At 44.7% G+C, this 257,692-nt stretch overlaps 5 protein-coding genes, 2 long non-coding RNA genes and 1 other non-coding gene across 19 annotated transcripts; 4 read left to right on the forward strand and 4 right to left on the reverse strand.

The window, feature by feature from the left end:
- Positions 1–11,547: 11,547 nt before the first annotated feature.
- Positions 11,548–92,503, reverse strand: NTN1 (netrin 1). Of its 5 annotated transcripts, none has more exons than XM_069953461.1 (7): positions 92,421–92,503; positions 59,984–61,056; positions 32,744–32,932; positions 28,525–28,674; positions 26,838–26,891; positions 18,073–18,147; positions 11,548–12,182 (listed from the first exon to the last, which is right to left on the reverse strand). In XM_069953461.1, exons 2-7 carry the CDS (start codon positions 60,999–61,001, stop codon positions 11,854–11,856), a joined length of 1,815 nt encoding a protein of 604 aa, XP_069809562.1. In that variant the 5' UTR covers positions 61,002–61,056; positions 92,421–92,503; the 3' UTR covers positions 11,548–11,853. The 5 variants fall into 5 exon arrangements, with proteins under 5 accessions (XP_069809562.1, XP_069809565.1, XP_069809566.1 ...); XM_069953464.1 differs by lacking the exon at positions 92,421–92,503 and adding an exon at positions 62,315–62,424; XM_069953465.1 differs by lacking the exon at positions 92,421–92,503 and adding an exon at positions 61,501–61,769.
- Positions 24,846–25,029, reverse strand: LOC138773635 (U2 spliceosomal RNA). Its single transcript, XR_011360201.1, has one exon. It is a non-coding gene; the product is annotated as a U2 spliceosomal RNA (small nuclear RNA).
- A 7,775-nt stretch (positions 92,504–100,278) lies between the features above and the next one.
- On the forward strand, positions 100,279–163,641 carry PIK3R5 (phosphoinositide-3-kinase regulatory subunit 5). 3 transcript variants are annotated; one of them, XM_069953453.1, is made up of 19 exons: positions 100,279–100,543; positions 137,193–137,323; positions 138,516–138,616; positions 141,592–141,660; positions 143,116–143,254; positions 143,339–143,408; positions 145,244–145,418; positions 147,403–147,559; positions 149,995–150,075; positions 151,559–152,324; positions 152,411–152,567; positions 152,766–152,885; positions 153,023–153,142; positions 155,378–155,471; positions 155,942–156,018; positions 156,124–156,217; positions 156,424–156,506; positions 162,445–162,560; positions 162,669–163,641. In XM_069953453.1, exons 2-19 carry the CDS (start codon positions 137,206–137,208, stop codon positions 162,808–162,810), a joined length of 2,679 nt encoding a protein of 892 aa, XP_069809554.1. In that variant the 5' UTR covers positions 100,279–100,543; positions 137,193–137,205; the 3' UTR covers positions 162,811–163,641. The 3 variants fall into 3 exon arrangements, with proteins under 3 accessions (XP_069809554.1, XP_069809555.1, XP_069809556.1); XM_069953454.1 differs by having other exon boundaries at positions 162,448–162,560; XM_069953455.1 differs by lacking the exons at positions 100,279–100,543; positions 137,193–137,323; positions 138,516–138,616 and adding an exon at positions 139,929–139,973.
- Positions 163,642–167,767: 4,126 nt separating this feature from the next.
- Positions 167,768–221,567, forward strand: PIK3R6 (phosphoinositide-3-kinase regulatory subunit 6). Of its 5 annotated transcripts, none has more exons than XM_069953457.1 (20): positions 167,768–168,317; positions 206,278–206,409; positions 207,746–207,832; positions 208,501–208,592; positions 212,819–212,887; positions 212,971–213,103; positions 213,181–213,250; positions 213,863–214,046; positions 214,132–214,276; positions 214,445–214,528; positions 215,084–215,495; positions 216,995–217,094; positions 217,339–217,458; positions 218,500–218,610; positions 219,301–219,391; positions 219,625–219,695; positions 219,810–219,900; positions 219,981–220,048; positions 220,135–220,247; positions 221,061–221,567. In XM_069953457.1, exons 2-20 carry the CDS (start codon positions 206,397–206,399, stop codon positions 221,215–221,217), a joined length of 2,211 nt encoding a protein of 736 aa, XP_069809558.1. In that variant the 5' UTR covers positions 167,768–168,317; positions 206,278–206,396; the 3' UTR covers positions 221,218–221,567. The 5 variants fall into 5 exon arrangements, with proteins under 5 accessions (XP_069809558.1, XP_069809559.1, XP_069809557.1 ...); XM_069953458.1 differs by lacking the exon at positions 167,768–168,317 and adding an exon at positions 180,620–181,045; XM_069953456.1 differs by lacking the exon at positions 167,768–168,317 and adding an exon at positions 183,270–183,438.
- LOC138772790 (uncharacterized) lies at positions 172,915–224,190 on the reverse strand. The gene is made up of 4 exons (XR_011359824.1): positions 224,075–224,190; positions 218,835–218,920; positions 218,089–218,263; positions 172,915–173,186 (listed from the first exon to the last, which is right to left on the reverse strand). It is a non-coding gene; the product is annotated as an uncharacterized lncRNA (long non-coding RNA).
- A 773-nt stretch (positions 224,191–224,963) lies between these two features.
- On the forward strand, positions 224,964–232,148 carry MFSD6L (major facilitator superfamily domain containing 6 like). Of its 2 annotated transcripts, none has more exons than XM_069953273.1 (2): positions 224,964–225,202; positions 230,181–232,148. In XM_069953273.1, the coding sequence occupies exon 2, from the start codon at positions 230,190–230,192 to the stop codon at positions 232,029–232,031; it is 1,842 nt and encodes a 613-aa protein (XP_069809374.1). In that variant the 5' UTR covers positions 224,964–225,202; positions 230,181–230,189; the 3' UTR covers positions 232,032–232,148. The 2 variants fall into 2 exon arrangements, with proteins under 2 accessions (XP_069809374.1, XP_069809373.1); XM_069953272.1 differs by lacking the exon at positions 224,964–225,202 and adding an exon at positions 225,349–225,725.
- Positions 232,149–244,766: 12,618 nt separating this feature from the next.
- On the reverse strand, positions 244,767–252,272 carry LOC138772016 (uncharacterized). Its single transcript, XR_011359695.1, has 3 exons — positions 251,920–252,272; positions 249,779–249,930; positions 244,767–244,850 (listed from the first exon to the last, which is right to left on the reverse strand). It is a non-coding gene; the product is annotated as an uncharacterized lncRNA (long non-coding RNA).
- On the forward strand, positions 251,805–257,621 carry CEBPZ (CCAAT enhancer binding protein zeta). Its single transcript, XM_069952087.1, has 4 exons — positions 251,805–252,102; positions 252,200–252,347; positions 254,713–256,190; positions 257,343–257,621. Exons 2-4 carry the CDS (start codon positions 252,255–252,257, stop codon positions 257,605–257,607), a joined length of 1,836 nt encoding a protein of 611 aa, XP_069808188.1. The 5' UTR covers positions 251,805–252,102; positions 252,200–252,254; the 3' UTR covers positions 257,608–257,621.
- Positions 257,622–257,692: the final 71 nt, after the last annotated feature.

Consider the following 257,692-nt stretch of genomic DNA (forward strand, 5'->3'; position numbering starts at 1 on the left):
GTACATACATTACATTACTGATAATGTACTGATCCTGAGTTATATCTTGTATTATACTCCAGAGCTGCACTCACTATTCTGCTGGTGGGGTCACTGTGTACATACATTACTGATCCTGAGTTACATCCTGTATTATACTCCAGAGCTGCACTCACTATTCTGCTGGTGGGGTCACTGTGTACATACATTACATTACTGTTCCTGAGTTACATCCTATATTATACTCCAGAGCTGCACTCACTATTCTGCTGGTGGAATCTCTGTATATACATTATATACCTTGTTAGTGTGTGTTGTGTAGGTCTTTGAGAGGATTCTGGGTAGCAATAACAATGACTGATACTTGTATCTGTATTACTGTTTCTCCCAGTATATAATGTAAGCCTGATCATCCTTATAATGGTCAGTTCCACAGCGCGGTGCAGGCAGAGGAGATGTAACAAGTTGCTCCGAGAGCCTCGCTTCACCCCCAAGAAAACAATTTGTAGAATAGTGGTTTTCCCGAGGGCTCGGCTTCTCTGAATGCTTCCATATGGCGGCACATCGCAGGCAATTTATAAGCATCCACACACATTTCTCAACCATCTTCAGATGACAAATCTAACGCCGTGAAACGAAAAACCTGTTGCGGCGGAGAAAAAAAAAAAAGATGTTGGGGAGGAGGTTATAAGGGAAGTGTTATAGGATGGAGAGAAAATTATAAGCAGCAGTGCACACCAGATACTACATACAGCAATGGAGGGGGGGGGCATATGGCCTGTCTATCTATCTATCTATCTCTCTATCTATCTCCTGTCTATCTATCTATATATCTATCTATCTATCTATCTCCTATCTATCTATCTCCTATCTATCTATCATCTATCTATCTATCTATCTATGTATCTATCTATCTATCTATCTCCTGTCTATCTATCTATCTATCTATCTATCTATCTCCTATCTATCTATCTATCTATCTCCTATCTATCTATCTATCTATCTATCTATCTATCTATCTATCTATCTATCTATCTATCATCTATCTATCTATCTATCTCCTATCTATCTATCTATCTATCTATCTCCTATCTCTCTATCTATCTATCTATCTATCTCCTATCTATCTCCTATTTATCTATCTATCTCCTATCTATCTATCTCCTATCTATCTATCTATCTATCTATCTATCTATCTATCTCCTATCTATCTATCTGTCTCCTATCTATCTATCTATCTATCTCTCTATCTCCTATCTATCTATCTATCTATCTATCTATCTATCTATCTATCTATCTATCATCTATCTATCTATCTCCTATCTATCTATCTATCTATCTATCTATCTATCTATCTATCTATCTATCTCCTATCTATCTATCTATCTATCTATCTATCTATCTATCTATCTCCTATCTATCTATCTATCTATCTATCTATCTCCTATCTATCTATCTATCTATCTATCTATCTCCTATTTATCTATCTATCTATCTCCTATCTATCTATTTATCTATGTATCTATCTATCTATCTATCTATCTATCTATCTATCTATCTATCTATCTCCTATCTATCTCCTATTTATCTATCTATCTCCTATCTATCTATCTATCTATCTATCTATCTATCTATCTATCTATCTATCTCCTATCTATCTATCTGTCTCCTATCTATCTATCTATCTATCTATCTCTCTATCTCCTATCTATCTATCTATCTATCTATCTATCTATCTATCTATCTATCTATCATCTATCTATCTATCTCCTATCTATCTATCTATCTATCTATCTATCTATCTCCTATCTATCTATCTATCTATCTATCTCCTATCTATCTATCTATCTATCTATCTATCTATCTATCTATCTATCTCCTATTTATCTATCTATCTATCTCCTATCTATCTATTTATCTATGTATCTATCTATCTATCTATCTATCTATCTATCTATCTATCTATCTATCTCCTATCTATCTATTTATCTATCTATCTATTATTTATCATCTATCTATCTGCATCAAAGGTATGAGTCTGAAGAAGGGGAGAAAAACATTTCCAAGTTATTAGATATACCATGGATCACAATGAAGATGTCATCAAGAAGTGGATACAATAAGGGTCCTATTTCACGGGCCGAGGAGGGCCCGATCAACGATGTAAACGAGCGCCGATCTGCTAGATCGCCGCTTGTTTACTGGGCCTATTCCACGGCCCGATGATTGTTGAGTGAGGGCTGCAGGGACATCGTTACCGATGTCCTTGCAGCATACATTACCTGTCAGGGCTTCTCCTTCGCTCCATCCTCCTACCCGGGTCCGGCGCGCTCTAGCTTCAGAATGGCCTGTCAGCTGACAGGCCACTCAGCCAATCACAGGCCGCGGGGGTCCCGTCCTGTGATTGGCTGAGCGCTCTGTCAGCTGACAGGCCATTCTGAAGCTAGAGCGCGCGGGACCCGGGGAGGAGGACGGAGCGGAGCAGAAGACCTGACAGGTAATGTATGCTGCTGCTGCTTCTCAAATTGTTGGTCGCCTGCCGTGCACCGCTATTCAACCGTAGCGATGCGCAGTGGGGGAACAATGATTTTAGGTCTGGCCCTAAATGAACGATCAGCCAATGACACGATCATCGGCTGATCGTTACTGTGGAATAGGGCCCTAAGATACATTACCAGGAACTGGACATTCATCAAATATTGATAAAAGTCCGGGGGGCCTGCTAAGAGTTTACAGCAACATTATAGGTGCTGCAGGAAGTCCTGGCAAGTCCTGGTTGTGCGCTGCATGTGACCATATCATCCTGTTTTCTCCATATGTCGGGGCTGTGGGGTAGGGTGGCAAGACGGAAACCCTTTCTTACAAAGATAAACATCCAAACACATCTACGTTTTGGCAAACGTACATCAAGTCTTCTATAAGCCTGTGGGGAAACGCTTTACGGTCTGATGAGACTGAGGATAAATATCTTACCCAGAATTCCACAACCGGCACTGGGCATCACCAAAAAAGCACCATACCCACAGTGATGAATGCTGAGGGCAGCCCTATGCTTTATGGCTGTTTTTCTAAGGCATTAGTCATGGAGGAAGGAATGATGAACAATTGCGAGTATCAGTCAATTTTGGCACAAAACCTTCAGGACTCTGCTAAAAAGCTGACGATAAAGAGGAATTTCACATTTCAACAGGACAGTGACCCAATGCATACCTCCACATCAACATAAGAATGGCCGCGCCAGGAGATGAAAGCTGTGGAATGGCCCAGCCGGAATCCAGCTGAGAATCCGTGATTGACCTGAAGAGGGCGCTGTACCCAGGAGATGGCCGCACAGTCTGACACATAAAGAGTAAGCAAAGATGTACCATACTAATAGATACCTGCCCAAAATGACTGAATATTGTCATGGATTCACAGGGGACAAAATATTGTGTCCAAATTCTGTAACCACATTATTTTATTGTGGAACACCATGTGCCATTAATATGAGAGTTAAACATCGGCTACAAAGGTGCGCGAGGACGGAAAAACACCATACAGTGGAGCAACTCACCGCCAATATACACCAGAGGGCTACCACGTGTATGTCTAACAGATCAGCGATCCCTACTGTGTTTTGGTCTCCGGAGCAGACACCTGGTCACTGCACATCTTATAATCAAGTTGTATAGGTAGAAAAGGTCTCAGTGTTCAAGTCAGTATCAGAAGTGGTTCTCTGGTGGTCGGTAAAGGGTTGTTGTTAATGAGCCACGTTTTCTGGATGGACGTTGGCGTGTCAGGAGAGAAACATCCTGGAACAAACACCCTGCAGCCATAGCTGGTGGGGGCAGAATTATGGCGAGTGTGTTTGTGGCGCTCTCACGTGATCTAGGAATAAATCCATCCTTGCAGATCATGTACGTTATCTTTTCATGGACGATTGGGATCTTCCAGCAAGACAATGCGACATGTCACACAGCTAGAAATGTCTGACACCGGCTTACACATTCTAGCCCGGCCCCTAATTCCCCAGATGTGAACCAGGATGGTGGTGTTGGCTCTATGGCTCCTCCAGCAGCTGTGGGATGCAGTCAGCATGGCTCCAGACTCCAGATACCTGTGACACCTACCATATAGAGTCACTGCCTACCGGTCACAATAATAGGACTCCACTATGTAGTATATAATGTCTGTCATGGCGTCTCCCTACTTAGGATCCAGTGTATAAAGCCATGACCTCATCTCGCAGTTATCCTCATACGCCTTTGCTCCGGCCCTCCTCCTATGCTATAGGAGATCTTATGGGCCCCCGGATACAGGGGCCGGTGTGTGATGTCAGTGATACATTCCAGCAGAATCTTCCCACACCCAGCGGCTCGGATATAAGACTCTTCTCCGGCCCTGATTATAATAAAACAAAAGGCTTTTAATGGAGTTCTCAGCGGATGGTAATGAGACTGGAGTGCCATGTACGCCACTGGTGGAGTGTCTCGCCACCGCTCTCGTATAGAACGCGCCCTTTGTCTCATAGGTTTCACTGTATATCTCCAGCACAACAGGCGGACAACCGCCGAAAGATGATTATTTTGGCGCCGTAAAAAGTTAATTAAACTCCGACACTTTTGTCTGCTCTGGAGATGTTTTGTAAAAGATAAGACGGGATCCTGGCAGCGTCTTCAGACGGAACATGAAAACCTGATGTTCTTCTCTTGTGTGCCGTTCTATAAACACGCGGGGACGAGGAGATCAGGAGATTTAATAGGGCGACTCCCATCATCCCATCTGCCGTAGACTTTTACAGCACAATGAAAGCCAAGTTACAGAATGCTTCCGTGTTAAGTATATGAAGCTGTATATACGGCTGGTCTGTGATCCGTCACCCAGATGGTGGGGTCATTCTATACCTGTAGTATGATGGCTGTATTAGTCCTTATAGCATAGTACGTCATCCTGCACCCCGCTGTATGTCACATCGGTATCATACACGTGGAGGGAATGGTTCTGCATACTGGTTATAACCTAATGTTACCTGCATCACGCATAATAGGGAACCTAAATGTTTAGGGTTATTACTTTATAGCCGCATGTTCACACCTACTATATATGCTGCAGATGTTCTACTGGTAATAAAATCCGCAGCACAGATAGTAGGTGTGACCGTACCCTTCTGTTTATTGCACAGATGCAGACATATACGGACAATCTAAATTTCTTATTTAAATGGCACACAAAAGGTGTGATCGGCCAATAAAGAAGAGGTTTCTAGCTCATCGCTGAACCTTTATATTGGACTTATATCGACAATGAGGATTCCTGCCTACCAATAATCAATGGTTTAATTGTGTAAGGACCTAAAGATAGGTGAGAGAGAGACAGTAGATGGATGAGATTGAGGACAGGCAGATATACAGATAGACATTCTTACAATAAACCTTCCAGTTCTGTATGGGAAATTTAACAACCTAATATTTGCAGAAGAGGAACATGATCACTGTAACCATAAGTCCAGTGGGTGGCCCTATTGAGTGATTGACAGCCCATAGGAGTGCAGTGGGTGGTCCTAATGAGTGAATGACAGTCCATAGGATTCCAGTGGGTGGTCCTAATGAGTAATTGACAGCCCATAGGATTCCAGTGGGTGGTCCTAATGAGTAATTGACAGCCCATAGGATTCCAGTGGGTGGTCCTAATAAGTAATTGACAGCCCATAGGATTCCAGTGGGTGGTCCTAATGAGTGATTGCAGCCCATAGGATTCCAGTGGGTGGTCCTAATGAGTAATTGACAGCCCATAGGAATCCAGTGGGTGGTCCTAATTAGTGATTGACAGCAATCTCTGTATAGACACTTATACTTATAGACACAGCAAGAGTGCATATTGCAATCCAATAGTGCGTTTACACAGAGATTTGTCTAATTTGAAGCCAAAGCCAGGAATGGATTTGAAAAGAAAAGTCTTAGTCTTTTCTTTCCTGGCTTTGGCTTCAAAAATCTGTCAGATAAATCTCTGTCTAAACACACCCTAAGACCAAAATAAGCAGTCCAGTCTACATTGACTATTTCCCATAAAACAACAATTATGGCTTCCCCTACATAACGTCAAGATTTCTCTCGCACAGGACACCACACTCGGCATACATCGTTTCATTACGAAATAACAGGACGCGGCTCGTGAGTTTAACAAAAATTTTAATTAACCAGTTGCTGATTTAGTCCTAACAAGTGGGTGTCTCAGTTACAAAGTCTCCACCTACACAATACGTCATAGAAAATCCACACCTTTTTTTTTCACGTGTCATTAAATATATTCATATATAATAAACACAATATATTAGTATGAAACACAAAAAAAACAACATTAAAATTCACCCCCCACCCCACCCCCCTGTGGGCCCTAGAAAGGCGTATATATATATAACGTGACATAGTGACACAGGCCATTGTAACCCTTCGCCTATCTTTAATGGTTGGTGCTGAGTGAATGTCGCTGTCTCGGTTGGGATTTATGGAGATTCGTGGTTAAGGGAAACAATGGATGATTTTCATAAAATTTTGGATATTTTGAGAGGCTGGATGTTATGAAATCTAGATCTTTGTGAACTTTTTGTTTTTGGCCTATGAAGCTTTCTGCTGTCATAGAAGAGGTTCTAGAGGCTAGAACCTCACCCGTAACTAAGAGTACCATTTATTTTTTTATAGATGCTTGTAGGGTTAGCAGAACCCACGGCTTATAACACGTACAGTACTGGGATCATGTATAGGAGACATAACACGTATGCCCATTCCCGGGTGGTCAGCAGTGACGTACGTGCTTATATTTAGCAAGTCCTGTTATGTTATCTCAAGTGAGAAAATCCCTTAATCCGGTGTTATTTCACAGCGCTGATACGTCAGCCGTAACACAGGACTCCGCTCGATTAGACAGCTCCTTGAAGTAACAAAGGATTAGGGAAGATTTTCTCTCTCAAAACAGAATTTCACCACTTGATTAATCTGAGTTCTGTATCGGGGACAGACTGTAGTAAGAGGCACCGTGACCCATCTGACACACTCAAGTGTATGCCGTCACCTCTACTGGCTCTTCAGATGTTACGAAACTACAACTCCCAGCATCCCTCCGCAACCTGTGTTATGGGCATGGTGGTGGTTGTACCTTCACAACAACTGCGGACCACTGGTCTAGACCTATAGATTGCTGTCATCCCCCATATGGTTGTCTTCTCGAAACCAATATTCTATATTTTATCATATATCCATATGGAACATTTCCACCATTAGCCTTTTAATGCAAGTCTTTCATATGAGAAAACCGCTGTTGAAGAAGCACGCCGACCTCTAAAAGTAATAAAAACAGGCCAATGTGTTTCTTAGGGTCCATTTACACAGAAACATTATCTGCCTAAGATTTGAAACCAAAGCCAGAAACAGACTATAAACAGAGATCAGGTCATAAAGGAAAGCCTGGGATTTCGCCTCTTTTCAAATCCATTCCTGGCTTTGGCTTCAAATCTTTGGCATATAGTCTTCCTGTGTAAATGGACCCTTAATTGATCCAATTTCTCCATCAGCTCCTGATAATGAAGAATATTGGATTAATCTTGCAGCCTACTGTCCAAATAAAGTGGAATTCTCACTACCTCTGGAGGCTGTCGGTGCTTCTTTCTCAGCTACGACTTCTGTATCTGTCTACCTGGTCTTCCAATCAGATCCTTACATATTGTCATGGCTTTTTTCACTGTTATGTGCCAGATCAGGCACACTTTGTAGATTTTCTTTTCATGGTACTGTGAGCACTAGATGGCGCCCTTTTGCTGTTTATAGAGTGGTGTATGTTGTTATATACAGAGATTGTTTGCTTGCTGGAGGTCTCAATGTTGGAATCTACTAGTAAAAAAGGCACCATAGTGTTCAGTAAAGTAAAATGGACCCTTTAGTGTTTGTCCTATTGATAGTAGTGGTATATTGGGCCCTATTGCAAAACTACAATTCCCATCATCCCTGGACAGCTGTGTCCAAAGGAGTGGTTATCTTAGTAATTCCTCTGTATTTTCTTAAAAATAAAAAGGGGGGGGGGGGGGCTCCAAAATCCACATACTGTACACAGAGATGTAAATGTTCTACAGCCCCCTCCTCATCCACTGGGGGCTTCATCCCTGACCCCAGCACGTGCAATGAATGGTATTTAGCAAACATCATTTCCAGCTAACGGCACCCCCCCACCCCTTCTTCCCCGATCCTAATTCCAGACTTCCGATATTCTACTGGGACACCTGCCTTTTTAAAAATGTTTGTTTTCATTGCGTGAGGCGCTCGTGCCAGCTGAGATCATGTATGTCAATATTAGTACCTGCTGCCCAGCTCGGGAAATGTCAGTCGGCCAGAATCTTAACCCCCTGGAAACCCTTGAGGAATATTAATCTGGTTTTTCTTTAGTTTTCTTATAGAAGTATTAATTACAAGAAAATTATTTGGTAAGAAGATATTGAGCCCAGAGGGTGTAACCTCACACGCAGGCTTTCTGGAGACGTCTATAAGGTTCGGTGATGGATTGCTGCTCTTAGAGGGCTTGTCTTATCAGAGATGACCCCTCTCGTAAAGAGACTTTAGCAGCAATAAGCAAATCTACCTAGATCCATGTAAACCATTCTGACCCCCCTTGGATGATTACAAAATCCACGGCCTTGTATGTCTAATATACATAGATCGCTAGTAAACCATTCGGTGTGGTTATGGTTCACTTGTCCGATAGATTACTTGAGTATGTTGGGTTACCGCTGTGTTGTATTGTAGCGGGACACATAGGCTAGATCCTGCCCCATATAGACTTTACTATAGTCACTACAGAACAGGGACATGTTAAGTATAGGGTTAACAAGATCACGTCTGCTGCACATAATCCCGTAATTGCGAGATGTTATTTAATTCACAAACCAGTCGCCTTGTGTCAATAACGCCACATGGGCCCCATGAGCGCCAAACACATGTGGCCACAGTAACTTCAGCAAATGAATCCATTTACCGAAACCACAGGCGTCACTTGTGCCCTTGTGAGAAAAGCTCGGTGTTTAACTTCTGACCCCTGAACGGATGCACCGCAGGGTAATCTCCTCAAATTAACTGGGCAAATAGAGCGTCTGAAGTCCAGGAAGAAGGTGTTTAAGAGCGGTTTCCAGGACATGCGGACCGGTATTACTGTAAGAGGGTCCTCGCCTTGACCCTTGCTGAGGAGATGGGGTCATTATCTCACACCCAGAGAGGAACTTCTCCTTAACCAGACTTTTTCTGTGTATCTGTGATGGTTCTCCTTTAACGCTCAGTGTTTTTAAGAAGTTTTGGAAAGGTAGAGGAGGTTATTCCAGAACCCATCACACATCCTGACCCCACCACTCCAAACAGCCCGATCCTGTCCCCGGGCCAAAACAAACTCCAATTAACTCTGCCATGATCTTTTGCTTTCAAAGGGGAATTTAGGTCTCATATTTACACATAAAAAGGAAATTTCGAGGGCAGATATTTTATTAGCAGGTTATATTTAGACTATACTCTATGTAACATACAGTCCGGCCCTGCACACTAGCTTTATGCCCACCATCCAATTCTTTACAGCATCCTTGTTTCCTATCAATATTCTTCTATGAGTCCAATGATGTTGCTCAGTATTTGCAGGTTGTGTGCATTGTCTTTATTATTTGCAGACATAGAATGGGCAGTGGGGACTTTATAGAATTAAAGGTGTACCCTACCTCTCCCACTATGGATATGCCCCTGTTATGTGGATATTAGGCTCTGCCCACAATATCCCTAGAGACTCAATCAGTATTTGTTGCTATTTTCCCATCAAACTGATGGACATGTAAGTCACTGGGGTCTGTCATACAACAGGTCTGCCACTGCTGTCATGGCTTCCGTTGTAACAACGATTGCGATTGGTGGCCCTAGCAGCCAGACCCCTCAACCATACTTGATATGTGAAAGAAATATGGCTGGTGGGAAAATTGGTAAATTTAGCTCCAAAAACTCAAGAACTATTTTGTGGTACGCAGAGGAGGTGGAAACTCCGAGATGCCAACAAAAAAAAACATTTTTGGAATTTTTTGGTCCTTCGTTGCCGTAATGGAAACGTTCTTCACATCATACAGCAAATCTCAACAACCACCAAAGAACCTTAACGTATGTCTCGCTTTACTGCATATCGTCCTATTGCATTGATGACCATTTGGTTTCTGCTTCCATGTATAACCATGTATAATCTTGCTACCAATAAAGAACAAAGTGGTTGTTGAAGAGCGAGACATGTCATGAGACTTCCCAACAAATCCACAGGAGATTATTTCCAGATTTCCATTTTATGGGCTGTGACTATAGAACACATCTGTGCGGTATTCATAGTCTCGCCTGTTTGTCAGATCGCTGCGCTACGTTGTGCTTAGTGACTTTCCACTGTATCTATTGACATTCACAGCAACCAAGAAATGATACCTAATACCTATTCCCGGTCGGGTTGGTGTTCATGGCTCGCTCACATGGCTGTATGTTTGGACTGTGTCAGAGACAAACAATAGGAAGTGGGAAAGCCTCTCCATTGGGAGTATTTTTACACCCTCCCTTTATTGGGGACACCAATAATTCGTCCTTGTAAACAAACCCGTTGAGATATCACAAAGTAGGCAAAATGGCGGCCGGGTTGACTACTGATTACGCGGGGAGACTGTTGTGCGCAATTATACAAAGCTAGACCTAACATTCTGTTAATGGTATCATATACCCGGGGGAAGTAATATCTATAATGGAACCCCTCTAAAAAGGAGCATATTAAAAACACAAGGAGTACACGTGTCCTGGACCGCTGGGTCTAAACACAAGCTACATCAACTCCATATATATTTTTCTTAAATCAGTATATATATAATAATCTCTGCTGACAAGTTTACTTTAATCCCCTCCCACCCCAGTCCTGACCGGCTAATACTGTCAATCCTGTATGCATTGCTATATACAGGGTGAGCGGGTAATGGGGGGGAGTTATTAAACATATACAAAAACACAACATAAAGATTTGTTTTCTTAAAAAAAAAACAACAAAAAAAACGTTATTTCATTGATATACATACTTAAAAATGTTAGGATTTGCATTTTGTTTTTACAAATTAATCTTTTTTTTTCCTAGGTTTTTTCGTACCTAGCAGTCAGCACCTATAGAAAAGTAAAAAAGAAATAAAACAAAAAAAATGAATAGGGGTGGGGATCAGGAAGGACAATACCATAGATCAGGAATAGCGCTGTGTTAACCCTTTTGTTGTTGCCTGGTTGCAGTGTGGCGATCAACAAAAATAATCCCCGCCCTGGGGGGTGTTTTTACAGGTTACTAAACTGCTAGGAGGGGTTGGTTGTCTATCCCCATTCCATCTCAATGGAAAAGAAGCCAGAGGGCTTTGACTTTGCAGAACGTGAGAAATGTTTTTACAATTAATGACTCACAACGCAGGAGATACTGAACAGGTGCAAATTTCACAGCTTGCATGGCCATAAATCTCTCGGCAACAACTCTTTCCCCCAAGCCCAGTCCCACCCCCACCCCCCTTCCCTCGTTCCTTCTCTCTGTCCTGTGATCTGGTGTCTGTGAATCAACTCTACATATTAGGTGCAAACGCATCAGGTCCATAAGTAAAAGTGACCCTCTCTCGTCCTCTCTGCCTTTTATCTACCAACGACCAGCTTTGAAAATCGAGTTTCCAGCCTCCTTCTGGGAAAATATTGAAAAAAAAAAATAATAAAAAAATTCTAAATCGATAAACCTATCTGCTCCAGACTCTACAGCAAGCAGCAATTACGATCCTCCCTCACTCTTCTACATAACTCTGGATTCTCCCTCGAGGGCCCTGGGTCTTCTGAGCCTCTAGGCTTTCTTGCACTTTCCTTTCTTTTCTCGCTGTTGGAATTTTCTCAGCCGTCTGGCCCATGTGTCCCTCCACTGTATGACCAAGCTGGTCTTGTCTGCCACCACCCCGTTTTGGTCGGGTAAGTCCTCGTCGTTGCCCAGGAGCAGGTACTTCTTCATAGGCTTGAGTTTTGGGCACTTGCAGGCGATGTCTTTGGAACGGATCCAAAGGTTCTGGTCTCCTCTGCGGATTCGATTGCTTCCTTGTTTATAGACTGAGATGACGTTGACTGTGAATTTCCACCAATCTCCTACTTTGTCCGCCTTTAAAATGTGGATCTGAACGGCTGAAAGACAAGAACACCGGTACGTCAGTCACTGAGCCCAGCTGGAATAGATTTGCAGCGCTGCAGTTATGTCAGGAATTACAGATTACAACATATTTGTTTTTGGAAGATACAGTTTAGGGACAGAGTCACATCCATCACCTCTTCATTTACCTCTCACTATACGCACAACTTTTTACTCCTCTACTAAGTGTAAGATTTTCTCCCTGCACTTTATCTACATTTCTGACAGCACCAGCAGCACCAGGACACCAGGCCAATAATGGAGGCTTCTGTATCCTCCATCCTCAGAGCCTCATCACTGCATATAAGCTAGGGTCACACAAAGTAAAATACGGCTGTAAAATGAGGAATAAAAAGCCTCAAGATAAAACACAGTCATGTATGAACATTGCCCGACTTTAAAGATCCATTTTTTTTTTTAACAAAGAGGCGGTATTATAGTAGTTATATTCTTGTATATAGGGGCAGTATTATAGTAGTATATTCCTGTATATAGGAGCAGTATTATAGTAGTTATATTCTTGTATATAGGGGCAGTATTATAGTAGTTATATTCTTGTATATAGGAGCAGTATTATAGTAGTTATATTCTTGTATATAGGAGCAGTATTATAGTAGTTATATTCCTGTATATAGGAAGCAGCACTATAGTAGTTATATTCTTGTATATAGGAGCAGTATTATAGTAGTTATATTCTTGTATATAGGAGAAGTATTATAGTAGTTATATTCTTGTATATAGGAGCAGTATTATAGTAGTTATATTCTTGTATATAGGAGCAGTATTATAGTAGTTATATTCTTGTATATAGGGGGCAGTATTATAGTAGTTATATTCTTGTATATAGAGAGCAGTGTTATAGTAGTTATATTCTTGTATATAGGAGCAGTATTATAGTAGTTATATTCTTGTATATAGAGAGTAGTATTATAGTAGTTATATTCCTGTATATAGGAGCAGTATTATAGTAGTTATATTCTTGTATATGGGAGCAGTATTATAGTAGTTATATTCTTGTATATAGGAGCAGTAGTATATGAAATGTTTTTACTGTATGCTTTTATATTGAAATATCAGCAGACTTTGCTTCCTACAGAAGAGTATTTCAGTCCTTACTGGCTTGGACAAATCCAGAGTTGTTTGTGGATTTATCAGCATATTTCCCATATTCACCATCTTTACACTGCTATACACTAATCTGTATAGAAATCCTACATATTGAGGACTGCAGGTAGTGAGGGGGATAGTGTTTGGGATGGTGACCACTTGCTTACACTAGTGCAGGCGAGGACGTGTGACAGTCGCCCTGCAGTACTCTCAACAGCCATATAATAGGGACATTTCATGCTCCATTAACACACATCCAGTGTACTGAGGGCCCTTGGATAAAGCCCTAAGGCTATGTGGAAATCATGGATATAGTCATTGGCTGTATCCATGTTTTCCAGACAACCTTAGAGCTTTATCCAAGTTCAGCAGCCCCCGCTAATCAAATACCAAACGTTCGGGTTCGGATGGACTCGAACCCGAACCCGGTTCGCTCATCTCTAACTATAATGGATCCAGATGAGGGATACGCTGCCTATCCTGAGCTCACAGGTATAGTACAGCCCCCATAGTTAGGGATGGTCCTGGTAGCCGGTGGCTGATCTGTCATCCACCGGCCCAACAGGATCTAGTTAACCAGGGCATCTGACCATCCCGTCTGCAGCCGGTCCGCACAGGAACACGAGAACCTTCCAGCTTCCCACTGGGGGGGGTAGGGGGGGGGAGACACCTTTGGAAAAATCAACATTCTCAATCCTAAAGTCTTCCAGAATTTCTTATTTCACCTTCCAGCTGTGAAAACATGAGTGCAGGCTGTGGATGTGTCACCGGCTGGGGAGGGGGCACATGCTCCTGAAACGCCTATGTACCAGCTCTGCCACACACAACATTTACTCACCAGGCTGCTCTATGCAGAAGCTGCTGTGGTTCTCTGTTTGTTGTGGAACTAAAGGTCCCAGCAAGTATTAAGCGTCCAACAAAGATACATTACCCATTTACCTAGGCCCCTTTGCATTGCAGCATAATCTACAACAGACAGCTCATACAATGGGCATGAAATCTCACTTGCATCTATTATACTGTCATAATATAGCATTCAATCTACACCCAAAACAAATGTGTGGGTACGCCAAGTGTGAATGCTGACCAAGAAAAACTGCAGGGATGGGGAACTTGCTGCCCTCCAGCTGTTGTAAAACTACAATTCCCATTATGCCTGGATAGGTAAAGCTTTGGCTGTTCAGGCATAATGGGAATTGTAGTTTTGGTACAGCTAAAGGGATGCGGGTTCCCTGCGGTTACACCCCAGCACCCCAGGCCTCTATGCACACAGTAACACCTTGCTTTGCCTGCATTGTTTCCCTGAGTAGAAGGTGGGTACGGAGATAGATATGAGGTGGATATAAGCTGTCAATCATCCGGTGTGTGTGTGGGGGGGGGGAAAGCAGGACTCTTCCTGTCTCTTGTAGGAGTCCTGTAAAAATTTATTAGACCAGAAAACTTTCTTTGTGATAATAGGAGAGTATTTAAAGGGGTACTGCAGTGGAAATATTTTTCTTTCAGATCAACTGGTTTCATGAAGTTATATAGATTTGTAATTTACTTCTATTTAAAACTGCAAGTCTGTCCAGAGCAGCAGCAAATCCCCATAGAAAACCTCTCCTGCTCTGGACAGTTCCTGACATGGACAGAGGTGGCAGCAGAGAGCACTGTGTCATACTGAAAAGAATTCCCCACTTCCTGCAGGACATACAGCACCTGGAAAGTACTGGAAGACTTGAGATTTTTAAATAGAAGTAATTTTCGAATCTATAACTTTCTGATACCTGTTAATTTGAAATACATTTTTTTAGCTAAAGTGCCCCTTAAAAAATGTTATCCAGGATTTTTTTAAAAAAAAAATCACAGCTTCTTTCTTGAAATACAGCGCCACCTACTATCCCCAGTGTGTTATATTACAGTGCCATTCACTTCAATGGAACAGAGCTACAAAACCCACACCCAAACTGAGGACCAGTCAGGTGCTGTCTCTGTAAGAAAGGGGACAAGTTTTCTAAGCCTGGACTTTCCCTTTACAGGGGTTTCCCAGTCTCAAACCGTTTCCTAGATCTCTGCTTTCTGCCAGTGAATGGAAACATTTGAATTTACATCCAGAGCTCCTGTCCTGATGGAGCGGCTCAGTGCTCTCTCTTCTCATGTGTCATCCAGGATGGTTAGTGAGCCTCCAGATAGAAGTGTTCTCATTTACTGACAGCAAGCAGAGGTGGCGAAGATGGCGAGGAGCTGGAACACAAAGCATAATATAAGTACAGCATGGGGGGACACCATACACACTGGGCTTTTTAACCCTTTCCTCCCAGTACCGGGCCAGGATTTACAGCAGATGAAATCTCATTTGGGCATAATGGTTTAGAATTCCTCTCTATAAGGATCTTATACTCTAAAGAGGCTGAGCTTTCCTTTCTCTTTTATCTCCATTGCTCTTGGATAGGACCCTTACCCGCGTCCCTCTGTGCCCGGCAGTGCCTCGGCCCCCTGCCACTTCCAGGCTGAGATACTGTTTGTAGTCGAGGCGTAGCTGCATGGCCTACCCTTCTAGAGTCTCCCCTCCACCCTTCCAGGCTCTCTGGGAAAGTTGGCAGCTCCCGCTTCCCCTCCATACAAAGCCGTGCCCTTCCAAGCCACAGAGATCAGACACCAGCGGATTAACCGTCCGTCCAGGAAAAGAAGCCCTCACGCTGAGGTGAAATAGCTGCGGTTTGTAAGTGAGCGGACGTATTAAATGGAGCTGCAGGCGTCCCTTAGATGCCCGTTTGACGATTGTTAAGCACCCCCTGCCGGGAGGCAGAATGCGACATGTCAGGTTTTTTACTCTCCTCTTTCTGCCGCCGCGCAGGACACAGGCGGTTTTTCTTGTCAGAACGCAGTGGCGGCGGGCCAAGGCCTTGTAGAGAAAAGCTTGTCTTCTCATCTGCGCCCGGGGAGGGAAAGTAAGGGCAGAGCCCACAGCGGGAGAAACTAAATAGTCGCCTCCGGTGCCCACTGCGCTTTCCAAACCCTTTGCGCCTAGCAGAGGGGGCAGCAACGCATTACAATTCCCCTTTGGCTGCACAGGCCGCAGCATCGTCTATCTGGAATCCCTCATTCCTTCAGCTCCGCAGAAAACATAAGGCTATAAATTGTCGCCACAGCAGATCTGGCTGCGTGGTGAGAATGTGGGCGGAGACGCGCAGACATGTAAAGTAGGACATTCAATCAATGGCTGGGGCTTTTTTTTTTGTTTTGCCCCAATAATGCTCCATTATCCCATTGGGCACTGATTACTATGCAAATCCTACCAACGCTTTGTTTTTGGAAACCTACTTAAACTTCTATGTCCCTCTCTTTATAAGCCATACATCTCATTTGTAAAGAGCCCAATGCTGAGTGCATGGATCCTGCCAGAACCAATGAAATGTCACAAGCAGCGAACAGGCGCCCAACACCTCGTATCAGATGTGATATACAGGAAAACTCCCCGCATTGCATTGTACCCACAAGTCTAGTGGGCCACCAAGAACTGGAGATGATAAGCAAATGGGGAACTCTAGGCAAGAGTACAATAAAGTGATGAAATCTACCAAATACATTTAGCAGACCGCTTAGAGGGCGTCTGGTGTAAAAATCCCTCCACTGCCTCTTAAAGGGGAAGTATCAGCAGGTTAGACGAATCTAATCTGCTGATAGCCCCCTACTGTGCACAGGGAGCGGAGGAGGAAAGTATGTCTCTTACCTTCCTCCTCAGTGCCGTTCCTGTGCTGTTAGCTGTGTAATCCTCAGTCTGGAGCACCGTTAGTAGCACTACCCCGCACCCAGAGCACCAGCACCCGGATCGGCACTCTGGGGCGGGGGCAGTGCACCTAACGGGCCCAGGAGTGAATTGCAACCAGCACTAGAACAATGCAGAGGAGGAAGGTAAGAGACATACCTTCCTCCTCTGCGCCCCAAACATAGTAGAGGGCTATCAGCACTTTAGACTAGATTTGTCTAACCTGCTGATAGTTCCTCTTTAAGAAATTCAGTTAATAGTGTTGGGTCCTGTGTTCGGAGTGTCTCTAGACCTGGAGGACCTATCATCCCCTGAATTACACAGACAGTCCAGTAATGTAAATGGAGCCTGTGTAATGCTTCATTTCACCTGTGGTGGCGCTGCAGGGAAAGTGAACACACAAACTAAGTACATGCAGAAAAATTTCAATTTCCATCAAAATCTGCAATAAAAACTGTAAAAAAAAGTTTTCTTCCTATTTCTAAGCAGATTAAAGAACAGCTAATCATGTAAAAGAAAGAAGGATAACTTTACTCATACCCTGCTCATCCACCAGTCTCTGGCCAGAGCAATCATGTGTCATCCCGTGTGACTGGTGCCGCCAGTGAATCAACGTAACAGATTGGTGGAGGCCAATAAGCTAGAGACTGGTGGGGGACCGGGGGAGCCTTATCACTGTAACACCAAAGGGGAGTAAGTAATATGGACGCCCCGCTCGACCACAGGTCTAATGCCCCAAACTAAAGGTATCATAGATGCCTATATAACACTTGTAGTTTGGGTCTTTACACCCATGGTCATGTTCATATTATTCATGTGACATCCCTATGGGGAAACAAACCAATTCTGTTTCTATACATAGGTAAAATGAGATTTCTGATGCTTCTGATACTTGCTGACTACATATATAGAGCAGGAGAATATATCGCTCCTTATAGAGAGAAGACAATTCTCCCGCAGCTCTATGAGGTTCTCTAGGATCCTAATGCTGAGTTTCCATCAGCGAGCGCTGACATTAGGCGGACACTCACCGTAATCCTTCTTACAGTACTTCTTCATGTTAATCTTCAGCTTCCCTTTTGATGCTTTGCAGTAGGTCTCACAATCTACGGAGAGAGAAAAATCCCAATCAATGCGGAGCGTCACATGTGTATAGGTCATCCCATAGCAGATCTTATAATCTCGCAGTAACCTTTCCTGCAGTTGCCATTATGCTTAACCCTGTGAGTCCTGGCGACTACAACTCGGGTGCCGTCAGATTGGCTGTAATGGTGAACTCGTTCCTGTGTTATATAGCCAATATTCTTACAAATTCTTTATCGGGTTGAGGTTCTTCAAACCTTGGTATTTTTGGCAGGATACTAAGGCTATTCCCGTGTCCCATACCAAGTGTGTGTGAATGGCATCCTGCCTGTCGCCTAGCATCCGATGCCTCTCAATGAGCTTGTGTGCCTGATAATGGATGACTGCTCCCACCGGGGCCAACGCCTCTCATTAACCCTGCGGCTCAGAAACAAGTGAAGTTCAGCTCAGTGCACATTATCTGCCTATTATTCTGCTTGAGCAAGATTGATTGGAGGACAAATCACCACAAATAAACCATGTAATTAGATTAGGCCTCATTATTGTTTTCAGACCCCACCACCACCACATCTTCTCCGAGCTGGGAGGTTCTCATTTGACTGGAGGAGAGGAAGAAAAAAAATGACCATTCTTTAATAACTGGTGTTAGGCATGTAATGTACAGTAGTGACCAGCAACCTGTGACTCTCCAGCTGCTGCAAAACTACAACTCCCAGCATGCATGTGCAGCCATACTGGGAGTTATAGTATCACAATAGTTGGAAAGCTGCAGGTTATAAGTTGAAATTGTTGCCAGATCTATAGCTTACTGTACAAAAAATAGTCAAAATAGCCTTCTAAAGGTTCTGAGATGCATGATGAAAAACAATAGAGGAGCTACAATGTTTTTGCAAGCACTCCCTCAATAAAGCACTCCCTCAATAAAGGACGTATCTATCTTAACAAAAATTTCACAAAAAAAAAAAGTAGAAAATAAAAAAAAAAAAATACAAAAAATTGCATTACCGGGTGAAAAATAGAGGCTTCTGTCTCGGAGATACTTGTGTGCAATGGCCTATAGAGGCCATCCTGCAGCAGTCAGTGATGTGCAGATGACTAGAGTTCTAGGCATGCTGGGAGTCGGCGATCACTGACTTACATACTTGTAATAAGGTCACATTATGATCAGATATATAGTTTATATGTTATGGCAGGGATGGGGAACCTTCGGTCTTGCAGCTGTTTCAAAACTACATGTCCCATAATGCCCGGACATCAAGAGCTTTAGCTTTGGCTGCCCGGGCCTGATGGGAATTGTAGTTTTGCAACAGCTAGAGAGACGAAGGTTCCCCATCCCTGTGTTAAAGGAATTCCTGGTTCTGTCTGGTACAAAAAGTAAGATTCTAAATGACCACATGGGGGTCCTCACTAGAGAAAGATGGAGTATGTATGATGTTTTTTTATGTGCTTCCTAAATAAAGAACACCGGTATCTTATAGGAACAAAAAATGTCATTCAAAAACACATCAAGATGGCATTTTAAGACTTCAAAAAGACTGTCATATAGCAAAAACAATAAAAAAAAAAAAAGTTTTGTTAGTACAACTAAATGTGGTGGTGTGGGAGCTATCGGAAGGTAAGAATAAGCAGAAGAGGGCTCCGAGAACTACAATGAAAAGTATAGATATTTTTTGCTATTTCCCAGCCTTTCCTTTAACTGGTTTTCTAGTATATTCTGGTATCTCGGAGCTATGTATACACAGTGTCTCATATTGCGATAAACTTGCATTCTGGCGATCAAGGAACCGGTGGGAGATGGAAGCAATTAAAGGAACGCCGTCTTTAAGGCAAGGCCAAGAAGATAGAAAAAGAAAAACACTTTTGGCCGGTGTGTTTCCAATACAGAGGTGGTGGGGGGACGTGTTACATTTCAACGTAGCGGCTATTTATAAACCCTATAATTCAGCCTGCGGACGTGTGGGATGAAAGCCGGAGATTTATGGGCTGAAATAACGGTAAGTGTTGTCAGTGGAGTTAAATAAATGGATGGATTATTGTCTTCTGGTTTTGTATTGTATAACTATTGCGAGAAAAAATATTTCTAGAACAGATCCTGAAGTTTGTTCATCGATCTAAATGTATTGTGGAAGTTTTGTTATTGGTTTTATTTCTGTATTAGGCCCAAGAGAGTGAGGAGTCTTCATTTTCTGTTAGAAAGAACTTAAGAATTCCAAAATCTCATCCAATAACACGGTCCAGTGGTTTTAATTATCCAATAATGGTTTATTCCTTCAAGTCAATACCTGGACGTCAGATAACACTTTGGAGATGTAGCAGCTCCTGTATCCAATACCCTTTATCAGTGTTGGGTTCTTGTGTTTAATATCCTGTGGATTCTATGGGAAAATGCTCTTGGTACAGGATAATCAGAGACACAAAAAGAAAAATCTTATAGTCAAGTAGTCGCCCGGAGGTGGACAATGAAGAAGCAGAACGTGAAGTATTGACGACTCTAAACTTTGATATTAAGAAAAAATATTTAGAGGAGCCACAACCAAAGCATTACTGACTAGAGATGAGCGCAACTCAAGCATTCGTCCAAACCCGGAACTCTCAGCATTTGATTACCGGTGGCTGCAGAAGCTGGATCCAGCCCCTAAGGCTGCCTAGAAAACATGGATACGGCCATAGACTGTATCCATATTTTCCAGGACTCCCTTGGGCTGCATCAAACTTCTGCAGCCACCGGTAATCAAATGCTGAGAGTTCCAAGTCGTGAAGAACACAAGCAGGCTTGACCAAATCTCTGACCAAATCAATGATAGAATTATTAAAAATGAAGATCTGAAGTTCTTATCTTAGGGAGAAACATGAGCCGTATGAACTGATACAAACGAGAACTTCAGGAAAGACATGAACTGCATGATCAATAATAACCGATATTTAAGAATATTCGTAAATCCAGTTGTTTCCAGTTGTTGGTAAAACCATAGTCGTCATCTTTATCGTCCATCCGGCATAAAGACAAATAGTTGTATTTCAGGATACTGGGCCAATAGAAAAACGAATTGCCATCTCTGCTGATTCTGATTGATACATGTCCTCGACAATGGCTGGAAGGAGGATATAATGAGAGATTCCAACATTCAGATAAAACCATCCATTGTTCTTTTTAGAGAAGACCCTGAACAAAGCTTCTTATAGAATGACAGTGCTGCGTCTTCCACCTCCGGTGGTCTCTTTCACCTCAAGCCTAACCCCCGTGGGACCTCTGGACCCGTTGTATTGTCAGCAATGGCCCATTGTTCATTTGTGCCATTCAGGGTTAGGGAGAACCATTGAATTCTTTGACTCTCTTTGTATAGGAATGCGTATGGGCACAGTGGATGTATAGAATTAGTACCATTTAGTTGTACAATTTAGATGCTGGGTCCATGGTGTCACAAGTCAGTGCTTTGCTTTCTGTACAATGAAGCACCTTGAAGATCATTAGAGGTGGGCACGTACATGGTGCAGAAGATTTAGTTATCCGATGACGATATGTCGTAAATTAGGTCGTAAAATGTAAACTAGGCACAAGGAACTAGTGACCCCCTACAGAAGTGGTATACAGTCATGTAATACCATCAGTGGTGGACTCATCTCATCCAGACAATGAAAAGAAGGATTGACATCCAGTGCTAGATGTCCAGATCTTTGGTTCTTCTGCACCTCTTCCCGTTGATGTAAACATGTATCCCAGCTGGACACATTTTTCATAGGTCGAATAGGTATGGTCCACATACGGTTAGAAAGAGTTGAATCGGAATTCACAATCATGATCCGTATGTCACACAAGTGGCATAGCCGCTGATGGCACTGCTGACAAAGAGGCCTAGAGTGACAGAGCCGCGAGCAAGTGAGAGCACACAGGACTTTATTCTGAACGCATTCTCAGGCACTTACACAGAGCTCCGGCCCTGCACCGAGCAAGTAATTGAATGTAATGAAATGCAAGCGGAGAGAGAATTACTAATACTCAATGGAATCCTAGAACCTCTGCCAAGAAAACAGCTCTTCGCGAACCCAACACTGCGCTCTATAGTGGATGAGGAGGCAGCCCGCGGCACGGATGGGACATTATCTGCCTCCATCAAAAACCGAGGAGCCCATGACGGTCTGGGGAAGAGGCAAGGCAAACAGTCATGTACTTGCTATACAAAGGATAGCCTGGAGAAGTAACCAGGCTGAGGCTTAACGTTATGGACTTGGTGGATGTAGACTAGCTGAGCCTGCTTGATAGCTCTAGTGAGGGACGCATGAGCAGCAGAGCGGATCCCTGATTCATGGGGTGAAACGGTGATGACAACTGTGGGCGCCTAATCTACATAAAGATTAAGACTTACCCCGTCCTGTAGGGCAGTGAGGGGAGTGGGCGCCTTCTAGCCAGATGTCTAAAGAGCTTCTCCACCTGTACCCTTGACCCGGCTGTGGGCACGGTACCAGCCCAGCTACTTCATCAAGTCTCACAGTATAGTAGCTGAGGAAACACTGGCCCCCAGATTTACTAAAACTGCCAGTGCGTACGGCAGACGGATCTGAAGACTGTCTAGTCTATACTTTTTTTAAACCACATTGCCTTCGTTTTAGACCCAGAGATAAAAGGTATAAAGCTAATAAAACTAATAAATGCATTCTGATGCATTTACATTAGCCTGGGCCACTGTCCGCCACAGTCTCTATGATGGTGCTCTCATACCTAGCAGCCAGTCTCAAGATTTTCCCAAAACAGCACCACAATTGTCAACAGGCCGTATGTAGTATTGCACCTCAATTCTTCCCACTTGGATCTGCTATAGAGCTCATGGTTGCAGTTTCTGGAAGAAAGCAGCCATGTTTTTCTAATCATATGCACCCCCATACACGTGTAAATATAAATATATATAAATTATATATATATATATATATATATATATATATATATATAATTACAGTAGACGCAGCCCTCACTGCTCATCCTGTGGCGGTATTGACAGGCGATCTCTTGCTGACAGTGTCATGGATTAATGGCGGTACGTTTAGATAGTCAGGCACATTCCCCGATCAAACAAACGCCTGAGGCCACATCAACCTCCGCGCTGAGCTCCGGATTGTCTTATTAATCCTCTGAGATGTTTCACGGATTAACAAGAAGACTTTTCTACAGGAGAGGTGTCGCTGCCATGTTACTACATGGGATGGATACAACACCTCCCTCTGCTGTCTATTTATTGGCCTTACTAAACTTACCTCTATGATGGTACTCTCTGAGCTGCTGTATCTAATCCTACTGTGTGATACTATCCATGGAGCTAGTGTAGCCTATGTAGTAATTTATGATACCTGGTGTATCTAAGCCTGTTTTTTGCCTTATGTACTGTCTAAAATATCATGTGTGATACTATCTGTTGATGTGGCGTAGCTGGCTGTGCCAATTGTGTTGGGCTGTCTACTGAAGCGGTGTATCTAAGCTGGTCATGTGTGATACAGTCTGGGAGAACCACCCAGCACTACATTGGAACCAGGACCTGTGGGTCGAATAAGCTGCGTACACAAGATTGAACTGGTGCCACGAGACAGCACCGGGGGCCACACAGCAGTTCTGGTGGTACGTCAGGTATTAGGAGGGGAAGTACATGAATTTTTCCCCCGTGGTGTCATGATGACACAGAACTGATCCATTGTTTATTGACGTTCCATCTCCTCGGTCCTCAGCTGCAGGCTGTCACACAGCCGTCTCTACAGACATGATCTTAATGTCTCTTCTCATTGTCAGCTAATCCACAAGTTTTCTCCTCCATGTCAGGAGGCTGCGGTGCATGAGGGGCTGCTCAACCATATCAGACACGTCCCAACATGAGCAACAATTCAAAACAGCATTATGTATGTATATATCTATAGGACACGCGGTGTAAAGAGCCGCTCTCAGACACTGCACAGCCCCTATGTCCAGGAGGGAGCGGACACCAAACAATGCCCCATAATGGCACAGGGCAGCGCTATCAGCATGTGCGGTATACTGACTGTACATCAGTGTATGGTAGTATTATTTATAGCCAGACAATGCATAAATAGCACTACCATACACTGAATATATGATATAGCCAGACAATGCATAAATAATACTACCATACACTGAATATATGATATAGCCAGACAATGCATATCATATTCTCACTGTATGACGGTATAATTCATGCATTGTCTGGTCATATCATATATTCAGTGTATGGTAGTATTATGCATTGTCAGTATCAGTGTATAGTAGTATTTATGCAATCTCATAGTGGGTACATGGAATATTCTGACATTGCATAAATACTACTATACACTGATACTGACAATGCATAAATAATAAATACTACCATACAATGAATATGTGATATAGTCAGACAATGCATATCATATTCTCACTGTATCACAGTATGATTTATGCATTGTCTGGCTATAAATAATACTACCATACACTAAATACATGATATAGCAAGACAATGGATAAATCATACCGTCATACAGTGAGACTATGATATGCTTTGTCTGACTAAATCATATATTCAGTGTATGGTAGTATTATTTATAGCCAGACAATGGATAAATCATACCGTCATACAGTGAGAATATGATATGCATTGTCTGACTATATCACATATTCATTGTATGGTAGTATTTATTATTTATGCATTGTCAATATCGGTGTATGGTAGTATTTATGCAATGTCAGAATATTCCATGCACTGCACCTGAAAGCACTGCAATACCAGGTCAAAGCCTGGAGAAGACAGAGCTCTTTTTCCATCTCCCTGTTGTTAAAATAAAATCCATCTAATATATGGTTCCCAGATAGGAGACGTATTAAACTGATAAGAACAGATACTATACGTGATCTTAGCCAAAAGGCCAGAAGCGATATGGTGGTATTATTTATGCATTGGCTGGCCATATCATTCATTTTTATCACTTATACTGTACACTGTATGGCAACATCATGTATGTCCACATAGTATTTCCGGCAGTCTTTCAGTCTTTTTTCAACCAAAACCAGGAATGGGTTGAGAAAAAACTGACCAAAAGACTGACGGAAATACTGTGTGTGAGCATAGCCTATGGCTGTATTACTTATGTACTAAAGGGTAGAAAAATATTACCATACCATGTATCACTCACATAAAATTGGTTCTATGGTCCTTCCATGTATCTCTGACCACCAGTGCAGGTAACGGGGAGACAATCAGCACATGAGACATCTACCTACCTATAATAGAGAACTGTCTACCTATGTGAGATATCCATGTCATATCTGCATGCTCAGCAGTAAGCGCAGACTTTGCCTGGTTATGTCTTCCTGTGTCTTTTCCCTCGGAGAGTGTTTGTACAGAAAGCTGGTGACCTCTGACATCCCGATGGATAAGGTGGCCTGTCCAGCAGGGTAAGTGGTGTGCGGCCCAGCGGCCCTGCTCTGTACCACAAGCCCCATACATACACTAATTCTTCTGTAATTGAGTTTATGCGATTAACAAAATATTTACCTGAAATTGATTCAAAATTAAATTTTCCCCCCCGTGTTTCTTTCACACATGAAAATGATTTTACGGCAATTATAGAAATGGCTGACTTTGTGATTTCCAAAAATACATCTTACTAGGAGCGTGACTGGGCAGATGGGATGAAGCTAAGTAAAGACCTCTTATTCTATGACACAGAATTGTAAGATATTGAATCCAATATGGCAGCTGAAAAGATTCCGCGTACAATAAATTATACAAAAGATAGCCCATACAGCGTATGTGGACAATTCGGAATCCGCCGCTCACCCCCACCCGTGCCGTAGACTCCATTCAATGCACAGGTGGATTCTTGCCAATTTTTTAGGTGGACGGCAGAAGCCGCCTGTGCATAGAATGGAGTCTGTGGCATGGGTGGAGATTCGTGCGGGCAAGCGGCGGATTATCTGCCTCGATTCCGTAGTGTCCACATACACTTAGGCTGGGTTCACATTGTGTCTTTGCAGTCCGTTAAGGCTGGGTCCACACCACGTCTTTGCAATACGTTTTTTTTCATCCGTTTTTCCACTGATCAAAACGCATCTGTTTTTTGAACGCACACAAAAACGTGGCTGACCTTACTTTTGTGTATGTTTAAAAAAACCTGCGTTTTGATCCGGGTTTTTTTTTTTTTTTTTTAATGGAAGTCAATGGAAAAATGGATCAAAACAGATGGACACAACTGCATTTGTGTTTTCCATCCGTTTTTTTTTATTTTATTTTTTTCACAAACGGATTACAAAAACAGTGTGGACCCAGCCTTAGTGTATCTGTTTAATGGGAAAAACTGATCCGTTTTTGTTTTTTTTTCTTTTTTGGTTGATTTTTTTTGAGTACACAAATACATAGATGACTACATCTCTGTATACGTAAAATTAACCCTTTAAAAATGGATCTGCTAAAGCAGTGCTTCTAAATTCCAGTCCTCAGGCCTCACCAACAGGTCATGTTTTAAGAATTTCCCATACAAAGACACCTGTGATAATACCTGATGCACTGAGTATAATTATATCACCTGTGAAATACTAAGGAAATCCACAAAACATGACCTGTTGGTGAGGCCCGAGGACTGGAATTGAGAAGCACCGAGCTAAACAGACTGCAAAAACGCAGTGTGAACTCAGCCTAAGTATATGCAATCTAGATCTTCCACCCTGAAAAATAGTGCAACTTACCGGCAGGTTCCTCTGTGCTGCTGGCTGCCGTAGTGGGAGGAGCTACAGGTATCTCTATGAGAGCAGGCGTCCGGGAGAAAGAAAGAGAGAGGCACCATTATTAACATCTCCTTATGGCAGAATGGAAATGTCACTGTGTTAGTATAGATGTCGGAATGTGCTGTTAGTCTTCCCTATGGGTACGTGCATGACTACAGAAGCGAGCCGGGGCGTCTCTGCGGGCTACTTGCGGGCAGCATTAATGGAAGCGGGGGGGGGGGGGGGGGTAGAGTAAAACGTGAGGACACAGGGAGATTACAGCATGGGGCTAGGAGAGGACGTAGAAGGGATGGAGGGTCTGTGTGTGGGGGATTCTAACATTTAAGTCATACAACGAGATTTATAAAATCTTTACAGATTTCTCACAGTTTTTATTAGATATGTTAAGACTTAAAGGGTTTCTAACGTGTAGAATGAAAAGTTCTGCCCCTTTTCTGTGCTGCATGTCAGGAGCTCTGCCGGCCGCAGTGAATATGGACGACCCTGCAGAGATATTGGAGCCTGTGCAGAACGGTTCATTATACAAATGTCTCATGTCATGATCTATTGGGGGCTGTAGATGAGACTTTCTCTGTACCGTGGACACAACGTTAAAGGGGCACTCTGGCAAAAATCTTTTTATTTTAAATCAGCTGGCTGTAGATTACATAGATTTGTCATTTGTTTCTATTTAAAAATCTCCAATCTTCCAGTACTTACTAGCTGCTGTATGTCCTGCAGGAAGTGGTGTATTCTCTCCAGACTGACACAGTGCTCTCTGCTGCCACCTCTGTCCATGTCAGGAACTGTCCAGAGCAGCAGCAAATCCCCATAGAAAATCTCTCCTGCTCTGGACAGTTCCTGACATGGACAGAGGTGGCAGCAGAGAGCACTGTGTCATACTGGAAAGAATTCACCACTTCTTGCAGGACATACAGCACCTGATAAGTACTGGACGACTGGAGATTTTTAAATAGAAGTAAATTACAAATCTATATAACCTTCTGAAACCAGTTGATCTGAAAGAAAAAGATTTTCACTGGAGTACCCCTTTAAGCTAATAGATGGTTATAGCTCCTTCCTGGGTGGTGCTGAACCAGCAGAAGCTCCAGTAATTATACCAAGCAAGTGTATCTAAGCGTGTGTTGTTTCATATGGTGTATCTAAATTGATGATGTTTGATACTGTCTGCTTATCCTGTGTGATATTCTGTGCTGAGTGATGTATCTTAGTCTACTATGTGTGGTGCTGGCTACTGGATAAGTGTATCTAAGCTTACTGTGTGATACGCTAACACTAATCTCTTTAGTAAGATATTGTCTTTTGAGCCATAGTATAATACTGTATTGTGTTTTGGTGTATATATAGGTCCACAACATATCACACTGTGTACTGATCTGTATGATGTGTCATACTGCAGTATGCAAGCTTATCATGTGTGACACAGTCTCCTTAGCATGGGTATCTAAGCCTATTTTGTATGACTGTCTTTGGCGCTTGGAGACAGGGCAGTATATATCTACGGTAGGACATGGCTGCTTCCATTATATCTAGGTGTGAGTGTGATACAACCAGATTTGCAGTATACATTAAGTTATAGGACGGCCATGATACCCAGGGGTACATGGCCCTGCTGGTTAATAAAACATGTAACAGCGACAACACATACTTATGCAGGGGGCAATGGGAGAGCGGCTTTGCTGGTAACCCTTGGCACATCGGTTGCACGTTATACCAGTCACACCATCTTTGCAAGGACATTGCCCTGTGGTCTGATTACAGGTTTTGCCGGCAGCACCAACCGGATGGCAGTCGCAGGCTGCGGGGGGAACAGAGGAGAAGGGGTTGGAAAACAGCACAAGGTCAGAAAGCAAAAACTACAACCACATTACACAGCGACACTTAGATCTGCAGGGAGGGGGAGGCAGGTCGGGAGCAGGGGGTCAGCGGTAGGGATCTCTATCATGCAAGCCTTCTACTGAAGCGTCAACAGGCCGATCAGAATACAACAACCACAGATTACTAAGATGCATCCCCCCCACCACAGCATATACCAACATCCTATGCCATGGGTCTCCAAACTGCAGCCCTAAAGCTGTTGCAAAACTAAAATTCCCAATATGCCCGCACTAAAGCTTTGGATTTGGCTGTCCAGGCATGATGGGAAATGTAGTATTGCAACAGCTGGAGGGCCGCAGTTTGGAGACCCATGTCCTATACATATATTAATCTCATCTTCATCCTGATGCAAAACTACTACTCCCAGCAAAAAGCTGACGACCAAAGAGAATGCTGGGAGTTGTAGTTTTGTAGCAGATGGAGAGTCATGTGTTGGAGATTGTTGCCAAAGAGACTGGCGCCCTGTATGTAAACAACCAGATTGTCATTGGGAAGGCAGGGGTTAATGGATTTCCTTCTCGGGTAATAAAAGGGTTTTGTCTCCTTTCTCGGCACATTATACGAGGAGGTGAAGGCGAAATTACAATGGGCGACCGAGAAAGGAAAAGAAGACGAGTGCAGAAGTGAGAGCCGAGCGTTTACACGACCTAATCCCGTCACACGTAGGGGCTCGGCCAGGTTTACCAGCGTGTAGAATGAGAACGGCCGCCCAATGGTCAACGTATTAAAATACAAGGTTACTGATTGGACTTTCCAATCTAAGTTATTGTTCTGGAATGATCTGTGTGCTGTCCGGGAATAGATACATGCTGTCATGTTAGGCGGACCATAGACTTCAGATTGGTGTCTGCAGACCCCAGCGATTTCTATGGGACTGATTGACCATCTGGTGTATATGGGGGCCTCCTACCTCTCACCCAGTGGGAGATTACCCTGTCTGCGGGATCTTCTGGAATGTCTCTGGGAGGGAAGAGGTTAAAGCACCTGCCTCATAGCACAGGTGCAATGTGAATGGTATACACATATAACACCTGGCATGTCACCCGCTATACATTTGTCAAACAAGAACGCGCTGAAAGGTCACGTTATATATTTATCTCACTGAGTGACGAAAAAAAGAGAAAATACCAAACGGCTTCGAGAAACGTGGGAGTGATTGTGACGAAAGGACAAGGATGCGGAGAGCGGGGGCAGGTGTGTGTGAGGCCGCAGCTTCGGCAGGGTTAGCCTCTGTGTATATGTGTGTGTGTATATATATATATATATATATATATATATATATATATATAGGCATTAAGTGGGACTCTACTGATCACAAGGGTCCTATGCCCCCATATGAATGGAGCATTGGTTAGATGTATGTACTGCTGCACCATTCAGCCTACAGTACAGTAAACCTGACGGTGCCCTGCGACCCCCAGAGGTGTCATCACTTCAGATGACATGGCAGCACGCATGTGGGTTAGAGGGATCTCCAGCTGGAGTAGCGTGCCCTTGTGTGAAGGAGTACCACTTGTGTCTGGGAAGGAAGTAACAACTCCTGGAAACAAATGGCGTCTGTATTCTCAATAGAATAGCCCTTTAAATTCCAGCCATTGTGAAGGCAAAGAATGTGACAACTCTGCACCACTGTAGCATCCAGAAAATCGGGGATTAAGGGGTTAAACCTCTGGAGGATTTGTTTGGGCCAGGTGGATAAAAGCGATCAAACCCTTTCTATAGAGACGGGACAAAGAAAGAGCAAAAGGACGGCCGGAAACTGGATTCCTCCCAGCTCCCCGCACATCCCGGCCCTGGAGGAGAGCACAGGGATTGCTGATATTAATAAGAGACGTCTGCCACATTATTAGGAAGCTTGTGGTGCCAGGGGGGGGGGGGGGTTACCACAGATGTGAGGGCTGGGCAGGTAGGAGTCGTCCCGCTTACATAATGGATTTAATTTCAGTATTGTCCTGGATGTGGAAACCTAATAAGGCTGAGATTAATCTGAGGAGGGAATAATATTATACCCTACTCAGAGGCAGCTAGACCCCTACACAGGAGTGACACCTATAAGTGACTGGTACTGCCATCCTATAAGTGACACCTGTAAGTGACGGGCACTGCTATCCTATAAGTGACAGGCACTGCCATCCTATAAGTGACACCTGTAAGTGACAGGCACTGCCATCCTATAAGTGACACCTGTAAGTGACAGGCACTGCCATCCTATAAGTGACAGGCACTGCCATCCTATAAGTGACAGGCACTGCCATCCTATAAGTGACACCTGTAAGTGACAGGCACTGCCATCCTATAAGTGACACCTGTAAGTGACTGGTACTGCCATCCTATAAGTGACACCTGTAAGTGACGGGCACTGCCATCCTATAAGTGACACCTGTATGTGACAGGCACTGCCATCCTATAAGTGACACCTGTGACGGGTACTGCCATCCTGTAAGTGACAGGCACTGCCATCCTATAAGTAACACCTATAAGTGACGGGTACTGCCATCCTGTAAGAAACACCTGTAAGTGACAGGACCTGCCATCCTATAAGTGACACCTGTAAGTGACAGGCGCTGCCATCCTATAAGGTACAGGTACTACCATCCTATAAGTAACACCTGTAAGGAACGGGCACTGCCATCCTGTGAGGGACAGGCACTGCCATACTATAAGTCACATTTGGAGGTTATGTGCACTACCGTCCTATAAGTGACACCTGTAAGTGACGGGCACTGCCATCCTATAAGTGACACCTGTAAGTGACAGGCACTGCCATCCTATAAGTGACAGGCACTGCGGCCCTGGTGACTGGTGGAGATGCACGGATGTATGCTGCAGGTGTCCGCCAAGGGGCTGGATGTGACATAATGGAGTCTACTCCTGCACTTGTGGGAACAGCCTCACCTCAGGCGGACAACACCTGCATCCACATACCCAGGTGCCCCCTCCTCCCTCCACTCTCTGATATGTTTGCTCGTGGCTTAACCTGCCTGCTCCCCTCCGCCCTCCCTCTTGTTACTCTCTCCCTCCAATCTGCCCCAAAAATATGTCTGGGACCATTCGTCAAAGCATCCAGCCTTTGTACCAAAATCTACACCCTCCCCCCCCTTCACTTTTCTCCAGGTCTGCTTAACCTGTTCAATGCGTCCCACTGTCCCCTGGTATGCACACCTGTGCCGGGCTCCGGAGGGGGGTGGCGCAGCCCCATACTGAAAATATTAACCTCTTTCTATGTCACTGGAATTTAACATTTAGCTTGCCGGCAGGTTATAATAATGCTATCCCGAGGAGAAAGGGTTAAAGCGCAGTAAAGATACCTAGAGGAAAGGACAACCCGGTCCACAGAACCTAGTCTATATAATCCTATTGTCCTGTGGGAGAACTACAAGTCCCAGGTTACTCTAAGATCTCTAGCTGGGGCAGTGCATGATGGAAAATTGGTTCTAACAGTGAATTACAAGGTATGGCGACTTACGTCTTTACATCCAGGAAAATCTGACTTCCTAGGACGATCGGCTTCTGAAAGTGGGAGCCATTGTAGGAACTGACGGGGGGGCTACGGCTGTAAGACACGAGACCCTCACCCAACTCCTTAGATACAACTAGTCTGCACTACGTGGAGTGTGGTACGTCACCACCTTCAGGTTGGAGTGCAGCTCTGGAGGGAGCAGTAGTCATTTTTACACATCATTTCTGCCAGGCAAAGGTCTTCTCATGTCAACCTCTATAGATGGAGGAAATGGTAGCGGCATCCGTCCAGCTGGTAGATGTGACCATGAGGGCTCAGGGGGGGTTGAGGTTACTTGCCTCACTGGCACCTTAGAATAGCGCCCCCTGTCTGTACAATGTGAGTAGAGCCACCTCACAGACAGGAATGCCACTATACAGGTACACACAATGATGTCATCAGGCTGAGGTCATCACAAAACGCCATCTTACATAAAGAACATTTTCCATCCACCATCATGCGCCCATAGACCGAGCGTGGCTCCTCTCACCTTTACAGGCCTTCCTGTGGGTGATGGGCTTGGTCATGTCCCGGTAGTAACCCTCCTTGCAGTAGTGGCAGTGGCGGCCGGCCGTGTTGTGTCGGCAGTTCAGGCAGACCCCTCCGCTCCGGCGCCCTGACAGCTTGAAGAGCTCCATGTTGAAACGGCAGCGTCGGGCGTGCAGGTTGCAGTTGCAGGCTGGGGGATAAAGGCAGAGAGAAGCATGAGAGGTCACATACTACACACAACATGGAGCATGGTAAGACGGGGAGGACGGAGACGCTCAGCACTGACTATAGCCATTACATGCTTCACCGTGATAGGATGATAATGGAGAAGAAGAATCATATGAGAGTCCATAACATGACCACACGGCCTGAGTGCAGATCACAGTCATGCTTTACTACAACAGCTTTCTGGACTGTGGAATAACCAGCAATGACAGTGGACATGGGTCTGGCGGTACTCTCCGTGCTGGGTGTCAGTAACATGGCAGTACTCTCTGTGCTGGGTGTTAGTACCATGGCGGTACTCTCCGTGCTGGGTGTTAGTACCATGGCGGTACTCTCCGTGCTAGGTGTCAGTAACATGGCGGTGCTCTCCATGCTGGGTGTCAGTAACATGGCGGTACTCTCCATGCTGGGTGTCAGTAACATGGCGGTACTCTCCATGCTGGGTGTCAGTAACATGGCGGTACTCTCCATGCTGGGTGTCAGTAACATGACGGTACTCTCCGTGCTGGGTGTCAGTAACATGGCGGTACTCTCCGTGTTGGGTGTCAGTAACATGGTGGTACTCTCTGTGTTAGGTGTCAGTAACATGGCGGAGAGTACTGCCATGTTACTGAAACCCAGCATGGAGAGTACCACCATGTTACTGACACCCAGCACGGAGAGTACCACCATGTTACTGACACCCAGCACGAAGAGTACCGCCATGTTACTGACACCCAGCACGGAGAGTACTGCCATGTTACCGCCGTGTTGGGTGTCAGTAACATGGCAGTACTCTCCGTGCCGGGTGTCAGTAACATGGCGGTACTCTCCGTGCCGGGTGTCAGTAACATGGCAGTACTCTCCGTGCTGTTTAGTGATAGATGACACTATTCCTGACTGCTAGAGCCACCAGTATGGAGGTGTGAGGAATGTCGGGCCGTCACCTGTGTTCCCCTATACACCCTCTGATGCAATCACTGTGATGAATGATGAGGAAAGGGACACTGAGAGAAGTGTTTGTGGAGTTCTGCTTTGATGCCTAAAGTCCTACAAATATTCAGTGGGGTCGCTGCTTGTGAACGTCCAGCGACAGGAATGTCTTCTGTCAGACAAGGATCCGCTGTCACAACAATCCAGTCGTGATGATGGCCTCCTGACAGGCCTGGGGGGGCGAGCTGGCGGGAGGGCGGGGGGCGCTGCGCGGTGCTGACGATCTGCTGAGTGAGGACTTGTCTGGAGACACAGAAGAAGTGTTGGAAGAAAGGAGGTTACTCTATAGATGTCAGTGGAGGTGTCAGGAGGGGCGAGGTGTCACACTTGGACACATTCAGACCTTTTTATAGCACTGAGGCCTTTCCACCCTGAACTTCACGGGTCACATGGCGGAGGCCCAGCTCTCTACAACTCTCTCTTCTCTCCCTTATTGTATATTGCATTGTTTCTGTGTCTATGTGATGTCGTGTCGCCAGGGACATGGCTTCAGTCTAGACAAAGAAAGGCGAAGAAATAACTTCAACCAGATCCAAATTTACTTCAGAAATGTTTGTCTGTTAAAAATGTCTTATTGTTCCCAAACTTGTATCACGGCGTCCTGGGATGTTCTAGACCCAGAATACACGGCCATAGCCGCACGCTCCTCAGCAACACTCGGCTTGTTTGTTTGTGTCTATAATTGAATCTTTAAAAAAAAAAAAAAAACTTAAAAGGGGAAATCCAGCGTTAGAAAACTTGGCACCAGCAGATTTTGTAACTTAAGGCCCTATTCCACGGGACGAATGTCGTTCGTATCCGGCCGATATCGAACGAATCGTGCTGTGGAATAGAGTGCAACGATCAGCCGACATCGTTCATGTCGGCTGATCGTTGCAGTCGCTTGTTTTTCAACATGTTGAAAAACAAGCGACTGATACAGCAGAGATCTGCTGCCGTCGCTCCGTTGAATAGGAGCATCGGCAGCAGACGCTGCTGTATCCTATGGGCTGCCCGGACGATCAGCGATCACCCGGGCAGCCCCCTCCGCAGCTCCCCGCCGCCCCTCCCGCACTCACCTGCTCCTTGCTGCTGCGTTGAATAGCGGCGGCAGCGAGCGGGGAACGAGGAGCAAACGAGCGCTGAGAGCCCTCGTTTGCTCCTCTTAACGACCGGTGGAATAGGGGTATTAGTTCCACTGTAGTGAATGGAGAGTAATTGCAGACCACACCTGACCTGGAGACAAGAGCGGTGATAGTGGCTGTGTATTTCTAAAGATGGATAACCCCTTTAAAGGACTCTTTCTAAAGAGGATTCCTCTTCCTCCTCCTATTACTACAGGATGGGTTCCTCCTCCTCCTCCTCCTCCTCCTCTTATTATCACAGGAAGGGTTCCTCCTCCTCTTAGTACTACAGGAAGGATTCCTCCTCCTCCTCTTATTACTACAGGAAGGATTCCTCCTCCTCCTCTTATTACTACAGGAAGGATTCCTCCTCCTCCTCCTGTTATTACTACAGAAAGGATTCCTCCTCCTCCTCCTGTTATTACTACAGAAAGGGTTCCTCCTCCTCCTCTTATAACTACAGAAAGGGTTCCTCCTCCTCCTCTTATTACTACAGAAAGGATTCCTCCTCCTCTTATTACTACAGGAAGGATTCCTCCTCCTCCTCTTATTACTACAGGAAGGATTCCTCCTCCTCCTCCTCCTCTTATTACTATAGGAAGGATTCCTCCTCTTATTACTACAGAAAGGATTCCTCCTCCTCTTATTACTACATGAAGGATTCCTCCTCCTCTTATTACTACATGAAGGATTCCTCCTCTTATTACTACATGAAGGATTCCTCCTCTTATTACTATAGGAAGGATTCCTCCTCCTCTTATTACTACAGAAAGGATTCCTCCTCCTCCTCGTATTACTACAGGAAGGATTCCTCCTCCTCCTCCTCTTATTACTACAGGAAGGATTCCTCCTCCTCCTTTTATTACTACAGGAAGGATTCCTCCTCCTCCTCTTATTGCTACAGGAAGGATTCCTCCTCCTCCTCCTCTTATTACTACAGGAAGGATTCCTCCTCATACCACTTCTTATGTCACCCTAGATGACGCATGGGGGGGGGGGTAGTTTGTCCCAGTCCTCCTAATATTCCCACTTTATTACAGATTGGACATCAATCTCAACATGCCTGATCCTCTGTTCTTTAAGTTGTCCCCTTTCTCATTAGAACGCATGCACACCAAGCAGGGTGCACATGTTTATGAGGGGGTTAGGCGAAGCAGTGACCAACTATGAAAGGCCTCATTGACAGCATGTTTTGGGGGTACATCATTGGTTTATGTCAGGATACCGGTAAAAAGGTACCATAGCCATTAACTTTAAAGGGGTATTCCAGCCCTAAAAATAGATCCCCTATCCATAGGCTTCAGATTAAGTCTCTGACTGCAGCCAGTCTGACCTCTGGGACCCCCACAAACTCCAGAACGTGGGACATGGAGCGGTGAATTAGCTTAGGATCCACACATTGTCAATGGGAGCAATGGGAAAAACCATGAACAGCTCTCTTCAATGTCATAGAGAATGCATGAGCGTGCTGACCCACCACTCCATACCTGTTCTGTAGACTGTACGAGGTCCTAAGACGTCAGACTTCCCCACACTCAGACACTTATCCTCCATTTAGATACCTAGATACCCCTATAGTGGACTGACACAGTCTACTAGTGACCCATTTGGTCAATACTGTAGTCACTGAGAGACAAACCATAAGACGAATGTGTGGCCTAGTGCACCATGTCTGGTCAATTTAGGTCAATGGGTCCTTTGCGGGATACCTCCCGATAGACACAGCAACATATCTTAAAAATGTGATGTGAACGAGGTCCAACGTGTATCTGCAGCATTACTCTTATATCATAGCCCAAAGCATCGATGTCATGTGACCTGGGCGGGTGTCTTCAATGGTTCTGTACACATTCAGCTATTGAATCCAGGGTTCCCCATTTACAGCTGGGTATGGCTACCAGCTGAGCTCCCACAATGCACTGCTCCCATAAAAAGAAAAAGAGAACATGGTGGAATTAAATGTATTTTAAAAATTAACTAATATGTAGATTTTATTTGTAGAATTTCTGTTTAAAACTTAATTGCAAACGTTGAGGTTTTCGCCGTCGTATCTCACGCTGAGAGATCACATTCTTATGGCTGACAGGTATTCAGGAATGTACACAGGTATTCAGAGAGGGCAATAAGGATTTACAGCCTTGTCACCATTTACTACTAAGGAGGGGACACCTGGGGGGCTCAGGGTTATACTAGGTATACTCTGGTATATAGCAGCAGTATTATAGTAGTTATATTCTGCTATATAGGAGCAGTATTATAGTAGTTATATTCCTGTATACAGGAGCAGTATTATAGTAGTTATATTCTGCTATATAGGAGCAGTATTATAGTAGTTATATTCTTATATAGGGAGAAGTATTATAGTAGTTATATTCCTGTATATAGGAGCAGTATTATAGTAGTTATATTCTTGTATATAGGGGCAGTATTATAGTAGTTATATTCTTGTATATAGGAGCAGTATTATAGTAGTTATATTCCTGTATATAGGAGCAGTATTATAGTAGTTATATTCTTGTATATAGGGGCAGTATTATAGTAGTTATATTCTTGTATATAGGGGCAGTATTATAGTAGTTATATTCTTGTATATAGGCAGGGCTGTATTAACAGCTGCTGCTGCCCTAGGCACTAAATCTGAAGACGCCCCATCTACACGCACCTATTGGCGATACCAGACCTGGTATACCAATACCACCAAACCACCACCCCCCTGGAAAAGACACCAGATTTACTGGCAAGTCTGAACGGGAGGAGGGAAACTAAAAAAATAAAAACAAAAAAATTAGTTTTTTCTGTTCCCCTGCACCCTGGTGCTGCCCCCCTGCAAGGTGCTGCCCTAGGCACCGGACCACGGGTGCCTAGTGGTAAATACGGCCCTGTATATAGGGAGCAGTATAAAAATGGAAACCAGTGATACTGCATTCAGACAACAACAGAACGCTCTCGCACTGTCAGCATGGCCAACTGTATGTTGGATATCTGACCAGTTTAGTGGCAGTGGACCTGACCCAGCCCGATGACTCAAAGGACTTAAAAAAAACAAGGGGCATATTTATCATTCATTTTGGGCCACTATTCTGGAATATTTTTTGTTTCTGCGCAGCTGCGTAAATGTTTAGGTATGATTTATGAAGCAGTTTGCGCTTTTACCAGTTTATGTCGGCTGCGCAATTTTTGTAAATATTCGCAGGGAGGGGCGTGGTTTAAGTTAGCTACTTTTTTAGCCATCATTTGCTGTTTTTTATTTTGCGCAAAAGAAATTGAGCCCTGTGCCACTCTCTTTACACAACCTTAGAATCATACAGCAAAGAAATGTGGGGTGTTAGTGTATTCTGCCACTTAGGGTTAATTCACACGGGCGGATCCGTCGGGAGTTTCAGGCACGAAATCCGCAGCTAATCCGCAATACAAATAATAATAATAATAATAATAATAATAATAATAATAATATGTATTGTGGATTAGCTGCGGATTTTGTGCGTGAAACTCCCGGCGGATCCGCCCGTGTGAATTTACCCTTAAAGGAGAAGTCCAGCTAAAAGTTTTATTAAAGTATTTTATTGTCCCTTAAAAGTTATACAAATGCCCAATATACACTTATTACGGGAAATGCTTATAAAGTGCTTTTTTCCCTGCACTTACTACTGCATCAAGGCTTCACATCCTGGATAAAATGGTGATGTCACTTCCTGGATAAAAGTATGTCACAACCAGACTCCCAGAGCTGTGCGGGCTGTGGCTGCTGGAGAGGATGATGGCAGGGGGATGCTCAGTGTCCCTTCAGTGCCCTGTGTCCCCTTGCCATCATCCTCTCCAGCAGCCACAGCCCGCACAGCTCTGGGAGTCGGGTCATGACATCACCATGTTATCCAGGAAGTGAAGCCTTGATGCAGTAGTAAGTGCAGGGAAAAAGCACTTTATGTGTATTTCCCGTAATAAGTGTATATTGCTGATTTGTATAACTTTTGGAGGGCAATACAATACTTTAATAAAAATTTTCACCGGACTTCTCCTTTAAAGCTAAGTAATAAAGACTATAAGCAAGGGGTAGGGGCGTGGAGTTTTACTATGAAACCCCACAGATACCTCTAATGGAAAAGCAGAACATCAACCTGAAAACCTTCTGTTTCAATAGCCAAGTGAGCAAGAAAGTACAGATACAGGTGCTGACGGGTGATCAGGAACCAGAGGCTCACTGTTCGCTATTCAGTGCATCACCACAAAGGAGACGGTGGAACATTGCTCTGCCAGACAACATCTGCCCAAACCTTGTCACTCACAAACAGATTATATGTCTTAACAGTAAGTTTTGTTAAACAATATATATATATACACACACACACACTTTTTCTATAAGATATAGGCGCCGTCTCCCATACCTAGTTGCAGATCTGGCCCTGCACTTCACAGTCATAATGGCCTCCTCTGCAGAGTGCACGTACTAGATGCCAGGCAGGCGAACCTGCATGGTAACAGTGACTCTATCCGGGGGCACAGACAGCGGCTCTACCTCTCCCAGCTTCCAGTAATATATCCCTGTGCTCTTTCAGCTTCAAAACAAGTCACCTCCAATGCCTGTGGGCCATGTCTGCTCCCTGCAGGGCAAATTATATCTTATCGCCTCAATGAACCCTTCCTGCCAAATCTCACCACGTTCCCCAGACGCCACCAGTTATCACCTTATAGATCATATAAAAATCCAATGAATCCCCAGAGATACTTTTGCACTTTTACCGTACACGATGCATCTTCTGCTATAGTATGCCTATAGTTATTATTTTTATTTTTAATTTCCCAAAAGTATTTACAGGTGACACATACAATCTACATATAGATGACTGACTGTGTAAATAATGTATCACTGTGTACACTTTACATTACTGATCCTGAGTTACATCCTATATTATACTCCAGAGCTGCACTCACTATTCTGCTGGTGGGGTCACTGTGTATATACATTACATTACTGATCCTGAGTTACATCCTGTATTATACTCCAGAGCTGCAGTCACTATTCTGCTGGTGAGGTCACTGTGTACATACATTACATTACTGATCCTGTACTGATCCTGAGTTACATCCTGTACTATACTCCAGAGCTGCACTCACTATTCTGCTGGTGGGGTCACTGTGTACATACATTACATTACTGATCCTGTACTGATCCTGAGTTACATCCTGCATTATGCCCCAGAGCTGCACTCACTATTCTGCTGTTATGGGCAACTTTTTTGACAACTGTTTTCAATTGTATAAGAATCAGCAGAATGGTGATGGTGGCTGTGGAGGCATTCATCTGAATACATTGGGATATCCTCTCTGTACACTTCTCTCATGTACCAGACAAGCACAGTGTTCCCAGTGTGTTAGATCTTCCATCCCCTTTCCTGTAGTCACTATCACAGAGAACCATTTTGTCCTTAAAGCTTGTTTGTCACTTTTTTAGCTTCTTGTTCTTCGAGCTCCAGTAATATCCCAGTGTGACCAGCGCCCATTGTTCTTCCTACTTACACATCGCTTTTCTCTTTATATTTTTTATATATGTTATATTTCTCTAAAGGAAAAGGACAATTGAGAAGTAGGGTTAATCTCTGGTCTTTCATGTCAGGACCATGGACAGTGGACAAAGAGCACTTCACCCTACAATAAAGAGAGGCTATATGACCTACAGGCAGAATAGTGAGTGCAGCTCTGGAGTATAATACAGGAAATAACTCAGCATCAGTATTGTATGTACACAGTGACCCCACCAGCAGAATAGTGAGTGCAGCTCTGGAATATAATACAGGATGTAACTCAGGATCAGTAATGTAATGTAATGTATGTACACAGTGACCCCACCAGCAGAATAGTGAGTGCAGCTCTGGAGTATAATACAGGATGTAACTCAGGATCAGTAATGTAATGTATGTACACAGTGACCCCACCAGCAGAATAGTGATTGCAGCTCTGGGTATAATACAGGATGTAACTCAGTAGAGGATAGAGCTGAGGTCATGTAGACCAGTTGGAAAGTTGGGTGACAACTTATGTGGCAGCTATAAGCTCTTCTATCTACAAGTTTTCCTGATTGAGAATGTACGCCCCCCCACGTCTCCGCAGGCAGTACCCCTAAATGCTCAGTATTCCCTGTGTACCTTTAATTTGAAGGTTTTGCTTTATGTCTAAGCCATAAAACCATATAAATTCTTCATTCAGCAGAACCTTAATCCACTTTGATCAGACAATCCCGACATTGTTGTCGCTGGAAGTGAACACCACTTTTATTGCCCATTGTTGGGTATCGGAATTACACGGCTTTTAGAGATTCTCTTTGTTTTGTGCACCTGGAAAGTGGAAACCGATGCCAGAACAATCACCCCCACATGGCAGAGACTTAGCCGTGGGCAAAACCACAAGCTTCTGGATAGGAGAAGGTGGGATCAATCGTGGCCAAGCAGCTGTGGGCAACCCATGGAGGAGCAGGAGAGACCGCCAGCAATTATGGAGAAGTCATCAGGACGCAAATGTTCCAAGGTGTCTCTGTTTTCCAGAGAAATAAGAGGAAGGAATGGAAAGCTTCTCGGCGCTCTTTAACTCTGTTCACACAGTCATGGCTGCAGTGTAAAGAATGGAGGTTTCCATTGTGATTGCAGCCGGTCAACGTTACAACTGGGCAGGATAGAGGCTCCATGATGGATCACGCTCTATGGCACAGTCTCGCTAGACAAGTATCTAGAGTTCCTGGACATCACCACGACCATAAGGTTATAGAGCAAGGATGGGGAACCTTCAACCCTCCAGCTGTTGCAAAACTACAATTCCCATCATGCCTGGACAGCCGGATTTGTAGTTTTGGAACTGCTGGGAGGCCGAAGGTTCCTCATTCCTGTTACAGAGCTCATAGTCAGCCATGGCTCCTTACCGACGACGTGTGATGCTTTGGCTTCAGCATCAATTCCCTCTATCCTTCGCACGTCTCTGGCTTCAGCATCAATTCCCTCTATCCTTCGCACGTCTCTGGCTTCAGCATCAATTCCCTCTATCCTTCGCACGTCTCTGCTCCCTCCCCCGACAACCACAGACCTCTGCCAGCGCTAATTGTCGACCTATGTTCACTTTTGCCTAAACCGGGAAAATCCCTTTTTTTTTTCTCGGTAGCATGCATAGCCCTGGGTGGTAGAGAGGCAAATAACAATGGAGCGCTTCATGGCAGCCTGACTACCGTGTGTCACAATAAGGGAGGTTTTTTTTCCTCCTTCTCTTTTTGACACAGACACCACTTATCATTGTGAAACGTCTATCAGTGAACGGCGGGCTGTCAGGTGGATGAATGATGTCTGGTAAGTGTACATATAGTATTGTACGTAAAATGGAAGGGCCTATCTGGGGGGTTCTATGATCTTATGGGGCAGGATCCGGCCTGTTACATATGCTCCTCCCTCTACAAGACCTCTCAGCCAATCATATGATACGCTTTACTGTAGCCGTCACTCCTAATGGTCCAGGAGGCGGGGTCACTCCTGTCCTGGTTATTCGCACTATGGGGGCATTTAGTTGATGCCATTGTATTCTCTATAGTTATGGAGAATCTCAGTGAAATTGTACTGGGTCTATGAATGCAAGAACGGGCGCTGTAAATTACTTAGAGGAGTTATACTGTGCTTTAATAACAGATACGAAAAATTCTTAAGATTAGGAAGCTGTACTAGGCATATGGATGCATGGAAGAATAATGTCCAGGTAGTGAGAACGACAAAAAGTTGTACTGTGCCTATGGATCGAGGACTTACAGGAGACTGACCTGGGAATCTGGACTGGTTTGTTCTGCCAGTGGAACGCCCCTGCTTTTCCGGAGAGAATACTGGAGTAGTATAACAATGTGGTGGTAACAATGTGCTAATATACTGAATAAGGACACAGATATGTCATACAATATATTCAGAGGAAGAAGGTTACATTACAAAGCTCACAACGCGGGGGGGTGGGGGGTAGGGGGGGGGGGGGGTCAGGCGTAATGTCACACTGTTAGTCTGACAGAAGGAGAAGACTAAGAGAGAAAAAAGAAATTAGGTGATGGATGGATGGAGTGAGGAGACTGAACAGGTGCACCCAAAGACACGGCAGGTACACCCAAAGATACGGCACACTGCACATCCGACCCCGACCACCTCCTTCCACCTCCACCAAGGAAACATTTCCCAATCCACTCCTTCCTCAGCTGTGACTGCTGGTATCCAACTCATCTTCAACTCTGCTGCCTGACTATTCCCCCTCTCCCCTGTACTAATCCTTTCTCTCACTCGCCATTGTCTAAACTAATTCAGTTTAAATTGTTAACTGTGACGTTGAAGAACGTCCACACCCTGTCTCCCCCATATATATCTGATCTCCCGATACCGTCCCTCATATAATCTCTGATCCTCACGAGATCCATGCTCTCCCCTTGTCTGCTCCTCACAAAACCATCTCCAAGATTTCTCCCTACAGTATTTAAGCCCTTGTGGGCAGGGTCCTCTCTCCCTATGTAAGCCCTTGTGGGCAGGGTCCTCTCTCCCTATGTAAGCCCTTGTGGGCAGGGTCCTCTCTCCCTATGTAAGCCCTTGTGGGCAGGGTCCTCTCTCCCTATGTAAGCCCTTGTGGGCAGGGTCCTCTCTCCCTATGTAAGCCCTTGTGGGCAGGGTCCTCTCTCCCTATGTAAGCCCTTGTGGGCAGGGTCCTCTCTCCCTATGTAAGCCCTTGTGGGCAGGGTCCTCTCTCCCTATGTAAGCCCTTGTGGGCAGGGTCCTCTCTCCCTATGTAAGCCCTTGTGGGCAGGGTCCTCTCTCCCTATGTAAGCCCTTGTGGGCAGGGTCCTCTCTCCCTATGTAAGCCCTTGTGGGCAGGGTCCTCTCTCCCTATGTAAGCCCTTGTGGGCAGGGTCCTCTCTCCCTACAGTATTTAAGCCCTTGTGGGCAGGGTCCTCTCTCCCTATGTAAGCCCTTGTGGGCAGGGTCCTCTCTCCCTATGTAAGCCCTTGTGGGCAGGGTCCTCTCTCCCTATGTAAGCCCTTGTGGGCAGGGTCCTCTCTCCCTATGTAAGCCCTTGTGGGCAGGGTCCTCTCTCCCTATGTAAGCCCTTGTGGGCAGGGTCCTCTCTCCCTATGTAAGCCCTTGTGGGCAGGGTCCTCTCTCCATGTAAGCCCTTGTGGGCAGGGTCCTCTCTCCCTATGTAAGCCCTTGTGGGCAGGGTCCTCTCTCCCTATGTAAGCCCTTGTGGGCAGGGTCCTCTCTCTCTATGTAAGCCCTTGTGGGCAGGGTCCTCTCTCTCTATGTAAGCCCTCGCAGGCAGGGTCCTCTCTCCCTATGTAAGGCCTCGCAGGCAGGGTCCTCTCTCCCTATGTAAGCCCTTGTGGGCAGGGTCCTCTCTCCCTATGTAAGCCCTTGTGGGCAGGGTCCTCTCTCCCTATGTAAGCCCTTGTGGGCAGGGTCCTCTCTCCCTATATAAGCCCTCGGGGGCAGGGTCCTCTCTCCCTATGTAATCCCTCGCAGGCAGGCAGGGTCCTCTCTCCCTATGTAAGCCCTTGTGGGCAGGGTTCTCTCTCCCTATGTAAGCCCTTGTGGGCAGGGTCCTCTCTCCCTATGTAAGTGCTCGCAGGCAGGGTCCTCTCTCCCTATGTAAGCCCTTGTGGGCAGGGTCCTCTCTCCCTATGTAAGTGCTCGCAGGCAGGGTCCTCTCTCCCTATGTAAGCCCTTGTGGGCAGGGTCCTCTCTCCCTATGTAAGCCCTTGTGGGCAGGGTCCTCTCTCCCTATGTAAGCACTTGTGGGCAGGGTCCTCTCTCCCTATGTAAGCCCTTGTGGGCAGGGTCCTCTCTCCCTATGTAAGCCCTTGTGGGCAGGGTCCTCTCTCCCTATGTAAGCCCTCAGGGGCAGGGTCCTCTCTCCCTATGTAAGCCCTTGTGGGCAGGGTCCTCTCTCCCTATGTAAGCCCTCATAGGCAGGCAGGGTCCTCTCTCCCTATGTAAGGCCTCGCAGGCAGGGTCCTCTCTCCCTATGTAAGCCCTTGTGGGCAGGGTCCTCTCTCCCTATGTAAGCCCTTGTGGGCAGGGTCCTCTCTCCCTATGTGAGGTATCTATAACATATACCTATGATGGATCCCTTGGCTCTATTACCGTAGGCTTATATGGTATCTGTTATGGGATAGTGTGGTCCAGTACAGTATTCCAGGCTTCATTGTATGCAGCAGATTGACATTTCAGCAAGATAGAAAATAAACGCTTACTTTTTGGCCATCGTCTGACAATCTGAGGCCCAAGAACATGTGCATGTCGGTAGTTTCCCGATGTAGATGTTGAATAAAACATGATGTGAATAAAGTCCAACCGATGGCAGGATGACCATGGGAACAGATATCAGGGAGCAGCTTGAGAAAGACCCCATAGGTCGAAACGTTGCTGCTATGTTACTGCCATGATGGAATAAAGCACTTTATTTTTTGCACTTTACAATGCCTGGATGCTGTTACCTTTTGTATATTTTTACATGGACTTTATCCTGCTGGACTACAGGATTGGTAACTTTGTTTCATCCCTATTTATTGAGAGACTCTTTTACATGCTGGGAGTCTGGTAGAGACTAATAGGAGTGCTATGGTGTCTTTTTGAATTTTTAGATATCAGGGATACTCCAGAAGAACATGTGCAATTCTATCCTGATACCACTGGGTATAGGGGTCATGTTCACAGAACAAGGAGATATGGGGGGAGATTTATCAAACATGGTGTAAAATGAAACAGGCCCAGTTGCCCCCTAGCAACCAATCAGATTCCACCTTTCATTTTCCAAAGAGTCTGTGAGGAATGAAAGGTGGAATCTGATTGGTTGCTAGGGGCGACTGAGCCAGTTTCACTTTACACCATGTTTGATAAATCTCCCCCATGGTGTCTATGAGGGAACTTGCCGGCATTTCAATCCCGCTACCTGGAGTAGGTGGATTCAAATGTTGATTATTTGGTTCGTGCAAACCCAAACTTTTGGCAAGTTTGCTCATCTCTAATGGTGTCCGGTGAGACGTCACATGGTATGGGAATAGTGGAGCTCCCCTTGAAGGGTCTGGTCATTGTGTGCTATTATAATGACATTCCTGGTTGCTGGTTGAGCATATAATGTTTTGTCTCTCCTTACGCTCAGCGTTCTGCTCGCAGGTATCACCCCTGTCAGGATGGATTACAGTGACGACTGAACACTGTGGACTCATAGAGAGGGTCAGAGGCCCCTCCGCTCACCGCACACCTTCCCTGCGGCTGGAAAGTCTATAGAGTAAGGAGAGAGATGATATCAGCAGTTTATGTGCTGCTCGGTAATCGCCGGCAATTCAAGGAGGTGACACCCCCACCAAGGGCCAGAGACGCCCCCCCCCCAAATGGAACATGGTGTCTACGACCTACACAGCAAACATATCCAGGCTGAGAGAGGAGACAATACATCAAGCATCGTCTATACAGAGCAACAAGTATAACGTGCAGCCATATATCTAAGCCTAATGTCTAAACTGTGCTGCTAAGCCAGTATATTTATTCTATCCTGCAATAATGTCTGGAGAGCTAGCGTATCTAAGCCTAATGTGTGTGCGTGTGTGGTCTGCATCTGATTCTATCATGTGTGATACTGTCTGGAGAGCTAGCGTATCTAAGCCTAATGTGTGTGCGGTCTGCATCTGATCCTATCATATGTGATACTGTCTGGAGAGCTAGTGTATCTAAGCCTAATGTGTGTGCGTGTGTATGGTCTGCACCTGATCCTATCATATGTGATACTGTCTGGAGAGCTAGTGTATCTAAGCCTAATGTGTGTGCGTGTGTATGGTCTGCACCTGATCCTATCATGTGTGATACTCTCTACTGAACTAGTGTATCTAAGCTTAGTGTGTGTGTGTGTGTGTGGTCTGCATCTGATCCTATCATGTGTGATACTGTCTACTGAGCTAGTGTATCTAAGCCTAATGTGTGTGCGTGTGTGCGATCTGCATCTGATCCTATCATGTGTGATACTGTCTACTGAGCTAGTGTATCTAAGCCTAATGTGTGTGCGTGTGTGCGATCTGCATCTGATCCTATCGTGTGATACTGTCTACTGAGCTAGTGTATCTAAGCCTAATGTGTGTGCGTGTGTATGATCTGCATCTGATCCTATATTATGTGATACCATCTGCAGAGCTAGTGTATCTAACTCTTTCCGGTGTGATACTGCCTGCTAAGCTAGTGTATATAAGCCTATACATGTGAAACTGTGTTGAGCTTCTGTATCCAATCCCATCATCTGTGATACTGAGTTAGTGTATCTGCTGAGTTAGTGTATCTAAACCAATCACCTGTGATCATGATCTGCTCAGTCAGTGTATCATATGGTGCGTTTACACGAAGCCATCTGCGAATTTTTAGCGAACAACCAACGCTGATTTGAGAACATGCTTAAAGATCACAATAAACGATTTATCGCTCGTCGCTTGATCGTTTCCTGTGTTTACACGAGCCAATTATTGCTCAAATGCCATCGTTATTGCGAAAATTCAAACGATAATCATTCCATGTAAACGCACCATAAGCCTAACAAATGTAAAACCAAAATTGGTCTGATGAACCAGTTTAGATACACTTTACCTGTTTAGATACACAGTTTAGTACATAATAACATGTAATACCTGTTGAAGAGTTGTGTATCTAAGCTTATTTTTGTGGATACCGTGTACTGGTCAGTCTATCTGTGTGTGATACTGATGGGGTTAGATCTGTGTGATGCTGTGTCGCTGTATCCAATTCTATCCTATATACTAAGCAGTATACTGAACTCTACTTGTGATACTATTTAGTGTAGCTAAACCTAATGATGTGCGATACCGTCTGCTGAGACTAGTGTATCTAAGCAAGTCCTGTGTTCTAGGATTTGCTGGGCCCATGACTTGCTGCCCCCCCCCCCCCCTCGGCTTTATATACCCCCGCTGGTAACTAGTATCAGAAGGAAGGAGGTCACCTTGGTTAAACAAATACATGATCTCCAGAGGTGTGAATGGCCTGACCGCTTAGCAAAACACTCGGGGCCCCCGGTCACCATCTTGCAGCTCCAGCTAATTACCGCTCCAGCTGTCTCCAGGGGCCCCCAAGTGTCCATCCCCTCCTCCTCAATGTTAACCCTTCCCTAAGCTCCCACTCCCTATCTGCTTAATAAACAGCGGCTTTAACTACATCAAACATATGCAGCAGAGACCTCATCAACACCTCGGTCTGATCCCAAGAGCTCGCCATCTATTCTAAGCCACCTAAATACACAAGGGTGAAAGCAATGGACAAACTTCACGCTGAGTGGGGATGAGAGAACAGCTTCACCTTCACCAGGTTCATACAGTGGGCATATATAGCAATCCTATAGCAATGTCCCCTGATCAGGGCATGATGGGAATTGTAGTTTTGCAACAGCTTGACAGATTAGGGGGCATTGCTATAGAACATATATCGAGGGGAGTGTGCTGGAGACCACCTATACCACATAGATCAGGGGTAGGGAACCATGGCTCTACAGCTGTTGCAAAACTACAACTCCCATCACGCCTGGAAAGCCAAAGCTTTAGCTTTGGCTGTCCATGCATGATGGGAGTTGTAGTTTTGCAACAGCTAGAGAGCCAAGGTTGCCTACCCCTGACATAGGTAGAGATGACCCGGCCCATGAGGGCTTATATACGGAGAGACGCATGATGGGAGTTGTAGTTTTGCAACAGCTGGAGAGCCAAGGTTCCCTACCCTGGCATAGATAGAGATGACCGGCCTTCGAGGGTTTATATATAAGGAGAGTACCCTGCCCGGGCTCTGATCCGGAAGCCCTCAGTGTATCACACAGCAGGAGGCCAGCTTCCAGCAGAAACCCCATGAATGAGTGTTTTGATGTGCGACACACAGACTTTGGGAAGACCACTAAGAGCTTGATCCTGCACTAATGTCGGAGACTTTGCTACACAAACATGAGGTAAACCACTAAATCTCATAGAAAAACCACTTTTTAGAAGAACTTGGCGCCCCTCCACACTGCAGGAAGAGAGAGCGAGGTGGAGAGAGAGAAGGGGGACGGGAGGCCAGCCCCAATAACAGGCTCAATCCGCAGCAGCGTGCTGTATGTATGGAGGTATCCCACCTACCCGCTACATAGAGGAGGTAGATGTCATCCCATACAGATACTGGACCCCGCGATGGAGCATTTGGTTATTTGTGGTCTCCAACCTCTGCAGCTATTGCAAAACAACAACTCCCAGCATGCTCTCCTCTCATGGTATCAATGTATCCCACTGCCTGTAATAAATGAAGGGGTCCTCCAGTGCAGGGCATGGTGGTCTGGGGTGCAGGGTGGGCTGGTATCAAGGACTGAAGAATGCCAGGACACCCTGCAGCTCTGCCCTGGAAGCCTCACTGACCTCTGGCCTCTAATCACATCCCTTAGAGAGCAGTGACAGCTTTATGGCCGAGAATCAATCAGGGGTCGGTGCTCATTGTCATAGTGACTCATGGAACCATCAGCTGGTAACTCCGCACCACACGCTGGGTAACACTGATGTTGTGTCAGGGGGGGCTTCACGTTCCTGAGGAATAAATCACAGGACCCCAGACATTATACTATGGCACTAAGTCACAGCCTGAGGGTCTGTGTTTGAATGAGGATCCCAGTGAGATCCACCACAGCAGCTAAAGCCCCTAATACAGGGTCCGATAAGGAGGAGCAAGTGAGCACCAACCTGTCAGGTCAGCACTCACGCCTTGTACAACACACACCAACAGCAAGCGGGTAAGTGCGGGGGACCACAGGGAGCTGCAGCAGGGGCTCCCCAGACGGCGCCCATAGGGGATAGCGGCGGTCGGCTGCTACTACTCCTATTGCGCAGAGCGACGGTCAGCAGACCGTTGTTATCGTTAAAAAGGTTTGCAACATTGTGCATGACGGCTGATCGTTGCCTTTTAACAGTAGCTATTACACCAATCGATTATCGGTCGTAACGACAGAATACGGCCTATAATCGCTTGGTGTAATAGGGCCTTAAGTTAGCAAGAAAGGAAACTTCTATGGTCCCTATTACACAGGATAAGCTGACATGGTCCTTTATCTCCCCTCATTTTCCCTGCACAGTCAGCAGTCGGGCTTCATCTACTCACTGAAGGTATCAATGGTTAATGCCTGGTCTCTACAATGCTCTGTGAGCACTGCACTAGAACTATCAGCAGGACTATCCAGGACTCCCTAGAGCTCCATCCAACATCTACAAACGCTGCACACTCGGACGAACCAGAACATGCTGAAAGTTCCCTCAACTCTAATTGTAACACAAAGCAGATTCATGTACCAGTCTGGAGTCTATTCCAGGACAGTAACAATTGTAACAAACCCTCAGCTATGAAAAGAATACAGCCCGACTGGATTTCAACCTTTGGGTATAAAAAAAGAATAAAAAAATCAATAAATTTGCATTGGTCCCTTATTCTGATGCACTGACTCCTTCAAGTTATCTGTACAATGAAATATACCATAGAGTAAATCCCTTACTGTTCAGCATAGGTGGGCCCTATCCCTGTTCCTCATGGGTGGAGCTAACCTGCATGGGGTGACTCCTCCCCACAAGTGCCAGCTCCTAAGGGGTGCACACTTTGGAGGGCAATTCTGTACTGTGTACATCCTGGATGTATTATGGGGTCGAGGCGGGAACTGAGCGACCACACAGCTAATAGAGTTTATTTGGCGCTGGCGTATTCTGCAGCTATTTACATTTCACGTTAGTTTCTGAGGTGCTCTGGAGAGACTCTTCCCTCCTCCCCATCACCCGACTCGCAGGGTTCAGAGCGTTTCGTAAAATTGTTGACAACACAAGTCTCTCCCCGCCACATGCCAAACTCTTGGGAAAGCAGGAAGTGGGGTTTGGCACCAGTCGCCGGCTGCCTTGTACAGGTTAATCTGATTTGAGGGGAAAACTAATTGCCTTGGACTGGGTCTCTGAAGACATATTTGACATATTTCTCGGGTAGCTTTTTTAGTCTTTTGTTTCTCCTTCCTTTTGTCTGCCGCCTCTTCCAAAGTTAGGATACATATTTACGAGGACGTGGGGGAGAGGCAGCGAGGAAAGGGGGGAGGGGGGGCACCCAAATCCTTCTTATTGAAGATGCTGGGACTTGAATCCGGAATATCGACCACTTGACTTCTAAGTGTCTCCGGAAATGCTCTGTGGAAAGATTGGTGCTTTTGATAGTTACGGTATGTACTCTGGTCTGTTAACTCTTAAAGTATCGAGAGAGTCTATACCAGGGATAATGGAGAGAGACTGGCAGAAACAGGCACAGCTATTAATGTATCGTGACAATTCATATTGTCAAGAACTGCCGGGAAGGTGTCGGTGACGGATTCATCCTCATTTGCCATAACTCCTTCCAATGATTGTCACACAAAGTTCTTCCTAATCTAAGGCCTCATTCACACGATCTATGCTGCGATGACTGGAGAAGGATCCTGGATCCCTCAAATCCGAGGCATGGATCCCCCAAAGTGCAGTCCCCCCGCTGCCTGGCAGCAGAGATGACAGGAGCGCGAGTAGTTGTCTTCTGTGGTCCTGTCATCTCTGCTGCCGAGCGGCGCGGGGGGGATCTGTGCCACAATCCGCACTAGGACATGTCCTATTTTTTCGCGGTGGGGGTGGTGGCATGGATTGTGCGAATGGCTGCATTCACTTAAATGGTTCCTAAAATTGGCCGTGGTTGCGGATCCGCAACCATGGACAATTTTACGGGACGTGTAAATGCAGCCTTACAGTCGAAGGACAGGTATAGGCATAACCCAGTGGAGAGGCAATGGTTTACCCTTGGTTGTACCATGTTTGTGGGTAGGCTAACATACTTGGTTGGGTAGGCTAGAAGGAGATACAATCAGCTGGTATGATTAGAGTTGTTGTTTTGTATTAGTTGGAGAGCCGAAGGTTCAGGAACACTGTTGTGAAAGTGTTGATATGGCCAATGGCGGGGCCTCTTCTATAGCCAACTTAAGAATTCAACGACGTGGTCTTTTATGTTCAGATTCAGCTGCCTGGCAAATGACAAAGAGAACAAATGCTGCACGACATGGCTAACAATACAACATAATGGAGGCAGGTGCTGCCCCACCCGCAGGCAGCGAGAGACCTGGAATCACTAACACAAAAAGAGACAGACGTAATTCTGTAATGGAATCTCGCATTTTACCTATGCTGCCCATGGTAGGCGTTGTGGAAGAAATTCCAGACTTCTTCATATGTTAACCAGATCGTATACGAACACATGTGCACAAGTCTCCAGCAAGCAAAGTCACCGTATGACCCCTGAAACATTCAGGTAATGCCCCCCCAGGCTGCACAAGGGTTAAGTGGAAAATATGAAGATCCTGGCTTAATCCCGGGGCATGAAAACGTATGGCCAGCAGCTGGTTTACATTTACGGCCTTGTCTATGGGTCCGGCTGACAAATAAGGGCCAAAGTATAGGAAAGCGATAAAAGAACGAAGAAAATGGCAACTCCTCCAAAAGCACCTACAATTATACCAGGATCGGGAAACTTCCCTGGAAAGCTTTAGCTTCGGCTGCCCAGGCATGATGGGAACTGTTTGCCACAGCAGGAGGGCTAAGGGTTCCCCATCCCTGGATTATACAGACATTTATTTCTACTTCAACAATAGTTTTGTTGGTCCTCATCAGAACCCGATGTGAATAACCTCGCAGTGATAGACCTTGTTCACACTTTGTTTTGTTTGATTTTCAATCATATGGTGGCCCAGATCTCATACATGGTGCACATCAATGAACTAGTGAAGGTCTAGTCCAGTATTGACCAATATATTAGTAGCTTGTGCTTCCCCCAACTATTCCAGGAAAAATTAACACAGGATAGGGGAAGAGTAGGAGATTGCGGGGGGTCTGACCTCTGTACCCCCCTGCCGGTCTCCATATCAGGTCCCCGGCTTCTGTATTATCAATAGAGTCGCGAATATGACACGTGACAGCTCTATTCATTGCTATGGAGCCAATGGAAAGAGCTGAGTACAGCGTTCTTCCCGCGAACTCATCTCTTTCCATGCCTACATAGGAATGAATAAAGTCGTGGGTACCCGCGGCTCTGTTCATAATACAGAAGAGGGGGGCCCAATACAGGGATCGGCGGGGTGGGGGTACAGAGGTCGGACATCCTGCGATCTTCTATTTTCTCCTATCCTGTGGATAGGGAAAAAGTTGATTGTCCTGGAAGTGAGGAATCTGAATTTGATATTTGCTGCCTTTCGAGCCCATGTTGCAGGTGGACTGGAGCCCACGCTGTGTAATAACCTGGGATCGAACGCAGAACATGCTTTCCTTCTCCTTTAGATATCATCGGGACAATATTTAGCACCGGAGAAGTGTTCATTTTGTAGGAGAGATGAAGAGATTATAGATTATTACTGTATTATAATATCATCAAATGAACATCTGGGCTGTGTCAACAGAGAAAAGTGAACATAAAAGATTTTCCCGGAGCGGCTGTGTTATACACTGACATGTGGTTACATAAAGGCCCTTTGTGACTCAGTGAGGTCCCCGCTCAGGTGTGCACCCTGCTGCCCCTCACAAAACTTCACCGCTGTGAACTCAGATGTTCCCGGGACTGCAGAAAACATCCATTTCATTGTCTGGTGAGAACAATCTGCCCGGCCATGCACCATCCTAGAATAGATTTTCCATGCAGACCACTGGATGCGTGCGTGGATGAATCAGAGAGCCGTAAACTATGGCTTCCAGGGTGAAGACCTCCCTCAACCACAAATAAAAGCTCAAGGTGTTCAAGTGGTGACAACCTCTCTGCAACTCCCATGGTGGTCCTATAGCTCTAGCCGGAACCATAAAAAAGGTTTTTTTTTTGTTCTCCCAAAATACCCACAGCTCTGTATGACTACATCTGCTCTCTATCTTGTTATATCTCCACGCTCTGTAAAGTCACAACGAATATCAGCTTTGTCCGTGCCATGACCCATAGAAAACATTTGTGGTAGAAAAGGGCAGATGGATGACTAAGCTGTGCCGAGTGTAAGTGAATCTATGAAGCGACGGGTCAGCGTAGCTCCGGTGAGCGTGGGCGAGAGGCGACGAATGTCCTCGGGGTCCATGTGTGAAATGTCGTCCTAACGGCGGAGGAGCGGAGGAAAGCTTCCATTGACATTAGCCTCACATCACCTGTCTTGTCCAACTCTGCCAGACGCCCCGGGCTACAAAGTCACAGCCTGAATCAACATGAAAGAAATCTCATTGACCTGAACATCAAGTTGAATGGTAGAGCACAGTCAGCGTATTATATCCTCTAAGCTGGACCAGCCATGTCAAACATTAGAGTAGTGGCAGATATAAGACCCTTGTAGACTGGGTGGCAGTGGGAAAGAGCCCACCCCTCACTAACACAGTGATAGATCTTAGGCAATATGCTGGGATTTGTCATCCCCCGGGGTTGTCAATGATTTCTAGCCTCAGGTACATACAGTCTGCAGAGATTTTGCACCAGACATGGTCCTAGACCTCATTTCGGCAGAGGTATGTTTGGCTCCTCCACTTTGGTGGCTCGCTGCCAGAGAATATCTGGATGTTTAGAGTCGTTCAGCCGCTGTGTTACCTCCAAGGATTTGGGCTGAATTAACCCCTTTGCGGACATTCACAGCATATATTACAGCAAGTTACTGATCATGCATGAAACATACGCTCAACAATTATCACCCCCTTGGAAATTTTCCATGTTTTATTGTCTGGATCAAACGCAAAGCATCTTGGGTGCAGTAAAGTGGAAAAGCCTTGTAAAGTCTCCATAAAAGTGATGAGAACAGACCACTATTCACGCCCCTCGTCCGTGTAGGGGCAGCTATGATGTTGAGGCTGGGACACTAGTTGTCCACTTCTTAATGTTGTTTTAAAGTCTTCTTCTGGATATTTTTGTCCTCACGCTTCGGGTTATTGACTTGCTGGATTGATTCCCGAGATGAAGTTCTCCTGCAGACCGCAGCAGGTTTTCCTCTGGGACTTCTATTTCTTCTGCTGCGTTCACGCAACCCCAAGAAGATGCTACCGAGAAGAGTTATTTTTCCTCTCGCCTGTCCAACCTTGGCAGCAATGAATATCTGTATCTCCTTCAGAGTTGTCATGGGGTCTCTCGTGCCCTCCATAGTTCTCTTCCCGTTCTTGAGAACACTCTGTTCTGGATAGTTTTACCTCTGTATCTAGTATCCATCCCCTGACCGGTGCTTTTCAATGGCTTTGTCATTACTCTTATTTCTCCGCACCACCCCGAATACGTTGTCCTCCATATTGGACAGCCACCCATATATCTGTCTGGCCTGCCTGGTGAGGCTTGGTATAATGTTTACTCTGCAGTCCTGCGGGTGATAGAGTAGGACTATAAGTTCACTTTATCATCCGGATGGGGACACGAAAGTGAGTGGTCCCTTTAAGATTTAACCATGATGGGTAAGAAACATACTCCCCAGCCTCATCTCCTGCCTTACCCTGGATTTAGCTGAGCTGGGAGGATCAGTCAGTTCTATCTGTGACAGATGAGATTGCTGTTTATTCACTGCTGTTCTATACCACTTGTTCTCAATGAAGCTGACAGCAGCCGTCTGTTCTTCCCTCAACACTGTGAATGAATCTGCCAGATGAGGAATCATTGTGAAACTAAAGGAAACAGAGTTAAGAAGAAAGATGTTCCTGTACAACGGAGATGTGGTAGAGGAGCCTATCGCAGATTATGCAATAAATGCAATGACAACTATTAAAACTATTAAAACGTGTCAGGAAAAGTGGGAGGGGAACAAACAACTCCATTAACACCTAACTAGCAAATAACATTTCGCCTTATTGCAGCATCTGATGCTATTGCATTTAGTTGTCTGAATGCAACTTACTATATCGGTGATGCTTTGCATTTATCTGCATGTTAGTGTTCAAATGCGGAGAGTCACCCTCCGTACGTAGCCCATGGCATGGCAATAACCTACTGTCCCACCCTTTGCTCTGCAAGAAGAGCTACTTTGCATATTTTTTCCCATGAAGCATTGCATAGTCTAAGGGTACTATTACACGAAGCGATTTTTCGACGACCAACGATTAACAATCTCAAATGACCACTATGGCGAACGACCTGAAATCGTTCACCAAATTACACGGAACGATGATCGTTACTTATGATCGTTCTTGCGGTCGTCTTGTCGTAGCTATTGCGTTAGTCGCTACTGCGAACGACTGAACGATGTCTTATTCCATGCGAACGATCACTGATAAAAATAGGTCCTAATTCTATCAAACGACTAACGATTTCTCGTTGGTCGTTTAATCGTTGTCTGCTATTACACTAAATGATTATCATTCACATCCAAACAATCTAACGATTTTTCAAACGATAATCGTCCCGTGTAATAGGCCCTAAGTCTTCATATGGTGGTTTGCCAGTCTCCTTAAGGAGACAAACTACTCTCTCAGTCCCTCAGCTAAGTGACACGGCTGCAGAGCATTGCACCAGTTTATCCCTATCTAGGTGCAGCGCTGTGCTGTTATGAGTAGATAGGGGGGACAGGGTGATATAGGAGGATATATATACTTGTTGGTCTGAGATACACTGCCTAGTCATGGACAATCTAGAAAAAAACACAATAAATATATCACTTTATGCAGATGTCAATTTTCTTTATGTTTCGCTGTAAGAAGTCGGGGTGACAAAGCGGTAAACGTGAGCGCATTTCCTACCATCTTTTAAAATAACCGTTCCCTATAAATATTTTATGGACACTGTAAGATCTAATGGCCTGTGGGACAGCAAAGAAAGACGTCCATAAACTTTTATGTACTGTACATGTCTTTTCCTCTTCTCGTGTCGGAGCAGGGGAGGAGGTGAACGCAGGCAAAAACTCATTCTCTGTTGTTGTTTTTTTTCCCCTACTTGTTGATAGGAACAAATTGAAGCATTAAAGAATGCATCACGTGCCGTACATTCACGCCAACCGAAGCTCTGTGATTTCTACCCTCAGATCTGGGATCTTTGGATTTTTATCAAACGGGAGTAATAGATCTATGTAATGCAACATATATGAATAATGATACCATAATCGAGATGCGCTAAGGTCACATGGCCCGGTACCATGTGACCTAGCCCAAACTACAGGGCACAAACCTGCACCCGGATCCACGAACCCCAACCACTCGGGTTTCAGTGCTTCCCTGGCCCTGTTACTGTCTGCCTGCTCCTCTCCATACACAGATGTGGTAGTGATTATCAGATGGGACAAATCACTGAGCAGATTTACCGAACAATTAGGTCATTAGTGATAGCCGCGCTTTAATGGTTTGCAGGTGGATAATACAAGATGCAATTCGCTAAAGGATAATAATAATAATAATAGAATGAAATGTGAAGCGGAGAAATATACAGATCACAAGGAGAATAGTTTGGCTTTGGAATTACAAAAAATGTATACAGTATATATGTGTGCGTGATTGTTTTATTTTTAAAGAAAAGAGAACATGTCAACCCCAAAGAAAGTGTGAACGGAATATTAAAATATGGAAAGCATTACGGCTGGTAATATCCCGAGCGCTGAACGCCATGCACACTTCAAGGGGTCTGCTATTGATTTTTTTGGGCATCAGATCAAACAAACACATATCATACACACAGACGTATATATTTGTATAGCTATAGTATATATATATATATATATATATATATATATATATATATATATATATATATATATATATATAAATATATATATATATATAAAATCTGCTACAATTGAGCCACATCCCAGGCCATTATCCTCTGATACAAATCCGCATAATAACACTACTAAGAATTCATACACTAATATAACAGAATATATTTATTTCCACCGCTTCCTCTGTAAGGCGGCTTTCACACACTGCAGTTTCTGATGCAGTTTTTTAAAAACAAAGCCAAATAGTGTGTCCAGCAGAAAGGAGAAGTATATGTCCTTCTCTTATATTTCCTATTAGTTCTAAATCTACTCTTTGGACTTCTGGCTTTGACTAAAAAAAAGAAACAAAAAAAGAAAAAAAAAAAACCTAAATAAAAAGCTGCTCCAAAAACTGCAACGTATCTCCAAGAACCTGAGGTCTAGCCCATTCTGCCTTCTGGTGAATGTGTCTACTCTATCTTGTATAAATTATATATGGTGTTAAATAAAATAAAATAAAAAATACTAAGTTTAACAAAAAATAAAAGGACTCCTCCCAAAATTAAATTATGGTGCAAGTGCATAAAAAGCAGAAAATGAGTGGAGAAAGAAGCGATGACGGTCAATTCTGAATAACTGTGACTTAGGATCGATATATCGCTACGCGACACTTTATTCTCTTCTGATCTTAGAAGATGACGGTTCTCCCGCTGGGTTTTAGGTCTTTGGAAACGATAACAGCTACGTGATTTAGTTATCTAATATTCCAGGAAGACATTTTTTTCTTTAAACTTTTTTCCTAATTTTCTTTTTGAATTGAAATGTTCTAGTAATGTAAATTCATATTTTTAAGTCACTTTCTTTATTTGAAATGTGTCATCATTTTAATCAGTGTAAGCACAGGTTCACACCTAGTATTTTGGTCAGTATTTTTAGCCAAAGCCAGGAACAAAGCTATAATGGAAAGATTTGTACTTTTTTTTTGTGTGTATCTGCTATTGATTTTGGCCAAAAATACGGATTAAAATGCTGTGTGTGAACCCAGAGGTGATATATGAAGGGTTAACAAAACCCATCAGGTATAAAGTTACATTACAGACCTAGACAGAGAGAAAAATAACTAGATAGAGAAGAAGGGAGATGGATGATAGATAGATAGATAGATAGATAGATAGATAGATAGATAGATAGGAGATAGATAGATAGATAGATAGATAGATAGATAGATAGATAGATAGATAGATAGATAGATAGATAGAAGATAGATCATCTATCTATCTATCTATCTCTATCTATCTATCTATCTATCTATCTATCTATCTATCTATCTATCTATCTGTCCCTTCCATATCTGTTCACCTATCTATCTAAAATCTATTTATATTTTATCTGGTCTGCAAATTAATAAGAAACTGACTATTTCCTGCACTGCAGTAATGTTCCTCTCTCCACAGTAATATGACATCATAGCCTGGCGCCTTCGTCATAGCCCGGGACGTTATACCTTTCCCCTGTGTTGTCTTTTCTGCAATATAACCCAACTCACTCAGGCAATAAAAGGTATCGCTTGCACAGCAATTTTCTCCCCGGGCTCATTAACTAATTAACTAACCATGGAGCCATTCCAGGGGAAATTTCAGCCGTCCGGGCGGTGTTTTAAGAGCCAGTTTGGGCCAAATTCTGAATCAGTCGCGTGTTGACAGGGATAAAGATTCACTGTGACATCACCGGGAAATTCAATGGAAGACATTCAATGAAACTTAATTTATCCGAAGCTGCAAAGACTAGATAAGACGGGAGAAGAGTATCACCATAACATGAGAAGAGGTCTAAAGTTTTACTGTAACTTCTGACTTTTTTTTCCTTCAGGTTAACAATCAGATATAGGAGCAAATATTAGTTCTTTGTCATGTGTCTAAATTGCTCAGGGCTGTTTAATCTATGAGTCAATGTATAGGCAATAACCATTAATACGCACTTTGTTCAAGTCACAAAAGCATGGCCAGCTGCAAAGGCCAACTATTCGACAAAGACACAAAAAGGTCAACACGGACTGTCACAGCCCTTTCTGTATCCAAGCCTATGGAATTCCATGACACAAAGAGAAGAGGCGACAGAGATTGCACTTGTGAGTAGATAACACCATCTTGTCCCTTGGCTAATACCACTCTCCGTTCTCTCTGGCTGTCCCTACAACTCGACTGAGTGAACTACAAGTTGTGTCTACTCACCCACACACTCATTGGCCTCTCTCGCCGTTGCTCGCTGCCAAGGTCTGTCGTAGTGGAAAGGTTTGCAGCGGTCACATTCAGGTCCAGCAGTGTTGTGTTTGCAGTCGCACACCAGGTTGTCGTCTCTGTCTTTGACGCATCTCGAGGCATGTCCGTTGCACTTACACCGACCCCCAACTTGAAGGTCGGAAACGGCATAAAAATAAGAGTCTCTGGCCAATTCTGAGTCGTCTTCATTCTCATCCCCAAAAGTGTGAAGACGGCTAAACACTACCTTGATGTCCGTGGCTGTCACCCAGTCTTGAAGGACCGGGGAGTTGTCAAAGTCATGTGCAGAGGGTCTACCATCCAAGGTGCTGAAGGCTATCAAGCCTCCAGAGAGAGGGTGCATATCTGTGTGAGAGTCTGTGCAGATAGCCTCTTGCTCATTCTGTTTGGTAATGACCGCTTTATTGGGTTTGTTGTACATTTTTCGACATTGGGTTGAATAGAACTGAAATGGTACCCAAGATTTCCCATAGTCCATAGACTTGAAGATAGCCATGGATTCCGGTCTTGGAGAACAAAATTGGAGACTCACATAAGTCACCTCGAACTTCTTCCCTAGTGACAGGGTTAGAGTGACATTCTGAGGATATTGAATATAGTTCTCCGACTGCCAGCAGGTAAGGTTGTGGGGGTTGTTGAGATCAGTCAAAAAGGAGGGTGGATGAGCTTTTTTAGGGTCCGAGGCATTGCAAAAATGACAGTTCCTGAATCTATCCTCCCCTTTCTCCGTCACCACACAATACCTTGATGGGTTCTTCCCGCAGGTGCTTGACACTTTGACTTCCTTCCCAAAAGCAGAGTTTACAAAGTCCGGGATACATCTCCTAGGATTCCCGTTCTCATCGTAGCACGGATCAGGCTGCGACGTCTGGATGGAAAACATATTCATCCCATATCCTCCTCTACTTTCTTGAGCGGTACAGGACAAAGAAACTAGCACCAACAGCAAAAACTGCCCTTTCAGCATCATCTTCGAGTCAGCTTAACCCTGCCTTGACCACAGATCCTTCCACTGGCCTGTACTCCTAGCAAAAATGAAGGCAAACACAGAAAGAAGGAAGGGGGAAAAAAAGAAAAATAATAATATAAAATATTTTAGTCACCTAGGAGTTACTAAAAACAGATGGTAAAAATAGCTGAAATACACTAGCAACCAAAATCAAACAGAGATGACATCATTTAGCAGAAAGGATCCAAAAGAAGAAAAAAAAAAAGTTACCATTTCAAAGACATCCTGCAAAAGTTTTTATCTGCAAAAGTGAGTGTGATATAAAACAAGACTAAATGACAACATAAAAGTCCTGTCCAATAAAAAAAAAAGACTAAATTAGAAAAAAAATAGGTATGGAAACACAAGCTGTATCTATCGGAGGACTTTAGAGGAAGTTTTACACCTTCTTTTGCTAAAGTGAAAATTCTTACCTAGCATTCTGCAAATAAAAAGTAAGTATAGAAAAAAAATGCACTACCTTACAATAAAATTAGAGACGGTGCAAATTGGGGGTAAAAAAAAAAAGTTCAAAAAGTGAAAGTCGCGCTATACAAAAAAAAAAAAAAAGGAAATTGAGAAAGTTTGGTGGCGGCTCTAGGCAGGCTGTGCAGCATGGGGTGGTTGAGCTTTGGAGACTGGTGAGGATGGTGAGAAGAGTCAGCCAATCTGCAGAGTGAATCCTCACATCCTTCTGCACAGATGAGAAGTTTTTGGTGACTGTCTTTCCCTGTCTTGCTATAGAAAGTGAATGAAGCTCTCAGACTGTTTGGCTTGAGGTCATCTCAAGGAATGACATTGCATTAGGGGGAATTACAACGACACCCACTGGTAGAAGAACATTGGGCAGGGGAGGCTGCGAGCAACTGATTCACATGCAGAAGAAGAAGAGGAGGGGAGAGGAGGTGAAAAAAGAGAAGGGGGGAGGCTGGAGGATAGAGGCAGGGAGTGGAGTAAAGGGAGGCTTGCCTTAGCCAAGGGAAAGTGTGAGACAGAAGGGGACAGGGAGAGCCTGCAGATAAGGTGAGCACCAAAAATAACAGGTCAGCTGCATTTTGCAAAGAAACCGAGAAGAAAGGTGATGGGAGAGGCGAGCAAGGACTGAGAGAGTCTTGGGGGTTAAACGAAAGAATTAGAAGAAAGACGTAAGGGATGAAGGATGTGACATTTTCTAAGAAAGAGTTAACTAGGATAAGAGGCAGCACTGTACGTCTCGGAGGCTGAGGAGGCACGGGAACCTGTTGCATATGACTGCATGTGTCTTAGCAGAGATTGCAGGACTGTGCGCGTCTTACCAGGAGCTGTAACTGTCTTAGTAGAGGCCATAGGCGTAAGAGGCTGAGGCTGCATGGACTAAGGCTGTGTTAGTGGAGGCTGGATGGAGAGAGGCTGCCGGTCTTCATAGTGTCAGCAGAGCTCTGCCTGCTGTATACTGCTACAGGGTGAAGTTGTGCATTTCCTGCATGGATATGAGGAGGTGTCAATCATGACAGAGGCTGGAGGCATGGGGGACGTTTCTTGCTATGAGACTGTCTGGCTGAAGGGATTTTAGACAAGGTCTGTCTTGACAGTGAATGAAGTGATATGAAATGGTGGTGATGACAGGTTGTGAAGAAAGTGCATGGTGTGAGAGATGTCCCAAAAGAAAGGGTCTGGTAGTAAGAGAAGAGCCCACCCTGCTAGAGACTAAAGAAATATAGGACAGATGTCTATCCTGTACAGTACCTGAAGTAGCGGGGAGCTGGGGGAATGGACTGCGCACATACCCAGAGACTTCACAGGACAGCCACTGCAATAGTGAATCTGCCCATATCAGGGGTCCACCGGATAGCTCATCGGTCACTGATCAGCATGAAGCCCTTACCGATCAGCTGTTCATTGCCAACTGGGCAGGGTCAAAAGCGGTTGTATCCTGGTGACACTTCAAGTGAACATCGGCTGACCTGTAACCAGGTGCGGCCACTACACAGTGAATGGAGACAAAGTGCTTCCAGTCCCTTTAACTGTGAAGTATGGGCGCTGGACAGCTGATCAGCAGGGGTGTCAGGTACCTTAGTTTTACCCACAAACCCCCTTTAAAGTGTACCAGAGTCCCTGTAACAAAAATGAACTCACTCAGTTAATGTTTTTGTCTCCCCTGAGGCATAGATTTCAGTGTGACCCTCTCTGCCAGCACTGCCCTGTGGTGTACTTCCTGCCACTATACTGCCTATGATATAGCCCACACAGGAGTGTATGTGTTATACTTGCTAACACTGGCTCTGGGCATTCTGGATAGAGCTATCTTTATTCAGATGATACAGAAGACAAACTGCATTCTGTTTATTTCAGCAAGTGAAAAGCGTTTCTAACACGCACACTCATAAGACATAGCACACACACAAGTGTAGTTCAGTGTAACTCACTACCCAAGAAGCTGCTGGTCACAAGAATAGTAAAGAAATCAGTAATCACTTTGGAGCTGAGACACTGGCTGTATGAACAGATTACTGGGAATCTGAAATAAGCATTACCCCACTTCCTGTGTTCTGTCTTGGTGTCTCTGTTACTAAAGACAGATTGAGCCTAACGACAGAGAGTGAATAGCAAATTTATTGAAAGCAAGACTTCTTGTGGCTCAAAATTTTAGGGGGTAAAAAAATTTTTTTTAAAGGCAATGTGGGGTAGGGATTTACTAATACTTTATAATATACACAGTCTTTAAGTGCACCAGATTTATCACAGTGGCCTTTGGTTGTCCAGGCAAGATGGGAATTGTAGTTTTGCAACAGCTGGTGGACCGGAGTTTTCCATCCCTGGTTTAGACCATCAGTTGAATTACTTTACGCCATAATCATTCACCAAAATGTTGGTGCATTTAGACCACGCCCCATTTCTAGTGAAGCCACGCCCCTTATCAGACGAGGCCCAAAAATTCCTCAATGTTTCTAAAACACATTATAAATCTTGTGCAAATCATTTAAGCTGAATTCCTTGGTGCAACTGGGACTAGAATTCTGGTGCATCTGCAAAAGTTAATCCGCCCCAATGCTTTGGTCATACTCTGTTGGGGACATGTTTAAACCAATTTCTAGGGAGGGCTTTTCAGTTGGGGTTTTTGTTCCTTATTTGTATTTCCATCTTCTGCTGGTTTTTCTGTTTAGACTTACTGACACCTATCCATTACCAATCCTTGTCAGACCCACGACTAGCCTTCCTCTTTCTTGTATATGGAGATGGGTAGGGTCGGACGCATTATCTCAATGTACTGATCTATTGTTCTGTTTGTCATGCCTATGTGACATTTGAGATGTTATGGATTCTTGTCAATGCATATGAAAACAATAAACATATGTTTAAAAAAAAACAAAAACTCATGGTCAGTGAAGCATCTTGACCTTCTCATAGGGTTCAATGTTATTGGGAAAGAATTAGTTAACAAAACATATATAGCAATGTATACTTCTATACATGTGCACGGCACCTGATGAGATGGATATACAGCAATTCCATTACCTGTGTATCAGTGAAAAACAGTTGCTAGGAAATGAATGTCCCTGCAGCCGGTCTCCCTGACTACACTGGCAACACCGATGGCACCGCTACAAGCCGAACAGAATGAAAACTCCGCTAGATTGTGACTGTCCATCTATAGGACACAGTGTAGGAAGCCTGTGCGTCTATAGGACACAGTGTAGGAAGCCTGTCCATCTATAGGACAGAGTGTAGGAAGCCTGTCCCTCTATAGGACACAGTGTAGAACGCCCATCCCTCTATAGGTCACAGTGTAGGAAGCCTGTCCCTCTATAGGACACAGTGTAGGACGCCCATCCCTCTATAGGACACAGTGTAGGACGCCCATCCCTCTATAGGACACAGTGTAGGACGCCCGTCCATCTATAGGACACAGTGTAGGACGCCCATCCCTCTATAGGACACAGTGTAGGAAGCCTGTCCATCTATAGGACACAGTGTAGGACACCCATCCATCTATAGGACACAGTGTAGGAAGCCTGTCCATCTATAGGACACAGTGTAGGACACCCATCCATCTATAGGACACAGTGTAGGACGCCCATCCCTCTATAGGACACAGTGTAGGACGCCCGTCCCTCTATAGGACACAGTGTAGGACGCCCGTCCATCTATAGGTCACAGTGTAGGACGCCCGTCCATCTATAGGTCACAGTGTAGGACGCCCGTCCATCTATAGGTCACAGTGTAGGACGCCCGTCCATCTATAGGTCACAGTGTAGGACGCTCATCCGTCTATAGGTCACATTGTAGGTCCTTAGGACCACTGATCAATCTCTCCCTGCACCCAAACAAGGAGAGCCGTATTATATAGGGATAGCAGGGTATAAGCTGCTGGGACGCCCTCATTGACTTATGGTTCAGGCAAGAAAGTAATGACAGGTTTCCTTTAAAGAAAAAAAAGGCAAGCTTTTAGGAGTATTGTAGGAGTGTCCATAGTGTGTGGATTCTGTATGGTATGTTCTACCAGAGGCTGTAAGATGTGTCAGTCCTGGGAGAGTCTCTATCGCTCACAGATATTTGTACTCTCTCAGCTTGTCTACCTGGGGAAAATAGACGTGCAAATTCCTGACATAATTGTGACCACTACTAACATGTTTCCAGATCTCCGAACTCTCATCAGGGTATGTCTACTAAGCAAAGCAGAAGACCACTCACTCCGCTCTATAATAAACTACATCAATAGTCAGCTAAAATATCTGCTATTCCCTTCGACTGTGTTCATCATACAAACCTTTTTCTTGGTAAATTTGTATAAATCAATGTGATAAAAATAAAGAAAAAGTGTAAAATAAAATGTTGTCCCGTTTCATAAATTTTACTATAATAACATTACTTCCATTGAATGTGTAGGGCCAGGGGTTATCCAGTGCAACAAAAACATGGCCACTTTCTTTTAGAGACAACTCCAGTTCAGGTGCGGTTTGCAATTAAGCTCCATTCACTTCAATGGAACTGAGCAGAAAAACCCCACCCACACTGGAGACAAGAGTGGGGCTGTCTCTGGAAGAAAGCAGCCATGTTTTTGTAGTGCTGGATAACCCCTTTAAGAATCCCAAAACATTAGAAAAAAAGTTGGCCAAACTTGCCAATTTTGGCAAGACCACCCAACTAGTGTATATAGGGGCCTCCCGACTTTCCCTCCACAGATGATGTAGGGGGTTGAGGGAGAAAAGGATTAAAGAGGAACTCTCCGCAAGTCTTAAAAGGGGTCTTTAGTCTGAGGGTTCTATTACAGGGGCCGACTACGGCCCGATAATTTTAGTACACAAGCGCCGATCTGCTAGATCAGTGCTTGTTACTGGACCTATTAGACGGCCCAATAATCGGGCAGCAAGGGCTGCATGGACATCATTAGCGATATCCATGCAGCCCTTGCCCAAACACCTGATACCTTGCCACTCCCCGGCTCCCATTGATACTCCTGTGCTCCGCAGCGTCCTAGTCCTGGCGGCAGTAGCATCTGAATGGTCTGTCAGCTGACAGGCCGCCCAGCCAGTCACAGGATGGGACCACCGCATCGCTATTACACTTTGCAATGTGCTAAGTGTCGACGCCCGATGATTTTAGGTCCAAACCTAAACCAAAGATCAGCCGATGATCAGATGATTATTGCTACGTGTAATAGGGCCCTGAGTTGTAAAAAAAAAATAAAAATATAATTAATTTTATTTATATATAATATATATATATATATATATATATATATATATATATATATAGAATTTCTGGTATAAGACAGATATATAGGGTTTATTTATGTTTTCCACCAGGCTGATGGAAATTCAAAGATCCTAATAAATAGTATCAAAAATTGCATATAAATGTAGATTGTAACTTTATTTATATATTTTTTTTATTTAATTTTATTTTTATAAGGTCTACTTCTTCAAATAATCTATTAGCTCCTATTGCTTTGTCCTGTATGTACAGCAATAGTAACAAAGTATATGATGCAGCCTGTAATAGCTCAGTGTGGATGGAAGGCGAGCCCAAGAAATTCCAGTCCCACATTTTTGCATTTTTGTTTCCGGAATCCTTCCTGTCATACGTGACTCATACATCTAATGGCTTTACAGAGCCGAATAATCACCACTCTCAAAAGCCCCCCGCCATGCCTTTGCCTTCCATTATGTTTCTATAGAAATTTAGGAACCGATACATTGATGACGTTTTATCTGGGAATTTTGGGTTTTCAATGGAAGCAACACAATCATTATTATAAACGGGGGAAAAGCAAAATTAAAAAAGGGGGGGAGGGGGGAGAGGGGCATTATATCCTAACTAATCAGTGCAGATAAAGGAGCAGATTATGCAAATAATGGAATGATAGCCTAGAATGTTACCGAGGCATTGTCACTGTCTCCCGCCAGTCACACCCCAGAGAAGGGAAAGGATTGAAAGTCAATGGATAAAAATGATAAAGAATATAAGATTTTTCATATTCACAGATTAGTTAAACTCAATGACCACAAGGAATAGTGAGAATCTACTTTATTTGGCCGTTTGTGTGAGTGGTTATCATGGCTTCCCATAGTGCTACAGTTCACCAACTACTGCGGATGCTCATGTAGGTACAAAGCTGATCAAACTGGGTACTGGAAAGAAATATACAATGGTATAAGGACACACTGACACTTGGGGTACAGGATAGTTACACTGACACTCGGGGTACAGGATAGTTGCACTCACACTCAGGGTGCAGGATAGGGACACGCTCACACTTGGGGTACAGGATAGTGACACTTGGGGTACAGGATAGTGACACTTGGGGTACAGGATAGTGACACTTGGGGTACAGGATAGTGACACTTGGGGTACAGGATAGTGACACGCTGACACTTTGGGTACAGGATAATGACAGTTATGGTATAGGATAGTGACACTTTGGGTATAGGATAGTGACACTTGGGGTACAGGATAGTGACACTTGGGGTACAGGATAGTGACACTTGGGGTACAGGATAGTGACACTTGGGGTACAGGATAGTTACACTGACACTTGGGGTACAGGATAGTGACACTTGGGGTACAGGATAGTGACACTTGGGGTACAGGATAGTGACACTTGGGGTACAGGATAGTGACACTTGGGGACAGGATAGTGACACGCTGACACTTTGGGTACAGGATAGTGACAGTTAGGGTATAGGATAGTGACACTTGGGGTACAGGATAGTTACACTGACACTTGGGGTACAGGATAGTGACACTTGGGGTACAGGATAGGGACACGCTGACACTTGGGGTACAGGATATTGACACGGGGTACAGGATAGTGACACGCTGACACTTGGGGTACAGGATAGTGACACACTGACACAGGGTACAGGATAGTGACACGCTGACACTTGGGGTACAGGATAGTGACACTTGGGGTACAGGATAGTGACACAGGGTACAGGATAGTGACACAGGGTACAGGATAGTGACACGCTGACACTTGGGGTACAGGAGAGTGACACGGGGTACAGGATAGTGACACGCTGACATTCTCTATTCTATGATAGAATAACAAGCTTTTCTCTCCCTCTTTCCTTTCGCCTCCTTGTCAGCACACGAGGGGTTAACGCGGCTGAATTGAGGCGTAAACAGAAAGTGTTGCCGGATTAGAGTTTCTCTTTTTATTTTTGTCACCGAGTCAGCCTCTTTGTGCTCTCCCCTATCCAGGAGAAGATTGATCGGAGACCTTTCAAAACACCTTCACAAATCCGTGTCTTATCAGCGGATCTGGGAAGACTTTGAAAACCTCGGCACACATGCAGGCAAAGAAAACAGCGCCCGGGGACAAGAGGAAAAGAAGAAGAAGAAAGGGGGGGGGGGGGGGGGGAGAGAAAAGTTCTGCGGCACTCACCACCCAAACACCTTTTTTGAATCCATTTTCTCAGCCCTTCTCCCTTTCAGTGCACTGTAAGAGGCTGATAGCCCCTCATTACCAGGTCAGTGCTATTTCCACACTTAAGCAGCCCGGCTTTTTACATACAATCTGTCAGTCAAGGCGAGCAGACTATAATCAGGGGGAGAGGAGAACAAACAAGCGCTGGATCAGGCGGAATCATTTGGAAATGGGGGTCTATGCTAATTTGCCCCCTCTCCTTTCTCTATGGCTGCCCCTGCCGAATTCCTAAACACTGAGCTGTGGAAAAAAAAAAAAAAAAATCCTTTCGCTGTTGCAAATCGAATTAGTGTCTGATTAATCTGCTCCCAGCTTTGGTAAAGCAGTGGGGTGTCTTTGGCAAGCGCAGTGTCCCTCCTCCCCCTCCTCCTCCTCCTCTCCGCAGCGCTGATTCCCCCACCTAGCAGGATGCCCCATTCACACAGACAGTTCGCTGCAGGATGAATTTGTTAAAGCGCCGCTGCGAAACGGCCTATAAAACCCTTTAATGATCTGGAAACCCTCTCGCCTGTGGTCGGGGTGTGTGTGTGAGTCTTGGGGGGGTCATTATCAATCCAAATCAAGAATTTTTCCACAGTGATGTAACAACACTGCACACGACTGCTAAATACTCTGTGCAAGAGGTCAGGGATGGGGGGTGGGGTGACGCCATAGTGGCACGGATAGAATAATACCGCACCTTCTACAGCTGGGGCATGTGCTAGCTGCAACCTAAGGTGAAGGTAGCCATGTATCACTATTACTCATAGCCATGTATCACTATTACACGTAGCCATGTATCACTATTACACGTAGCCATGTGTCACTATTACTCATAGCCATGTATCACTATTACACAGCCATGTATCACTATTACACGTAGCCATGTATCACTATTACTCATAGCCATGTATCACTATTACACAGCCATGTATCACTATTACACGTAGCCATGTGTCACTATTACACACAGCCATGTATCACTATTACACATAGCCATGTATCACTATTACTCATAGCCATGTATCACTATTACACATAGCCATGTATCACTATTACACACAGCCATGTATCACTATTACACATAGCCATGTATCACTATTACTCATAGCCATGTATCACTATTACACGTAGCCATGTATCACTATTACATAGAGCCATGTATCACTATTACACGTAGCCATGTATCACTATTACACGTAGCCATGTATCACTATTACATAGAGCCATGTATCACTATTACACGCAGTGATGTATCATTATTACACGTAGCCATGTGTCACTATTACTCATAGCCATGTATCACTATTACACACAGCCATGTATCACTATTACACAGAGCCATGTGTCACTATTACTCATAGCCATGTATCACTATTACACGTAGCCATGTATCACTATTACTCATAGCCATGTATCACTATTACACGTAGCCATGTATCACTATTACACGTAGCCATGTATCACTATTACACACAGCCATGTATCACTATTACACAGAGCCATGTGTCACTATTACTCATAGCCATGTATCACTATTACACGTAGCCATGTATCACTATTACTCATAGCCATGTATCACTATTACACGTAGCCATGTATCACTATTACACGTAGCCATGTATCACTATTACACAGCCATGTATCACTATTACACAGAGCCATGTGTCACTATTACTCATAGCCATGTATCACTATTACACGTAGCCATGTATCACTATTACACGTAGCCATGTATCACTATTACACAGAGCCATGTATCACTATTACACAGCCATGTATCACTATTACACAGAGCCATGTATCACTATTACACAGAGCCATGTATCACTATTACACGCAGCTATATATCACTATTACACTCAGTGATGTATCACTATTACACATACCATGTATCACTATTACACGTAGCCATGTATCACTATTACGTAGAGCGATGTTTCACTATTATATAGAGCGATGTGTCACTATTACACTCAGTGATGTATCACTATTACACATAGCCATGTATCACTATTACGTAGAGCGATGTTTCACTATTATATAGAGCGATGTGTCACTATTATATAGAGCGATGTGTCACTATTACACTCAGTGATGTATCACTATTACACATAGCCATGTATCACTATTACACAGAGCCATGTATCACTATTACACGCAGTGATGTGTCACTATTACATAGAGCGATGTTTCACTATTATATAGAGCGATGTGTCACTATTACACTCAGTGATGTATCACTATTACACGTAGCCATGTATCACTATTACGTAGAGCGATGTTTCACTATTACGTAGAGCGATGTTTCACTATTATATAGAGCGATGTATCACTATTACACGCAGTGATGTATCACTATTACACAGAGCGATGTGTCACTACTACATGTAGCCATGTATCACTGTTACACGCAGCCATGTATCACTATTACATAGAGCGATGTGTCACTATTACATGTAGCCATGTATCACTGTTACACATAGCTGTGTATCCATATTAGACGCAGCCATGTATCACTATTATGTGGTGTACGCTGGACCGGTCATTTGCTAGCTGGTAATGTGTGACCCCACTTCTGTGGTGGTTGGCCGGAGTATAGCTCAGCTTGATGTTAGGTTGTTGTGAACGCCAGTGCCAGTTGGGCACACAGGTATGGAGGCACACCTGCTTTTATTTTAGATAGGCTAGCTATACACTTTCCCCTGTGGTCAGTAACCTTCCAGGATGTGAGGGAATCCCTTGGGCGCTTATCACCGTGGTCCGGAGTGGAGTTGTGACCCACCCGGACTATTGGTACCGCCACCCACAGAAAGGGGAGATGACCCAAGGAAGATGCAATGTGTAGGTGCTTAGAGAATAACCACTGAGTCCAGTTAAAATAAATTAACTCTTCTTTACTGCAGGAAGGCTCAATACAGTGATATACAGTAGGATCTTCACTTGATAATATACTTTAATCTTTAATGACACAACCTGTGCTGAGAGCTCAAGAAGTACAGCCGCGCTGACAGAGTTGCGTGCTGAGAGTTAGAAGAGATTCGGAGAGGTAGAGAAGAGGAGGTCGAGAGAGTCCCAACCCAGGGTAGACGTGTGCTCTGCCGGCACTTTAGAAGGAGAATAAGTAGAATACTTGAGTACAGAGAATACTTGTGCCTGTGTTTTGACTCTTTGGTCTTTGCCCACCAGTGACCCGTCCTAAAGGGTGACACAAGCCCCAGACCTTGTTACCTGGGATGAGCAGAAAGGACAGAGTTCTTTGATGACACCCGCGCTGTGAGATAGAGTACGTAGGCTTTGCTCTATCCGGATCAGTTTCTCTTTCTTCAGGATACTGTCCTGCACTTTTAGACTGGTTCTTGACGTGAGTTGGGATGATCCCTGACTTGTCTTCTCTAAGTGTGCATTCAGCACTGCAAAGTGCTGTGGTCAAGAAAAGATATCTCATGTGCATCCGTTCACTACAGAGACCAACCCAAAAGCTCCACAGGTGACCTGGTATAAGCCAGGGCCCTACTTGGCTACTGCAAGGACCTTTCTGGCTTGAGTCTGTCCTCTACCAAAGCCAGAGTAAGACTCCCTAAGGTGTGACTACACTTTCTCTTCCCATGTGACTTCCCCCTACAGCGCCTGTGAGTGGGTGAGAAGAGAGTGCAAGAGAAAGAGAAGGATAGAGATAGGCAGAAAAGAGAAAGCGCTCTCATTGGTGTCATGATCCTAGAAACAATAACCCTTTAGTTACTTAAAGCTGTGCAATACTTAGGTACACAATATACATACTAGCGACATCTAGTGGCAAAACTTAGGTACTACTTCATTACCACTTTTATTTAAGTACAGACTTTTGCAAGGTGTGTAAAGACAAAAAACACCCGTGGTGGGACAACACAATTACACATAGCCGTGTAACCATATTAGACGGAGCCATGTATCACAATTACACATAGCCCCGTATCCATGTTAGACATAGGCATGTATCACTTTTACACCTATCCTTGTACAGTCGGTGCCTGATAATTTTAAGTCAAGAACAAAAGACATGACCAGCCAAAGATCGTTGTTATCATCTGATCGTTGCCTTTATTACACATAACGATAATCTGACGAATCGGCCTGAATCAGCAGATTATCGCTCTGTCTAATAGGTCCCTTATTCTTACATGAGATAACTAGAGATAATAGATTAGCTGACAGCCATCTATCCTGAGTGTGTTCTGTATGTGTTCTGTATCCAGAGAGAGGTAAGCCACACAAGACACCTCTGTTCCCTCTAGACTCCTTTGGCAGCAGCTTATCTCCCCAAGAACAAAAGAACATCTCGTTATTTCTGTATATAACTATTTCTGCCTCTCTTTGCTACGCTGACTTGTCATGGGTCACTCCAATTTAGGCAAAAGGACGAGGCCTTGTGTGTGAGAAACTGAAAATAGTGATAGTGAGAGGGGGATTGTGTGTAGCAGATAAGAGTCAGAAATTACATGAGTTCCTATAGAGATTGAACCAAGATGGGGGCACACCAGTTGTCAGGCGAGTTCAGTATGGGGGGGCTACTCTTGGCGCGGTGGATTACTTTATCTATATACACAAATGTTTTATAAGCGTCTATCACTTATTGAACCAGGAATGGCTTTGGCCTTTCCTAAGAGAACATAGAACTGCACTTTCCAGGGGGACATGGAGTCTTATCTACAATCGAAAACCTGGCTAAGGAGCAAACACGTTCCCCCTTTCCCTATCAGCTTTTGCTCACTGCTTGCTATTTTCAGGGATTACCTTGCCGTCCTTATCTGTATAACATAGCAATAGGATGAACCGTCACATATGTATTCATATCACGGCCATCAGTTCCATGACTGCCCAATGCTATAAAATAAAGAATAAAAAATAAATGCTTAATATGTTTTTTTATTTTTTATTCAGCTGGGCGGCGTTACATGAAGATGACTGTGCAGCAGCCCTAGTTATATATAACTATGTGGGGAACAGGGATTTAGCTGTCCTGCAGTTCCCAACACAACCACTGGTGGCAGCAAAGAGGATGAGCTGCCCCTTACTGCTGCCGCTCAATGTAAAACAAAAATGTACACGTTTCTTAATAAAGTTCTACTGCAATGTTAGGCTGGGTTCACACTGCGTTTGTCCTATGCGTTTAATGTATACATTTTATGGAAAAAAAGGATGCAAAAAACGGATGCAATTGTGTACCATCTGTTTGGACCCATTTTTCCATTGACTTCCATTATAAAAAGAAAAACTTATTGAAACAATTTTTTTTTTTTTTTTTAACATACACAAAAATAGTGTTGACTGTTTTTCTGTCCGTTAAAAGTAACCAATCAAAAATAGATACGTTGAAAGAATAGGAAAAACACAGCGTGAAACGAGCCTTAGGCAGTCCAGTTTTTTATCCGTTTTATGCAAAAAAAAAAATAAAAAAAAATGAAAAACAGATGCATCAATTTTACCATTGACTTCCATTATAAAAAAAAAAAAAAAAAAAAAAAGTTTTTTTCTGCATACACAAAAACATGGTCGGCCACGTTATTGTGCACACTAAAAAAAACGTGCCTGTTGATACTTTTTATTATTATAATAAGACTGATGAAAAACTGGACTGCCGTGTGAACCCAGCCTTCTATATATTTATTAAAGAAAAGGGTAAAAAAAAAAACAAAAAAACTTCCAAAATAATATACTACTAGAGATGTGTCCCATCATCCAGCATTTTCAGAGTCGGTGGCTGAAGAAGCTGGATGCAGCCCTAGTTAGTCCTGGAAAACATGGATGCAGCTTTCTATCAAACGCCGAAAAATCGGCCTCCAGGGTGCTGATCTCTATATATTACCACTACACAAGTGTGATCAGTACTCCGCACCTGAATCCATTATACCCCAATATGTACAGGTCACACAAAAGTCTTCCCGTATTTTATAACCAAGTAAATAATGAATGAGAGGAGAAGATGAATCTCCCTATATTCAGCTTTACTGCCATCATCCTATGTCCTAACCTGCCAGTATCGCTCATGGTCAATATAAACAGCAAAAGCAACGGTGACACCTACAGGCAGAGAGGGGTATTCCCAAAGAGTCTTCACTTGTGGAGCTATCTACCCGTGAAAACCTCAAACGTATCCGATAGCACTGATAAAAAGCATATCACTATCCTGTACCCCAAGTGTCACTATCCTGTACCCCAAGTGTCACTATCCTGTACCCCAAGTGTCACCATCCTGTACCCCAAGTGTCAGTGTCATTATCCTGTACCCCAAGTGTCACTATCCTGTACCCCAAGTGTCAGCGTGTCACTATCCTGTACCCCAAGTGTCAGTGTGTCACTATCCTGTACCCCAAGTGTCACTATCCTGTACCCCAAGTGTCAGCGTGTCACTATCCTGTACCCCAAGTGTCACTATCCTGTACCCCAAGTGTCAGTGTCACTATCCTGTACCCCAAGTGTCACTATCCTGTACCCCAAGTGTCAGCGTGTCACTATCCTGTACCCCAAATGTCATTGTGTCACTATCCTGTACCTCAAGGGTCAGCGTGTCACTATCCTGTACCCCAAGTGTCAGTGTCACTATCCTGTACCCCAAGTGTCAGCATGTCACTATCCTGTACCCCAAGTGTCACTATCCTGTACCCCAAGTGTCAGTGTCACTATCCTGTACCCCAAGTGTCACTATCCTGTACCCCAAGTGTCAGTGTCACTATCCTGTACCCCAAGTGTCACTATCCTGTACCCCAAGTGTCAGCGTGTCACTATCCTGTACCACAAATGTCATTGTGTCACTATCCTGTACCCCAAGTGTCAGCGTGTCATTATCCTGTACCCCGTGTCAGTGTGTCACTATGCTGTACCCCAAGTGTCAGCGTGTCACTATCCTGTAGCCCAAGTGTCAGTGTCATTATCCTGTACCCCAAGTGTCAGTATTCTGTACCCCAAGTGTCACTATCCTGTACCCCAAATGTCAGTTTGTCACTATCCTGTACCCCAAGTGTCAGCGTGTCACTATCCTGTACCCCAAGTGCCAGTGTCACTATCCTGTACCCCAAATGTCAGCGTGTCACTATCCTGTACCCCAAGTGTCACTATCCTGTACCCCAAGTATCAGTGTCACTATCCTGTACCCCAAGTGTCACTATCCTGTACCCCAAGTGTCAGCGTGTCACTATCCTGTACCCCAAGTGTCAGCATTTTACTATCCTGTACCCCAAGTGTCATAGTGTCACTATCCTGTACCCCAAGTGTCAGCGTGTCACTATCCTGTACCCCAAATGTCATTGTGTCACTATCCTGTACCCCAAGTGTCAGGGTGTCATTATCCTGTACCCCGTGTCAGTGTGTCACTATCCTGTACCCCAAGTGTCATTATCCTGTACCCCAAGTGTCAGCATGTCATTATCCTGTACCCCGTGTCAGTGTGTCACTATCCTGTACCCCAAGTGTCAGCGTGTCACTATCCTGTACCCCAAGTGTCAGTATTCTGTACCCCAAGTGTCATCATCCTGTACCCCAAGTGTCAGCGTGTCACTTTCTTAGTGCCATACCCTCTGCCCCAAGGAGGTGTTACCTTTCACTCTCTGCACACTCAGGCCCTCATCTCTGATCGGTTAATTCATTCTATAGACACGCCCAACTGGTTAAAAACTGGATGTCTAATGGTGCGTTTACACTGAGAGATTTATCTGACAGATCTTTGAAGCCAAAGCCAGGAACAGACTATAAACAGGGCACAGGTCATATAGAAAGACTTCTCTTTTCAAATCCATTCCTGGCTTTGGCTTCAAAAATCTGTCAGATAAATCTCTCTGTGTAAACGCACCCTCAGAAGAGATCATTCCGACTTTATTTCATGGGAAATCCATCTATTTACTAAAACCAGACGGCCTGAAGTCTTATTATACAGATGTCCACTCCACGTCCATTAATGACGTTCTTAACAGAATTAAAAAAAACAATCTTAATTCGGGGCTACAAAGTCACCGTTCAGCGCGGTCTCATTTCCCAGAATTCCGCTTGCCCGCTGCATATTCCCGCAGGCTCCGCATAAAAGAATCTAAATATATTCAAATAGCAGCTCTGGCCTATTAGTCGCAGTGCAGCGCGGCGCTTAGTCACAAGAAGGCGGAGGAGAAAGGGTTACTCGGCATGGGGTCACCTCCACAGCCCCCTCTTTGTCTCTTTAGACGTCAGGCACTACAATTTTAATTAATTGCCGTGCCTCTGAATCAGCAACACGAAGAGTGGGCAGCCTCCTGTTCTGCCCATTACTATACCGCTGCGAGGTGGAGGAGGCTCGCCATTATCCCGAGAGCGCTCCGCCAGGCCCACCTCCCATTTACAGCCAGGCCTGTTACTGAAACAAATGCCTCATTGGGGGGCTTCTAATCTGTATTTTACACTTTCTTTTCCTAATTAGTCCTTCTTGTAATAAGGAGGCCACAAAAGAAGCCGGCTTTGGCTGCGATGCCTGAGAAGGAAGGCGATGGATGGAGTCGGAGCTCCGGGCCTCCACACGTCTCATTAGCCGCTCTTCATCAGGGCCTCTTGTTACAGAGGGGGATACACGAGTGCCGACGTATCGCAAGGAATTTCTGTCATAAAATGTACGTTGTGGGTGATCTATACAGGAGCGGGGGATGTATCTGCTGCTCGGGATGCTGGGTAATAACCCAATGGGGGCAAATATGACAAAAAAACACAGTTACCAGAGAGATGCATGCTGGGAGAGATAGGATACAGTTGATGGACTTATGTGTCACTTTGCTACTATATTTCCATCGCAGCATAACAATGATCAGGGACTTCTGCTTAGTTGCATTGTCTATAGCAGTCTGGGAATCTTATGTTTCCCCACCTGTCCCCCTCTCTGTACTTTTCCACCCACCTGTCCCAGCTAGATACCTTTCCCCACCTGTCTCCTGCTCAGTACCATTTCCCACTATGCACCTTTCCTAGCCTGTCCCCCTCTCTGTACCTCTCCCCACCTGTCCCCCTCTTTGTACCTCTCCTCACCCGTCTCCCCCTCTCTGTACCTTTCCCCACCTGTCTCCCCCTCTCTGTACCTTTCCCCACCTGTCTCCCCCTCTCTGTACCTTTCCCCACCTGTCTCCCCCTCTCTGTACCTTTCCCCACTTGTCCCCCTCTCTGTACCTTTCCCCACCTGTCTCCCCCTCTCTGTACCTTTCCCCACCTGTCTCCCCCTCTCTGTACCTCTCCTCACCCGTCTCCCCCTCTCTGTACCTTTCCCCACCTGTCTCCCGCTCAGTACCTTTCCCCACCTGTCTCCCCCTCTCTGTACCTTTCCCCACCTGTACCTTTCCCCACCTGTCTCCCCCTCTCTGTACCTTTCCCCACCTGTCTCCCCCTCTCTGTACCTTTCCCCACCTGTCTCCCCCTCTCTGTACCTTTCCCCACCTGTCTCCCCCTCTCTGTACCTTTCCCCACCTGTCTCCCACTCTCTGTACCTTTCCCCACCTGTCTCCCCCTCTCTGTACCTTTCCCCACCTGTCTCCCCCTCTCTGTACCTGTCCCCACCTGTCTCCCCCTCTCTGTACCTTTCCCCACCTGTCTCCCCCTCTCTGTACCTTTCCCCACCTGTCCCCCTCTTTGTACCTCTCCTCACCCGTCTTCCCCTCTCTGTACCTTTCCCCACCTGTCCCCCTCTCTGTACCTTTCCCCATCTGCCCCCCTCTCTGTACCTTTCCCCACCTGTCTCCCCCTCTCTGTACCTTTCCCCACCTGTCTCCCCCTCTCTGTACCTTTCCCCACCTGTCTCCCCCTCTCTGTACCTTTCCCCACCTGTCTCCTCCTCTCTGTACCTTTCCCCACCTGTCCCCCTCTCTCTGTACCTTTCCCCACCTGTCTCCCTCTCTGTACCTTTCCCCACCTGTCCCCCTCTCTCTGTACCTTTCCCCACCTGTCTCCCCCTCTCTGTACCTTTCCCCACCTGTCTCCCCCTCTCTGTACCTTTCCCCACCTGTCTCCCCCTCTCTGTACCTTTCCCCACCTGTCTCCTGCTCAGTACCTTTCCCCACCTGTCTCCCCCTCTCTGTACCTTTCCCCACCTGTCTCCCCCTCTCTGTAACTTTCCCCACCTGTCTCCCCCTCTCTGTACCTTTCCCCACCTGTCTCCCCCTCTCTGTACCTTTCCCCACCTGTCTCCCCCTCTCTGTACCTTTCCCCACCTGTATCTTTCCCCACCTGTCTCCCCCTCTCTGTACCTTTCCCCACCTGTCTCCCCCTCTCTGTACCTTTCCCCACCTGTCTCCCCCTCTCTGTACCTTTCCCCACCTGTCTCCCCCTCTCTGTACCTTTCCCCACCTGTCTCCCCCTCTCTGTACCTTTCCCCACCTGTCTCCTGCTCAGTACCTTTCCCCACCTGTCTCCCCCTCTCTGTACCTTTCCCCACCTGTATCTTTCCCCACCTGTCTCCCCCTCTCTGTACCTTTCCCCACCTGTCTCCCCCTCTCTGTACCTTTCCCCACCTGTCTCCCCCTCTCTGTACCTTTCCCCACCTGTCTCCCCCTCTCTGTACCTTTCCCCACCTGTCTCCCCCTCTCTGTACCTTTCCCCACCTGTCTCCCACTCTCTGTACCTTTCCCCACCTGTCTCCCCCTCTCTGTACCTTTCCCCACCTGTCTCCCCCTCTCTGTACCTGTCCCCACCTGTCTCCCCCTCTCTGTACCTTTCCCCACCTGTCTCCCCCTCTCTGTACCTTTCCCCACCTGTCCCCCTCTTTGTACCTCTCCTCACCCGTCTTCCCCTCTCTGTACCTTTCCCCACCTGTCCCCCTCTCTGTACCTTTCCCCATCTGCCCCCCTCTCTGTACCTTTCCCCACCTGTCTCCCGCTCAGTACCTTTCCCCACCTGTCTCCCCCTCTCTGTACCTTTCCCCACCTGTCTCCCCCTCTCTGTACCTTTCCCCACCTGTCTCCCCCTCTCTGTACCTTTCCCCACCTGTCTCCTCCTCTCTGTACCTTTCCCCACCTGTCCCCCTCTCTCTGTACCTTTCCCCACCTGTCTCCCTCTCTGTACCTTTCCCCACCTGTCCCCCTCTCTCTGTACCTTTCCCCACCTGTCTCCCCCTCTCTGTACCTTTCCCCACCTGTCTCCCCCTCTCTGTACCTTTCCCCACCTGTCTCCCCCTCTCTGTACCTTTCCCCACCTGTCTCCTGCTCAGTACCTTTCCCCACCTGTCTCCCCCTCTCTGTACCTTTCCCCACCTGTCTCCCCCTCTCTGTAACTTTCCCCACCTGTCTCCCCCTCTCTGTACCTTTCCCCACCTGTCTCCCCCTCTCTGTACCTTTCCCCACCTGTCTCCCCCTCTCTGTACCTTTCCCCACCTGTATCTTTCCCCACCTGTCTCCCCCTCTCTGTACCTTTCCCCACCTGTCTCCCCCTCTCTGTACCTTTCCCCACCTGTCTCCCCCTCTCTGTACCTTTCCCCACCTGTCTCCCCCTCTCTGTACCTTTCCCCACCTGTCTCCCCCTCTCTGTACCTTTCCCCACCTGTCTCCTGCTCAGTACCTTTCCCCACCTGTCTCCCCCTCTCTGTACCTTTCCCCACCTGTATCTTTCCCCACCTGTCTCCCCCTCTCTGTACCTTTCCCCACCTGTCTCCCCCTCTCTGTACCTTTCCCCACCTGTCTCCCGCTCTCTGTACCTTTCCCCACCTGTCTCCTCCTCTCTGTACCTTTCCCCACCTGTCTCCCCCTCTCTGTACCTTTCCCCACCTGTCTCCCCCTCTCTGTACCTTTCCCCACTTGTCCCCCTCTCTGTACCTTTCCCCACCTGTCTCCCCCTCTCTGTACCTTTCCCCACCTGTCTCCCCCTCTCTGTACCTTTCCCCACCTGTCTCCCGCTCAGTACCTTTAATATGATACATGGATGGCTGCTTTGATATCCCTAATTACGTCTTCAGACTCTTGGAAACATTGACTTACAAGATCCTCCACCTATAGATGGCACTAGAGAGAGACTTCATGGTACAGAGGAGCTAAGCAGCTAACTTACATACTTTTCCCCCCATACATTACTGTCTGTAAGACTTCTGCCTCTGAATCTCCTCAGATTATTTATACACAGGCAAATGACATGGATTGTTATCACTATATTCTCCCAAACAGACATCTATCTAATAACTGTAGTTCTTTAGGGTCCCCCAGCATCTTTTGTCACCACACACACGAGCGGCTGCTGACAAGTGTATTGGGTATCACCGGGGATAATGTGCTGAAGGATTTACATGTAAACACAGATTAGTATCTTGGCATGTGTTAATGCCGTGCAGCCATCACCTCACACTCTCTGGTGATATCACAGCAGCAGGAAGGATGGAGAATAGAACTGACAGCGGCGACATCTGCTGTTCACTTGTGGTTACTACATATGATAATATTTAATGGGTATTCCCATCTCCGCTAATAGTTATACTTGTAGGACTTTTCAAGATTAAGATTTTTGCAAACAAATTCATTGAGCAAACTTGTCTGGGGTTACCGACCATCACTCTGCTCTGAAAGCAGTGGTTAGACTGATAATCCATGTCTGCTCTGTATGGAGGAGGGGCATATAGAAAGGGATACTGATCAATGATTGCTGGCATCCAACTATTAAAGGAGAAGTCCGGCGAAAATTTTTACTTAAGTATTTTATTGCCCCCCAAAAGTTATACAAATCCCCAATATACACTTATTACGGGAAATGCTTATAAAGTGCTTTTCCCTGCACTTACTACTGCATCAAGGCTTCACTTCCTGGATAACATGGTGATGTCACTTCCTGGATAACATGGTGATGTCACTTCCTGGATAAACATGATGATGTCACTTCCTGGATAACATGGTGATGTCACTTCCTGGATAACATGGGGATGTCACTTCCTGGATAACATGGGGATGTCACTTCCTGGATAACATGGCGATGTCACGACCGGACTCCTAGAGCTGTGCGGGCTGTGGCTGCTGGAGAGGATGATGGCAGGGGGATGCTCAGTGTCCCTCCAGTGCCCTGTGTTCCTCTGTGTCCCTCTGCCATCATCCTCTCCAGCAGCCACAGCCCGCACAGCTCTAGGAGTCCGGTCGTGACATCACCATGTTATCCAGGAAGTGACATCACCATGTTATCCAGGAAGTGACATCACCATGTTATCCAGGTAGTGAAATCACCATGTTATCCAGGAAGTGACATCACCATGTTTATCCAGGAAGTGACATCACCATGTTATCCAGGAAGTGACATCACCATGTTATCCAGGTAGTGACATCACCATGTTATCCAGGAAGTGACATCACCATGTTATCCAGGAAGTGACATCACCATGTTATCCAGGAAGTGAAGCCTTGATGCAGTAGTAAGTGCAGAGAAAAAGAGCACTTTACAAGCATTTCCTGTAATAAGTGTATATTGGGGATTTGTATAACTTTTGAGGGGCAATACAATACTTTAATAAAAATTTTAGCCGGACTTCTCCTTTAACCTAGTTGAGGCTGAACTGCCACTGATGTAATTCAAATATTTCACACGTCCAACTCATTGTCCCCTTAGACATGTTTTGCTACAGAAGCAGAGTCATCAGGGGAATCCAATATAGAAATGATAACTGCAACAACATTGTGAATCTGCTGGACATCATATGTGGATTACTGTAATTAGAGATGAATGCAACTCCCATTGCTTGGACGAAGTCGGATGTAGCCAGATATCATTTCTATATATACTCCCCCGATGACACTGCTTCTGCAGCAAAACATGTCGGGGGGGGGGGGGGGGGGGGGGGGGGGGGGGGGGGGGGGAGGGGCAATGAGTTTTGTGCTCCCTGGACAATCCCTTCAAAACTTCCAGCTCCTGTATGTCTACTGTTTTCTTTTGGAGACTTTGTCCCTTTGTTAAACTGCCTTTACCGACGGAATCCTAATCTACATGGTTCATTCAGGAAAACCAATATCCCCGGAACTGTATAAAGGCATCTCCAGGAGATCAGCACCTTGTCCTGCACTTACAGGAAGGGGAGGAGGGAACTGATTGAGCAAAATGTTCACTACAGATGAATGTGATATTTGGCTAATCTTTAGTCATGTTTTAAAGGGGTACTCAGGTGAAAATCTCTTTCTTTTAAATTAATTGGTTTCAGAAAGTTGTATAGATTTGTTATTTACTTCTATTTAAAAATGTCAAGTTTTTCCATACATATCAGCTGCTGTATGTCCTGCAGAAGTGGTGTATTCTCTCCAGTCTGACACACTGCTCTCTGCTGCCACCTCTGTCCATGTCAGGAACTGTTTTCTATGGGGATTTGCTGCTGGTCTGGACAGTTCCTGACATGGACAGAGGTGGCAGCAGAGAGCACTGTGTCAGACTGGAAAGAATACACCACTTCCTGCAGGACATACAGCAGCTGATAGGTATTGAAAAACTGAAGATTTTTAAATAGAAGTAATTAACAAATCGACATAACTTTCTGTAACCAGATGAATTAAAGGAAAGAAAATCCCTGGGGGTACCTTTTAAGGTTCTTTAATGGGTTGGACATTTAGGTAAAGAGCAGCTACCTACAGGTTTTTTTCCTGTGCAGAGTGATAAGGACAAATCTGTCAATCACCAATGGGTGGGCGGAGGTGGTGGTAGATTTTATGTGGCCACATGCTGTCCGGGTATAGGTTCACTGCATCTCAGCATAGGGGACAGACGGCTGAGGACAGCTTGTCTATCCCTATGTTTAAAGAGATCTGATAGGCCAGGGGTAGGAAACCATTGCTTTCCAGCTGTTGCAAAACTACAACTCCCACCATGCCAGGACAGCCAAAGCTAAAGCTTTGGCTGTCCATGCATGATGGGAGTTGTAGTTTTGCAACAGCTGGAGAGCCATGGTTCCCTACCCTTGTTATAGGCCATGCTCCATAGTTGGAAGTTCCTACGTCAAACCTGTCAGTTCTTGGTCCGGTGCCCAAATAATATGAAACGCACAACAAAGCAATGGTTACAGAAAGGGCACCTAAATATTACTGCCATCCAGTGTTAATAAAACCTTTCCATACCATGCCCACATCATATCATTGTACTGTATCCAAATGCTGCCACCCTATGGTGTTTTACAGTATTACAGTACTGCAAATAATATAGACATATAAGGGGAGATTTATCAAACATGGTGTAATGGAATTGTCCTGCAAATCCTGAGAAAGCCGGAGGGAAATCCACATCAGACTGTGAACACTTTGTGAGGAAGAAAAGAAAAATAGACAATTGGTTTAAAATGTGCAATGATGATGCAGATCTATTGGCAATCTGCAACAATACATTTCATTGTGGGTTTTTTTTCTGTTTTACCCAACTGAAAGGGGTACTCCGGGAAGGGGGGGGCTTTCAAATTAACTGTTCTCAAAAAGTTAAACAGATTTGATAACTACTTCTATTTAAAAATCTCCAGTCTTTCAGTACTTATCAGCTGTTGCATGTTCTGCAGGAAGTGGTGTATTCTCTTCAGTATGACACAGTGCTCTCTGCTGCCACCTCTGTCCAGGTCAGTAACTGTCCACAGCAGTAGCAAATCCCCATAGAAAACTTCTCCTACTCTGGACAGTTCCTGACATGGACAGAGGTGGCAGTGTAGAGCACTGTGTCAGACTGGAGAGAATACACCACTTCCTGCAGAACATACAGCAGCTGATAAGTACTGGAATCGGGTCAATCCTATACATCCAGGCAGCTCCTTAGCATTATAATGGACCTCCCCCCAGCACATTCCCCTGATTGGTGAGGGTCTCAGCAGTGTCATGTCCCTGTTTTTACATGTGACAGTGACGTCTGTGTGCTGGTTTCCATTGTTTCTGTCCAATTTCTAATTAAAATAAAGAACAACAAATAAATAACCCTCCGTTCCCCCTTATCGTATAACTCCCACCACATGTTCTACACCTTGGATCTCCGGCAGCAGCCGCCGACTGCCTGATGAGAGTTGTAGTTCTGCAACAGCTGGATATCTAAAGGTTGGGGCATGCCGCTTTTTACTATAGGTTACCGAGTATATGGAGGTTTAGCTGCTGCAAAACTACAACTCTCCTTATGTCCAGATGGCCAAAGAGTCACAGGCTGGGGAACTATAAGGGTGGGCTCATACTACGGAATTCTCGCGGATAATGTCCGCAGAATTCTGCAGTATGTCCGCGCGCCTTTCAACGGACTGCAAAAACATAGTGTGAACCCAGTCTAATCTACCCCGTAGGTAACTTGGTTAAAGTGGTATTCCAGGAAAAATCTACTTAAACATAAGAGATTGCAGGGGGTCCAACCTCTGTACCCCCCCCCCCCCCCACTGATATCAATACGCCCCCCCCCCCCCCCCTCCGGCTTCTGTATTATAAATAGAGCTGCAGGTATGGCACATGACCCTATTCACCGATGGAGTATAATAATCTTTCGGTGTACTCGGCTCTTTGCGTCGCTCCATAGGAATGTGCCGTATCAACAGCTCTATTAGTAATACAGAAGCCGGGCCTGATACGGAGATCACCAGGGGGTACAGAGGTCGGACCCCAGCAATCTCCAGGGAATAAGCAGCTTTTTCCTGAAATACCCCTCTAATGGGGTGCTGGTTAATGTATATTTCTACTCCCCCCCCCCCCCGCCCTACTTTTATACATTGTAATGTCCTCTTAAAATCCTTTAAAACTAAACATGAAACTGATATAGAAATTAAAAATTTTGTATAAAAACTTTCTATGGAAAAAAGGCTCTATTTTTTTTTTTTATTAAATGTACAAATTTTATCTTTATTTATTTATTTTAAATTTCCCCCAACATATATTATATATTTCTCCCCCCCATATATCTCTGTATATGTCCACTCTATAATGGGGGGTAACCCTTTCCTTCCTGTCGCTCCCTCAGTCTGGTAATCCATTGGGCAGTGTGGGGGAATTCTCCATCTCTCTCCTTCTCCAGTCCCTTAATATTCCGCCTGAATTAGATGGAGAACCAAGTGATTTGACCTTTGTTCTGCGCCGATTTCCAGACTGAAAAGGCCTTTAACCATTTTAATATTGATTTGACAAAAGCGACGAGACAACTCTGTCTGGGGGTAACAATGTCGTCTGAATGGCGGCTGTGTAGAATGGGTGAATGTCACTTTCTGTTGATATGGGGATGGGGTTTCGCCTGTGTTATTCCCGTTTGTGCGGGAGGGGGGTCATTCTCACATGGTGTGGACACTCCGAGCTCCTTCCCCGCCCAGGATGAACCAGGGCCACCTTTCTGGGCGGCAGAGCAATGAGGGAGCGGGGGAAAGTCTCCTGAACGGGCTTCAAAAACTCACTGGGCTGGTGTATATATTTTATTTATATACTTCAAGACAATCTACCGAATAAAAGAGAAGTTAAACACAAATACAAATACAAAAGATGGCGGATAGTGACTGCGGCCAAAGAGTAAAAAAGAAAAAAGAAAAATGCTCCTTATCCCGACTCAACTGCAGCCAAGAAACTGAATGTACTGAGACTCCGCTCCTCACAAAGATTATAAATTCATCTCAGGTTTAATTATTGTTGGTGAGAAGTCCCGGGAATTACAATATATTATGGGATATACATATATATATATCCCACAATATTGTGTGTATGGAGATATATATATATATATACACACACACACACATATCTATACTGTATATATTTATTTTGTTTATTTTTCTTCTTTATTTATTAATATATGCTTTAACATTTTTATTTATTTATTTTCCTTTACTATTAATTTATGTATTTATTATGTACACTTCTCTATTGTTAAATTAATCCAAATACAAAACAATGCAACAGGTTACTTTAAAAATAAATAAAATAATATGAATATATAAATAAAAAAATAAGTAATATGAATAAACAAATAAATAATATGAATAAACAAATAAATAATATGAATAGATAAAATAATATGAATAAATAAACATGAATGAATGAATGAATAAATAAATATAAATAAACAAATAAATAATATGAATAAATAAACAAATAAATAATATGAATAAACAAATAATATGAATAAATAAAATAATATGAATAAATAAATAACATGAATTAATAAATAAATAATATAAATAAACAAATAAATAAAATGAATAAATAAAATAAATAATATGAATAAATAAATAACATGAATGAATAAATAAAAAATAATGTGAATAAATACAATGAATAAATAAATAAAATAATAAATACTATGAATGGATAAATGAAAAAAAAAATTATAATATGAATAAAGACAATAATATGAACAAATAAATAATAACTAAATTATTTAAATAAAGAAATAAAAATAAAAGTTGGAACTAACTGGAAAAAAAAAACAACAGGTCTTGGTGCAACTGAAAACCTATGGGTCTTTGTAAAGAAGGGTCCATCTTTTTTTTAGCTAATTAAATGTATCAATAATAATATTTTATTATTTTATTGTATTAACCATATTTTATGGATGCATTGTATTAGAAGTACCTTATGAATAACATTGTATTATCTTTTTTTATTTTTTATTTAGCTTACTGAACCCGCCTTCATCCTAAACAGAGCTGAAGCTAAATTGTGGATAATTAGACTATTGGGGTATTTTTTTTATTACGCTGTCAACATAAGAATAATAAATGTATGTGAGAGAAATGGGATATGGCAGGGTTACAATAAAAAATAAAATATGACGCTAATTATCTCATTTGGAATAAATCTGAATTGTAAAGCGCTGCGGAATAAAGATCATTATTAAATCTGCTTTAATACTAAGAAAATGGTCGCTGTGAAATGAAAGAGGGAGAAGGAAGGAAAGAATGAAGGTATATCCATCTCACATACTTTGTATTTCCCCAGTTCTATCACTTATTTTGCAGATTTTGCCTTCATAGACAGAACAGGATACATGGCTTTTACAAAGTATGCACAACCTATCTAGTATACTATGTACCACCTATCTATTATACCATGCACAACCTATCTAGTATACCATGTACCACCTATCTATTATACCATGCACAACCTATCTAGTATATCATGTACCACCTATCTAGTATACCATGTACCACCTATCTATTATACCATGTACCACCTATCTATTATACCATGTACCACCTATCTATTATACCATGTACCACCTATCTAGTATACCATGCACAACCTGTCTAGTATACCATGCACCACCTATCTAGTATAGTATGCACAACCTACTATACCATGCACAACCTATCTAGTATACCATGCACAACCTATCTAGTATACTATGCACAACCTATCTAGTATACTATGCACAATCTATCTAGTATACTATGCACAACCTATTATACCATGCACAACCTATCTAGTATATCATGTACCACCTATCTAGTATACTATACACAACCTATTATACTATGTACCACCTATCTAGTATACCATGCACAACCTATCTAATATACCATGCACAACCTATCTAGTATACCATGTACCACCTATCTAGTATACCATGCACAACCTATCTAGTATATCATGTACCACCTATCTCGTATACCATGTACCACCTATTTAGTATACCATGCACAACCTATCTAGTATACCATGCACAACCTGTCTAGTATACCATGCACCACCTATCTAGTATACTATGCACAACCTATTATACTATGCACCACCTATCTAGTATACTATGTACAACCTATCTAGTATACTATGCACAACCTATCTAGTATACCATGCACAACCTATCTAGTATACCATGTACCACCTATCTAGTATACTATGCACAACCTATCTAGTATACTATGCACAACCTATTAAACCATGCACAACCTACCTAGTATACTATGCATAACCTACAGTATCTAGTTTACTTCCCACGTCTCATCTGGCTTCTGTATTCTGCATACACACTGAATTTATAATTCCACCCCAATACAAATACACTGTTAGGCTATGTTCACACTACGTATATTTGAGGCTGTATAGCAACCAAAACAAGGAGTGGATTGAAAACACAGAAAGGCTCTGTTCACATAATGTTGTAATGAGTGGATGGCCGCCATTTAATGGCAAATATGTGCTGTTATTTTAAAACAACGGCTGTTGTATTGAAATAGTGGAAGTTATTTACCGTTATATGGCGACCATCCACTCAATTTCAACATTGTGTGGACAGAGCCTTTCTGTGTTTTTAATCCACTCCTGGTTTTGGTTGGTATGAGGACCTGACATGAGGACCAAATACTGCCTCAAATATACATAGTGTGAACCCAGCCTCACACTGCAATTCAGGTCAATTACCTTCAAACTATATGACTGTATGTGATAGTGCTCACACCATAGGAGCGCTGTATGGATTTCACACGGATCTGGAATAGCCCATCCTGCCTCTTAATAGGGTCCCCCATCCACCCTACCACTATTCCTAGCAATAGGGTTACTGACTCACCTGGTCCCTGTCCCTCGGCAGCCATGTTGTGTCAGTCAGTGAGCTCCAGTCGTGCTGGAATCCGGTTACACAGGTAAGAATATATTGTCAGCTAAAATCTGAAACTTACACTGGTTCTCCTCTGTGGGCGGCTCCGATTGTCACTTGTCCGTAATTAAGTCATCGCCGTCCAGACACTTGGTAAAGTGTTAAACACTAATGTCGGACTAAGTATTTATATTGTTTCGGATTCCTATTCACAGAAATAGAAGAGAAGGGCCATCTGAAAGGTTAATGTCAAGAGACCTACGTGATAGAGTAGTCGCCCAACTAGATGATCGGCTAGACCGCATATCGCCCTAAGGCACCTGTACGCACAACACACCTTGACAGCTATATTTCAGTTGTCGGCTATAGCTGGTTTTAGGCCTTAGGTGACAGGAGAAGATTGTGTCTTAGTCTAAACCAGCGGTAGGGAACCCTGGCTCTCCAGCTGTTGTAAAACTACAACTCCCATCATGCCTGGACAGCCAAAGCTAAAGCTTCAGCTGCCCAGGCATGATGGGAGTTGAAGTTTTGCAACAGCTGAACAGCCAAGGTTCCCTACCCCTGCTCTAAAAGAATTTACATGCAATTAAATTGTTCGGTACGGAGGTTTTCAGTGTTTTTTATTTATGGCTTAACTGAATTTTTCCCCCTGCTGCAATGATGTCATCAGCGGTCACATGACATACAAACAGAGCCAGTAAATAGCTGCGGTGTCACATGAATTATGGAGGTGACATCATCATAGCTATTAATATGTTACAGCTACACGTCTGTACTGTTAAAGGGGGTTATCCAGGATTAGAAAAACATACTTGTTTTAGTCCATAGTGCTGTTTGGGAAGAGAACAGTTTTTTTTTTATTGACCTGGACAACCCGTTTAATTAATATATATATATATATATATATATATATATATATATATATATATATATACACACACACACACACACACAGGGTGGTCCTAAAGTAGGGGGACAGTTTGTGTAATAGGGCTTTGGGGAAGATTTATCAAACATGGAGTAAAGTGAAACTGGCTCAGTTGCCCCTAGCAACCAATCAGATTCCACCTTTCATTTTCCAAGGAGTCTGTGAGGAAGGAAAGGTGGAATCTGATTGGTTGCTAGGGGCGACTGAGCCAGTTTCACTTTACACCATGTTTGATAAATCTCCCCATCACACATACTGCCCACCTACTTTTGGACGCCCCTGTATATATATCACACATATACAACGTTTCTGTAGCCTTTCACCACCATTTTCAAGCCCTTGAAAATGGTGGCGAGAGGCCACAGAAATGTTGCCTATCTTTCATTGCTGTGCTGAGAAACTTTTGATACCACAATAAACACCTAATTTTACACGTCATCCAGGAGTGCCGTCGGATTTACTTTGCTATTTAGGAAGCTTGTGGTTGAAGCTACAACTGGCACACACCTCTCTGAAATCTCTGCAGATAGATAGATAGGAGATAGATAGATAGATAGATAGATAGGAGATAGATAGATAGATAGATAGATAGGAGATAGATAGATAGATAGATAGATAGGAGATAGATAGATAGATAGATAGATAGATAGATAGATAGATAGATAGATAGATAGGAGATAGATAGGAGATAGATAGGAGATAGAAAGATAGATAGATAGATAGATAGATAGATAGATAGATAGATAGATAGGAGATAGAGAGATAGGAGATAGATAGGAGATATATAGGAGATAGATAGATAGATAGATAGATAGATAGATAGATAGATAGATAGATAGATAGGAGATAGATAGGAGATAGATAGATAGATAGATAGATAGATAGATAGATAGATAGGAGATAGATAGATGATAGATAGCTAGATAGATAGATAGATAGATATGAGATAGATAGATGATAGATAGCTAGATAGATAGATAGATAGATAGGAGATAGATAGATAGATAGATAGATAGATAGATAGATAGGAGATAGATAGATAGATAGATAGATAGATAGGAGATAGATAGATAGATGATAGATAGATAGATAGATAGATAGATAGATAGATAGATAGATAGGAGATAGATAGATAGGAGATAGATAGATAGAATAAGAAATATAGATAGATAGATAGATAGATAGATAGATAGATAGATAGATAGATAGATAGAATAAGAAATATAGATAGATAGATAGATAGATAGATAGATAGATAGAATAAGAAATATAGATAATCCTCTCTTACCTTTTGCTTTCTTATATAAACCCATCTAGTATATCACAGTTGTCCCTATCTCCCTCCTATACGTTCTCCTCACCTCCAGCCTATGAGCCCCCATCCTTGTACCTTGCTCCTGGCTTCCATAGCATCACTATAACAAATCCCATTAAACAAGCATCTCAATGATTTCTCTACAGGGGTAAAACTTAAACAGTTTCCTGCGTGGCTCCCGGGGCCGTATAATGGCAATAATTACGTCCGACATGTAATAATATATCATTTGTGTGTTGTTGTTTTTTTCTGCACACAACAGAATAGGAGATCATTGTAAAAAAACGCCAATTTTTTTTTTTTTTTTTTTTTTTTTTTAACCGGCAAGTAAAATGTAGTATGTTTTGTGGAGCTCCCGGTATGAGAGCGTTGTGAAGCCATCGGGGCTGGTTCAGTGCTGGAGTGACAGCTCTATTCAATTGTCGGCAAATAGCATTTTGTGTGTCTCTCTGTGGCTTTTTCTTGAAGATTAGCCGGCGGGGGATGAATGGCGAGCATTATTCCAACCACTTGGTATTCTGAAATGCCAAAATAATTACCAGGGACTAATTCAAGGCATTTAGTAGTTGAGGGAGAAAAAAAAAAGCTTTAATTTAAAGGGGGGGAAAAAAAGTTACTTTTTTTCTATTCCGTTTAGCCAAATGCAATAAATAAATAATAAAATATAATAAAAAAAAAAAAATTTAGGCAAAAATTGGATTTAATTTTCGGCACCTATTCTGTTATTATACTGTATCGGTGTTTATGAACAAAGGGAATTCTGGGTCTGTATCAGGATTGGCGAGAACATACAAGGCGACAAAGCGGTCGTTTTCTTACCTTGTGGAGATGGGCGATTTATGGAGTCTTCTTCACCAGATGCCAAAGTGATGTTACTTCGAGAAGTCCCTTCCAAAATATGCCGCCACGTGTTGCGTGGAACGCTGCCCCTTGTCTTTTCCACCTGCTGCGGCTCTGGGTGTGACATTCCTGAGTGCTTGTAAGGGGTATCCAAGCCTCAGGAGGGGTGTGGAGGGCCAGGGGGGGCGGCAGCCTGAAGTGGCACTCTGCCTTGGACGGAGAGGGCTGTTTGGGGGATTTCATGGTTCTCTGGTTCCCAAAGAGGCTGAATCCAAGGGATAATTTCACATCCAGAGAGGGAGAGAAGGATCAGCCGCTCCTGGATGGGGAGAAAATACAGAAAATAATAAAACTACACAACAGGACAAGTTCATTTTCTATATAGTTCTGTCATCAGAAACTGGAATGGAACAATTATTATTATCCCTTATAATTACTAATTTGAATTATTTTTGGAATATATATTTATTCACATTTCTCCATTTTTATAAGCAACTTTTTATATTATATTATTATTTATTATATAATATTATTTATTTTTAATTTTTTTGTTTATTTTTTAATGTCCCAATGTTTCTGAACTGATTATTTTGGAGTCGGTATTAAAGGGGTATTCCAAAATAATTTTTATACTAGGTATTGGAGCTTTAAGAATTAAGAACAGGCATACTCATCTGCCCCAACCTCCTATTACTAAAGCTCTGACAGTCCTTCCTTTAATATGGCCAGGAGCGGCAGGGGATCAGGCGAGTATGGTTGCTGTGATACTTCTTTAATTTACAATATGCTTTTCTATACAGGTCTATGAGTTACCACTGCAACAAACAAAACTTGTATAGTCTGATCTTGTATTGTTCCAATATATGTAAGAAAGGGGACTGCTGGAGCAAAGTGTGACTGTTGGATCAGACTACACAGAATGTTTGTTGTCTGTTACCATGGAGATGGGGGGATTTGCATAGAAGTTGTTACTTATTACATATTTTAAACAAAACCTTTTGTAAAGTTCCTTATTTTCAAATTTTACATGCAGTGATTAAAAAAAAAAAAAAAAAAACATCCTTATCAGACACAAGGACCCATATGTTGTTATGCTGTGAAAAGGCTGCTGAAAAAATATGGGGCTAGTTTGCTAGTGTCTATGAGAGCTGTGCAGACCGCCCTGATGTCATAGCTCACAATATGTAATAAGGATATAGTAATATGATTATAACTTATGGAGCTCTGGTGATTTATGGGCCGACCCCACTGAGAATGTGGCCTGTAATTCATTGTGGCGACAATAGACATCTTTACACTAGGCTGCAGTGCCGCCTAATGGCAAGTAATGGAACTGAGGGAGTTTATAGTTGGATCACTATACTGTATATGTATTATACACAGAAGGCAGGATTCCTAATAATGAGACATAAACACCAACTTTGGTTATTTGGTCATTTTTTTATTTATTTAGAATGATTTGTAATTCTGTATTACCAGTCTATAGATGGGACTGGAGTCTATATGTTATATGAGGTTACATGGGCATACAGTATAAATGGAAGATGTAAAGATTCAGAATATAAGAGACAAGTAGAGGATCACAAATCTGCAGCTTATGCCGTAGTCTTGCCCCTTTAAGAATATAGGCTACTGGTAAGGTCACCGACTGTATAGGCTTACAAAAAAATAACATGAAAATAATATAACAACAAGGGCTCAAGACTCGGTGTACTAGCTGAAATAAAAAAAAAAAAAGCTATTTAACAAGCATGTGCATAAAACTGCTAAAATAAGGTCATGATGCCAAAACTACCTCTAGTGATACCTGTACAAATGACCATAACTCCACCAAATATAATGTTACTGTAGTACATGAAATCCACCACAAGAGGGAGCCCCGCACCTAAAGGAACATGGCCAGTACAGGAGACAGCCCAGGACCTTTTAGATTTTGCACAAGCAACAGGACTAAGCAGCGCTGCGTATCATGCTGGTGATACACGACAGATGTGGAGAAACAAGGACTGAGCAGAATGGAGTTGTTGTCTGATCAGTAAATATGCAGGAGCAGCTGATCCGAGTATACACTGTAACACTGTTTATAAGCCTAAAAAAAGACATACAGCAATCTAGCCCAGTCTATAGTTCTGCAATATTTATCCTGATGAAGGCAAAAACCTCCATGACGTAGAAGCCAATTGTCCTCACCCCCCAGGAAGAAAAATTACTTTCCAATTCCAAATGGAAATAACCTGTACAGTGATCCCTCGGTTCTCAAACTGATTGGAACTCAAACTGCATTTATAAGGAAAGTTTTCTTTGGTTCTCAAACTCTTGCTCGGTTGTCAAACACTTTTCGGGCACTTTACTCAGTATCTGAACGTTTTTGCAAGCGTGGATGGTGGGTTGTACCTGGTGAGTTTAGCGCTGGTGAGGCTGCACATACAGTACAGTGCTGTATAAGACTGCTGGAGTGCATATACAGTACAGTAGTAGTACAGGCAGTGCACCACCATCTCCCATCCTGTACTGTATAAGACTGCTGGAGTGCATATACAGTACAGTAGTCAGTGCACCACCATCTCCCATCCTGTACTGTATAAGACTGCTGGAGTGCATATACAGTACAGTAGTAGTACAGGCAGTGCACCACCATCTCCCATCCTGTACTGTATAAAACTGCTGGAGTGCATATACAGTACAGTAGTCAGTGCACCACCATCTCCCATCCTGTACTGTATAAGACTGCTGAAGTGCATATACAGTACAGTAGTCAGTGCACCACCATCTCCCATCCTGTACTGTATAAGACTGCTGGAATGTATATACAGTACAGTAGTAGTACAGGCAGTGCACCACCATCTCCCATCCTGTACTGTATAAGACTGCTGGAGTGCATATACAGCACAGTAGTCAGTGCACCACCATCTCCCATCCTGTACTGTATAAGACTGCTGGAGTGCATATACAGTACAGTAGTCAGTGCACCACCATCTCCCATCCTGTACTGTATAAGACTGCTGGAGTGCATATACAGTACAGTAGTAGTACAGGCAGTGCACCACCATCTCCCATCCTGTACTGTATAAGACTGCTGGAGTGCATATACAGCACAGTAGTCAGTGCACCACCATCTCCCATCCTGTACTGTATACGACTGCTGGAGTGCATATACAGTACAGTAGTAGTACAGGCAGTGCACCACCATCTCCCATCCTGTACTGTATACGACTGCTGGAGTGCATATACAGTACAGTAGTAGTACAGTCAGTGCCCCACCATCTCCCATCCTGTACTGTATAAAACTGCTGGAGTGCATATACAGCACAGTAGTCAGTGCACCACCATCTCCCATCCTGTACTGTATAAGACTGCTGGAGTGCATATACAGCACAGTAGTCAGTGCACCACCATCTCCCATCCTGTACTGTATAAGATTGCTGGAGTGCATATACAGTACAGTAGTAGTACAGTCAGTGCACCACCATCTCCCATCCTGTACCATATAAGATTGCTGGAGTGCATATACAGTACAGTAGTAGTACAGTCAGTGCACCGCCATCTCCCCTCTGTTACAGTGCTGGGATGGGTGGGGGGGGGGGGCACTATACAGTAAAGAATGAGTGAGTGACTTAGTTAATGACTACAGTACTATAATTACTGGTTTTGTTGAATGTTTCTTGTGTATAATGTCCTGTACAGTATATAGTGCTGTTCTGTAATGTCCTGTACAGTATATAGTGCCGCTCTGTAATGTCCTGTACAGTATATAATGCCGCTCTGTAATGTACTGTACAGTATATAGGGCTGCTCTGTAATGTACTGTACAGTATATAGGGCTGCTCTGTAATGTCCTGTACAGTATATAGGGCTGCTCTGTAATGTCCTGTACAGTATATAGTGCCGCTCTGTAATGTCCTGTACAGTATAGTGCTGCTCTGTAATGTCCTGTACAGTATATAATGCCGCTCTGTAATGTCCTGTACAGTATATAGGGCTGCTCTGTAATGTCCTGTACAGTATATAGTGCCGCTCTGTAATGTCCTGTACAGTATATAGTGCCGCTCTGTAATGTCCTGTACAGTATAGTGCTGCTCTGTAATGTCCTGTACAGTATATAGGGCTGCTCTGTAATGTCCTGTACAGTATATAGTGCCGCTCTGTAATGTCCTGTACAGTATAGTGCTGTTCTGTAATGTCCTGTACAGTATATAGAGCTGCTCTGTAATGTCCTGTACAGTATATAATGCCGCTCTGTAATGTCCTGTACAGTATATAATGCCGCTCTGTAATGTACTGTACGGTATATAATGCCGCTCTGTAATGTACTGTACAGTATATAGTGCTGCTCTGTAATGTCCGGTACAGTATATAGTGCTGCTCTGTAATGTCCTGTACAGTATATAGTGCTGCTCTGTAATGTACTGTACAGTATATAGTGCTGCTCTGTAATGTCCTGTACAGTATATAGTGCTGCTCTGTAATGTACTGTACAGTATATAGGGCTGCTCTGTAATGTACTGTACAGTATATAGTGCTGCTCTGTAATGTACTGTACAATATATAGTGCTGTTCTGTAATGTACTGTACAGTATATAGTGCCGCTCTGTAATGTACTGTACAGTATATAGCGCCGCTCTGTAATGTACTGTACAGTATATAATGTGGCTCTGTATTGTACTGTACACAGTATATGGTGCTGCTCTGTATTACAATACATGTAGTGATTACACTTGGCACTTTTCAATGTAATATATGGGTACTGTAGGTAATTATTAGTGGTGCTGGAACCAATTAAATACAATTACATTATTTCCTATGGGAAGACACTGCTCCGCTCTCAAACTGCCTTCCAGCACCAATTAAATTCGAGAGCCGAGGTACCACTGTATCTACCTTATATACCTATAAGCTTCTGTGCTGCCCTCTGGAGTTCACTCTCCTCCCTTATCTACTGTCCCCTAGGGCCTCCTGTCCTCCCTTCTGTGCTGCCTTATGGTGTCCACTCTCCTCACTTCTATGCTGCCCTATAGTGTCCCCTGTCCTTCCTTCTGTGCTGCCCTCTAGTGTCCCCTGTCCTTCCTTCTGTGCTGCCCTCTAGTGTCCACTCTCCTGCTTTCTGTACTGCCTTATGGTGTCTCCTAACCTTGTTTTTGCACTGCCCTCTGGTGTCCCCTGTCCTCCCATCTGTGCTGCCCTCTGGTGTCCTCTGTCCTCCCATCTGTGCTGCCCTCTGGTGTCCCCTATCCTCCCATCTGTGCTGCCCTCTGGTGTCCCCTATCCTCCCATCTGTGCTGCCCTCTAGTGTCTCCTGTCCTTCCTTCTGTGCTGCCCTATAGTGTCTCCTGTCCTTCCTTCTGTGCTGCCCTATAGTGTCCATTCTCCTCCCTTCTGTACTGCCTTATAGTGTCTCCTCTCCTCCCTTCTGTGCTGCCCTCATGTATCCCCTGTCCTCCCGTCTGTGCTGCCCTCTTTTGGCCATTCTCCTCCCATATGTGCTGCCCTCTGATATCCCCTGTCTTCCTTTATCTGCTGCCCTCTGGTATCCCTTGTTGTTCCCTTCTGTGCTGCCCTTTAGTGTCCCCTGTCCTTTCTTCTGTGCTGCCCTCTAGTGTCCCCTGTCCTCCCATCTGTGCTGCCCTCTAGTGTCCCCTGTCCTCCCATCTGTGCTGCCCTCTTGTGGCAATTCTCCTCCCATCTGTGCTGCCCTCTGGTGCCCATTCTCCTCCCATCTGTGCTGCCCCCTTGTGGCCATTCTCCTCCCATCTGTGCTGCCCTCTGGTGCCCATTCTCCTCCCAACTGTGCTGCCCCCTTGTGGCCATTCTCCTCCCATCTGTGCTGCCCTCTGGTGCCCATTCTCCTCCCATCTGTGCTGCCCTCTTGTGGCCATTCTCCTCCCATCTGTGCTGCCCTCTGGTATCCCCTGTCCTCCCATCTGTGCTGCCCTCTGGTGGCCATTCTCCTCCCATCTGTGCTGCCCTCTGGTGGCCATTCTCCTCCCATCTGTGCTGCCCTCTGGTGGCCATTCTCCTCCCATCTGTGCTGCCCTCTGGTGGCCATTCTCCTCCCATCTGTGCTGCCCTCTGGTGGCCATTCTCCTCCCATCTGTGCTGCCCTCTGGTGGCCATTCTCCTCCCATCTGTGCTGCCCTCTGGTGGCCATTCTCCTCCCATCTGTACTGCCCTCTGGTGGCCATTCTCCTCCCTTCTGTACTGCCTTGCATCCAACCTGCTGCTACAGCCCACTGAACCCTCCATTGTGAGCACTCCCTGTTCTCAGGGTTGGTGGGGGTCCCAGCAGTCGGACGGCATCCACACCTAAACTGTCCTCTGTGTACGGCCACAGGATTTCCAGTCAGAAGCAGGACGTTTTTTTGAGACTTGTTTCTGAACACATTTTAGTCTTTCAGGAGATCCGCATACACCTTACACTGATGGCCGACAGAATATAAGGTGTACACTTATCCTTATCCTATCTCTGTCCTATCGTGCCAATGTCACCTCGCAACCACAGAATCTATGGGTCCTCATTCCTGAACAGCGTCTGCAGCGTGGTCGGGGCATTATCCTGCTGACTGCTGCCATCGGGGGGGGGGCATTAGTGTGTACAATGATAGGTAGGTGGCAAAGGTCACAGTAAAGCTGAGGGCACAGGTCAACCTCGTTAAAAAAAACGGATGCGTTTTAACCCTTTTTTATATAATGGAAGTCAATGGAAAATTGGATCAAAACATATAAACACAAATGCATCCATTTTTTTTATCCGTTTTTTTGCATTAAAACGCATAAAAAAATGATTCCAAAAATGCCGTGTGGCCATAGCCTAACATCCACATAATGCCCCCGCCATCTTGTCTCCTTCCCATCGTGCAGACCTTTTGGTAGGAACTAACACTATAGACCCAAACACAGCACAAAGCCGGCCGTTCTGGAGATGCTGGACGTTATCACTGATTCTTTCTCCCCATGAACCAGTCTGCCATTTACTTATGTCGTTTTTCCAGAATTTATGTTACGTTCTGTATGTTATCTCTTATCATTTGTACAGCGCTCTGGAATCAAGAGTGCTTCAAAAAGAAATAACAAAAATATAATTAAAGGGGTACTCCGTCGATTTTTTTTCCGTTCAAATCAACTGGTTTCAGGAGGTTATATAGATTTTAATTGACTTCTATTTTAATCTCCAGTCTTCCAGTACTTATCAGCTGCTGTATGTCCTACAGGAAGTGATGTTTTCTTTCCTGTGTTCTCTGCTGCCACCTCTGTCCATGTCAGGAACTGTCCAGAGTAGTAGCAAATGCCCATAGAAAACCTCTCCTGCTCTGGACAGTTCCTAACATGGACAGAGGTGGCAGCAGAGAACAGTGTCAAGACAAAGAATTCACACCACTTCCTGCAGGACATACAGCAGCTGATAAGTATTGGAAGACTAGAGATTTTTAAATAAAAGTAAATTACAAATCCATATAACTTTCTGAAAGTAGTTGATTTGGAAAAAAAAAAAAAGATTTTCACCAGAATACCGCTGGAAATCGACTGTTTCGGTCTTTTATATGAAAAAAACAACAACAACAACATATAGTATAGAGAAGATAGAGAAAGAGAAAGCGAGCCTGTAGCTGGTGAGCTGAGTGTGAGTGCCAGTACTGTGCTCATCTCCTCTAGGTGCCGGCACTCACCCTACGAGGGTTTGTTACTGTAAAGTGTTGATGAAAGAAGCCGCTGGTTCCTGTTTTAACCACATAGACCAGCAGCTCGGAGCAGGGTGTGGGCTCATCATCCCCCCAAACATCCTACCTAAAAAACAAGCCGACAGAATCAGCCGCTTTAGCTTTGCCTGTCCCGGCCCTGATGGGAGTTGTAGTTCTGCACCAGCTGGAGAGCGGAGGTTCCCCATCCCTGGTATAGAGAGAAGCCTCCTGCGAGCTCTATAACCGTCCATCCTCCCCAGGAGGGGTGTGGTCTCTTCCTCCTCCTCCTCCTCTCGGTCACACTCTATGTCTCTGATGTGCAGATGTGTGTGACACTGGTCCGATGAGGAGCTGGCATCTCTAGGGACCACCGATTCGGAACTCCTGCCCCCTGCAGGTGATGGGAGGCAAGCTGTAAGGAAGCTCAAGGTAAGTGCGACCGGTCTGAGAGCCTGAAACCCTGCAGATCACTGACGCCTGGAGCCCTGCAGCCAGGCAAATATCAGAGAGTAATATAGCATTTAAAGGGGAACTCTACTTTTGGTCCCTTTTGCAGAAAATGTTGGGGTATTTGCGTAAGTAACAATCATTGTTATACCCTCATACCTATAGGATAGTAAGAGGGACTCTTATAATACTATACTATGCATATGCTAACCAAGCAATTCTCTCAATGTGAGTGCTTCATCATTTGAACTTTGAAAAAGTGTTTTCTAAGTGTATATCGATAAAGTTTGTTACAGGGAAGGCAGGATGTGTTACGATCTGTTATGTGTTGCAATGTGGTCCCCTGGATATTAAAGGGAGAGTTCAACAAAACTTTTTTTTCTTTTACATCAGCTGTTGCCAGAAAATGTCAGAGATCTGTAAATTACTTCTATTAGAAAATCTCTAGTCTTCTGGTACTTATTAGCTGCTGTATGCCGTGCAGGAAGTGATGTATTCTTTCCAGTCTGACACAGTGCTCTCTGCTGCCACCTCTGTCCATGTCAGGAACTGTTTTCTATGGGAATTTGCTGCTGCTCTGGACAGTTCCTGGCATGGACAGAGGTGGCAGCAGAGAGCACTGTGTCAGACTGGAGAGAATACACCACTTCCTGCAGGATGTACAGCAGCTGATAAGTACTGGAAGACTGGAGATTTTCTAATAGAAGTAAATTGCAAATCTCTGGCACTTTATGGGACTAGTTGATTTGAAAGAATCAACCCCTTCAATTGAGCTGGGGTTCTGATCCTCATATCTAGGGGGATCCCAATACCATAGTCATATAGGTAGTGCAATGGTGTAAAGCGCCCTTATTGTTGTATAGTATTCGGCGGTATGAATGACAATAGTGTAATAGAGTTGGGGTTATTGGACCAAGTGATGCAGACGCTGCCAGGAGGCAAACAATGGATAAACATAGAATGGATGGCTGAGAGGAGAAGCTAACCAGGTGGTTAAAGGGGTTATCCAGAGAATTTTTTTTCTTACAAATCAACTAGTTTCAGAAAGTCATACAGATTTGTAATTTACTTCTATTTTAAAATCTCCAGTCTTCCAGTACTTATTAGCTGCTGTATGTCCTGCAAGAAGTGCTGTATTCTCTCCAGTGTGACAGTGCTCTCTGCTGCCACCTCTGTCCATATCAGGAACTGTCCAGAGCAGTAGCAAATCCCCAGAGAAAACCTCTCCTGCTCTGGACAGTTCCTGACATGGACAGAGATGTCAGCAGAGAGTACTGTGTCAGACTGGAGAGAATACACCACTTCCTGCAGGACACACAGCAGCTGATAAATACTGGAAGACTTGAGATTTTTAAATAGAAGTAAATTACAAATCTATAGAACTTTCTGAAAACAGCTGATTTAAAAGAAAAAAAAAGTGTCGGAGTACCCCTTTAGGTTGCAAAACACCTGACTTTTGTGCTGCCCTATAACCTTATAGGCTGATACAGGATATCCTGGCCACAATTCTTGCAACTTACATTAATGGTGGTGTGGTGCAGAGATTGAAGATGAGTCATATGTGGACGGCATCTTACTGGAAGAAGCTTCTTTATAGGTAGCAAGTCATCCGGACCCTGAAAATAAGGATGTGACAGGGCTGGGGTGGTCATGTGACGTGACTGGTGGGGATATCATTGCGGGGCAAAACACAGGGATCAATATAATGCCAGATTATTAGTCACTGTAGATGAGTGGTATCCAACCTGCACCAACTACAGCTCCCAGCATGCCCGGACTGCCAAACATCTCCAGCCATCACTAGATCGTGGAGCCTGAACCCTATTCCTGTATGATCACAGTGGGGAGTGATAGCCGATCGTGTAATTGGGGTGACGGAACACAGGGCTGTGGGGTAGGTAAACTGCAGCTCCGACTCAGACTACCACTCCTTCATAAATGGCCGGTCAGATACCAGGGGAGTTATTTATCACACTGGCTCAGCAGCTTCTCCCTAATGTCCTACATGATCCTGGGGCGACTTCTGAGGGAATAAGGAATACTGTATATAAAGCAGATTTTCCTGTGTGTGCAGTGGATGCAGCCAGTCTCCAGCCTCCATGTCCTGAACTACTCACAACTAGACTAGATGGAGCAGGTGGTATTTTCCTGCTGACAATCTTCTATGTTTATAACTAAATATTCACCATACACTAATAAACACTGCTACCAGTGCCAGATCCGTGCAATATAGATGTCAGCCATAGTGACATAGAGGGGTCACTGTGGACACACACACAGCCTGCTGCAGCGACAGCAAACACATACACAAACACACACTCATACACACAATCTTCTGCAGCCATAACACACACACACTCACAGCCTGCTGCAGCCTTAGCATACACACATACACAGCCTGCTGCAGCCATAGCGCGTGCACACACACACACACAGCCTGCTGCAGCCTTAGCATACACACATACACAGCCTGCTGCAGCCATAGCGCGTGCACACACACACACACACACAGCCTGCTGCAGCCTTAGCATACACACATACACAGCCTGCTGCAGCCATAGCGCGTGCACACACACACACACACACAGCCTGCTGCAGCCTTAGCATACACACATACACAGCCTGCTGCAGCCATAGCGCGCGCACACACACACACACACACACACACACACACAGCTGCAGCCATAGCACACATACACAGCCTGCTGCAGCCATAGCATACACACATACACAGCCTGCTGCAGCCATAGCGCGCACACACACACACACACACACTGCTGCAGCCATAGCACACTGAAGAAAAACACAATCTTCTCCCAGAGAGAAAGCCCCACACTGAGGACTGAGGCTACTGCTACACTACTTATATCTTCTCTTCCTCCTCTATATTACACAGGATATCTTCATATTACACTGCTGCTCATATACAGTCATCCAGCATCCAGGAAGTGAACAGCACAGATCCCCCCCCACACAATGGACTCTTCCAGCTCAGAAACAAACTGTCAAATAGTGACTGACAACTTTTCCCTGACCACCCTTATGTAATAGGGACAGTGTCCTATTAGAATGGTGCTCATAAAACGTATTGATGAGCAAAACTTATAAAATTCATATCAAAACTCAATTCTAAAGTTTTTTTTAAAGCTGGAGTCTGAGTCGGTACATTTTTTCTGGCTCCAGCCAAAACTATCTCCGACTCTGACTCCACAGCCCTTCGGAAACATCTAAACATTGCGGCCCCTCTTAGTTCCCATTCCACCTATCTGGTGAAAAAAAATAAGCTTGTTATAGTATGTACTGGGGATGTGGAAGTGAGGACAAAAGAGAGGGGTCACATACTGAGTCCTTCATTAATATTGTAAGGACTAGATGCTTCCCACAGCACAGAGTATTTCAGCAGATGAGGATGATCTCTTGGGAATGGTGACTTAAAGGAGAAGGCAAAAAAATCACTATGGGTAGGGGGTGGGGGGAAATTAAAAAAGACAATATGCTCACCTGTACCAGTGCCCACCCTGCGCCACATCACCAGGCTCCTGTACTCCGCCAGGTATACTCTTCTCCTGGTACGTCATGACCCAGGTTGAAAGTCAGAAGCGGGTGGGATTAAGGGCCCTATTCCACGGGACGATTATCGTTTGGATAATCGTTAACGATTAACGATCTCAAACGACCGCTATTGCGAAAGACCTGAAAACGTTCACTCATTTCCATGGAACGATAATCGTTACTTATGATCGTAATTGCGATCGTTTCTCTTCGCTATTTATTCGCTATTGCGTTCGTATCTATTGAGAACGACCGAACGATGTCTTATTCAATGCGAACGATTTGCGAACGAGCAACGATAAAAATAGGTCCAGGTCTTATTAAACGATCAAAGATTTCTCGTTCGGTCGTTAATCGTTAACTGCATTTCAACCGAACGATTATCGTTCAGATTCGAACGATTTAACGATAATCTGAACGATAATCGTCCCGTGGAATAGGGCCCTTAGCCTGCTCAGCCAATCAGTGACTACAGCGGTGCCCCGTCACAGACATGACTGGCTTAGCGAGGCATCTGTCAGCTGGGTCATGATGTAGCTGGAGGAGAGCTAAGAAGACAGCCATCGGGGTCCCCGTGACAGACTTCTTTAAAGGGCTACTCCAGTGAAAATCTTTCTTTCAAATCCACTGGTGTCAGAAAGTTATACAGAATTGTACTTTACATCTAAACATCTCAAGTCTTCCCATACTGATAAGCTCCTGTATGTCCTGCAGGAAGTGATGTATTCTCTGCAGTGTGACACAGTGCTCTCTGCTGCCACCTCTGTCCATGTCAGGAACTGTCCAGAGCAGCAGCAAATCCCCATAGAAAACCTTTCCTGCTCTGGACAGTTCGTGACATGGACAGAGGTGGCAGCAGAGAGCACTGTGTCAGACTGGAGAGAATACACCACTTCCTGCAGGACATCCAGCAGCTGATAAGTATGGGAAGACTTGAGATGTTTAAATAGAAGTAAATTACAAATCTATACAACTTTCTTAATCCAGTTGATTTAAAAAAAAAAAAAAAGAGTACCCTTTAATGATGATGGCGCGAACTGTAAATGATGATACAGATAAAGGTTGGAGGTCATAGGCAACTACACAGAAGAGGGATTACTGTGCAGAATATTTCAGGAGTGACAGATGAATTTGTGGTGCACTGCTGTGAGGCTCCACCAGTCACTTGCCAGATGATACTGTGTGACGCCACTAAAATGGTGGTTGGTCGAGATATAGCTCAACCAGATGTTGTACTGTCATGACGCCAGTGCCAGGTGGGCACACAGGTATGGAGGCACACCTGCTTTTATTTTAGAGTGGCAAGCTATACTCTTTCCCCAGACCTTGTTACGCGGGTTGAGCACAGTGGTCAGGTTTACCTGGTTACACCTGCGCTGCAAGATAGAGTACGTAGGCTTCTAGCAACTTTGCTCTATCCGGATCAGTTCCTCTTGCTTCAGGATACTGTCCTGCACCTTTGGACTTGGTCGTTCTGGGCATGGACTGGGATGATCTCTGGCTTTGTCCTCTCTGTGAGTGTTTAGCACTGAATAGTATATAGAAGTGCTGCTTTCAAGAAAAGAGTGTCCGTGCTTCCCATGTGTGTCTGTCCACTATCACACTCCAGACTAGACTATACTGGACTCGTCCTCTAACAGGGGACCTGGCATAAGCCAGGGCCCAACTTGACTGCTGTAGGGACCGTTCTGGCTTGTGTGCTCTCTGTACAGGAACCAGGCTACACTTCCTCTCCCCATGTGACAACTTCCTAAAGGGTATGTTATGTGGGTGGGTGAGAAGAGAGTGCAAAGAAGAAAAAAAGAACAGAGATAGGTGGAAAAGAGAAAAGATTTCTCATTGGTGCACAGATCACAAACAACAATAACCCCTTGAGTACTACAGCTGTGCAATACATAGATACAAGAAATACATACTAGCGACATCTAGTGGCAAAAATTAGGTACTACTTCATCACCACTTTTACTTAAGAGTACAGGCTTTTGTGAGGGATGTATAAACTAGTAACACCCCTGGTAGGACACCACAAATGCCTCTTTTGTTTCCAGATGCAGGCACTTAGTAAGGAGTCTTTGCTTTAGAGGTTTTATTAGCGCGGGTCTGGAGAGGTTGTTTTTATTGTATGGCACGATCAATGTAAATGGGTGTATCCATGTGAAAGGATCATGGCAGCTATAGAAAACTGTGGGATTCGGAAGTCGGGATATGGTGTTTGGTAGCAGGAGGCTGCGATGTGAGAGAACTGGGCTTTGTTTCGTGATCTACATCCTCTTCCAGACAATAAACCCTGGATCGGTGGCCTGATGATGATCCCGACCTATTCACTGTCACATGAGGTCATCACAAGAGAGAAAGAGAGCGAGTGAGGTCAGGAGGAGAGAGAGTGAGGTCATTACGAGAGATAAAGAGAGAGCGAGAGCGAGTGAGGTCAGGAGGAGAGAGAGAGTGAGGTCTTTACGAGAGATAAAAAGAGAGTAAGAGAGGTCAGGAGGAGAGAGAGAGAGAGTGAGGTCATCTTGAGAGAGAGAGGTCATCATGAGACAAAGAAAGCAAGTGAGGTCAGGAGAGAGAGAGAGTGAGGTCATCACGAGAGAGAGTGAGTGAGGTCAGGGGGAGAGAGAGTGTGTGAGGTTATCACATGAGAGAGAGGGGTCAGGAGGAGAGACCGAGAGAGAGCACGAGAGAGAGGTCAGGAGGAGAGAGCGAGCACCGGTCACATAGATGTTACACTGACCATTCATGTGAGTGAGCTGTCAGCTGCATGAGCTTCTAGCTGGGATTTATGGGACTCTAACCACCTAGTAACAAGCAGCCTATTATGGAGGATGTTTGTAGGTTTGTCTGTTGCTGATGTTATAAAGTTCTGCAATAGGGTTGATATTCCCAGTGGTGTCAGTAATATAGAAAAGGGGTTATCCAGCGTTATAAAAACATGGCCACCTTCTTTCAGAGACAGCACCACTCTTCTGTCCAGGTCAAGTGTGATTTGTAGCTAATTTTCATTCATTTCAATGGAACTTGAGTTGCAAAACCTGCACCCAAACAGGAGGCGAGCAGTGCTGTCTCTGGAAGAAAGCGGCCATGTTTTTCTAACGCTGGATAAGCCCTTTAACTTTACTAGATTAGTGGTGAAAACAATGGAAACTGCAGTTTCCCAATGTAAAATAACACACTTGGGGAGGAGGAATCCAGAGGATTATCAGAGTATGATATCGGCAGTTCTGTGTTGGTGAAGACTTCCAAAGAGAAGGATTTAGGGGAATATAAAGCTGCCTGGACTAAACATACATACACGGTATATCTATCCTAAGATAATATGATGACATAAGGGCGGACTAGATGGAGCATGCTCCTGTGAAATCAACCTTCTAGGTTTCTATCCTTTAGTTTGCACCCCTTTCTTAAAGGGTTATTCCGGCGAAAATCTTTTTCTTTCAAAGCCACTGGTTTCAGAAAGTTATATAGATTTGTAATTTACTTCTATTAAAAAATCTCCAGCCTTCCAGTACTTATCAGCTGCTGTATGTCCTGCAGAAAGTGGTGTATTCTCTCCAGTCTGACACAGTGCTCTCTGCTGCCACCTCTGTCCATGTCAGGAACTGTCCAGAGCAGGAGAGGTTTTCTATGGGGAATTGCTACTCTTGACAGTTCCTGACATGAACAGAGGTGGCAGCAGAGAGCGCTGTGTCACGCTGGAAAGAATATACCACTTCCTGCACGGCATACAGCAGCTGATAAGTACTGTAAGACTGGAAATTTTTAGGTGTCCTGGGTACAGCCCTATGGCATACGGGGCGGGTGGTGCGCTCTGTGTTTGCGGTTAATGTGCTGACAGCCATATAAACAGCTGCGGATTATATTTGGGCATGAGCGTCATTTAATAGGAACCTCAATGGTTGTTGTTGAGAGATCTGTGCCCCAAATAAAGGATGTGATTATAGTGCACTTCTCTTCTGCTGAACGAGAACACCGCTCTGGTTACTGTCAGGGAAATCCCTGAATTGTCCAACATAAGAGCGGATCTCTCATGGAAACGACAGAAGGTCTCCATGACATGACTATAGACAGCAGCCTGAAGACATGTACAATCGGGTATTTCCACTACAGTCTATGTCACCGCTGCCGGACTATGACTGGATGATGATGTCACAGAGTGACTGGAGTGAGGTCACACCTTCTATGTATCAGATCAGTCTGTGATTGCATAGCGATGTGACAGTGAGGTCATAAACTGTAGGTGGCAGGTCAATCTTTGGATGGTGATGTCACAGGGATTGCAGTGAGGTCATACACAGAATGTCTAGGCAGCAGTATGCAAGAAGGTCAACGGAGCTTCAGAACACGGGAGTAGCCAGATATCCCTCCAGGGAAGGACCTGGTAAGGGGTGGCTCCTGTACAGAGACCACCAAACCACCATATTACGTGGTCCTTCAATCAATTACAAGTCTGATGATAGGACCAGGAAAATAACAAGGCCAGGTATCCATCCACATAAAGCTGTTTCGGGGTGTTGCCCCTCATCAGTGTGGAGCAGGATCGTGAGTAGGTTGGAGCCATGCCTAGTAGAGCCATATGGGAAACTGATCACTGATCTCAGGGAGACCAGCCAAAGATATCACTGCCGGCTGCTGGTTAAAGTGCTCAATGCAGTGACATCTAACGTGCTTGTCCCCTGGGAATTACAATATGCAGCAAGGTCCGGGGAGTCTCAAAACATGAGACTAGCCAGATATCTCTACAGGGAAGGACCCAGCAAAGGGATGGCTCCTGTACAGAGACCATCAAACCGCCAGATTAAAGGGGTTATCAGGAAAAAAATATTTTAATTTTTTTCAAATCAACTGGTTTCAGAACATTATACTGTATATAGATGTGTAATTTACTTCTATTTAAAAATCTAAAGTCCAAGCACTTCCAGTACTTATCAGCTGCTGTATGTCCTGCAGGAAGTGGTGTATTCTCTCCAGTCTGACACAGTGCTCTCTGCTGCCACCTCTGTCTATGTCAGGAACTGTCCAGAGCAGGAGAAGTTTTCTATGGGGATTTGCTACTGCTCTGGACAGTTCCTGACATGGACAGCGATGGCAGCAGAGAGCACTGTGTCAGACTGGAGATAATACACCACTTCCTGCAGGACATACAGCAGCTGATTACTCAAGATTTTTAAATAAAAGTAAATTACAAATCTGTTTAACTTTCTGAAACCAGTTGATTTTAAAGAAAAATATTTTAGCTGGAGAACCCCTTTAAGTGGCCCCTTCAGTCAATTTCCAACTCAATTATGAGTCTGATGATATGACCAGGGAAAGTCTAGACAGCAGGTTAGTCATAACCTGACGGTGATGTCAACAACAGCAGCAAGGCCCAAGTCTATGTAAATGATTAGTGATATCATAGTGATGGCAGTGAGGTCACACAGTGAGGTCATATATGGTGTAGTTAGGTGAGTGGATGGTGAGGTCACAGTGAAGTCAAACCAAGTATCTAGTATCTCTGTCATTGCATGGTGACATCACAGTCATTGATCAGGTCAGTCTGATCGGATGGTGATGTCACAGTGAGTGATTGCAGTGAGATAAGTGGCAGGTCAGTCTGTGATCAGATTCTATGAAGAGCTGGGCAAAGTCTATTGAGGGGTTTATGTGTATAGATTGTGACATAAATACTATGAATGCATTGAGGTCATAGTCTTTGTACTCTGTTTGCTTGTGACTGGATGGTGATGTCATAGCAATGAGGCCACAAAGTAAATCTTTAAGGGTACAATATTTGGATAATGGTGTCACAAAGTGCAATGAGGTCAGCCAGTCTAGCAAGACTAGGGTAGACTATGATGCCAGAGAGGTAGTGTACAGGTACAGGGTGAGATTGAATAGTGATGTCACAGTTGACCATTATGAGGTCAGATTCAGTTTCCTACTGAATGATTATATTCTAAAGTGAACCCTTGAGGGACATGCAACCTTTGCTACGGGCTGCCCCTAGTTCTACCACCTAAGCAGCTGCTCAAATAGTAGTTGTAGTAGTAGTAGTAGTAGTAGTAGTAGTAATAATAGTAGTAGAAGCAGTAGTTGTTGAAGTAGTTGTAGTAGCAGTGGTAGTAGTAGTAGTAGGGGTAGGAGGAGGTGGAGGAGAAGTAGTTGTAGTAGCAGTAGTAGTAATAGTAGTAGAAGTAGTAGTAAGAGGAGGAGGAGAAGAAGAAGAAGTAGTAGTAGAAGTAAAAGTATCAGTAGGAGAAGTAGGAGTAGTAGTAGTAGGAATAGTAGGAGTAGTAGTAGTAGGAATAGTAGGAGTAGTAGACAACATTGTGAGACCTAATGTGAATATGGAGACTAGTCTGTAAAGTGTAAAGGGGCGTCCGGCTTCATTTGCATCTGGATTATGAGCAGCCTTTCCTAAACCACGGCCATCATCACTACTTAGCCGCCTGTTGCTACAACAATGTCTCCATAGAAAACAACAATAGGGTTCAGCACGTTTTACCAGCACAGTGGCTACACATGATGTACACATCTTGGTGCTTAATCTAAGGTAAACAGGATGAGAATCTGGGTTACACTTTAGGATGTGTTCACATCATGTTTTCAGGCTACGTCAGCAATCAGAAAAGGTTCCCAGCGAATACTGCAGCGTGTTCCAGACAAGTCCATAGACTTCAATGGACCAAGCCACGGAGCTCCCGGACCCCGCTGGCTGTCATCTTCTCCCGAGTTCAGGGTACGCCACAACCCGGGCCAGATGGGTGGGATTTAGCCCGCTCAGCCAATCAGTGACTGCTTCTTTGTAATGCTGGGAGGGTTAATCACAGTGAGCTCATTAGCAACTTAATCCAGATTAACCTAGCATTACAAAGAAGCTACAATGTTGCACATACAGCCTACCAGGGACTTGTTTACATCGGCTGTCTCAGAAGGGAGGGGGAAGGAGGGGGAGACAGAGAGAAAAGCTCACACACAGATTTTTGTGTCTTCAGCAGAAAGCAGCAGCTCAGAACTGGGGGAAGGAGACTGAATAGATAATAACAAGTATAGAAGGAATTGTTAGTCTCACCATGGGCAGCAACATATCAAAAGTTAAGTTTGAGTGGAATCCCCCTCTATTTTCAGGAGAATTTGCAGAGGTCTTACTCCACTTTGCCGCCATGTCAGTAAATGATTGTTTTCACTGTGTCTGGTCACAGATGAATGCGCTGTGTGTTTCATGGCTCTGCTATCGTGCACCTCTCATCATAAGACGGAGATGACCTTTAAGCAGGACATTTTTATGAGTCATTACCGATGTCACTCGTATATAAAGTAATCATTACGGCCCCCACCGCCAGTTACCAAAGACACCACAGAAATAGAAGATACAACCGTCCCCGTCCTTCCCCTCCACACTCACAAAAACATTCAAGGGGTTTTCCCCAAGACCGAGTATTTCTTCAATTTATCGTCACGCATCTCCATACAAATATCATCTCATGCCCTTCAGTGGGTTTCTGGACATTTCCCACTTCTTGTTTGCATGTGGCCAGCTGATGCCAGATATCGTCCATACATCTGGAGAGGGCACTCTGCATCTATACACTGAATGGTCACTTGCAGCCGCTCATCAAGTTGGACCTCCTTCTCCACAGAACCCACTAGGTCAGGGCGGGGGTCAACTTCAGGCCCCCCGGGTGTTGCAAAACTACAACTCTCATCATGCCTGGACAGCCAAAGCTTTAGCTGCCTTTAGCAGGCTTGTATGAAGCAATCCATGACCGTATGACCCTTACGGATAATGCATTGTCCTTCTGCCATATGGGAAACAGCTGCCATGAAGGGATGAATTTGGTCCCCACAACCTAGAGGTGATGCCCCAGATTCTAACCTGTTTCCCTTAGACACATTAGGTTCTGCAGCTGGTCCTCTGCTGTTGTCGCCCATCCATGGGGTAGAGACAGTAAGTCGTAAGTTTGGACACTTTAGTCAGACACCAGCGTTGTATTCGGCTGCTGTTTCCTGACTGTTCCTCAGAACCATTCCTCTGTTACCTTTCAGCAATGAGTAGTTTCCATCCATGGGATCCCCTTTCGTTGGACGTTCTTCCTTAATCAAACCATTTTACCAAGACTGGCATTGAAATCCTGACCCTGGCTAGTGTAGGCCTGATAACAAGGCCATGCTCCCATCACCGTCTATTGTGGTTCCCACTGCAACCGATCACTGGATCTCATGCTGAACTCAGGGTCAGGGGACTAACCTTTATATAGGAAAGCTGAAAGGGCAATGGGCTCTAATAAAGAAAGGGGGGGAAGCATTCAGTATATATACTTCATAAACCTTTACAGATGCCCAGTGTTGTTGTGGTGTCCCACTAGGGGTGTTACTATTATCCACACCCTTCGTAAAAGTCTGTACTTTTTGTGGTCTTGTTGCAGCTAAGGTATTACTAAGAGATGACCACTAGATGTCGCTGTATTTTATAACTGAAGTATGGAAGCTGCATATCTGAAGTGTCTCAAAGGGTTATTGTATTTGTGTGTACCAGATTCTGTGAACCAGTAGGATCTTTCCTTTCTTCTGTCTTTTCACCTCTTTCCTTTCTACTCTTCTGTTGCACTGTTTCCACCCAACCACAGCGCACCTTACACGCTGGTTAGGAAGTTAGTCCCTTGGGTGAAGGAGGAGTCTTAGTTGAGCTTCGGTGGAGAAGGGAGACAGCTCAGATAGCTCTCAACGTAGGTACTACCTGGGCCCTGGCCCTCTGCCAGGTCCCCTCTACAGACAACTGCAGTCTTAGTCAGTACCCCGCATGGGTAGGACGCAAGACAGACACCTCTTACAAACTTCTTTCTTGAAGCACCCACACGCTGTGTGATGCAGTGCTAAACCTTTCAGGAGAGGACTAGCCAACAGATCACCTCAACCCACGCCGACGACTAGGAGTAACCACAGTGCAGGACAGTATCCACAAAAGAGCCAAAGAGCTAGGAACTGATCTAGGTGGAGCAAAGTTACTGGAAAGTCTATGAACGCAATCTCACAATGCGAGTGTCAGCAGAAAACCCTCAGCTTTTTGCTCATCCCAGGTAACAAGGTCTGGGGCCTGTGTCACCCATTAGTACGGTTAAGCCAAAGCTAGTGGGCATTAGGTGGTGTGAAGACTATAGGAAAGGTCAATACACAGGCACAGGTTGTCTTCTTCTAAAAGTATTCTTCTATGCACTCCAACCTCCCGGCAGAGAACATTACTACTTGGATTGAGACTCTCACGGCACCCTCCTCTCTACTACCTCAGTACAGCCTTACTCTACTACATCCTATTTAGCACTTATCAAGCAGATCTGGTGGTTCTATGTTCAAGTATTTATTGGAACTGTATCAAGTGTACCTCAAGATTTGTTGTATTACCTGCTGCACATTTACAAGTAGTAAACCCAGTCAACGTTAGCAACTGAGTCTGTGATTATGCACTACCACCTGCACAGAATTTACACCGCAACCTTGGGACATTTCCCCTTTCTGTGGGTGGCGGGTCCTACCACTATTCGAGAGGGTTACTACACCGCTCTGACCACACAATGCCAAGGGACCCTACAGCAACCCGACAGGACGACGACCACAGGGGAGAAGGGTACAACCGGCCTTACACTATAAAAGCAGGCGTGCCATCACACCTGTGTGCCCACCAGGTACTAGCGTCATGTGACAAAACCCTTTAAGGTCCGTCTGTATCTCGGCCATCCACCACAAGAAGTGGCATCACACTTCCATCTAGCAAGTGACCGGCCATCCCACCGCTACAACGTCATCCGGGGGTCCCCACATTGTCTTCCCAAATTCAATGCATAAGTACACTTAAAGGAGAAGTCCAACCCTGTCCTGCTCGTGGACCCAAGCCGGCTGTCTTCTGAGCTTCCCACTGGCTATGTCACAATTCAGTTGACTGGTGTCCCACTCCGCCAGTCAGTGACTGGAACGGGACACCACTGCAGTCACTTATTGCCTGAGCGGGCTAAATCCCACCCTTTGGTGACATGGAACCCGGGTCGTGATGTGGGGAAAATGACAGTGATGGGGCGCAGCGCAGGCTCTGGGAACAATAAGCATATTGGGGGACATTTAAGAAGCGTCCGCCCGAAGCGTATGCCATGGAGAACGTGCAAATTCGCCCCTTCTCCCTTAAATCATGATCCAAATCTACACTTGGTGGAAGCAGGTGTAGATTTAGTACGCCGGGCCCAGGGTCGGTGAATCCTGCCGGGGAAAAGGGGGCAGGGCCCTATATAAGACCAAGATCATAAATCCCCCCATTGTGTTTTTATTTCCCTCTGCCAATAATGATTTTTTTTAGTTCCCCACCAGACTTCTCCTTCAAAAACTCTTTAGGCCACATCCCAGCTCTGAATAATACCACCAATGATAATAGGGTGAAACTATAATCGGCTGCCTCTGTGGTGCCTATGCCCCCTGGCGTCTACTACTAGGTTGTCACTATCTATCTCTATATCACTTTCTTACATGTTTCTTAAAATGTGGATATTACTACTGTAGATATCGGTAACACGTGGGCAAATAGTTCACTAACAGGTGTAGAGAAAGAAGTGTGGTTACTACCTTAGCAGAGTAACATACTCCTAAGCTGACTGGATGGTTATATCCTTGTGTATACGCCTACAGTACAGCCATATACTGTACTATACTATATACGGGCTATACAGTTCAGAGCTGCACGCCTGCCACGTGTTGTAGAATAAGCTCTACAAGGTGCAGCATGGACAGAGACGTTCTTCTTCAGAAGTAACGCTTCCTTATCTCTTCGTGCATACACCATCAGATGAAATCCGCCATGATTACACTAGCACAGCAATATTAAAGGGGTATTCCACTAAAACATAACCAAACAGCACCACCATCATCACTAGATATTTACAGGGCTCCCACCATTAAAGAGAGCAGCCGCCACAGGGAAGGGGAAGCATCCTTATTACGGTTTGTATTGAACCTTAAAGGGGTATTCAAGTCAAACATAACTTTCATACATTACTGCCCATGGTGAGACTAACAATTCCTTCCATACTTGTTATTATCTATTCAGTCTCCTTCCCCCAGTTCTCAGCTGCTGGTTTCTGTTGAAGACACAAAAATCTGTGTGTGAGCTTTTCCCTCTGTCTCCCTGACCCTTCTGAGATGCCTGATGTAAACAAGTCCCTGGCAGGCTTTATCTGCAACATTGCAGCTTTTTGTAATGTTGGGAGAGTTAATCACAGTGAGTTTGTTAGCAACTTGGCCTCAGATTAATCTTTCCAGCATAACATAGAGGCTACAATGTTGCAGATACAGCCTGCCAGGGACTTGTTTACATCAGGCATCTCAAAAGGGAGGGGGAGACAGAGAGAAAAGCTCACACACAGATTTGTGTGTCTTCAGCAGAAAGCAGCAGCTTAGAACTGGGGGAAGGAGACTAAGTAGATAATAACAAGTATGGAAGGAATTATTAGTCTCCCTATGGGCAGCAAAATATTCAAGATATGTTTGAGTTGAATACCCCTTTAAGGTTTAATACAAAACATAATAAGGATGCTTCCCCTTCCCTGTGGCGGCTGCTCTCTTTAATGGTGGGACCCCTGTAAATATCCAGTCATGATGGTGGTGCTGCCTGTTGCAGTACTATGTAATAGAGAAGATATTGGAAAATATGATATAATGGATGGAGGTCATACAGCGGAGAAGTCAGCAGCCATCTATATAGAAGTATATTTTATAGCATTGTCTGTATCACCGTAACCTGCACCCGTTTAGTGTGACTGCACTGGTGTCGCATTTCTCGGCTTATAATATGTAAGAAAAGTCAAAAAATAAAGGAAATTAGAAAATAAACAAGAAACGAGGTTAAAGAAGGTCAGTGTGACCCGCAGCCTAAAGCCCTGCAGAATGTGGATGTTATAAAAGCCTGAACGTTGCAGAATGGCCGACCTCACATGACAAGTCGGCGGCTGTGAAGTAAATGTGGTGGCTAAAATTACTGGTGACAGGGCTGGGAGCTGCGTGATCCCCGAGACCGATGCCTGTATGTATGGCGAGTGCAATATCGTTCATGTGATCACGGGGGAAGAGATGGAGATATTTACGCCACAAATAAAATAACGCTAAAGGAGAACACTAAGCTATAAAACCAATTTCCAGGACAGTCCAGAGCTTCTCGATGAAGCATTGAAGTTTGGTCTGATTGTTGTACTAGTCGCAAGTATTAATACATAACCTCAAGCAAACATCCACAGTGCAGGGAGCAAATGATAACCCTTAAACGGTCTCTCTACAAAAAAAAATAAATTTAATCAACTGCCACTGATTTGGAATTTACTTCTATTGAAAAACCTCAAGTCTTCCAGTCCTTATCAGCTGCTGTATGTCCTGCATGAGGTGGTGTATTCTTTCCAGTCTGGAAAGCAGGAGAGGTTTTCTATGGTGATTTCCTACTGCTCTGGACAGTTCCTGACATGGACATAGGTGGCAGCAGAAAGCACTGTGTCAGACTGGAACCACTTCCTGCAGGACAAACAGCAGCTGATACGTACTGGAAGACTGGAGATTTTTTAATAGAAGTAAATTACAAATATCTGGCACTTTATTGGGTGAAGTACCCCTTTAAATGTACTTTATGTGCTTTAAGGCACTTTGACATGGGCAAATATCTGGTTTATAATTTCCCGTTTTTGTTTTTTTTTATCAACCTTATATAAACCTACAATGTATTCTGCAACACTGTATCAGTAGCTCTGGGGGACTCCGCTATTGAGCATTTTACAAATAGTCTTATATCTGTGGTAAACTTAAACCATGAGGAGGGAAGAAGTGCCTGTAGAGCTCAGACAGGACTGTGTGGGGGTACAGATATGGAGAAGGAGTCAAAAACATTTCTGGAGCCCTGGAACTTCTCCAGAGCATAGCGGCCTCCATAAATCTCACATGAAAAAAGTATAGACCAACCAGGACTCTTCCTGGAGCTGGAAGCCTCGCCAAACTAAGTAACTGAAGGAGAAGTGTGAACAAGAAGCCAATGGTGACTCTGGCTGATCGCCGAAGATCCTGTGTGCAGATGGAATGGGATGGTGCTGAGGGTCACCATCATATAGCATGCACCAATCTGGGCTTTATGGCACAGCGGACGCTCCTTAGTAACAGACACATGAAAGCCGCCGACGGTGCAAAAAAAATAAATTCATCAAAAAGGCGTCTCAGACTGTGAGAAACAGGATTCTCTTATCGGATTAAACCAAGATTGAACTTTTTGGCCTCAATTATAAGTGTCATATGTGGAGGAAACCAGGCACTGCCCATCACCGGCCCCATACCATCCCTACAGTGAGGAGGAGACCAGGCACTGCCCATCACCTGCCCCATACCATCCCTACAGTGAGGAGGAGACCAGGCACTGCCCATCACCGGCCCCATACCATCCCTACAGTGAGGAGGAGACCAGGCACTGCCCATCACCTGCCCCATACCATCCCTACAGTGAGGAGGAGACCAGGCACTGCCCATCACCGGCCCCATACCATCCCTACAGTGAGAAGGAGACCGGGCACTGCCCATCACCTGCCCCATACCATCCCTACAGTGAGGAGGAGACCAGGCACTGCCCATCACCGGCCCCATACCATCCCTACAGTGAGGAGGAGACCGGACACTGCCCATCACCTGCCCCATACCATCCCTACAGTGAGGAGGAGACCGGGCCCTGCCCATCACCTGCCCCATACCATCCCTACAGTGAGGAGGAGACCGGGCACTGCCCATCACCTGCCCCATACCATCCCTACATTGAGGAGGAGACCGGGCACTGCCCATCACCTGCCCCATACCATCCCTACAGTGAGGAGGAGACCGGGCACTGCCCATCACCTGCCCCATACCATCCCTACAGTCAGGAGGAGACCGATCCCATCACCTGCCCCATACCATCCCTACAGTGAGGAGGAGACCGGGCACTGCCCATCACCTGCCCCATACCATCCCTACAGTGAGGAGGAGACCGGGCACTGCCCATCACCTACCCCATACCATCACTACAGTTAGGAGGAGACCGGGCACTGCCCATTACCTGCCCCATACCATCCCTACAGTGAGGAGGAGACGGGGCACTGCCCATTACCTGCCCCATACCATCCCTACAGTGAGGAGGAGACCGGGCACTGCCTATCACCTGCCCCATACCATCCCTACAGTGAGGAGGAGACCGGGCACTGCCCATTACCTGCCCCATACCATCCCTACAGTCAGGAGGAGACCGGTCCCATCACCTGCCCCATACCATCCCTACAGTGAGGAGGAGACCGGGCACTGCCCATCACCTGCCCCATACCATCCCTACAGTGAGGAGGAGACCGGGCACTGCCCATCACCTGCCCCATACCATCCCTAAAGTGAGGAGGAGACCGGTCCCATCACCTGCCCCATACCATCCCTACAGTTAGGAGGAGACCGGGCACTGCCCATTACCTGCCCCATACCATCCCTACAGTGAGGAGGAGACGGGGCACTGCCCATTACCTGCCCCATACCATCCCTACAGTGAGGAGGAGACCGGGCACTGCCCATCATCTGCCCCATACCATCCCTACAGTCAGGAGACCGGTCCCATCACCTGCCCCATACCATCCCTACAGTGAGGAGGAGACCACACACCAGATGTTACCTTTTGCAGATCCCAACCACATCTTTAGGTCTTCACCCCAGGACTCTATATACTGTACTTGAAGTCCCAGGGCTGCAGTATAATACATGCATGTATGTTATTTAAAGTTTATGCCCGCTACTAAGCACCGTGTAAGAGGCTAAATATGTGAATGGTTCTGATCCTCAGTTACATCCTGTGTTATACTACAGGGCTGCACTCAGGCCTCACATCTAGGAGCACCCCTTGCTTGATCAGTGTCTGGTTGGAGCTTACTCACTATGTTTATATGTCAGTCACATATAAAGTTTACAAAAGAAAACAATAATTCAACAAATCTGTGACTGATGAGTGCGTCCATATTTGCTACTTTCTTTTAACACCACAGATGTGAAGATCACTCGCGCAGCCGATATAGGTTGGACAGCTACTCCGGAAATGTTGTTCTGTTCGGGTTTAGAGGGGTTAATAGATGCTGTTGCAGCACTGAAAAGCAGAATTCACCACAGACCAGGAAGTGAGAAGAACAGGAGGAAGTCAGGGTTTTGCAAAGCTGCTGTTTACAAAGTTTCCCTTCCACCTTGTTGTCAGGAAGGAGCAGGTCAGAGATCCAGCGAGCTCCTCAGACCCCCAGACCACCATGTTCTGTGGTACAGGGAGCCAGGCATGGCCTGTCAGTCAGCATCACATGACCTCCATTCTATTACCGTACAGGTGTCTGCAAGGTGCACTCATCTGTTACAGACCCTAATGCCTTTCTCCAAGATGACCTATCAACACTTAAAGGAATTACCTAGACCAGTCATGTCAAACTCTGGCCCGCAGTGCTATAATTTTTGGCCCGCCAGGCAATTCAGAGTTAGAATTACATTTGGCCCACCATCACATTAGATTATAATATGGGTGGTCTGGACTGCCGCTCAGACCGGCCATATTATATTCTTGTAGGCCACAGACAGTTTTTAGCCTGCGGCCTAGGAGTATGTGAGAGGTGTCCCGACGCCTGCAGTGACATCATCACACATGTCCTGCGCTGGGCGCCTCCTGTGGCCTCTGGGCCGCAGAAAAGGTGAGTCCAAGCTAATGGGAAAACCTGTCACCCCTGGATGACCCCTCGAACCTACCCTACCCCTGGATACAACCCCCCATACTTGCATGAGAAGATGAGTTGGCGGCCATATCTCTGCAGCTGGACCGGCATCAGGAGTGGGACGGGCAGGATGGGGTAAGTATGGGGGGCTGTATCCAGGGGAAGGGTGGGTTCGGGGGGCCATCCACAGGTGACAGGTTTCTTTAAACAACTCTGTTCTAGGGGCTGGCTACTATATAAGAGTCTATTGGGGGAGGGCTGGCTACTATATAAGAGACTATGGGGAGGACTGGCTACTATATAAGAGACTATTGGGGGAGGGCTGGCTACTATATAAGAGACTATTGGGGGAGGCTGGCTACTATATAAGAGACTATTGGGGGAGGGCTGGCTACTATATAAGAGACTATGGGGAGGACTGGCTACTATATAAGAGTCTATTGGGGGAGGGCTGGCTACTATATAAGAGACTATGGGGAGGGCTGGCTACTATATAAGAGACTATGGGGGAGGGGGGGCTACTATATAAGAGACTATGGGGGAGGGGTGGCTACTATATAAGAGACTATGGGGAAGGGCTGGCTACTATATAAGAGACTATGGGGGAGGGGTGGCTACTATATAAGAGACTATGGGGGAGGGGTGGCTACTATATGAGACACTGTGGGGGAGGGATGGCTACTATATAAGAGTCTATTGGGGGAGAGCTGGCTACTATATAGGAGACTATGGGGGAGGGATGGCTACTATATGAGATTATTCGGGAGGGGTGGCTACTATATGAGGACTATGGGGGAGGGCTGGCTACTATATAAGAGACTATGGGGAGGGCTGGTTACTATATGAGATTATTAAGGAGGGCTGGCTACTATATGAGACTACTGGGGAGGGCTGGCTACTATATAAGACTACAGAGGAGGGCTGTCAACTATATAAGACACTATGGGGAGGGCTGGCTACTATATGAGACTACTGGGGAGGTCTGGTTACTATATAAGACTATGGGGGAGGGATGGCTACTATATGAGACTATTGGGGAGGACTGACTGCTATATAAGACTATGGGGGAGGGCTGGCTACTATGTGAGACTATTGGGGAGGACTGACTGCTATATAAGACTATAGGGGAGGGCTGGCTACAATATAAGACACTATGGGAGAGGGCTGGCTACTATATGAGACTATGGGGAGGGGTGACTACTATATGAGACTAGGGGGGAGGCTGGCTACTATATGAGACTATTGGGAAGGACTGACTGCTATATAAGACTATAGGGAAGGGGTGGCTACTATATAAGACACTATGGGGGAGGGGTGGCTACTATATGAGACTATGGGGAGGGCTGACTACTATATGAGACTATGGGGGAGGCTGCCTACTATATGAGACTATGGGGAGGGCTGGCTACTATATAAGAGACTATGGGGAAGGCTGACTACTATATAAGACACTATGGGGAGGGCTGGCTACTATATGAGACTATGGGGGAGGCTGACTACTATATAAGACACTATGGGGAGGGCTAGCTAGTATATGAGACTATTGGGGAGTGCACAGGTCTGGTAGACACACACCATGACAGTACCAGGAACACCGCATGCTGCTTGGACAGTGCCAGGACCGCCGCATTCGCACTTCAATAATTATCAAGTTTGCTCTGCGACTTTGTCTAATTTCTTAATTTTGGCCCACTGTGTATTTGAGTTTAACACCCCTGATCTAGACTTACAAAAACATGGCCGCTTTCTTTTAGACTCTTGTCCTTAGTTTGGGTATTGGTTTTGCAGCTTAGTTACACAGAAGTAAATGGAAATACCACATACAACCCCCGCCGATCTCCGTATCAGACCCCGCCAGCTTTTGTATAATGAATAGAGCCGCGGGTACGGTGCGTTACACCCAGCTCTATTTATTCCTACGGAACCAAGTACAGCGCTCTTCCAGCGTACCCGGCTCTTTCCATCGCTCCATAGGAATGAATAGGGCCGCGGGTCACAAAACGTACCTGCGGCTCTATTTATAATACAGAAGCCGGGGCCCGATATGGAGATCAGTGGGGGGCACAGAGGTCGGACCCTCCTGCAAATTATTCCTGGAATACCTCTTTAATACATGATTGGTTGTAAATCACAGGTGTCAATCTCAGGCCCTCCAGCTGTTGCAAAACTACAACTCCCATCATGCCTTGACAGCCAAAGCTATAAAAAAAAATTTGTATTCACTTCAATACGGATTTACATGCAACAACTCTGACAATATAAAACGTAAGGCTTAGACACTCTGGCAGTCAGTTATTCAGTATAGGCCTTACTGTAGTGGGATGGCAGGCTGCATCACACGATAGGCTTAGATACGCTGGCTCTGCAGTCTATATTACAGTACAGGCCTTACTGCAATGGCTTTGGTAGGCAGTATCACACAAAATTGGCTTAGATACACTGGCTCTGCTATCTGTATTACCGTTCAGTCCTTCATTCATTTGCTTGGGCAGGCAGTATCACACGTTAGGCTCAATTACAATGGGAAAAAAAAGTTAAAATTATGTATACAATTATGCAATAATTGTTATGCAAGGAACTAATTTGCATATTGTCTCTGCTAAAGAAGGAAACAGATATTTTTAACAAGGAGGAGACTAAAATAATTTTTTATCCTCACCATTTAGGGTCCTGGGGTTCTTAGCAGAAACTTAGCATTTAGCCCTAAAATAGCAGCAATTGTGTTGTTGTTTGATTGTGAATGAAGCAAACGGCCTGTCATCCGTACTACATACTGATGTATTTCAGTTTGTGTATTAATAAGCAGTTTTGACTGGGGGCGCTGTTGCATGGTGTTCTATACCACTTTTTATATTAGAACTGTAGTGGTGAAATGCGGTACTGCAAGTGGCAACTGAGAAAGGGTTACTTTAAGATTTAAATAGACCATCACGCAAGATTGCACAACAGGATAGCTGTAGTAATACTCATGTTATTAAATGATGTAGTATATATTCAGCGCCTAAGCAACTTTATAGCTTTATGTCACCTCCTCATGGGATGAGGATAGGATATTTGCAGCATTTCATCCTGTTGCGGTTATGTAGCCACAACATTGCGTCACTATGACGGCAGGTACAGATAGGACTGTGTAACGTGTCGGCTATAAAGTGGAGGGAAAAAGTGAGAAAGTGACTGGGAGAAAAACACAAAAACATTACAGGAGGCACAAAAGTTTTTAACGTTAATTAGTGTATATGTACATATATATCTACATACACTATCAGTCAGAGCTCCGTATTTCTCATACAAAGCTCCTTATAAAATACATGCTACCATTAGTCACCACTAGGGGAACCTTACTGCGTACTCTTTTACTATAGAGCTCCCTGTATAAGCAGTATGCAGTCAGCTTCCCCTAGTGGTGGCTAAAGGTAGTTAGAATTTCAACAGATTAAAGGGGTATTCCCCCCAAGAGCTAAAAAAATGTAATGCTCCCAAACCTAGCTGGCCTTACTCACCAAGTCCCCCTGAGTATTTTGAGATGTCTCCCATCTTTCTAGCTGCTGCCGTTCCTGAGTTACAACTTTTTCTAAAACATGGTCTATATCCAAGATAGGAAACTACATCATTTCCCATCATGCAATGCTTCTGCCTGATGATGGTGAAGTAGCAGAGCTGAGACAATGAAGGAGATGATGAGAGTGTAGCAGAGCTGAGATGGCTGTGTCGGTGTAGCAGAGCTGAGTTGGCGGGGACGCCGGTGTAGGAGAGCTGAGTTGGCGGGGACGCCGGTGTAGGAGAGCTGAGTTGGCGGGGACGCCGGTGTAGCAGAGCTGAGTTGGCGGGGACGCCGGTGTAGCAGAGCTGAGTTGGCGGGGACGCCGTTGTAGCAGAGCTGAGTTGGCGGGGACGCCAGTGTAGCAGAGCTGAGTTGGCGGGGACGCCGGTGTAGCAGAGCCGAGTTGGGGATGCCGGTGTAGCAGAGCTGAGTTGGCGGGGACGCCGGTGTAGCAGAGCCGAGTTGGGGATGCCGGTGTAGCAGAGCTGAGTTGGCGGGGACGTCGGTGTAGCAGAGCTGAGTTGGGGATGCCGATGTAGCAGAGCTGAGTTGGCGGTGATGCGGGTGATTGCGAGGGGCGGAGCTTGTCGCGGGGGGGGGGGGGGAGCTTGCCGCGGGTGATGGAGCTAGTCGCAGGCTATTGCGGGGGGCGGAGCTAGTCGTGGGCGATTGCGGGGGGCAGGGCAGAGCTTGCCGCGGGGGGGAGGGGTGCCGCGGGTGAGTGAGGGATGCCACGGGGTGGGGGGGGGGGCTGTGTGCTGCGGGTGATTGCTGGATGGTGCGCTCTGGTGAGTGTTCTCAGTCACTTCACTGTGCTGGGACTGAGGACATGTGATGCTGACTCCGAGGGTGAGGGCCAGGAGCAGGGAGCAGGGAGCGTGTCGGTGTGGACTGAGGTCTGATGATTCTCTGCAATCCGTGGGGGTGAGTGCAGCTGGATAACAGCAAAACTGTGCAGAATCCGTACTAACTTTATATTGGAAAGATGGAAAGCTACGGGTGGGCAGGGTATTAATGCAAAAATAATTTTGGGGGGAATACCCCTTTAAGGGGGGTTCAGGCACAGTGCTATATATTCTGTAGTACCATTCATTACTAGGCACAACCACTACAAAATGTACGGTGCTGTGCCTGACAAACAACAAGGCAGCTACAGAACTAGCCGGAGGATAAGCCCTAAAGAATGGCCATAAAAACTGAAAAACCATCGGTTTCTCTCAGTAGAGGAACTGGTGAGCAGGTAGGCCCGTACACAGAGGACAGGGGTCAAGGGTCAGAGTCATCTTTCACTTAGTACTAACTAACTGAGGAGTATTAAAGGGACACTCCAGAGGGAAAAAAATTGTGTCAAAAAATTATGCAGTTGTCCTCTTTGGCCTTGGATGACCATGGAAGAACATGGAAGCACAGTCATTTATTTCTTACTAGTTATTGTAACCATAAAACTATTAAGTATAATCCCAATAAATTTATTCCACTATGTCCCATTGGGCATATCCAATATTAGGGAGGCGGCATCTTCAAGCATCAAGAAGTAAATGAAGCAATCATTGGTTGACTAGAGTTCTATTGGTACAGCCTGCCAAAGATCTGTCACAGTAAGGACTAGTGAAGCCTCAGGCTGCCATGACACCAGGTTACAAAAGAAGAGCACGAGGAGCCTCATTGAAGAGTCTCGAAACACAGGACTAGCCAGATATCCCTCCAGGAAGGACCCAGCCAATGCACCTAGGATGTCACTGCATTGAGCGCTTTCACTAGCAGCCGGCAGTGTTATCGTTTGGCTGGTCTCCCTGAGATCAGCGATCTGTTTCTCTTATGATACCAGGATGGCATTGTGCACATTGGAGCACTAGACTATTAGGGACACGCCTAAAAATTGTTTACATGTAGCTATTGCTATTAATAGCAGCATCTAAACAGTTAAAGTGGTACTCCAGAGGGAAAAAAATATTTTCAAATCAACTTTTGTCAGAAAGTAATGCTGCGTTTACACGGAGCGATAATTCGCCCGATCGTACGATTAACGATTTCGAAGTAACGATTTTTTTTTATAACGATCAGCGTTTAGACGGAACGATATATCGTACGGAAAAATCATTTTGCGATCGCTTGAGCCGATCTCGCACATAGGTTAAATCGGTGAACGACTGTTTACACAGGAACGATCTGCGATTTTTTTGTGAACGACCAACGGCGATATTAAAACATGTTCAAAGATCAAAACGAATGATTTCTCGCTTGTCGCTTGATCATTCGCTGCGTTTACATGTACGTTTATCGTTCAAATTCGATCGTTATCGTGCAAATTCGCACGATAATCGTTCCGTGTAAGTGCTGAATTAGACGGATTTGTAAATTACTTCTGGTAAAAAAAAATTAAAGTCTTATCATCTGCTGTATGTCCTGCAGGAAGTGGTGTATTCTCTCCAGTCTGACACAGGGCTCTCTGCTGCCACCTCGGTCCATGTCAGGAACTGTCCAGAGCAAAAGAGGTTTTCTATGGGGATTTGCTGCTGCTCTGGACAGTTCTTGACATGGACAGAGGTGGCAGCTGAGAGCACTGTGTCATACTGGAGAGAATACACCACTTCCTGCAGGACATACAGCAGCTGATAAGTACTGGAAGACAACTTTTTTTTTATAGAAGTAATTTACAAATCTATATAACTATCTGAGGCCAACTGATTTAAGTAAAAAATATTCTCTGGAGTACCCCTTTAAGTCAATGTCAGCGTGTCCCTATAACATTGAGGGGGATATAAAAAAAAATGAAATAAAAACGACCTATGATTTGTCTTTTGTAGGTTACTAACAGATCACATCCTAATAGCATCAAACAGCTTTATACTTACCAATAAAAGTGGTTAGATTTCCAAGTCTACTTCCTGCTCCGTCTTCCAGTGAACATCACTATTAATAGCGCCATTAAGGAAAAGCAGAAGTGCTGCGTATGTGACAAACATCATAGGAAGATTCTGGAGGCTGCACATCCAATCTATTCAAATCAGTGCAAACACCGGCCTGTTACAGAGAGTAATACTGTATACAGGATACACCAGGCCCATATCACTACATACACAAGGAGATACTGGAGGGGTTAGCCAGGATAAGAAAAAGCACAGCTACTTTCCTGCAAAAACAGCACTGCCCCTGTCCTCAGGTCGTGTGTGGTATTACAACTCACCTCCATTCACTTCAATAGAACTGAGCTGCAAAATCCCCAAACCCAAACTGAGGGCAAGAAAAACCTTTCCCTTCAAATCAACTGATTTCAGAAAGTTATACAGATTTGTAATTTACTTCTATTTAAAAAATCTCCAGTCTTCTCATATTTAGCTGCTGCATGTCCTGCAGGAAGTTGTGTATTCTTTCCAGTCTGACACAGTGCTCTCTGCTGCCACCTCTGTCCATGTCAGGAACTGTCCAGAGCTGAAGAGGTTTTTCTATGGACAGAGGTGGCAGCAGAGAGCACTGTGTCAGACTGGAGAGAATACACCATTTCCTGCGGGACATACAGCAGCTGATAAGTACTGGAAGACTGGAGATTTTAAAATAGAAGTAAATTACAAATCTATATAACTTTCTGACACCAGTTGATTTGTAAGAAAAAGATTTTCCCGGAGTGCCCCTTTCATTATCTAACCTCTATATTGACAGCCTAGCCTCATGATAGGCTGTAAGCAATAGACTGAAACCCCTATGAGCAGCTGTTTGAAGACGCAATGGTACTTGTATGGGTACTGCAGCCTCTTCAGTGTTTTCCAGCTCTTGTACCTGCCATACTATTAGCAGTTATTAGTACTGCACACTGTTCACCTGGACAACGCTGTAGTACCTTGCATTGCTGCTACTAATAGTATGGTGAGTGTCATAGGTATGAGCGTTGGAAAACACTGAAGAGGGAGCGATAGTCAGACAAGTGCATAGGCTTCTTGAAACAACTAATTTGCAGGGATGCCGGACCTGGGTCAGGTGAGGGCCAGGAGCCACTCAGGTGCTAGTTGCTATCTACAGCTGACACACTTGTAATGACTGTCATCAGAGATCCATCCAATGCCAGTCATTTAACTGTTTAGATGCTGCTATTAATAGCGATAGCTACATGTAAACAATTTTAGGTGTGTCTCCAATAGCCTGGTGGTTCAAGATGCACAATGGCAACTGGTTCCCAAGGAAGCCTGAGGCCTTCGCTAGATCTATGACGGGCAGTACCAGTAGAGCTCTGACGCTTGAAGTTGTCACCCTCCTCCATACTGAATGAGCCTATTGCGAGGGGAATTGGCTATGGTAATAAATAGTCAGGAATTCTTACTTACAGCGGTGAGATCCTGGGATACACAGTCGCCTGTGGCCCCAAAAAGAGGTGGGACAGGCATAAAATTACTGAAAATATAGATGTTTAGAATAACATTTCTAGATTAGAACTATTCTGCCATGGCCGTCGTAAGACCAAAGAGGACGACGCGGCAACTTTTATGGCTTTACGATAAGGAGAAAAGCTGTGATGAGTTGGAGAATATACGGGTCTGGAGATCAGAGGACGGACCTGGAAGATGCACCTGGAAGGCGGACGCGTGTCTCGTGTCATCTGTGGTTCTTCAGGCCAACCCACTATATTGTCACAAGACATTGAATCAAGATTGCAACATTCAGGATATGGATGTCTCATAGTGCATCCCTTTAACCGGAAGGTGTATTAGCTAACCCTTCTAGATCAGCAAATGTATCACTGACTATTGCTTTACCTCACTGCCCAGATCCTGGATAAGCTATAGATTTTGGGTTGGTTCATCAGGAAGGGGAAAGAAGGTCGGAAGTATATAAAGTAATGACAGAGGCCCTGCCTGGCGCCATTTATATGCTCCCTATGAGATGTTGAAACAGTAAATTATCTCACCTGTTCCCTATATGGACGTCATGCATACAGCAAATAAATATATTTCAGAAAACCATGACTAAGGACCCAGTGGGGTCTGAAACGCGTCGGTGTTATATGTATGTCCAATAAAGCATTCAATATTATTTGAGCTGGAGAGGATCGTTTCTTCTTTTAGCATCTGTGATAAGATGCTGGGAGCGGGGGAACTGTATTTATATGCACCGTGCTGTAATGACAGAGCATGGCTGATTCATTACAAGGCGGCACATATGAATACAGTTCCCCCGCTCCCAGCATCTTATCACAGATGCTGCCTGGTTGGGGGGAGAAGTCCGTTACATGTATTCCACGTCCGTGTTCTGTGCATAACACGGAACGTGTGAATGCGGCCTAACAGGCAGTACCTTGAGGCAGGCAGTTTGGTCATCATGGGTTGCAGGCTGTAGATCAGGGAAGGCTGGGTTTGGTTATCATGGGTAACAGTATAGGTGAGGGCAGGTGAACTTCAATTGTCAGGAGTAACAGGCACCAGGTCAGGGCAGTCAGCAAGGAACAAGCCAGAGTGAAAACGTCACCATTGCTGTTCTCCGGGACTGTGTCTAGCAAAACCCAGAAGGACACTGGAGAAAAGACTCAGCAGGGAGAGGTACTCTTGAGGTGTGAAAAAAACGTAAGATACCATAAGCCTGTGATCAGAATTGAAGCTTCTGTAGGTGAGGACCGCTGTATGACGGCTCCTTTAATGAGAGTGGTTTGTATTATAATCAGAAACCACAATGTAAGTCAGAAGATGACCAGCACCCACAAAGCAGTGAAGGTGAATGGGGCTGTCCAAGAAGGGGCCGAGAAAAGCCCACAGCCGAAAAACAAAAAGTACTATAACCAAGAATCTGGGGGGGGGGGGGGGGAGCCTAAAAAAATTAAATTGGAGGGTTTTTGCTTTCCAAAAGTCCCCCCATATGTTATAGCAACATTCGTATAGAAGTATTTCTAGAGGGTCTCCGAATAGAGAGTCACATGGATTACAGCGGAGTACATTGTGGGTCGTACGATGAAGGGGAACCACAGCTGATACATATCAGCACATATTACGTGGTCACATTAGTGGAATGGCCTAGAAATCCCCCCGGCTTATTCACTCACCCCACATCTGGGAGCACTGCTGACAATAAGACAGAAGACGAGCCTCAGAGAGTGGTCAGCGTATAGGATATCACATATTATACCTCACCCCACCCATAACCAATCCTAGGCTCTGCGTTCTAATCATAGAGACAAAATTCCACCATGTGATTACATCTCGCAGCGGCTTCCGTGATCTCTACGTACGTTTTTCTTCGAACTGGAGATGAGTTGACTCAGAACAGGAAACCTCACTTCTTCAAAGCGCATCTTACTCCACAGCGAGAGCGAGAGATGGACGAGGGGGGGAGAGAAAGTAGACAAGAGCAGGAGGGTCGGCTTATGCGTCAACACAGGGGAGTCGCTGCGTGGTTGACCAAGTATTGGTGGGTTGGCAGGGTAGGATTTCCTTCTCCAATATTGTAACACCAACAAAAACACACAACCAAAAATATACAAGGACGTCTGGGTGATTCTGGATGTGGACTAGTGAATCAGCTGTAAGTCACTCAAATAATATGTAAAAGCAGAGATCCCAAATGTTTAGCTTTAGATTTTATCCTGAAAGATCCTAAATGTTAAGATTTCTTTTATTAAACGTAAATTATCTTGTATAAGCAATCAATTGATTTCTAATATAGATCAGTGCAATACATATGTACAACTTTGATTTATTCAGTCAATCAGCAATCTACTAGTACTGGCCGCCTATAGCTGGATGTAACGGTACATCTGTCACGGCTGCCGCAGATGATTAGAACATGACTAGGCGGCCATGGCATCCAGTCAGTGATTGAGACTGCAATGAAGGGGGTTTAACTGCATCTCTGAACCACAACGAAAGCACAATATGACTGTAGATGTCACAAGAGCTATTGATCACAGAATCTAAACAGGTATTGATCAGCACTGGATGAGTTTCCGATGCGGAGGTCAGCTGCAGATAGTAGAGGGAGGGCTGAACCTGCACCATACTCCCCATCTGTCCTATAAAGTACATGTAGATTTATATACAGTTTATGACAATAGATCTGGTATAATGGGTGACATATTGTCCTGCTCTTTCTAGGCTTATAGAAGTAAGTAGCTTAGAATAGACGCTTGTTCATGAAGGACAAAAATCCCTGAAACACCTCACTTTTAGGCAATAAAGAGTGGATTTGTAATTTTCATATTGTGTCCGTGGATCCGTTTCCATATGGTAGAGAGCATATAAGAATGCCCGCATGTATAGGTGTGTGTATGTATGTGTATATGAGTGCGTGTATATGTATGTATATATGTATGTATGTATGAATATGCGTGCATATACTGCGTGTAAGTATGTGTATGTTTGTGTATATATATATATGTGTGTGTATGTATGTGTGTGTATGTATATATATGAATACATTCACATACATGCGTGTATGTATATGTATATATGTGTTTGTATAAGTATAGATATATATGTGTGTGCAAATGTATGAATGTGTGTGTGTGTATGTATGTGTGTGTATGTATATATATGAATGCATTCGCATATATGCGTGTATGTATATGTATATATGTGTTTCTATAAGTATAGATATATGTGTGTGTAAATGTATGAATGTGTGTATATGTATGTATGAATATGCGTGGATGTATGTTTGTGTGCATATACTGTGTGTGCGTATGTTTGTATATGTATATATATATATATATATATATATATATATATATATATATATGTGTGCATGGATGTATGTATGTGTATGTATATGTATGCATACGTATATATACACGTATATGTATATATGTGTGTGTGTAGGAGGATACAACCTAATTTTACTCCAGCGTCTTGCTGTAGGTCCTTGGGGCCCACTACACATTAGATTGCATGAGGCGCCAATTGGTTGGCACAATCACGTGATCTCTTGGATTACTTCCTGTGGAAAGCAGAATGATTTATATACAGGTATATCTTCTAGATGATATATATCTGGGAATGTAGGTTACCACAGCATCCATCCCTCCATCTTCTCCCTATGGCATGCCGCTCTTGTTTCTGCTTTCTTGGGTAATGTAGTAGTGAGGCCTGCTTGCAGCGTCCGGCCTCTTACACCACAGGAATGACCTGTATACAGATGTTGTTTGGGTTTCTTGTATTGTGCAACCTTTCACCATTATGACACAACTTCACTATGGCTTCCTCAATTATAATAACATCTCAAATGAAATTATTATTCCCCACTTCAGCTTCTCGTGAATATGTATTTTTGCGTCCGTATTGCAGATGCAAGTCCCAGCCTGGCCGTGTTTCTGATAACCCGACCCGATAGCTGCAGGGTTATAGTACCATGTTTGTTTGTCACATCCCATTGTGTGGATGAGGGTATAGGAGAAATGGGTGGCAGCACACTATGGGCATTTACCCTAAGCAGTGCCTATGAAGGAGGAAGCGGAGCGGTGCCGGACCTCTTCTCATCTCACAGTATCTGCCCCCTACCTCAAGGGGTTGATCACCCCCCAAATCAACTGGAAATGCCAGAGATTTGTAATTTACATCTATTAAAAAAATCTCGTCTTCCAGTACTTATCAGCTGCCGTATGTCCTGCAGGAGGTGGTGTATTCTTTCCAGTCTGGAGAGCAGGAGAGGTTTTCTATGGGGATTTGCTCCTGCTCTGGACAGTTCCTGACATGGACAGAGGTGGCAGCACTGTGTCAGACTGGAGCGAATACACCACTTCCTCAAGGACATACAGCAGCTGATAAGTACTGGAAGACTGGAGATTTTTTAATAGAAGTAAATTACAAATCTTTGCCACTTTCTGACACCAGTTGATTTAAAGACATTTTTTTTTATGAACAACCCCCTTAAACTAGAGCAGAGCTGACTCTCTGAGGTGAGAATTGGGGCAGATCTCTCCATGAAAGTCTCCACACCCCTCCACAGCCGCAAAACAAAACAGGATGAAGGAGGCTGAAGATGGTTTGATGTCTGACAAACAGAATGGTGCTGCAGATGATTATCTCTCACTCTCGAAGACTGAAAATAAAGCCATAAAGAGGAGAAACCTTACAGAAACCAAGATCACTGCTGAGATGTAACTAAGAAACACTCAGCTACTCGAGATCCCACAACAGGGAACCTAAGCTGGAAATACATATTATTATTAATATAATATTATACATATTATATTAAAGGGATTGTTTGCCACATTTTTTTTTCTTTCCAATCAACTGGTGCCAGAGATTTCTAATTTGCTTTTATTAGAAAATCTTGAGCCTTCCAGTACTTATCAGCTGCAGGAAGTGGTGTATTTTTCCAAAAAGTGCCAGAAATAGATTTGTAATTTACTTCTATAAAAAAAAAAACTCAATTCCAGTACTTACTAGCTGCTGTATGTCCTGCAGGAAGTGGTATATTCTTTCCAGTCTGCCACAGTGTTCTCTGCTGCCACCTCTGTCCATGTCAGGAACTGTCCAGAGCAGTAACAAATCTCCATATAAACCTCTCCTATTTTCCAGACTGGAAAGAATACACCACTTCCTGCAGGACTTACAGCCTGGAAGACATATTTTTAGCACCAAAAAATGGTGAACTACCCCTGGTGGTCACACATATTAATTTACCCAAAGGCTTTGTCTCCTACCATACACATCCACACCCAGCTGAGCAGAGTAAGGAGAAAGCCATCCCCTCCAGACTCCTCTGTTGGTGGCTTATCACTCTAAAAACAAAACGGATCAGCCATTTTAAAATCCACCATACCTGACCACTTTGTCCTCTGACTTCTTCCTTCAGGGGAGAGTCAGGAGGCCACCATACCCGACTGATGGTTGGCCGCACACATTAAGATCTGTGACTGTGCCATGCCTCAGCAGACAATAAAGGGCCCTATTACACAAGACGATTATCGTGTGAAAAATAGCGATATCGTTCAAATTTAAACGATAATCGTTCTGCGTAATTGCAGCCAATGATCGAAAAATCGTTCGTAAGTCGCTGATCCTTGATTAAGATCTGAACCTAAAATTATCGCTAATTGTTCTCCGTAATTCCACATTCGCTCGCTCAAGTTCCGCATTTTTCAGTGTAATTGCACATTGTCCGTTGTTTTGTTGGGAACAGATGGAATAAACTATCATAGTAACGATCACAATAACGATCGTAACTAACGACTATCGTTCTGTGTAATATGGTGAACAATATCAGGTTAACGATAAACACTCTCTCTTGCGATTGTTTATCGTTAAGGCCCTATTCCATGCAACGATTAACCGCCGTATTCGGCCGTTATGGCCGATAATTGTACCGCGGAATAGAAGGCAACATGTTGAAAGACAAATGACTCAGCAACAAATGAATACAGCAACAATCTGCTGCTGTCACTCCGTGGAGTAGGAGCAGTGGCAGCAGACTGCTGCTGTATGCTATGGGCTGCCCGGACGATCTTCCCGCCGCCCCTCCTGTACTCACCTGCTCGCTGCCGCCTCACGAAATAGCGGCGGCAGCGAGCAGGGAATGAGGAGCAAATGAGCGTTAATAGCGCTCGGTTGCTCCTCTCAGTCGGTCCGTGGAATAGGGCCTTTAGTCGTTAATCACTAAAAATCGCTCAGTGCAATAGGACTCGTAGGGCACTATTACATGGGCCGATTATCGTGAGAAAAATCGTTATATCGTTCGAATTTAAACGATAATCGGTCTGTGGAATTGCAACGATTCCAGGCAACGATCGAAGAATAATAGTAACGATCGCAATAACGATTGTAACTAACGACTATCGTCCTGTGTAATATGGTGAGCGAATTCAGGTTAACCATAAACAATCTCGTTTGCGATCGTTTATCGTTAGTTGTTAATTGTTAAAAATCGCTCCGTGTAATAGGACCCCAAGTCCGTCGGGGAGAGTCAGGAGGCCACCATACACAACAAAGGATTAGCCGCACCAATTAAGATCTGTGACTCTGTGGGATGCCGTGCCTCGGCAGACAATAAAGTGGACTATTATATATATATATATATATATATATATATATATATATACACACACACACACACACATATATTCTGCACATTGTACAGTACATGAATACAGACCTACAGATCCGGTGTTTTCCCCTATGAGTTACCCTGGGCAGGCGGTGTTCGGAGCCTGCAGACCTGGCCTGATGCCCACGCTCGGGAACCCTGTCATTCTGGGGTCACTATGAATGGGTCCGTTCACACACGGATTATAAAACCACTTGACCCGCCGTCAGGGCGAGCTGGCTTATTGTATGAAGCACGGGAAAGGGAAGCCTAATACAGTGGAAAGGAAGACTTAATTTCCTATTGCTATTAGGCGAATGCAGGAAGGAAAAGTGATCAAGCTAACACTTTATATACTTATAAATAATCCGTGCGTCCCGTCTGAAAAATACACGGCCATTATGGTTATCGGACAAAGAATAATCAGATCCCTCTGGCATCGGTATATTTCCCATTCTAATAAACCATCGTGTATGGCGTAATGTCGGGAGACCCCGATGCCCAAGAGGTGGTCGGGAAATCAATGTCTCTAATATGTATGGCAACTTTAAAAAGGGTACTCCAGCGAAAATCTTTTTCTTTTAAAGCAACTGGTTTCAGATATATAGATTATAGATTTAGATTAGTTATTAGATCATTTATAGATTTGTAATTTACTTCTATTTAAAAATAACAACTCTTCCTATACTTATCAGCTGCTGTATGTTCTGCAGAAGGTGGTGTATTCTCTCCAGTCTGACACAGTGCTCTCTGCTGCCACCTCTGTCCATGTCCAGAACTGTCCAGAGAAGTAGCAAATCCCCATAGAAAACCTTTCCTGCTCTGAAGTTCCTGACACGGACAGAGGTGGCAGCAGAGAGCACGGGGAATAAGCACATCACATATATGGGGGTGAAGGGATTAATGTTGTTTATGTAGGTTTTGGCAAGAAGAAAATGGATGCAAATTTGTGCAGCAATTGCTTATTTATGATAAAAAGTCTTTTCCTGTGTTCTGCACATAAATATGCAACACTGTTACAGTGGTTTCTGGTGAAAACGTTGATAAATTCCTCTGTAATCTTAGGCTGGGTTCACACACAGTATATTTCAGTCAGTATTGTGGTCCTCATATTGCAACCAAAACCAGGAGTGGATTAAAAACACAGAAAGGATCTGTTCACACAATGTTGAAATTGAGTGGATGGCCGCCATTTAATGGCAAATATTTGCTATTATTTTAAAACAACGGCCGTTGTATTGAAATAATGGCCGTTATTTACTTTTATATGGCGGCCATCCACTCAATTTCAACATTGTGTGGACAGATCCTTTCTGTGTTTTTAATCCACTCCTGGTTGAGCTTACAATATGAGGACCACAATACTGACTGAAATATAATGTGTGTGAACCCAGCCTTAAAGGAGTAGTTCACAAAAAAACTCTTTAAATCAACTGGTGCCAGAAATAGATTTGTAATTTACTTCTATTAAAATATCTCAATTCTTCCAGTACTTATTAGCTGCTGTATGTCCTGCAGGAAGTGGTGTATTCTTTCCAGTCTGACACAGTGCTCTCTGTTGCCACCTCTGTCTATGTCAGGAACTGTCCAGAGCATTAGAAAATCCCCCCTGCTCTTCACATGGGAAAGAATACACCATTTCCTGCAGGGCATACAGCAGCTGATAAGTACTGGAGGGTTGGAGATTTTTGAATAGAAGAAAACTACCTCTTTAAAGGCCACCCAAATTTAACTTTGGTCGTCTTACTCCAGTGTTTGTTCCCCTTTCCACCTAAGTTCTACACAGAATAACTTGTTTGTTTTGCCTAAGTAGATAAGAAAGTAGGAAGTTGTAGGCCGAGCGCCTTCTATCTTACACCGCAGGGCAGTGTCCCATTCATACTCATCAGTTACTAGCAATGTCTCCACCCTCCTCTGCCTAATGTGCCACCATCTGCAGGTTTCTATGTACTATTTGTCTTGTATAATTATATCTATTACTATTTCATACTCCTTGTGTAGCAGGTGCTGCTCTGAGGTACAATAAAATTATAATATGACAGTAAATTAGATATAAAACACGGCCAGATATTGAATCTAACAAACGTGCTACATTAAAGTCTATGGGAAAATGTCTGTACACATATTGTAAAAATAAATATTATAGATATATTAGTCCAAGCACAAGCATAAAAGAAATTAGATGAGGGCACTCACCATATGGCGTGATCTTTTTTACGTGCATGTTAAAAAGCGGAGGACATCCTGGGCAACATAGTAGACATCAAGCACTTACAAAGCAGGGTGGTAACAGCTGTTTCACGCGCATCCGCAATTCTACAGACACCCGGAGCCTGTAGAAGCGCGCATGCACGCAAAACAGCTGTTACCACCCTGCTTCATAAGTGCTTGACGTCTACTATGTTGCCCAGGATGTCCTCCGCTTTTTAACATGCACGTAAAGAAATAAAGAAGATCAGGCCATATGCTGAGTGCTCTCATCTAATTTCTTTTATGCTTGGACTTTGCACAGCACCAGAATTGTAGTGAGGACCAACCATTGATCCCAAGGAAAGTATTAGTCCACATTCAGCGGCGATACTCATATAAATAAGCAATCAAGTAGCAGTGATGGTGTCTAACAATCTAAACATGATATATATATATATATATATATTTTTTTTTTACAATGTGTGCAGAGACGGCTGTTTTTCCAGAGTGAAAGCTTCGCCTGGTTCCCTTAGTAATCGGTTAGTATGTGGTGCAGTTTGTACTACATTACTAGCTCTCTAGAATTACAATCTCTCATTGACTACTTTCCCAGGACATGCCTTAAGATGCAGAACACATCCTGCACAGAGGACAGGATTCAGCATGCTCTGGAGAGGTGTCTGCATGGGCTCAGCAGGACACCCGGCTCTCCCTCCTCCTCCTCCTCCTCCCCCTCGTGGACAGGTAAGATCCTTGTACCTGCTAATACCAGAACCTTCTGTGTTTTGTGTTATAGTTACATAGTTATAGAGTTTAAAAAAGACAAGAGTCCATCAAGTTCACCCTACAGTCTAACCCTATAGTGTTGATCCTGAAGAAGGTAAAAACCCTCATGAGGCAGATGCCAATTGCCCCATCACAGGGAGAAAAATCCTTCCGGACCCCAATATGCTAGAAAAAATCCCTGGATCAACGTCCCATGACATGCATAGTTGACAACATTTGAAAAAAATTTTCCAGGGACCCTTCAGCTTTGACAATGAGGGGTGTGGCTTATTGTGGTGTGGTTTGTATGGGGTGTGGCTAATTGTGGGGGTGATTTGAGGGCTGCCACTTATTGTGGGTGTGGTTTGAGGGATGTCACTTATTGTGGGTGTGGTTTGTATGGGGTGCAGTTTAAGGGATGTCAATTATTGTTGGTGTAGTTTATACAGGGTGTGGCTTATTGCTGGTCACTAGTGTTTTTTTTTCCCCCTGTATTGTTCTCATTGTATGGACCTTACAGTGAAGATGATATAGAGGGACATATTACACAGCCCATCATCAGGCTCCCAGCATATTACAGATCCCAGTATCAGACCCCCAGCATATTACAGACCCCAGTATCAGAACCCAAGCATATTATAAACCCCAGTATCAGGCCTAGGTAGAAAAAGATGACTAGAAAGATCCCTGTACTACTAGAAAGAGAGAGAAACAGCGCCACACTAGTAGATGGGCAGTATAAAGAAATGCAGGTCAGCCCCAATTCACCTGAGATACTTATTTGTAACCTTTCTCTGTAGTGCTTCTTGGTAAAGTTTGTGTCTATATGGGCCATATACATCTGAGATTTCTTGGAGATTTTTAACATTGGATTCTATGGGGTAGACAAGGTTTGCAATAGTGTGTTTTGCCGCAAAAACTCTGTAGATTCACACCAAAATGTGTGACTGTAGTTTTTATACCACTAAACTCACATCCACAGTGAGGAGACCGCAATGAATTCCTGCACTGAAGCATTTGCTGTCAAGGCATGATGGGAATTGTAGTTTTGTAGCAGCTGGAGGGTTAAGGGTTCCCCTATCCCTGGTATAAATGAAGGAAGCAGTACCACACACTACATTACAAGCTAAGAGGTTTGACCCATTTCACCCACCGTATTGTTATGTTGCAGCTGGGCTCTGCCTGAACTACTGGAGTTTAGAGGAGCTGGTGAATCGTGAGCCTGCAAACCACATAATACTGGCAGAGAAAATCCTGGACAGGACAAGAGAGGTGAGGACAGATCTATAACTTTTACTATGAAGTCTACAGCTCAGACTTATCAATGTTTCCAAAAAGATGCAATGAGTTGTTCATGTCTGCACCGACCAGCTCCCCTGCTTATTACTTTTTTATTATATTATTATTATTATTATTATTATTATTATTATTATTATTATTATTATTATTATTATTATTATTATTATTATTATTATTAGGGATGGTCCGAACCTGCCGAGGTTCGGGTTCGTATGAACCCGAACGCTTGGCATCAGATTCCCGCTGTCTGCCCGCTCCGTGGAGCGGGTGGATCCAGCGGGAGTAACGCCCTGAAAACTGGGATACAGCCTATGGCTGTATCCCAGTTTTCCAGGAGGTCCTCCCGCTGGATCCGCCCGCTCCACGGAGCTTGCAAACAGCGGGAGTCATTACCGAGGGTTCAGGTTTGTACGAGAACCCGAACCGAACTCGGTTCGGACCATCCCTAATTATTATTATTATTATTTATTTATAAAGCGCCCTTAATTCCAGAGTTCAAAGGGCCAGTTCAAATGGAGTAAAACTGGCAGAATTCCGCCAGCCTCCGTGTCATACTGGCAGTCTATAAGAGGGCTCACTCCTCCTGTCTCCGCGCAGAAGAATTGACATGCCAATTCTTCTGAGCTGAGAGAGGAGGCGTGCAAGCCCTCGCATAGACTGCCAGTTTAACACGGAAGCTGGCAGAATTCCGTGGCGGAACTCCGCCAGTTTGACTCCGTATGAACTGTCTCTAAGAGTGGTAAGAGTGCTTACCATCAAATATAGCTGGCTTTACACTAATATATAGTACGGTAAGTAGGTTAAAATTTGACAACCCCATTACCACATTATGAGCCACCAACTTCACACAATAAGAGAATATAAAAGCACCAAAAGATGGCTTACATCAGGAGGATGACATCACTAGTCACATGATATGACATCACCATTCTCAATTTCAGAATTAATACAAAGGAAAAAAATAATGATGGCTTTCATTTCCTCTGCACCATCTCTTTCTGAATGAGATCGATTACTTGCAACTTGTGTGAACATCTTCATAAACGTAAGAGGATTCAAATGAAGCCCATATATATGTTTCACCCCTACTACGGCACTTCGTCGGGTTAGCCCGACTACTACGGCACTTCGTTGGGTTAGCCAGACTACTACAGCACTTCGTCGGGTTAGCCCGACTACTACGGCACTTCGTCGGGTTAGCCCGACGAAGTGCCGTAGTAGGCGTGAAACATTGTTGCTTTTGTGAACACACCTGCTCTTCCACCCCCGCTCTCCCCGCAGCACCCGCTCTGACGTACCTGCAATAAACCACCTGCATCTATCCAGTTTGGTGAGTGCGAGATTCTGTTTCTCGACTGTTACATTTGTATCCCGCTTCATTAGTCTCTGCACCGCCATTCCGTGGTGAGGTACTTTTGCTTGCTTTAGACTCCAGTCCGAGGTATCCTGTTCAATAGTGTTCCTTGCGGCTGGTGCCGGTCGACCCACTCTCAACCCTACCATAACTACTATAATACTGCTCCTATATACAAGAATATAACTAATATAACACTACCCTCTTTGTACAGGAATATACCTAATATAATATTTCTCACATAAAACACCTGCTTTATGGGATACTTATTATAGCAGTCAGTGTATGATCGGTGTCAGGTGCAGCTTTTCCCCGGAGCTTGATGGGAACCTACTGTCAATGAAGAAAATGTATTCTCTAACATCGGCTGTGTGAATGGAAGTCGGAGGGGAAGAGCCATTGCTTCCTGAGTTTACTCTCTTGTCCACATCTTGGCTGGTAACAATGAGCCCACAGGACAAACAAGCAGGAAGAAGGTTCTAGTTCCCAAACTTTAAGAGGTCATTACTCAGGACAGGTGACATGGATTATCCCCCGGGGTCACCACCTACACAATGGGACATTACAGGCTCTGGATTTGTTTACTCTATTATTATAGGTTGTTTACATGGATTGTCATTTTCAGCCGTGTCACAAAGTAAACTTCACCCTGTCAGAATGAAATAGAGGTCTTTACGGAAACAGGAGAGACCTGTCACAGCTCTATTGTATTCTACGTACAAGCATTGATATTGGACGTTCACGCAGCTCTAGAAATATAAATATAATAGCTTTACATATCACTCCGAAACTATACCGATTTATTTCACGCTATGTTTTGCAGAGTTGTATTTTTTATTTATACTGATTTAGTCCCGTGCACACTACGGAATCGGCGTGGAGATTTCGCTCTGAATCCCGTCTGCTATCTCTTCTGATGGGAGGTCTTGCGCGCCTCCACTCAAACAATTGACATAACCCCTTTAAAGGGGTTATCCAGCATTTTTTTTATACCAACTGGTTTCAGAAAGTTATATAGATTTGTAATTTACTTCTATTTAAAAATCTTCAGTCTTCTAGTACTTATCAGCTGCTGTATGTCCTGCAGAAAGTAGTGTATTCTTTCCAGTGTGACACAGTGCTCTCTGCTGCCATCTCTGTCCATGTCAGGAATTGTCCAGAGCAGGAGAAAATCCCCATAGAAAACCTCTCCTGCTCTGCACAGTTCCTGACATGGACAGAGGTGGCAGCAGAGAGCACTGTGTCAGACTGGAAAGAATACACCACTCCCTGCAGGACATACAGCAGCTGATAAGTATGGGAAAACTTGAAATTCTAAATAGAAGTAAATTACAAATCTATATAACTTTCTGTCATCAGTAAATTTAAAAAAAGGAAAAAAATGTTTTTACTGGAGTACCCCTTTAACTACTGGCATGGATAACATCAGTAGGTATCATTGTATTATGAACTCTTACATGTTCTCAAACCCAAGGATGTATAGGATTAATCTGGAGCCATATAGCCATCCCATCACTCAGTCTCCAGGGTGTCATCTTACCTCATGCATCCATAACACCACTTTCTAAAATCTGCCTTTTTTTATATGTTTTAGGCCCAGGAAAAATGCGAGTACGAGCTTCTTACACCTCTTGCGCTCATGTTTCATTTTGCAGTTCTCTTGGTGAGTAATAGTAGTGTAGCATGGACTAATGTCACAGCCCATAGAAAAAGATGTTCATATGCCGCCACCTAGTGGTCACAAGATGAAAAGTTAATCGATTCTAGCAAAAATGTTGACTCACAACAAATCCATTAAAAAAAAAAAACTAAAAAAGTAAAAACAGTCTGCAGAGTCACCTTTTTCTGCCACTGTGATAAATCGGAGTACAAATAAACATGAGCGTGACCTGAGCATGCACAGAGTGTGATCGTGCAGCATTTGAATACCGGTGGCTGATGAAGTTGGATGCTGCCCTAGGGAGTCTGGGAAAACATGGCTACACCCTATGGCCTATAGGTTTGCATCAGCCACCATTAATGAAATGCTGCACGATGGGACTTGGAGCATGCTACAGCCGCACTCATCTCTAAGTACAATCAGTAGTCTAAGAGACATTTTACAATCAAGCAACCTATATTTTATTTCACGTATACATTACAGGAGAAGCTCGGCCACTTTTAAAATCTGGCAGCTTGCAGTAAGAACTTCTCTCTCCTCGTGCCTGCGGTGAGCGGGGGGACCGGCCTCGGGCCACACACTGGGATCCAGGATCTCCGGCACGGACATGTTACGACCCAGTTGATGGACTGGCTGCTCAGCCAGTCAGTGACTGTGTCGGGACTCTGCTCAGCCAGTCAGTGACTGTGTCGGGACTCTGCTCAGCCAGTCAGTGACTGTCGGGTCTCTGCTCAGCCAGTCAGTGACTGTGTCGGGACTCTGCTCAGCCAGTCAGTGACTGTCGGGTCTCTGCTCAGCCAGTCAGTGACTGTGTCGGAACTCTGCTCAACCAGTCAGTGACTGTGTCGGAACTCTGCTCAACCAGTCAGTGACTGTGTCGGGACTCTGCTCGGCCAGTCAGTGACTGTGTCGGGACTCTGCTCAGCCAGTCAGTGACTGTGTCGGGACTCTGCTCAGCCAGTCAGTGACTGTCGGGTCTCTGCTCAGCCAGTCAGTGACTGTGTCGGGACTCTGCTCAGCCAGTCAGTGACTGTCGGGTCTCTGCTCAGCCAGTCAGTGACTGTGTGGGAACTCTGCTCAACCAGTCAGTGACTGTGTCGGGACTCTGCTCGACCAGTCAGTGACTGTGTCGGGACTCTGCTCGGCCAGTCAGAGACTGGGGCGGGACTCTGCTCGGCCAGTCAGTGACTGGGGCGGGACTCCACTCTAGTCACTGATTGGCTGAGCGGCCAGTCCATCAGCCCGGACAGGCCTTTTCCAGGTCATGACATCATCACAACTCCTTAAGGTGGGGGTTCCGAGGCCAGTCCAGTCGCTCACCTCGGGCACGGGGAGAGGTAAGTTCTTACTCCTGATGAAATTACCTCCTGCCAGCTGCCAGATTTTACAAATGGCTGGACTACTTCTTTAATATAAACCAATATAGTCCGGTGCTGAGGCTGTTCACTGACATTGCAGGCCCCCTGGATCCCTGAAGAGTACGACCTTCTACCTAAAGCCTTTGAGACGTTTCATGTTTTCCTCACTTGGCCGGCTCCATATTGCGACATTTACCAGGAGATTCTGAGTTTTATAAGTGAGGAGCAAAAAGTCCCAGGTACTAATATATTATTGGTAAATACATTGGTCTTTATATAGCGCCTCTGTATTGTGCGCTCAGATATGTTGTTTCTTCCGACAGGAATCTCCTACCAGCGTCTGGTCAGAGCAGAACAAGGTCTCCTGACGAAATCCTCCCTGCCCAACATTGTGTAAGTGAAGAAAGACATCACTTTAAGACTAGTTTACTTTTACATTTTATGTCAATTCTATTTTTATTTTTATTAGTATTAAATAAATGTGAAAAAACCTTTTAAATCAACTGGTATCATAAAAAAATATATATATACAGATCTTTATTTAAAAATCTCAAGTCTTCTAGTACTTATCAGCTGCTGTATGTTCTGCAGGAAGTGGTTTATTCTCTCCAGTCTGACACAGTGCTCTCTGCTGCCACCTCTGTCCATGTCAGGAACTTTCCAGAGCAGCAGCAAATCCTCATAGAAAACCTCTCCTGTTACGCCCCCTTCTTGCAGCCACCGTATCAGTATTGAAAGCCCTATGTATTCGAGCCGATGCCTTCTCCGCTCCCTCTCCACTTACCCCCCTACATCTATCACCTGCTCTTTTTTCCAACTCTATGGGCCCTTCACCACCATTATGGAAACTTTTAGCCGGCCACCGTCTGAGATATCTGACCCGACAACACCAGCCACTTGATGTCTCAGGTGTTTTGCCTTCTAAGCACTTCCAATCTCAACATATACAACATATTTGCAATAAATTTTCCTCGGATAAGGGAAACCTTCGAGACATCAACTGGCTTGAAAGGCTGATATTATTCCCCCAACAACCAAAGAGACCCCTCTGCTTATACGTCCTTTTTGGGATCGAATTCTCTCCTTGATCGCTCAACTACCAGGCCCCCGCCTGAGATTACCCCAGAACTGGTTCTGTTGTGGGCTCCCACCAACTATTTCAACCTAAGAAAGATAACCTGATCACCCATCTTTTAGCAGCCGCGAAAATGGTGATCCCCCTCTATTGGAGGTCGACTGATCCCCCTCCGGTGGCTAGATGGATTGAAAAAGTTGAGGATATCCGACGGCTCGAGGAGGTCTGTAGCTGGCTCTCCCTTTCACATGATAAATACCTCTCTCTCTCTCTGGCTCCCCTGGACAGATTTGTTACAGGAATACTATAGCCCTTCCACCTCCGCCTCTTAAACCACGTTTTTGGACCTGCACTGGAGAATCCCCTTCTCCCCCCCCCCCCCCCCTCTACCTGCCTTATCCACCCCTTACTACCCTTCCTCTCACTTTGTCTTGCCTCCGCTATGGGTTTTGTGGCCTCTGTTTGGCTTTACTATGTTAAATATTTATATGGGAAAAAATGACTGTATCAATAAAAAGAGATTTGACTAGAAAACCTCTCCTGCTCTGGGCAGTTGCTGACATGGACAGAGGTGGCAGCAGAGAGCACTGTGTCAGACTGGAAAGAATACACCACTTCCTGCAGGACATACAGCAGATGATAAGTACTGGAAGACTGGAGATCTTTAAATAGAAGTAATTTATGAATCTGTATAACTTTCTGACATCAGTTGAATTGAAAACCAGTTTTTCTCCGAAATACCCCTTTAAATTTAGATTTCATTCTTTATTAGTATTAGTTAATTTTTTTTTGTCTTTTTTATTACTATTTGTTATTTTTTTAATTAGCGCTATTTGTTTATTTAAAAAAAAATTCTATTAGTTTTTGTTTGATATGTTGTATTTTTTGTCCATCTTCATTTATAAAAAAGTATTTCATTCCGATTATTTTTATCGGTATTATCTCTTGCTGCATTCATGATATACAACATGATAACTGTATATATAAATGTGTCTGTCAGTTGGGTCTAAGCTTCATTCAGACATTGCTGATCAATGAAGAATAGCCCCACCTAGTGTTCAAATGATTAAATAAAAAACACTAACCTCTATCACAGAAAGACGCAGGGAACTGAGTGTTGTTTTTATTTGAAAAGTTTTTGCATTTGTTCCAGGACGGTGCTATTAGTGAACCCTCGAGAGCTGCCCAAGGAGTTTCTGTCAGTCGCCGACCGTCTGAGCAACACAGAGCAAACTGCCCAAAGTACTTATATTTCCCTCATCCAGCATCTATACCAAGCCAACCTGGGACCATCCCCCCAGATCACTGTCATAAAGGAGAAACTCAAGGTATTACGTTACAAGGCTAAGTACTACGCAACAATAGAATAGTAAACCGCCCTCTGCTGTGAAGACCCTTCTATATCTCTGAGGTTGCCCTCGCAAGCATAGGGACAATACTGTCAGAGCTCTAGGCTATTCCTGTATTAAACAAGACAAGTTGAGTCCAGCATGGTCTATTGCAGGGCTTCTCAAACTTTTCGTACCCAGACCTCACCTGGCAATGCAAGTTAAAGTCTCACCAACAAACACATACTACTACTGCGCAGCTCCAAATACTATGTGTAGTGCGCATAACATCCCATCACAGTGTGGCAATAAATCCTGCTCCACCTGTTGTAAACCTACAGTGCAGAAACACCGTAGGGTCAGCAGACTGTAAGCTGTGTGCCTCACAGTAAGAGAATCAATGGTCAAATAGACCCCATGGATCCTAAAAAGGAGCGGAGCATGACACCCTGCCCAAGAAACCCCCTTCCCACACTAATGCAATGAGCGTTAAAGTGGCTGAAATCCATGATTTACTAGTTTGTTTGTTTTTTAACCCTATTTACCCTTTTTCCCTGCACTTACCACTGCATCAAGGCTTCACTTCCTGGATAGCATAGTGATGTCACTTCCTGGATAACATGGTGATGTCACTTCCTGGATAACATGGGGATGTCACTTCCTGGATAACATGGGGATGTCACTTCCTGGATAACATGGGGATGTCACTTCCTGGATAACATGGGGATGTCTCTCCCTGGATAACATGGTGATGTCACTCCCTGGATAACACAGTAATGTCACAACCCGACTCCCAGAGCTGTGCGGGCTGTGGCTGCTGGAGAGGATGATGGCAGAGGGATGCTCAGTGTCCCTACAGTGCCCTGTGTCCCTCTGCCATCATCCTCTCCAGCAGCCACAGCCCACACAGCTCTGGGAGTTGGGTCATGACATCACCATGTTATCCAGGAAGTGACATCCCCATGTTATCCAGGAAGTGACATCACCATGTTATCCAGGAAGTGACATCACCATGTTATCCAGGAAGTGACATCACCATGTTATCCAGGAAGTGACATCACCATGTTATCCAGGAAGTGAAGCCTTGATGCAGTAGTAAGTGCAGGGAAAAAGCACTTTATAAGTATTTCCCGTAATAAGTGAATATTAGCGATTTCTATAACTTTTGGTGGGCAATACAATACTTTAATATTTTCACCGGACTTCTCCTTTACGGCACACATTTAATAAATCACGTAACAAAGAAGTTTTCCAATTTTTTTTATAGTGAGGGAATTAATAGAATTATGGCTTCGACAAAAGGAAGGAGAGTTCCTTCACGGATATATAAAATATTATTGGGAGAAAGATATGAATTAGTTTTGCCTGCACAGAGACTTAAATGGGAAAAGGTGTGTGGATTATTTACTGAGAGTGGGAGTGTATTGTTAAAATACTGGGAGTGTATTGTTAAAAGTGTGGGGAAAGTTTTACAGAATCCTGAGCACAAACTTACTCAATTAAAATTTTGCACAGAGTGCATTACTTACCACTGTTTTTGTACAAAGTAGGGGTGCGGGAGGATTTGAAGTGTGATAAATGTGGTGAGGAAGAGGCAGATTTGACCCATATGTTTTGGATATGTTCCAGTATAAAAAAAAGTACTGGATAGAAGTAATAGCAGTTTTGGAAAGTAAAGATTTGGAAAGTAAAGGGCAATTGTCATTTGAAGTAGCGGTGTTAGGGGAAGAACCAGAGGAGAGGACAGGGAGAATATTGTTGGTTAGGCAGTTGTTTTTTTTAGCAAGATTGAAAATATTGAGAAATTGGATGGAGAAGTCCGGTGTTTCCACAGAAGAATAGACAAATCAAGTGAATATGATCAAAAGATATGACTGGTTGTCAGCAAGGGGAGTTAGGAGTAAAGAAGAGAAGTTTAATAAGATGTGGAAGAAGTGGAGATTATGATTTACTAGTTTAATAGTTGTTGTTTTTTCCTTTTCAGTCCAAGACAGTGGAGGAGCTTGAAACAATCTTTTCTGATTTGACAGAGACTGTGGAACAAGTAGTCAATGGCAGTGACGTCACAAAAAACAGAGAATGGCTGAAGGACAACCTGCAAGAGGTTGGAGAAAAAACAGGTTTTCTGGGGGACAAAACAGGTGAGGGTTTCAGAGTTCCAGCCGGCTCTGAGCAAGAAGCTCTACTAACACACCATTAAAGGGGTTATCCAGTACTTCAAAAACATGGACACTTTTCCCCCTCTCTTGTCTCCAGGTCAGGTGTGGTTTGCAATTAAAGCGACTCTGTACCCACAATCTGTCCCTCCCAAACCGCTTGTACCTTCGGATAGCTGCTTTTAATCCAAGATCTGTCCTGGGCTCCGTTCGGCAGGTGATGGAGTTATTGTCTTAAAAAACAACTTTTAAACTTGCAGCCCTGTGTCAAATGGCCTGGGCTTAGAGTATCTGTGCCCTAACTTTGCACCGTCCCTCCTCCCCACCCTCCTCATCACTAGGAATGCTACTGGCAGGATATTTCCTATTCCTCTGCAGTGAACACTGCACAGGTGCCTTAACGATCCAGCCCATGTGCCGTGCTGACACAGGTGATGAATAGGAGACAATCTGCCTGGAGCATTCCTAATGATGAGGAGGGCGGGGAGGAGGGACGGAGAGGGTGTGCCAGCCTAATGCATAGTCACTCTAGGCCATTCTAGTTTGGCACGGGCTGAAAGTTTAAAAGTTGTTTTTTAGAACAATAACTGCATCACCTGCTGAACAGACCCCAGGAGAGATCTTAGATTAAAAGCAGCTATCCGAAGGTACAAGGGGTTTAAGCTCAATTTCCTTCAATGGAACTGAGTTCCAAACCCCACCCAATCAGGAGACAAGGAAAAAGTGGCCATGTTTTTGCAGCGCTGGATAACCCTTCAAAAGGACAAGTCCGACGATTTATAAAATCCGGCAACCGGCAGTGACATGGGGGAAATTGATTACAAGTACAAACTTACCTCTCCCCGTGCCTGCGGTGGGACCAGAGTTCTCCTTTAATGATTTCAATATAAAAATTATATATATCAGTATGGCTGTGCTTGGTTTAGTTTGTTATCTTCGTCCTCGTAGAAACTTTACAGGCCTCACTTTTGATCCCTAGCCATACAGTAGCCGTATGGGTGGAAGGGAACACCATCCAGGTGATTTATTTGTAAACTCTGTTAGAAAGTTTGTTCTTTCCTAACCATTGCCCCTCGTATCTTCCTCCTCCATAGACTTTTTTATGCCTATAATCTGTACCCTGAACTGCAACAAGTCATAACCCGTAAACAGAAGTTGTTGCTAAGGCTGGGTTTACACTGCGTTTTTAGCATACGTTTAACGGATCCGGTTTTTTTTTAACAGACAAAAAAAAAATAGTGTCAGCAATGTTTTTGTGGACACAAATGCATCAGTTTTTGTAATCCGTTTTTTATCAGTTTTTTTTCCCTCCAAAAAACGGATGAAAAAAACTGATTGCAAAAACTCTGTGTGAACCCAGCCTAAGCTGTTTTTTAGACTTCATTCTCATTATCTATGGAACGAGCCGGGGAGCCGATTTAGAGATCCCCAGGGGGCATGGAGATCAGATCCTGTGTAATCTCATACTTGTCCCTTAGCGTGATCCTAGCCTTAGTCAAAGAGCTCACTGTTACCAGTCTTGCCGGTCTGTATATAGGAACATAAAGAGAGGAAAAAAACTGGATATTCTTAGTATGTCATCTAGCCTCCTCAGCCACAGGCAATCTCCATGACGTTGTCACCGATATCACAAGTTTTATTTAGCAAAGTCCCTAATGCAGAAGCAGTCGTCTTGGTACTGTAATATGAGTGACACCATGTGCAGAGGCTTTACAGACGGGGAACTGATCACTTAGGTTCTCGTCACATCGGAAACAATCATTTACAAGGGACAAGAAGACATATAAATAAATGATATTAAAGAGAACCTGTCACCCTGACACCTGGGGCGCAGCCTGGCTGACCCCCTAGTATAGTCCCGATACTTAGCTGCTCCTGACTGTCCCGCTCGCCTAGCCAATCCAGACCAGCAGTAGCAAGTAAGTAGCGGCTCTAACAGGGGGTTCGACAGGCTTTGCCCCAGGTATTGAGGTCAGGTTTCCTTTAATGTGTCAGTCATTATAGAAAATGTTTGACGTGTCATAGAGACATTTCAAAAGTTTTGATCAGTCCAGGTCTGAGTGTTCATACCTGTACCAATTGTCAGAAGAAGCAGGGAGAGCATGCCGCTGCAGCACGTCCGCTCCCCACTCTGTGTCAGCATAATCAGTCGGGCTCCATAGACATTAAGAGCCGGACTGATCAGGTGACACAGAGCGGGGAGAGGATATGCTGTAGCGCATCCTCTCTCGGCTCGTTCTCCTAATCGGTTTTAACACTCAGACCCAGACCAATCAAAACCTTTGACAAGTCTCTATGACGTGTCAAAAATTTTCTATGATGACAGTGACACTTTAGGAGCACTTATACATCCTGCCCCTATATGCCAGTGTAACATCACATATACTTACATTTACATTGTTTTATATTTGTTTAACCAGGGATCTCCACGACCCAGTTCCAGCCCATCTACCTTCCAGTTCCTAAGTGTTACACATATGTCTGGGATCAAGACAACTTTGGTAAGTAAATGTATATTTTCTATGATGACACTATTATTTAACACAACTACTGCATACATTATGGGGGCCTTAAAGCGAATGTAAGTTTTGCCCATTAAAATCAATGGAGCCGCATCATAGAGGGGCAGTGTTCCCTCCCACTGGGGGCCAGTCCGCCTTCAGTGCTTTACCCACAGCCAGTGCCCGTGAAAAGAACGGCGCCGCATGCCCACCGGATTCCCCACATCGGTGCGGCTCTATCCATGGGCAAAACTTAAAGAGAGAGATTGTACCTGATAGTACATTTGCTTTTAATCACATGATCACAGATATTAACCTCGTGGCCCTCTAGCTGTTGCACTACATTGCAATTCCCATCATGCCTGGACAGGCTTGATAGGAACTGTAGTTTTGCACCAGCTGGAGGGACACTAGTTTGACATCACTGACCACAAAAGTGATGACTGATACTCAAACTCTCAAATCTGAGAAGTTTTGTCAAACTAGCTGACATTTCTGGGGGGATTTAGAAATGAACCCAATTCAAGCATGCTTGAGTCCATCCAAGCCCAAGCGTTCGGCATTTGATTACCGGTGGCTGAAGAAGTTGGATGCAAATGTAGGGAGTCCTGGAAAACATGGATAGAGCCTGTGGCCTTTGGCTGTAGCCATGTTTTCCTTGTAGCCTTAGGCTGCATCCAACTTCTTTAGCCAATGGTAATGAAATGCCGAACACTTGGGCTTGGATAGACTCGAGTATGCTTCAGTTGCATTCATTTCTAACAGCACTGCCATATACCTATGTTGGCCATGCAGCGAGGGGCTGTGGCTGTCACTGCTACTTAAATTGTGTCATTTGTAAAACTTTTGAAATGACGCCCACACATGTCAAAAGTTTGGATTGCACAGTTAGTTCTAAGACCTGCTTGGATCATAAGTTATAGTAAGGCGCTATATACACAACCGCTTGATATGACTATGAACTTAAGTTTCATAGACCTACTGTATAACAGAGGCCAATGTATAAGTAAACCAGCAGAGAATAAAGCTCACTTTAAGTAGGCTTAATCACTGGGAACCGATGCTATCGAAGCTCTTAACGTGTCTGGACAACATGGCATAACACTATATTTCCAACCAAACTCTTTGCTTGCTCAGTATACAGAAGCATCCTCTCAGATGTCCCTGCTCCTATACTTTCCATGGTGGTTTCCTTAGGGCCCTTTAACACAGAAAGATTATCTGACAGATTATCTGCCAAAGATTTGAAGCCAAAACCAGGAACAGACTATAAACAGGGATCAGGTCATACAGGAAAGCCTGAGATTTCTCCTCTTTTCAAATCCAGTCCTGGCCTTGGCTTCAAATCTTTGGCAGATAATTTGTCAGATAATCTTTCTGTGTAAAAGGGCCCTTAGACTGCAATACTAGAGGCGGCACTGACTGACAAGTGATAGTTTTCTAGTTTGCAATGTTATCTGATATTAATTATCTATATTGGCAGATGTTCTGAATAATATACTTTTACATGAAGACGACACTAGAACAACCAGTCTTTCTCCAGAATATGAAGTCAATGAAGAAGATGATGACAACGGTGAAGAAGAGGAGGAAGAGGAAGAAGAACTGGAGGAGGTAGAAGAGGAAATTCAAACAGACAGTAACCAGAGAGATTCGGTATTCTCTACTAACTCTAGAAAATACGTGTACTGGAGCTCGCCAAGTAATATCCAGGAGGAGGCCAACATGGCCAAAATCTCCAACCACTCTATGCAATTTGTCTCCAACCTGTCCAGTTGTGTTGACAGTGGATACATTGAAGACAGCGATGACAGTTCCCAGGAGACGCCAGAAAGGCTGGATTACCGGGAAGACAAGGCCAATCAGAAGTTTACTCAGAAGATCTGTAAACTGTTTAGACCCAAGAACCATCTGTCTAAGGGCAAGTCGAAGACTGATATAAGTAATTCTCCCACCCACTCTATAACAGGCTCTATGTCCAACTTGCAGAGCATACCATTAAGAAGAGCAGGTAGTTTGTGTACGCCCCAGGTGACACGAGTGCCCGTACGGTCAAAAAGATCAAAGTCTCTTCCCCAACATGCTCTTGGTGCCCATATCTGGGAAATCCAGCAGAACCAAAAACTGGCATTGAAAAGAAGACCTTTCCTGAGCACCAACGAGGACTCCAAAGCTTCCACGCTGAGGGTTGTGGTGTTCGGGTCTGATCGAATTTCTGGAAAGTTAGCCCGAGCTTACAGTAACCTAAGGTATTATTACTGTTCTTGTTATGTACACTACGTAATACATCAGAAGAAAATAAACTCTATTAACAAAAGTTTCCTTCATCTTTTAGGTTAAAGGAAAGTAAATGCCCATTGCTAACAAGGTTCTTCAAGCTGCAGCTTTACTACGTACCAGTGAGAAGGAGCAGTACTTCCCAAAACCAAACACTGACAAACCCTGACTCCCCCTTAAAGTCTCCAAGCCCATTGGTAAAGACTACTCCAGAGGTAACGTCTACCTAAATCGTAAGCATAATGTGGTGTATTACAGGACCTCAGCAGAATTGTGAATGCAGCTCTTGATGCAAATGTTCGAATAACCAGGGCAATATTGATCTCCGAACGCTTAGATTTACTGGATAATAAAACTTTTTATAACGAACATTGGGTTTAGGCTTGAGCTAAATGTCTAACCTTTGTCCCCAGGACATGACAGGAACAGAGGAAAGCACTAATGACATCTCCCACTACATCGGGATGTTGGATGCATGGTACAAGAGGAACATCCTGGGCCTGATGGATCTTCCCACGTCTGTTCTCTCTCAGGTAAGATGGCTGACTGGCACTGGATAAACTGGTATTGGTTATAGGTCATATACGTAAAGAATTTCCATTAGAAATTAGCAAGGTACTAAATGCAATGCCATTGATGTGAAACATCTTTCTTCCATATTCTCCTACAGTCCACCACGCCTGAAAACGGCTCAGCAGAGACCCAGAAGATGCCGATCCTTGCTGACATGGTGCTTTATTATTGTCGCTTTGCCAACCGGTCTCTACTTCTCCAGCTGTACCAAGCTGAGGTAACCACGTTATATGAAACAATGGTCTCTCAGTGCTCTTGCCTTCATAATCCTTGGATCAGCAAAGCTGGCCCTTGCTATATTAGCCCTAAGCATTACTATGTATATACAGTTTTCCCCAAAAGTTTACATACCCCGGCAGAATTTTTGTTTTATTGTCCTTTTATCAGAGAATATAAATGATATCACAAAAACTGTTCCCCCACTCAGGTTAGTGGTCGGGTGAAGCCATTTATTGTCACACTACTGTGTTTTCTCTTTTTAAATCATAATGACAACCAAAAACATCCAAATAACCCTGATCAAAAGTTTACATACCCCAGTTCCTAATATTGTGTATTGCCCTCTCTAACATCAATGACAGCTTGAAGTCTTTTGTGGTTGTTGTGGATGAGGCTCTTTATTTTCTCAGATGGTAAAGCCGCCCATTGTTCTTGACAAAAAGCCTCCAGATCCTGTAAATTCCTGTGCTGTCTTGCATAAACTGCGTGCTTAAAATTTCCCCAGAGAGGGTCAAGAATATCAAGAGACTGAGATGGCAACTCCAGAACCTTCACTTTGTTCTGTTGTAGCCAATGACAGGTTGCGCATGATAACATCTAAATGACCCTGATCAAAAGTTCACATACCCTGGTGATTTTGGTCGGATAGCATGCACAAAAGTTGACACAAATTGACAATAATTTCCGCCACAACTGCCAGGAAAATTGTTTGGGATGCAAAGAAAAGCCCACAAATAACTTCATCTGAAATACAGGACTCTTTGGAAACTAGCGGTGTGGCTGTTTCAAGATGCTCAATAAGGGGGCAATTGAAGAAAAATGGTCCGCATGGTCGAGTTGCCAGAAGAAAGCCATTACAGCGCAAATGCCACAAAGTATTTTGCCTACAATATGCCAAACCGCACAGAGACACAAGCCTCAAAGCTTCTGGAACAAATTCATTTGGAGCGATGAGACCAAAATCGAACTTTTTGGCCACAACCATGAACGTTATATTTGGAGAGGTGTAAACAAGGCATGTGATTAGAGATGAGCGAACCTGGAGCATGCTCCAGTCGATCCAAACCCGAACGATCGGCATTTGATTAGCGGTGGCTGCTGAAGTTGGATAAAGCCCTAAGGCTATGTGGAAAACATGGATATAGTCATTGGCTGTATCCATGTTTTCCAGACAACCTTAGAGCTTTATCCAACTTCAGCAGCCACCGCTAATCAAATGCTGATCGTTCGGGTTCGGATCGACTCGAACCTGAACCCGGTTCGCTCATCTCTACATGTGATGAAAGGAACATCATTCCTACTGTAAAGCACGGGGGTGAATTGCTGATGTTTTGGGGATGTGTGAGCTACAAAGACTCAGCAAACTTGAAGGAAAGATAAAGAAAAGATAAATGCAGCAGGTTATCAGCACTCATCGGCCTGGAAGCTGAACATGGGACGTACTTGGACGTTCCAATATGACAACAATCAAAACACAAGGCCAAATCGACCTCTCATTGGCTACAGCAGAACAAAGTGAAGGTTCTGGAGTTGCTATCTCCGTCTCCTGACCTCAATATCATTGAGCCTCTCTGGGGAAATCTCAAGCACGAGTTAATGCAAGACAGCCCAGGAATTTACAGGAACTGGAGGCTTTTTGCCAAGAAGAATGGGCGGCTTTACCATCTGAGAAAATAAAGAGCCTCATCCATAACTACCACAAAAAACTTCAAGCTGTCATTGATGTTAGACGGGGCAATACACAGTATTATAATTATGGATGTTTGTGGTAGTTATGGATGAAGCTCTTTATTTTCTCAGATGGTAAAGCCGCCCATTCTTCTTGGCAAAAAGCTGGGGTATGTAAACCTTTCATCAGGTTCATTTGGATGTTTTTGGTTTGAATTATAATTTAAAAAAAGAAAACACAGTAGTTTGACAATAAATGGCTTCACCCGACCACTAACCATGAGTGGGGGAAAAAGTTTTTGTGTTATCATTCATATTCTCTGAAAAATAGGACAAGAAAGCAAAAATTCTGCCGGGGTATGTAAACTTTTGAGCACAACTGTATAGCCTGAGTTAGCATACAATTTTGAAGTCCTGTTTGTGTTTCATTGAGGTTTCACTTGCAATACTCTGCCTGACCATATGGAGTGCTAGAGTTCACGATAAAAGACCAAGCGGTGGGAATTTAAAACTCAAAAACCTCTACAAAACTGTTGCATTATGTGCGGTTTTCTTTTGGCTGTAGATCACGTTTGATGGTGGCAGGAAACAGACAGAGGTTTTTATCCAGTCATTGGAAATGGGGCATTCGGCAGCACTAAGAGCCATTAAAGCTTCAGGTAAGGATTATTGTGAAACGCTATAAGAAACCTATACGGCCAGTGGCGGTTTGTATCTGCGACTCTAATTATTGCCTAAACAATCATATTTGCATATCAATAAAGATTCTTGTAGTTTAGCCATGAAATTTGACAGATGTGTGGGACAATCTATACTCCTTTCTGTCAACTGCAGTACCACTGTTCACCACTGCAAAGGCACAGACAGCAATGCAACAGCACCCCATAAATTTTGCTGGGCCCTTATTACGACAACTGTAAAATTTAAAAAGGCTAAGGTTAGGATTTTGTCCCCAATATATAGAAAAGATATAATTTTGTAAAGTATGTAAAGCATTTCAGCACTGCCTCCTGCAGGAAAAATATGGTACTACACCTTTTTTTTCACTTTGTATATAAAATGTATATAAAAAAGTAATGCATAACTGAATAGCCTAACCATCGTGACTAAAGGTGCTTACCTTTCATAGGAGCGGGCTGCAAGAGGCTTGGGATTGACGGAGATCGAGAAGCAATCCCCTTTACACTACAAATAGTTTACAGTAAGGTGCGTATAAAATCCATATTGTTTTACATACAATAGAAAGATCAGTCAATTGAAACAATAAAACGGATGCGTAATCCTTTTAAAATTGTCTCCATTATATTTTAGTCTAGCGTAAGCGGCCGGAGCAGATGGAGTGATGGAGAAAAAGTGTGCACATCTGTCAGCCTGAGAAAAGCGTGTAAGACATTCGAAGAACTAGGTAAGAACCCTGGACCCCACTAACTTAGATATCAGAGAAATGGAGTATTTTATGGCACCAAAAAGACCACTGCATGTGATGAGACAGGATAGTGAAGAGAGCAATGAAGGATACAAAACATGGTCATACAGCGTTTAATAGCAATATACTAACTCCTGGTGTGGGAAGAGACCAATATTTCTCATACTTTTTGTGTTTGTTTTTAGATTCCAAAATGGAATGCCTAAATCTTACTGTACGAGAAGTGGTAAAAAGACAGAACTCCAAGACGAAGAAGAGCTTTAATCAGGTAAGAGCCGCACTGGAGCAGACAGTTTATCTGCAGTTCATCAGACTCATTTAATTGTTCTAAACTGAATTCACAAGAGCCATGAAGTTCACATGTCCTGTAGAGTAACCCCGGAGCAGCTTCTCACTGTACTCTGCATCACCTCACCTAAGCTGCCTACAGCCTACATACTGCCTCTATATACACAAGAATATAGCTACTATAGCAGAGTAGAAAACAGAAACTGGGGCACTCACCGATACTTCCAAGCTTCTATATCTTTATTCCACCGGGCAGGAAGAATCGCCGAGTGGGCGTGAAACGTCATTCTGGGGGTGTAAGTGCCCGTCAGGCCATCTGTCCTCCCTCACCTATGGATTGTAGTCTGGCGGAATAAAGATATAGAAGCTTGGAAGTATCGGTGAGTGCCCCAGTTTCTGTTTTCTACTCTGTTACATTGCATATCCTGCCTTTTCATTTCTGGGAGCACCCCAAGTACAAGCATGCACAGGTTGGGCCAAACATACGTCCGCTATTGTTAGCGTTGCCGACAGTGCCGACTGCATTCTACCTTTCTATAACTACCATAATACTGCCTTTATATACAAGAATATAACTACTATAGTACTGCTCCTATATACAAGACTAACAAAACACAGTAATCACTGAACTCAAGGAGAACAGCGAAAAAAATTCCAATGAAGTACTCAATCAAGAGTCTCCACTGATGCCCCCAAAAATTTAAATATGCAAAACAAGAGTCCGTGGAGCCTCAGTTACGAGTCTCAAAACACGGGATAGCCAGATATCTCTAGCCTGTTGCCAACGGGGTGCCTCCATGATAGGGAGAGCACCACACCACCCTGATAAATAACCCCTTAAGTCCCACTCGGTTGCGAGTATTGGAACATAGACAGGGAAACAACAGGGTGGCCCCTTTTGTCAATGTCTAACTCAAGGTGCGAGTATTGCGATCATGACAAGGGCTTGCAAAGGCAGGTTTCCACCCACAGACAGCCGTTTCGGGGTTTTTGCCCCTTGTCAGTGTGGGGTAGGATTCTGGCTAGTTGGGGCAATGAAAAATCAACCAACAAAACACAGTAATCACTGAACTCAAGGAGAATAGCGAAAAAAATTCCAATGAAGTACTCAATCAAGAGTCTCCACTGATGCCCCCAAAAATTTTAATATGCAAAACAAGAGTCCGTGGAGCCTCAGTTACGAGTCTCAAAACACGGGATAGCCAGATATCTCTAGCCTGTTGCCAACGGGGTGCCTCCATGATAGGGAGAGCACCACACCACCCTGATAAATAACCCCTTAAGTCCCACTCGGTTGCGAGTATTGGAACATAGACAGGGAAACAACAGGGTGGCCCCTTTTGTCAATGTCTAACTCAAGGTGCGAGTATTGCGAATTTTTTTCGCTGTTCTCCTTGAGTTCAGTGATTACTGTGTTTTGTTGGTTGATTTTTCATTGCCCCAACTAGCCAGAATCCTACCCCACACTGACGAGGGGCAAAAACCCCGAAACGGCTGTCTGTGGGTGGAAGCCTGCCTTTGCAAGCCCTTGTCATGATCGCAATACTCGCACCTTGAGTTAGACATTGACAAAAGGGGCCACCCTGTTGTTTCCCTGTCTATGTTCTCTCCCTACCTATAGGAGGCACCCCGTTGGCAACAGGCTAGAGATATCTGGCTATCCCGTGTTTTGAGACTCGTAACTGAGGCTCCACGGACTCTTGTTTTGCATATTTATATACAAGACTATAACTACTATAATACTGCCCCCTATATACAAGACTATAACTACTAGTGATGAGCAAATACTGTTCGATCGAATAGATATTCGATCGAATAGTAAGGTGTTCGATCGAATATTATCGAATAGTTCGCCGAATATTAGAAAAATATTCGATAAGCGTTCAAATCCCCCAGCTTCCGGTTTTTACCTCCAAATGGTCGAATAGATGTTTTTCAATGATCAAATACTTGTTCCCATAGACTTTAATGGGATCGAATATTCGATCGAATGTTCGTATGAATATCGAATATTTCACTATTCGCTCATCACTAATAACTACTATAATACTGCCCTATATACAGGAATATAACTACTATAATGTGTATTGGGTAGACAAAGACAGCACTCACCCGGTATCAAATCAGCTCACTTTATTCCATAGACCGCGGATAGCAGGGAGGGAGAGGTAAGGACGCGCACTGGGACGGCCGTTTCGGGGACACGCCCCCTTTGTCGACCAGGTAATGACATCATGTGAGAGGAGGTGTGCTCTATATACAGGTAACGTGCACGTGATCAAAAAGAAAGAAATGTTAACATATATACAATTTCTTACACAAAAACACTGAGATCATAGAGCACACCTCCTCTCACATGATGTCATTACCTGGTCGACAAAGGGGGCGTGTCCCCGAAACGGCCGTCCCAGTGCGCGTCCTTACCTCTCCCTCCCTGCTATTCGCGGTCTATGGAATAAAGTGAGCTGATTTGACACCGGGTGAGTGCTGTCTTTGTCTACCCTATACACAGTGTACTCCTGTCCTACCGTCTTTCCCCCCTCGGTGCTCAGCCGAACATACCGCGGTGTATCCTGCATACTCATATCCATGGGCCCATTGATACTGGATCATTGTCTGGCGGTGCGGGTCAGCTGTATCTCCCCCTCGCATAACTACTATAATACTGCCCCTATATACAAAAATATAACTACTATAATACTGCCCCCTATATACAGGAATATAACTACTATAATACTGCTCCTATATACAGGAAGATAACTACTATAATACTGCTCCTATATCCAAGAATATAACTACTATAATACGAAAACTTTAATACCCCGGGGTATAGGCGCCCGCTTCTCCATCTGTCCTCCCTCCATCATGGACCTCTGTCTATCGGAATAAAGACATAAGCTTGGAAGCATTAGTGAGTGCCCCAGTCTCTACTTTCTCCTGTTTTCGTATTGCAAATTCTATTTTCTTTGGTCTGGGAGCACCACGAGTACAAGCACATCAGGTTGGTTTCTCCACTATACGTCCTTCATCGCTAGCATTGCCGGCAGTGCCGACTGCACTCTCCTGCTCCATAACTACTATAATACTGACCTCTATATACAAGAATATAACTACTATAATACTGCCCTCTATATACAAGAATATAAGTACTGTAATACTGATCCTATATACAGGAATATAACTACTATAATACTGCTCCTATATACAAGAATATAACTACTATAATACTGCCCCCTATATACAAGAATATAACTACTATAATACTGCTCCTATATACAGGAATATAACTACTATAATACGAACTGGAGAGAATGGAACCGCTGCACATCCTATCTATGGCTGATACTAATGCCGCTAGGCCTATATTAAAAATCAACACCAGAGTGTCTGTATATGAATTGATCAAGCCATATTGCCCCGTGTACCACCGCGCAGGTCCTCTGGTCCACACGGGTCCCTACGCTAACTCCACACCGTGTCGGTCAGCGACCGCCAACCCCGCAAAGTGTGCACATGCAGGGAAGGGAGGCCATGGAACGGCCCTGCAGCCCCAATGTCACAGGACCAGACCCAAAAAGCCCCACCAAAACCCAGCCAGCACCACCGGGGAAAGCCTGTCACGGTGTGGACTTAGTGTAGGGACCCATGTGTATCAGATACCGGCACGAGGTACATGGGGCAGTATGGCTTGATCAATTCATACACAAAATTCTGATGTGTTTTTTATTCAGCCGAGAGGTACTAGTATCAGCCATAGGTGTGATGTGCAGCACTCTGTTTCTTCCCTGAACCGCATTTTGTTTCTCTCTTTTCTCCGTGTTTTGCACTCCTCCTGGTGAGACCCACATGACCGCAATTAGCAGGAGACACCTGAGTGCACATGGTTTTAATCCCTCCTGTTTTTTCCCATTCTGTTTGCTGCAGCTATGGTGAGTGTAATTCCTTATCCAGACTTGTGCTGCTTGGGGGCGACCTTCTCCGCCGGCGGTGCTGGCCGAGTTCTGGTGTGGTGTTTTTGGGTCTGGTCCTGTGGCATGGGGGTCGCAGGGCCGTCCCATGGCCCCCGTTCCCTGACTGTGCACGCCTGCAGGGTTGGTGGCCACTGACTGGCACGGTGTGGACTTAGTGTAGGGACCCATGTGTATCAGATACCGGCACGAGGTACATGGGGCAGTATGGCTTGATCAATTCATACACAAAATTCTGATGTGTTTTTTATTCAGCCTAGGGGCATTAGTATCAGCCATAGGTGTGAGGTGCAGCACTCTGTTTCTGCTCCTATATAAAAGGATATAACTACTATAATACTGCTCCTATATACAATGATATAACTACTATAATACTGCTCCTATATACAAGAATATAACTACTATAATACTGCCCTCTATATACAAGAATATAACTACTATAATACTGCCCTCTATATACAAGAATATAACTACTGTAATACTGATCCTATATACAGGAATATAACTACTATAATACTGCTCCAATATACAGGAATATAACTACCATAATACTGCTCCTATATACAGGAATATAACTACTATAATACTGTTCCTATGTACAAGAATATAACTACTATAATACTGCTCCTATATACAAGAATATAACTACTATAATACTGCTCCTATATACAGGAATATAACTATTATAATACTGCTCCTATATACAAGAATATAACTACTATAATACTGCTCCTATATACAAGAATATAACTACTATAATACTGCCCCCTATATACAAGAATATAACTACTATAATACTGCTCCTATATACAGGAATATAACTACTATAATACTGCTCCTATATACAAGAATATAACTACTATAATACTGCTCCTATATACAGGAATATAACTATTATAATACTGCTCCTATATACAAGAATATAACTACTATAATACTGCTCCTATATACAAGAATATAACTACTATAATACTGCTCCTATATACAGGAATATAACTACTATAATGCACAAGCCAAGTAGTGAAGCAGCAGAAAGATGACCCGTAGCACTCACCAGTCTTCAGGCAATACGTATCTTTATTTCAGGGTGACATCAAACAGGTTGGTGTGGGGCAGGGGGAGACAGATCCAGCAGATGCTGTGCCCTTTGCCCGAGGGCACAGCATCTGCTGGATCTGTCTCCCCCTGCCCCATACCAACCTGTTTGATGTCACCCTGAAATAAAGATACGTATTGCCTGAAGACTGGTGAGTGCTACGGGTCATCTTTCTGCTGCTTCACTACTTGGCTTGTGCATTATATTGGATTTACTTACCTCTGCATACCTGTCTGAGCACCACATAAAGGCAACTCTATCGGGTCTAAACAATCCTGTTACCCGAGATACCAAAAGTGACACTTCCTACACTTAATACACATTTGTGAACGCATTGCTTACCACTGAATGCGATAGTGCCGACATCTCTTTGTAGCTTGTGTGATATAACTACTATAATACTGCTCCTATATACAAGAATAAAACTACTATAATACTGCTCCTATATACAGGAATATAACTACTATAATACTGCCCCCTATATACAGGAATATAACTACTATAATACTGCTCCTATATACAAGAATATAACTACTATAATACTGCTCCTATATACAGGAATATAACTACTATAATACTGCCCCCTATATACAGGAATATAACTACTATAATACTGCTCCTATATACAGGAATATAACTACTATAATACTGCCCCCTATATACAATAATATAACTACTATAATACTGCTCCTTATATACAAGAATATAACTACTATAATACTGCTCCTATATACAAGAATATAACTACTATAATACTGCCCCCTATATTCAAGAATATATCTAATACATATATATATATACACACACTATTTATAGCTTGTCCTGCATAAAGTAATTCCTCTTTATTCCTTAAGCAGATCAGCATTTCGGAAATAAAAGTTGATAAAGCTCAGATCATAGCGCAGAATGGAGGAACGTTTCCTTTATGCTTGGACCAAGATGAACGCAAGATCCTCCAGCGGGTTATAAGGTGAGTGTCCGAGTCCACAGTAAAGGGTTTTGACAAGCAAGGAACTGTTCCATTAGAACATTACATTTGCAGTATATTATTCTGAAAGTCTGCTCCCTTCTTCCCCAGGTGTGAGGTTTCTCCATGCTACAAGCCTGAGATCCGAGACTTCCGCCATAACTACAGGCCGCACTGGTCGCAGACCTCTCAGGACCAGTTCTGCTCCCTTTTGTGTTTGCCGGTAGCGACGTTCAGTGGTGCTCAGCTCTGAATGGGAGATACAAAGACCTTTCCTCTATGTCCTTCAATCAGCAGTTCTGAAAACTTTTGTTGCCTATTATGTATATTACTTTCCATACGTGGAAATCTTCTTTACGGTACAAGCAGGAAAAAAATAAATCTCGCCTATAGACTGCAAACTGGAACCACACTATATAGACATGGTGCCAAAAAAAAAAAAATGTAAAAACCTTGTAGATACTGTACAGGCTTCCCGGATTGTCCTACGCCTACCGCGGTCTTGTCTTTTAGTGACGCACAGTAACCAATCAGATTTCCCAACATAAGTCATGTGATTTGCCACTGGGGGGGGAATGCCCTCCTAATCTTGTCTGCCGATTCTGATGATTTATATATATATATATAAGCACTTTCTCCGGTTTTTACTTCCAGGAATCTCATTTCTCGCTGTATTTATCATGTTGAAGAATTTTCGCTTTAAATATTCTAACCATTTATCCCCCTAATTTTTGAAAATGATTTTTTTTTCCATTTCCTTTTATCATTTGTAACTTGAAGTTTTTGAATCATATTTACCTCATAATCATTGCCAAACCTTTTGGTTATTTAGTATTGGGTCTATGTGGGCACATCATGGAAGCTTGGATGCACTACTTTTTTTTTATATGTTTTTTTACAGTTTTGCGTGACACATTTCCTCTACTGATCTGGAATTTTATTAAAGGGGTACTCCGGCAAAAAATCTTTTTATTTTATTTGAACTGGTTTCAGAAAGTTATATAGATTAGTAATTTTTTTTCTTTTTAAAAATCTCCAGTCTTCCAGTACTTATCAGCTGCTGTATGTCCTGCAGGAAGTGGTGTATTCTTTCCAGTCTGACACCGTGCTCTCTGCTGCCACCTCTGTCCATGTCAGGAACTGTCCAGAGCAGCTGGAAATCCTCATAGAAAACCTCCACTGCTCTGGACAGTTCCTGACATGGACAGAAGTGGCAGCAGAGAGCGCTGTGTCAGACTGGAAAGAATACACCACTCCCTGCAGGACATACAGCAGCTGATAAGTACTTTCTGACACCAGTTGGTTTGAAAGAAAAAGATTTTCACCGGAGATTTTTACCTTTTAAACATTCTTATCAGAGACAACTAGTAGTCAGGGTTTATAGTAACGGTTGTGCTCTTATACATTTTAGGTTTGCCTCTTGGCCGGCCTGCAAAATGTTCACATACCCTATAGGTCAAATACAGTCAGTGGTGTAGCTACCAAAGAGGCAGGGTAGGCAGCTGCTATGGGGCCCATGGGGGAGGGGGCCCAGGGACACACAGGGAAAATAAGAGCTGTCCTGTGTCTTTCTGCTTAACCACTTATGTACTGCAGTGTATAGGTGACCCAGTGTTCACTTACATTCTGCAACACAAAAAAGGGTTAATAAGTAGAGGACAAGGAGATCTCTGCTTCAGTGCTCTGATAACCCCTGACCTCTATTCTCCGGTTGCTGCAATCAAGTAGGAAAATGTGCAGAGCTCCATCCAGAGGTCAGGGGTTATCAGTGCAGGAGCAGTGAAAGAGATCTCCTTGTCTTCCTTTTTAACTTTTCATGTTTCAGCATGTAAGAGAACATTGGGTCACTCACACACTGCAGTACATAAGGGGTTAAGCAGAAGGTAAGCAGCCATTGGCTCCCTGCTCTGCCAGTAACTTTTGTAGCTGCAGGCAGGATTCTGCCTCTAGTCACAAGAGATTTAATTTTTTTGGCCATATTACCGGGCCTATACTGTATATAAGCAATGCTTTGTGTTGTGCAAAGGGGAGGGGGGCCCTTACAGTTTTTTGCTATGGAGCCCCATGAATCCTAGCTACGCCCCTGAATACAATATGTAAAAGGCTCCTCATAACGATGTCAAGATGGTTACTGAAGATCCATTGGATTGATAGAGAGTACAAATTAAAGGTATATAGTAGTTGTATTTATATATCAGTAATTACAGGGCATGCTGACTATCCTCAGTGCCTTATCCATCCTCGGTAGTATGGAAGGTGTTGTAACCCCCGTTTGCCTGTCTGTCTGTCAGTTGTGTTTATAAGAGTACTTCTGTGTATGCACATACTGTATGTACTACTACATATACAGAACCATGGCTATCCCCACCTCCATTGTGTACAAACAGCAAAGGAAACAAAACCTGATTCCAGAAAGGCCCGTCTCAGAGATTCTCCGGACTACATGAAATATGGTAAAAAACTGCTTTTTTTTCTAACAACGGGTTTCAGGGACATATCCCCTCCTTCATCAGATTGTAATCATCATGCCTCGAAACGCGTTACAATGTTTCATATGTGATTACATAGAAAACTTCTTCACCATATTGGACACAGTCTGGAGCATCCTTTGGGAACCTGGGTTTATTTCTTGAGCTCTCGGCATCTTCCACGGGTTCAAGTGACTTGTGTCCTGGTCAAGGTTCCTAAGCTAAGTATCTCTGCCCCATGCCAGCAGCCCAGATTGTGTGTGTGTGTGGGGGGGGGGGGGGGGGGGAAGAGAAAGAATGGGGAGGTGAAAGTCCAAGCAACCTTAGTGCGTCCGTTTGGGGTGACCAGACCCCCTTGTTTTCTGCCCTCTAAGTAGAGTATATCTACTACAATACTGCCCCTATATACAACAATACAGTCGATATAATACTGCCCCTATATACAACAATACAGTCGATATAATACTGCCCCTATATACAACAATACAGTCGATATAATACTGCCCCTATATACAACAATACAGTCGATATAATACTGCCCCTATATACAACAATACAGTCACTATAATACTGCCCCTATATACAACAATACAGTCGATATAATACTGCCCCTATATACAGCAATACAGTAAATAATACTGCCCTCTATGTTGATACTTGCTCTGTACCTAGATGCTTCTACCAGTACACAGGGCTACGTCTTGACAGATCAGCATTGGCCTGGGTGTTTTCTGTATATATGCTGTATACTTTGATGTAATGTTTCGGCTTTACCTTGTACATTGTATGGCTCTGTAATTATCACAATAATTTAAAAGAATTATTAAATGATTAAATCCTAACTAAAACGGCTGCATGACGTCCCTGGTTTTCCCACAGATGTGGTTACGGGTTATGGCAGATGATGATATGTTCTACTATTTCTATACGGTTGGCGGCAAAATGATTAGAAATTGTCTGATCTCGAACCAGCCTCAGTGTTTCCCATAAAAAAAGAGGACCGACCACTTCAACTATAGAGAAGGGCTGTTTAGTGTATTGTATTGTATACACAGGCCACTTATCAACAGGAGAATTGGCCACAGTAACCAAACAAACACATAAAACTGTTGGGTTTTTTGTGTTTTTTTTGGCAAAATGTCTATAAAAATCTAGGTAAAAAAAAAAAATATATATATTAATAAGTTACATGAACAAGACAGGCCCTGTGCTTCACTATCACTTAGAAAAGAACGACTGGTACAAATAAAGGTGCAGAGGAAGTTGGCTGCAATGGCAGGTGTAAACTCCAGATGGCGCTGTGGACTCTCATTTAAGGGGTTACCCAGCAAAAATCTTTTTCTTTCAAATCAACTGGTTTCAGAAAGTTCTCAAGATTTGTAATTTACTTCTATTTAAAAATCTATACAGGAAGTGGTGTATTCTCTCCAGTCTGACACAGTGCTCTCCGCTGCCACCTCTGTCCATGTCAGGAACTGTCCAAATCCATATAGAAAACCTCTCCTGCTCTGGACAGTTCCTGACATGGACAGAGGTGGCAGCAGAGAGCACTGTGTCAGACTGGAGAGAATACACCACTTCCTGCAGGACATACAGCAGCTGATTAGTACTGGAAGACTTGAGTTATTTTAATAGAAGTAAATTACAAATCTATATAACTTTCTGACACCAGTTGATTTGAAAGAAAAATGTTTTTTGCTAGATTACCCATTACTCCAGTGGGCGGGGGGGGGGGCTTTTTTCTGATCTGGCAGGGGAGGAGGTGGCTGAGGGCAACGACGTCCACCCATCTCCCCGGTGCCGGCGGCGGGTTCCGTATTACTATTGCGGCACTTCAGTCCACCTCCTTTACTGACTGGCTGAGCTGACTTGAAAAGTCACGTCTGGAGCTTGCATCAGAGACCAGGAAGCGGCGGGGCAGCGGGGACCAGAGCGCCGCGATACGAAACCCGCCGCTGGAATCGGGGAGGTGAGTAGACGTCGTTCCCCTCAGCCACCTCCTCCCTTGCCAGATCGGAAAAAAGCCCCCTCCCGGCCGGAGTTCCCCTTTAAAGTACAAAGGAAGTTGGCTGCAATGTCAGGTGTAAACTCCAGATGGCGCTTTGGATTTTAATTAAATAGTACAACTATACAGGAACACTACATTAGAGGTAATAGTGCAGCCTATGGAAGGGGGTGGCTAGGAGGTGACAACCCCACATATGCACCTGAACAATGGTTCTGGTAGATAATGCATGTGGCCCATGCAAGACCATAGCATTGCCGTCTATCATTCACAAGTGTTTTCCTTCATTGCACAGGATACAATCAGACTCCTGGAGATACTAGTATTATACATTATGGCATTTGGGAGGTCCTAGAGAATCTATTGCCACATATAAGGGGATAAGATGCCTGCTGTATGTATAATGGCTCCAGCTCCAAGGCGGTTTCTCTTATTCAGGGGGCGCTAAGTGGGCACATTGGCCCCTGATAACAGATCCCCTATTAGTTCCCCCCAGGGCCGCTTCTAGTTTTCAGTACATGTAATAGGAGAGAGGGGAGCTATGCATACTTCTATGTAAGATAAAGTTGTATTTGTCTTTCCATAAGTTCTGCACCAATCCTGCGGCTCCTGTCCTGGAAACCTTCCCTCTGCTGACAGAGCTCCACACTGAGAGGAGATGGGAGGCCTGAGCACAGGGCTGGGGGCGGTCTATCCACGTTACCTTAACATCTGCCTGGCCGTCCCTCTCCTCAACACCTGGCTGCAGGAAACACACTCCAGAGCAGGGTGACAGCACAGGAGTGAACAGCGCAGGGGGTGACAGCGCAGGAGGTGGCAGCAGGTGAAAGCACAGGAGGTGGCAGCGCAGGAGGTGGCAGCGCAGGGGGTGGCAGCGCAGGGGGTGGCAGCAGGTGAAAGCACAGGAGGTGGCAGCAGGTGGCAGCACAGGAGGTGGCATTGCAGAAGGTGGCAGCGCAGGAGGTGGCAGTGCAGGTGGCAGCGCAGGTGGCAGCACAAGAGGTGACAGCACAGGAGGTGTCAGCAGAAGAGGTGACAGCACAGGAGGTGTCAGCATGTGGCAGCACAGGAGGTGACAGCGCAGAAGGTGACAGCACAGGAGGTGGCAGTGCAGGTGGTGTCAGCAGAAGAGGTGGCAGCACAAGAGGTGACAGCGCAGGTGGTGGCAGCAGAGGAAGTGACAGCGCAGGAGGTGGCAGCACAAAAGGTGACAGTGCAGGTGGTGGCAGCAGAGGAAGTGACAGCACAGGAAGCCGCTCCGCTCTTTTACGAGACACCTGAAACAAGGTAACAAGATATTTACCCTGACGGGTTACGGTCTCATCATTACCTTCTTATGACAACTGCACACTAGCGTATCTAAGCCTACCATGTGTGACACCGTGCTGACGTATTTTTCTATTTTGATACTGTTCCAAGCTGCTGTATCTAAGCCTATCATGTGCGATACTGTCTGCTGAGCCAGTGTATTTAAGCCTGACATACAAGACTGTCTGCTGAGCTGATGTAGCTAAGCCTATTACGTGTGATACTGTCTGCCAACACATTGTATCTAACCCTGACTTACGAAAAACTGTCTGCTAAGCTGCTGCATCTAATTCTATCCTGTGTGATACTGACTGCTGAACTGATGTATCTAAGCCCATTCTGGGTGATTCTGTGACCTGCTGTATCTAAGTCCATCCTGTATGCCGTCTCCTGGACTAATGTACCTAATCTTTTCATGTGATACTATCTTCTGAGCTGCTGTATCTTATCCTAACATATGACATTGATATAGATACTCCTACAGGCTCATAATCTGCTGACCTTCTGTATCTAAGCCTATTGTGTGATACTTTCTGCTAAGCCTGTGTACCCAATACTGTCAGTACTGTCTGCTGAGCTGGTGCATCTATGCATTGTCATGTGGTATAATGTGTGCTGAATGGTTGTATCTAAGCCTACTATGTGTGATACTGTGCTTACCTTTTGTATCCAATCTTATCATGTGATACTATGCTTAGCTGACGTATCTTATGCTGTCACGTGTGATACTGATATATTTACTCCTATTGGTTGACATTCTGCTGAGCTGCCGTATCTAAGCCTATTGTGTAATACTGCCTGCTGAGCTGCTTTATCAAAATCATGTGTGATACTGTGCCTACCTATGGTATCCAATCTTATCATCTGATGCTGTGCGTACCTATGGTATCCAATCTTATCATGTGATACTGTGCTTAGATGCTGTATCTAAGATTAGCATGTGTGATACTGGCCTTATCATAGTATTTCATACTATGCTGAGCTGCTGTATCTAAGATTAGCTGGTGTGATACCATCTGCTGAGCTGCTGTATCTAAGCCGATCATAAGACATAATAAAACCCCCATAACCTGCTGCAGTCTTCTTCCTATCCTATTATGAGACTGTAATGCTGTATACAGGGGTGACTATAGACATCCCTGCCCCACAATCACTAGGTTAGGTCACGGCTACAAGGAATACTCGTATTTTTTAGCCTTTAAGCCACCACCCTAAGTTTTATTAGTCTACTAGACCTGATATGTCTGTAAGACAAGTGTCCTGTATAGCAGTGCCTCCTGGAGATGCCGTCTGCTAATACCAAAGACTGCTAGAAAAGGCGGCGTATCTTACCTGAGAGCAGGATAATATACACATAGGCGGCCAGTCCCAATGAAGCTGACGGGCTTCATTGTAACATATCAGTCAGTATAGATGTGGTGTCCCACCACGGGGGTTGCTATTGGTTCGTAAAAATGTGTACTTATTGTGAGTGGTGATGAAGCAGTGATAGAGTTTCACCACTAGATGTCGCTATTACAGATATATGTACACAGATGCTGCATGGCTGAAGTATGGAAAGGGTTATTGTTTATTTGTATGTCACATGGATCTGTGAACCTATGGGAGTATCATCTTCTTCTGTCTTATTATCTCTCACTTTACTTCTTCACACACTCACAGCGCACCTTAGATACGCTGGAGATAGGAAGTCACATGGGTGATAGGAAGTAAGGGTCAGTCTGCTTCCCGTAAGGGTAGGAAGCAAGACAAGACACAGCTATCAGTTTCTCCTCAGTTTACTTCACAGGACACTATGCAGTGTTAAACTCCTACAGGAAAGGACAAGTCAGAGATCATCTCAACCCTCGCCGTGGACTAGGAGAGTCACAGTGCAGGACAGTATCCACAGACAGCAAAGAAGCTAGGAACTGATCAGGATAGAGCAAAGTTGCTAAGAACCTAGGAACTTTATCTCGCTGCGTGGTTGTCAGCAGGGATCCCTCAGCATTCCGCTTCTGCCAGGTAACAGGGTCTGGGGCTTGTGTCACCCTCATAGGACAGGTCACCCGACACTGGTTGGCATTAGGAGGTGCGAAGACCCAAAGGTCAAAACACAGGCACAAGTATTCTCTTCTTCTTCTTCTAAGTATTCTTCTGCCTTATCCTCCAACATCCCTGCAGAGCACAGTACTACTTAGGTTAAAACTCTCACGACATCCTCCTCTCTGCTACTCTGATCCTTTGTATCACTCAACACGCAACTTAGTCAGCACAACTGTACTCTTCACTATACTCCTATCATAGCACTGGATCCTGTATTACCAATGATACTACCGAGTAAATTATCAAGTGTATTATTAAGTGTTTTCTCAAGAGAAACGTATCCTGTCCGTACACAGCTGTATATTCTGCTACACACCGGAACTTTCAAGGTAAACAAGAGATAAAGAGACTCTGTGATTCTTCGCCCCACACCAACACAGTGTACATTACATACTTGGGACACTTCCCCTTTCTGTGGGTCGCGGTACCGATAGACCGGGAGGGTCACTACAATACTCCGGCCCACCGTGATAGCAACTCAAGGGACCCCGTAGCAACCCGGCAGGTCACTGACCACAGGGGAACAAGGTGTAACCGGCCCTTTAAAATAAACGCAGGTGTACCAGCATACCTGTGTGCCCAACTGGCACTGGCGTCACTACACAACATCTCAGGGTCCAGCTACATCTCGGCCAACCACCAACGAAGTGGAGTCACACCTCAAAATCTAGCAAGTGATTGGCCGCACCACATAGATGTATAGGCCAGAGATCTGGGTGACAACCTTTATGGGACATGTCCCTGCACTGATTGGTGGTTGTCATCCAGCTTTATTTACACTTACAGCTATATAGGATACAGAGGTGGAGGAGGTGACAAGGCCGGGGGTCAGGGTTAGCGCACCTTTCTCCAGAATAGATGTAAGAAGCATCGCCCATCTTCGGTGAACAGGAACAGATACTGAGCATCACACTGATCACAGCAATAAAATGAGAAGTGATACTGCGTGTGGTGTGTCTGGTGTGATACACTCTGCAGACTAGTATATCTAACCATAACATGCGCGATACTCTTTGCTGAGCTGCTGTATCTAAGTCTAATGTTTGTCTCATTTAAAGAAAGCCACAATGATAGAAATCTTGACGTGTGGGGATTTGTCCTCCTCAGTTTCGCCTCACAAGTTCTCTATAAGTGTTACACGTAAAAGATGGTGGGTTTCTGGGCAGGATTTATAAAGAAGAGGAGACCACAGGGCACTCACGCTTACAGCTACATCTGGCACCGAAAACCATAAAGCGGTCAAGCGTTATAAAAAATACAGCTCCCACCGTGCCCAGACGGCCTTCTGGGAATTGTACCTCTGGCCAGAGACAAGTCATACCTGTACCTGATCGCCTTATATACAGTGACTGCAGTCATGGGGTTAGTGCTTTCACCTACTAGATGTTTCCTGTCCATCATACAAGCTCTTAAAGGGACAGTGTCATCAGAAAATGGACTGCTGTTCCAATCAAGTTTTTATGTTATGTTTTTAAAGATTTTTTTTCTAAATTGTGGCAGCAGTATATAGATAACACAGAGGAGTACAGTGAAGAGGTGCCACCAGTATATAGGTAACACACAGAGGAGTACCGCGACAGGTGACACCAGTATATAGATAACACGGAGAGGAGTACAGTGACAGCTGACACCAGTATATAGATAACACAGAGAGGAGTATAGTGACAGCTGACACCAGTATATAGATAACGCAGAGTGGAGTATAGTGACAGCTGACACCAGTATATAGATAACACAGAGAGGAGTATAGTGACAGCTGACACCAGTATATAGATAACACAGACAGGAATACTGCGACAGGTGACACCAGTATATAGATAACACAGAGGGGAGTACAGTGACAGCTGACACCAGTATATAGACAACAGAGAGAGGAGTACAGTGACAGCTGACACCAGTATATAGATATGAGAGGTAAACATCATAGTTGCTGCTCACAATTCTGCCCCCTCCCTGAAGTCTTTTGCATTTATCCTCGTGGGACAGTCCCTGTCTATTGTGCCTATGCGCCATGGGCTTCCTGTATCTCTAAATGTGTTTAACACAGATCAGGAAAGATGGCTGCCCCCATTATAATGTACAAACATTAAATAAATACAAAATTTCAATCAGGAAATAAAAACATGTTAACATGACGCAGCAGATGACTAAAATAAAATAAAGTCTAGGTGATACACTACTTTAAATATATTCCAGTGGAAAAATAAATAAAAATTCCTCCCCTATTTTCTATTCTAATGCATGTTACCAACAGAAGAGACATTACACTTGGGGAAGCTGTCCGTGTCAGTAGCGCTGCAGCTACAACACAGTGTTGCAAAGTGAGCAGGGATAACTGTTATTAATGCTATTTATATTGTGCCCACAAAGCTACGGACACAGACAGCTTCCCCAAATGCAATGTCTTAGGCTAACATGCCTTAGAATAGACTTCAGGGGAGGTTCAGTTTAGCTACAGAACTGTGACAGGATCAGGGCTTGGGCAGCCCTGCAGTTCTCGACATAGCCATGCGTAAAAATTCAGTTAAATAACTATTTTCTCCAAAATAACCCTTTAATGTCTTTGTCACTGGGTCACAAAGAACTCTTCCTGGTCAAGTCAGGACCCCCTTTTACATCCCCAACGCTGTCCCAAGTGCTTGACAGAATCTATGTGTGCAGAGTATGAAACATGATCTGACCAAAACAAGGGATCCTGAGACGTGTAGTTTACCAGTCGCTCACCAGGGATGCCAGTAGCTAGCTTCTCCTCCTGGGCATGCTCTATAATACAGAAGAGAATAGCTATTAACCACCAGACATAATAACATTTTTACTAGAGCTTACATAATCAGAATGAGCGTGATGGAAATCAGCATCATAATACTAAAGGAGGCGTCATCTAAAGCTTGAGTGGGTCGGGGTGGGGGTAAGGAGGCCATTTTAAAGCCCTTAAGGAGAAGTTTGCCCCCAAAAAGTATTATAAATCAACTGGTGCCAGAAAGTGCAAGTGATTTGTTATTTACTTCTATTAAAAAAAAAAATCTCCAGTCTTCCAGTACTTATCAGCTGCTGTATGTCCTGCAGGAAGTGATGCATTCTTTCCAGTCTGACACAGTGCTTTCTGCTGCCACCTCTGTCCATGTCAGGAACTTTCCAGAGCAGCAGCAAATCTTCATAGAAAACCTCTCCTGCTCTCCAGGCTGGAAAGAATACACCACTTCCTGCAGGACATACAGCAGTCGATAAGTACTGGAAGGCTGGAGATTTTTTAATAGAAGTAAATTAGAAATCTCTGGCACTTTATGGCAACAGTTGATTTTAAAGAAAAAAAAATAAAATCTTGAAAACCGCCTTTAAATAGCACGCTGGTGGTGCCCACCTGATCCTGTATCAGACTTTTCCTTACAGTGAGGAAGAGGAGGCTGCGGCCCTCGGGCCCAAATACAATTGCTATGATGTCTGGACAGCCAAAGCTTTGGTTCTTTAGACATGATGGGGACTGTAGTCCTGCAGCAGCCGGAGGGCCGCAGCTTCCTATCTTCAGGGTGCACATTTTTGCATGATAGCGTTCTCCATACAGAACCTAGAGATAGGCCTTGTATAGGACTGACATAGAATACATGTCCTTGTGAGGAATGAGGAAGTGCAGGCTACTCTGCCCGCTTAGGTGTCTGCTAATCCCAATACTTAATAGTCTGATTGTTTCTGGGCACTCCCTATGGAGAACAGTCTACACATTACGGAAGAAGCCATTCATATTATTCTGAATATATCCATTCGTTTATTATGGCCACCAAATGGAGCCTATCACATTAAAGCTTGAAAAAAATCCTTTGTAGTAAGAGATGCCATAGAACTCTATGTGAAATAAAAGGAAATATCTAGTATTACTGAGAGGGTGTACAATGACATGATTATACAACAATTAAAGGGGAAATCTTTTTCTTTCAAATCAACTGGTTTCAGAAACTTAGACAGATTTGTAATTTTCATCTATTTAAAAATCTACAGTCTTCCAGTACTTATGAGCTGCTGTGTGTCCTGCAGGAAGTGCTGGAGTCTCTTCACACTGACACAGCACTCTCTGCTGCCACCTCTGTCCATGTCAGGAACTGTCCAGAGCAGCAGTAAATCTCCATAGAAAACCTCTTCTGCTCTGGACAGTTCCTGACATGGACAGAGGTGGCGTCAGAGAACACTGTCAGACTGGAAAGAATACACCACTTCCTGGCAGACATACAGCAGCTGATAAGTGCTGATAAGACGTGCATGACAAATCTATATAATTTTCCGAAACCAGTTGATCTGAAAGAAAAAGATTTTTGCCGGAGTACCCCTTTAATACCATGGTCTTTCTTTGGTGGCGCTGTTGTATTGGTGTCCTGGATGTTGGTTAAAAAGTAGATCTGTGAGTATTTTATATGTCAGCTTCTCATTTTTCATCAGAAATCTTTCTAGAAATGACTGAATAATATTTTAAAAGGTGACACTTCGCCTTAAACTCTTCCCTCTCTGAACGCACGCAGTGTCACTTCTTAATAAGTCAGCTAAGACAGACAGACAGACAGACAGTCTTCTTTCTCTGTGACAGCCACAATTCAGTCTGTGGAGGTTTCATAAAGATCTGGGAAAATGTTAATTCGACTTTTATGAAATATATATATATTTCGTAAAAGTATACATACATACATACATATACAGTGGTACCTTGGTTTAAGAGCATTTTGGTTTAAGAGCTCACAGTTTTTCAAAATTGTGACTTGGTTTAAGAGCATTGTTTTTGTTTAAGAGCCCCCTGTACTGGGTGGGAGCGCTAGTGTGGGAGCGGCATGGTCTGCATAGCGGGGTCTACAGCCCTATACTCTGACCCAGGAAGTCTCCCTCACCTTCCAAATCATAGCAGATCCACTTCAGGCTGGGGCTCACATCAGGGGACAGGACTGTGGAGGTATTCTCTTCGTAGCTGTAACCCCTCTCTCCCCGGACAGAGAGCGCAGCTATACTGTGCCCACATCTGCCCTGCTCATTCCTTCATGCTCCCTGCAGTCTCTGTCTGCCCTTGTATTTCCCATCCCCTCCATTAGTGTACAGTAACTTATACTATCACATATTCTGCTGTTTCTGAATGTTTCTTTCATCTGTTTTACATGTTATTCAGAATAATAAATCATTATTTCTGGGGTGTGGAACCAATTGTCTGCATTTCTATAATTTCTTATGGGAAAACTTGCTTTGGTATAAGAGTAAATTTGGATTACAAGCACGGTCCCAGAACGAATTATGCTCGTAATCCAAGGCACCACTGTATAATTATATATATATATATATATATATATATATATATATATATATATAAATGTTATCTCAACTTTTACGAACTTTTATATATATTTCGTAAAAGTCGAGATAATATATATTTATATATATTTCTGGGTCTGCACATGACAGTGATGGACACGAGATAGTATGCTGTAATGGGAACGGCAAGGAATTCTTACAGGCCTGAGGGCAGACTCTGAGACTCTGATCACATGGGGATGTTTTACAGAATTTTTTTATTAAAATGTTTTAGCTCAAACACTTCATTCAAACAAAACCACTAAAAACTGCATTGTCACCAAGTCAGGAGTGGGGTGCAGGCCAGCAGCGCTGTCACATGGCTCATGGCTACCAAACGCTGACATATACTTTCAGTGCTGTATGGTCTCCCTGCTGCGGTTCTGCCATGATTTGCACCAATCACAGCAGATGTGCTGCAGAGAGGCCGTGCTGCAATGTTTCTGCAGACTGGGTAGGACCTACAAAGGGTCGTGTTACACGGTCAAATATTCCTGCAAGCGCCGATCTCCTAGACTGCAGAGCCTATTACACGGCTTAATTATCGTGCAGCAAGGGCGCTATATTATATATATATATATATATATATATATATATATATACACACACACACACACACATAATCCACAGCAGTGCTGTGGATTATCACCTTTATATTTACTCCAGCCTTTGGTCAAGGCAAGATCCGCTGGCACCACCTCATCCACGGAGTGCTGCTGAAATTATCTCCTTTACTAATTATATATATATATATATATATATATATATATATATATATATATATATATATATATATATATATATATACATACACACACTCACCGGCCACTTTATTAGGTACACCATGCTAGTAACGGGTTGGACCCCCTTTTGCCTTCAGAACTGCCTCAATTCTTGGTGGCATAGATACAACAAGGTGCTGGAAGCTTCCTCAGAGATTTTGGTCCATATTGACATGATGGCATCACACAGTTGCCGCAGATTTGTCGGCTGCACATCCATGATGCGAATCTCCCGTTCCACCACATCCCAAAGATGCTCTATTGGATTGAGATCTGGTGACTGTGGAGGCCATTGGAGTACAGTGAACTCATTGTCATGTTCAAGAAACCAGTCTGAGATGATTCTAGCTTTAGGACATGGCGCATTATCCTGCTGAAAGTAGCCATCAGATGTTGGGTACATTGTGGTCATAAAGGGATGGACATGGTCAGCAACAATACTCAGGTAGGCTGTGGCGTTGCAACCATGCTCAATTGGTACCAAGGGGCCCAAAGAGTGCCAAGAAAATATTCCCCACACCATGACACCACCACCACCAGCCTGAACCGTTGATACAAGGCAGGATGGATCCATGCTTTCATGTTGTTGACACCAAATTCTGACCCTACCATCCGAATGTCGCAGCAGAAATCGAGACTCATCAGACCAGGCAACGTTTTTCCAATCTTCTACTGTCCAATTTCGATGAGCTTGTGCAAATTGTAGCCTCAGTTTCCTGTTCTTAGCTATTTGAGTCACTGTTGCCTTTCTATCAGCTCGAACCAGTCTGCCCATTCTCCTCTGACCTCTGGCATCAACAAGGCATTTCCGCCCACAGAACTGCCGCTCACTGGATGTTTTTTCTTTTTCGGACCATTCTCTGTAAACCCTAGAGATGGTTGTGCGTGAAAATCCCAGTAGATCAGCAGTTTATGAAATACTCAGACCAGCCCTTCTGGCACCAACAACCATGCCACGTTCAAAGGTACTCAAATCACCTTTCTTCCCCATACTGATGCTCGGTTTGAACTGCAGGAGATTGTCTTGACCATGTCTACATGCCTAAATGCACTGAGTTGCCGCCATGTGATTGGCTGATTAGAAATTAAGTGGTAACGTGCAGTTGGACAGCTGTACCTAATAAAGTGGCCGGTGAGTATATATATATATATATATATATATATATATATATATATATATATAGTTAGGGATCTCCGTGCAGCCCTTGCTTTTGTGTAAAATAATAAAGCTATAACTTACCAGCCCAGGCTCCCCTGGTGTCCTCCAGCCTTGTCTGTGGGATTCAGCCAAGTCAGTTAGCCAATTATTGGCTGTGATGCTGTCCCTGGACTGGTAAGTAATAGCTTTATTATTCTAAACATAATCACAGCTTTGCTATTACATGCAGTGATGCGCGGTCGGTGGACGAGGATTTTCTTAAATTGCCAAAATACAACGATCAGACGATGATTGGCTCTTCCGCTGCTTGTTGTCTTTATTACACGGAGCCATATTGGCCTGATTCGGCTGATTGTATCTTTTGGTCCTGACCTAAAATCAGGGCTGAGGATTGTGTAAAAAATAAAAAATAACTGTATGCATTACCTCTCCAAGGTCCTTGCGTTCTTCTGCCCTCTGCTCACTTCCTGGAACTGTCGCTGTAGATTCAGAGAGGTCTCTGAACTGACACGCCACTCAGCCAATCACTATCTGCGTCGGTTGTGGCCAGTGATTGGCTGAGCAGCCTGTCAGTTCACAGACCTACTCTGAAGTTACAGTGCCGGCTCTAAGAAACAAGCAAAGGGCAGAAGAACACAGAGAGGGGCGTGGTTTGCGCGCTGAGGAGAGAGGACGCATATACTTCGCGCTCCTGCACACCGGCGACTGAATCAGCTTTCCACCGCATGGTATTTCTTTATTACATACTAGAGACTTTCCCCCTTGCCTCCTGAACATTTTGAGATGCGGAAAACATCCCGTAGTGCATCGGCGGCCGCCCGGAGAAAGACACAGGCCGCCCTCCCGTCGGCCGCGGCACCTAAAGATGGCGCCCCCGGCTTCTCTAATCGCCTGTTGGACTTCTTACTCGCAGATGCCGGGGCAGCGTGGCAGGCTTCCCCGACACCCGAGCCGGCGCAACACCAGGCGAGAGCTACATCAGAGCGACAACCCAGCAAAACATCCAAAAGGAATCGGAGGAGAAACACTGCTATTACAAGCTCATATCAGCTGCGTTCTATTACCGCAGCGAGACCACAGCATCATTCTCCTACTCCTGCTGCTCTCTCATCGGTCCCCCCTTCCTCCCCTCTTGCGGGGGGCAGCCACACGAGCTCTTGTTCTGATCTGTGTCTCCCTGCCATGTTTGGTGAAGCGATTTCCGTACACTCTGGCACAGCACCAGTTTCTTCCTCTGCAGATGCGGAGCATAACTCTTTGGACATTTCTCAGATTTTCCATAGCTCTCCAGATCCTGGTCCTTCAGCCCATTCTACTCCTGATCCTTTGGACACCCTATTCAACGGGGACTCTCCCATCTCTATGCCCACTCTAAAACAGATGATGTTAGCTCTTAGAGACTCCGTTCGGGCGGATTTGGACCATGCCCTCTTTATCATAAGAGAATCCTTATCCAAAGTAACACGCAGAGTGCAACGTTTGGAAGACACGTTGTCTAATGTCATCAATGAACATAATGCCCTGCTATCCTCTCATCGCCATATGGAAACAGTAATGCAGCGTGTACAATCTACCTTGGCAGCAGTTGACAACCGCTCTCGGGAACACAATGTCAAAATCAGAGGCATACCGGAGACAATTCTCCCTACTGACCTTTCTAATTTTTCACGAACTTTTATTAAAGAACTTCTGCCAACTGCCTGTACGGATGAGCTTGTTATAGATTGGGCACGTCGCCTTCCTAAGCCTGCCTTTGTCCCATCTGAACTACCCAGAGACACTCTATTGCGCATACGCCATCTTCATGTAAAGAGAGACTTTCTTAACGCTGCCAGGAAAACTTGTCCATCTTCTCCCATGTACGCCAAGCTAGCTGTATTTCCTGATCTTTCAGCACACACTCTGAATATTAGGAGATCGTTTGCCCCTATCACTACAGCCTTGAGACAAAAGGGCATCCCATACAAATGGGGTCGCACGGCTGGTCTCCTTGTATCGCATAGCCTAGGACTTGTTATGCTTCCAGATGTGGACTCTGGCCTTAAATTCTTGCGGGACTTGGACTCTGACCAATCTTCCCAGGGGGTCTCCAGTGCTTTACCTACACCTGGCCCAGAAGTTGAAGCTTTTTAATTCTCCATTCTGTAGTGGACTCTATCTTTCTCTACGATTTGTGCAGGTCGTTCTCTTTAGATCACAGCTTTCATAACCATGTTGAGCCGTTCTCAGCCTAAACCGAACTCTTTGCCCTCGCCATGTGGTTGCTGCGTCGTGGGGATTGGACCACCGATCTGACCGCAGCACTTTGTTTTGTTTTGTTTTTGTTGTGTTTTGTTTTCTTTGTATTGTATATTATCATACAAGGGATAAGCATATGTTGTTTTTGTGTGTTTAATAACTTTATTGACCGCATGGTCATTATATTGCCTCATGGAAGTTAAATTGCTATGCCTACCGAATACAGCTGGGGCCTAGAATACACCACCATATAGCATACCTCGTATTGTTCTCTTAACGACTAACTCTGAGAATTAGTTCTCACACATAGCTGTTGTGGATGCCTGTCATTGTGCGTGATAATAGCAACATCACACTTATTTCAGGAGAAAATGACCTCCCTGTCATTCCTACTCATTTATAATTTTCTAACCCATTGTTTCATTTTAGCATTGTTTCTTTGTTTGTTGTGTTTCATGCTACGTACCTATTGCCACGGATATCAATCTGTAGTGTTTGTATGTTTTTATTGTATTCTTTATCATTCTACTCTTACACTACTTTATTCCCAAATTATGTTATAGCCCATCTATGTCTATGTACCTTATCTATCGGAAAAGTGAAAAACTCTCTAATAAAAATTATTGAAACAGAAGAACACAGAGAGCGTGGAGAGGTGATATATACAGTGTAAGGGCAAAGGCTGAACAGACATCACTAACGATGTTCGTGCAGCCCTTGCTAAATGATTATCAAGCCCCGTAATAGGCTCTGTAAGCAAGCGAGCAACCTGTAAGTGGGGAAAAAAGATAAGATATATCCCGTTTTATTATCATTGTCGAAGTGTTTTCAAGCATTAAACTGCACATTGAGCAATACTGCTGCAATGCAAATAATGGCCAGGAAGAAATGTAAGGAATTTAGGCAAAGTTTCAGCAACAAACATATGAGGAAAACAGAGCGACGAGGCGAATTAGAAGTTAAAGCGGCCAGAAATAAATTAGATGCAAGGGTCAAACACGGATGCCAAGTAACAGGACGAGGTTTGGCAGCACAGTAGAAGAGCTGACAGCATACTGGTGCTATATAAAGGAAGCCCTTCCTGCAAAACAAGATCCCTCAATGTCATCGGCCATCATCTCAAGGTAAGGTATCATCCTATCTATCATCTATCTTACTTCATACATGCAGAAGATCTTTAAAGGGGGTTTCCGGACAAAATAGACTGAGAAGCTGGCCACAGGACAGCTCATCAGTCACTGATCGTGGGGGCTGACACGCGGGACCCCTGCTGATCAGCTCCCACACAACACAGTGAGTGGGGTGAGAGGAAGTTGTCTCTGCTGTAACTGCAGCTCAGCTCCCATCCAGTAACCAAGTCCGGCCACTACACAGTGACTGGAGACAACTGCTTCAGCCCGTTCACTATGTAGCATGGGGGCCAGTCTATTCTGCCCAGAAAACCCCTTTAAATAGGCATTTTAGAGAAAAAAGCCTTAGGGGCATGTTTATAATTTTTTTTGCACGATTACTCTGGCTTATTTTTAGTTCTTGCGCAGGGCATAAAATTTTACGCATCATGTATGAAGCAGTTTGTGATATTTTTGAGCAGATTACTCCGGCTGCACCATTTATGAATTTTTTTGTTTTGCTCTGGGGTGGGGTGGTTTAAGTTTACTACTTTTGCTACTTTTTTGCCAGATTTATCATGTGCGACTTTATATTTTGCACAAAATAAAAAATTGCACAGCAGTATTCCAGACAGACCCTGGCATAGTTTTTGTAGCCAAAGAATTTGCCCCCCCAAAAATTGTGCAAGCACAAAAAAAGTACGCATCAAAGTCTGAGCGCCGATTGAGAAATTTTGAGCAAGGTCTGAGTTTTTGCTCAGTGTGTAAGAAGTGTGCAAGTGTAAAACAAAATTCACAAATCATAAATAGGCCCCTTACTGTGTGAAAAAAAAACAACTTTTGTTATATCCGAGATAGATAGATAGACAGATAGATAGATATGCATGCCCACAGAGACATGTTAAAGGGGAACTATCAGCAGGTTGGACAAATCTAAGCTGCTGATAGCCCCCTATAGCGCCGGGGATGCTGAAGAGGACAGTATGTGTCTTACCTTCCTCCTCGGTGCCGGTCTTGCACTGTTAGTCAGGGCAAAACCTGCTTCAGAGCACCCTTAGGAGCACTGTTGCATCATCTAGCCCGCCCCCTCCATAGATTATTATTAGAAGGGGTGGGCTGGATGACATGGCAGTGCTCCTAAGGGTGCTCTGGAGCAGATTTTGCTCCGACTAAGGGTCCTATTACACAGAGCGATTTTTAACGATTAACTACTAACAATAAACGATCGCAAACGAGGTTCATCATGAACCTAAAATCGTTCACCATATTACACAGAACGATGGTCGTTAGATACGATCGTTACTACAATTGTTTATTCCTTCTGATGCCAGCAAAACAATGGACAATGTGCAATTACACTGAACAATTAGTGAAACAATGCGGAACTTGAGCGAACGAATGTTGAATTACAGCGAATGATTAACGATAATTTTAGGCTCGTATCTAAATCAACGACATACGAACGATTTTTCGATCATTGCCTGCAATTACACAGAACAATCAACAATTAAATCTGAACGATAAAACGATTTTTTGCGTGTTAATCGTCCTGTGTAATAGGGCCTTAACAGTGTAAGACCGGCACCGAGGAGCAAGGTAAGACACATAGCATCCTCCTCAGCTTCCCAAGGGCTTTAGGGGGCTATCAGCAGGTTAGTTTTGTCTAACCTGCTGATAGTTCCCTTTTAGGATAGCTTCACACGTACTGGATCCGCAGCGAATTTCACGCTGCGAGTTTGCAGCGAAATCCGCTGAGGATCCTGTAGTGTGAAGCTAAATGGGTCCCATACACGCTAAGACCCGGAATGTGTGAAGCTACCCTTAAAAGGTTTTGATTGGTCAGGGTTTGTTGCCATCAATTCGTATAATGTGAAGGGTTAGGCACACCTGATTCTATAGAAAGTTCATGGAGTCCATCTCCTGTGGTGAAAAGACCCTCTCCCAGCATGTTCTAGCAATCGACAATAACACCAGGACTGTGTCTGGTATTGCAGCATACAAGGTGATAGGGTTAAGCACTAGACAACCCATTGTATAAATTCAAGAAAAACAAATAGAGAACACATTATAGCAGAATCTCCTGGTCTGTCCTGGGTGATACTATACAGCCATGAGATTTATTTATTTTTTATGAATTGGAGGAGATATTTTTCTGTCTTCATGTGATGGGCCTGTGAGCTGCCCTCCTCTTCCTTCCTGTGCCTTGGGGGACTTGGAGACGTTCATACACAGTAGTATACTTCCTCAGTGCGCCTCAGCCTCCTGCCGGTGCGTGGATACACTTCTATAATCCTGCACTCCTTGTACGTCTCCACATTCCAGAGAGTTTTTGGCAAAGAAGTTTTTTCATAGTTTCGAAAAGTTCCAGGCCGGGCTCAGAATGCACAGGACGTGTCGGACAGCAGCAGGTGAGAGATATAAATGTCTAATCATATGAGGCGAGTGCTGAGGTTTCACATAGGGATGCAGTTTGGCTTTCTATGCATAGAAAAAAGATGTAATATGATGCAAAGAGGTTTCTTTTTAGGCTGTATAACTACATAGATGTAGCAGAGAGGAGCTTTATTAAAGCTTCTACGAATAAGGGAGCGACAAAGAGTAATTTGACCAATTCAGCTCTGCTACATCATTAGGTAAAATTTAAAAAAAAACATCCATAAAAAGCTGCGTGGTGTAGACAAAACATCGGTCAATGTAACTTTATTAGCTGATGAAATCATTTTATTGTGAGAGCAGCTCGAGGAATCTGCTTTTCTCCTGGTAAATCCTGACACCTATGGAAAGAAGTGACACTTCCCTGCCTGACTGTACACAGTGCAGGACACCTCTCCAAGATGTGCAGCGTAGGGTATACAGTCCCTTACATTATAAACATATACAACAACCAGCCACAATAAGAAGGTCGTAGTGTCTGGTGGTCATGGGGTCTGTCAGGGGATGGGCTATATTAGGGAATAATTACTGAAAATACTTTGAGCAGGGACAAATTGTTATGTGTAGACAATGGGGTCAGAGCATCTCCAGGATGGAGGGGTGTTCCTGGTATGTAGTGGTTAGCACCTACTAAGTGTTCCAAGGATGGACAACTGGTGACAGTGATGGTAGCCCATGGTTCAGTGATGTGCGTGGGGTGGAGGCTTTCATGTCAGAAAACCTGCTGGAGAGGGAAGTTCTTTGCTGGACCTGCTTCTAGTGCACTAAGGGACCTCATTTGCACTGCGTTTTAACAAACGTACGGCGCCATTAGAATCTGGGGGGGGGGAGGGCGCTTATCAGGTCATATAAAAATATTTATTTACAGACTGAAGTGATACATTCACTTTAAGGGTACAAACCCACTTGACGTATTTGCTGCGTGAATCAGTCTTAAAAATAAGCAGGCAAAACGCAGGTTGGCTTTATACAATTGTTCTGCGTTAAAATACGCAATTGCGTATTTTTGAAGCGTGAAGCTTGTTGTTAGCAAAGCATCAGTTGTTAACAACCTGTGCGAAAAACGCATGTAGCTTCACGCTTCAAAAATATGCGTTTTGCCTGCTTATTTTTAAGACTGATTCACGCAGCAAATACGTCAAGTGGGTTTGTACCCTAAGGTCACGTTCACACAACTTAAAAAAAACACTAAACAGCCGTTGTTGCAAATGCAGCTATTTTCAGCTTTAAAGGCTTATTTATTATGGTGCTATGACAACACATCCTGGCATCAGTATTCTTAGGGGACTGAAATAGAAGGATGGATAGATAGATAGATAGATAGATAGATAGATAGATAGATAGATAGATAGATGGATAGATAGATGGATAGATAGATAGATAGATGAAAATTGGAGGTACACCAAGAACTTGATGGGGAATTTCTCTTGACTGCACAGTGGATGGGATATACAGTATTGTACAATATTTGCCCATGAAAGGCAAGTGTATTGCAATGCAAGCCTATGGGACTGTGCGCCTTTCTCCCCGCTCTGTGTCTATGTGAACTCCATAGACTCCCGTTATAAAGCCATCTTGGTCATGCGACAGAAAATAAAACAAAAACAATAATTTTCCCTTTCATTATTGTGTCTTCTGTAGATCCCACATACATTTAGAGCAGTGTAATAGCTGGATTTCTGATGGCCGACCCTGACCACATCTCCTGTATATACTGTCAAACCTCTCCAAAGCCCTTTTCTAGGATGAATATTATGTATGTATTTATGTATGGATGTGACCCCTACTTTGATAGGATCACCCCCACCGGTTTCATAGTAGAATATTCCGAGACTGTCACCAATGTATACAATCAATCTCTTCTTCATCTAATCTTCCATTTCCGTATTTCTGAAATGTTCTCACCTTCATTTAATGCGACTTATTCTATAGAGTTATTGTGACTCACATTACGCCGGCCGCCTTACTCTTGCTTTGATACACATCTTCCAGGTCTATTAATATAATGAAGCCTGAGATGGCGGTTTTCACAGGTATAAATAAAATACACAAACTTCATGACTACGATGGAATCCTAGATGGTAAATACTGCGGAAATAGGAAGGCGTGAGATTTCTGGGTGGCGTATACACAGTCATTCTCTAAACCCTGGGTGTTATGACACAGAGGGTGCGACATTATACAGAGTCCAGGAGAATGAGATTTATTCCATACTGCTTGTAACTTTCCTATTGAGGTCGATGGGAGTACAGATTCTGCTTCATGGTAAAACTAGGTAACAATATGGCTATAGATTTCTCTCAATGTGTAAAATTGCTGCTTTTCTTGCTGGTAACAAGTTAGGAAATGGTTAATAATACGTGTCCGCATCTGTTTACCAAGGGCTGTGACCTTTCTGCTGTCAGTGATAACACTGGGTTACTATTATTTTTACTGGCAGCTAACAATGTATGGTTCCTTGCATTGTACAGAGAGGAGACGGGCACATATTATACACTCACCGGCCACTTTATTAGGTACACCATGCTAGTAACGGGTTGGACCCCCTTTTGCCTTCAGAACTGCCTCAATTCTTGGTGGCATAGATACAACAAGGTGCTGGAAGCTTCCTCAGAGGTTTTGGTCCATATTGACATGATGGCATCACACAGTTGCCGCAGATTTGTCGGCTGCACATCCATGATGCCAATCTCCCGTTCCACCACATCCCAAAGATGCTCTATTGGATTGAGATCTGGTGACTGTGGAGGCCATTTGAGTACAGTGAACTCATTGTCATGTTCAAGCAGAAATCGAGACTCATCAGACCAGGCAACGTTTTTCCAATCGTCTACTGTCCAATTTCGATGAGCTTGTGCAAATTGTAGCCTTAGTTTCCTGTTCTTAGCTGAGCGGAGTGTCACCCGGTGTGGTCTTCTGCTGCTGTAGCCCATCTGCCTCAAAGTTGGCCGTACTGTGCGTTCAGAGATGCTCTTCTGCCTACCTTGGTTGTAACGGTTGGCTATTTGAGTCACTGTTGCCTTTCTATCAGCTCGAACCAGTCTGCCCATTCTCCTCTGACCTCTGGCATCAACAAGGCATTTCCGCCCACAGAACTGCCGCTCACTGGATGTTTTTTTCTTTTTCGGACCATTCTCTGTAAACCCTTGAGATGGTTGTGCATGAAAATCCCAGTAGATCAGCAGCTTCTGAAATACTCAGACCAGCCCTTCTGGCACCAACAACCATGCCACGTTCAAAGGCACTCAAATCACCTTTCTTCCCCATACTAAATGCACTGAGTTGCCGCCATGTGATTGGCTGATTAGAAATTAAGTGGTAACGTGCAGTTGGACAGGTGTACCTAATAAAGTGGCCGGTGAGTGTGTGTGTGTGTGTGTATATATATAATATTATTTATATATATATAATAAATCAATCACACCTATATGACACCTTGTACTGCATTGTTGTTAATATTTGTGGGATCACATTGTTGTCTTATCTCTCGAATCATAGCTGAGATACCATGACATAATTCAGACCAGACACACGTCCACAATATACGGCCCATGCATGGACTGGAGCTAACGTCAGGAGCTCCAACACGTCATAATGATGACAAGGGCTCCGAGGTCCGGTCCGCTGTATACTGGCCGTGCAAGGACTGTACATTGGCCGCCCTTTGACATTATTCTGGGACCCAAGATCACAAGATAATATGGAAGCTATCTGACTAGATTTTAAGAGCTTTGCTTAGGACTTGCACTTGTGTCAGTACAGAAGTGCGCAGATTTAAACAGTTTTGGAGCTCCCTGCACTATTATGAATCATGAGGTCGGGAGCTCAGAGGTCCGGTCCATGCATGGACAGTATTTCGTGTGAATGGCCTTCTATGGTACAATCACAAATGGATGACCCCCCCCCCCCCATATGACATCTTAGGGTACGTTCATCTTAGGAAAATTCCAAGCAAAACCCCCGCCACGCACTCCGCTCGGAATCAATTCAATACATTGAGACACTGAGGCAGACGGGATGCCAAGCGGAGTCCATGGCGGGGGGGTTTCACTCAGAATTTCTACCTGTTTTACTCAGTGTGAACGGGCCCCAATAGGGCAAATGGAAAAGAAGTGTCAAAATGAGAGGAGCACTTTAAAGAAAAGGTATTACTCTAGTACTGGACACAGATCTGCTTAAGTTACTGGTGTCAAACTCACAGCCCTCTAGCTTCTGCAAAACTACAACTCCCTTCATGCCCGGCCAGCTAAAGCTTTCACTTTGACTATCCAGGCATGATGGGAATGTAGTTCTGCAACAGCAACTGGGCCGCGAGTTTGGCACCAGTGACCTAACAGGAATCTGTCAGCTGTGTATCAGGTTCAAAACTGCTGACATTGCTAGACAACTGTTAGGTCTAGCAGACACCTGGTACCATCTATATATCTGTCTGTGCTTCCATGACATAGATCATTGCTTTTATTCTATAGTAAGAAGAGTCAAAGAGGCTTTCCCGAGCTCCTGAAGTGCAGCAAGCTGTAAGGGTCCTATTCCACGGGCCGAGGAGGGCCCGATCAACGATGTAAACGAGCGCCGATCGCCGCTCGTTTACTGGGCCTATTCCACGGCCCGATGATCATTGAGCGAGGGCTGCAGGGACATCGTTATCGATGTCCTTGCAGCCCCATACATTACCTGTCCAGGCTTCTTCTCCGCGCTGTCTTCATCCCCAGGTCCTGCGCGCTCTATCTTCAGAATTGCCGGTCAGCTGACAGGCCACACTCAGCCAATCACAGGCTGCGGCGGTCCCGGCCTGTCATTGGCTGAGCGCTCCGTCAGCTGACCGGCCATTCTGAAGATAGAGCGTGCGGGACCCGGGGATGAAGAAAGCGCGGAGAAGAAGCCTGGACAGGTAATGTATGCTGCTGCTGCTTGTCAAATCGTTGGTCGCCCGCCGCGCACCGCTGTTCAACCGTAGCGATGCGCAGTGGGGGCACGATGATTTTAGGTCTGGCCCTAAATGAACGATCAGCCGATGACACGATCATCGGCTGATCGTTCTCTCTACTTCACCGAACGATAATCGGCCCAAATGGGGCCCGGACGATTATCGTTAGTGTGGAATAGGGCCCTAACACCTCCTCCCCATCCCATCCCTGACCCCGCTCAGACTCAGCTTCCAGCTGTCAATCAAGCAGCAAGGTGAGAGAGGAGACAATCCAGCCTGCAGCTATTCAGGAACTTGGAAAAGCCTTTGGGCCCTATTCCACAGGAACGATAATCGGCCGAATCGGGCCCTTTGACTTCTTGTACTGGAGAACTAAAGCATTTCTCTACATCCTGGAAGCACAGACAGATATATAAAAGGTCCTATGTGCCACTTTTAAGCGAATATACCATCAGATACATTGCTTTAAGTTTTTTTATATGAATAGACCAGTGCTAACGCAGGGATGCTGGTGCCATGGTCCCTTTTTTGAACCTCAGCCCGGTTCCCGCCCATGGCGCTGGACTGTCCCTGGGCACTGGCCCAGCCTGAAGGACTGGAGGGGGGCCCACCTGTCCCCAAGTATGACGAGGTTTCATCACATTGGGGGCGGAATAGACTGGCACCTTGAGCGCGAACCAGGCTGTGGTTCAAAAAAACTTAAGTGCTCACTTGCTTCTCATTCCCTGCTTACTGTCGGTGTTATTACATGCATGAGGATGCCCAGACGAGGTGCCGGCAGAGGTGCTGCCACCTCTTCTATTACCCGGAGTGATGGCCAGCAGACCCTCTCTATCGTTGTCATTCTTTTTAAACATGTTCAAAGACAATGATCAGCAGACATCATTCATGCCGGGTGATCTTTACCTTTGAACATGAACTATTACACCAATTATGCCAGTAATCGGCCAAATACAGCCGATAATCACTTGGAGTAATAAGGCCTTTACTACTTATTTATTGCACCACTGATTTTGACAACGGTGTCAAGGATCATTTAATACCCAATAGTGTATTACTGTACAATACATGTAGTACGTGTGATCCGAGCAGCTCAATATTTTCCTTTTCTCTGATCTCAGCGTTGAGCAAAGCAAAATACTAGAACAAGGTATAACCATAGGTATGACCGTGCGTGGTGTGCTCTGCTATTAGACAACCACCATATCTGTCATTGCAGCAGCCAAAACACTGGACATTGCATCAATGCTTTCCAACTATTTGCAATTTGTTTTCCATCTGTGTCTAGTGTTGTGTGACTGCGTGTTATGACCTACGTAGGAAGCATCTCGTAGAAATAGAGGATCCTGTACTTTAATCTGCAGAAAAGCCATTTTCATAAAGGATAAAACCAGTGTGTGGGATGGAGGGTGGTCGGGAGACGTCAAGAAGACTTGTTTAATGTCAACAACTTCCGGGAATTCTTTAAAGGAATTTCTTACAGCGAGAATTGTAATTTCTTACATTGAGTAGAAACTTCCTTCCAAGGAGTTCCGAGGCCACAAACCAAGAGGCTGCCTCATATGCTTACAAACTATGATTATGATGAATACAATCTGGATTACTGCAGCCGTTTAGACGAATTTAACCTGCTGATATGTCCCTATTGCACAGGAGATGCCAAGGAAAAAGCTATGTCTCTTACCTACCTCCTCGGCGCCATTCCGGTGCACTTAGTCTTTTGCTCCAGGGTCCGGTGAAACCATTGGGAGCAAGGGGGCACCTTTTAGAAGCACTGCCCCACCCCCATGGCGTTGATCCCCCCCGGCCCACCCCGTTCTAATCAAAACACATGAAGCAGGATGGCCAGGGGGATTGTTGCTTGTAAAGCGTAATGCCCACTGCCCCCCCCAAATGCTACCAACGGTCTCACCGGACTGTGGAGCACACAACGAACCGCACCGGAACGGCGCAGAGGAGGAAGGTAAGAGACATGCCTCGTTCCTCAGGATCTCCTGTGCAATAGGGACATATCAGCAGGTTAGATTCGTCTAACCTGCTGACGGTTTCCCTTTAATCCTATGATGCTAATTTTATATAAAAAAAAACAAAAGATATAGAAGCAAATTTATCAATGCTTTTAGCAAAATGAAAAAAGGAAAAACTAGTATAAAAATGTCACAAAGTTCGCACGCAATCTAAATTTTTGCAACACGGAACTGTCACAAGTTTTTGTACAAATAAGCAATTGCTCAAGAAGTTGTGATAACTTTTTTGCCACAACCTACACAAAAACCATTGATAAATTCCCCCCATAATGCTTAGGTGGCTGAGATTGAGCTAGAGGACTGTGTCAGATGTGCAACCGCATGCAGCATGTGCTCTTGTACAGTAATATGCAATGAGCCATGCATTATGAATGACATATAGACGTTTTAATCCTTAGATTTGCTATGTATGGTTTGGGAAAGTAAGGCCAATTACTGGAGAGTGCAAGAGGATCAATTTTCAAAGGTCCTTTATTAAGACAGCGTTTTTTGGGAGACCTCGGATAGAGGGCCTTTGGAACAGATCTTTGTGTATTACTGTAGTGATTGTCATTACCTTCCCATCTCTTTACTGCATGATGCTAAGGGAGCTGCAGCTATTGGGGGCTCCCTACCGAGGGGATAGACTTGGTTGCCAAAAATTTACTTCAGTGAAATAGTAGATAATCCAAAAGCCACCAGGCTACGCCTGCTGGACAATGCCGCATGTTAGGGGCCCCTTATAAACCATGTCAGATCATAGGCCACAGGAGGCCTAATTCACCTGCTAAGTGCAGAAACCCCATATATAATATAGCTACTAACAGGCCCGGAAACATTTTACAGCGCAGCAAAAAAAGACGGCCGTGCCTTAAATAATTGAAGGGAAAATGCTGATTTATGATCGACGAGGGTCAAAGGCAACTTCTTGCGCTTAACGATTTGGAGAAACCAAGCCGATACATTAACGTGGTGTGGCCGTAGACATGCTGAACGACCCTTCAGTAAAGTCCTGACTGGTGTTAAAGGGGTTATCCAGCTCTACAAAAACATGACCCCTTTCTTCCAAAAACAGCACGACTCCAGTTTGGGTGCAGGTTCTAAAATGGTCAGATTACACGGAACGATTATTGTTCAAATTTTCACAGCTCATGTAAACACAGCGAACGATCAAGCGACGAACGATAAATCGTTCATCGTGATCTTTCAACAGATTCTCAAATAATCGTTGGTCGTTCACTGAAAATTCGCAGATCGCTTTGTGTAAACAGTCTTTCAATGATTCACCCGTGTGGGATGGGCTCAAGCGATCCTAAAACGATCACAATAACGATTTTTTCTCAAACAAAATATCTTTCCGTCTAGGTGCTAATTGTTATAAAAAAAAAAAAAAAAAAACTTTTTAAAATTGTTAAACGATCAATTGGGCAAATTATCGCTCCGTGTACATGGACCATAACTCAGTTCTATTGAACTGAATCGAACTTAAAAGGGGTACTCGGGGCTGCGGGGCTTTTTTGCGTATGGCCGGGGAGGAGGTGGATGAGGGCAATGACGTCTCCTAACCTCCCCATTTCCAGCGCCGTTAGGGGACGTCATTGCCCTCATCCACCTCCTCCCCGGCCATACGCAAAAAAGCCCCCCAGCCCGGAGCACCCCTTTAATTTCAAACCACACCTGAACTGGAGACAAGAGCGGTGCTGTCTCTGGCAGAAAGTGGCCATGTTTTTCTAATGCTGGATAACCCCTTTAATAAGTCTGTTTATTGTATCAATGCAGCCCTGACTGAAGCTCAATCAAACAAACAATACCACTTCCACCTATCACTATTCACTGTGTGAATGTGTCCCCAGATGATGGAATGAAGCGGTCAGGCAATACAACCACCTACACCTGCCTCTGAATGCTCTGGCCCGGAGCCCCGGCTCACCTCTGCCAGGATAGTGATGACTCCAGTTAACACTATACATTATTCCTGAATATTTCATGCGTGCACCACTTTCCTCATGTATCGATCTTCGGAAAAACCCTTAAATATTCCATTAGATGATAACTTTTATCTCTGCATGAGAGGAGATCACAGAACGAGAGGCTGGTGAAAGAGTTAAATATTATTAGATAATCTGTCAGTGTGCACCCCCACTCCTTTACATCACGGCCCCTATAGGCACAGCTTGAGATGCTCCCTGTGAAGACAATCCCTCTTATTAAGGTTTTGAGAAGTCCTTTATGCGGCGTGTGAGTGTAGACAGGCCGCTTATTATATAGTGACTCAGCCGCAGCCCAGATGCACAGCTCTGCCTTGGCTCAGCGTCTTTGGGCTCATTGTGAAGAGGAGCTCATGACCGGGAAGATCTGGAATCTCGAGGGTTCAGGTAGGAGGCAGCAACATCTACAAATATCACTTATAGCACCTGCAAACTTTTCCTTCCAGGTCCGTGACACCCACTCTCCCTCACACCTAGCTGAAGTTCTCTATATCATATTTCCCCACTTACTAGACAACTTCTCTCAGTTCTCTTTTCTGGTCCTACTGGTTTTGTTGTCTGAGGAGGCTCTTCCTTCTGGTTTCAGGTTAGCACGTTGTAGCTGTACTTTCTACGCTATGTCTTATTATATTGGCAGCACACAGTTTGAAGCACTTTGAATCTCTCACGTGACTTCTGCTGCTTTATATGAATGCAGAATTTAAAGGGGTACTCCACTCAAACATAACTTTTGATATATTGCTGTCCATGGTGAGACTAACAATTCCTTCTATACTTGTTATTATCTATTCAGTCTCCTTCCCCCAGTTGTCAGCTGCTGCTTTCTGCTTAAAAAATCTGTGTGTGAGCTTTACTCTTTATCTCCCCCTCCTTTCTAAGACAGCTGATGTAAACAAGTCCCTGGCAGGCTTTATCTGCAACCTTGTAGTTTCTTTGAAATGCTGGAAGGGTTAACAAAAGGTCAAGTTGTTCACTGAACAAACAAGCTACAATGTTGCAGATAAAGCCTGCCAGGAACTTGTTTATATCAGCTTTCTCAGAAGGGGGGGGAGACAGAGAGAAAGGCTTACATACAGATTTGTATGTCTTGAGTAGAAAGCAGCAGCTGGGAACTAGGGGAAGGAGACAGAATAAATAATAACAAGTATGGAAGGAATTGTTAGTCTGACCATGGGCAGCAACATATGAAAACCAGAATTACTTACGGTAATGATGTTTCCGTAAGCCCATGACAGCACCCCTGGAGAGGACCTCCCACCGCAGGACAGGAAACCTGTGAAGATAAAAGTCTAACACACCTCTCCACACCTCAGTTCTTATAAAAGTACTCCAGCGGAGAAGAAGCAAAACATTAATTAATTAGCAATAAACAAGGGGGGGTATACCAGAGGGGTGCTGTCATGGGCTTACGGAAACATCATTACCGTAAGTAATTCTGGTTTTACCCAGTCGCCCTATGACAGCACCCCTGGAGGATTAAACTAGAAACTAAGCTAGGGAGGGATCACTGTGGATAAAACCTTCCTGCCAAAGGAAAGATCGGACAGAGGATTCAGCTGAAGTCTATAGTGGCGTAGGAAGGTATGTGGTGAAGACCAGGTTGCTGCCCTACAAATCTGGTCCAGAGAAGCATCTGCCTTTTCTGCCCATGATGCTGCCATGGCTCTAGTGGAGTGAGCTGAAAAATAGGGTGGGGGATCCCTGTTTTGTGATGTGTAAGCAAGTGTTATGGCTTGTTTAATCCAGCGGCTAATAGTAGGTTTTGAGGCTAACTTCCCTTTGTTAACACCAGAAAACTGAATCAGTAAATTCTCTGAACGTCTAAAATCTTTTGTAACCTCAAGGTATCTAGACAGACATCTTCTAACATCTAGATTATGGAAAATTTTTTCCCTTTCATTAGATGGATTGCTACAGAAGGTAGGGAGAATGATTTCTTGACTTCTGTGGAACTCAGATACGACCTTAGGGAGAAAATATGGCAGGGTCCTCATAACTACTCTGTCTTCTAGGATCTGTGTATGAGGAGGAAAAGCTGACATGGCCTGGATCTCCCCTACTCTTCTAGCTGTAGTGATAGCTAAGAGAAAGGTGAGTTTCAGGGAAAGAATATTTATAGGTAAGGTGTCAAGAGGCTCAAATGGCTGCCTAGTGAGTGCGTCTAAGACTAAATTGAGATCCCAGGGCGGAATCGTGATTCTGGATGGAGGGTGTAGCCTCATAGCTCCCGTAATAAACCTTTTAACTAAGAGGTTTTCTGCAATTTTGGCATTTAAAAAGGTACTGAGAGCTGAGATCTGTACTTTAAGAGTACTAGGTTTCAAACCTTTATCTAGACCTGCCTGCAGAAAATTCAGTATTAAGGGTATATTAGGATCCCCCAAAGGATCTTGTCTCCCTTGCGAAAACCTCAGAAAGACCCTCCAGGTCCTTAAGTAGATGGAGGAGGTAATATCCTTTCTAGAAGCAAGCATAGTGTTAATCACAGTATCTGACAGACCCCTACCTCTCAGGATTAGCCTCTCAGCATCCATGCCGTCAAGTGTAAGTGAGGCGAGATCGGGTGTACTATGGGACCTTGAGTCAGCAAGTTGTGAACTTCTGGAAGTATCCATGGCTGGTCTATTGAGAGTGTTCTCAGTAACGTGAACCATGGACGTCTGGGCCAAAAGGGAGCTATCAGGATCATCCTGGCTTTGTCCTGGCCTATCTTCTTTAGGACTCTGGGAATTAGACTGAGAGGGGGAAATGCATAGCCCAACTCCTTGCTCCAGTCCTGCGCCAATGCGTCCAGCGCTGTTGGAGCATCTCTTGGGTTTAGGGAGCAGAATCTTCTCAGCTTCCTGTTGTCCCTTGAGGCAAACCAGTCCATTGTAGGAGAACCGAACCGTTTTGTTATTTTGAGAAAAATGTCCTGGTTCAGTGACCACTCCGCTTGGCTGATCCTGGTCCTGCTGAGGAAATCTGCCTGAGTGTTGAGCTCCCCTTTCAGATGTACTGCTGATAGGGATAGAAGGCTGTGTTCTGCAAGCTGAAAAATTGCGTATGACAGTTGAAGCAGGGATTGAGAGCGGGTGCCCCCCTGCTTGTTGATATACGCGACTGTCGTGGTGTTGTCTGAGTATATCTGCACATTTTTTGAGGATGCTAGTTGTGAGAATCCCTCTAAGGCCTGAAGAACTGCGTAAAGTTCTTTGTAGTTTGAAGTCTGATTGATCAGATGAGGAGGCCACCTCCCCTGTAAAAAGGTCTGACTGGTATGGGCCCCCCAGCCCCAGGGACTGGCATCTGTTGTTATTCTGATTATCTGAGATGGATTCCAAGTTATCCCTTTTTTTAGATTCTCTGGATCTAGCCACCACTGCAGGCTTAGCCTTGCCACAGAGCTCAGTACGAACCTCTGGTCTAGAGTTGCTTGGGTTCCATTCCAATTTCCTAGGGTGTCCATCTGTAGAGGTCTTGACCTTATCTGGGCCCAGCGAACCGACTGGATGCATGAAGTGAACAGTCCTAGGAGTGACATTGCTTCCCTTATTGTAGGCTCGTGGTTGAGAAATAAGTCCATCGTTCTCTGTCTGATTGTCTCCTGTTTTGGGGAGGGAAGCAGAGAAATTTGTAGGGAAGAGTCTAGTAGTGTTCCAAGAAACACACATTGTCTTGAAGGTGAGAAATTTGATTTTTTCCAGTTTATGTTCCACCCTAACATTTGTATTATCTGAGATACTATCTCTAGATGTTGCTGAAGCAAAGGAGTTGTATTCGCTACTATGAGAAAGTCGTCTAGATAAGGGATGAAAATTATGTTTCGTTTCCTTATATAGGAGGCCATGTCCGCTATAATCTTTGTAAACGCCCTGGGTGCTTGTGAGACCCCGAATGGCAGCGCCCTGTACTGTAGGTGAGTCCACCTGTCTTTCAGCCAGACTGCCACCCGAAGATACTTCTGGTGTGACAAATGTATGGGCACATGGTAATATGCATCTTCTAGATCTATAGATGCCATCACACAGTCTGGGGAGAGAAGATTTATCGTTGACTTTAGGGTCTCCATTCGGAATTTTTTGTATTGCAGGAACTTGTTTAGGCCTTTGAGGTTTATTATCACCCTGAAGGAGCCGTTTGGCTTTTTTACTAAAAATAGAGGTGAATAGTACCCTTTCTGCTGTTCTTGTAGAGGGACTGGTACTAGGACGTTTTTCTGAATTAGGGACATAACTTCTGTTTCTATGACTAGCTGTTTCTTTCCGTCTGATAATTTCCTGGTGGGGAGAAATCTGTCTCTGGGAAAACTTCTGAATTCCAGAAGAAGACCCGAAGAAATTGAGTTGAGAACCCAAGGACTGGGAGAGATGGCTCCCCAAGCATGGGAAAAAAGAGACAGACGACCCCCCACCGGGAGACCGTCATTGCTGGGAAGGCTTTGGCTTGTCGTCTCTGGAATTAAAGATAAAACCTCTACCCTTCCCTGGGACTCTAAATTTTTTGTTTCCCGGGGAGTCACGAAAGGGCCTCTTAAATTGTTTCCTCTGTTTAAAGGACTCCTGCTGTTTAGGTTGGGACGGGAACCCTTTCTTTTTATCCGCAGCTTTCTCTAATAGTGAGTCTAAAAAGGGCCCAAACAGAAGCTTGCCATTACAAGGAATCCCACACAACTTAGCCTTGGCGGTCATATCTCCCTTCCAGGATTTTACCCATAATGCCCTTCTCGCAGAGTTGGAGAGTGCAGCCGCTTTGGCTGCCATCCTGATGGAATCTGCTGAGGCGTCAGAAAGAAAATCTGCCGCTTTGGCTAATACTGGTATATCCGCTAGGAGTTTCTCACCGGATGGTTCACTAGATAACTGGGACTTTAGCTTAGCAATCCAAACCCTTAGTGACCTAGCTACACAAGTGGAGGCTACACTTGTCCTGATAACCCCTGTGGCTGCCTCCCATGTACGTTTGTTATAATAATCGGATTTTCTGTCCATTGGGTCGGACAAAGTAGCTATGTCCTCGAATGGGAGAGAGTTTTTCTTTGCAATTTTTGCTACTGGGGCATCTATCACCGGGGCTTTGTCCCAGGCACTAGTCTCCTCCTCTTCAAACGGATATTTCCTTTTGAAGTACCTAGGGATAAAGAATTTTCTGTCCGGGTTATCCCACTCTTTATCAATCAGAGCCTTTACATATTTGTGTAGAGAAAATGTACGGGGTTTCTTGGGGGTTAAGCCCTCATACATAGTATCTTCCACAGATAACTGGATCTTTTTATCTTCAATGTTAATTGAAGCTCTGATAGCCTTAATTAGCTGGTCAGTGTCATCTGTAGGAAATAGATTTCTACTGGATGGTCCACTGTCTTGATCCTCATCAGATGAATGTATGCATTCTATTTCTCCCCCTCCTCTAGACTCCTGCCCCCCACCGGAGGTTCTGATATGATTTCTTCCTCCATAATCACCGGGGTTACAGGTACGCTAAGGTCTGTAGAGGAAGTATTTGCCAGTACTCCTAGCCCCCTCAGGGAAGCCTGAACCTCGTCTCTCACAATTTGTTTAAGGGTGTCAGCTAGGGAGGATGACTCCTGAGAGACTAATCTATCAATGCATATCTGACATATGGACCTGGCATAGTCATCAGGTACCGGGGTTCTACATTCTGCACATTCCTTATGGTGTTGTTTGGCAGCAGATTTTTTAGGCGGTTTATCGGACACCTGAAAAACATTAGCATAAACTATTTCAATTCAGAAAAGATAGAAAACTCTCACCAAATTGTCCCCTCTGGTTTGCACGGTACCGGACTTTTAGGTGGTTTGTCAGGCTTCTCAGGTCTCTGATGTTTTTCAGATTTGTCGGATCTATCAGACCTCGAGGAGCGATCATGGCGTCCCTTATCCTTCCTGCCCGATGATTCAGACATGCTGAGGCCGGAAGTATAGCTCACCAGACAGGTGTGGCTGGCTGGTAGAGTCCTCCACTCCTGGACGCGCTGGAGTTATGGACCGGAGGTGAGCGCGTCCCCAGGCCTTATAAACCACCCGGGCCACCGAGCTCCACAGCGTCGGATGCGGCGGCCCCGGCGTCTGACGTCATTTCCCCCGCGACACTGCTTCCAAGCAGCGTCTGACGTCAACGCGAACGCGCGCATGCCCGTGACACGCACGTGGAACGCACGCCTTGAGCGCACACCACGTGCAGGCCCCGGACGTACGCCAGCCGGAGAGACAGGCACGGCCCGCTCTGCCCTAGCCCCCGGATCCAGCAGCAGCACGGCTCCGGTAGCTATTGGGGAGGCACTTGCTCCGTCCGGAGCTCTTTCCAGACTTGAGGCTGCTGTCCTAGGACAGGCTTCTGCCTCCAGGAAAACCCCTTCTGTTAGCCAACGCCAGCGGGGGACCTGCAGCCGGCGTGGTAGAGGTTAGATCTTCGTCCCAGGAAGGGACTCTTCAGAGGCCTCCTATCCGCCGGACAGGAAACCTGAACTGAGGTGTGGAGAGGTGTGTTAGACTTTTATCTTCACAGGTTTCCTGTCCTGCGGTGGGAGGTCCTCTCCAGGGGTGCTGTCATAGGGCGACTGGGTAAAAGTTATGTTTGAGTGGAATACCCCTTTAAGAGAGTCAAGCTTCATTATATAAAGCTGATAGATAGATTTATGATATAGCAGAATGTTATTATAGTCCAGAGTAAATCCTGCAGGACCTCATACAGAATGATTAACAGCTTTCCTTGTGTTATTCCGTGTATAGAGAAGCTGAAACAGTCACTGTGTGTGGTGGGTGAGGTGATCAGGACTCTTTCCTAGAATTCCTATCAGGATTTACTATACTTTTAACCTGGAAATCCTTCTCCACATCATATAACCCTAACTATCCTTGAGCTCAGCTTCTCTTCTATAATATAATAAGTAATTCCATGTCCGCACATCCATAATAATCTCTTCTATAATATCCCCTTGTAAAAGCCGTATAAGGGCTTATATCTTTGTAGGACAAATTGTACTTTGTTATGACAGCAAGAAGTGAGACAAGGATTGGGGTGCTAATGGTGAGCACTTCTCCTGGTTAATATTCGCAACTGGTTGCTACCATGACCAAAACTTCAAAAATTGTCAAAAATGTTTTAGGTGACACAAAAGTCCCCTAGGGATGTAATATAAGTAACCATTTGACTGCCTACACAGATCGATGCAGTATACATGTATCGGCACTCTACTAGTACAAAGTGTCTGTGTCAGGCAGTAATAGTAGAGTTTACATGGAGGCACCAAGACCTTCATAAGGCCTGCGGCTGCCAAGGTCACGGATCAGCATCCCTTGATTGCACTGACTGACAGGATGGAGACCTGTGATACTACCTACTAAATGCCACAATAGTTATTGATAGCTGCATTTAGGGGGTTAAGTGACTGACATCAGTGTGATCGCTGATGTTGGTCACAGACAGTAAGTGTCAGTTGCTTGCAGCAGTGGGCACCCTATGTTTTTGAAGGGAGCCCACTTCCTACATCCCAAGGGCACGCCTGCCCTATATATACATAGTTTTATCAGCCTTTAGTCAAGGAACCAATCAACAAAGTATGCCCCATGTTGTACTATCAGCAATAATTTGTAGGAAAATCCAGCAATAAGTGCTGAGTTTCCCTGCAGCACCCCCACAGGGGAAATAAAGAATAACAGTGACCAGTCACACTATAGACTCTTAACACTCTATTAGCCCAGAGTTCCCCAGTATTCTTTTGTTAATGTGGACAAAACGTTGGTGAATGTCCCTGTTTGCTTAGTGTGCACTGATAGAGTAGCTGTTTGTTCTCCAGAGCTTCTCATTCTTCTGTAAATAACCATTGGCCACCACTTTGGGGGCTATAGTGTTTGGTCATACGGTCACTAAGTGCACATACCAATATTTCATTGCACTTCCTTCTCTATCCTCGTAGTATCTCTGCCAATCCAATGATACACTGATCCACCCATAGTAACGGCCTGTATACATTAACACACAGAAGCACTGAGGCGTGAGAGTCTCTGAGAGTCAATAATGCAAATGTCTCCTCTCTGGAGTTTGTCTCTTTAGCTGAGAGGTCATATTAGAATTTTTTACATAATATAAAAAAGTGCAACAAAAAATAAGAATTAAAAAAAAAAAAAATTAAAATAAAAAAAAAAATATATTATATATATATATATATATATATATATATATATATATATATATATATAGAGCTTTTTTTTTTTTTTTTTTTTTTTTTTACTGGAAATAGGTTTTAACCACAGAGATGTTTTTGATATGCGCCGACCCACACTGTCTAGGACCGTAGGCGAATACTTAATATACTCTACAGATTACGACAAAGGGAAGTGGAGACCAACAGCATCTGTAGTGAATGAAATGGTGATGTTTGTTCACATGTCCTGATACAGAATATGTAACATTTTACCCCGCAAACTTGAAGACCATTTGGGTTGAAACGTCGCAATTTGCATACCAGGACATGTGAATCACTACAGATGCTCTTGGTCTCCGCTTCTCTTCAAGACTTTTCCTCTCCTGCATTGAGATAGCAGGTGTCTCACCGGAATTCCACCATCTGTAAGCTTTTAGTCACTGTCAAGAGCCCCTGGTCCTGTTGTATGTTTTGTTTTGTTTTTTGCTGCTGCTATGACATGTCAGAAGCTTTCAAAGAGACAGGTACTAAAATTCAGCTGACATTCAGGGAAAGATAAGATAAATCTTTCAGACAGCCAGAAGGTAGAGCATACAAGGAGGGCAGCTCACAAAGACTGTAGATAGGAGGAAGAGCACACAAAAGGTAGTTTGCAGGAGGGAATCACTGTCACGGCGGCGTCCCGTGTTCCGGGCCGCCGCCTCGACCTCCTCCCGCCCCATGCAGCCGCTGGGGTCCTTGTGCAGGGACCCGGCGCTGCTGCTAGTTCGGCCCCTGGGGGCGCCTCACCTCTCCTCCGCTACTGTCTCTGTCTGTGCCGGCCGGCGCGCGCGTCCCCGCCTCCTAGGGCGCGCGCGCGCCGGCTGTCTCGGATTTAAAGGGGCAGTGAGCTCCTAATTGGTCCACATGTCAATCACTCCCCTATATAGTTCCAGCCCTGCCCCACTACAGGTGTTGGAGCCTCTACATGCTTCCCATAGCGTTTGGCCCAGCCCCCTGTTGTTCCTGATTCCTATCCGCTACCTGGTCCCTAGTCCTTGTTCCTGGTTCCTGCTCCCCTGTCACTCCATTGCTCCTGTGTTCAGCCGGTCACCTGCGGTTACGCCTACAGACCTCTGCCAGCACTATCTCCTGCCTACTGCTCCTGCCACGCCTCGCCTGCCGTCACTAGCAACCAAGTCAGGGGTAGCGACCTGGGGGTCGCCTGCCGCAGCAAGTCCATCCCGCCTTGCGGCAGGCTCTGGTGAATACCAGCGGCCCCTTAGACTCCGCTCCCTGGTGAGGTTAGTGCCATCGCTGGTGACGGTGGATCCACTACAGTGGATCCACTACTCCAGGCGTTACAATCACATGAGCTGTATACATTGTAGAGAGAAAAAAACGCTAATATAGCAAACTGTAGAGGCTGCAATTTTTTCTGGAATTCTAAAAATGGAATTGAAAGGATTGTTCAAAATTTGGTCCACATTTACATAGTCTCTCATCTATCTCAGCTTAGTCTCATGATAGTCTCAATATAGTTACCAACATGGGAAATAATGCTCAATTGTGCAGGTGTTTGTTTTTTTTTTTACTTTTTCTGGTTGCAGTTATTTTTAGCTAGCAGCGGTTGAGTTTCCTCCCACTTGTTGCAAACCTTGTGACCGACCTTACAGAGACTAATCTATCCGCCGCTTTTCTTGTGCAGCTGATAAGGAAACTTCAATTTCTTCAACCAAAGATTGACGGTTTTCAGACTTGTATATATCATTGAGTTACACAGAACACGAGAGGCCACTGTGGCTGCGGCCAAGTTGTGAAACTCCATACTGTAATAAGTTTCATATGGAACGTTTAGTATCGTGATGGTCTGCAGGGTCGACAGACTGCAAAATGGACTTAACGCATGACGTTTGACTGCCTGTCTATAAATGTTACAGGATACCTGGGGTCAAGTTCATGTTACAGGGTTGGGAAAGGATGTTTTGCAGCTTCACAGGAAGTTCTGCAACATAAAAAGCTTTGCTGCCATTAAACTCTTTAGTTGCTGAACTACCTAACAATATGCAAAACATTCCTATACATTCTCAGAAAAAACATGTTCATTAAATCACAATCGAGTGTTTTAAGTAAGTTAAAGGCTATTCTAAGTTAAAATATCTTAGCCCTGTATCCAGAGGATAGAGGAACGTATTAGACCCCAGAGCTCATCTGAGGCTTCCCCGCAATCTCCAGAATATGGACCCGTGGCGTATATGCATGACTTGCTGCTCGGGGCCCAACATTTTTCTATGGGAGCTGGAGATGGTAGCCAAGTGGTATACTCTTCTACCTTCTGCAGTTACATAGACAATGCAATCAGAAACGAGTACAGTGCTTGGCTTCCTTCTGCAGTTATGGACCACGGTCACACATTGTATCTTTGCAATAAAAAACCTGGAAAAACAACCACTGTTTATTAACAGTGTGAAATTACATTAGGGTGTATATACTACGGCCGGGGTTCTGTGCGGCCGCATAAAATAATTGACAGGACAGGTCTAATTTGTGTGGCCACAATTCAGTGAACAGTGGCCATAAAAGATAGCCTGTGCTCAGTGTAAAGTACGCCTCCTGACCCCCGCCAATAAACACTGTGGTCTACGCCTAATTGGAGTGGGGGCACACCTGAATGTGCCCGCATTCCAGTTCAAATAAAATAATGTTCACCCGGCCGATACTACAGTATCGGACGGGTGATTTTGTGAGACAGTGGCCGGTGTTTGACACTGCAAACAATGGCTGTGTGAACATGGCCATAGACAGTAAATACAGCAATAAGTACAGCTCTTGGCTATCTTCTGCAGCTACATAGACAATAAATACAGCAATGAGTACAATACGGCTCTGTCATTACAGTGCCGCGGAGATTCATTTTCCCCACTCCATTACAGGCAAAATTATAAATGTGTAAATGTGGTCTTAGTTAAAACAGGGATACGACACGTACCCCTAATGTGTATTAAAAAGTTTATTCTGTCAGAATACAATAAGTAATGTAATAGATAAACCTATATTTTAAAAACATACTCTGGACTCAACACTTATGTAAAGTTATGCACATGAGCAGGGAAAATTCATGCCAAGATTCATGGTGATCCAAACAACTCCGATTTCAGAATAAAATATACTGCGTAACCATAAAAAACGCAATTTGCTAATTTAGGCCATGTTCAGACCTTGTAAGAGACCGGCCATTCTGTGACCCGGCCGTGATTAGTACGGAACTTACGTTGTGCTGAAGGCTGAGGGAATCCCGGCCAAAGTGTATACACATAGTATACGCTCCGGCCGGGATCTCTCGCGGTGCCGCAAGAAACTGACATTCATTGAATAGCGGACACAGAAAACCCTGTTAGTTCACACAATGGAGCATGCGGCTCCGGCTGTACTCTCCGTTGCGTACAGTGGGAAGTTCTAATGCAGGTGCACACTTCAGTACCGGCCGGGATGATCTTTTCTAAGACTGGCTGTTCCACGACCCAGCTGGGTCACAGAATGGCCGGTCTCTTATTGCTTTAGACTATGTTCAGACACTGTATCGGCCGCAGAACACATAAAACAGCAGCCGCCGTTGGACACTGAATACAACGGCCGCTGTTTTACAGCATGTAAACATAGCCTAAGTGCAGATGTACAAACACACACATATATCCATCAGTTTCAGAGACTTGTTTTTTTTGTGGAAGGGGGGGCTGCTGCGGTGATTCTACAAGTAAAGGAAGTGCAGGTCAACATAAATGGCACAACTCTTACGTTAATCCTCTATTACATCACACGTTATGTAACATAGTACTCTTTACTACCCCCTATACTTCCCTTTTCTAAGTTTCCAGGTCCCTAATCTCAGCAATAGTTACCTAAAAAATCTTTTATCCTAAAACAAACGAACATAGAACTAAAATTCACAATATAAAAAGAGCAAGCATCATTAACGTAATTTCACGTTTCCTGTGCAACACAAACCCAGCGCAGCTTCTCTAGCACCCAGTTCCTTTACGAACCAGCTTTTATATGCATTTGTATATTTTTAGATGAAAAACAGGAACCTGAAGCACTTACCAAGTTAGCTTAAGTTGATGATTTGTTTTTCAGCAGAAAAAAAAAAAATTCTCCTCCTCACGCCTTTGATCAAAAGTTTTTTTTTGTTGGCACAATGTTAGAGACGATATTTGCTTTCCGCCAACCTAGTATTGTTTGCGACGGTTTCCTATGTCAGAACCTTTGGCTCAACTATTGAATAAGGTACAGGAAAGCTGTCACTCTCTTAGTGTACACGACTATAAAGCTCAGAGTTCTTTAACAGGAAGGCTACAGTTCTGATTTTATGTGGAGCACAAGTCTCCATATACCCCTTGGGTCTCTTCAATGAGAAACTGGATTATTATTGTATCTATTGCCAACCACCACTACGCTCCATACAATGGAAGGGCTAAGAACCCTGAAATACCTGCCTAAGAATGGGTGATTCTTCCTTTTGGCGTCTAGCTAAGGGCCCTATTACACGGAACAATAATCGGCCCTATCCGGCCGATTATCGCCCCGTGTGATAAACACAACGATCAGCCGATGACAACGATCATCGGCTGATCGTTGATATAAGTATATATTTGTCAATGTAATAGCGGTGCATGGCCGGCGGCTGACGATTTCCAAACTGTTTACATTACCTATCCATGCTGCAGGGCTCCTCTTGTTCGGTGCTTCTCCCAGGGTCCCGCGCGCTGCAGCTTCAGAGCAGCCAGTCTGAGCTGACAGGCCGCTCAGCCAATCACAGGCCGGGACCGCCGCGGCCAGTGATTGGCTGAGCGGCCTGTTAGCTGAGACAGGCCGCTCTGAAGCTGCAGCGCGCGGGACCCGGAGAGAAGCAGAACGTAAGAAGAGCCCTGCAGCCTGGATAGGTAATGTATACAGTTCAAGCAAGGGCTGTGTGGACATCGGTAACGATGTCCACGCAGCCCTTGTTAAACAATTATCGGGCTGTGTAATAAGCAGATCTAGCAGATCGGCACTCGTTTAAAGTTATTATCGGGCCCCCATTGGCCCGTGTAATAGTACCCTAACATAGGTGTCTTTGTTTGCCTAGATTTTATATGGAGTTAGGTTTTAACACCGGCATCAATCGCAAGACTGAACGTGAAAATATCATCTTAAGTTCACAAATGCTGCTTCCTTTTGGAGGCTCTGTGGTATCCTCCCTAAAGATATGACTTATCGGTAGCGGATACTGAGGTTACGTTCTATACCCTGTGTAGACACAAAAACGAAACCTATTGTCTTATTGTGATATAGGGCTTCAATGACAATAACATAACTATTCATGACCTGAAGGTATTTGGAATTTTTTTTTCTGCCATACTTCACCAGGGTCACGTAAGATGAAGTGATAAACGATTGTTTGTTGTTAACCTGATATTGTTCACCATATTACACAGAACGATAGTCATTACTTATAATCGTTTACTCCATCTGATCCCAGCAAATGAAGGAACTATGTGAATGGATGCAGAATTACAGCGAACGATTAACAATGATTTTGGTGTCAGCACCAAAGGAACGATTTTTCGTAGGTTGTTTTATTGCTCCCTGCATTTGCCTGAAATGATAATCGTTTAACTTGAAGAATATAACGATATGCTGGTATAAGTAACTTTGTCATCTTGATTTTTCTATTCTATGGAAATCTGGTGTATTACAGTACATTAAACACTGATGGTCTTATGTTTTTAGGGTCTGATTGAAAACTAACGTACACACAGTGGTACTGAACCTCAGGGACAAGAGACGTGAATGACCTTGTGGAGCACTGACCATTCACTAACAACCACTGGCCAATAAATGCCTTCTCTATGGACCTCTCAGGTAATATTCAATGTTACTTACTGCAGGGAGGGAAGTGGGTTATAACTACCAACCTAAGGCTGGGGTTACACAGCACCTTTGGATGTGACGCAGGACCGTGCTGCATCACAGCTATTATACATGAATGGCCTCGAGCTGCCACCAGAAATCCTCCCTGCATGGAGTTTTGGCAATGGTCAGGTCTTGGTCACTTGTAGGCCGAAGTTGCTCTGTAGCCCTAACCTAACGTATGTGCACTACAATGACAGAGTTTTACCACTGGTATCAGTGATAAGAAAGTTCTTCTAGCACTCATTCCCTTATGAACCCTAGCTAGACCTCAAACATAGTAAATAACCATGTAATCCAACAGTAGGAAAACACCACAAAGGGTCACTGTACCCTGTGGCTCAAGATCAGTAATATATAATAAAGGATAAAAAAGCTGATTGCCAAAAAAATCTTCCATGTTGTATTATTAGCCTGTTAGAAATATTTCATCCTTAGGGTATGTTCACACTGAGGAATAGGCGAGGAATTGAAGAGGAAAGTCTTGTTCTTGAAATTTCCTCTTTCCAGCTTTCTATTTCCAGCTTTGGTGGAATAGGCGAGAAATTTGAGCAGAAAGTAGAAATTTAAAGCCCCAATGACTTCTATGGGATTTTTCTAGCGGAATCCGCCCAAAAAATTGACATGTCAATTCTTTGGGTGGAAAGTGGATCCGCGGCAGAACATTCTGGGGGACAATTATTCACCCCTTCTCCCTGGCGTACGCCTCCCGGCCTGCCTGATGGGCAGGCTGGCGGAGCTAGAGGGGGGGGTGGGGGGTGGAGTGACGAGATAGGAAAGAGACGTGGCCTCCTCCCATGCCTCATTCATCATGTAGATTTCGTACGTCAGGCGCAGATTCAGGCGCCCAGCCGGCCAGTTGCACTAAGAGATGTGCGCCTCTCAGTGAATCCTGCCGGGGAAAAGGGGACGGGGCCTAATATAAGACCGCCATACTTGTACGCCGGTCTTCATAAATCCCCCCCTCTGTGTGTAAATTCCACTAAGTGAACTAGTGAGCGGAAATCCTATTGAACACAATTGGACATTGCTCTGTACATATTGTACAGGTGAAATTTCAAGCGGAACACGGGTAAAATTTAGCATGGATTCCGCTTATTCCTCACTCAGAACATACCCTTATATGATGGAAATTGTGGTTTTGCAACAGCTGTAGGGCCAAAGGTTCCCCATCCCACAAGGGTATAAAGGCTCAGGGACTATGATACCACTATACTGCAGAGAAACATATATAACATTTATATTGATAAGATTGTTGCTAACAAAATTTTCCAAACTGTCATTTCAGCGACCGAGGCCGATATGGTTTACCAAAAGGTTAAAGCAATTCTTCGAGGTCTGGACATTCAACATCCAACACAGCAGTCTGATCCAGGTAAACTAAGGAAATAAAATGGAATGTAAAACCATGGGCAATAAGCCAACTAAAGATAAATTGGCAAAAAAAACCAACAACAACAAATGCTGTTCCTCAGCTGGTCACATCTGCTGCGGTAAAATTTATTGCTATCAGCTGCACATCTCCCTTTGTAAAAAGGAGATGTGCGGCCGATAGCAAAGGGAAACTGACAGCACGGATATGCATATATCTGTGCTGTCAGTTTCCGGATCACAAAGGCAGTGTATAAATACCTTGTACGTTGCTGTGTGATCTGGCATCCCGATCTAGAGAGCAGGATGGGAGAACTGGATGCCAGAAATGCATATCTGTGCTGTCAGTTTCCATAACCGTACGAACAATTAAAAGATCGTATCAAGGTACTCGTAAGCATCCTTGCACAGCCTGGGCCACCTTGACAGTGATATGCAAGACCAGCAATCTTCTAGCACAACAAAGTTCCACCTATAACCAGGGCTGTGGAGTCGGTAAGTTGTAGCTCTGACTCCAACTCCACAGCCCTGCCTATAACTCTACAAGGATGACTCAGGGCTGGTTGGTGGAGCACATGAAATGAGGGGTCAGGGAAAAACATGTACCGGAGTAAAAAGGTCAATAAAAATGAGAGAAACCTGAAGTCACTCTCTTATTCTCTTCTATGACAGGAATGCTGAGATGGACTTTGCACAAAAGCCTGGACCGCAACCCAAACAGCGGAAATATTATGGTTGGAGTTCTCATTAAAGAGCTGGAGAAGGTAGGAGGATTTGATAGCCAGAAGCACCTGCACTATAGTATAGACAGGACAGGCTGTAACATGACGGCTTAGTACAGTATGTGGCCTGTCAGGGTTTTATGCATCTGCTGAATGAGGATGTGATGACTGGTTTCAGTAATGATGCAGGAACTGAAATTCAGCTGCGGTTTGTGTTTATAGGTTATAAATTATAAAGTTGTCCGTCCCACAAGTCAAAAGGTTTACTTGTTCCATGAGAAAGAAATGAGTACGTAGAGAGCCTGTCAGGTGGCCAATGCTGCTGTATGTAATGTAATAGGAGAGAAGCTGAGCTCTGGGATACACGGCTTTATGGGATTTGGAGCAGTAAATCCTGACAGGTCAGTCAGTGAGAGTCCTGCTCACCCTGCCACAAAGGATGACTGACAGCTATCCCTGTACCAGTGTGTATGGAGAAAGCTGTCAATCACAGTGCGACTTCTGAGGGAATAAGGCAAAGATATAATGCTCTTAGCGTCCGCGCTCCTGAATCATCACAGCCCCACAAGAATTTCCCTCTCAGCCAGTCAGTGACTACAGCTGTGTCCCGCCTCACTCACTGATTGGCTGAGCGGGCACTTTTGAGTGGAACTGTGACATCATAGGATTGGAAGCCCAGTGGGGCACCAAGAGCGGTGACACTCCACTGCAGGGGCACGGGGATGGGTAAATAGGACTTCTTTATTATCTCCCCACCACCCTGTCCCCACTGGATTTTTCACTGTTGCCCAGGGTACCCCTATAGTTTCTGCCTCTCCCTCAAACACACACACGCAGCCTGCTGCAGCCATAGCACACGCACACACACGTAGCTTGCTGCAGCCATAGCACACGCACACAGCCTGCAGCAGCCATAGCACACACAGCCTACAGCAGCCATAGCACACACACACACACACAGCCTACAGCAGCCATAGCACACACACACAGCCTACAGCAGCCATAGCACACACACACACACAGCCTACAGCAGCCATAGCACACACACACACACAGCCTACAGCAGCCATAGCACACACACACACAGCCTACAGCAGCCATAGCACACACACACACAGCCTACAGTAGCCATAGCACACACAGCCTACAGCAGCCATAGCACACACACACAGCCTACAGCAGCCATAGCGCACACACACACACACACACACACACACACACACACAGCCTACAGCAGCCATAGCACACACAGCCTACAGCAGCCATAGCACACTGAAGAAAAACACACAGGGACACATATATCATTTTCCCCCTTGGCATACACCAGGGAAAAGGCACAGATTGTCTTTGTGGTTTGTACAAAATTCAGCATTTTTTTCTGCATCATGCAGCCTGTTCGCCTGATGGGCAGATAGGGAGGCGCGGAAGACACGGAGGAGGACATGGCCTCCTCCCACACCTGATTTGGCAGGTGGAAATGTACACCTGCTCTGGAGCAGGCATAGATTTCTGTACCCGCTGTATACCATGCAATGGTCCTGTCAGATTCACTAAAAGGCATGTGACTCTTACCGAATCTGGCGAGCTGCCAAATGGTGACCGACAACTTTTCCCCGACATCCCCCCCCCCCTCTTATCTAATAGGGTCAGAGCTTTATTACTGATATATAGAGGGAACTAAATGTGAGAAAGGGTTAATAAGGGTCTTAAACTGATAGACCATAAACTATATTAATGAATAATATTTATAAAATTCATATGAAAAGTAAAAAAAATTGAACTTTAAGTTGTTTTTTTTTAAAAGGTGTAAAATCAGTAAAAAAAATTCTGACTCTTGACTCCATAGCCCTGCATGCCACACTTACTCTTACGTAGGGTTCTATACCTTCCCTTTAGTTTAATATTATAACCCCTGACTATTTGTGATACAGACATGGCACCAGGTATTCTTAATACACATAGCACTAAATGTACTCATGTCTTTGGGGGTTTGTCAGCTAATTATTATTTTTTGAAGGCTCAGACTCTGTGGAAGGAAACTCCCACCGTGGTCACTTTACGGGACGGAGTTAATGACTTTTGGTCACTAAGAAGAGTTCTGCTTAAAAACAGGAAGAATAAAATAAAAAAAAATGGCTGTTCAAATGGTGCAACTTCCAGCAACACTGAAATCTTGCTTTGCCAAGCAAAACAACTTCTCCTTCAGTAAATGTATGACCAGCCTGTATGTACCCCACAGGGAGCAGCAGTGCGGGACCTACCCAAAAATGTGATGCTAAGGTTTCTCCAATACCCAAATAGATATGCTATGGGGTGCAATGATCTCTTGATGGTGAATTTTCATATCCACAATCATAGTCATCAGACTTTAAATAATGTTTTTATGTTAAACATGTAATGTTTTCATTTTTCTATCTAGCCACTGGGGCTAAAACTAAGCTGGAACTTCCTGTTCTTTGGTGATAAGAGGAGGCTGCCGTAAAGTGATCTGTACAGCTTTGCAGCATCATGTGCCACCACTAGATAGATGGCATCAATAGCAGCTCCCAGTGGAAGTACCTTTACAAAGGTCACAGAGCGTGCTCAATGATGTTTTACAGTCATCTCAAGGGGACAGTCTGTCTATTGTAGTCTATGTCCATGAGTCTTGCTGTAATTGCTGTTAAAAACAGCCCAGGCAACATAATGTACAAAAAGTGAAATAAATAAAAATTAAAGTCAGAAAATAGAAACAGATTAGAATAAAAGAACACGTTTTAGCATGTGATTTTAATCAGAAAAAGAAAATTTAGGCGATGCATCCCCTTTAAGGATTTTGTAAAATAAGACAGCTTATACGAGGCAGAAGTAGAGCAGCTGCCATATGACTACACTCACACAATTTCTTATCACATTTCTGATTTGTCTCTATAGAGAAAATATTATCTAGTAGATGTCTGTGTTGTAGATACCAAACACTGAGCTTTGGCGATCTGACAGCGATGTGATCCTATTGTTTTAACTGTAAACAGAGGATGTGAGACAAAGTAAAGAGAATAAGTGGACTAAACATCCTAAGTATTCCAGGGTGTATACAACTTTAGTATACAACTTAAGGCCAAGTTCACACAGGGTAAGACAACGGTCTTTGACACGGCCATGTGAAACACAGGCAGCAATAGAGCAGCATCGGCCTGATGAACATCACTTCATTTTAATTGGAATGCGGGCACATTCGGGTGTGCCCGCACTCCAATTTGCCATAGCCAACAATGTAAATTACGGCCGGGAGCAGTACTTTACACGGTGAGTACAAGCTATCTGTTCACTGAATAGTGGCCGCACAAAATAGACCTGTCAGTTAGTTATTTTGTGCGGCTGGCAGAGAACCACAGCGGTAGTGTATACAGAGTGATTACACTATGGCCTTAGTGTATACAGAGTGAATACACTATGGCCGTTGTTCCATACACCCTAATGTATTTTTACACTGTCAATAAGCAGCGGCCGTTATTGCAACCTGCAATAACGGCCGTTGTGTGAAAATACAGTGTAAACATGGCCTAAAGGGGTATTCCGCTAAAATTTAACTTTTTTTTAAATTCTTTATTTTCACCAATTTGTTGAACAATGTACAACGGTAGCCAACACCAATTGCATATGTAGGGAAAGATAAAACAATTATATGTCATAATCCATATCAAGAACATATACTCTACATAAGAAGACAATCAATGCAATAGCAGAACCGTGATTTGGTACTGTGTAGCAGTGGGTTAGGCCGCAGACCTCGTCAAACTATTGAAATTAATCTTTTAATATGTTGCTGCCCTAGTGCAGACAGGCTACTCTTAGTTCTCCGCGCTCCCATGCTGTCCTCCGGTATCATCTTCAGGTCCTGGCTGAATGATCCTGCCGCATCACAGCAATGACAGACAGCTCAGCCAATCACTGATTAAGGCAGGACAGCACTGTGGCAAGTGATTGGCTGAGCAGGCTGTCACTGCTGACATGAGTCTGTCTCTAAAGGAGAGGCAGGACTGTTCAGCTGGAACCCAAAGGTGAACTGAACGAAGTGGGTGGTCAGTGTAACTTAGCAGAGCCGAGTACTATTTCTGTGGACTGACCATATATTTATATTATATATATATATATATATATATATATACACACACACACACACACACACACACACACACACACACACACACACATATAACAGTATAACATCAATGTTTTTTTGTTCTGAAGTAAAGCAAATTACCTATTTTAAATTTATCTCACTTTAGGCAGAAGTGGAGGACAATTTGCATTATATCATCCCGTTATTGCACACCCTGATGTATGCCATCACAAAGGTACAGTACACTGTGACAGGGTAGACTAAAGGGATGGGGATACATGTACTTTCACATACGTTACACTGCTTGTAACATTTCAGGCTGCATATATCTCTGATGAATTGTACGAACGAGTTTATGTCTTCTGCAAAAAGATACTCACTCTTCCGAAACCCTACTGCACCATTGGTCTGGACTATGCACAGAGACTCAAGACGGAGAAGAAAGTTCCAGGTACTGTATATTATATGTACATTACTGCTATAAATCAATATGCCAGCAGATATTAGAAGATTTACTATTTTGTTTAGGTTTTTCATACCAAAAGATGGTGGTTTTAGAGCAAAACCTCAAGAGGGATCTCAACAATCATCAAGACAAGTAAGCCGACTTCTTTATACATGTAGTTACTAAAACGTCCATTGTAGCCGATATGCAAGTTAAAGGGGTTGTTCACCCCAAAAATTTTTATTTCAAATCAATTGGTGCCAAAAAGTGCAGAGATTTGTAATTTAAAAAAATCTCCAGTCTTCCAGTACTGCTGTATGTCCTGCAGGGAGTGGTGTATTCTTTCCAGTCTGGAGAGCAGGAGAGGTTTTCTATGGGGATTTGCAGCTGCTCTGGACAGTTCCTGACATGGACAGAAATTGTAGCAGAGAGTACTGTCTCAGTCTGGAGAGATTACACCACTGCCTGCAGGACATACAGCAGCTGATAAGTACTGGAATACTTTTTTGGAGATTTTTTTAATAGAAGTAAATTACTCATTTCTGGCACCAGTTAATTTGAAAGAATTTTTTTTTGTGAACTACCCCGTTAATAGTCACTTTTATTATTGTATAAAGTAATATTCGCAGATACCTTTAAGGCTATTCACACATCACATTTAATTAGCATTTGTGCAATTCATGGCTACTTAAACCCTATGTGTGAACATAGCCTAAAGGAGTATATATCATAAGGGCTCTCTGAGGGAATATATATTCCGTGCAGGGTGCTACTGTTTCTGGATCCAGCATTGGTATCTGAGGCCGTATGTAATACGCTTCTCCGCGAGACTCAGGCCAGTCAGATGTCCTACTCACCCGTATCCTGTATGACGTATGTCATTACCAACTGCATTCAGGCTGCACATGGCAAAGACTGCGACATAGCATTGCTGCAACAGGCCCTAAAGGTAAGAGGGTGACAGCAAGGATGGGATTACTATGATTTATTCACACAATCACTATAAGTTAATGCGTTCTGTTATTTTTCTGTAGGATAAACCCATTGAAGAGTTGGAACTTTGGTTTGAAGAAGTTCTCTCAGTAATGGAGCGCAGCGAGCTGGAAAATGCGGCCACCAGGCAGCGGCACAGCGAGCGGCTGTGGGAGATCTATAAGAAAGTCATCTCATCTCAAGAAGGTTACAGCTTTTATATTCATTTTCTACCCCAGGGGTATAGAGCCTTGGCTCTCCAGCTTTTGCAAAGCTACAACTCCCATCATGCCTGGACAGCTAAAATAATAAAAGCCATGGTCAAACTGATTGTTAAAGGTGACAGGTGTTTACTCTTTCTGTATTCTTTCGTAGAATCAGCGACCTCAAAGCTTCAGAGAATCCCACTGCCCAGCCCAAAATTTAGTGTTCATCTGTGGACGGACGACGATCAACTATGTAATAATGTTAATTTCTTTTTGTCTACTTTACTATATATATATATATATATATATATATATATATATATATATATATATATATATATATATGTGTGTGTGTGTGTGTGTGTGTGTGTGTGTGTGTTTATACACCTGTTAATGGGAGTCTGCCAGTCATTATTAACCCTCAAAACTGCTGACAATCCTATACAGTGATTTTGAAGGGGAGGGGTGATTATTCCAGGTGTTTCCATGAGAAAAATGTTGCTTACTCTCCAAGTGGTTATCACAGGAAGTGTCCAGGAGGCGGGCTCTTAGTGTTAAGTTTTACTTAACTAAAGCTGTCAATCGTAGTGGATAGGAGGGATCGGAAATTCATCAATAAAGAAAGTTCAGGAAATCCAAGAACACTAGGCAGCTGGGAGGATATCAATGTCCCACCCCTGGTGCAAAGCTCTAGAGAAGCTTTCCACTGGTTTTTCGAACGGTCTGCATTATGGCCGAGTGCCTTATTGAAATACAATGCATGATATGCACAAGATGCATGATAATGATACAGTTTTCTATTTACCAGGGAAAGAACTGATGCTGTTCACCAGGGAGACTCTAACCACGGATGCAGAGACAGACTATGTCAAGGAGCCAGAACTTTCCTTAGACCCAGAGGGCAATGAGAAACACCGCATCTCTGTGTGGTCTAATGACAGTGGGATAGAGAGAGACTTGCCTGGGGCTGAAGAGAAAGAATCAGCCAAGTTATATAGGAAACCTTGCATTAAGAAAAAAGCCGCAGATGTGGACTCTGCTGTTCTTCTTCAGAACCTCACCAAGGCCCCAAAGGGAAGCCGGGCAGCCACACTACAGAGGCTCTCAGGGCAGAGTACGGAGGTCCCGACTGGACCAGATAAGCTGCCCACCGCTCGAGTGGTCATCCTGGGAGACGACAGGGCTCTGGGGAGATTGGCTAAAGCATATTACTCTTTCAGGTACTTGTCTCAATGAAACTAGAAATGGATTTATTATCATCATGGATTTCTTTAGTCCTTAGTGAACTATGAAACATCCAAATGTGGTTTACCCATCTGCTAATAATTCATCTCTGCACCGATGTGTCCCCGATCATTTCCTGGCTTGAACCAGCCCTGGAGACGTGTAAGCTCTGTAGGAGAGAAGGAGTAAAAGTACATACTTACCACTCCCGACCACCCGAGTGCATTGCAGCCCAGCAACCACTGTCATAGCTGAGAGCAGAGGTCTGGAACCTAGGTAACCGTTATCAAAACTACAGGGACAGCAAGGGGTCAGACTTCAAAGGAAAGCAATTTTGCAAATGTTAAAATTTTCGCAAAATTGCTTTCTTTTGCATTTCCTATCACCTAACAAAAGTTTAGGAGATGGGAATACCCCTTTAAATTGGCCACCACATCAGATTTCAGGGCTGCAAAAAAAAAAAACGTACAGTTTGTTCATCATGGCGATACTAAATGGGGAAGGGAAAGCAGGGATACAATACTGTAAACGTCATCACTTAGTGTCCAACCAGAATAAAAAAATATATATATGAACAACAAACATGTTTGAATATAGAAATCAACATAAAGCAATCTAAAAAGTTTGACGCCAGTGGCCAGATACATAGAAGGGTCTGGTAACACTCTACACAGTTATAAGTGGTCTGATTGATTGAAATAAAATATAGGAAGAATAAGGAGGATTTCATTAGAATATTAATTGTTATGATGTAAGGATGTAACTAACACATTATTCAAAGAAAAAAATCCCTCAATACAGTTCAACTCCAACAATGTTTCAAAGCCCCACAATGGTATATATATCCTATTACACCTAAGAATAGCAAAACAAAGCACGTGTAGAGTTACAGGCAATGCTTCATTGAGGGGAAAAAAAATAGGCAAAACAGCCCCGATCCAGAATGGAATGCACTCGCTCTCAGTTGTGACCAACTGCATGTAGCATTCAAAGCTCGGACCCTAAAAAGGGGTTGTTCACCAAAAATCTTTTTCTTTCAAATCAACTGGTGCTGGAGATTTGTAATTTACTTCTATTTTTTAAAAAATCTCCAGTCTTCCAGTACTTATCAACTGCTGTATGTCCTGCAGGAAGTGGTGTATTCTTTCCAGTCTGACACAGCGCTCTCTGCTGCCACCTCTGTCCATGTCAGGATCTGTCCAGAGTAGCAGCAAATCCCCATAGAAAACCTCTCCTGCTCTCCACACTGGAAAGAATACAGCACTTCCTGCAGGACATACAACAGCTGATAAGTATTGCAAGACTGGAGATTTTTGGATAGTAGTAAATTACTAATTTCTGACACCAGTTGATTTGAAATCTTTTTCTTTTTTTTTTTTAACTACCCCTTTACCTTGATGATGGTCTTGATGATGTTCTAGAAACCTTTTAGTCTGTACTTATAACAAGAAGTAGAAAGAGGTCAATCATTGACAGTAATAATATTGTCTTCCAGGAAGAGGGAAGCCAGGAGGCCTCACCGGACCCTGAAAGCCAATCTTCAATTTTACTGTATTCCTATCGAAGGAGAACGGACGGATACCTCAGCTGACATGGTAAAAGTTAGTTATACATTGACCCTGGCAGAAGCTTTGTCCTGTGTGAAGTGGCAGCCAGATGCCAATGCATGTTCTGCTTGCAGATATCAGACTTGGACCATAGTAATCATGTCAAAAAGCTTCACAATGCACAGGGCTAAACCTGCACCTGTACACACTGACTGACATGCTCTTTGCTGTGGTAATGGGGTAATTTACAATGACGGTGTGCCCAAGAGCTGAATATGATTTTTCTCCTTAGGAGGAGTCACTAACCATCAGCGACATGTGTGAGCTCAGCACTTACCTGGGTCAGGTAGATCCATGGTATGACAAAAATATTAACACTCTCTACGACAGAATTACCAAGCTTGCACTTATGGTAAGCAGACACTTGTAATACTAATATATAAGCTGCAGTGGCAATTTTTGAGAACGGCAATTATATTTGAGATTCACTAGCACTTACTTGTGAGTAGTAAAGCAACATTCACATAATGGATTAAAATGTGTAGTTAGGTAGCACAAATCTGATGTGCTTGCATTTGCTATGGTTGTGCAGCATATTGTAAAAAAGATTAACCCCATTGTCATTCAGTAAGGGCCTTATTACATGGAATGAATATCTGTGGAATTAGGCCATCATGATTCATTAACTAGTTAAATATTCGCACTTCTGTATTGACACAAATGAAAAACTGTTCAAATGTTCACGCTACTATACTGATACAGCCAGTGCAGAAGCGCAAACATACAGTTTTGGCGCTTCCAGCATCATAACGAATCACGATGCTCCAAGGTCAGGTCCACAGAATACACAGACAGTATTTACGGATGTGTGACTTTCCCCATATACTGCAATAATCTACCACTGAAATTTTCTAATGCATGTACACATGCAACCCCATACATGTTTGCCACTTTTATTCCCTATTTTTTGACGGCTCTTTGCCTGTCAGCACACAGTGCGGGGATGATTGACAGGCAGAAAGGCCACTAACAGACAACTCACCTTTTTAAAGCTACAGCTGGTAAGTTCTGCGAGCTACACAATAGCTCTATACTGTGCTGCAGGGAACCAGATCAGCACACTTGAGTTACATCATCCTTCTGTTATTCCTCCTGGAAATTCTACTATTCACCTTGTCGATGTGTGTATGGCCGAATCAAAAGTGTGGGCAAACATCCTATAAAGATGGGAAATGGAAACACTGAGATTACAAGTTAATCATAGAGTTCCAGGAGTATCAGATGAATGGCACAACACAGACATGACAAGAGAGTTTTGGGATAAGACGCTCCAGTCCAGAATTGTTATTTGCTAAAACAAGAGCTGAATAGCTTGTATTTTCATACTATATCCCCACATGTATCTATTTCTATTTGACAATTTAAAGTAACACCCTACCTATCTATAACACAGCCACCGTGTCCAACCAGAGATTCTGCTTCTGACCCTTTCATCTTGGATGTGGCCTCTTATTACCTGCGCTTTGGATTACAACCAGTGTTTTTTCAGATTTATTCTGTCAAGGTACGTACTAGACCTTACCCATTACATTCACATGAACATAATCAGATCTGCATTGACATTAATGGGTATGTGGCAAATTTGTAATCACTTTTACTGCAGATGTGCTGTAAACCCAATGAAATCAATGAGCAGGAAGATTACTCCCATGTAATCATGCATTTCTTATGATAAAACACTTTGGTAAACAAATTGTCACCTAGTAATGACAAATCAAAGCTAAATACCTTTTTATATTCTGAACATCCCGTCCTTCACGCTTCAGGATGCCACACAGATTTTATATTGTCTTTCTTCCTGTTGTCACACCCTGCTGAGTAAAAAGAATATATATATACTAACTAAAGATGGGCGAAGCTGCTTTGCTCATCTCTCATTATAACACATAACCACTATGACCTTGTCTAGAACAATTATTGTGTTGTAACTTAAGATGCAGTGTTGATATGCCATAAATATCTATATCAGGAAACCCCCTCGAAGGATATTTTTATGCAATAAATTGGGGGTGGGGAACCTATAATGCTCCAGCTGTTGCAAAACTACAATTCCCATCATGCCTGGACAGCCAAAGTCTTTGGCTTGTGCTGTCCAAGTATGATGGGAATTGTAGTTTTGCTACAGCTGGAGGGCCTCATGTTCTTCATCCCTGCAATAAATGATCATTTAACCGAACTTCTGACTTGCTTTCAGATCCACTTCAGGGATTTAACTCTTGAACCTGTGGAAGACGTCTTCTTATGCGAGCTTAAAGTTGACCTGCAAGACTGTACGTTTACAAAGTGTAAGTAACTGACCATTAAAGGGGCTTCCAGAAAATGAACATTTTTATTGTTTTCCAAAAAGTTTAATAAAAAAAAGATAAAGGAATCGATAAAGGAAAAAGAAAAAGGTACGGTATAATATAACGTAACATAACACAATATGGAACGTAAGGTACTCCGACACACAGAGCAGGTTACAGCTTAGTTATCTTGTCTATTTGTGCAGAATGTTAATAAAGTTTTCTTTGTTCAGTGAACACGATAACCAGAAAGAAGACGGTGGTGGATTCACGGGGGGCAGGGATCCAGGTGCATTATCAGAAGGTAACCAAATAACAGAGGCCAATAAAAACTTCAGCTTAAACATATGCAAAAGATGCACAGAAAGCTTATAAATTGCTAAAATATTCACTGAAATGTATTTTTTGGATGTTACAGGCTTTACCCAGTAATAGAGAGAAGGAGGAATCCCTGGTGACCAGAACGTCCGGAGCAATTATAAAAACAATTCCAAGTAGTGAAACAGATGGTGAGAGCAGTTTACTCTCTGACCAGCAGGGGGCAAACACAGAAAGGGAAATATCTGACTACACACACTTTATATTACAGATCTTGTCTGTCTCAGCGTCTACATTGATGAAACAGGGAAATCCTCCTCATTTGGGCGCTCCGCATTGGTGAGTCCAGTTTTAGTATAACTATCCCCACCCCTTAAAACGGTCATAGAGCAGGTCTGATGGTGTCACGGTGTTATTGGCTGTAGAGCAAACTTAATGGACTAAAAGCATCGAGCATCCAGATGAGGAGCCTGGATCTCAGGACACTGTGTCTACAACTGGATAAAGACAGCCGAAGGGTCTACACTAATGTGTCCAGGTAGGCTGAAAAAACACAGACATTTATATTTAGCCGGTAACTATTAGGCTGTGATCTGCCAGGATCTTCTTCACATCAGGATTCTATAATAAAAGATACTATAAAGAATATAAGTACACTACTACTGCCCCTATATACAAGAATATAACTACTATAATACTGCCCCCTATATACAAGAATATAACTACTATAATACTGCCCCCTATATACAGGAATATAACTACTATAATACTGCTCCTATATACAGGAATATAACTACAATAATACTGCTCCTATATACAAGAATATAACTACTATAATACTGCCCCTATATACAAGAATATAACTACTATAATACTGCTCCTATATACAAGAATATAACTACTATAATACTGCTCCTATATACAAGAATATAACTACTATAATACTGCCCCCTATATACAAGAATATAACTACTATAATACTGCTCCTATATACAAGAATATAACTACTATAATACTGCTCCTATATACAAGAATATAACTACTATAATACTGCTCCCTATATACAAGAATATAACTAGTATAATACTGCTCCTATATACAGGAATATAACTACTATAATACTGCTCCTATATACAGGAATATAACTACTATAATACTGCTCCTATATACAGGAATATAACTACTATAATACTGCTCCTATATACAAGAATATAACTACTATACTACTGCCCCTATATACAAGAATATAACTACTATAATACTGCTCCTATATACAAGAATATAACTACTATAATCTTTCAAGTCACCAGAATAATGTATCATTGTTTTTTTATTTTTATTTCTTTATTAGCTTTGAGGTCTCCCCCTGCCAGGAGCCTGGATACAGTCTACAGAAGATACGGGCATCACGCGCACATGGGGAGTGTAAAGAAGACTGTGGACTGAGCAGATACATGACAAAGTCGCTCCTTTTACCCATCAACACATTTGCAGGGATCATTCAGTGACTGCCTGAACTCCAGGCCATGTATGGACTACTCCTTTGCACCCTCTAGATGATGAACAATTCTCAGTGACCAACACACTAATGTTTTATGGAGTGGTGGCTTTAGGATCAGAACTGTAGCAAGTGTATACACTGGAAACAACCTCACATTAGTTATCAGTATATTTTAGCCTGGCGCCTTGGAAACAAATCCCAATATCCACTCTCACAACTGGAAGCGCCTATATGTGCTCCCTATACCTGCTAAATACAGACCCTGAATTTTTATTATTATTTTTTTTAGATGATCAAAATGATTTCTGCTGTTTATAAGGGAGAAAAGGAAATTATTTATTTATTAAAATGTCTTTAACAAACAAACTTGTGTGGTGCAGGGTGTTATTGTCTGAATATTATTGCATGGCGCCACCTGGTGTCACATTGCAAGTACAACAGGAAAAATCTGTCATCTGATGGCCTGGTATTACTGGGGATTTTCTGCAAGCAAACAAAGTATCAACAGGAAAACATGCCTGTACATTACGAGCATAATTCGTTCCGGCGCCGTGCTTGTAATCCAAATCCGCTCTTAAACCAAAGCAAATTTTCCCATAAGAAATCAGAGAAATGCAGCCAATTGGTTCCACGCCCCCAAAATAATAATCTATTATTCTGAATAACATGTAAAACAGATGAAACAAACATTCAGAAACAACAGAATCTGTGATATAATAAGTTACTGTACAGTAATGGAGAGGATGGGAAACACAAGGGCGGACAGGGACTGCAGGGAGCATGAAGGAATGAGCAGGGCAGATGTGGGCACATACATGCAGCGCTCTCTGTCCGGGGAGAGAGGGGTTACAGCTATGCAGAGATTACCCCCACAGTCCTGTCCCCTGATGTAAGCCCCAGCCTGAGGTGGATCTGCTATGGTTTGGAAGGTGAGGGAGACTTCCTGGGTCAGAGTACAGTGCTGTAGACCCCGCTATGCAGACCATGCCCCTCCCCCACTCCCCCTCCCATCCAGTACAGGGAGCTCTTAAACCAAAGCAATGCTCTTATACCAAGTCACAATTTTGAAAAACTGAGCTCTTAAACCAAAACGCTCCTAAACCAAGGTACCACTGTATAAAGCAATACTATAAAAAACATGCATCCATTGCCTTTAAAGGGAACCTGTCACCCCCCCCCCCCCTCCCCCGTGTCGGGGTGACAGGCTCCCGACCCCCCGCTAGAGCCCCCTATACTTGACCTGATCAAGCCGGGTCCCACTTCTTGATCCGGTGACGGAGATTTCAGCGCCCGGAGCCCGCCTAGTGCGCTCCTGAAATGAGTCCAACGCTCATAGAGAATGAATGGCAAATCCGACGCTCCATTCATTCCCTAGGAGCGTCAGACTCATCTCAGGAACGCGCAATCAGGTCAAGTATAGGGGGCTCTAGCGGGGAGTCTGGAGCCTGTCACCCCGGCACGGGGGATGACAGGTTCCCTTTAAGGTTGCCTTCACACACACCGGATCTGCTGCGGACCCAGTGCCGGGAGTCCCAATGAGAATACATACTCATAGCGGGACTGACATCCTGCTGCGTGTATGTAAGTTAACCCCCTGCCGGCCGGAGCATACCTTACCTGCTCTGCGCTCCGGTTTGCTTCGGGGGCTCCCGGCATCAGCTCGTCCCGCTCAGCCAATCAATGCGCTTCCCCGCTTTAACCACTGATTGGCTGAGCAGGATGTCCAGGGGAGACATACACCAGTCTAAATGTTACACCCTGTGATAAATCTCCCCCTATGTGTATACACTCCGGCCAGGATTCCACTGCAGCACAATGTAAGTTTTGTATTAATCACGGCCGTTATTGCAAATCGGCAACAACGGCCGTGGTTAATACAAGACTTACGTTGTGTGAACACAGCCTTATAGCCTTACTGTGAACGGCCATGGTTTTGCAGTGCAGGTTGTGTGTCTCGTGCAGGTATACACGCTGTGACCGTACACTTCACCGGTACGGGCAGCACAGCCGAAAACCATATCACAACCCCAGCACAGTGTATGGGGAATCACAGGAGTTGTTACAATGTATGGCTATGTTCACACTACGCAAGTTCCGCAGAAATCACGGCCGTTGTTACAACGGCCGTGATTTCTGCTGTACTTACATAGTGCTGCAGTTACATAGTGCTGTCAGTTTTCTGCGGCCGCTATTCAGTGAATAGCCGGCACAGAAAACCCTGTCAGTTGACACAATGGAGCGAGCGGTGTGCTGTGGGGAGTTCTAATGCCGGCGCGCACGGACGAACCCACATCAGAACTCAGCGGCGCAGTGCTGGGCGGGATGATCTTTTCTGAGACCGGCCGCGTCACGGAACGGCCGGTCTTAGGGTGCTAACACACACACCGGATCTGAAGCAGATTTGATGCCGTGTTCAGTCATTTAGATCTAATCTGCTGCGTATCTGCTGCAGAAAATACGCTGCGTATCAGTCGTGTGTGTTAGCACCCTTATACAGCATGTGAACATAGCCTATCAGTGTAAAGTCAGGCTCAGCTCCATAGGCTGTAAGCAAACACACTGCAATTCACTGACAGCAAGCGGAGGTCTGCCATATGCTAACAGGTGACTGAACAAATCCTATTAGGACACACATATATATATATATATATATATACACACACACACTTATGTACATATATAGGACGCCATGGGAAATATGCGCAATATTATAAAAGTGAAGCTATATGGATGTCACTATATGTATATGCCGCCAGTAACCCTGGTAGAAAGTGTTTGCCGTGCTCTGTGTGGCCCTATGAAGCTGGGGGCCACATAACATAACATGGCTGTATAACATTACACACGTGACCGGCCAAAATTACCTCATAATACATGGGAGGAAGAGCCGGGCGCTATACAGACTGGTGAGGCGCTCGTGAGGTGAGAAGGTCACGTGATCAGCCCGAGTCACCTGACCCTCATACCCTTTATGCGGGTTACAGAGATGAACTCCTCCCCCCCCCCCCCCCCCCCCCATCTACGCTCAGCAACCAATCAGAACGTCGTTCTCAATTCCCTAACTACCCTCGGCAACCAATCAGAACCTTCCCTCATCTTATCAGACTAAGCTCAGCAACCAATCAGAGCTTTGTTCTCGTTCTCTCACTCAAACTTTGCAACCAATCAGAGCCTCGTCCTTATGTCAGCAACCAATCAGAGCCTCGCCTTTATCTCAGCAACCAATCGGAGCCTCGCCCTTATCTGTCCAACTACGCTCAGCAACCAATCAGAGCCCCGTTTTTATGCTTCTAACAACGTTCAGCAACCAATCAGAGCCTTGATCTCGAGTACAAAACTACGCTCAGCAACCAATCAGAATCTTAAGCTAATTTCGCTCAGCAACCAATCAGAGCTGGTTTCACATTCCTTCAACGAGGCGGGAAATAGGTAATGTAGCGTCTGATTGGTTGGTTGAAAAATGTGAAAGGTTTTTATTGAGTGATCTACCTTCTTCAGCCCTCCAGCTGTTGCAAAACTACAATTCCTATCATGCCTGGACAGCCAAAGCCTTCGGCTTTGGCTGTCCAGGCATGATGGGAATTGTAGTTTTGCAACAGCTGGAGAGACGAAGGTTCCCCATCATACAGGAACCTCCCTGTAGTTCGTCCTGTGACCGCTAGATGGCAGTGGCGGTCGCGCTCCTCCGTTTTGCCTTGTAGTTTCCCTCTATGATCCCTGCGCTTCATCCCGTATCCAGGCGACAGTGTCATCTGCTGCTTGTCAGGTGCATGAGCAGCGACACCTGCTGGTGGGCGTGGTTAGCAGCGACAGGGCGGTCGTTGCAGGTTGTAGGCCGGTGACGTGTCCGCCGCCCCGGGCAGGTGAGGTAGAGGAAGACACCTGTGTCCTGTGCGGAGATGTGGCGGCTCCTGCGGGAGAGGCTTCCTGCCGTGGAGGGGAACGCTCCATCATCATCATCAGCATCAGCATCATAGTCACCGCAGCATCAGGTCAGTCTGTCTGCATCCACGTATTACTATATGTATTTATATATATATATATATGGGGCTCGTGTGATGACGTCATCGTCTATATACATCCCATAGTGACGTCATATCTGCTACATTATAACCTATGACCATCTAGATGTGATCTGCATGGACATTATAGACTAATGCATCCAATCAGTGGGATCTGACTGCAGCATTCACACCAATATGGAGGAATCTGTTCACTGACAGCAAGCAGGAGGCCGCAGCACTGATCAGAATATCACCTTCCGGAAGATTCTCCATGTGATGTGACATCCCCCTGATCTCTCGTGGCCTTTATCGTTCCCTTGGCGGCACTACAACCTGCTCAACCTGTCCCGTCTGGAGAGGAGAAGAATTTGAAGGGAATGTCTGCTCTTGATGGCTGAATGCATGCGGTCACACCCAGATTAGGCGCTGTTCACATGTAGCAGGGCTCCCCGGCCGTCACTATCATGATGGGAGTTGTAGTATGGTGGATCCATACGAAATCAGTGTTGGAGTAAGTAGCTGTAGAAAAACCACAGGAGTTGATGTTTTGCAAGCGGTAAGGGGCTCATAGGGGGCGTCTGGCTGTCAGGGCATGCTGGGAGTTGTAGTATCTGAAGGGCCATATGCTGTGTACCTCCAACCTTCAGGAAAACAACAGGAGGGTTACGTGTAGTTATAGTACCGGCCCCCCTGCCATGTGTTCCTGTTATAGTATATTAGTATATATGTAGTTATAGTACCGGCCCCCTGCCATGTGTTCCTGTTATAGTCTGTGGTGTATTCTGCAGGTCCTGTATGTCACAGCTCATTCCTTCATGGGGAACAGCCGCCCTGCATAGTGGATATAAGAAGGGGCCACATTACAGGTCCCCCGCTCCATACCCTATAACAAGGGGCCACATCACAGGTCCCCACACTCCATACCCTATAACAAGGGGCCACATCACAGGTCTCCATACTCTATAACAAGGGGCCACATCACAGGTCTCCATACCCTATAACGAGGGGCAACATCACAGGTCTCCATACCCTATAACAAGGGGCCACATCACAGGTCCCTACACTCCATACCCTATAACGAGGGGCAACATCACAGGTCTCCATACCCTATAACAAGGGGCCACATCACAGGTCCCTACACTCCATACCCTATAACGAGGGGCAACATCACAGGTCTCCATACCCTATAACAAGGGGCCACATCACAGGTCCCCCGCTCCATACCCTATAACAAGGGGCCACATCACAGCTCCCCACACTCCATACCCTATAACAAGGGGCCACATCACAGGTCCCCACACTCCATACCCTATAACAAGGGGCCACATCACAGGTCTCCATACTCTATAACAAGAGGCCACATCACAGGTCTCCATACCCTATAACGAGGGGCAACATCACAGGTCTCCATACCCTATAACAAGGGGCCACATCACAGGTCCCCCGCTCCATACCCTATAACAAGGGGCCACATCACAGCTCCCCACACTCCATACCCTATAACAAGGGGCCACATCACACGTCCCTACACTCCATACCCTATAACGAGGGGCCACATCACAGGTCTCCATACTCTATAACAAGGGGCCACATCACAGGTCCCCCGTTCCATACCCTATAACGAGGGGCCACATCACAGGTCCCCCGCTCATACCCTATAACGAGGGGCCACATTACAGGTCCCCCGCTCCATACCCTATAACAAGGGGCCACATCACAGGTCCCCCGCTCCATACCCTATAACAAGGGGCCACATCACAGGTCCCTACACTCCATACCCTATAACAAGGGGCCACATCACAGGTCCCCCGCTCCATACCCTATAACAAGGGGCCACATCACAGGTCCCCACACTCCATACCCTACAACAAGGGGCCACATCACAGGTCCCTACACTCCATACCCTATAACGAGGGGCCACATCACAGGTCTCCATACTCTATAACAAGGGGCCACATCACAGGTCCCCCGCTCCATACCCTACAACAAGGGGCCACATCACAGGTCCCTACACTCCATACCCTATAACGAGGGGCCACATCACAGGTCTCCATACCCTATAACAAGGGGCCACATCACAGGTCCCCCGCTCCATACCCTATAACAAGGGGCCACATCACAGGTCCCCCCACCCCATATTCATGTTAGAAGGGGCCACATAGTAAGTCCCCACACTCCATACCCTATAAGAAAGGGCCACATAACAGGCCCCCCACTCCATACCCTGTCAGCTCCCGGCCGAGTGATATGAATAGAGTTTCCTTTTTCCACCTTACACCATGCACACACTGCGGCAGACCTCCAAAAAGACGCCAACGCGTCTCAGTTGGCAACTGAAACACAGCGTCTTTTTGGGGGTCTGCTGCAGTGTGTGCATGGTGTAAGGTGGAAAAAGGAAACTCTATTCATATGAGTTGGCCGGGAGCTGCACTCAGTACTTTATGCTGGTACTTGGTGAGTGCACTTGTTGCAGTGAGAGCCTGTGCTGTGAAGCGGTAAGCTGGCTGTTTTTTCTTCTCTGCGTCTGAGTGCGCAGCCTGCTGCTCCCTTAAAATCATCTGCTGGGGAAATAAGGCCCCTATAAATTGGATATTCTGGGTGTAGCACACAAGGATATACAGTGACTTGCTTTACAGTGGGGTCAGTGGTGACACAGCTTCACTTAAAGGGGTTTTCCAGCAGTCATAGTCTCCAGGCTTGGAAGCTGTACTGCCCGGGGTGCAGCCGTTTCTCTCCATGTCTGGTTAGATCAGGTGGTAGTTTGTATCTGTGCACAGTATGGACCGGTGCGTACAGGGAATAGTCAGAGCCCCACGATCAGCAAGTCTCTGCTACACCCCAGTATATGGGATTCCAGGCAGGGGATGATTGGTAGGAAATGTCATGAATAGTTATGGCAGGAAGCCCCCTTCTTATAGCAAACCGTCCATAGAGAGACCTCCAGTCCTATACAGTACAGAGCTGGTTTCTGGAGGAGCCCGGGCAGCATAGGTGACCAGACTGAATCCCCACGGGATCATAGCCAGCATGGCCTCCCCCTAGGTGACTGACATAGCAGCTGATCACATGGCTGCTGTTATTGCTTCTTATAATATGTTATTGGGGGGGGGGCTGAGCCGCGGACCAAGCGTCTTATCACACCAGGAAGTCATGTCCTGCTAAGAACAAACACTCACACCCTCTCCAGGCACTTGCTGCAAAGTACTATGCATTACCTGACAGCTCCCATATCCAGAAAACTTTTTTTTTTTTTACTTAAAGTGTACCTGTCGTTTAATATTTTTTTTTGCAGAAATCAATATTCCAGGCGATTTTTAAGAAACTTTGTAATTGGGTTTATTAGCTGAAAAATTCATTTTTTTCATGAAAAAGCAGTTTGAAGCTCTCCCTCCTGTCTTTATGGTTCTCTTATGGAGAGGGGAGGGGTGGAGGGAGATGAGGCACCAAAACAGGACATCAAAGAGTTAATTTACAGCTACTTTAACGGGCTATCTCCTCTGAAGTCAGCACTGACCTCTCTGACCTCTAAATACCGGCTTTCATACAGCTCCCGCTGTGTAATCCTTTGTTCTCTGCTCTCTGGTGGCGACTAATCTCCCTCCTCCCCCCTCCCCTCTCCATAGGTTACACAGGGCCTGACTAATGTAAAGAAGTCGAGATTTCCTGATAATGAGCAGTGGATGAGAGAGAGGAGAGGAGGGGGGAGGCCTGGGGAAAAGCTTTCTGAATGCAGATAATGGCATATTTGCCTAATAAACCCAATTGAAGTTTCTTAAAATCGCCTGGACTATTGATTTCTGCAACAACAACGACAGTGACACTTTAAATACTGTACTTTACTAAAATACTGTGTACATTATAAGGCAGTAAAATGTACTGCATCAGCTGTGTGGTTCATATTGCACAACTTTTTGACATCTGCCGCTTGACAGCCGACAGTTTCCATTGAGATCAGTAGAGAGAATCTGTTGAAGGACACGTCAGGCGATCTAATGACGTGCGTGTCATGATGTGAGTTAGAAGCACTTCATTCCAGGCAGGCATGATTGATAGGAAATGTCATCAATAGTTAAGGCAGGAAGCCCCCTTCTCATATAGGCTGCAAGTGATGGTCCCATGTCAGACGAAAATCCCGTCGGGTTGTCAGGTTGTGGTTTAGCTTTATTGTATGGGGACACTCCATGGCAGCAGAGTAAAAATCCATGACACATTTAAGGGTATACTGTCAGATTTCTTAAGTGATATTTAAATAAGCTAAAGACGTCATCTATTTAAAGGGAAACTCCGGCAAAAAAAAATCTTTGTTACTAATTAACTGGTGTTAGAAAGTTATATAGATTAGTAACCAGCTCCTGTATGTCCTGCTGGAAGTGGTGTATTGTCTCCAGTCTGACTCAGTGCTCTCTGCTGCCACCTCTGGCCATGTCAGGAACTGTCCAGAGCAGGAGAGGTTTTCTGTGGGAATTTGTTACTGCTCTGGACAGTTCCTGATATGGACAAAGATGGCAGCAGAGAGCACTTTGTCAGACTGGAGACAATACACCACTTCCTGCAGGACATACATCAGCTGATAAGTACTGGAAGACTTAAGATTTCTAAACAGTAAATTACTATATAAGCTTCTGACACCAGTTGATTTGAAAGAAAAAAAATATCACTGTTGTACCCCTTTAAGACTGTAATCTATTAACCAAGTGGCTACTGCCTGTCCACAGCCTCCCGGTTTTCTGGAGCAGGACCCGTGGCATCCAGCTGAGTAATAATCTCGCCCCTATGTGCGGCCCAGGCCTGAGGATAGCCTTTATAGGTGCTGCAGTGTTGTGTCTGAACTCTTGAAAAGCGTGCTCTCCGGTTCTATAATCTCGTAACTTAGCTTAGTAACTACAGGCTGGATAATCGGTATCATAGTTCACAGATTACAGTATGTTGTGACTTTTTATAACCACATGCTCTTGTGTGTTCATAGGTCGAGAACATGAGTGGCACCAAGCAGTGGGACATCAGCCAGGCTCTGGCCATCGCCAGCCTGTTCCATTTCTTCCATGGCATTGGAAAGTTCTGCCTTATCCCCTTCTTAACCATCTTCTTCCGATACCTGGGACTGAGCCCTCCTCTGGTGGGGATCATAATAGGCCTCAAACACATCATCCATGTTTTCGGGGCACCTCTATGCGCTTACATGGCCAAAACAAATAATAGGAGAAGGGTTCTCATCACAGGGTCTCTGCTGCTGTCGGCCGGGGCCGGCTTGGCCTTCACTTTCTTTCCCCCGATGGAGAGGGATATGGTCTTAAGATACTGTAACTTTAGTCTTCCTTGGAAGGAGAAGGTAACCGCTCCTGGTGCTATGGATATTGAACTTTTTGGACCTGAGGACAATGCAAGTTTCCTGGTACCTGAAGGTTCTCCGACACCTCATCTGGCTTTGGTCCTAGTTACAGAAGGTACCAGCTATAAGCCGGTGGAGAATGCAACTGTAGAAGCCACAACCATGGAGAAGAGTGACACTACATTAGCCCTTTCCAGGCCAGTCCACCTTACAGAAACCAGCACTCCACATCAGAAAAGACAAAAACCAGCTACTAAGCCATCACCTAAACTAAGAGAGAAATCCACCAGCTCCAAAGATGAGGTTAAGAACAACTCTACTCATGTAGGTTCAAGTCCTTCTCCCCCACCATCTCCGAAACCTAAACCATCTAACCATACTGCCCATAAGAAGAAGGTCCGAGAAGTTGGCTTGGGCGTCCATATTTTAGAACATCTCCTTGATAGCGAGCATAAAATCTTCCTGGTTATGTTGGGTATGATCATGATCTGGTCTGTCTTCACGGCTCCATTGAAGTGGACAGCAGATGACAGTCTTTACGAGTATCTTGACTTTGTAGACGCCACAGACCGGCACGGTAAAGTTTGGATTTGGAGCCACCTGGGAGCTTGCATTGGCTCCGGTGTCATCGTGAGGTTGATAGAGAGTCTCGGCTGCTTCCTGACCACAAATATCCCCAAAATCGATCTCCATTTTTATGGCTACTCTCTGTTTATGATCATCACAGTGTTTCTTAGCACTATCTATCCTGTACACGTCTCCAAGAAATCTGAACACTCAAACAAGACCATCAAAGCCCTGGGTCTCATCGGGAGCGACGGCCGAGTCATCCTTCTGTCCATCACCGTCTTTCTGACCGGCGCCATCTGGTCCACGGCTCACAATTTCTTATTCTGGCGGATGCAGGATGTGGGCAGCACAGAACTCTATATGGGAATCTCTGTCGCCCTCGCCCTTTTCTCAGAAATCGTGCTCCACTTCTTCAGGGGTAAACTGTTTAGAGTCTTCTCGGTCAAATGGATTGTGGTCATTGGCCTGGGCTGTCTGGCGGTACAGATGGTATATTACTCCTTCTTATGGACACCTTGGGCTGTCTTGCCCGTTCAGGTTTTGAGTGCCTTTAGCAATGGAGCCCTCATATGGGCTGTGAACTCTCAAGCCAATGACGTGGCCACGCCAGGGACAGAGAGGTCTCTGCAGCTGGTCCTGCACTGCTTGTCACATGACTGCGGTGCCAGCCTGGGCAGTATCGCCAGCGGTTTCATCATCAGCGGCTTCGGCCTCCCGGTACTATTCCAAGCGTGCAGCGTAACATTACTGCTCTGGATCTCTCTGTTCTTGTTGATCCATCCCAGACTTCCTCACATAAAGAAAATTAACTATTCGCGGCTTCTGGCTGCAGACAACAGCGACATGAGTGACTCTGACGACGACCAGGAACGAGACTGGTTGGTTAAAGCTATGAAAGATGATAGCAAACAATGGTAGCCTGCTATAAAGTGCATGACTTCCAGCACTGCGGAGGAGCTAATGTATGACATCTCTGTATGAAAAAAGGATAATATATAATATTTTATTACACTTCATGATTTTTTTTACACTTAATTTGGCGTTTGATTCTTTTAACATATCTGTAAGGAATTACCCAGACTATTTAAAGGAAAAGAATCAGCAGGTTAGACCTGCATTTAATCTGCTAATATGTCCCTATAGGGCACAGGGCACTGAGGATGAGGGTAAGTTTCTTACCTTCATCCCTGTTTTAGGGTACTTTGTAGTTTAAATGGGTTATCCGTCGAAAATAGTTTTCTTCCAGATCAACTGGTTTTAGAAAGTTTTATATAGATTTGTAATACTTCTATTTGAAAATCTCCAGTCTTCCAGTACTTATCAGCTGCTGTATGTCCTGCATGAAGTGGCAGATTTTTTTCCAGTCTGGCACAGTGCTCTCTGCTGCCACCTCTGTCCATGACAGGAACTGTCCAGAGCAGTAGCAAATTGCCATAGAAAACCTTTTCCTCACTCTGGACAGTTCCTGACATGGACAGAGGTCTGACGTTGTGTGTGGTATTACTGAGCTGCAAAACCACACACAAACAAGAGGGGCTCTGTTTCTGAAAGTAAGTGGCCATGTTTTTCTAAGCCTGGACAACCCCTTTAAAGGGGAACTCCGGATAAAAAAACTTGTTTTCTATTAAAAGTAGAATAAAAGTTATATAGATGTGTCTATACAATGGACTACTGTATCTGTACGGTTCTGCCACACTGGTAGCTGATAGAGATCCAGGAAGTGAAAAAACATGGCCCCTGTGCCAATCCACATTGTCTCCTGATCCCACTGCTCTCCCACCTTAGACAAATCTTCCATGCCTCTGTCTCACATTGTGTGTGTTTGCTGAGCACAGGCTGATGATGCAGACAGGGGGCAGGGTGTGATGTCACAGGAGGCGGAGCTGGATCCCCCAATCCCCTGAGTAATTCACCATCTCTGAATGGCCAGAAGCAGGTCCAGCACTAATTTTACTGATTGTGATGGGTGGGGGACTGTGATGATCATCTGCATTCTGGCAACTGCTCAACCAGGAAGGACAGAAACACAATACAGAACACCCCCCCCCCCCCCCCCCCCCCCCCCAAACAAATGGATTTTTGGTAGTTTCAAAGCTGGGATAGACAGGTAAGTAATGCTATATGCTTCTGCAGAAGTTTCATTTTTTTTAACCTCTACCTGGAGTTCCCCTTTAATGTTTTTAAAGGTGTTGTCAAGCGAAAATACTTTTCTTTCAAATCAACTGGTGCCAGAAAGTTATATAGATTTGTAATTTACTTCTATTAAAAAATCTCAAGTCTTCCCACAGTGCTCTCTGCTGACATCTCTGGCCGAGACAGATGGCCATGTTATTCAGGAGTAGGGATGGTCTGAACCCTCCGAGGTTCAGGTTCGTATGAACACGAACGCTCGGCATCAGATTCCCGCTGTCTACCCGCTCCACAGAGCCTATGGCTATGACTGTATCCCAGTTTTCCAGACGGTCCTCCCGCTGGATCCACCCACTGCACGGAGCGGGCAGACAGCGGGAATCATTATCGAGAGTTCGGGTTCGTACGAACCCGAACCGAACTTGGTTCGGACCATCCCTATTCAGCAGGAGATCTCTGGATCAGCTGCACAGAACAATGTAAGTGACACATCACTCTGTTCCGCTTCTCTGTCACTAGTTTATGCTACCCTGAGATAGGACCAGAAACCTACTGACAGAGTCTCTTTAATACAAAGTAGGCATTATTATGCCAGTAAGAGAGATCTCTGATCTCACAGTTATCATCTGCAATTATACAAAACCATAGAGATCCAGCTATTGTCTGTACATAGGGGAAAGAGAAGATAGGCATTATAGGGTGGGGAAGGTGAGTATTTTTTTTTTAAAGGTTTTAAAACTTTAGGTACCTCTAAACCTTAGGTACCTTTAAGGCCCTATTCCACAGAACGATTATCGTCTGTATTCGGCCGCTACGGACGATAATCGTCCCGTGGAATAAAGTGCAACGATCAGCCGACATTGTTCATGTCGGCTGATCGTTGCAGTCACTTGTTTTTCAACATGTTGAAAAACAAGCGACTGATACAGCAGAGATCTGCTGCCGTCGCTCCGTTGAATAGGAGCGTCGGCAGCAGACACTGCTATATCCTATGGGCTGCCTGGACGATCAGCGATCACTCGGGCAGCTCCCCGCCGCCCCTCCTGCACTGACCCGCATGCTGCTGCCGCGCTGAATAGAGGCGGCAGCGAGCGGGGAACGAGGAGCAAACGAGCGCTGAGAGCGCTCGTTTGCTCCTCCTATACGACTCGTGAAATAGGGGCTTAAGCCATGCAAGTGAAGGCCACACATGGCTCTCCCATCTTACAGTACTAATATGCGCCCCTTGATCCCTGGCAGTTACGGGTTCCTGTGTGCAGCATAGTGACCCGGTACGGTCACCCTGGAGCTGTGTCAACTACTGAGCATGCTCTCTGCTATTACTGCATGTCCCATAAAATATAATATGGGCAATCGCCATCTGTTAGCATTGCATAGTACGTAACAATGATTTTTATTCGGACGGCTTTTAAAATAAGTTGCATTTACACCCAGTGACCAGCAGGGGGCTGCAGGTAACCGATAATATCTCTCCCACAGTGTGATTGGAGGCCTGTGTACCTAATATTACTAGTAAACTGAACCAGTCAAAACCATCAAGATTTAGAAGGTAAAGCAGAAGCATTATGCTCCATCCCTGTCCTGTCCGTGTAGTCACAGCAGTGCTCCATCCCTGTCCTGTCCCTGTAGTCACAGCAGTGCTCCATCACTGTCCTGTCCGTGTAGTCACAGCAGTGCTCCGTCCCTGTCCTGTCCGTGTAGTCACAGCAGTGCTCCATCCCTGTCCTGTCCGTGTAGTCACAGCAGTGCTCCGTCCCTGTCCTGTAGTCACAGCAGTGCTCCGTCCCTGTCTGTGTAGTCACAGCAGTGCTTCATCCCTGTCCTGTAGTCACAGCAGTGCTCCATCCCTGTCCTGTCCCTGTAGTCACAGCAGTGCTCCGTCCCTGTCCTGTCCCCGTAGTCACAGCAGTGCTCTGTCCCTGTCCTGTCCGTGTAGTCACAGCAGTGCTCCATCCCTGTCCTGTAGTCACAGCAGTGCTCCATCCCTGTCCTGTAGTCACAGCAGTGCTCCGTCCCTGTCCTGTCCCCGTAGTCACAGCAGTGCTCCATCCCTGTCCTGTAGTCACAGCAGTGCTCCATCCCTGTCCTGTCCCTGTAGTCACAGCAGTGCTCCGTCCCTGTCCTGTCCCCGTAGTCACAGCAGTGCTCTGTCCCTGTCCTGTCCGTGTAGTCACAGCAGTGCTCCATCCCTGTCCTGTAGTCACAGCAGTGCTCCGTCCCTGTCCTGTCCCCGTAGTCACAGCAGTGCTCTGTCCCTGTCCTGTCCGTGTAGTCACAGCAGTGCTCCATCCCTGTCCTGTAGTCACAGCAGTGCTCCATCCCTGTCCTGTAGTCACAGCAGTGCTCCATCCCTGTCCTGTAGTCACAGCAGTGCTCCGTCCCTGTCCTGTCCCCGTAGTCACAGCAGTGCTCCGTCCCTGTCCTGTAGTCACAGCAGTGCTCCATCCCTGTCCTGTAGTCACAGCAGTGCTCCGTCCCTGTCCTGTCCGTGTAGTCACAGCAGTGCTCCGTCCCTGTCCTGTCCGTGTAGTCACAGCAGTGCTCCGTCCCTGTCCTGTAATCACAGCAGTGCTCCGTCCCTGTCCTGTAGTCACAGCAGTGCTCCGTCCCTGTCCTGTCCGTGTAGTCACAGCAGTGCTCCATCCCTGTCCTGTAGTCACAGCAGTGCTCCATCCCTGTCCTGTAGTCACAGCAGTGCTCCGTCCCTGTCCTGTAATCACAGCAGTGCTCCGTCCCTGTCCTGTAATCACAGCAGTGCTCCGTCCCTGTCCTGTAGTCACAGCAGTGCTCCGTCCCTGTCCTGTAGTCACAGCAGTGCTCCATCCCTGTCCTGTAGTCACAGCAGTGCTCCGTCCCTGTCCTGTCCCCGTAGTCACAGCAGTGCTCTGTCCCTGTCCTGTCCCCGTAGTCACAGCAGTGCTCCATCCCTGTCCTGTAGTCACAGCAGTGCTCCATCCCTGTCCTGTAGTCACAGCAGTGCTCCGTCCCTGTCCTGTAGTCACAGCAGTGCTCCATCCCTGTCCTGTAGTCACAGCAGTGCTCCGTCCCTGTCCTGTAATCACAGCAGTGCTCCGTCCCTGTCCTGTAATCACAGCAGTGCTCCGTCCCTGTCCTGTCCGTGTAGTCACAGCAGTGCTCCATCCCTGTCCTGTAGTCACAGCAGTGCTCCATCCCTGTCCTGTAGTCACAGCAGTGCTCCGTCCCTGTCCTGTAATCACAGCAGTGCTCCGTCCCTGTCCTGTAATCACAGCAGTGCTCCGTCCCTGTCCTGTAATCACAGCAGTGCTCCGTCCCTGTCCTGTCCGTGTAGTCACAGCAGTGCTCCATCCCTGTCCTGTAGTCACAGCAGTGCTCCATCCCTGTCCTGTAGTCACAGCAGTGCTCCGTCCCTGTCCTTTCCCTGTAGTCACAGCAGCAAATCTCTCTTTTCCTCGCTCTCGCTACAATGTGCCTGAGATACTCCCTTTATTACAATGCGCCTGTGATACCTCCTGTATTACAATGTGCCTGTTACATAGTTACATAGTTAATACGGTTGAAAAAAGACACATGTCCATCAAGTTCAACCAAGGAGGGGATGGATACAGGGAAGGGGGAGGGGTGATAGGTTCCCACATCATCACCCAAGCAGAGGGCAGTGTATCTTCTGCACATCATCACACCAGCAGGGGGCAGGGTGTACTTCACATATGTGACATTCTTTTTTCAACCGTATTAACTATGTAACAGGCACATTGTACCCCCCCCCCCCTTTATTACAATCCGCATGTTGTACCCCCTTATTACAATCCGCCTGTCGTACCCCCCTTATTACAATCCGCCTGTCGTACCCCCCTTATTACAATCCGCCTGTCGTACCCCCCTTATTACAATCCGCCTGTCGTACCCCCCTTATTACAATCCGCCTGTCGTATCCCCCTTATTACAATCCGCCTGTCGTACCCCCCTTATTACAATGCTGCAGGTAGAACACATCCCGAGACGTCTCCTGGTTTTACCTTGTCAACATTTTCTGATTGAGAATGTATTTTCCTGGCCGCTCCCACCACCACATTAGCTTTCTGCACTAACTAGATGTAAATCACATAAGGTGCAGAATATTAACCCCTGCAGTCTCCTGAGTTCTTCACCTGTTACAGCAGGCACAGCATCTCACCGACACACTTCTGTCACTATGACCTGAGGCAACAAGAACTGAAGAGTCCCCGCCACTGGCTCCATTGTAATAAATAGGACCTGAGCAGAGGACGATGCAGGCGTCATGGCTGCCTGGGTGACTGTAACAGCCAGTGTGTTACCTGTGTCCTACTATGCTCAATGAAGGATTGGGAGTGAGATCACATGTAAAGTGATGAGATATGTGTAGTGAGAAACTGCCCCCTGCTGGTGTGATGATTTGAAGTACACCATGCCCCCTGCTGGTGTGATGATGTGCAGAAGATACACTGCCCTCTGCTTGGGTGATGATGTGGGAAAGACACACTGCCCCCTGCTGGTGTGATGATGTGGGAAAGACACACTGCCCCTTGCTGGTGTGATGATGTGAAGGACACACTGCCCCCTGCTGACGTGATCATGTGGGGAGGATACACTGCCCTCTGCTGGTGTGATGTGGGAAAGACACACTGCCCCCTGCTGGTGTGATTATGTGGGGAGGATACACTGCACCCTGTGAATGGATACCTGGCCTTGGTTTTCCCCTTGTCATTACATTATAGGGCCACTTAATATGGTGTTTTGTTGGTTTCCTAACAGGAGCTGCCCCTTGGCTGGGTCCTTCCCGGAGGGATATCTGGCTAGTCCTGTGTATTGAAACTCTTTGATGAGGCTCCACAGGCTCTTCTTCTGCATATTTATGTTTCCCAGGGGGCAATGCACCTAGGACTTCACTGCATTGATCGCTTTTACCGGCAGCCAGCAGTTTAATTGTTTGGCTGGTCTCCCTGAGATCAGCGATCTGTTTCTCGATGATGTGGGAAAGACACAATGCCCCCTGCTGGTGTGATTATGTGGGGAGGACACACTGCCCCCTGCTGGTGGGATGATGTGGGGAGGATACACTGCCCCCTGCTGGTGGGATGATGTGGGGAGGACAAACTACCACCTGCTGGTGGGATGATGTTGGAAGGACACACTTCCCCCTGCTGGTGGGATGATGTGGGGAGGACACACTGCCCCCTGCTGGTGGGATGATGTGGGGAGGACACACTGCCCCCTGCTGGTGTGATGATTTGGGGAGGACACATTGCCCCCTGCTGGTGTGATGATTTGGGGAGGACACACTGCCCCCTGCTGGTGTGATGATTTGGGGAGGACACACTGCCCCCTGCTGGTGTGATGATTTGGGGAGGACACACTGCCCCCTGCTGGTGTGATGATTTGGGGAGGACACACTGCCCCCTGCTGGTGTGCTGCTGTAATAGACTCACTGCCTACCCCTGTACAGGACTCTATCCCGCAGCCACATTTGTTGCCTTTCATGGCTGTGAAAGCAGGAGCGGTGGTGAGTAATAATTATCTCTTACTCCATTCATAAGGGGGCATCTCTATGTACTGAGGGGAGGGGCTAAGCCTAACTGGGGGCATCTCTATGTACTGGGGGGAGGGGCTATGCCTATACGGGGGCATCTCTATGTACTGGGGGGAGGGGCTATGCCTAACTGGGGGCATCTCTGTGTACTAGGGGGAGGGCTATGCCTAACTGGGGCATCTCTATGTACTGGGGGGGGGGGCTATGCATCTATGCATAACTGGGGCATCTCTATGTACTGGGGGAGGGGCTATGCCTAACTGGGGGCATCTCTATGTACTGGGGGGAGGGGCTATGCCTAACTGGGGGCATCTCTATGTACTGAGGGGAGGGGCTATGCCTAACTGGGGGCATCTCTATGTACTGGGGGGAGGGGCTATGCCTAGACGGGGGCATCTCTATGTACTGGGGGGAGGGGCTATGCCTAACTGGGGGCATCTCTATGTACTAGGGGGAGGGGCTATGCCTAACTGGGGCATCTCTATGTACTGGGGGGGGGGCTATGCCTAACTGGGGCATCTCTATATACTAGGGGGGGGGCTATGCCTAACTGGGGCATCTCTATGTACTGGGGGGAGGGGCTATGCATAACTGGGGCATCTCTATGTACTGGGGGGAGGGGCTATGCCTAACAGGGGCATCTCTATGTACTGGGGGGAGGGGCTATGCATAACAGGGGCATCTCTATGTACTGAGGAGCAACTGTACCAACTGGGGAACCTCTATTGGGGCAACTATATCTAACTTAGGGCATCACCTCTGGTGGGGAGGGGGCAGGTATACCTGAGGGCATCTCTATGTACTGGGGGTAAACTAGGACAACTATGTACTGGGAAGGCTACTATACCTAACTGGGTGCACCACTATGTACTGGGAGACTACTATACCTAACTGGGTGCACCACTATGTACTGGGAAGGCTACTATACCTAACTGGGTGCACCACTATGTACTGGGAGACTACTATACCTAACTGGGTGCACCACTATGTACTGGGAAGGCTACTATACCTAACTGGGTGCACCACTATGTACTGGGAGACTACTATACCTAACTGGGTGCACCACTATGTACTGGGAAGGCTACTATACCTAACTGGGTGCACCACTATGTACTGGGAAGGCTACTATACCTAACTGGGTGCACCACTATGTACTGGGAGACTACTATACCTAACTGGGTGCACCACTATGTACTGGGAAGGCTACTATACCTAACTGGGTGCACCACTATGTACTGGGAAGGCTACTATACCTAACAGGGTGCACCGCTATGCACTGGGAAGGCTACTATACCTAACAGGGTGCACCACTATGTACTGGGAAGGCTACTATACCTAACAGGGTGCACCACTATGTACTGGGTAGGCTACTATACCTAACTGGGTGCACCACTATGTACTGGGAAGGCTACTCTACCTAACTGGGTGCACCACTATGTACTGGGAAGGCTACTCTACCTAACTGGGTGCACCACTATGTACTGGGAAGGCTACTATACCTAACTGGGTGCACCACTATGTACTGGGAAGGCTACTATACCTAACTTGGAGGAGTTTCCTAAAAGAAATTGCCTAAAAAGTGAACACACGCAGCAGACCGCACTCTGAATCCCATTACATTAGTAAATAGTAATGGGAAGGGTCCTGGCCTTTGTTTTCTGACAGATACTAGTGACGTACTGTATAAAGCCAGTGTGACCCCTAACCCTAGTTGTCACTATCAGCATCATTTCCGTTATTTGTTGTCACCGTTACAATGTATGGGATCTGTAATCTGCTGCGCTGACTGAGATCCTGCAGGTGCACAGAACGGCCACTAGAGGGAGCCGGGCAGCCAGCTCCTCAGCATCCCTGAATCTCCCAGCTGATAACTCTCCAATGGTTTGGCAGCAACAGCAGCCCCCCTCCTCCTGCCTGGATCACCCTCTGCCATGTAGTTATTTATCTTCCCCTCACAGTGATGCTCTGGTCAGGGGATCTCTTCCTGCATTCCTAGATCACATTGGCTGCTGACAATGGAGAAGGAACGCAGATCCTCCAAGCAGTATGGATCCCTGGAATCAACCGTATGGAAAGCCAGCGAGCAGGCGGCAGGTGGGTACCTGGATGTATCACCCCTGAGGGATGGCACAGCATACATCACTCTACATACACTGGGAGCAGGGGGGCAGCGATGCAGGAAGCTGCAGGGATGCGTCTGGTGCATTAGACTGGCACATAGGGGGCACTGCATGGAGTTTTCCTTACATGGCTGCGCTATATCAGGAGGCAGCCGCTCAGCTCTGCACAACTCCATTCATAAAAGCTGCCGCCAGCTGCCCTGGTCACGTGCCGCCCTCATGGATGAGGGAGAAGAATGGTAATGTGGCCTCTGTGCTATACAGGTTGTATCACATGGGAGGCTTAGATACACTGCTGCACAGTATCACACATGATAGGATTAGATACCCTGACTCTGCAGCACAGTATCACACATGATAGGATTAGATACACCGACTCTGCAGCACAGTATCACACATGATAGGATTAGATACAACAACTCGGCAGCAGAGTACCATATATGATAGGATTAGATACACCGACTGCAGCACAGTATCACACAGGATAAGATTAAGTACACTGACTCTGCAGCACAGTATCACACATTATAAGATTAGATACAATGACTCAGCAGCACAGTATTACACATGAAAGGATTAGATACACTAACTCAGCAGCACAGTATCACACATGATAGAATTAGATACACTGACTCAGCAGCACAGTATCACACATGATAGGATTAGATACACCGACTGCAGCACAGTATTACACAGGATAAGATTAGATACACTGACTTTGCGGCACAGTATCACACGATAGGGTTAGATACTTCGACTGCTGCACAGTATCACACATGATAGGATTAGATTCACCACTCTGCTGCACAGTATCACACGATAGGGTTAGATACTTCGACTGCTGCACAGTATCACACATGATAGGATTAGATACACAGACTCAGCAGCACAGTATTACACAGGAAAGGATTAGATACACTGACTCTGCAGCATAGTATCACACGTGATAGAGTTGGATATATCAGCCCTGCACGCAGTATCCCAGGTAACGAGGTTAGATACAATAGCTCAGCAGCAGAGTATTATACATGATAAGATTAGATATGTCGGCTTTGTAGGACGGTATCACACGTAATAAGATACAATAACTCAGCAGCATAGTATCACATATGACCGATTTGGATATCTCAGCTCTGCAGATAGTATCACACATGATAAGATTAGATACACAGGCTCAGCAGCATAGTATCACACATGATAAGATTAGATGCATGAGCTGGACAGCACAGTCTCACACATAAGATTAGATACATAAGCTCAGCAGTAGAGTATCACGCACGATAAACATATGGTGCGTTTACACAGAGAGATTTGTCTGACAGAATATTGAAGCCAAAGCCAGGAATGGATTTGAGAAGAGGAGAAATCTGTCTTTCCTTTACGACCTGTTCCCTGTTTATAGTCTGTTCCTGGCTTTGGCTTCACAAATCTGTCAGATAAATCTGTCTGTGTAAACGCACCATTAGATATATTGGCTCTGCCGCCAGTATCACCCAGTAAGATTAGATACCCAGCAGACACTATCAGACTATGTGGACCATCATTTCTGTTTTTCATGCAATAATTTAGGCCAGTATTTTTGCAATTCGGTTCAGGGTTTTTTGGCTCTAGCTCGGTTTTCACACATGATAGGCTTAGATACAGAGGTTTGTCACACAGTATCATATATGATAGGCTTAGATACAGAGGTTTGTCACACAGTATCATATATGATAGGCTTAGATACAGAGGTTTGTCACACAGTATCATATATGATAGGCTTAGATACAGAGGTTTGTCACACAGTATCATATATGATAGGCTTAGATACAGAGGTTTAGTAGACAGTATCATATATGATAGGCTTAGATACAGAGGTTTGTCACACAGTATCATATATGATAGGCTTAGATACAGAGGTTTGTCACACAGTATCATATATGATAGGCTTAGATACAGAGGTTTGTCACACAGTATCATATATGATAGGCTTAGATACAGAGGTTTGTCACACAGTATCATATATGATAGGCTTAGATACAGAGGTTTGTCACACAGTATCATATATGATAGGCTTAGATACAGAGGTTTGTCACACAGTATCATATATGATAGGCTTAGATACAGAGGTTTGTCACACAGTATCATATATGATAGGCTTAGATACAGAGGTTTAGTAGACAGTATCATATATGATAGGCTTAGATACAGAGGTTTGTCACACAGTATCATATATGATAGGCTTAGATACAGAGGTTTGTCACACAGTATCATATATGATAGGCTTAGATACAGAGGTTTGTCACACAGTATCATATATGATAGGCTTAGATACAGAGGTTTGTCACACAGTATCATATATGATAGGCTTAGATACAACAGCTTAGTAAATGGTATTACACATGATAGGATTAGATACACTAACTTAGACAGTATCAAACATACTAGTTTATGATAATGATAAGCTTAGATACACCATCTCAGTGTACAGTATCACTGGACAGGCATAGATACACACATTGTAGGCTTAGCTTTATCAACTCAGCGGACAGTATCGTACATGAATGACACAACTGCTTGGTAAAGAGTGTCACACATGATAGGATTAGATACACAGGTAGCTCAGTAGACGGTATCACACACACCAAGCTTAGCTGTATTAAGGAAACAGACACCATCCCTAGTGGTCTTCTGGCGAGACCGTCTTCTTGTCATAATTGCCGGCCCGGTCCTCAGCAATTTAATGTTGCTGGTCCCTTCAGTAGCCCCTAGTAATCGAGCACCAATTACATAGATCAATGCAGCACATATGTACTGCATTGATCCCTATGGGCAATCATTGCATTGCTCATAAAGGGCTGTATTAACAGCTTCTGCTGCCCTAGGCACTAAACCTGAAGACGCCCCATCTTCACGCACCTATTGGCGATACCAGACCTGACCAATACCACCATACCCCCCACCCCCCTGGAAAAAACACCAGATTTACTGGCAAGTCTGAACGGGAGGAGGGAAAATAAAAAAATAAAAACAAAAAAATTAGTTTTTTCTGTCCCCCTGCAAGGTGCTGCCTTAGGCACCGGACCACGGGTGCCTAGTGGTAAATACGGCCCTGTGCTCATAGGAGTCCACTGGAAGAACTACAAAGGTTTTTCATTATTAAAAATCCCTTCCCATAAAAAAAGTTTAAATCACCCCCCTTTTCCTTTTTATAAATAAAAAAAAAATTGCTATCACTGCTTCCGTAATTGTTAGAACTATTAAATTATCACATTCATGATCTTTAGAGATGAGCGAACCTCGAGCATGAACTTTCGCCATTTGACTAGCAGTGGCTGCTGAAGTTGGATAAAGCCCTAAGGCTATGTGGAAATCATGGATATAGTCATTGGCTGTATCCATGTTTTCCAGACAACGTTAGAGCTTTATCCAAGTTCAGCAGCCACCACTAATCAAATGCCGATGTTCGGGTTCGGATCGACTCGAACCCGGTTCGCTCATCTCTAATGATCTTGGACGGGAAACCCACAGAAAGTGCAAAACTGCAAATTTATAGTTACATCACATCCAGAAAAAAAAGAATAAAGGGGTTATCCAGCCTTGGGAAAGACCATTAATGGTAGAATCGCTGAGGTCTGACTACCCACACCCCTACTGATCAACTGTGTGAAAGAGATGCCGCAGGTTCCCACTGAAGTGAATGGGGCAGTGCTACCTGAGTGCTGCTTACCTATTAAACAGCTGGTTGGCAGGGAGCGGGTGCAGGACCCCTGGTATGATGTGTATAAAACTGCCTCTCAGCTGATCCCTGCTACACCCAGTGACTATTATATCAAGGCATCGATAGAGGGTTAAAGAAGAAAATGGTAAGCACAGCAGGACTGTGAATGCACCTACCTCTCCAAACACTTGGCTTATTTCAGGCGATGTAAAGAAATCTCCATGTTCTCCCAGCATGTCATGATGCATATAGTAGCCCTGGAAATGTAGTTGCATATTAGGTATTGGATGCTTTATATTTTATATAAAGATTTTTTTTAAATGTAAAACATACATAGCTGCGGATTACCTACAGTAATTACTAAAGCTCCAAAAGAAACCTATGTATAGGTAGGTCAGGAGTAGACTAAAATATCATTTAAAAAATTGCAATAATTTACACATTATAAAAGAAAACCATAAACAAGCAATTGTTTATTATATAGCTTACATATCACCAATATATTCTGCAGTGCTATACAGAGATCGCCACCATTTACATTGTCCCTTAATTCCCCATTTCAGACATATACACAAATTCCATAGAAAGCCAATGAACCTGCCAGTATGTTATCGGAGTGAGATGGGAGTACAAGGAGGAAAGCCACTCACGGGGAATATAAACCCTTACTTATTCTGCCCAGGTTGTGCAGGTTTGGATTTTCCCTACTGACCTTATCTCAGAAAAGATTCAATCAGCCAACGTGCGATGCGGTAAAATGATCTTTATAGGCTTCACATCTCTCTGTCTGAACGAGGTCAGAGCAAGGCAGTGAACTAAGATGGAGGACACCAATATAGGAACAAATAGGTCGACTATTATTTCTGTGTTTTCAAGAGAATGTACCAGTAGGTACTTTGCTGTGCTTTTTTTTTTTTAACCTTAATCAATTTGGGCCGGTGGCCTGGTCCTTTTTATAATTACCTCCTAGTTCCCGAGCACAGGACTGCCCCAGAGCACTGGGGGAGGACTCGCCATTCCCCAGTGTGAGGAAACCCCCTCCCCTCTGTGATGCGGCTCCATTAAAATCAATGGAACCACGTCACAGAGGGGAGGGGATATTGCCACACTGGGGGGGTGGGGGGGGGGTGGCGGAACTGCCCCCAGTGCTCCAGGGAGTGCGTTTGTTCCTGTTTCATTCACCAGGAACGTGTGTGTGCATGCTTTTTTGAGGGTGCACTTAAAGACACCCCTTTCCAATAAGAAGCCAAGAGGTCATAACATGTTCAGCTGTAACCCACTGATGGGAGAATGGAACATTACTTGCTAGGTAGATGGGCAAGGTCCATCAGTCTTACTGAGCTGTGCATGTGTTACAAACTTATCTAACCGCTTTCCTGCACTGTCCTTTTCACCCCCGCACAGCGCAGGAGTAAATATCGTAGTGTCTGTGATGCCCGGCTGTCACAAATGACTGCTGGGCATTCTATCAGTGTTTGGGGTATGCTAGGCTGGCCAGGCCGAGTGATGCAGCGGCACAGCCGGAACTCTGATTGGCGCAATGCCTCAGAGTGAGGTCAGGCGAGAAATTTAAACAGGCAGCTATCTTCCATAGCTGGCCGTGATGGTTCTTGGCTTGCCATACTTCACTAATGTTCCATGTGCTGGCTATTGCTGTGTTTCTATTGACTTTAGGTTGTGTTTCTGACCTTGGCTTTGTCTTCTCATTCTGTACTTGCTCCTGTATGTGTTCCTGACCTCGGCTCTATCTCCTGATTCTGTACCTCGCTCCTGTATGTGTTCCTGACCTCGGTTTTGTCTTCTGATTCTGTACTTGCTCCTGTATGTCTTCCTGACCTATGCTTTGTCTTCTGATTCTGTACCTCGCTCCTGTATGTCTTCCTGACCTCCGCTTTGTCTTCTGATTCTGTACCTCGCTCCTGTATGTCTTCCTGACCTCCGCTTTGTCTTCTGATTCTGTACCTCGCTCCTGTATGTCTTCCCGACCTCCACTTTGTCTTTTTGATTCTGTACCTCGCTCCTGTATGTCTTCCTGTCCTCGGCTTTGTCTTCTGACTCTGTACCTCGCTCCTATATGTGTTCCTGACCTCGGCTTTGTCTTCTGATTCTGTACTTGCTCCTGTATGTCTTTCTGACCTCTGCTTTGTCTTCTGATTCTGTACCTCGCTCCTGTATGTCTTCCTGTCCTCGGCTTTGTCTTCTGATTCTGTACCTCGCTTCTGTATGTCTTTCTGACCTCCGCTTTGTCTTCTGATTCTGTACCTCGCTCCTGTATGTCTTCCTGTCCTCGGCTTTGTCTTCTGATTTTGTACCTCGCTCCTGTATGTCTTTCTGACCTCCGCTTTGTCTTCTGATTCTGTACCTCGCTCCTGTATGTCTTCCTGTCCTCGGCTTTGTCTTCTGATTCTGTACCTCGCTCCTGTATGTCTTCCTGACCTAGGCTTTGTCTTCTGATTCTGTACCTCGCTCTTGTATGTGTTTATGACCTCAGCTTGTCTCTCCTTTTGTTCTGATTAGTGGCTCATACTTCCCGGTTAGTTATGACATGGAGTGCTGACGGCCCAAGCACTTAGCAGTGTATGGACCTTCGCACATTTAAGGTCTGCTGCTTAGGGCAGCACATCAACTAGGCCGGGACAGAGGGCCGGACTCAAATAGGGCTCACTGTACCTCCCTGACGTGACAGAATATGTCTGTTCTGATGGAATACCCCTTTGATACGGTGGTTTTGCATTTAGTAAGCTGCTATAAGATATAGTATATACATTTACAAATTAACTTGTTCACCTACCGTATGTAATTGCCAAAGTTTTCTTTCTAACCGTGACTGCTCTTATCCTCACAGAATCTATGCACCCATGACAGACAGAGCTACACCATGGAGAAAGAGCACATAGATCTCCCTTCTACAGGTAGTCCCCATACCGTATACCTCCCTCCCACCTCTGCAGTAAGGCCCCCCATACTGTAGATCTTTTATTTAAAAATATAAAACATAACAAACCAATAATATAAATAACATAACTGTACAATATATAAAAGTCCATAAACGTATTGGCTGGTCCAGCCTCACACTCACCAAACGCACCGCTGTATTATCCCTCACACGTGCAAACACCACAATAATAACACTATAAAACTTAACTTAACTAACAATAACTAACATAACTATACTCTACAATAACCCCCTGGTCTGGTTGCGTTCCACAAAATTAAATAAATGCACAAATAAATACATAAATGAATATATACATAGATCCCTACACCAAACACCAAAACATTTTTATAATAATTTTTTTTTTTACTGTATACATCCCCTCTGTAGTTATTTCCCCATACTGTATACCTCCCTCCCTCCTCTGTAGTTGTTCCTCCATACTGTATACATCCCCTCTGTAGTTATTTCCCCATACTGTATACCTCCCTCCCCCTCTGCAGTAAGGCCCCCCATACTGTATACATCCCCCCTCTGTAGTTATTTCCCCATACTGTATACCTCCCTCTCCCCTCTGTAGTTGTTCCCCCATACTGTATACATCCCCTCTGTAGTTATTTCCCCATACTGTATACCCCCTCCCCCCTCTGTAGTTGTTCCCCCATACTGTATACCTCCCTCCCCCCTCTGTAGTTGTTCTCCTATACTGTATACCTCCCTCTCCCCTCTGTAGTTGTTCCCCTATACTGTATAGATCCCCCCTCTGTAGTTGTTCCCCTATACTGTATACCTCCCTCTCCCCTCTGTAGTTGTTCCCCCATACTGTATACATCCCCCTCTGTAGTTGTTCCCCTATACTGTATTCCTTCCCTCTCCCCTCTGTAGTTGTTCCCCTATACTGTATACCTCCCTCCCCCCTCTGTAGTTGTTCCCCCATACTGTATACCTCCCTCCCCCCTCTGTAGTTGTTCCCCAATACTGTATACCTCCCTCTCCCCTCTGTAGTTGTTCCCCTATACTGTATACCTCCCCCTCTGTAGTTGTTCCCCCATACTGTATACCTCCCTCCCCCCTCTGTAGTTGTTCTCCTATACTGTATACCTCCCTCTCCCCTCTGTAGTTGTTCCCCTATACTGTATACATCCCCCCTCTGTAGTTGTTCCCCTATACTGTATACCTCCCTCTCCCCTCTGTAGTTGTTCCCCCATACTGTATACCTCCCTCTCCCCTCTGTAGTTGTTCCCCCATACTGTATACATCCCCCTCTGTAGTTGTTCCCCTATACTGTATTCCTTCCTTCTCCCCTCTGTAGTTGTTCCCCTATACTGTATACCTCCCTCCCCCCTCTGTAGTTGTTCCCCCATACTGTATACCTCCCTCCCCCCTCTGTAGTTGTTCCCCAATACTGTATACCTCCCTCTCCCCTCTGTAGTTGTTCCCCTATACTGTATACCTCCCCCTCTGTAGTTGTTCCCCCATACTGTATACCTCCCCCCCCCCCTCTGTAGTTGTTCCCCAATACTGTATACCTCCCTCTCCCCTCTGTAGTTGTTCCCCTATACTGTATACCTCCCACTCTCGTCTGTAGTTGTTCCCCTATACTGTATACCTCCCTCTCCCCTCTGTACTTGTTCCCCCATACATCCCTCTATGTAGTAATTTCCCCATGCTGTATACCTTCCACTCTGCTCTATAGTTGTTCCCCCATACTGTATACATCTCCCCTCTGCAGTTAGTCCCCATACTGTATACCTTCCTCCCCCCTCTTTGGTTGTTCCCCCAATACTGTATAGATCCCCTCCCCCCTCTGAAGGTAGTCCCCATACCCACACTGTATAAATACCCTCTCTGCAGGTAGTCCCCATACCATATACACCCCCCTCTGTAGTGTTTCTCCCATACTGTATACCTCACTCCCTCTCTGTAGGTGCCCACATACCCTCTGCCCCACCCCCATATTTAATGTCCCCAACTGTACATATTCTTACCACTTCTGCCTTCCCTGCAGATTGTGTTCAGCCGTTGGAGGCGGAGCATAATAAGTCAGGCACGGATTGGCTGATGCTCAGCACCCAATGCCTGCGATCGGGTCAGCTGACTGTACCTAGGACTTATTATTGGAGTGGAGCTAAGATTTCAAGCTTACTGCAAAATCAGCCTAGGTCCTATTTTCGGGGAGACAGTATTAATGGTGACACAAAAACTAGCAAACTAATGTTTCTGTGATGGTATCCAGATAGAAACACTTACCTCTATGGGATTGGTCAGAACCTCTTTCATGTATTCAGCGACTGTGATCGGCCCTGTTGCCTTTATTTTCATAACCAGGTGTTTGAGTAGTTGGTTACAGTCCTGGGAGTCATTAGTAGTCTGGTATCTGCCATTGGGACTGGCAGCAAATGCTGTAATATATAAGAAGAAACATTTATAACAATTCTTTGTAGTGCACCTACTACAGCGGACAATGGGAGGCATGGAGAGCTCTGTCCTCTAATCTCTAATAGACAGCATGGAGAACGGGGGGTCAGAAACAGAGTCCGTCTATTAGAATAATGACCATTGTGCACACTTTTAAAGCGAATGTAGCAGTTCAAACCACATATTAAAGCCAATGTCCCATTAGGCACACAGCTTCTTTCTTTTTTTTACGCGTTTCACTTTTCCTGAGCATCTATTGCAGACCAGTCCTCTGTAGGGAGTTTATGTCTGGAATAAACACTCAGACACTGGCTGAGGGTGGGTTCACACTGAGGAATTCTCGCTGATTTTAAGGCGGATTCCGTGGCAAAATGCGGGTGGAATCCGCGCGGAATTCCACCCGTAAAGAATGAACATTGCGAATGCACATTGACTTTAATGGGTTTTCCGCTTATTTGTTCACACAGCGGAATTCCCGCACTGAAAATTCTGCCGCGGATCTGCTTTCCGCCTGAAGAATTGACATGTCAATTCTTTGGGCGGATTCCGCTAGAGGAATCCTATTGAATCAATGGGGCTTTAATTCTGCCTGAATTCCGCTCAAAGTGTGGGTTCACAGTACGGAATTCTTGCGGATAAACTCAGCGGAATTCTGTCGGCTGTCCGCGCGCACCTTTCTGCTGGCTCCATAGAAACCATTCTGGTGTCTATGGAGCCGGCGGAAAGGCGCGCGACTGTGCACGCGGACAGCCGACGGAATTCCGCTGAGTTTATCTGAGAGAATTCCGTAGTGTGAACCCACCCAAATTCTGCCAGAGCTGAATAGCTGAGGAATTTCAAGCAGAAAACTTTCTGCTTCAATTCCTCGAGAATTCCTCAGTGTGAACCCACCCTGACAGTGTGAAAGTGCAGAAGGTGGAGCAGCAGAGGTTATTCATGAAGGGAGGAGGAAGCAGTGATGAGGCATGACAGAGTGCGGCACAAATGCTGAGCCACAACTCCTCTTTGACACTTCATTACAGCAGGAGCCCTGAGATTGTGCATAATCATCTCCACAGACAAATTACCAAAAGGTACCATGCTCACTAGGGGACTGCCAGCTACAGCCTCTAGAGTAGAGCCCGGATACTGACAGATTCCCTTTAACATCTTATACTGGTGTCACATGACGCTGCAATGCTGTACAGATTACTTTACAGCAGCCTCCTTAGTAGTGCTAAGCGAACTTCATCAAATTGTCTGGCAACTGAAACGCTGTGCATTTAAAGTGAATGTACTATCAGGCCTGGGCTGAAGCACTGGAGCCAGGCCAACCCACCCCCAGTGGGAGGAAACCCCTGCCCCTCTTTGATACAGCTCCATTGATTCTAATATAGCCGCATCATAGAGGGACGGGGGGTTCCTCCCACTGGGGGTTGGTTGGCCCGCCTCAAGTGTTTCAGCCCAGTGGTACATTCACTTTAACTCCCCACATCTGTAGAAGGTGGAGGCAGCTAGAGGACTACCTGGGCAGCATCCAACTCCTCATGCAGGGAGTTAAAGGGGTATTTCGGGAAAAGTGAACTTTTCTCCTATCCACAGGATAAGGGTCAGCCGCCTTGCGACCTCCTACTTCTCCCCTTTCCCAGTTTTTCTTGTGGATGGGGGTAAAATTTTACCAGAATGCCCCTTTAAATGCAGTTCAGACAAGTTGCTGGACACCTTCATGAAGTTCACTTATCACTATTCCCACAGACACAACAGGAAAAAAAAACTTTAAAAATCTGTAATTTTCTGATGACACATCCCTTTAATATCAGCGCTCACGCCCCCATGCGGCACCCGGCAGTGTTACTGATAACCCCGGCAGCAGCGCGCGGTGACTGGGGGCGTGGTTTCGGCCCTTGCGTTCCTCTACTAGTCCCAATAGTCAGGGCTCTACTCCCGCGGAACTACAACTCCCAGCATGCACGATCCAGAGTGAGAGCGCTTACCACCAGGACGCAGGCGCAGCGCTCTCCAGGCACACTGCTGTAAGATGAGGCGCGCACTCATACTGCTGCCCCGCACTCCACATCCGGCGCTGTCCTGGCAGCCTCACACCCGGAAGTAGTTGGGAAGCACGTGGACGGTGACTCCACTACGGTGGCCACGCACGTCTGTCGCCGTATACTCCGGTATTGTGGCACTGGATTTCTGTGTTATAGATTAGAGGCTATAGAGTGCGGGTGCTGGGATATCAGTCAGTCACGTGTTATTGTTGTTGTTTTATAGAGGAAACTCCATAGCTTCCCGTGCCGCTGCAGCTGTTCTCTCCACACCCGACCAGATGGAGGACGACATGGATATGGAGGCTGAGGATCCGGGCTCCGATGGAGATGGCTTCACGCTAGAGGAGGTGCTGCGCTTAGGAGGCACTAAGGTGAGTGACAGCAATGTAGTGACCGTATAATCTGTGTCCCTCATACTCTGTCACTCATTCATGTGGAATCTGCACAGTCTGAACTATGCCACATGTTCCCCATTACATTAACTCACAGATATTGGTTATTTAGGGCCCTATTACACTGACTGATTATCCCATAATTGGCCAATTACCGACCGTTCAGGCCAATAATGGTTCAGTGTAATCAGCAGCAGTGCTCCATGTATCAGGAGCGGTAGCAGCAGACTGCCGTTAACTTCAATGGCCCCTGCTGTCCATGAGTGTAATAGCACAGTGCAGGCAAAGAGGGGGAAGCAAGCGCTCAGCTGACAGGTTGGCACTTGCTTCCCTAGCGCATCGGCCTTAAAGGTCCATTTAGTGGAATACTTTTCTCAGCCTCGGGGGTCCACAGACGAGTGCAGATCGGTGCTCACTTGCAATGCCTTTACATGCCACGTGAAATTAGGTTTAAAGGGCTTGGGTGCTTTTTACTGTATGGCTGGGGAGGCAGTGGATATAAACGCCGCCGTCCACTCACCTCCCCTGTTCCAGCACCGACCCATTCTCCCGTCCCGCTGCCGCTTCCTGGTCTATGCTGCGGCTTGAGACGTCTCAAGGCTGCTCAGACCAGGCAGCGGGAGGGGGGAACGGGGCGGCACAATCCAGGCCCGGCGCTGGAAACGGGGAGGTGAGTGGATGGCGGTGTTTATATCTACTCCCTCCCCAGCCACACAGTAAAAAGAACTTCATCTGGGAGTGCCTCTTTAATGAATGATCCTCGTATCATTGATGCAGCACTGGAAACTGACAGCAAAGATATGTATATATTGGGTTCTGGAATATGTATACTGTATATCTGAGCTGTCAGTTCCCAGATCACAAGCAGCAGTGTATACTTACCAGCCACGCTGCTTGTGATACTGCATCCAGCTCTCCAGTCCTCTGGCTGTATATTCCTGCCCCTTCGACTGTCAGTCATTCTGGTGGAAGCGGCAGCCTGAATATACAGCCAAGAGCGCATTTGCAAGTATACAGTGCTTCTTGTGATCTAGAAACTGACATCACACATATATAGATATCCCAGAACCCAATATATAGATATCTGTCCTGTCAGGCTTCTTTTATTATAGGCAGCACAAACCTTGTTTACACAAGAAGATGTGCGGCCAATAATATCAGTTGAGGATCAGATGTTTTCCTGCTCCTCAGCTGATCACGGTCACTTTTACACAGCCGATTATCGGCAGCAATAACGTTTCTAGCAACACACCCTGTCCATATTAGGCCTGTGTAGAAGACCCTTCATAAAAGCTATAGTGGTTACCTAGCCTTAGGATGGATATATGGTGTGCCAAAAAACTTGTATGTATGTTGTATATTTTTGCACAACACTTGTTTTTTTTTTTTTTTTTTTTTTTTTTTTTTTTACAATGCAGGAAAAGTTACAAATTGTTGAAAAAGTTGCAACAATTGTACCTCCAAAGTCTATACAAAAACCATTGATACCACCCCAGTCTGTTTTAGAAAACACATAATGTTGCTTTATTCCCAGTTCTTAATCCGACTTAAAAAACAATATCTCACACTGCTTTGCTATACATTGGTCCACCACAGAAAAGTATACAGTTTTGTAACATTGTGGTTTGTAACATTGTGGTATATGGATGTTGTATACCACCATATGTCTGTACCCTGGCATATGTTCACGCGGGTCCGGCCACTTCTGTGCAGCTTAGTATACCACCCCCAGTACCTTGTAGCTGCAAGTTACAGCTCTCTGGCACCTTACCTGGTCATCTGCAATAGGGTGGCATTTTGAAATATCGCTCCCAGGAGGTAGGAATGGGGGTGGACACGTAGTCCCGCTGCCTTCACCCTCCTACTAGCCTGCAGGAAGTGGTGTATGATTTCCAGTCTGACACAGTGCTCTCTGCTGCCACCTCTGTCCATGTCAGGAACTGTCCACACCAGTAGCAAACCCCATAGAAATCTGCTCTGGACAGTTCCTGACATGAATCTATATATATTTGTGACAACAGTTGATCTTAAAACCTTTTTTTTTTTTCTTTCTAGTACCCCATATCTCAAAGTGTTTTTTTTACCTTTGTAAAAGTTTGAATCTGGGGCTAGGAGAAGCATAGGTAAGTGGGAATGGTATCATTCAGCGGGGGATCGGTGAGTGGCCCTATATGCTTTTTGTACATTTTATTTTTTTATGAGATCACTGGAGTTCCCCTGTAAGTCTTCCCAACATATATCTGCAATAAACGGCTGTAACTAACAACTGTAATGTCTGCATTTTAATGTCATGCATTTTATTTAGACACTAATGCTTCTAATTATTTACCCCTCCTCCATTCAGCAAGATTATATAATGCTCGCTGCTGTAGAAGACAAGTGTGAAATACTGGATGGTGGCAAGAAAGGTGACCTTGATGATCTAGAGGATGGAGAATTGAAGGCATTCATAGAAAAGCTGGGGATCCATAAGATTAGCAAAGAAGTAATAGAACAGGATGATTCTTCTGAACAGGAAGAAAAGAAAAAGAAAACCCAAACCTCAAAAGAAAAGAATGATGCCATTAAAGTAAAAAAGAAGACAACAGAAGCGGGGAAGGAAAAATCTAAAGTCCCTGCAAAAGAGAACAAGGTGACAAATACAACGTCAAAGAACAAGGTAAAGGCTGTGTTTGAGTTCACCGAGCGATCAACTCTGCTGCTGAAGCCTGGTGGGAAGTGGTACGACCATGAATATACTAAAGAGTATACGACACAACCCCAAGATGAAGACCATGTCAAAAAATACAAAGCTTTGGCAGAGAAGCTTTATGACCATGAGGTTAACCTGTATAAAAACAAGAAGGAGTTCCAGAAAGGGGCGAACACTGCCTGGATGAAAACCGTTGTGTCGACAGGCACGTTATCCGACAGAATGGCTGCCATGACTGTTCTCATTCAGGACGCTCCAGTTCATACTTTACAGTTTGTAGAAAACCTGGTTAATTTGATTAGGAAACAGGGCAGCAAAAGGCAAAACATTATGGCGTTGGATACCTTTAAGGATTTGCTTCAGTCTGACTTATTGCCAGACAACCGCAAGCTTCACACGTTTGCCCAGCACCCCTTTGATAAAATAGAAGAGATTTCCAGCGGTAACCGAGACGCCAGAGACCGCCGCTTGATATTGTGGTATTTTGAGGAACAGTTGAAGGGACACGTGGCGGAGTTTGTGAAGGTGTTAGAGACTTTGACTCACGATAGTTTGATTGCGACAAAGGCCAAATCTCTCAATGTCATTCATGAACTTCTGTGTAATAAACCTGAAGAAGAGAAGACCCTTCTGGTCTTGTTGGTCAATAAACTTGGGGACCCTCAGTACAGAATAGCCACCAAAGCTTCCTACTTACTCGAGATGTTACTGAATAAACATCCAAACATGAAAGTAGTCGTGTGCCTGGAAGTAGAAAGGCTCTTGTATCGGCCTAATATTAGTGAGAAAGCACAGTATTATGGCATTTGCTTTTTGAACCAGATGATTTTCGACCATGAGGAATCGGATTTGGCAAGCCAGCTGATTTTGGTTTATTTTTGCTTTTTTCGGGCTTGCATAAAGAAAAAAGAAATTGACACCAAAATTCTCAGGGCTTTATTGACTGGGGTGAACAGAGCATATCCCTATGCTGAAATAGGAAGCGAGAAGGTGAAAGAGCAGCTGGATACCTTGTTCAAAATCCTGCATGTTGTGAACTTTAACACAGGGGTGCAGATCCTGATGCTTCTGTTCCAAGTCATGGATTCTCAACAGACTGTGTCTAATAGGTACTTTGCAGCTGTATATAGGTAAGCATTATGACTCTGTTATGACAATACACTTGGAGGGACATTTATGGTTGAGTCTTATAGCTGCCATTTTTCTAGAAACCTGGTCCGGACCAGACTTAGGCTTGTGCCAGTAGGTGCAAATTTTTAATTTTTGCGCACATGATAAATAAGGTGCAAATTCCGTAATAGACTTTTTAAAAATTAGACTCACAGCTGGTGTAAAATCTGCTGCGGAATCGGCTCCTGGTACTTTTATTTTCTGTGGCTTTTAACCCATCCTGCACTGCTGCATGTAATTCAAACAAAGCTTAAAGGAGAAGTCCGGCGAAATTTTTTATTAAAGTATTGTATTGTATTGCGCCCCAAAAGTTATACAAATCACCAATATACACTACTTATGGGAAATGTCATGTCCATGTTTTCCAGGCAGCCCTAGGGCGGCATGCAATCCCTGCAGCCACCAGTAATCAAATGCTGAGTCTTTCAGTTGCCGACTCGAACAGATCAGCTCAACACTAGTCACGACCCGACTCCCAGAGCTGTGCAGGCTGTGGCTGCTGGAGAGGATGATGGCAGGGGGATGCTCAGTGTCCCTCCAGTGCCTTGTGTCCCTCTGTGTCCCCCTGCCATCATCCCCTCCAGCAGCCACAGCCCGCACAAGCAGAACAGAATGTAAACAAACAATGTAAGGGCCCTATTCTACGGGACGATTATCGTTCGCATTATCGTTAACGATAAATGATCCAAATGACCACTATTGCGACCTGAAATCGTTTACCCATTTACATGGAACGATATTTGTTACTTATGATCGTTCTTGCGGTCATCTTGTCGTCGCTATCGAGTTCGTCACTACTACAAACGACGTCTTATTCAATGCGAACGAGCAACAATAAAAATAGGTCCAGGTCTTATTAAACGATCAACGATTTCTCGTTCGATCGCTAACTGCTATTCAACCGAACGATTATCGCGTAGATTCGAACGACTTAACGATAATCTGACCGATAATCGTCCCGTGGAATAGGGCCCTAAGAGCTGTGTCATCATGGGAGAAGCTGATAGAGGGGAAACAACTATATGGGGAGGTTTGTCTAGGCTTTGGCAATATAGCTGGGTGGGTTTGGACTGTTAGGAAAACCCCTTTAACTGTATGGCGTCTATTAACAGAAAACTTCTAGACCCAGGACTATGCCAAGGCTCCAAGCAGACTATGTTCCTCAATCTTCTCTTTAAATCAATGAAAGCTGATGTCGTACTGAGACGGGTGAAAGCATTTGTGAAGAGGTTGCTGCAAGTCACATGTTTCCAGAAGCCGTCATTCATGTGTGGAGCCTTATACCTGATATCGGAGCTCTTCAGATTAAAGCCAGGACTAAAAGTGTTGTTGCATGAGAACGGAGTACGTATTTTAGGCATAATTTCTGTTAAATGAGCCGTGTAATAAATCAAAAGGAGAATGAGCCCATGCACTGTGCGTTCACTACCAGCTTGTGTCTTGTGACCTAGATGGACTTAGA

This window comes from Dendropsophus ebraccatus, chromosome 14 (assembly GCF_027789765.1).
Source record: "Dendropsophus ebraccatus isolate aDenEbr1 chromosome 14, aDenEbr1.pat, whole genome shotgun sequence".
Taxonomy (NCBI): domain Eukaryota; kingdom Metazoa; phylum Chordata; class Amphibia; order Anura; family Hylidae; genus Dendropsophus; species Dendropsophus ebraccatus.

Bases quoted from the DNA above. Each gene is read 5' to 3' on its own strand.
- NTN1 (XM_069953461.1), bottom strand. From the start codon at position 61,001: ATGATGCTGAAAGGGCAGTTTTTGCTGTTGGTGCTAGTTTCTTTGTCC. The intron at 26,892-28,524 runs GTATGTGTTGTC...CTGCTCTCATAG, and splicing joins TCCCATTGCCCCCTGCATAA to AGATACCTGTAGCTCCTCCC. The intron at 18,148-26,837 runs GTAAGTTGCACT...CTCTCTCCGTAG, and splicing joins CAGCACAGAGGAACCTGCCG to ATTGTGAGACCTACTGCAAA.
- PIK3R5 (XM_069953453.1), top strand. From the start codon at position 137,206: ATGCAGAACACATCCTGCACAGAGGACAGGATTCAGCATGCTCTGGAG. The intron at 143,409-145,243 runs GTAAGTGAAGAA...CATTTGTTCCAG, and splicing joins TCCTCCCTGCCCAACATTGT to GACGGTGCTATTAGTGAACC. The intron at 156,019-156,123 runs GTGCGTATAAAA...ATTATATTTTAG, and splicing joins TACAAATAGTTTACAGTAAG to TCTAGCGTAAGCGGCCGGAG.
- PIK3R6 (XM_069953457.1), top strand. The intron at 217,459-218,499 runs GTAAGCAGACAC...TCTATAACACAG, and splicing joins TTACCAAGCTTGCACTTATG to CCACCGTGTCCAACCAGAGA. The intron at 218,611-219,300 runs GTACGTACTAGA...ACTTGCTTTCAG, and splicing joins TTCAGATTTATTCTGTCAAG to ATCCACTTCAGGGATTTAAC.
- MFSD6L (XM_069953272.1), top strand. From the start codon at position 225,696: ATGGTGGATCCATACGAAATCAGTGTTGGA. The intron at 225,726-230,180 runs GTAAGTAGCTGT...GTGTGTTCATAG, and splicing joins CATACGAAATCAGTGTTGGA to GTCGAGAACATGAGTGGCAC.
- CEBPZ (XM_069952087.1), top strand. From the start codon at position 252,255: ATGGAGGACGACATGGATATGGAGGCTGAGGATCCGGGCTCCGATGGA. The intron at 252,348-254,712 runs GTGAGTGACAGC...TCCTCCATTCAG, and splicing joins TGCGCTTAGGAGGCACTAAG to CAAGATTATATAATGCTCGC. The intron at 256,191-257,342 runs GTAAGCATTATG...GTCTATTAACAG, and splicing joins TACTTTGCAGCTGTATATAG to AAAACTTCTAGACCCAGGAC.